Source organism: Squalius cephalus (genome assembly GCF_949319135.1).
Source record: "Squalius cephalus genome assembly, chromosome: 1".
NCBI lineage: Eukaryota > Metazoa > Chordata > Actinopteri > Cypriniformes > Leuciscidae > Squalius > Squalius cephalus.
In genome coordinates this window covers 50,506,989-50,795,346 of record NC_137122.1, presented here as the reverse complement: position 1 = coordinate 50,795,346, position 288,358 = coordinate 50,506,989, and the positions used below count along the sequence as shown (strand labels likewise).

Here is a 288,358-nt window from a genome sequence, read left to right as displayed (position 1 = left end):
CTGAAGCTTCGATGCGCGTATCACATAAGCGACACAATTTGTAGTGAAGCCCCGTATCGAGGCGTGTATTGGTTTACTAGAGTCACGTGATCGATGACAAACGAAGCCTCACTTTCTGTCAAGTCACGTGCGCGTTTCGCTTTGGGTGTCAGAAGGCTCGAACTTCAGATCTATTTAACGAGTCATTGTTGCCTCAGCTCAGTCTGGTTGATATTTACAATTATTGATATTGACATTTAATAACAGATGATCCTATTAGACAATGTCCTTATTCATTGTGTGTGTGTGTGTGTGTGTGTAGAGAGAGAGAGAGAGAGAGAGAGAGAGAGAGAGAGAGAGAGACATTAAATCTTAATGAATCATATAAGCATATAAGCTATTATATGTTATTGTCACACTTAAATGAGAAAATGAATTTATTTAATGAACAAATCAAACACAAACATGTAAGGCTTTTATTTGTACACATAACATTGAAACTATGGAGTGTGTTGTGGTTGCTTCATCTGCCAGAGCTTCTAACACAGGCTTCTGGCTGCTTTATTTTAAATAAGCACCAGATGGCGCTGTTCTCGACACTCTCGAAGCTTTGAATCTTTTCCCGGAACAGTCAGGGGAAAGCCTCAGTGATTCATGAGGCTTCATTTCCCCATCCCTAGCAAGAAATCCAAAAACCAAGAAACATGAAACATGAAACATGAAACATGAAACATGAAACATGAAACCAGGGAGAATGCTCAGAATTGCAGTGTGACACTAAAACAAAACTTCGCAGTGAGTGAATGAGTGAACATGGAATAAATAGGCTGAGACTAACAAGGTAATGAGATACAGGTGAATGCAATCAGTGATGATGAGTCCGGGCAGTGAGTTCTGGGAAATGCAGTTTGTGAGTGAAACATGATAGTCTGGTGTGGAGTGCCCTCTGGTGGCTCCCAAGGGCACTCCAGCTGGTGACCGTTACAATACCTTTGTTTGGTAGTGTATATTTTGAAGTTTTATGGACAGTTTGTATATGTTTGTATAATTTACTTATATTAATTTTTACCTCATATATAAATGTCACTATGTAACAAAATATCAAATCAAAAAATTCTGTTGTATTTATTGTGCTTTTCACAATGCTACGTTTAGTACAAGTCATATATCAGCTTGCTAATCCCAGTAGATAGTTTATTAAACTATTAAGGATAAAAGGATATTTATCAAAATGTAAATTAACGATTTAAATTAACAAACCATCCCGTATTGTTTGCTGAGGTGCATGTAGTAGCATGTACAGTGCCCTCCACAATTAATGGCACCCCTGGTAAATATGATCAAAACTGGCTGTAAAAAATAAATCTGCATCGTTTATCCTTTTGATCTTTCATTCAAAAAATGTGCAAAATTCTAACCTTTCATTGAAGTAAAAGAATTGAAAGTGGGGGGAAATCACATTATGAAATAAATGTTTTTCTCCAAAACACGTTGGCCACAATTATTGGCACCCCTAGAATTTTTTACCAGTAAAATATCTCTGAAGTATATTCCCATTAATATTTACCTTTTTTAGCACACCTGACTAGGAACATGAAACTGTTCAGCTATGACTTCGTGTTTCACAGGAGTTTAAATATGAGGAAACACAAAGGCCAAATTCCCTTAATCATCCATCACAATGAGTAAAACCAAAGAATATAGTTCTGATGCGCAGCAAAAGATTGTTGACCATCACAAAATAGAAAGTGGCTGTAAGACAATAGCTAAAGAATTGAAAATCCCCATTTTGACCATCAGGGCAATAATTAAGAAGTTATAATCAACTAAAGATGTTACAAATCTGCAGGAAGAGGACGTGTGTCTATACTGTCTTAATGCACGGCGAGGATGAAAGTTTGAGTGGCCAAAGACTCTTCAAGGATCACAGATGGAGAATTGCAGGGATTAGTTGAGTCTTGGGGTCAGAAAGCCAAAAAAAAAAAACCTAAAAAAAACCCTACATCCCCACATGTTGTTTGGGAGGGTTTCAAGAAAAATCCTCCTCGCTCCTCCAAAAATAAACTCCAGCATATTCAGTTGTCAGACACGGCTGGATCTTCAAAAAGGACCGGATTCTGTGGTCAAATGAGACTAAAAAAGGGCTTTTTGGCAGCAAACCCAGCTGATGTGTTTGGTGCAAACAGGGATAAAAAGTACCCCATGCCTACGGTTAAATATACTGCTGGATCTTATATGTTGTGGGCCTATTTATTTGCTGGAGGTCCTGGACATCTTGTTCAGATACATGATATTATGGATTCTAGCAAATACCAACAGATAAAAAATCAAAACCTGACGGCCTCTGCTAGAAATCTTATAATGGGCCGTGGTTGGATCTTCATTCAGGACAACGGTCCAAAACAAACATCAAAATCAACACAAAAATGGGTAACTGAGCACAAAATGAAGCTTCTGCCATGACCGTCCCAGTTCCCTGACCTGATGAGTGGAGTGAACTGAAGAGAAGAAGCACTAACATGGATCTGGGAATCTGAAGGATCTGGAGAGATTCTGTATGGAGGAATGGTCTCTGATCTCTTGTCAGGTGTTCTCCAAACTCATCAGGCATTATAGGAGGAGACTCAGAGCTGGTATCTTGTCAAAAGGAGATTGCAAAAAGTATTTAATAAAAGGGTGCCAATAATTGTGGCCAACGTGTTTTGGAGAAAAACATTTATTTCATAATGTGATTTCCCCCCCACATTCAATACTTTTACTTAAATGAAAGGTTAGAATTTTGCAATTTTTTTGAATGAAAGATCAAAAGGATAAACAATGCAGATTTATTTTTTACAGCCAGTTTTGATCATATTTATCAGGGGTGCCATTAATTGTGGAGGGCACTGTATGTCTAAATATGTGAAGTGTTGACAGGTTTTTTTTTCTTTTCTTCTTATTGAAATGAATGCACAAAAAGTTCGGAAAAATGACAATATTGCAGTATTGTTTGTTTAGTTAGTTTTATTGTATTGAACACAAAATCAAGTTACCATGTTGTCTGACATAAAAGTTAATGACGTTGCTTATCACTTTTTATATGATGGGTAATACAAGGCATATAGATTAACACTTCTTTGGCCTTCCTTATGGAAGACTGGTTTGTTCTTCTGTTTTACCAGGGCATAGTTTTTCCAGTGTAGTCCATGAATCCACCATGCTGTTTCTCAGTAAGGCTGCCAAAGACACGCATCATCCCCTCCACACTTGTCCTGGTGTCGATATGTGCCTGGTGGACAAACAGAGAATAACATGCAATTAAAATAGTGTAATGTTGACAAACAGAAACCACCTGTGTGCTTTTGTGCCTCATTTATGGTTTCACCCCATTACAGCAAATCACCTTTATTACTTAATCTAGATGTACCTTATCTCCCCCCATGTCTGTTTTCACGTATCCTGGGTGAATGGAAATGCAGAGGATCTCATCTGCCTTTAAGTCCCTTGCAGTATACACAGTCAACATGTTTAGACCTGCCTGAAAGGAAAACAGATGCATGACAAAGTTTGTTAACACTGCAACCACTTCTAATTTGTTTTTCAGTTTCTAATAAGTTGAGACAGTGTTTGATAAGAACGTATGTTCAGGGAGTATAGCAGTCAATGAATAGATAAATTTGCACATGGCTCATTTGTATAATCTTTACTCATTATTACACTATTATTATTACATGTGTAGAGTCCCGAATAAACAAAGAGAAAAAAAAAAAACTCTTTGAAATCTATTCTGACCATTCAGACTGAAACACATTTCCAAATATCTGCTTTTAATAGAGTTTCAAACTACATTTTCCTGCCTGTCTCAAAAAGGTCTTCTTGTGTACCTTGCTGATACTGTATGGGAAGAGCGGGAATGGCTCTGTCTCTGCTGCCACGAGGCTCATAGATGATGAATTTGTGGACATGTTGATCACAGCTGCTTTATCACATGACATCCCTGGTTTTCCACTGGCTTTAGCTGCTGCACGCAGATACGGCAGGTACTCCTGATTAAAGACATTCACAACCAAGTGTTTTAGATATTGCAAGAAATCTAGACTTGTTTTAGATTAGTCTTGTTCCCCAAAACTCTTTCCATTACCCTAATGACAAATAAAGGCCCCATCACGTTGGTGTTGAAGGCTTGGATCATGTCCTCAACGGTGGTGCTCCACATGGATTTTTGTGGTAACACTGCAGCATTATTTATGATCAGGTTCAAACCATTCTTGCCCAGTAGAGAACCCACTTTCTTGGCAGATTCTTTGATACTGCATGGATCAGCAACATCTAATATCGGCAGAAAAATTATCAGTTGTAAAAAGGTTATTTCTAACCTCAGAAAACAACTATTACTGTAAAGTAAAGTCTAAAAGACAAATCCACATTTACCAAGCTTCACAATGGTGACAACGCCTGGATGTTTTTTGGCCAGTTCTCTCAGTGCCTGAATCAGAAAGAAAATGTGAATGATAAAATGCACATTTCTATAGATGTCTTCTGTCCTAAGCTCTTGAATACTCACCTCAGAATTGGTCCCATCTGGGTCACGACATGCAGCAAAAATTTGGGAGCAACGGGCCTCCAGGAGTTGCTTGACAATTTCTAGACCCAAGCCTCGGTTGGCCCCGGTCACGAGAGCACTACACGCCTTTAACGTTGCCATGTTCAAAGATGATCAGTCTGATGATATCACCCAACCTGCCTCTCTATCAGGCTTTTTATATGGGATGCAGAGTGGACGCCACACCCCATATCACACTGGTTTGTCATATTGTTTATAAGAGAGAGAACCTTGCTGAGTCGACATGATATTTCAAAGTGACTGAGCATAAACTTATCGGCACTAATAGATTTGAGTAATAAAACTCAGTTATATTACTTTATTAAAATCATATACACTGTTTCTGAAGTGAGAGTAGAGATTAAAGGTCTGAGCTAGAAAACACAGCAAGGTACAGTGGGGAGAACAAGTATCTGATACACTGCCGATTTTGCAGGTTTTCCTACGTACAAAGCATGTAGATGTCTGTCATTTTTATCATAGGTACACTTCAACTGTGAGAGACGGAATCTAAAACAAAAATCCAGAAAATCACATATGATTTTTAAATAATTCATTTGCATTTTATTGAATTACTTAAGTATTTGATCACCTACCAACCAGTAAGAATTCCGGCTCTAACAGACCTGTTAGTTTTTCTTTAAGAAGCCCTCCTGTTCTCCACTCATTACCTATATTAACTGCACCCGTTTGAACTCATTACCTGTATAAAAGACACCTGTCCACACACTCAATCAAACAAACAGATTCCAACCTCTCCACAATGGCCAAGACCAGAGAGCTGTGTAAGGACATCAGGGATAAAATTGTAGACCTGCACAAGGCTGGGATGGCCTACAGGACAATAGGTAAGCAGCTTGGTGAGAAGGCAACAACTGTTGGCACAATTATTAGAAAATGGAAGATGTTCAAGATGACGGTCAGTCTCCCTCGGTCTGGGGCACCATGCAAGATCTCACCTCGTGGGGCATCAATGATCATGAGGAAGGTGAGGGATCAGCACAGAACTACACGGCAGGACCTGGTCAATGACCTGAAGAGAGCTGGGACCACAGTCTCAAAGAAAACCATTAGTAACACATTACGCCGTCATGGATTAAAATCCTGCAGCGCAAGCAAGGTCCCCCTGCTCAAGCCAGCGCATGTCCAGGCCTGTCTGAAGTTTGCCAATGACCATGTCCAGAGGAGGAATGGGAGAAGGTCATGTGGTCTCATGAGACAAAAATAGAGCTTTTCGGTCTAAACTCCACTCGCCGTGTTTGGAGGAAGAAGAAGCCAAACGCTGCTACTCCTGCATGGACTCCACAACCACAGCGGCGTCTTGATTTGAGTGATCATATATATTTTAATCACAATTTATGGTTAGGTTAAAGTTAATCCTCTGGGGTTGACAAACGCGCCGGCGCATTTTGCTGGATTTTTTCACATAGCGGCAAAATATGAATATGCCTAAAGAGAGGGCGCGCTATTGATATCAACTCAATAAAACTCATCAGATGCATGTACTTTACGTTGTCTTGTGACCCTGTGAGTCACTCTCCATTTTAGAGTCTGACAGCAGCTGTCAATTAATCCGTCACTGCGGGACTCAGGTGCACGCCCCCCCGCTCAGCCCCGCCCTCGGTTCGTCCCCTCTATCTCCGCTGGGGTCTGCCCACTTTTCCAGCATTTTTCAAATATTGCCAGTGGGTGGAGTCAGGCTCTGACCAGGGGTTTAGTTACCCATTAACAATGTGTGCAGTGTGGCAGGGTGCATTACTCTGCCACTTCCACCAGGAAACACCATTGTCATGAAGGGATGTACCTGGTCTGCAACAATGTTTAGGTAGGTGGTACGTGTCAAATTTACGACCACATGAATGGCAGGACCAGGGTTTCCCAGAAGAACATTGACCAGAGAATCACACTCTCTTGTCGTCGTCTGATGCGCTTTCGACGGTGGACTGGGGTTATCATAGGCACTCTGATTGGTCTGCAGCCCCATACGCAGCAGAGTGCGATGCACAGTGTGTTGTGACACATTCCTCCCATCATTAAAATGTTGTGTGACTTATGTCACAGTAGACCTTCTGTTGGCTTGGACCAGACTGGACAGCCTTCGTTGCCCTCATGCATCGAGGGGTCTTGGGTGCCCACAGCCTGTCGCCAGTTTGTGGTTTCTCCCTTGTCTGACCACTGTTGGTAAATTTGTGGGGGTTCTTTTAAAAAATGACTCATGACAGGATCCGAACTTTGCCAGTGGTTTCATACTATTTGCTCAAACTCTTTGCTTAAGGCTGAATACTGGATTACACAAAACAATGAATTATTAACAGCTTCCGAACGTATTCTATTGAGACATTCTTTCTGATCTATATTTATGAATCGTTCAGCAGCCTTTTAATAAAATTTTCAGCGTAGCCTCTTTCATGAAACCTTTGATTTAAATCCTTACATTGTTTCTTACATGTTTCATTATACTTACACTTTTGTTCATCTTCGGAACACAAATTAAGATATTTTTGATGAAATCTGAGAGCTGGCTCACTCCTTTATAGGCTTCTATGTAATTTCATCTGCCAGCCCAGAAAAGTTAGTAAAGACAATGTTAAAATAGTCAAAGTGACTACAGTGGCTCAACCGTAAGTTTATCAAGCGACGAGAATACTTTTTGTGCGCAAAAACAAACAAAAATAACGACTTTATTCAACTATTCATTTTCTTCTGTGTGGGCCTTCACATAGTGTAACAGCGCAGCGCAGCTCTTCTGGGTTGTATGTCAGAATGTAGGCTCACTATTGAACAGCATCACACACGACCAATGTCGGCTGGTTCATTTATACAATATACAATGTACATTTGTTTACAAAACAATAACGTAAGAAGAAATCAATAGCCTGTATAACACCATCATGTGGAATGTTAGTGTTTAATGATTCCACATCTAGTGTGACAAGTAAGACAATATTAGGAGGCAATTTAACACCAAACAAGACAGAAGGTTCAAGACCCAGACCGTATGCTCCTGACACAACAAACACTGGAGAGCACAAAGCCGAGGGAATAAGCCCAAAGTGGTGCGCTCACCATCACATGTAACATCTAACTTGTACTGCAGTGTACTGCTTAATTGCTTTTTATTATTAGTGTTTTATTGTATGAAATATCAAATTGTCATGTTTGTCATGAACAAATTAAGTGCTTTTGACTGGGTGTGGCCTTGCCCCTAAATTCCACCAACTGCAGAACGGCTGCGGATCCGCTCCGGAACGGCGGCGGAGTCAATAGGTTTCCATTAAAGTCAATGTGTGTATTTTCACTGACTGCGGAACGGCTGCGTTTCGACTCCGGCGATCCGCAGCCCTCCGGAGCAGATCGCAGAGCTTCTATTTTTGCTGGATGCCGGAGAGCTCCGCAGCAATTCAGCACTTATATCGCGCGATCATATGTGAATTTGCAAGATCTCGTGGGTCCTCGTGACTTCAGCTGTCAGTCATGGCCGCAGCCGTTCCATAACAAATCCGGACCTGGTGGGTATTGAAGGACGGTGGAGCACAGGGCCGACACGCAGCGGAGCCGATCTGCAGCCGTTCCGCAGTTGGTGGAAATTAGGGGTTATAATGATTAATAGGGCAGTGTAAATCCCTCCAAGGCATACGCAGTAGTTGTCTTGCTACTGGTTTAATTGAAGACATTTCTCCAAATCCACTGTGAAAACTAAACAGTATAACAAAGTACAGAAATTACATCAGCTTGACACAAAGCGAAAGTCTGCGCAAAAGCGCGTGCAAGAGATGTAATGTAATTTTACTGACACAAAATACAGACAAATAAAACAAAATACCTCGTTGGCTGCATGCTGCGAGAAAGGGAAATAGTCTTTGAATCTCCTTACAAACGTTCAAGTCCTTTGTGACGAGAATAAATCTTTCTCTGAGCATACATATCTGTGCTTGCTGCTTGCTTGCATGAACTATGATTCTGATGTGAAGTTCGCAAATAAACTGGAATCAATCCTTCAAAATAAAGGTACTGCAACTTATAATAAATAAATAATGTATAAATGTATAAATAACAAACAACTTAAATTCTAAATTATGAACGTGATTATAGAAAAAATAAACAAATTATATATAAATTATATCAACAATATAATGGCAGCATTTACAGGCAGTTTGGACCTGGACCAGCTTTTTGGTGACCTCTCATATTGTTCTTTTGTTTGACCAGGTCACCGTTTCTCCAATGTAGTCCAAGAATCCGCCGTGCTGCTTCTCAGTAAGGCTGCCAATAACATGCAGAATTCCCTCCACACTTTCTTGGTGGTGCCTGGAGAAAATAAAAATATGGCTATCATCCATCCATTTCCCAAATTGCTTATCTAATGAATATCTTCAGAACACCTGGAATATAGTGCATGAAAATGTTTGTGTTTTTATAAAAAAAAAAAGAAAAAAAGTCAGCTTACAGTAATAACCATTACGAACAGTATCAGATCTGGATCGGTCCTGTCTGACCAATATGCAATCTGGCAAAAACTGTCGGTATCGGACATGATACCAATACTGAGCATCCCTAATCAAGTGTCAAAAGTGTCAGAAAAAAGGGAAAAGCCATTGCAACCCGCAAACAACTACAAACAATGCAAATAACAAACGACTGAAAAAAAGTGGTAGCTCTCTTATATAATGGTGCAGCATTGTCTTTGGGTCTAGATGGTCAAGTCAAGTCAACTTCATTTATATAGTGCTTTTTACAATACAGATTGTATCAAAGCAGCTTCACAGTGATAACATGAAAATAATAAAACAAAGTTTGTTTCTAGAAGAAAATTGCGTCATCGTCCACCTTAAGTAAGGCAGATCAAAAATATTGTTGAATATTAAATGTCCCCATCTAAGCAAGCCAAAAGCCAATCATTTTTCTATTAATTTTAGAATGTCCTGTGGAAAACCAACTTGTTAACGTTGGCCGGCAGAAGTGCGATCATGGTTTTCCTGATGCTAAATCCAGCCTTGGAGAATATCCTTTCTGATGGTGTTTTGGTGTACATCCACAACCCCCCACCCTCTGCACATGCGCAAACATATACTAGGCAGGGTTGCCACTACTCCATAAAACCAGCCACTATCATTACATCTTCCTTTTTTTTTTTTTGACACTACTAATAAACATTAATTGCAACCTTCCATTAAAGATAAACATTTAAACTTCCAAACAAAATACAAAAATACAAACATGATTTGAAAATACAAAAATACAAACCTGATTTGAAATATCCTATTAAACCTCTATGACTATTTCAGTCTCTTGCAACAGTCTTTCAGCATGTTTCAATAAGCCTTTCAGGGCATTTCCGGTCACGAACAGATCTTCTCAACGTTATCTTTTCAGGTTGTTCTAACTCAGCTGATAAATCTTTCAACAAATGTTGACGATTCCTCCTTAACACAACACCACTTGTAGTTTTAACATTATAGGACCTTGTTTGAACTTGTTCAAGTACAATGCCTTTCTGATTCCAGGTATTAGTTTTATCTTTAAATCTGACCTCCTCACCAGCATGAAGTTCAGGCAAATGATGAGTTCCTTGATCATAATAGATATTTTGCTTAGACTTTTGTTGTTCTTTGAGTTCTTTGACTTTCTCACTGCCTTCTCTCACGAGAAGATCCTCAGACATAGGTATTAGAACGAAGACGTCGTCCCATCAAAAGATATGCCGGGGAATTTCCACACTCAAGAGGAGTACTACGATAAGCAAGCAGTCCCATGTAGAAACTACTTCCACCATCTCTTGCCTTTTGCATCAACCTTTTCACAACTCCAACTGATTTCTCCACAAGTCCATTAGACTGGGGAAAATATGGACTCGATGTTGTATGTCTGAAGTCCCAGTCTTTTGAAAAACTCTGGAAACTAGCATTAACAAATTGAGGGCCATTATCTGTAAACACTTCAGTTGGTACTCCGTGTCGAGCAAAGATTGATTTCAGGAATGAAATCACATTTTCTGCCGTAGTTGTGTTCAATGCACACACTTCTGGATAAAATGAATAATAATCCGTAACCAAGAGTTAATTTTTCCCATGACATGTGAACAGGTCTGCTCCTACTTTTTGGTACGGTCTTTCAGGTACCGGATGCGACTTTAGTGGCTCTCTTGGATTATTGAATTGATATCTGGCACATGTCTGACATTTGGACACTGCAATTGTGATGTCCTGATTTATTCCAGGCCAATACATGACTTCACGAGCTCTTTTTTTACACTTCTCAATTCCCAAATGGCCTTCATGGATTTTGTTCAACATCTCATGTCTCAGATTTTTCGGAATCACTACTTTATTTCTTTTATACAGAATTCCATCACAAACAGACAATTCAGACTTGCAGTTCCAAAATTCATGAACTTCTACAACACAATTTTGCTTCACTTCTGGCCAACCATTCATGACATAATGTTTCACCTGAGTGAGTGTTTGATCTTGTTCTGTCTCTTTGTTGATCAATTTCATTTTGGATTCAGCAACAGGTAAAGCTTCTACGATCATGTTCATATATGCTTGAATGTCTTCAATCAACTTTCCACTCGAGGGTGTAGTTGGGTCTACAGCTCTGGACAAGGTGTCTGCCACAAACATTAATTTACCTGGTGTATAAAACACTGTTAATGCATAACGTTGCAATCTGATCATCATTCTTTGAATTCTCAATGGACAATCATTTAGAGATTTTTTGAACAGTGCAATCAATGGTTTATGGTCGGTTTCAACATCCACAGACTGTCCTGCCACAAATTGATGAAATCTCTCACAAGCAAAAGTAATACTGAGCAACTCTTTTTCAATTTGAGCGTACCTACACTCCGCATCAGTCATTGAACGTGAGGCATATGCAACTGGTTGCCAGGTTCCATCATAATCCTGAAGCAATACTGCTCCTAATCCTGTCTGTGAAGCATCAGCTGAAATCTTAATGGAATGTTTGGGGTCATAAAATTTCAAGATTGGCTCTTTAGTTAGGATCACTTTCAACTATTGCCATGCAGACTCCTGTTCATGGTTCCAATTCCATTCATTATTTTTCTCAGTCAACCATCTTTATGGAGCTATCTTCTCAGACAGATTAGGTATGAATTTAAGTCAAGTCAAGTCAAGTCAAGTTTATTTATATAGCGCTTTTCACAATACAGATTGTATCAAAGCAGCTTCACAGTATTAAATTAAAATAATACATCAATGTTTGTTTCTAGTGGAAAACGTCCACGTTTGGTAATGCTGATCAATAGTATTGTTGATTGATTAATTAAATTAAATATCCCCAACTGAGCAAGCCAAAGGCAACAGTGGCAAGGAACCGAAAAACTCCATCAGGTGACCTAATGGAGAAAAAATAACCTTGGGAGAACCCAGGCTCAGTCGGGGGCCAGTTCTCCTCTGGCGTTATTTACTCATATAGTTCAACATACCCATGAATCTCTGAACATCTTTTACACATTTCGGTCTTGGCATATGTTCAATAGCAGAAATCTTCATGGGATCTGGTCGCACTCCAGGACTACTAATGATGTCACCCAAGAACGTTAACTCAGTCACCCCCAATTGGCACTTTTCTCTGTTCAACTTAAGATTTGCACGCCTGGTTGCTTCCAGAACCCCTCTTAACCTTGCATCATGTTCTTCTTTCGAAGCTCCCCAGACAATTATGTCATCCATCGATGTATCAACACCTTCCATGTGTTCATAAATCATATGCACTGTTTTATGATACACCTCAGGAGCCGAAGCAATTCCAAAAGGAAGCCTTAAGAAACAATATCTTCCATATGGTGTATTAAACGTGCAAAGTTTTGAGCTGGCAACATCCAATTTTAACTGCCAAAATCCTGATGACGCATCTAATTTGCTAAAATATTTGGCATTTGCAAATTGGGACATAATCTCTTCACGTGTAGGAAGCTTGAAATGTTCTCTCTTAATTGCTCTGTTCAAATCTCTAGGATCAAGACAAACTCGAAGTTTTCCATTCTTCTTGTCCACAATCACCAATGAACTAACCCATTCTGTGGGCTGATCAATTTTTTGTATAACTCCTAAACTCTCCATTCTATCCAGCTCTTCTTTTAATTGTCTTTGAAGTGCAAACGGTACCTTTCGACATGGATGTATAACTGGAGGTACAGTTTCATCAATTTGGATTGTGTGCTCCTCTGACAGACAGCCTAAGCCTTTAAACACATCCCCATACTCGGTTAGGATTGAGTCATACTCGGGTTCAGACTCTTTTGATTCTTCTACTACCAGCACTCTCCTTCACCAGATGCAGCCTCTCACAAGCAGACAAGCCCAAAATCGCTTGAAAATCCTTCGGCACCACTACAAATGACAGACTGTGTACTTTATCCTTATATCGCATTTTTGCAACACATTTTCCTTTCTCTGGTATGTCCGCTCCAGAGTATCCAGTTACTTTCAATTTAGCAGCATGCAACTTTGGTCGAGGCCTTAGTTTGTTGAATTCAGTTTCAGAAATGATATTAACTTGAGCTCCAGTGTCAAGCTTAAATGCTACTATACTATTGTTTATTTGCAGTTGTACGGTCCACTCTTTCTGTTCACCTCCACCTTCTGCTACTACATCCACATAGAATTCTTCCAATTCACACTCAGTAACGGCATTTACTTGGCTTGATGTTCGTTTACTTTTACAACAACGTGCATAATGATTAATTTTACCACAATTGTTGCAATTTTTCCCATAAGCTGGACATTGTCTCGATGGATGTTGCATCCCACAACGATCGCACATTCTTTGAGGCTTATCAATTACCATCCTGCTTCGTTCCTGTTGCGTCGCTTGTCTTGCACTTACACCGGGTGTCTGATACTTCTTTACAACATCCACAGCACAGGTCTCATTTAACAATTCTTTCGCTTGCGTCTTTACAGTCTCTGCCGCTCTACAAAGTGAAAGCACTTTCTCCAAGTCCAAATCCTGTTCTCGAAGTAACCTTTCCCTCAATCCATTGTCAGGTATTCCACAAACAATTCTATCTTTGACCAACGAATCTGTTAACTCTCCAAACTCACAAGTTTTACTCCTATGTTTGAGCTCCGTAACATACTGATCAATTGTTTCTCTGCTTTTCTGCATGCATGTGAAAAATCGATGCCTTTCATAAGTAACATTTCTCTTGGGTATGCAAAACGCTTCAAACTGGTCCATTATCGGCTGTAACTTCAAACTCTCTACTTCTTCAAAAGTGAAATTATAATATACTTCCAAAGCTTCATCACCAACCACATGAAGAAATAATGACTCTTTCATTTTCTCAGACTTACGATCTCCATCAATCGTAGATAGATATAGAAGAAATCGTTGCTTAAATCGTCTCCAATTTTCAGCAACATTACCGGACAATTGAAGCTTCGGAGGCGGCTGTAATCCTTCCATTTCCTCTGTTCCCTTTCAGTCGCTCACGTTCGACGTAACGTCGACATGACGACGTAATTGGGATCACTTCAGAGAGCCCTATCAACTTCGAGTATCTACAGAACAAGCCAATGAACGTTGGCGTGCGTGAACGCGTCACGCGCCCCCGCCCCGCCGCGCGGGTATAAACAGGAAGCGGGCGCACGCACACATTGTCTTTCACTTCGGAGCCGAGCTTTTGCTTTCACTTCCGAACTCTACAGGAAAAGACTGCCTTTGAAATCGAGAAGAGGACTCTCCTTGTGTTGGTGTGACGGCGCGATCAGCGGTGGCCGCGAGCATTGCAGCTCACAACTGCTGTTTTCACAGCACTATTGTTCTGTGTTTGTGTGTGTGTGTGTCGGTTCGGTGGGCGTTTCCCTGTGTGTTCATTCACACCGCGGCTACCCCTGGGTGCCTCAGCACTGAGAGAGTTATTTTTCTATTCTTTTGTTTTCACTAAAAGAGCAACACAAGCGTGACCCTGCGTCTTTTTCAAGATGTCATTCCGCTTGTGCGTTTCTGGATGCCGTCGTTCCCTGGCGCCAGCAGATGGCCACAGTAGTTGCCTCTCGTGTTTGGGCATTCAACACGCTGAGGCAGCTTTTGTGGATAGTTCATGTTCCCATTGCGGGAATATGACTATCGCAGCGCTTAGATCGAGACTCGCTTACCTCAAGGGAGGTGCAGTCCCCTCGCCTATGCCCGATCTAGTGTCTATTCTGCCCTGCAGAATAGACCTACTTCGGTGCATGACCAGGGTGATCTGAGGATTACCGTGAGGGCTTCCACGTCGAGTCATCCTCCGCGGGCCCCTCACGCCTCACAAGCGCTGACGCCATTGGGGCTCCTTAGTGAACGTCTTGGTCCTTCTCCGGAACGGCCAACCATTTCCTTTGGGGCTCCAGCTGACGATCAGATGTCGATCGCAGCATTGGAGGGGGAGCTTCAGTCCTCTGGAGATGAAGACTCGGCTGCGTTGCCCCCCTCGGGGCGTGTAGCGTTGTCCGAGACGGATCCAGAATGGACGGCTATGCTTTCCCGGGCTGCTGAGAAGGTTGGGCTTGCGTGGAACCCTCCACCACGTCCCGAACCTTCTCAGTTGGACGATTGGTTTCTCGGGGCAGGCCGTGCTTCTCAGTGCGCCGCCCCGTTACCTTTCTTTCCGGAAGTGCATGAGGAGCTTTCTAGGACGTGGAAGGCACCGTATAGTGCCCGAAGCCGTTCTAGTGGCTCCTCCCCCCTCGCCACCCTCGACGGCGGGGCAGCTAAGGGGTATGTGGATATCCCCCCAGTGGAGCGGGCCGTCGCGATGCAGCTGTGTCCGGCGTCCGCTTCCTCTTGGCGGGGTAATCCACGCCTCCCGTCCAAGGCCTGTAAGTTTTCGTCCGGTCTAACGGCGAAGGCTTACAAGGCCTGTGGACAGGCTGCTTCCGCCCTCCATGCCATGGCGCTCTTGCAGGTCCACCAGGCCCAGGCGCTCATGGACATGAACGAGGGTGGTTCTGACCCAGAGCTCCTCCAGGAGCTCCGTGTGGCAACCGACCTCGCCCTCCGGGCGACGAAGGAAACCGCACGTTCAGTCGGTCAGGCGATGTCCACCTTGGTGGTCCAGGAGCGCCACCTCTGGCTCAACCTGGCGGATATGAGGGACACCGATAAATATCGGTTCCTGGATGCCCCTCTTTCCCAGGTTGGGTTGTTCGGCGACGCGGTCGAGAGCTTTGCCCAACAGTTCTCGGCCGCACAGAAGCAGACGGAGGCCATCCGACACATCCTGCCCCGGCCTGCTGCTGCTCCCACCCGTCCGCCGGCCGCAGACCCTCCGTCTACTCGTCGCCGAGGTCGGCCTTCTGCGCCGCAGGAAGCCGACCCCGCCCGTCCAGGCCGCTGCCAAACCAGGAGGCAAGCGACGGTGCAAACGACCCTGAGACGGGCGGCCCGGAGGTGGATCAAGTTGCTCTTCAGGAGATGGCGAAGGCGCCACTCCTTCCCCCGGTGGAGGGCCGGGCGGAGAATCTTTTGTTTCCTTTTCTTTTTGTTCCGCCCACATTTTCAAAAAAAGAGCAATTTCTGAAACCTCTGGGCCCCAAGAGGGCGCGCTTGGCAGTCGACGATGCCGCCATGCCTTGTCACTCCCGAGCCCCTCTTTCATCGCCAGCAGGCAGCAGTGGCTGTGTCCTGGATGCACTGACGCCTCCGCACACTCACTCTGCCCTTCGACGGAAGCAGGTATGTGCTGCACCACACACTCAGACCCCACTTCGGGCCGCTGTGCCGTCCGAGTCGGGTCCCTGCATTCCGCCGCGCTGCCCCACCCCGGGTACGTCTGTGGTGCCCTTGGTCCCGCTTGCTCGGTCTTTGGGAGCCTGGTTAATGCTTCCCAGCCCGTCTCGCTGGCTCATCCGTACCATCAGACTCGGCTATGCGATTCAGTTCGCCCGGCGCTCCCCTGCTTTCAAGGACATCCTGTTCACCCGTGTTCTGGCGGACAATGCCCCTGTGCTCAGGGCAGAGATCGCAGTCCTACTGGCGAAGGACGCGATCGAGCCGGTCCCTCCAGCCGATATGAAGACCGGCTTCTACAGCCAGTATTTCATTGTACCCAAGAAAGGTGGTGGGTTACGGCCAATCTTGGACCTGCGCGTCCTGAACCGGTCCCTTCACAGGCTACCGTTCAAGATGCTGACGCAGAAACGCATTTTCAAATGCATCCGTCCCCAAGATTGGTTTGCAGCGATCGACCTGAAGGACGCGTACTTTCATGTCTCGATTCTCCCTCGACACAGACCGTTTCTTCGCTTTGCGTTCGAGGGACGGGCATATCAGTACAAGGTCTTACCCTTCGGGCTGGCCCTGTCACCCCGCGTCTTCACGAAAGTCGCGGAGGCGGCCATTGCTCCCATGTGCGAGCGTGGTGTTCGCATTCTCAGCTACCTCGACGACTGGCTTATTCTGGCCCAGTCGAGAGAGCAGTTGTGCGAACACAGGGACATGGTGCTCAGTCACCTCAGCCACCTAGGGCTTCGGGTCAACTGGGAAAAGAGCAAACTCACCCCCGGGCAGAGGATCTCTTTTCTCGGTATGGAGTTGGACTCGATCAACATGACAGCGCGCCTCACCGAGGCCCGTGTCCAGTCAGTGTTGAACAGCGTGAGCACGCTCAGACGCAGAACAGCGGCACCACTGAAACTCTTTCAGAGGCTCTTGGGGCATATGGCATCTGCAGCCGCGGTTACGCCGCTCGGATTGCTTCATATGAGGCCGCTCCAACACTGGCTCCAAGATCGAGTCCCGAGATGGGCGTGGCAGAGCGGCTCGTGCCGGGTCCAAGTGACTCCGCACTGTCGCCAAACTCTCAGCTTGTGGTCGGACTCTTCGTTCCTGCGGGCAGGTGTTCCCCTGGAACAAGTGTCCAGGCACTCTGTGGTCTCCACGGATGCCTCTGCCACCGGCTGGGGGGCCACGTACAACGGGCATGCAGCTTCAGGTCTGTGGACGGGGCCTCAACTGCATTGCAACATCAACTGCCTCGAGTTGTTAGCAGTACGTCTTGCACTGAGCCGTTTCAAAACGCTGCTACTAGGCAAGCACGTACTGGCCCGTACGGACAGCACTGCGACCGTTGCGTACATCAACCGCCAAGGTGGTCTACGTTCCCGCCGCATGTCACAACTCGCCCGCCATCTCCTCCTCTGGAGTCAGAAGCATCTGAGGTCGCTTCGTGCCGTTTACATTCCGGGCCTGCTCAACCGTGCAGCCGACGAGCTCTCACGACATCCATCCCCAGGTGGTCCAGCTGATTTTCAGGCGCTTCGGGACCGCACAGGTAGATCTGTTTGCCGCCCCGGACACGTCTCACTGCCAGTTGTTCTATTCCCTGACCGAGGGGTCCCTCGGCACGGATGCTCTGGCACACAGCTGGCCCCGGGGCCTTCGCAAGTATGCGTTTCCCCCAGTGAGCCTTCTTGCACAGACCTTGTGCAAAGTCAGGGAGGACGAGGAGCAGGTCTTGTTAGTTGCGCCGTATTGGCCCAACCGGACCTGGTTCCCGGAACTAGTGCTCCTCGCGACAGCCCCTCCCTGGCCCATTCCTCTGAGAGAGGATCTGCTCTCTCAGAGACGGGGCACCCTATGGCACCCGCGTCCAGACCTCTGGAAACTCCATGTCTGGTCCCTGGACGGGACGCGGAGGTTCTAGGTGACCTACCCCCTGCGCTAGTTGAATCAGAATCAGAATCAGAAAGAGCTTTATTGCCAAGTATGCTTGCGCATACAAGGAATTTGTCTTGGTGACAGTAGCTTCCAGTACACATACAATATAAAGTGACAAGACAAGTGACAAGTAACATAGGTATAAATAAAAAAATTAAAATAAAAGATTATAAATTATAAATATATATAAAGTAAAGTTATAAGGTGCTATAATGAAATGTCTGAGGGAAGTATTGCACATGTTTGTTCCACAGTAGGGGAACATTTAAGTGTTCATGAGGTAGATGGCCTGGGGAAAGAAACTTTTCCTGTGTCTGGTTGTTTTTGTGCTCGGTGCTCTGTAGCGTCGACCAGACGGTAACAGTTCAAACAGAAAGTGTGCTGGGTGTGACGGGTCCAGAGTGATTTTGCGAGCCCTTTTACTCACTCTGGATGAGTACAGTTCTTTGAGTGTGGGAAGGGTAGTGCCAGTGATTCGCTCAGCAGTCCGAACTATCCGCTGTAGTCTACGGAGGTCGGTTTTGGTTGCAGAGCCGAACCAGACGGTGATGGAAGTGCAGAGGATGGACTGGATGACAGCTGAGTAGAACTGTACGAGCAGCTCCTGTGGCAGGTTGAATTTCCTCAGCTGACGCAGGAAGTACAGTCTCTGTTGGCCTTTCTTAACAATAGAGTCTATGTGAGTGTCCCACTTCAGATCCTGAGAGATGGTGGTGCCCAGGAACCTGAATGACTCTACTGCAGTCACAGTGCTGTCCATGATGGTGAGTGAAGGGAGTGCAGGGGGGTTTCTCCTGAAGTCCACGATCATCTCCACTGTTTTGAGCGTGTTCAGCTCCAGGTTGTTATAACTGCACCAAAGAGCCAGCTGCTCCACCTCCTGTCTGTACGCAGACTCGTCACCGTTCCGGATGAGTCCGATAACAGTAGTGTCGTCCGCAAACTTCAGGAGCTTGACAGAGGGGTCTTTAGAGGTGCAGTCATTTGTGTACAGGGAGAAGAGCAGTGGTGAGAGAACACATCCCTGTGGAGCACCGGTGCTGATGATGCGGCTGTCGGACGTGATTTTGCCCATTCTGACTAGCTGTTGTCTGTCTGTCAGAAAGCTGGTGATCCATTGACAGACGGAGCTAGGGACAGAGAGCTGGGTCAGTTTGGTCTGGAGCAGTGATGGGACAATGGTGTTGAAGGCAGAACTAAAGTCCACGAACAGAATCCTTGCATAGGTCCCTGGTTTGTCCAGATGTTGCAGGGTGTAATGCAGTCCCATACTGACCGCATCATCCACAGACCGGTTTGCTCTGTAAGCAAACTGCAGGGGGTCCAGCAAGGGTCCAGTGATGTCCTTCAGATATGCTAACACCAGTCTTTCGAATGACTTCATGGCCACAGATGTTAAGGCAACAGGTCTGTAGTCATTGAGTCCTGTGATCTTTGGTTTCTTCGGGATTGGGATGATGGTGGAGCGTTTAAAGCAGAAAGGGACTTTGCACTGCTCCAGTGATCTGTTGAAGATCAGTGAGAAGATAGAGGCCAGCTGGTCAGCGCAGGTTTTCAGACAGGCTGGTGAAACACCGTCTGGGCCTGGTGCTTTCCTTCTCTTCTGTTTCCTGAAGATCTGACGCACATTATCCTCACTGATCTGAAGTGCAGGGGGAGAGGGGAGGGGGATGACTGGAGGTGTTGATGGCTGTGTAGAGAGATGGTCAGGGCGGGTGTGGGGTGTCTGATCGGGGGTCTCAAATCTACAGTAAAAGACATTCAGCTCGTTCGCAAGATGCTTGTTGCTGTCGGTGCTGGGGGATGATGTCTTGTAGTTGGTAATGTCTTTCAGGCCTTTCCACACTGATGCAGGGTCGTTGGAGGAAACCTGGTTTTCCAGCTTTTTGGCATAGCTCTTCTTAGCCACTTCAATCTCCTTTGTCAGTGTGTTCCTGGCCTGATTAAACAAGATCCTATCCCCACTCCTGTAGGCATCTTCTTTGACCTGACGAAGCTGTCTGAGTTTTGGTGTGAACCATGGTTTATCATTGTTGAATGATAAGTAAGTCCTGGTAGGGATGCATAAATCCTCACAGAAACTGATGTATGATGTTACAGTCTCTGTGAGCTCGTCCAGATCGCTGGCAGCAGCTTCAAAAACACTCCAGTCAGTGCATTCAAAACAGGCTTGTAAGACCTGCTCTGTGTCGTTGGTCCATCTCTTTACAGTCCTTATTACTGGCTTAGCAGTTTTAAGTTTTTGCCTGTAAGTTGGTAGAAGATGAACCAGGCAGTGATCGGAAAGTCCTAGAGCTGCTCTGGCGACGGAGCGATATGCATCCTTTGTTGTGGTGTAGCAATGGTCCAAAATATTATTGTCTCTGGTGGGGCATGTAATGTGCTGTTTGAATTTAGGCAGCTCACATGTGAGTTTTGCCTGATTAAAGTCTCCGAGAATGATAAGAACAGAGTCCGGGTGTTGTTGTTCTGTTTCTGTGATCAGATCAGCCAGCTGTTGCAGCGCCGTACTCACGTGTGCATGCGGTGGAATGTAAACACTGATGAGAACGAGCGAGGAAAACTCCCGCGGCGAGTAGAACGGCTTACAGTTAATGAAAAGCACTTCCACATCAGGACAGCACATCTTCCTTAACACAGTTACATCAGTACACCACCTTCTGTTGATGTAAAAGCATGTCCCACCACCGCGCGTTTTCCCCGTTGACTCCATATCGCGATCCGCTCTGAACAGCTGAAAGTCCGGTAGATGTAACGCGCTGTCCGGAATGGCTTCGTTCAGCCAGGTTTCCGTGAAACACAGAGCAGCAGAGTTGGTAAAGTCCTTGTTTTTGCGTGAGAGCAGAAGTAGTTCGTCCATTTTGTTAGGGAGAGAGCGGACATTCGCCAGATGGATGCTAGGCAGCGCCGTTCTGAATTCGCGCTGCCTGAGCTTAACGAGTGCGCCGGCTCGCTTCCCACGCCTGCGCGTCTTATACTGTTTCCACAGTGCAGCGGCGCAACCGACGACAATGTTCCGCAAAACGCCAGAAGAATCAAAAACTGGTTGGTGATCAGTTGGTGTGCGCTGCCGAATGTTCAGCAGTTCGTCCCTGGAATAACTGATAGCGTATGACAAACATAAAACAGGACAAACTAACAAAAACAGTGTAACAACTGGAGAGCTCAACACCGAGGCAGCCATCCGCGGCGCCATCTTGGATCTTGACACCATCACTTCCGCTAGAGCCCCCTCTACGAGGCGCCTCTATGCGGTGAAGTGGAACCTGTTCGTTGACTGGTGCTCCTCTCACGAGGAGAACCCCCGATCTTGCTCGATCAGAGCCGTGCTTTCCTTCCTGCAAGAAGGGCTGGAGCGAAGGCTGTCTCCCTCCACCCTTAAAGTGTATGTTGCCGCTATTGCTGCACATCACGATGCTGTTGATGGTAAGTCTTTGGGAAAGCATGACCTGATCGTCAGGTTCCTGAGGGAAGCAAGGAGACTGAATCCTCCTCGCCCACTCTCTATACACTCTTGGGATTTGTCTCTGGTCCTTTCGGCACTTCAGAGACCACCCTTTGAGCCTCTGCAATCAGCTGAGTTAAAAATCCAGTCCTGTAAGACAGTACTCCTGGTTGTATTGGCCTCTATCAAGAGGGTAGGGGACCTGCATGCATTTTCGGTCGACGAATCGTGCCTAGAATTCGGCTCGGATAACTCTCACGTCATCCTGAGACCCCGGCCCGGATACGTGCCCAAGGTTCCTACCACTCCCTTCCGGGACCAGGTAGTGAACCTGCAAGCGCTGCCTTCGGAGGAGGCAGACCCAGCCCTGGCTTTTCTCTGACCCGTTCGCACTCTGCGTCTGTACGTGGACAGAACGCAAAGCCTCAGGACCTCAGATCAGCTCTTCGTCTGTTACGGAGGCCAGCAGAAAGGGAAGGCTGTCTCCAAGCAGAGGATGGCCCACTGGATAGTGGATGCCATCTCCTTGGCTTACGAAGCCCAAGGCGTGCCCTGCCCGCCCGGGTTGAAAACCCACTCCACTAGGAGTGTCGCTTCTTCCTGGGCGCTGGCACACGGCGCCTCGCTGACAGACATCTGTAGAGCTGCGGGCTGGGCGACACCTAACACGTTTGCTAGGTTTTATAGCTTACGTGTTGAGCCGGTTTCTTCCTGTGTGCTCGCTTCTACTAGCCGGTAACACCGAAGTTCCCACTCTAGTGTTGGCTTGCTGCGCCACTCCCTTCCTAGGAACGGATACGTGCGCTTTTTACTCCAGTCGAGTTCCCCACTTGGCAAACCCTGTGAGTTCCTCCGCACCCCTTCGGCAGTCGGACGTTGCGGAGCGTCCGACGCCAGTCCTAGTGCTCGTATTCTTGTGTAACTTGTGCTAGCCTAGGGTCCATATGGGCGATCCCATATGTGTATTCTTCCACGACCAGCTCCCTGCGGTGAGCCCGTGTCTTCCCTTGGCAGAGTCATATGTCGCACTGCCCCTTCGGCCAGTCCATATGTGTATTCTCCACATGTTACCTCCCTTCGGGCAGGATGTGGCTCCGCAGCGTTCTTTCCCCTGGAAAGGTACACTTTCCCAGTGTTATTAAGAGTTCACTGTGTGGGGTATAATGGAACAGCAGTTGAACTCCCTTTACGCAGGTCTTCCGCCCCAGCAGTTGGGGGTCTGAGAGTCTTGCGTAGGGCGCTGGATGTGGCAGCAACCGTGGCGTTTTCCATGGGATCCCAATTACGTCGTCACGTCGACGTTACGTTGAACGTGAGCGACTGAAAGGGAACGTCTCAGTTACTAATGTAACCCTCGTTCCCTGAAGGAGGGAACGGGAGACGTAACGTCCCGTCGCCACCGTTGCTGACCATCGCTGCATGGCCGTCACAAATCTCGGCTCCTCAGCGAAAAACAATGTGTGCGTGCGCCCGCTTCCTGTTTATACCCGCGCGGCGGGGCGGGGGCGCGTGACGCGTTCACGCACGCCAACGTTCATTGGCTTGTTCTGTAGATACTCGAAGTTGATAGGGCTCTCTGAAGTGATCCCAATTACGTCGTCACGTCGACGTTACGTCGAACGTGAGCGACTGAAAGGGAACGAGGGTTACATTAGTAACCGAGACGTTTTCTCGTCACACGTGTATATGTAATCCACAAACTTTCACTTCTGAAACCACTTCTGACACCATGTTTTGGTCGGGATGTTCCTTTGTCAATTACACAGACTCCAGATCAATTGAAGAGTAGCTTTTTACATTTATTAGTCTCTTTCACAATGGCGTGCCGCCACACACACACACACACTGTGCTAATCTCAACAACCCCCCACCCTCTGCACATGCGCAAACATATACTAGGCAGGGTTGCCACTACTCCATAAAACCAGCCACTATCATTATCACAGATTTAGGTTTGGAGAAGAGGTAGGTTACAACTGTACTTCGGTTTCTTTGCGGGGACACCGCCTTCACCTGCCATGTCTATCGGCTCGCTTTCGGGTTAAACTTTCCGCGACTGTGCAACTGGGTTATAGGTTGCCAGGTTGAGGTGACAAACAGGTTGAAATTGTATGGTGTGTGGATTGTGTGAATATAATGCATTTAATACAAGATCTGGCAACTGGTCAACATTAGACAAACATATTGGTCCGATTATTCATAAAGGAGTTTGGGCCATGCAAATTACGGGAGTTTCCGGAGAGAAATAACAAACCGAGAGTGGTCCGGGAGATAGGGCTAAAAAACGGCACTAAGATCGAGTAACACTAATAGAGAGATACAACCATTGATAAGAGCAAATAATTTGAAACTCTAATGAGAGCAGTCTCAGTACTATGGTACGGTCTAAATCCTGAAAATCCTTGCAGATATCATTTCTTTCTAAAAAGGAACATAGTTATGAAGATACTGCCTTTTCTAGTATCTTTGACAGAGAAGGTAGAGTCGAGATCGGCCAGTAATTGACTAATTCTGTAGGATCAAGTTGTGGTTTTTTAACAAGCGGTTTAATCATAGCCAGCTTAAAAGTTTTTGGTATGTATCCTAATGACAAAGATGAATCCTCTGATGGTCTTCGTTTAAGAGTCCCGTTCTTGGCCTTCCCGGTCAGAAGTGACCGGACACCTAAAAATGAAACTTCCTCCATCCCAGTAAAAACCAATGCAATTTATTTTTGTTCTATAATATTTATTCTTTTTAATTTAGTATTTTGAGACAATTTGATTGAACTTATTAATATTTATGCAATATTTATAGTCCATTTTTTGCCAATGAAAATAATGAAAACTTTTTTTTTTTTTTTTTTTTTTGTAATTTTTTTTTCTTCTATGCAGTATTTTCGGGTAAAATAGAGACTAGGCTTTCAGAAAAAAAAAAAAAAAATTATTAAACATAAAATAAAATTAAATAAATCATGTTATTGCATGGGTTTACCTCTAGATGCCTGTATAGCTCTAAATGGAGATGCTTGTGAATTCTAGTTGTTTTTGGACCAAATTACTTACTTTTAAGATGTGGATTGAATGTATTTTTTTAGAAATTCTCAAATAATACTTTTTGCCAAGGTTTATAACATTTTATTAATTATTATTTTAATAATTTTAATAATTATTATATTAATTATATATATATATATATATTAATTATAATTATTAATTATGTTATGTTTTTAACTCTTGATGTTTTAGAATTTCACCCTTTCATTGCTGAGCACTTTTTTTCTGCATCGTGGCCGATTTGTAGAGAATTTTTGTGTTTTTGTCAATTTCCCATTCATTTCCTATGGGGGTCATTTTTGACCGAAGACCAAAAACGTGACTAATTTTTTTACGACCACTTAGCATGCTCGGATCATGAACTCAATTTTTTTTTGTGTTCACATACCTAATGCCAGAAAAGTCACCAATTTTCATAACATTCCGATGAAGCTGTGATTTTTAAAAATTCAAAACAGATTTTTGTAATCTGAATTTATTGGTGTGTATGTGTATAAAAGTGTGTTTGTATGTGTGTGTGTGTGTGGGTGGGTGTGAATTTTTTGCACTCTTGATGTTGTAGAGTGTCACCCCTTTACTGCGGTGTACTTTTTTTTAGAATCGTGGCTGATTTGTAGATTGTACAGACAAAAATTCAGAGAATTTTTGTGTTTTTGTAAATTTCCCATTCATTTCCTATGGGTCGGTCATTTTTGACCGAAGACCACGAGTGTGAGTGTGATTTTTTTTACGACCACTTAGCATGCTCGGATCATGACCTCAATTTTTTTTTGCATTGAATTGCCTAGTGACAAATGTATGTCCAAGTGGCACAATAGGGAAAGCCCTAGCCTAGATGCTTAGACAGCAGGCCACCGCATAATTTCATGACTTTCAAATTGTTGTTTCAGTTGTTTCTTAACGATGTTTTATTCATTATCCTAATGATTAGTAAGGGTCCTATCACACTGGTGTTGAAGGTGTCCTCAACATGACTGGTCAGAATGGTGCCATGTGCCATGATTGGTTCAAACCATTCTTTCCCATGAGAGAACCCGCTTTCTTGGCAGACTCTTTGAAACTGCATGGATCATCAGCATCTAAAATGAACAGAAGTCCAATTTTTATGCCCTTTCCTCTCTAACTTCCCTCCATCTCGTTCAATGGTATGTACTTCATTGATTTTGCTGCACAAGTGCCCACTACTGACGGAAACCTTGCAATGTGCTTAAATGGTACAACCTAAGCCCTTGATCACTTGGAATTCGAAATTACACAAATGAAAATCATAACAACACAATAAAATATAACAGTCAGCTTAAGTTAGCTACAAGTATTCTGTGGTTAAATGTCAAAATAACTCCAATATTATACACTAGATTTGTGTGGGGTGGGGGTAAATTAAGCGCGATCTGCTGTGACGTCACAATCATGTTGCATTGTTGTCTATAGATCTACTTGAAGTGGACATATTGAGTAGACTCGCTCCCTCGGTCAAAATCGAGAGGTCGAGGGTTCGTTCATATAAACTTTCCTCACCCACTTGACGAAGCTGAACACACTTCGAAATGGTGGCAGGGATTCCCTGAAGGGGAAGTCCTTAGGAAAGTTCTTGAGCATATGTCTAAAAGTGGAGTCAAACACAGCCATAGTGTTCTTAAAGACCTTGATTAGCTGGCTCAGGTGTTCAATTAGGGCTAGAGCTAAACTCTGCTGGAGTAGGATTGGACACCCCTGCATTAAGTAGAGAAATGGTGTAAAAAAAAAAAAACCACGACACTCCTGTTTATAGTTAGAGCCTGGCCAAATCCAACCTTGGAAAAGCTGTGTGTCGGTGTGTGTGTAAGTCTTCTTGGTTACAGGTTAAGGAACCAGTGGCATTATTGGAGAATGACTGAGTTGTTGTTCGGGACATATTGGCGCCCAGCAACCCAAAGGCATTCTCTCAATGCCTTAAGAAAGATAATACACATAAATTAGGATATCTCCTGGTATTTTCTATATGTGTTAGCTATTTATAACTCACGTCAGACTTCAGCCCATTTTTTTTCTTTTTCTTTTTTGCCTTCATGTAGTTCTGTGACACTCTACAATGCACTCAGTGTTAACTATGCAAATGACAAATAAATGCCTCTTGACTCTTGATCTGGGTCACGACAGGTAGCGAGAATATGATGTTTTTGACTTGAATCCTCAGAGAGTTGCTTAACAATTTTTAAGCCCAAGCCCCTGTTGGCTCCCGTGATCAGGATTTTTCATGCTTTCACTGCTGCCATGTTCTTATGGTTATCAAGCTGCTTCTGTCACCCAATCTGACCCTACCGGTGCTTTTTATGTGAACTTTGTGCAGGTGATTATGCTATGTCATACTGTATTAGGTTAAGAGGAAAAGATAAGTGATGTGAACAGTCAAAGAGAGAGTGAATTTAAAAAACAAGCTATTTGTTACATGCTATATTTCATATTTTTTTATCTATGCTATCAATTGAAATATTAACAGTGACTGCTTGTTAATGAATGACTGATGAATCAACATGGGTGTAACAGTGGCAGCTCATTCAAATAAAGGTGCAGTCCCTGTGAAATAATGTACAGAAAACAAAACTTTGTTGCCTGGTGTACTTATAAAAACTAAGATTTTCCACAGGCTCTTGATTTTTAGCGTACAATATGCATCAAGCAGTTCATAAGCTATCCAGTATGCATTTTTTCTTTCCAGGGAACACAAAGAGAGACGTTTAGCTCACATAACTTATCGGGTGCTTTCCAGAAAGTTGATATAAATCTAAAATATTTTACTTCAAATCAGACATGTTTATCATTATTTCTTAAATACAACAGACAAGAGCGAATGGTTGGTTCAGTAAATCTCAGCTGGACATTCTAAGCCAAATTCTGGCCAAGACCTTTCAATCAGTGGTATGGCCACTGGATGGTGGGAGATCCATGATGAAATGCACTCCTATGACCAGGAATGGGCACTGTGTGACGAGGAACAGGCAGTGGAAGAAATTTGCTGGCTGGGAGGTGCCATGAGGATTTGGTTATAGAATAATTTGGACAGGCCTGGATAAAACATTATACCGCCTGGGGCATACAGGGCCACCAGTAGTGACTGGCTGATGCTGGAATGACCTGAGCCCGGAGAGGAGAGGAGAGAGTCTAGGGGCTGTTGATGAAGGGCTGCTGGGGCATTTTTGTTCCCCGTGGGACATTCCAGCGGATCAGGATTGTTGTTGATGGCTTCCGCAATTTCTTCATCCCGGGATCCAATGAATGGGGCCGACAATGGTCAATGGCAGATAGGTTCTGGAACTTTGTGGAAAATTGGACATTTCAGGTGAGTTGAGTCAATGGAGAGCATCCACCTTGGTATTTTTTGGTAACTGTGGATGATTGAGGTGGGTAAAGAATTTCGCCCACTGGTCCTGGCGAGGGTTCAACTGTTGAACATCCCTGATGTATGGTATTTGAGGTTGCGATGATCAGTGATAACTTGGATAACTTGCTGTAAACCCTTGAGTCACTCCTCCTGCACCAGCTTGATGGTACAAAGCTCCTTTGTTTCTAATGTAGTAGTTCTGCTACACTGGGCATAACCTTTTAGAGAAGACAAATGGATGGAGTTAAGCAGGGTCCCCCTGCCGATGAGAAAGTATGGCTCAGATACTGGTGGTAGAAGCATCAACTACAACCACAAGGGTCAGATCCTCCTAGATCAGGATGTACGATGACCTGAGCAGTGGTAAAAGTGTTTGAAAAAAGGGTATGAAAGGCTATGTGTGCTCAGTAGTCCACTAGAACAGTGGTTCCCAACCTCTGTCCCTGAGTACCCCCAGCACTGCACTGTTTAGATGTCTCCCAAATCAAACACACCTCACAGCTCATCAGCTCAATAGTAGAGAATCCAAGATCTCAGATGGGTCTGTCAAATAAATGAGATATCAAAAATGTGCAGTGTTGTTGGTTCTCCAGGACCAGGTTTGGGAAACACTGTGCTAGAAGTTAGAAGCTGATAAATCTAAGAAAGAGTTGCAGCTCTTTCACAGAGGTGGGTTGTGGCTATGTTTGGATTGCTTGGATCAAACATATCCAAGTTTAGTTAGAATAGTTTCCAAGTTTTCAAACCATCTGGACAGAGAGCTGGTGGAACATGCATATGTCTGTGTGGCTTGTTTTTCAGCTAGTTTTACCTGTTACTTCCTGTAAACCTCAGCTACTAATAGGGTTTGGTGATATGGGCAAAATTTATTATTTTTTGATTAATTTAATAATAACGATACTGTATGTGTCATGATAGTATATATTTTTTTATTCATCTCTGTTATATAAAAAAACAACACACTTGACAAATAATAGGACAAGTAGGGTAGACGATAGGATTTATGTGATTGTGATATATCATTATTTTCCACAACTCTTCTCCTCTTTATTTTAACCTCTGTTAAATACTGTAGGTACCATTTTCTCATGCTTTGCAGATTCTCCAACTGTCCGCTCTACTTCCATTATGGATAGACATAAGACAAAACATGTCTAAACTTGTCATTGCAACTCACACAGAGTTTGGAAGTTTTTAAAAGTTTTTAGTTGCTCTTTTGATGCACTGGAAGTGTTTTATATATCACCCAAGTACATAAATAGGCTATATTGTATAGTAATCATAGATCTACTCCTACAAACTGAGACATTTAGAATCTGTTTCCGTGTTTAATAAGCCATTTTCATTTTAAACAGTTTCACGAGTTCACACTTACATACAATTTGAGAGGGTAAAGTTTAATACGTATTTGGCGTGCTGTCCGGGGGGAGGGCTCCGAGCTCGGAGTTCGGCCCGAACCCAGAGTACTCCCCCCGTATGTAAGTGTTTAGGACTAGAAGCGTGGAGAAGGGGTGGTGGGGGGATGCTGCAAAACTGTCAATGGATTGAGGTGAGACTGCTGAGTGTATATATACCTCTTACCATTGATTGCTGAGTGCTCTCCACTTGTGTTAATTATCTGAATGTGCTCCCCCCGAACTTTGTTAATAAAACATCATAAGATGATTACTTTGTGGTCCCTCTGAGGAAATGCAACTATATGCATAATCAAAAGACACAAATGTGTATTTCAAAAACTATGAATGGACACTTGCTTTGGTGTTGCCACCCCTCAGTGTCCTCATGCCACCCTATAAATAATTGTATAGAACAATCTCTGTGTGTAATTGATAAGCAAAGTATTTGCAAATTGCAACATAAAAACATCAGTACTGCTTTATTGCTTTATTAAGTGTTTTATTACATAAAATACAAAGTTGTTATGTGTGTGTCAAAGACATTTTGTCCTGAAATTAAGAGCGGATGAATAGGTGTGCCCTTTTATGACAAATAGATAAAAAAAGGGCAGTTTGGACCTGGATCATGACCTGGATCATGTTCTTTTGTTTTACCAGGGCAATGTTTCTCCAGTGTAATCCATGAATGCAGCGTGCTGCTTTTCAGTAAGGCTGCCAATGACACGCAGCATTCCCTCCACACTTTCTTTTGGTTCAAGTGGTGCCTGGTGAAAAACATAAATTTATCTCACTAACATGCAAAATAAAAATAATATACCGTAATTAGCAATTACAGGCTAAACATACCAATGTGAAAATGTGTAATGTGAAAGGTGCAGTCCAAAAAAAAATATGCTTGACAGAATTCAAAATGGTGGAAATCAAAAGCACCAGCTGCATTAAAATACGCTAAGAGGAATCGGAGGAAAACGTGAAAATCACCTGATTCAAAAGATAATAGCTACATCATACATTAAAAATGTGAACTGTTCGTAGCACTAAATAGTTTCAGACTGGTGATAAAACCCTAAATTAATCTGTGAACCCAATTTCACAACATTTACCATGCAGATCTAAAGTCTGCAATAGTACACTCTTTGAAAAAGGGTTTAGTGGGATTATATATGGAACCCTAGGGAATAGCTCTCTATACGGACTCAATAGTAATGAATTTCTTTATGCCTAAAGGTGAAGGAGAAAAGTATCTTGTATTTGCAAGGTCAATTTGAAAATCATTTTGACACGTTTCCTTATGCTCAAAATATAACAAACTTGACACTGTTGTTAATAAATCTACACTCACTCATATAAAAATTTCTGTAATTGAAAGTAACATTAAATAGAACATGGACTTAAGGAATCTACACTCACCTTTTCTCCACCCAGTTCAGTCTTCACCCAACCTGGATGAAGGGCCATGCAGAGGATCTCATTCGCCTTTAACTCCTCAGCAGCCAACACAGTCAGCATGTTAAATCCTGCCTGATAGGTAAACACAGCATTTGAGATATGCATCAACTCATGACATCAATACTTCATGGGCAATGAATGTAATCTAGTTTATCTAGTGCCTAAGCAGGACTTTGTTGTACCTTGCTCACGCAATATGGCAACACTGGGAATTGATCATACATGGAAGGCATTCTGGTCATGGATCCTCCAAGAGTGGAGATATTGATGACAGCTGCTTTATTACAGGACATGCCTGGTGTCCCACTGGCTTTGGCCGCTGTTTGTAGAAACGGTAGGTACTCCTACATAAAGGCAAGGGGAAGGATTACATATCTCTGTATTAAAAGTTTATTTGGCACATCCTCAATAAGGTAGTGGATTTACAGGTCAATGTTGTGATCTAGTCGACACACACCCTGGGCTACTAGTGTCAGAACAAACGACTAGTCAGTGCAACCTGCAGAAACCGCAATAAAAATTGGTAGCTCATTTAAACAACGGTGCAGCAGTGACTTTGTCTGATCAGGCTAAGAAATCAGTTAAGCTGGTTTTAGCTTTTATTTTGGTACAATGCCATGAACCTTACAAACTCTGGCACATTGACTAGTTTTTCCCCAGAAGCACTTAAGTAGCCTCTTCCGGTGGCACAACAGTGAAAGACTTATGGAGTAGTTCACTTTCAAATGAAAATTAGCGCATGATTTACTCACCCTCAAGCCATCCTAGGTGTATATATGACTTTCTTCTATTAGACAAATTCAATCAGAGTTATATTAAAAAATAACCTGGCTCTTCCAAGTTTTATAATGGCAGTGGATTGCAACCAACAGATTGTTTGTGAGTTTATGATGGATGGATGCACATTTTTGAGCTTCAATCTGTTGGTTGCAATCCACTGCCGTTATAAAACTTCGAAGAGCCAGGTTATTTTTTTATATAACTCCGATTGTATTTGTCTAAAAGAAGAAAGTCATATACACCTAGGATGGCTTGAGGGTGAGTAAATCATGGGCTAATTTTAATTGTAAAGTGAACTACTCCTTTAAGCCTAAAGGTTTAGCCAGCAGGCATCTGCACCAACACATAATTTGCAATCGACAATAATCACATCTAATAATGTTCTATACATTACCCTAATGATTAGTAAGGGTCCTATCACGTTGGTGTTGAAGGTGTTTTTCATGTCCTCAACACGGCTGGTCAGAATGGTGCCATTTGCCACGATCGCAGCATTATTCACAAGCAGGTTCAAGCCGTTCTTTCCCACAAGAGAACCCACTTTCTTGGCAGACTCTTTGATACTGCATGGATCATCAGCATCTAATAGTAACAGAACAGAACTATAAAAATATGACTCTCAAAAATAAATTATATTAGCATAATTTCCAGTGAAAATATTAAATTCCCCAAGAAGGACATGCACATTTACCAAGACGTATGATAGTGATCACACTTGGATGCTTTTTCACCAGTTCTCTCAGTGCCTTGAGAAAGATAATATGCATAATAAAAACAAGGTAAAATAGGGTTTCTCCTGTTGTTATTTAGGTGTTTATAACTCACCTCAGACTTTGGCCCATCTGGGTCACGGGACGTAGCAAAAATATGACGTTTTGGACAAGAATCCTCAGAGAGTTGCTTAACCATTTCTAAGCCCAAGCCCCTGTTGGCTCCTGTGATCAAGATATTGCATGATTTCACTGCTGCCATGTTCTTATGGTTATCAAGCTGCTTCTGTCTGCTTTTAAAATTGTTGTATGTGCAACCAAGAGAACTCAACGCCCTTATAACCTTATAATCTTGTGCTGAGTCATGGTGTGAATGAGGATAAAGATCACCTCCCCCATTTTTTAGAGCCACCCCGTCCCTTTAATGACCGCCCCTCGCCAGGTTCTAGTGTGAGAGTGGAGGGAACTCTGGCAGAAGCATCAGTCCCAGAATGTTTTTTTTTTTTTTTAAAGCATGCACAGCATTCCTTGACCTTGGCTTACAGTTCCGTTTAGCTACATGTGACAAAAGAACGAACGATATGGAGGAGAGGACCCGGTTAAGTGGTGGAGTAGCCTAGTCATTAATCGTTTCTCATATTTTGTATTTGGCTACATAGGCTATCATTGTTTCCTCATTACGCCGTGTCCTAACCAGACGCGATGCGATAAGATTCCAGCAACAAATACATTTTTTTTTCTTTTCTTTTTTTTTTTCAGAGACAAATTCTGTCCACGACGACGTGACTGCGAGATGCGTCAAAATCAATCAAAACCCACAGCCAATCAGAACAGCGTGTGGGCGGAGTCTCACGACAAGTGCACAGCCCCAGAGGTAATCTTGACGGCACTCGCAAGAAAAGGGATAAGTAGCCTACATAATCAAATTCACTAATATTACACCATTTAAACATTATTAAAAATACATTGGCTATGAGTTACTAAAACAATCTTTGTCAAATAATACACTTTTTTGTTCACAGTTTGAACGATCTTGTTTCCATTTGTTTAATTTCAAGATCTGAGGTGAATTATCCATTGTTGCTTTTACAGCTACAAAGCTGGGAGCACTAAATTATATTCAAAGTCACATTAAACTTTTATGCTTTTAATATTAAATAAAGCACATAAACAGTGCCTGAGATTATCATTGCCACACTTTGTGTTTGTTCCAGCCGCGACGTCGCAGAAAAATAGAAAATAAAATAGAAACCATTTCTAAAATAGAATCGTCGCGTGTCGCCGTCGCAGCTGGTTAGGATAAAAACTCTGATATACATGCATGGAAAAGATAACTTTTATCGCGTGTCGCGGCGTCGCGTCGCGTGTAGTTAGGTGTAGGTTACAGGCACACCTTAAGAAAAATGTGCTTTTCACTACTCCCATCGTGAAAGATTGCAGAAAAGATTTATGTTTGTATTGAACATCGATGGAGCAACAGAGTTTGTGTGAAAATAAATCATAAAGGTGGTTTATTTTGTTTAAAAATCTTAATATGAGGTGGCAAGGTTAAAAGGCTCACCAGCATGGGGCAAAAGGCTCACACAGTATTGATACAAATACTTTAAATAAATACTAAAATAATGTTTTTAATAATGTTAAGAACAAGTTAATAGGCTACTTGTTCAAAACAATCACTTTAGCAAAGTTTGTTCTATTTTCTGTTTATTTTGATAAAATAATACATTTTTGTTCAAGATGTAGTCATTAAAATATTTTAATGTAAAATCTATTTAAAAAAAATAGTTTAAAATTATTTAAAAAAGTTAAAATTATGAAAGCATTGAAGGAGATCCCATAAATTTCTTATAGATTTACAGTAGTAACACAATAAATTATATTTGATTATATGATATGATCAATATCATATTTTTAAATATGATGGTTTCATTATAAATATGCTGATTATCTCTAAGGTGGACACCCAACTTAATATTTAATATTAACCTGAATCTATCTGAATAACCATGTCATGTCAACAAATGCAAAAGTCAGCCAGCTGTTAATTATCATGTTAATTATTGTGCCTTTCACCCCAACAGCAGGGCCTTTAAAGGAACACTCCACCGTTTTTTGAAATAGGGCTTATTCACCTTCTTTCCTACATTTAGATAGATGGGCAAATGCATTTTTGTCTCAGTACATGCATTGTTTTAGTTTGACAGGGTCGGCGCTAGCTTAGCTTAGCACAATGAATGGAATCCTTTGTTGCCAGCTAGCATTAAAAGCTAGCAACTAAACAGTGAGAGAGAGTGAAGCTATGATGCATTTCAGCTTGACCCAACTCAAATATCAACAGTGACTGCCTGTGGAATAAAGTTTTAGATCACGGAAATAAAGCTAGAGCAGTTTCTGTGAAAGGTGCAGAAAACAAAATAAATTAGTATGCACTTGCATTCAAAACTTTGTTGTGTGGCAGACTTACACAACTCCTGTGTATTAGTTAAACTGCAATTTTAAGACAATAATTACAGGGGCCTTGTTCAGACGGGGGACCCAGCTATTTTATTGGGTAACAGAGCTCAACAGTTGCAGAAGTAAAAATAGAGACATTTTTAGCTATTATGTCAGGGGTGTCAAATTCAGTTCCTGGAGGGCCACAGCCCTGCAGAGTTTAGCTTCAACCCTAATTAAACACACCTGATCAGCTAATCAAGTCCTTCAGGCTTATTTGAAAACTGCAGGTGCGTGTGTTGAAGCAGGGTTGGAACAAAACTGTGTAGGGATGTGGCCCTCCAGGAACTGAGTTTGACACCTGTGTATTATGTAAACCTTTCAAGACATTTTGTAGTGGTGTCCGAAAACATCTAGTGCACTCATTCAATCCCAGAATGCATTGCAAGAAGAAGTGTATAACCCATGTACATCTACTATAGGGAATAGGGGATTTTGGACATAGCTCTGGAGAAAAAAGGAAACCAAAGGCAGAAAACACAAGAAATTCTGTTTGCATCATTAAATCAGTGTTTTTCTGTTTATCCCTGTAAAGCTGCTATGAAACAACCTGTATTAAAGGAGACATATCATGCTTTTAAATTGTTCCTTTTTACATATAAATCATACATTTGTAGTCTATATAAAGCGGAACTGCAATGCTTGGGTCTGAATTCCTCATTATTATAGCTCCACAGGCCCCTTTTTTACCCCTTTTCTGATGTGCTTCTGAAAGCAACTCGTTTTGGTGCGGTCTCTTTAAATAATATTGAGACACTTCATACCCCGCCCCCTCTCCAGGTTGCAGAGGTTCAACTCCACCCCGTTCGGCCATTTTTGTAGTCTGGTAGCAGAGATAGGATTATCTAGCGGCACAGAAACTTTTATACACACGTTATTAACAAAATGTCAACAACGGAAGACTTGTCCAGCCAGCCTTACATGTTCGAGCCAGAGTCGGAGCCGGAGCGAGATGAAAATGAAGACGACGAACCTGCAGAACAACGTCTTCATATGGATGTATCGCAATGGTATGTTACTGTATTTACACATGAGACTTTGGTCTTCCGACCTTTTACCACCGTGTCGATTTATTTTGATTAATATGTGCGAGGGAGAGAGAGCAAGACAGCGTCTAGTTTGGAGACGGTGTCTTGTTTACACTTTCGCCTGGCTCTGAAGAGAGAGAGTGAGCGCGCGCGCGACCGGGTCTCTCTCTCTGCTCGTTCTTTCAGTTAAACATGCTCCTGTCACAAGCGCGGCAGTTCATCTACATTAGACGGTGTAATGAAGCGTGTGGGTTACTACATCCAACAACCGAACATTTTAACTTACCCTCTCATAACTTCTGCACCCTTTAGCTTGGACTACAAAATTGCAGCGAGAAATAATAATGGCGGATTGCTCGAAGTGTTGGGCCGGAAGTCAATGTCCTTATTTGGCAGTTCCACTGCAAATACTGTGACGTATTAGTTCAAAAAACGTCATAGATAACAGAAAAATCTGAACCGGTTGAAAAATATGACCAAAACAGAATATAAAGATATCAACGAAGCACCTGAAGAGAATAATTTCATCTTTTCTGTACTTCTAAACACTCCAAATATACAACAAAATGCATTTAAGGGCTAAAAAAGTGCATTTAGCATGATATGTCCCCTTTAAATAAAGTGCTAAATAAGTAAAGGTGAATAAAATGTATTCAAGAATAAACAAGGCTGAACTGGTGAACAGTCAGTGACAGTTTGACCCGCAGAAGCAGAGGCCAGGAGGAACAGCAGTGCCGATATAAGCCTCATGGTGGTGACCTCCACCAAGTGAAGGGTTGCATTGTTTGCAGTTGTGGAGAGGACTTTATGGTGGACTAGGGCCCACCGAATACTCAGGCCACGTGGCTCATAACAGCACAAGCTGCCGTCTAAGACTCAAAAACTCTTAAACTTGAAAGTTATGAGTAAATATGGGAGATTCTTCTTGATCTCAAACTTGCATGTTTTTCCTTCTAAATGGACAGTGTATAGAGATTAATCATTTTACACACAATATTTATTTGATTTACTGAGATTATGGGGATTAAAAGTTTGCTCTTAAATTGACATTGAGCTGTTAGATCCCATGTTGATTTGAAGTATTTATCATTTAAAAAAGGGGTAAAAAATATGGCATCTGAATGAGCCTTTTGATGATTGGAGAAATTGTGTTCCTCTGTTTTACCAGGGCAACGTTTCTCCAGTGTAGTCCATGAATCTGCCATTCTGATTCTCAGTAAGGCTGCCAATGACATGCAGCATTCCCTCCACACTTGTTCTGGTGTCGATAGGTGCCTGGTGGACAAACAGGGAATGACATGCAATTAAAAAAAAAGTAATGTTGTCAAACAGAGACTATCATGTGTGCATATGTGATATAAACCTTATTTTCTGTTTGTGTTCTGAGAGAATCCAGAGTAATTTTAATGAAAAACACTGAAGCATCAGGCTGATATAACTTTTCATCACGAGAACTGATTATAAACTAAAATTCAACCTAGCACATTTCAAATGTCTTGCATAAAAAGGTGACAGAATCAATAATACCTGACTCCTGGGGATTGATTAAGTCAGAGGAACAGACTAAAAAAAGGGAAAAAGTATAGTTGTAAAGGCTTTATTTCTGAATCTAGATTTACCTCATCTCCCCCCATGTTTGTCCTCACCCATCCTGGGTGAATGGAAATGCAGAGGATCTCATCTGCCTTTAACTCCATTGCAGTATACACAGTCAACATGTTTAGACCTGCCTGAAAGGAAAACAGATGCAGGAAGAGATTGTTTTCACACTGAACCTAATTCTAATTTGTTTTTCAGTTTCAGATAAGCCAAAACAATCTGATTTTTGCTGCCCCCCTGAAAAAAGTCTTCTTGCGAACCTTGCTGATACTGTATGGGAAGAAAGGGAACGACCCTTGCAGTGATGGAACGATGCTCATAGATGCTGCAATTGTGGAGATGTTGATCACAGCTGCTTTATCACATGACATCCCTGGTTTGCCACTGGCTTTAGCTGCTGCACGCAGATATGGCAGGTACTCCTGATTAAAGACATTCACAACCAAGTGTTTTAGATATTGCAAGAAATCAAGTCTTGTTTTAGATTAGTCTTGTTCCCCAAAACTCTTTCCATTACCCTAATGACAAATAAAGGTCCCAGCATGTTGGTGTTGAAGGCGTGGATCATGTCCTCAACAGTGGCGGTCAGCATGGACTTTGAAGGCAACACTGCAGCATTATTTATGATCAGGTTCAAACCATTCTTGCCCAGTAGAGAACCCACTTTCTTGGCAGATTCTTTGATACTGAATGGATCAGCTACATCTAGAAACAATCATTGCAGAAAAATTGAAGTTGTGAAGTTAAATGTTATTTAAAATCTCAAAAAACTACTTCCATTTTAAAACATAAATGCACATGTACCAATGTGCTCAAGGGTGACAACACCTGGATGTTTTTTGGCCAGTTCTTTGAGTGCCTGAATCTGAAAGAGAATATTGATAAATGCACATTTCTTTAGCTGTCTTCCTTCCTAAGCTCTTGAATACTCACCTCAGAATTTGTCCCATCTGAGTCAAGACATCCAGCAACAACTTTTGAGCAACGGGCCTCCAGGAGTTGCTTGACCATTTCTAGACCCAAGCCTCGGTTGGCCCCGGTCACAAGAGCACTACACGCCTTTAATGTCGCCATATTCAAAGATGATCAGTCTGGTTCTTCCCACCTCTCAACCTGCCTCTCTTTAGAGCCATTTATATGGAGCAGAGTTGACTCCACACCCCATAACACACACACTATGGCAGGATTATATAAGTTATATAACTACTTGGATGCCTCCCAAAAAGCTGTAATATTTTATATCAAATCAGATACGCTGTGTCAGGAGTGAGATTAGAGGTTAAAGATCCACATCGCTTGTACTGCAGCTGGAATGAATCAAAGTCCTTTGTAAGACAAGTCAGCCCACTCTGCGCCTGTCTTAACGCCCCCTGAGGAGCTATTCTTTTATAGGCAATACGCATGCAAGTATGTCCTATCTACTTCATTGGGGAAAACCAAAATCATCAAAATGGTAGGTTAAGATGAAAGGATCACAAATGACCCCAGCATCGTCAGAGAAAGAGATTGAAGAACTTTTATTATGTGTGGTTTTGGAGTGTATTTAATTAACTAATATAACTTCTTTAAAATAATATTACTACATGTGATCTGTAATATACATATGTTGTTATGCATATGTAACGAAACAGACACTCCGAACAAGAGGGTTGAGAAGAGTAAACAGTTTATTGATGATATGTGAAAAGCAACGATGGGAATTTTAGAGGATGAATGATAATGGAGGATATGGAACAGGAGATACTGACTGTCCTAGATGATGTTGGATGAAGACATGGAAGATGAAGCTCACACCAGTGTTGGGAGAGTGGTGAGTATACACAGGCACGAGGCTCGGGGACACGAACTGGAAGACGAAGATACTTTGACAAAATAGCATAAAAGGTAAGCGATGAAGCTTAGGTAGTCCTACTCATTTATGGGACCAGACAAAGTGCCAGAGTGAACTGTGTGCTATTAAGTGTTTGTGGTGATGGCGTGCAGGTGCTGGTGATTAATATTCAGGGGCCGGTTTCACAAAGATAGACTTTGACTATGGCTAGGATATAGTAGATAGTCAGACTTCAGATAGACATCTAAATCAGACTGTTGCACAAAGCACTTAAGACTCTGACTATCTTAAGCAGGACTATACTGCAATGCATACTCCAGGCAGGCTCGGTGGGCACTTTTTTTCGGACGTTTTGATTTTACTCTCTCGTACCGCCCGGGTTCCAAGAACATCAAACCCGATTCTTTATCACACATATTTGACCGTTCCGAACGCCCGTCTACTCCCTAGTGCATTTTGCCCGAGACCCTATTTGTCTCCACACTACGTATGGGAGGTTGAATCGAAGGTCAAGACGGCCTTAGAAGGGGTAACGCCTCCGCCCGGTTGCCCACCGAACCGTTTATTTGTACCAGAGGGATTACGGTCGGACGTCATTCAGTGGGGGCATTGTTCCAACGTGGCTTGTCATCCAGGAGTTAGTCGTAACAAGTTTTTGGTTAAGCAACGATTCTGGTGGCCCCTTATGGCTCGTGATGTCCACAGTTTTGTTTTGGCTTGCTCAGTTTGTGCCACTGGTAAGACCTCCAATCGACCCCCAGATGGCTTACTTCAACCGCTGCCTTTCCCTTCGAGACCCTGGTCCCATATTGCGCTAGATTTTATCACCGCCCTCCCTCCCTCTCAAGGCAACACGGTAGTTTTGACCGTGGTGGACCGGTTCTCGAAGGCGGCCCATTTCATTCCCTTGCCCAAATTACCCTCAGCCAAGGAGACAGCGTTGACCGTCATTGATCATGTCTTTCGCTTACATGGCCTCCCGACAGACGTGGTTTCCGACAGAGGACCCCAATTTGTGTCCAAATTTTGGCAAGAGTTTTGTAAATTATTGGGAGCGACTGTCAGTCTGTCCTCAGGGTTCCATCCCCAGAGCAATGGTCAAACTGAGAGAGCCAACCAAGATCTGGAAAGGTCGTTGCGATGTTTGGTCTCCAAGAATCCTTCCTCATGGAGCCAACAACTGTCAATTGTGGAGTACGCCCACAATACGTTACCAGTGTCATCTACGGGCCTGTCTCCGTTTGAGTGTAGTATAGGTTACCAGCCACCAATTTTTCCTAGTCTGGAATCTGAAGTCGCGGTTCCCTCCGCTCACGCCTTCGTCCAGAGGTGTCACCGCACTTGGACTAGAGCCTGTGAGACTCTACTCCAAGTGGGGGCGCGCACCAAGGCCAAAGCCGATCGCCACCGGTCTAGGCCTCCCGTATACGTCGTTGGTCAAAAAGTGTGGCTTTCTACCAAGAACATTCCTCTCCGCTCCGTCTCTAATAAACTTGCTCCCAAATTTATTGGCCCGTTCACTGTCACCAAGATCATTAGCCCGGTGGCAGTCCGCCTCAAACTCCCAGTGTACAGGAGGATTCATCCCGCCTTCATTGATCGCGACATTAGTATAATAAATCCTATGAAGAATCTAGCATTGTATCAGCCCATGTCTTGTACATATTGATGACGATAAACAAGGTCTGTATCACTGTAAATCACTGTAAGGGCATGGAGAACACAACCCAACTTGGGGGGAGAGGTTATTGACCTAAAATTGACCTATCGCACCTAAAAATTTCCACCAAAAGCTCAGAGAAGGTACTGTATATGGCCGAAGATATGTTATTCCTGCAGCTCTGTCCCTCTAGCCTCTAGACTAAAGTGGCATACTTAGACTCTAGAGCTTCATTACTTAGGCGCTCGTATTCGAGTTTGCTTCGAGTCGTTGTTCGTGGTTGTTTACCGTTGTATCTAATGAGTCCAGCCTTGCCTCAATGTTCAAAAATGCATATTTAAAGTCTGAAGACAGGGACGCTCTATGCTCTGTGGGTATATATGTTCTAGTGTATCTGCTAATGCATGTGCATTGTCCTTCTCAACGTCAACCTTCTTGAAGTGTTTTGATTCTGAGGCCATTTTTTATTTAAAAAAAAAATAGCTTAAAATTTGTAAACTGACGGACAGAATAGACTGCTAAAGCATTGATGGGCTAAAAAGAGTTTATGGCGAAGACTGTGGGAGCACGGAAGCTCCTCCATGAGCTGCCCCGGCCTGTCGTCACACTTGCAACGGTTCCTGAGCTACAGTAGCACACAGCTCCGTACGGACGCTGAGTCAGTGCACAAGTCCGCCATGGACCCTGAGCCAGCACACCCGCCCATCACAAACACTCAGCCAGAGGCCATGTTCATCCTGGAGCCAGCACCCACAACTTTGTCTGTCCTAAACCCAGTTCCCACTGCCTTATCTGTCCTGGAGCCAGTGTTTATTGACCTGTCCATCCTGGATTTAATTCCGAACCTTATTACTCTCCCTCCTCTCCTGGTCTCATCCAGCCCAATGAAATCTCTGGTTCTACCTAGGTCCCTAGCCCTTCCTCCTCCGCTGGTCTGTCCAGCCCTATGAGCTCGCTGGTTTCGCCCAGGCCATTAGCCCTTCCTCATCCACTGGTCCTGTTCAGCCCACTAAACTCCCTGCCTTTCAGCTTAGAAATTTTTGACCCTCCGGCTCCTCCTTGCCCCTCTGAACAAATTAGTCCACCTGAGCTCTTCAACCTTTCAGCTCCACCATGGATCTCTGATACCTCGACTGTACCTTGGCCCTTCACTTCTTATGTTTCCACCTGGTTCCTCCATTCCTCCAGCTTCTCTGTTGTCCTTGGTCTCACCGACTCCACCTCAGTCCTCCAATCCCCCCCTTGGTCCTCTGAGCCTGCAATGTCATTCTGGTCCTCCATGCCTCCAGCTATGGCTCCACCTTGGTCTTCTGATTAATTTGGCTCCACCATGGTCAGTGGTCCCTCAGGCTCCGCTGTGGATTTCCATCCCTTTGAGTCTGCCACAGTCGTCCTCTCAATTTGACAGACAATAAAGTTTTTCTTATCTTATCTTATCTTATCTTATCTTGTTCAGTTGTTGGCTTCGCTATGATGGTCCTCTCTTCTGCCATGGTCTCCTACCTCGCAATGGTCATCGACAGTCCTGTCTTACCATGCACTTGCCCCTCCTTCCCTTCCCCAAAAGTATACCATGACCTCCACCTACCTGCACTTTTTTGTTTTCTTATTTAGTGGGGGTAATGTCACTCTTATTTTGAAGTTTATTTTATTCCGCTGAATCTGTATTCAGTTTGTTTACTGCCAAGTTTGATTGGTTTCCTTATTTAAGTATGTTCTTGTTTGTTTCCATCCTTTCTTATTATGCACCTGCTTCTTGTTAAGTTGCTTGTTTTCCTCTGTTTACCGTATATTTCTCTGTGTTTCTATAGTTCTCTGTCGGTTGCTGTCCTACATGCTTAAAGTTAAGCTTTTGCATTTATGTTATATTCCTCAACTTTTTGGATTTTCTTGAGGATTAATTAAAGCATTAATTCAAGCTACAGTTAGATCCTCAACTTCCTTTATTGCACTACGCGACTATATTATTTCCTTTCTATAGGGATCTAAATGGAGTTTCATCTTAAAGCTCTTTAAAAATCTGGACTGGAGTTCCATTATGATAAACTGTATGTTTACGTTGGATAGTTCAATCATTATACAAGTCTATATCTATCAACAGCAGAATATTCTGTTAATTTTTAGAATTTCTGTTTCATATTTGTGCTTTATTACACAGCTGTTCTGAATATTTGATTTTGATTGGTCCATCATGGCATTCTGCAGACAAATATATTTGCATAAAGAGTGCTAAGCTCTATGATGGTTGACTCAGGCAACTGATTTCTTAGCTGATGCTAAGCTGTAAGTTATACCTGTTATACTTGTTATTCTGGGATACCTGCTGCACTACAGAGACTATGTTTTTTTATTAACTTCTCTCCCTGATTCAACGGTGCGTGTAATTGATAAGCACAGTCGTTACAGCATATACAGCATATACATAAAAAGACACAGTACTACTTTTGTTGATTAGAATGTTTTATTGTTTAAAATACTATATGATATAAAATGGTCATGTGTCTGTCAAACTTTTGTGTCCTGAAATTAAGTGCTGATAATTAGGTGTGCCCTTTTATGACAAATAGATAAAATAAGACAGTTTGGACCTGGATCAGCCTTTAATGACCTCTCATATGAGAGAGATTTAGCTCTTCTGGTCTACCAGGTCACCGTTTCTCCAGTGTAGTCCAAGAATCCGCCGTGCTGCTTCTCAGTAAGGCTGCCAATGACACGCAACATCCCTTCCACGCTTTCTTTTGGTTCAAGTGCTGCCTGTTGAAATAAACATGCATGCCTGTAGCTCAACATGCAATATTAAAAATAAATATAGCTTCAAGCTGCAATTGCGTCATAACCACACCAGTCAGTGTGATGCAATGGATTTGTGTGATCACTCAGCTAGATTATAGGTAGATTTTTTTAATTAAAATTTCTGTAATTGAAAGTAACATGAAATAGAACATGGACTTAAGGAATCTACACTTACCTCTTCTCCACCCAGTTCAGTCTTCACCCAACCTGGATGAAGGGCCATGCAGAGGATCTCATTCGCCTTTAACTCCTCAGCAGCCAACACAGTCAGCATGTTAAATCCTGCCTGATAGGTAAACACAGCATTTGAGATATGCATCAACTCATGACATCAATACTTCATGGGCAATGAATGTAATCCAGTTTATCTAGTGCCTAAGCAGGACTTTGGTGTACCTTGCTCACGGCATATGGCAACGTTGGGAATTGGTTGTATATGGTAGGCATTCTGGTCATGGATCCCGCCACAGTGGAGATATTGATGACAGCTGCTTTATTACAGGACATGCCTGGTGTCCCACTGGCTTTGGCCGCTGTTTGTAGAATCGGTAGGTACTCCTACATAAAATAATCAGAATAACATGACACTGTATTAAACATTTATTTGACATGTCTATCAACATAAAGGGCCCTATTTTAACGATCTGAAACGCAAGTGTCAAAGCGCAAAGCGCAAGTAACTTTGTGGGCGGGTCTTGGCGCTGTTGCTATTTTCCCGGCGGGATAAATGACTCTTGCGCCAGGCGCAAATCTAAAATGGGTTGGTCTGAAGTAGCTTCATTATTCATAGGTGTGGTTTGGGCGTAACGTGAAATAAACCAATCAGAGCGACATCTCACATTCCCTTTAAGAGCAGGCGCGCTTATTCTATAGCGGATTCCTATTATAACGGCGGATTTGCCAGGCGCGCGCCAGGATCGGTTCACAGCCAAGGAGAGCAACGCTCTCGTCAGGGACGTTGGGGATGGAGAAACCCACCCAAATTAACTTCGGTTAAAAAGGCGTATGATAATTTGGGTAAATGTGTAAGCTAGATGTATGCTTTTATAATAAATTGTATATCTATCTATCTATCTATCTATCTATCTATCTATCTATCTATCTATCTATCTATCTATCTATCGTAATAATGTATGATTTGCAAAAATGAAAACTGCTGCTTCTGTGTAGATTAGAGAATCAAAGTGTATGTGCGTTGTGCACACGCTACATTGATTATGGCCAAGCATGCGCCCTTAAAATAGCATATGAATAACATGCGCAACGCGCCACTGACTTTAAACTATTTTTTCCTGGTTAGTGGCGCAACTGTTTTCTAAACCTGCAAAATAGCATGAAGGAACGTTTGCGCCGGAACACGCCTCCTTTTTTGCGCTGAACCGCCCAGGGAGCGCAAGTTCATTCCCTAGTTTAGCGACGTGCTTCTGTGGAGGGAAAAACGCGCTTTGCGCGGGTGCAAAATAGGAATGATACATGCGTCGGTGTACAAAGTCAATTGCGCTGGGTGCAAGATAGGGCCCATAGTCTGTTGTTGTAGCTTATTCTGACCAATCGTTTTTTACTATATTAAAACTAGTCCAGAAAAGACTGATTGACAGAGCAATGTCGTGATCCATGACTACATACAGACCCTACGCATTAACTAGTTAGTGATCTGCAGCAAGTGTCCAGATGGTCAGATGATCAGGCTGAAAGACCAGCTAAACGCAGTGTGTTTTGGGCTCGGTGCTTCAGGCCCGGGGCTCTTAGCCCGGCACAGCCTGTTTAAAGCCCTGGCTCGAACTGGCCCGACAGTAGAAACACGGCTATTTTAACAGCCTATATCCCAGTGGCACAAAAGTGACCCAGCCTAAAGGTGTAGCCAGCAGGCCATTGCACCAACCCATTTCATAATTTCACGACTTCCATTGGAGAGATTGATGTTTCAGAGCTTTGAATAATCCTTTCTACATTACCCTAATGATTAGTAAGGGTCCTATCACGTTGGTGTTGAAGGTGTTTTTCATGTCCTCAACACGGCTGGTCAGAATGGTGCCATTTGCCACGATTCCTGCATTATTCACAAGCAGGTTCAAGCCGTTCTTTCCCACGAGAGAACCCACTTTCTTGGCAGACTCTTTGATACTGCATGGATCATCAGCATCTAATAGTAACAGAACAAATAAAAGTGAAATGGTAAATCTCAAAACTGATTTACAGTGAAAATGTAAAATGCACCAAGAATGACGTGCAAACATGCACATTTACCAAGACGTATGATAGTGATCACACTTGGATGCTTTTTCACCAGTTCTCTCAGTGCCTTGAGAAAGATAATATGCAAAAATAAATTAGGTAAATTAGGATTTTTCCTTGTATTTTTCTATTTGTGTTAGCTATTTATAACTCACCTCAGACTTCTGCCCATCTGGGTCACGACAGGTAGCGAAAATATGATGTTTTTGACAAGAATGCTCAGAGAGTTGCTTAACCATTTCTAAGCCCAAGCCTCTGTTGGCTCCCGTGATCAGGATTTTGCATGCTTTCACTGCTGCCATGTTCTTATGGTTGTCAAGCTGCTTCTGTCACCCAATCTGACCCTACCTGTGCTTTTTATGTGAACTCCACGCCCATTTTGCAGAGTTGTATTATGCTGTGTCATACTATATGTGTTATTGAGGTTAAGAGGAATCGATAAATGATATGAAGACACAGAGCGAGTGAATTAAAAACAAACCAAAAGAAACAAAACAAGCCAAGATGACTTTTCAGTTTGACTTATGCTATCAATTCAAATACTAACAATGACTGCTTGTTACTGCTTGTAACTGCAACAATAATACACCTGGGTGGAACATAGTGGTTGCTTATTCAAATAAAGGCGCAGTCTCTGCAAGAAAAAACAAAAAACAAAACTGTTGCCTGGTATCTTTATAAAAACATCTGTTTTTTCACCAGCGCATTTTTCACGTTAATGAGCAGATTATCCTAATAGAGTGGCCAGTGAGTATTAGGTACACGTGTTCATCTGCTTGTTGACGCAAATATCTAATCAGCCAATCACGTGGTAGCAACTATAGTGCTTATAGACATGGTCAAGATGATTTGTTGAAGTTCAAACTGAGCATCAGAATGGTGAAAAAGAGATGATTTAAGTGATTTTGAACGTGGCAGGGTTGTTGGTGCTAGACGGGCTGAAACGGCTGATCTACTGGAATTTTCACACTCAACCATCTATAGAGTTTACAGAGATTGGCCAGAAAAAAAGAAAATATGAAGTGAGCGACAGTTCTGTGGGCGAAAATGCCTTGTTGAGGTCAGAGGAGAATGGTCAGACTGATTCGAACTGATAGAAAGGCAACAGTAACTCATATAACCACTTGACACAACCAAGGTCTGCAGAAGAGCATCTCTGAACGAACAACACGTCCAACCTTGAAGCAGATACAGCAGCAGAAGACACATCAGGTGCCACTCCTGTCAGCTAAGAACTGGAAACTGAGGCTACAATTCACACGGACTCACCAAAATTGGACAATAGAAAATTGGAAAACCGTTGCCTGGATTTTTGCTGCCACATTCAGATGGTCGGGTCAGAATTTGCCACAAACGATATGAAAGCATGGATCCATCCTACCTTGTATCAACAGGTCAGGCTGGTGGTGGTAGAGTAATTGAGTGGGGGATATTTTCTTGCCACTTTCAGCATGAAAACTGTGCAGCGGAATCATCATGGAATGGGTTTTCATGGGTGAGGATCAGCATGCAAGCCTCACATCATCAAGTACAATGCCAAGCGTCGACTGAAGAAGTGTAAAGCCACTGGACTCTGGGGCAGTGGAAAAATTCTGCGGAGTGACGAATCACACTTCTCTGTTTGGCAGTTTGATGGGTAAGTCTGAGTTTGGTGGATGCCAGGAGAACGTTACCTACCTGACTGCATTGGGCCAACTGTAAAGTTTGGTGGAGGAGGGATAATGGTATAGGGCAGTTTTTAAGGGGTTGGGCTTGGGCCTTTACTTTCAGTGCAGAGATATCTAAATGCTTTAGCATACCAAGGTATTTTGGACAATGCTATGGCGAGGGCAAAATAATTCCCTACGCAGATTTCACAACGGGCTCAAGTTGGTTGTGTAGAATTGCCACGTCGACCAATAGAAAGCTTCTTGATTTAAAAGTGACTTCTGTGTGAGTTGTGCTTCATACATCACTACACTACTGACAATAGACAATGGACCTTATTTTCACAGAAAGTTTGCTAATTTGACACACTAGAAGTTACAAGTCTGGACTGACATTTAATGGGACGTTATCTGGGGTACACGCCTATTTTTAAATTATCTTTTGGTCCTTAAGCAATCATTTCACATGTAGATCTGTAACTGTAACACATCAGACCATGACTTTTAGACAAAACAATGTCGCCTCCACCGCCAAAATGGTAAATCTGTGAGAATAATTTAAAATGCATTGGAGTGCTGTTTGCAGTTTACTTATCTTGAGTCATTCTCCGTTTACCAAAATATGAGTTCACATCAGTTCAAGAGAGCACCGTGTGAGCTTGTCGACCCCAAAAATTTCCTTAGTAAAATGTAGGCTGCACATTCACATAAAAAAAAATGCAAAAAAGGTCTGCACTCTAAAAATATTTTATTGTAAACAGGAGATAAAGATAACAAACATTATTGTTACGGCACAGACACTGACAAAGGCAAAGAGACGATTTGTTTGTTATATTTATCTCCTGTTAACAATAAAAAAATCTTTTTGCATTTTTGTATTGATATATAGGTCTCAGCACCTAATTAGCTGGGAGAGCACGGTGAGTGTTTTGATTGGTGCATATTTACATCCAAAAAATGTGTCACGGTGTGGATGAGATGTTTTGAGTCCCAGACAGCAACTTAGTGTCGGCCCAAATCTGGGATGCGTGGAGTCAACATGTACCAGATGTGGCCCGGATCTGGGAAGTCACTATGTTGCTGTCGGGGGTACTTGGTGAAGTTGCACACGGAATCATGAGAGACAAGTCATTGGTTTGGCTGATTTTATTATGCTCGTGTTTGAATGGCACCGAATCAAGGCAATAGTGCACTATCAACACAGAGCAGCGGGACGGTACATTCTCGCTCACTCCTGTACTTTATGGCAGGACGAACAAATCCCTGGTCTATCCATGCATGATCTTTAGCATGCATGCCAGCAACAGGATATTAAACTGACAAATGACAAAATCAGCCTTGGCAAAGGCATAAACATCTCAATAGAAGGGGTAAAAACAAATAAACCCACAAACCCAGCTGAACAGATGATCTTATCAATGCAAACATCAAACAGCCATTTCACAGAAAGAATAAAATTTTGTTCAAAGACGACTTCAAAATGTCATTGAAGACACAGAAGGCTTGTTCCCAAAGCCTCTTCTAAGAAAATCGAACAGATGTCATGGGAAAAGAATGAGAAAGATCATTCATTTGGTCCAGTGGCTATTTAATAAGCTCCATTTTGGCTGCCTTGCTGCTTGTAAAGCAATATGCAAGTCCAGAGAGAGTTTGATAAATTAGAACATTAGAAACTGTGTACAAAACGTATGAACGCCGCTATTTTGATACAGCCCGACTATTCGTCGCAGGGTCCGCAGAGCGGCTGACAGAGACTGAATGCACATGAGCAACAGAGAACAAAACCCTTCCATATACATTTGGCAACGTGTTCCTTTGGCAGTCCATGTCAAGATTGGCAGTGTTGGCTATTCAACACACATGCACAGAGATAACAATACAAGTTACATCATTAAATGCACTTACGTGGCCTCAGCTGTCTCGCATTAAAAATAAATCAAATGTAAATGAGTTTTTCAAAGGTCCATGCGTTGGAAAATCCTTTTGTAAGAAAATAAGAATTAGGTTACACTGCAAAAAGTGATTTGTTGCTTAAATATACAAAACATTTGTAATCCAGTTGCATTGATATGATTTAAAATGATGTCAAGTTAATCCAGTATTTTATTTGGAGAACTTTGTCAATTTCGTAAAAGAAAAGAAACAATTTGAATGTGCATTTACTTTTTAAATGTTGTTTTTAAAAGAGATTCAACAGATATTGTTCGGTTTGAATATTCTACTTGTCTTGACAAATTATAAAGTGGAGACAAATATTTGAGTCAAAACAATGAACTTTCGGTTGTTTTCAGTTGCATTGTCTTGAGACTCAATCATATATGTACATTTTCATCTTTTATTTTGTTACTTTTTATCAGTATGTGTCTTCCCTGGGAATCAAACTCATGAATGCTTCTTGACCTAAAGGAACGTGACTTTTGTTTTTTTTCAAGTTCTTAAGAGCTACTGAGAAATTGTTGCAATAGAGTTTATATTATTTAGCAAACTGGGCAGTGTTGCTCATGGAGTAAACTTTAAATAATTTTTTGGGTGAAGAAAGCTGTCAAGAAAGCTGTAAAAAAAGAAATTATGTTTTGCATAAAGAACATGAAACTATTTTTACGACCATTATGATTGTTTCATAATTTTAAGACAATTACTGTATTTTCCAGAATATAAGTCACTTTTTTATCATCTGAAATGAGCTGCGACATATTCCAAAGTAACTAACATGTATTTTAGCGATAACATATATGTTTATAAAGTGGTTATAATGTTTGTAAAAAAAGTATTTACCAGTCATCTATATTATTTCTGAATGTAATAATAAAATATGACATACACAGAAGCGACTTAGCCTTTCTTTCTTTTAACAATGCAAATTTGACCTGGTGTGACTTATTGGTAACACTGTATTCTAATGGTCCACTTTAGACATTCTAGTAACTGTAAGTAACTTTGCAACTACATGTCAACTAGCAGTCATTAGAGTATTAGTAGACTGTCTGCTTAATATCTGCTAACACTTTATTTTGAAGCTCCCCCTGTCAGGTTTTGGGTAAGGGATGAGGCGAGGACTCAGTTATGCAGAGAACAATTGGCTTTTTATCATTAATGAAAAAAAAAAAAAAAACTACCCCGTGGGGGAAAGCAAAGCAGGACTGGACACGATAACAAGATCAGTGGGACAAGATACGAATGGTACATAAGACGATGAACTGGCACAGGACTGAAAGCACAAGGAGAATAAATAGGGAGAGCAAACAAAGCAGGACAGGTGGGGCAAATGAACCAATAATCAGATAACAAGAAGGGCAGGGTTAGACAATAGACAGGAGAGCACATGGCACACAGAAACAAACATAACAAACCATGTGCTCACAACAAACATGACAAAAAACACAAGCACATGGCCAGTGAAAACAATCACAAGCCATGTGCTAAAACAAAACATGACACGAACACGAACACGCAGCCAATGAGAGCCCTCACCGACTGAGTGTCCACACAAAACATGACAACATGAAAGCTGCTACACAGCACGACAAAACAGAACACAACAACACACGTGGACAGATGAGCGTACGGCCCGAGCGAACTCGGTCACACCACTGAAACCAAGCTAGACCGAAGTGCCGGGATCCGAACAGGGAGCTCGGGTGGAACCGGCAGGGCAAGGTGCAACTTGTTCTATTCAAACCCTAACACGAGCCCTAACCTAACAGTACTACAGTCCAATAATACTCTAATGAGAGTTAGTCCACATGTAGTTGACAACTTACTTATAGTTAGTAGAATGTCTAAAGTGGACAATTGTAATAAAGAATAATTTTACCGAATTATTTTCTGGTAAACACAGTAAGCACATTTCTACCAATTCTTACATTACAATTTAATTAATATAAAATGTTTTTGATGTAAAGTATACAGTATAAGACAATATTATATGGTATATGTAACGGTTATGTTCTGTGTGTGGACCCTTATGTCATTTTCCTTTGGTTCCCATGTTTCCTTCCTGTGTTTATTTCCTGTTCTCTTTGTTCCCATGGCTAGTTGGTTTGTATGGGTACTTATTGATTAAGTTCACCTGTGTCTTGTTTGGTTCCTCATTAAGGGTATGTTTACAGGAGAACGATGTACTAAAATTGGAAACGCTTTTCCTTTTCTTTATTCGCGTACAGATGACAACGTTGTCAAAACTATCCCTGTTCACAAGGATCTGCAAAAATGACTAAAACACTGTGTTATTCATGCCAAGCCAGTAGTAGCTGATGTCAATTTGTAAAGAAACACTATGTGTGAAGCTGTTATGCTGATTTTTGTTATTTTATTATGTAATGAAGCCTCGTTTACTGAAATCATGTGACTTTGGCAGTTTGATACGAGCTCCGAATCACTGGTTCAAAACAAATGATTCACAAATATTTCGAAGCACCCATCACTAGCTGCAATTTAAGATTCTCTGCTCCTCTTTCCTTGCCTGAACTGATGGTATAATGCTTCATGGTAGTATTTCTTGCACTGTAAGTAGTTTTATTACAATACAGTAAAATGTAATTGAAATATAATTAAAATAATCATTGAGAATGCTAATTCCTGACATATTACAATAATGATAATTTGGGCGGGAAATGTGTTTACTTGTCATTCAAAACTAAATCTAAATGTAAAAACTAAAAATTCTAAAATCTAAAAAAAAAATTATGCAAAGTATATGTTTTTCTTTTAATTTTGGCATGAAATGTGACCTGGGCGGGCTCTTGACAGGTTTTGTCAAAGGCATGCTTTAGTTAAATCAATGAAACCTTGTTTGAAACCGTGTTTTCTCAACAACTTCAGTTGTATTGATTAGTTGATATGAAAGTTGAATGAAGGCCACTAAAAGCAAGATCACTTTTTACAGTGTATATTCAGCTCAGAGTCCCATCTGCACAGGTACTCTCTCTCTCTCTCTGTACACACGCACAAACATCAGTTTGCCCAAACTTCTCGGGGGGTGATTCTCGCGCTGGTGGCCTGTAGTGATTGTGTTCATAGATGAGTGCTGTCCTGTGTATCAAATCTGTGTCCCTCCGCTGGCCCTGCGCTAGGCTTGCGAGCGCCGGCCTGGTTAGGCACTGGTGACAGAAGATCTGGTCTGATCAGATACCTGCAGGAATGACCACAGTTAATGATCCGGAGTTAAGCTTTGTTGCACAAACAGCCAAGTGGGCGTTTCATCAACAGAATAAAACAATCTAATAAGCATAAAAATACAAAGCACACACAAATATTGGGTAATATAAAAATTTTTTATTAAAAAATGATTTAGTATGTCGCTTCTGTAACGCTAGTGGCACCTAGCAAAATGACAAAAATAAAGCATATTTGAGCAACCTTGCAAACGCCCCCTTTTGTGCATCGCGTGACTCGCGCCTCTCCCAACTCAAACATCACAATCACAGTTTTTAAGGGTAAAAGTAGGGAGCTTTCAATAAAAGGTCCAATATATTATGAATACTTCTAGCTGTGTTGCTTGCTATGTGTCATAAGTAAGCAATTGAGTAGACTTCCACTTGGTCTAGAGCAAACAGGAGAGTCTCGCTCATTATAAACCCATTTTTGACATGACGCACCGCAAATATAAACAATATAAACTAGTACATTTTTCTTTCTGAAAGGGTGCATGATGAAGCTGTATGGTATTGAATCCTCCATTTTAGCGCGTAGCATCACAACTCCCCGTTCACTTTGCATGCTTGTGAGCTTTTTAATAATTTGAAGATCTACAGTAAATGTGGTACATTTTGGCCACGCCCCAAACTCTTGCTATAGGTTGAGCTGATCTGACCAGATCTGAGCAGACCGCTCTCAATGTTTTGATGGTGCTTCAAAGGTTCAATGTTTACACTTTTAGGGGAGATAAACCCATGAATGACATATTAATAGTAGTCAATGAATAATTGACTGGGTTAAGAGGATGTATTTTAAAGTTCCCCTGTGGTGAAAATCAAGTTTTTAATGTTGTTTATATGTCTATGTGGTGTTTTTAATAGGGATGTCCCGATCAGGTTTTTTTCCCCTCGAGTCCGAGTCCGAGTCATTTGATTTTGAGTATCTGCCGATACCGAGTCCCGATCCGATACTTAATACATAAAAAAAGAATAAAGAAGAGCGAAAAAACAGATCCAGGATGTTCCTTATTTTTTATTTAATTCACCTTATTTTAACATTCAACAACTCTGTTAACAAACAGAGCACTTCTGTGAGGTAGCTTGAACAATCAAGTAATACATAAATTCTTCACTTTTGGACTTTAGTGCAACAGTAAATATAAAAAAAGTCTAATATATAAACAAATAGCACCTCAACTTAAAATACCCGGCAGGCATGTAAACAAATAAAAATAAAAGTGCTACAGTGTTTGCAAAGCCAGTAATGTGCTTTTAGGAACTGCACTCCTAACTCTTACGCCGGTTTCACACTGCACTGTTAGCAGAGCGTGCAGTGCGTATTTTTTTTCGCCGCCCATGTTACCAGATTAAACCAGGCTTTAGAGCATTCACACCGCGCGCAGAGGCGGCGCGGCAGTGCGTAGTAGAGCAGAGCAGCAGTGCCGCGATCGTTTCGGCGCCGAGTCTATTTTTGCTGCGCCGCTTTTGCTGAATTAAAGTGACAATACATTGATCATGGCCAAAATACACCGCAGTTTTATCCAAAAAGTGCATTGATGATATCTATTGTGTTTTAAACAGTCAATCAAATGACCAACAGCAATTTAAAAAGAAAACAAATGTCCAAAAACAAACTTGTTGCCATAACAATAAAATCAAAGATGAAACAAAAGTTATATAAATGAAATTATTAATAAAATAAGCTTCTTGACAAGTCTTTTCTCTTAAATGTATTTGAAAACTAAAAAAAACTTATCCATTATGGAGTACTCTGTCTGTAGCCTACACAACCCGCGGTTCAGCCGCGCGTAACAAAAGCTGCCAGTGTGAAAGCAAAACGCGCGTGTCCTGTTCCTGCTCACCATACGCACTGCTCCTGCGCTGCTTACTAACGCGTGCAATGTGAAACCGGCGTAACTCTGTGCCACCGCATAAATATTGATGTGTTAAAAAATAATGAGAATATATATATCCGAGTCCTGATCGGGAGGTAACGTCCGATTCCGATCGAGTCTGAAAACACGTGATCGGGCCCGATTTCCGATCATGTGATCGGATCGGGACATCCCTAGTTTTTAATATTAGGGATGTCCCGATCCGATCACGTGATCGGAAATCGGGCCCGATCACGTGTTTTCAGACTCGATCGGAATCGGACGTTACCTCCCGATCAGGACTCGGATATATATGTATTTATATTCTCATTATTTTTTAACACCTCTATTATGCGGTGACACAGAGTTACGGCGGTTTCACACTGCACGCGTTATTAGAGTGTAAGCAGCGCAGGAGCAGTGCGTATGGTGAGCAGGAGCAGGACACGCGCGTTTTGCTTTCATACTGGCAGCATTTGTCACGCGCGGCTGAACCGCGGGTTGTGTACAGACAGAGTCTATAATGGATAAGTTGGCATTGCTTTTTTTCGTTTTCAAATACATTTAAGAGAAAAGACTTGTCAAGAAGCTTATTTTATTAATAATTTCATTTATATAACTTTTGGTTCATCTTTGTTTTTATTGTTATGGCAATAAGTTTAAGTTTAAGTTTGTTTTTGGACATTTGTTTTCTTTTTAAATTGCTGTTGGTCATTTGATTGACTGTTTAAAACACAATAGATATCATCAATGCACTTTTTGGATAAAACTGCGGTGTATTTTGGCCATGATCAATGTATTGTCACTTTAATTCAGCAAAAGCGGCGCAGCAAAAATAGACTCGGCGCCGAAACGATCACGGCACTGCTGCTTTGCTCTGCTACGCACTGCCGCGCCGCCTCTACGTGCGGTGTAAATGCTCTAAAGCCTGGTTTAATCTGTTAACATGGGCGGCGAAAAAAATACGCGCTGCACGCTCTGTTTTAACAGTGCAGTGTGAAATATTTTTTAATATTTACTGTTGCACTAAAGTCCAAAAGTGAAGAATTTATTTATTACTTGATTGTTCAAGCTACCTCACAGAAGTGCTCTGTTTGTTAACAGAGTTGTTGAATGTTAAAATAAGGTGAATTAAATAAAAAATAAGGAACATCCTGGATCTGTTTTTTTCGCTCTTCTTTATTCTTTTTTGTTTTTGCAATATAAGTTAGAAGTATCGGATCGGGACTCGGTATCGGCAGATACTTAAAATCAAATGACTCGGACTCGGACTCGAGGGCAAAAAAACCTGATCGGGACATCCCTATTTAATATGCTTTATGACAAACCATGTGCAAATTCATAAGTCAACACCATTGCTGAGTATTTTCTCCTTAAACCGGCAGTGAAAAAAAGGTTTGGTTTGAAATCGCTGGTGTTTCTGACGTCACAAACTACCTTGTAACCAACCAGATCAACGTGTGATCGTCAACGAGTGGATCTCTGAGCTGGTGTGAGTGAGTGGAGGCGGGGCTAATTTGCATATTCATAGAACCACGTATAATAAATGAGGTAAGGGTGTAGAGTTACATTCAAGCTTTTAATGGATAAAAAGATTGACTACATAAAAACTTTAACATAAAAAAATCTTAAATCACCTTTATAGGTAACTATTTTTTAAGATATTATTTTAGTACTGAAGTATATTTTATGATCAACATTTCTCTCAATGCACTATGGGATTTACATTCTTTACAAATAATACATGCAATATATTTGGCTAAAAGAAGGTAAGTTGCTAACACTTAATTTGATGGTCCGCTTTAGACATTTTGTTGACTATAAGTAACTTTGTAACTCATATTAGAGTATTAGTAGACTGTCTGCTTAATTTCTGCTAACACTTTATTTTGATGCTCTCCTAACAGACATTCTACAGACTATAAGTAACTTTGCAACTACATCAACTTATTCCACTAACCCGAACCCTAACAGTCTACTAATACTTAACTAATACTCTAATGAGTTAGTTGACATGTAGTTGCGACGATACTCATAGTCGACAGAAAGTCTAAAGTGGACCATCAAAATAAAGTGTAACGGCCAAGTTGTATCATTTATAAATTTTTGAAGCACCCCAACAATGCACTTGAAATGCAATCTTGTGATGTCACCATACTCACACAACATCATGGAGCTCCAGGCGTGTGTCAGGGGAAGGGTTGATAAGAATATAGGACAGTCTGTTGCCTGGGTCCGTCATCCCATCTGACACAAGAAGAGCAGGACACAAGACTATAAATCAAATCTATAAGTCCAAACATTAAATTCCAAATATGAACATACAGAATTGACACAGAGGACAAAGTGTTTGAATGATTCACTTAAAAACAATATTTATGCCTAAATTTAAGTTTTAAGTATTTGAATTGCATATAAAATTCAACCATTTGGATTTACACAATTTTAACATAAACTAATAAGCCTAATGTCGATATAATTTGTCAGTCATAAATGCACGAAACAGGTAACATTTCTGTAATAGTACTAACAAACAGAATGTGTTTTAAATAAGTAACCAGCTTTATATATTTATCATCAATAAATCCATTTCAGTATCATACATGTTAGCTAACTGAATATTGCTTGTTTCACAGCTAGCCATATTTTAACCATTTTCATTTTTTTTATTATTGTTTTTCCACAGTGAACAGACTGATGCGGACTCTAGGCCATTTGAATAAATGCATTTGAAAATATGATTACTTAAATCAAATATATGCAAATAGTTAATAATAAACCATGTCATGATTTTTCTTTTTTGTATGACTGACAAATATGCATCACATTAAGTTTATCAGTTTGTTTATGTTAAAACTGTGTAATCCAAATGGATTGAAATTTTATATCCAATTCAAGTAAATCAATCTTAAATTTAGGCCTAATTATTTTTTTGAGCGTAAAATGATGTGAAAGAAGCATTGGTGCACCGAGAGGACATTAATATGATATAATAAATATAATATAATAATTATTGTTGTATTTGTTTATTACACTTTACTATTTTACAAAAAATAAAAGGTTTTGAAAGGTTGTTTTATGTTTTTGAAAGAAGTCTCATGCATTATTTTGATCAAAAATACAGAAATCATTCTAATATGCAGATTTGCTGTTCAAGAAACATTTCTTATTATTATCAATGTTAAAAACAGGTGTGCTGTATATGTGTATCATATATATCTCTTTAGTCTTTATTTTTTATTTTACTATCTGAGTACTGCTGTTGTCTCGGTGTACTGGAAGCTCCTTCTGTTACCAAAACAAATTCCTTGTGTGTGCAAACATACTTGGCAATAAAGCTCTTTCTGATTCTGATTCTGAAAAAGATAGTAGATATGCAATATTATATTTTTTAGCTACATTACATCACCCAGTCTGAAGAAGCAGCGGTGTGCACACTCACTAAATCCAGATGGCGAGAGCCCCAGGTGCTTCATGCGTGTGCGGACCAGAGCGTTGAGCTCCTGCCTCTCGGAGCGGCGGAACAGGCTGAGTCTCTGCTGGCTGATTCGCTCCGCAGCGCTCCCGACTCCCTTGGCCCCGCTGGAGCCCCGTCCACCTTTACGACTCAATCGACGCGCCCACTGCATGCTCTTCCTCCTCAGGAGCGGGTGGTCCATGGCCTGTGATGATGAGGAGGACGAGGAGGGCGGCTCAGATGATGTTGAGTTACGGTGAGGACCGGAGCGGCAGAGCAGAGGCTCACGGGGCTCCCGCGTATCCTCGTAATCCTCCACAGTGATGGACACCTGAGACTGAGACAAGCCACACAGAGGAGTCATTCCTCCACAGAAACACTATAATGACAACAATCACAAAAGTTTGGAATTAAGAATTTTTATTTCAGTAAAAACAGTAACATTGTGAAATATTATTACAATTTAAATTTAGTGTTTTCTATTTGATTATATGTTAAAATGTGTCACGATCCCTGTACTGTCTTGTGTTCTGTAGGACTTTTATGTTGAAGTATATTCTTAGTTCCCCATTGTTTCTGTGTTCACTTCCTGTGTTTGGTTCCTATTTTGCCTTGTATCTTGTTTGTCTCCATAGTTACCCTTATTAGTTCCCATGACATCAATCACCAACACCTGTCCCTTGTCAGCCCCTTGTTAACCAGTCTATTTAAACCTCTGTGCTTCAGTTGTTGTTTGTCTGTCGTTGTTGCTGTTTGCCGTACCATGTTACTGTCCTGAGTTCTGTTGTTTGCCCTGGATTACCTGTTTGTTTTAATAAAGTAGTGCTTGCATGTGGATTCTCTCTCCGCTTCGTTCCTGCCTCATTGAGGCAAACTTACAAAATGTAATTTATTTCTGTGATCAAAGCTGAATTTTCAGCATCATTACTCCAGTCTTCATTGTACATGATCCTTCAGAAATCATTCTAATATGATGATTCGATGCTCAGTTATTATCAATTATTATTGGTGCTCAATTACTTATAATGGTTCTTATTATTATCACTGCTGTTTTTGCTGTTTAATATTTTTAAGCGAATGATTTTTCTGGATTTTTTGATAAATAGAATGTTCAATAAACAGCATTTATTTGAAATAAAAACATTTTGTAACGTTATAAATGTTCTGTAGCTTTTGATAAATTGAATACATCCTTGCTAAATGAAAGTATTATTTTTATTTTTTTTTAAATCTTGCTTAGCCACACATTTTGAATGGTAGTTTACACACAAAAAAATATGAAGTACAACTGTTTTCAACACTGATAATAATCAGAAATGTTTCTTTAGCACCAAATCATCATATTATAATGATTTCTGAAGGATCATGTGACACTGAAGACTGGAGTAATGATGCTGAAAATTTGCATCACAGGAATAAATTACATTTTAAAATATATTCAAATAGAAAACAGTTATTTTAAAATGTAATACTATTTCCCAATATCTCGCTGTATTGTCAATCATATAAATGCAGCCTTGGTGAGCAAAAGAGACTTCATTCAAAACAATCTTAAAAAAATCTTAATAATTCCAAACGTTTGGCTGGTAATGTACCTCTGAGAAAGGAAGCTTATGAGCTTCAGTGCGGTAGATGCCGATGGGAATGTCTCCTGTCGACGAGCACAGCTTCTGGTAGAGGCGGCCGTAAGTGCGAATCCACAAATCCTCCTCCGTGATCTTCATCTACAAGGAATATCAGGGCAGTATTAGTATTATCATCAATGTCCTAAAATGTATTATGACCACCATCATTATTGGCATATGAATTATCCAGATGCTAAGTGATAGTCTCATTATGGATTGAGGGATGGGTCGCTGGCACTCACAGCACACAGGAAGCCAGATCCAGGCATGGAGTCCAGACCTAGCAGCAGTCTGGTGATGGAGATCATGTAGTCCTTCACAAAGGACTAAAACACACACACAAATGATGAAATTAGTAGAAATTGCAGACATAATGACTCTGCAAATATGACAGTGTTTCAGTAGAATATCGACCTTAGGTCAGGGTAAATGCCATATTTAATGCCATTTCGTTAAGTGAGGAACCGCTTTTTTGTGTATAAGGGTGAGAATGGTAAGGAATTGAATGAATTTCAAGATTCAAGTTCCTTAACGATTCTTGTAGTAGTCTTTTAGCATCTCTTCAGATCAATTCAAACCCAGTGACTCATGAGATTGAGACAGAATTGAAAGACTTTTTAACTGATTCATTAAAAAATTGCTCATAGGAGTCATTCTTTTGTTTTGGTTTACACTGTTCTCATTGGATACATGCAGCGTTGAGGGCATTGCAAACAAAAGACATACTGGTGTAATGGGCTTGTATTTTTCCAGTCTTTCCGTCTCTTTCTGTCTCATCACATTCAATTCAGACTGTTCACAAGTTCAGCTAAAACATTGCATTAGCTGTGAAACTGTACATTCAGAATTGGCTCAGAGCCACCGTTTTGGGAAGCGCAGCGCTTCTGGGTTGTACGTCAGAACGTAGGCTCACTATTGCGCTGTTACACTACGTGAACTCACTCAGAGGCCCACACAGAAGAAAATGAATAGTTGAATAAAGTCGTTATTTTTGTTTGTTTTTGCGCACAAAAAGTATTGTGAGACAGCTCTCAGATTTAATCAAAAATATCTTAATTTGTGTTCTGAAGATGAACGAAAGTCTTACGGGGTTGGAACAACATGAGGGTGAGTAATTACCGACAGAATTTTCTAACCCTTTAAACTGTGGTAAATCTTGAATGCTTTAGAGCACAGACTTAAGTTTGATCTCTTCTCAAAGACTACACTTGGCAGATTATTGCTGAAGTGAAAAAAAAAAAAAAAAGTTAAAGTTAACTTAAAAAAAGTTACAGAATTTTGAGTTTATTGTTATGAAAAATGCACAAAAATACTATTTTAAATTTTTATATGAAATATATATTTTCAAAAACACGTTTTACTCTAAAACTGCACGAAAATCAAAGCCATAAACCTAAACAAGTTGTGTATCAAGCTCCACATTTGAGCTTCATATCTCAAAAAATGTAAGATTTTGTTTGGCCGCAGTACCAAAAGTTTCCACTAGATGAAATTCGTCTCCCATTCATTTCCAATGCAGTCATTTTTGACCGCAAGGAACTATTTTTTTCAGGCAGGACCATTTAACCTTTTCGAATCATGCCCATGATTTTTTTTTTTTGTATTCACATAACAAGTACAAAAACCTTTACCAAGTTTCGTACCATTCCGATGAAGTAAAAAATAAAGACAAAACACTTACACTTTTTCGGGCAAGAATGAACGAAGAACACCAGAGGATTAAGTTATTCTATGCCATTGTAATTTGACAAGGAATCGAGAGAAATGGGTTTAATGGTATATGAAATGTAGCAGTGTACAACGTATCATATCATGAACAAAGATGAATAATCATTAACACATGAATCAAATGATGACATGGTTTTCCACACAGAATGATCACCCCTTTATGGTCTAAACTATTTATTATTATAATGAAAGACATAATGAAAGTCATGGGAGGATCACTTTATGGTTACCTGATACAGCAGAGTGTCTAACATACTGACACTAAACACCTTCCCAGCAGCAAACGGTAATCTGAACATGAACACCAGGTTAGAGCCCCGCTCTCTCTCTTTCTACAGCACAAATGGACCAAAAGAGGGGATATCAGGTTATTTTGGGATTCTTTAGAAAATATAAATGCAGTTTATATTGTATTGCATTTGTGTCTCACCTTTTCCAGCTTTGAAAGAGCTAGAGAATAGTGGTCTTTCACTTTGAACTGCATGAAGCGCATGTTGGCTGGGTGGGTGAGTTCAGTTATGATACTGAGAGCTGGAAAAAGCCTTTAAGAAACAGTGAGGAGAGAGTGTCAGGTTCCACAATGACTCAAGCAGAAAGACACACATGTGGAAGGACCTACCTGAAGAGCGTCTGAACATTAACTATTGTCTTGGCATCAGCCATGTAATCCTCCTCAGCGATCATGGAGCTCTCTTTGTCCACCACAACCATGGTGTCGGCCAACGTCACGCCACAACGCAGAAGACTATCCAAACTGCACACAATAGTGTTCAGGGACAAGCTCAGTAAAATTACCTGAACAGACAGACTTAAACTGTATAGAATCGAAAGAAACTAAAGAACCCAGACTGATGAAAAGGTATGTTGGTTAAATTTAAGTACTATATACTTCATCTTTTGATACAATTTACTTATTATGAACATACATGTTGGTGCATTGTAATTGCATTTTAAGGACTTGCATTTAGTTAACATTTGTTGTTACACTGTTATCTTTACCCCTAACTGTAACCCAACCATTAACCCAAAACACTGACCCCTATAATCCTAACCCTAAACATACCTCAAACTCATTAGCAATAAATGTGGGAATTTTCCAGAATAACATGCAGTTACACAGTAAATATATAGTCTTATATGCATTTAATGTTAGTGGAAAGTAGTTAAGGCCATGTAATATAAAGTGTGACTGTTATTTTGATAAAACTTTATTTGGTGTCTGTACATATAATGCATTATGAATTTGTAGAGATGAAATTTCAAAAACTACAAACATCCCTTTTACTTCAAAAAGTTTGGAGACCCCATGCCTTAGGAAAATTTAGTACGTAAATTAGATGTGACAATTCAAAATTCATATTAATGAATACATGTTGTGGTCAAGGACGTGTGATATTGCTCTTATACAATTCAACAATAAATAAGTTAATATTTTGTAACTCACATTTTAGAGACAGGATAACTAGTTACTTTGTGTATTTTGCTCAGCCAATAAAAATTATTCAAAACAAAGTCACAAGTAGAATTCACTGTTGCATCTCCAAGCAACCTAAAGTGTTCCTAAAGAATCAGTGTTTTTGAATTAATCGGTTGAGAGAATGATTCAATGACTCACTCATAAAGACTGAAGGTGTGTTCGGCTTGAAGCGGCGCTGTGCAGAATCCAAGCGGCGCTGCACAGACTGACTGGTGTATGACATCAAAGTACTGCGAGAGCGATTCGAAGCATATGGAGCCATCTGCTCTCTTTGACGTCATACAGCGATCAGTCTGTGCAGCGCCGCTTCAAGTCGAACACACCTAGTCACTTGTTTGTTCCTGAATGAATCATGTGTTTGAATTAATTGGTTAAAGGTAGGGTAGACAATTTTTTTTATAATGGCTCACTCATGAAGACAGTCACTAGTTTCTGAGTGAATCTGTGTGTTTGAATGAATCGGCTAAATGAATGATTCAATGGCTCACTCATGAAGACAGTCACTAGTTTTGTTTCTGAATGAAACTGTGTTTGAACGAAACGGGAAAATGTATGTTTTAATGACTTATTCATGAAGGCTGCCACTGGTTTCTTTCCTGAACTAATCAGTTTATTTTAGTGAATCGGCTGAATGAATGATTTAATGATTCATGAAGAGACTTGTCAGCACCTACTGATGGTAAAAAAGTGGTGCTAAAAAAAAATCCCCCTCACTAATGCACAGACTGAAATCCTGCCTGGAACAAACACAGACAGCGGAGAGATATAAAGAGTGAAAACTGTCCCAGTGCTGTAGGACTGTTTATCAGCACTCAAATTCGACAACCAGAACTAAATGTTCTACAATACACATGTCAATAGCAATATATATTATACATATGCTTCAAGTAAAGCTTCTCTTACTTGTCGATGGAGCCCACTGTGTAGTAGACCATAGGAAACCAGCAGATGGCCTCCAAGAAGTCTGCTTCGGGTCTAGCAAACACCACAGAGAGAAATGATGAGAATCTGAGGTGATGCTTTCACAACAACATGCAAACTGAATTACAAATGTCTCTGATGTCTCTTTCCAAGTATTTTACAAAAATGACCCAATGCCTATAAAAATCACACCGCTTCGCCCTGCCCCAGGGCATCTAAATAATGAAATCCAGCCTGCAGCTGCTCCCAAATGTTCATCCAATCAGGAATAAAACAAGATGACTCAGAGTTTTATTACATTTGATTGAATTATATGACGATGAATCTCCCCATATTAGTTTTCTGTTACAGGAGAACCAATGATTATGTCATAATAAATACAGAAAGGCAACCAGTGCTGTGAAAAACAATGGATGGGTGATATCTAAAGGCTTGAGTATTTCCTCAATGTTTCTGTTTTTAGGACACTCACACGTTCTCCAGTAGCAAAACAATGGGGTTGAGCTCCTTCCTGGGCCGGTAATACGCCCGCAGCGGAACTATGAAGTTATAGAGGCCGTTTCCAGCACTTTCTGCGGACACGATGATCAGTTTGTTTTTAAAGCCGTACGAGCGAGCATCCTCATAGGGCATATGATGACAAGCCTGAGAAAGCAATCTGCTGTTAGGATCTTGTGCTGAGAGGGGTGTAGTTATGAGCGTCTGTGAACTGTGTGACATAAAAGATTTGGAGAGAGGCAGACACTCACCTTATCCAGGCGCAGACAGCAAAATGGCATTTTCTCCTGCAGGAGGTGGCAGAGGGCAGGAGAGCTGCCGATGTATGGAGAGTTTAGTGGGTAGCCTTTAACCCATCTGTGTGAGAAATACAAGTGCACAAACATACAAACATCAACTCTACCATTCAAAAGTTTTTAAAATTGGGCAAAAACAGTAATTGTCAAAGACTATTATAATTAGAAATAACTTTTTTTTCTATTTAAATATATATTACAATGTAATTTATTCTTGTAATGGCAAAGCTGAATTTTCAGCATCATTATTCAGTGTTTTCAGTCATGCTTGTCACAAAACAGTTGTTCTGCTTAATATTGTTGCGGAAACCATGATGCATTTTCTTTTATGGACTTTGCAATGAATAGAAAATTCAAAAGAACCCCTTTTCTGTCCTTTTATCTTTTCCATAATCGAATGCGTCCCTGTTGGAAAAAAAGGATTAATTTCAAATCTAAATCAATTTTTGTTGTGTCTTTTAATAGCCAGTAAAATGTATTCTACTCAGTGGAGTGACTTCTTTCAGAAAATTCTTACCGACCACAAAATTTTGAATGGTAGTGTGCATCTGTAAAATAATCAATATTTATTACTTTTGGAAATATTACTTTTTAAATTCAGATATTTCGCACCTTGTTAGCCACAAAAATCTGTAAAGTAGGCCATAATTTATGGCGATAGTCAAAAGTTTGGCTTCATGAGTCTAATGAGACCAATGCCACATTTACGTGGTCTAGAGACCAAGACCTGGTCCCACGTGGCCTAATACTCACTCGCAGTGTGCTCCCCACCACTGGCCTTTCTGCTCTCCCTCCTCTTCCTCCTTCCCCTCCTCTCCTCCCTCATCCTCTGATTGGTCCCCCAGTAGGTCAAACGTGGGGTTGTGCACCCTGTCAACCACCTCCAGCACGGGGGCGATGCTGTGCCTCCTCTCCTCGGCTGAGCCACCCATTGCTGGCAGCGCTAGAGTGTTACATCCCCCCACTTCTGTCCTGGACCCGCTCCTACTCACAGTCCCACTGCCCAGAGCCGCCGGGCCCGTGCCCTCAGGACTGCTGTCACTCGAGTCCTGCAGGTCTATGGCTACCGTGCCTGTTACAGGACGAAAGAGTTAGAGGTTGAAGACTACATGAAATCAAAACTGACTGAATTTGCTTTATTAAAGGGATAGTTCACCCAAAAATGAAAATGCTGTCATCATTTACTCACCCTCAAGTTGTTCCATACCTGTATGAATTTCTTTCTTCTGCTGAACACAAAAGAAGATATTTTTAAGAATATGGGTAACCAAACATTTGATGGGCCCCATAGTATGGAAATACTATATACCATCAACTGTTTGGTAACCGACATTCTTCAAAATATCTTCTTTTGTGTTCAGCAGAAGAAAGAAAGAAATTCATACAGGTATGGAACAATTTGAGGGCGACAAAATGATGACAAAATGTTCATTTTTGGGTGAACTATCCCTTTAATGCATGTTTCTTGTCTTACAGTTCATGATTCATCAGTGCAATTATTCTGAATAAAAAATGTATGTCGTCGTAATCTTTCATGAAAATGCAATAACTTGCTCAAGTGAAAAATGTTGGATATTAGCAGATTGGCTCCTTCAGTGTTGTTGAAAAATGGTGGAAATTAGCAGATCGGTTCCAATCTCTTAAAGCACCTTTAATCAAACCACTGAGGGCCAAGAGGCGACAGATGATTCATGAGTTCCACTGCTTTTCACTAGATGGAGATATTGCACTAAAATGGAATATTTTGTTCGCAATAAACCCCTAGTGAAATTTTTGTCAATTTGAGAAGCATGTTTCTCTTTTTCTGTCTACATCCATCTCACATCCACAGTAAAGAACAAGAGTAACTGAATTTACTTAACTGTGAGCAGTCCACAATACATGACATTATACTAATAAATAATGGTTTAATTCATACAGACATATTGTGATTTAGATCTTCACAAAGTTTTCATACAGTGTGATAACCATGATCACACTCAATTAAAATACAATACTATTGCACAATAATTGTAACATAACATAATAAAATATTATTATTATAATTATTACTACTACTACTACTAAGACTTAAGAGGATAAAAGAAAAATATTGTAATTATTTATATTTAAAAAAATTAAAATATATAATATTTAAAATATTATTCTTGCCATTCTAATCCTGTGCAATATTTGTTGAGAAAACATTAAAGTAAACCACACACTTTACTGTATGATTTCAGATTCAGTGTGAATAAAATAATTATTAAAGTCATGATGAAACTGAAGTGAAAGATCTTTTTATCACTGTTAATCTTAATAATCTGTGTGATCATTAATCGTCAAAGATTTGATTTGACAAACTAACCCATGCTGGCTATAATGCTGTGCACTGGTAGGCGAGTGAGCCCATGATAGATTGTCTGTGGGACCCCTCTGGATTCGCCCCCGGGGCCCCTCACAGGCTCTCTGTGGCCCCTGACAAAGGCTGAGTTCTCCTCTTTGGAGATGTTGATGTAGAAACAGGTGTCGGAGACTCCCATGATGTGGCAGGGTCCAGGGTTCAAGAGGATGTTGGCTGTGTCCATCCTGCGCACCCCGATCAGACACACCCCATATCTGCCACAGCAGTTAACAGTGTTATTGTGTGCATATACTGGAATTAAAACAAACTGATTCACTCAAGATTAATCCAGAGGCTTACTTTTTATGTGCGTGAAAGGAGGCAAAGGTGAAACTCTTTCCCTGATATTCTCCAAAAAACTTGCTCTCTTCCAGCCTGATGTGGTGCACTTCATTGGCCGCACAGCGCCTGTATGTGCGCTGCCATTGGTCGACTGAGCCAGCAGCGCCTTCCCTGTGACAGATAGACATGGATGATCTTTTGAAAATGTTTTCACATCTTATTTACAAAGATAGTAAAGGATAGCTCACTCAAAAAATTTAATTTTGTCATCGTTTACACCCTCATGTTGACTTTCATAAGACTTTCTTTCATCATTGAAACACAAAGGACATTTTAATGAAACCTGAGAGATTTTAGTTCCTTTATTTAAAAGTCCATTACACCAACATTTTGACACTTCAAAATGTTCATAAAGAGATTGTGAAAGTAATCCATATGAATTGAGCGGCTTAATCCAAGTCTTGTGAATAGATACAATTACTTTATATGATGAACAGATTTAGGCTTTTGCTCACAAATAAATATAATCAACGCACATTGTGGAGCACATCAAATATAGTCAACAGAGGATTTATGGATTACTTTCACGATGTCTGTATGAACTTTTTGAAGCATCAAAGTTTTGGGCAAATGGACTGTCAATGGAGGGACAGAAATAATCTCAGGTTATGTAACCATGGTTCCCTGAGAAGGAGAACGAGACACTGGCCCAAAGGGTTAGACTCATACTTAAAAAGAGATTCCTTAAAGGTTGTATCAGCGATTTCAGGCCCAAAAAAAGGCCCAAACATAAATGATCACGTTCATCTAATCTTTCCTAACGATCCGCTAGCTGCCCGCCACATAAGCAGGCCGTCAAAAAAACGCGTCTCTGTAGGCAGCCTAGGCTCTGAGATCTGCACACAAAAACAATTGGTTTCACCAACCACTCAAAAAATAGTGTTCCAACCAATCACCGACAGGGGTGGGTGTTGTGAGGTTTTGCGCTCGTGCACGGCTGCACGCGAAAACCTCACAACACCCACCCCTGTCGGTGATTGGTTGGAACACTATTTATTTTGGTTTTGAGTGGTTGGTGAAACCAACTGTTTTTGTGTGCAGATATCTGAGCCTAGGCTGCCTACAGAGACGCGTTTTTTTGACGGCCTGCTTATGGAGCATGCAGCTAGCGGATCGTTAGGAAAGATTAGATGAACGTGATCATTTATGTTTGGGCCTGAAATCGCTGATACAACCTTTAAAGGGAATATGGCCAAAGCCAAATCACATTAACCCTGGCCTACTCTGCACTTAACATTATGCGCTAAACAAAGCTCAAAGAGCAGACTCTCAAGGCTCTCTAAACAGAGAGGAGGCCTAACCATACTCTAAGCCAGAGACAGTCTCACCAAATAGCCATACACCTTGACAATACTGTCTTTGTGGATGTTGGATGTCTCAGTTGGATGACTATCTAGAAAGAGAGGAGGCCTAACAACACTCAGCCCAAAAGACAGTAACCAAGGAGGCTTCACAAAGAGCCTACACCGTTATTGCTACTGTCTGTAAGAAGCTCTGGGAGTGGAGGCCTCTTCAAAATGACTCTCTAAAATGAGAGGAGGCCTAACAACACTCTACGCCAGAGACATCCCATCCGAAAGGCTCCTAAAGAGGCATCATACTGATAACCATGTTTGTGCGGAGCTCTGAAGAACAGAGGTCTCAGCAAAACGACTCTTTAAAACAAGAGGAGGCCTAACTACACCCTACGCCAAAGACAGTTCTATCAAAGACGCTCCAAAGAACCAATTGATAATACTGTCTGTATGGAGCTCTGAGAGCAGAGGTCTCAGCAAAATGACTCTCCAAAAACAAGAGGAGGCCTAACTACACCCTACGCCAAAGACAGTTCTATCAAAGACGCTCCAAAGAACCAATTGATAATACTGTCTGTACGTAGCTCTGGCGAGTGGAGGCCTCAGCAGAATGACTCTCTAGAATGAGAGGAGGCCTAACGACACTCAACCCTAAAGCGAGTTAAACTGAGGAGGCTCCCATGGAGCCTACAACTCCAGTAAAACTGTCTGAACTGAGCTCTAAGCGCGGAGGACTCAGCAACATGACCCTCTAAAACAAGAGGAAGCCCAACTAAACTCTACGCCAGAAACTTTCTCATGAAAGAGGCTTCGGCTCTAGCACTACCAGTATCATGCTCTAAGGCTAAAGACAGCCTCACCAAGGAGGCTCACAAAGAGCCCTACATCTTGATAGTCCTGTCTATTCGAAGCTCTGGGGAGTGGGGGCCTAACAAGACGACTCTCAAAACAAGAGGAGGCCAAGCAACACAACCCTCCCTGAAACTAATATCTATGTGGAGCTCTAGTGGCAGAAGTCTCAACAGTACAACTCTCTATAGCGAGAGGAGACCTAACAACACTCAACCTAAAAAACAAATATGTCCAGGGGGCTGTAGAAAGCCAACACCTGATAGTGCTAAAAAACTCAGAAATTCGGGGAGCGGAGGTCTAGAAAGATGACCTTCAAATATGAGAGGAGACCACACAACACTCTACCCTAAGGAGTAAAACATTTCGCAGTTCAGAGGGAGAGCATATAACCACTACCTATGCTCAGAACAGCTTACCAAGGAGGCTCACAGAGCCTACCAACTAGGAGCCTACCAAGGAGGCTCACAGACAGCCTGACAACCCAACCAGCCCTCCCCAGAAGGGGGAGGGGACATATATCCTGCCATTCAGGAGTGATGTAGTATCATAAAGATCTAAATGGCAGGATCAGAGCCTTCAATGAGGATGCGTCAACCAATGAAATATAGTATGGAGTCATCAACACATTTCGGTGCTCACACAATCCCTTCACATTTACTTATTGTGATAAAAGGATAAATGCAGGCCGAATATGGTTTCTCTTATGATCTCTCTGCCTCAGTGTAGAGATCAAAGGGGAAACAGAAGGCTCATATGAGCGGGACAGTTATGTCAACAGAAATTGCCGGCAAAGTCTGCCACGAGCGATCTCACATCTCTCGCGCCACCAAACCACATCTCAATCTGTTCGTGGCACAGGCAGTAACTAACCACAACTCCTAAATGTATATAATAATTACTACTACACTCTTTCTGCCCCAAATTCCTCAGAATTAGAATTGAGCAGTAGCAATATTTGAGCCAAAAAGAGCAGCCCAAAAAGGAAAAGTTCCTGTTTGACTCCTCCCTTGCTCTGCCCACAACCTCCACACTCTATCCCGTCTACCGCAGTGGCGCCCGTGGGACACGAACCTCGGAGTGCAGGAGCTCAACTCTTATCTTTTTCAAGAGAGAGTCAGGCCTGGATGGAACCAATAACATCAACTGCATTGCAAAATTACACATTTAACTAGGGATGTCCCGATCAGGTTTTTTTGCCCTCGAGTCCGAGTCCGAGTCATTTGATTTTGAGTATCTGCCGATACCGAGTCCCGATCCGATACTTAATACATAAAAAAAGAATAAAGAAGAGCGAAAAAACAGATCCAGGATGTTCCTTATTTTTTATTTAATTCACCTTATTTTAACATTCAACAACTCTGTTAACAAACAGAGCACTTCTGTGAGGTAGCTTGAACAATCAAGTAATAAATAAATTCTTCACTTTTGGACTTTAGTGCAACAGTAAATATAAAAAAGTCTAATATATAAACAAATAGCACCTCAACTTAAAATACCCGGCAGGCATGTGATTGAACAAATAAAAAATAAAAGTGCTACAGTGTTTGCAAAGCCAGTAATGTGCTTTTAGGAACTGCACTCCTAACTCTTACACCGGTTTCACACTGCACTGTTAGCAGAGCGTGCAGCGCGTATTTTTTTCGCCGCCCATGTTAACAGATTAAACCAGGCTTTAGAGCATTCACACCGCGCGCAGAGGCGGCGCGGCAGTGCGTAGCAGAGCAGAGCAGCAGTGCCGCGATCGTTTCGGCGCCGAGTCTATTTTTGCTGCGCCACTTTTGCTGAATTAAAGTGACAATACATTGATCATGGCCAAAATACACCGCAGTTTTATCCAAAAAGTGCATTGATGATATCTATTGTGTTTTAAACAGTCAATCAAATGACCAACAGCAATTTAAAAAGAAAACAAATGTCCAAAAACAAACTTGTTGCCATAACAATAAAAACAAAGATGAACAAAAAGTTATATGAAATTATTAATAAAATAAGCTTCTTGACAAGTCTTTTCTCTTAAATGTATTTGAAAACGAAAAAAAGCAATGCCAACTTATCCATTATAGAGTAGCCTACTCTGTCTGTAGCCTGCCCTACACAACCCGCGGTTCAGCCGCGCGTGACAAAAGCTGCCAGTGTGAAAGCAAAACGCGCGTGTCCTGCTCCTGCTCACCATACGCACTGCTCCTGCGCTGCTTACACTCTGCTAACGCGTGCAGTGTGAAACCGGCATAACTCTGTGCCACCGCATAACTATAGATGTGTTAAAAAAAAAAGAGAATATATATACATATATCCGAGTCCTGATCGGGAGGTAACGTCCGATTCCGATCGAGTCTGAAAACACGTGATCGGGCCCGATTTCCGATCACGTGATCGGATCGGGACATCCCTAATAACACCCTCGAGAGTCAAGCACGCTTAGTTCAAACGTCAGATTCGAATGCAACGCTATGAGTGACTTCAACTTCCTTGAGAGTCGAACGCTCTTGTGCAAAAGCTTACTACTATCCCCTCTGGAGAAAACAGAAAGAAAAAGCTTCTTACCTGTCTCATGTAGTCAGTCTCAAATGCATCATAACTAGCACATCCAGCTTCTTGAAAGAGTCAAAGGCATTCCACCCAAATGCACATCCCTTTCATTGAGAAATCCTCACAATGCCGGCATTTAGCTCCCTTGAGAACGAAAAGTGTATGCTCCTTCACACGTACTTCAAACAAATGGATCCCAAAGACAAAGAAGAGGATGATGTGTTCCTCAGTTGCCCTTGTATACTCACGGTCACACAAGTAATGGCGTCATAGGCTGTCGCCAGCCAATGCAACTGTTGAGTTTAGACTTCCTGACACCTGTCATGCTGGAGGCATTCCTCATAGTGTCCTCTAGACGACACAGTGTGAGTTCTCACTCGAAAGGGAACTCTCAGGTTTCATTAAAAATATCTTCATTTGTGTTTTGAAAATGAACAAATGTCTTTTGGAATGACATGAGGGTGAGATAATGATGACAAAATTTTCATTTTTCATGTTAAATGTACTTGCCATAGTAATAACAGTAAATTATACATATATACAAGTAGCTAATCCTAAGCCAAACTAAACCAAAACCCAACCCTACGTTTAACACTAAGTACATGCAGTTAATTAATAACGCAGTACTTATTTGTGTAATAACATTGTAACAACTTAAAATAATGGTTAACCCAATTTTGGGGTGAACTATCCATTTAATGGAACAAATCACCTAAAAATTAAAATTCATGTTCTCTCATGTACTTTCTTGTCCAATTTGGAGCTTGACGGCATAAATCCCCATCCAGTTTTATTTTATGGGAAAAAGCAGTGTGGACGTTCTTCAAAACTTCTTCCATTGTGGTCCACAACATAAAGAAAATCATGCATGAGGGTGAGTAAATGATGACAGAATTTAATATTTTTGAGTGAACTCTTCCTTTGACATGTCCTCCAAATGTTTTCACAGCTTGCAGTTCAGCTTGGGAAAAAACTATATTACAGATGGGCAGAGAACATAAAAACTGCTTGATGTGTATTTGACATCCCTGCGAATGGCGGGGAAGATGTAGGGAAGGTGAGAACCAGAGGGAGTGGGGGAGTGTTAAGATGGAGGAGGTGAAGAAACAAGGATGGATGACGCAGAGATAAATTCACAGTTTATGGGATCTTTGCCGCTGTGTGTATCAATGTGTATGCGTCAATATTTTACAATCGGTGGGTCTGACCTGTTGAGCGGCTGGAAGACACCCGCTCGCTGCTTGAAGGCCTCTGAAGATGCTGTTCTGATAATAAAAAATGAAACAGTTAATCGGAACATCTCACTGATGCAGAGAGATCTGTGAAGCAGCACAAGCACATAATCTACAGGGCATTGTGTTCTATTTCAGGCATCATGTTTGTGTAAATATATTCAAAAGAGCAAATTCACATCTATACTACATCAAAAATGCCACTAATGTCTTTTTACAGAGAACCAGACGGAGAAAGTTTTATTGATGTATTACCCTCAAAAATACATATTACAGATAAAAATGCACACAAATGTGGTTGGTCACTTTCAATGTTAGTCAAAATATCTCTTCCCGTCTAAAGGTGCTATCACATTAGCAAACTGTCAGCTAAATTTTGCAGGCGTAAATAGTGTAGCGATGTGCAGACCATTTTGGTAAACAGCGATGACGTGTTTTGTGGGCGGAGCCTACCTGGTGGCAGTTAAGTGACAGTTCTGCAGTCTTTAGAAGCCACAGAATTTAAACAATTAAAAAGATAATTGCGAGATAGTTGCGACTGTGAGTTATAAAATCTGAATTGTGAGATATAAACTAACAGTTGCAAGAAAAAAGTCAGACTTTTGAGATATAAATGTTATAGGTTTAAATATTATTTCATGCTATAACTGTAGTATATTATGCAGTATATTGAGCAGATCTATTATTTATATCAAATTCATGCTTTAAAGGGGCCATGAACTGCGTTTTTTTGCGTTGATGAACGCTCTGTTTGAAGGGCCGTGTCTGCTGTGACTTCAGTGTAAACGCCCACTGCTGTGATTGGCTGACATCTTTGCATATGAAACAGCTAAGTATTACATTTGGAACAGTGGAACTCTCTTGAAAACTTTTATCACATTTTTACTATTACAGCTGTCAAAGTTAACTGATTGTGAAAAGTGTTGATTATAGCATTATATTAGATCCATAGCATTATATTTGGATCGTGGCATGAAAGGTTGCAGTGACCTTTTGCATTGTGCACAGTGCATTGTGTTAGGGTCACTTTTGTTATTTATCTACTACTTGTCATTTACGAATCAGTGGGCGGGGCTTCAGTGGTAATGATGTAGAAGTAGGCGTTGATACTGTGGAGGCCGTCTTTCACCCATCTATGACGTCATAAATAGGTAATTCCAAAACGAGTCATTCTCTGAGCTTGGTTTTAATAAAAGCTGTTTAATAAAAGCTGAAAGTTTTCAGTTCTGAAACTTACAGGATATTCTTATAGTATGATGACCTCTTATATGTCAAAAGTTCAAAGGAAATTTGATTTCTCAATTCATGACCCCTTTAATAGTAGGGTTAGGGTAATTTAGCAGCATAAGCAGCATAATGGCTCGCAAACATAAACGTCTGCGTTTACTGGAGCCTCAAAGGGCATATTCGACGACGGTATCCTATAAAAATGAAGACCTTTTTTTGTATTCCGATTCTGACATCCAAAAGGCACAATCCTTTTTTACATTATTCCATTGATTTTGACCATCACCCCCCATTTCTTACCACTGTTTTTCTGTCACCATAGTGTGCGCACTACTGCAGTGATGTAAGTGTGACATCTACTACCTAATGATCTATGATCTATAATATCATAGCGATGTATAAAGCACAGCTCTAAAGAAGACACTTTCAAACCAAGCAGCTTTCTGTTGTTCAGCACAGCAAATTCTCATGACCAACTTGAAAATGAGCGAAATCTGTGTGGGGAAATCTTTCACCCTCACGTGAAACTCCAATCGCACAGATTCCTGTTCAAATGACTGGATTTCGCCAGTGAAATTGGCACCTTAAAAGGTCCCATTAACTTCCATAGAATGGAAAAAAATACTATGGAAGTCAATGGGGCCCTTAAACTGTTTGATTACCAACAGTCTTCAACATATACCTTCTTTTGTATTCAGTAGAAGAAAGAAATTCAAACAGGTTTGGAACAACTTGAGGGTGAGTAAATGATGACAGAATTTTCCTTTTGGGTGAACTATCCCTTTAAGTTCATGAGATACAATCTGATTAGATTTAATGCTGTAGTCAAAATCCTGGCTACTAGAAGTGAGTGAGTAAGAGAGGGACGATTTATACTCACTGTCCTCTAGAGGAGTGAATCAATAAGGTGATCAGGGTGGAGGTGGCAGGACACACACAGTTGAGGGCCAACATGGCGTACTTAAACTCTTCTTCACAAACCACATGGTCTGCAAAATAAGAACACAGGAGAAATATTAATTCTTAAAATGTTGTGTTAATGAATGTATTTTCATTATGAAGGAATGTTCAACATAATCTAACCTAAATTGACATTGCATTGATTATCAAAGAAAAGAATACAAAGTTCTGTCATGAAACTCTAGATGGCGCAGGCTGATAGGTCCTTAACTCCCCTAGTGACAAAAACTATACCAAAATGTATTTAAAATACATTTATTTCATACTAAGTATAAATATTAAATATAGGCATTTCAGATTGATCAAACCAACATTTGAGATAATGTGATGCGATTCGTCTGCTGGTTAGTCCAATTATCCAATCACAGCCCGAGCGCATCAACGGATTTATTCGGTAATTGTGTTTCCATCGTTGTTTATTTTTGTGTCTTCTTATCAGATAAAAAATATCAACCTAAACTGAGCGCATACGTTTTTTATGTGCATTTTTTGAATTTATGCACATCTCGGCTTTTTTATCTCATTGTTTTTTATTCGATATCCCAAAATGCGGATACTTTTGTGAAAACCGTGATGCAATTTTTTCAGGATTCTTTGATGAATAGAAAGTTCAAAAGAACAGCATTTATTTGAAACTGAAAACTTTTGAAACATTATAAATGTCTCTACTGTCACTTTTGATCAATTTAATGTGTCCTATGGAAATTTCCATGACTTTACCAAGCCTGTAAATCAAATCAAACTGTTCTAATTTCTGACCATGGGAACCCTACTAATATAGCATGCAGAAAAGCAATCCCGCCAGAACATTAATTGAAACCATCATCCCTCCTGAATAGTATTGCTTCCCTGCATTTGATTTTCAAAGACACATATCGCAGGGGTCAAAGGCTCTCGATGCCATTAACAGAGTGTGAAATAAGGCAACTCCTCAGATCTCAAGCTCCTTTAACTCCCATGCTCAAAACAGCGGCCCTCTTAAACGCCATCAACACAGATGAGTGAGCACACATCAGGTTAAGACCTCCACTGTCATTTAAATGCCAGCAAAAGTACCAGAAAAACACACAGAAAGAGCTTAGAAAAAACTGGGGGCAAAAGAGGATGTTTTTGAATACTTAAGTGTACCCATAGTAATAATGCGTTCATCCGGAGGAAAAATAGCAGGCACTGCACTAATGACTGTCTCGTGGATGGAGTGCAATTTTCATGTGGCTTGTTAGCGGTGAGTGAAAACACATTTACTAATTTTGCTAATTAGGGAGATGAGTCAATACAATCGCATTAGCATTGAGGAAAACATTGACTCCGGTTTACCTCGGATTCGGTAAATAAAAAAAGTCCTTTATGTCATTTGTTTTGAGAGTGTTTTTTTTGTTCCTTATATTTTATCTTCTGTCCAAGCCTGCACTGAATTTAATTAAATTAATGGTATAAAATTAGACAAAATGCATGACTGGGTGGATTTATTAGGGTGGATGAGTTAACAGAGTATGGTCAGAATTTATTATTTTGCTCTAGTACAATGTTATGTTTTCTCTCAGAGTGGATTTGAGGAATTACAAACTGTTTTTAGAGTCGCAAAAACAATGTGAAATGTGTGCTGCCAGAAAAACCTGCACACAGCCATAGCTAGATTTTACTGACATCTATTCAAACACGCTACTCGCCTCAGGATAGAAGAATGCTCCAATTGTTTGAATAACCCGAGTCAATTCAGAGAAATGCGTAGGCAAAGGCACAAAGAAAGATTGAAGGTGAAATTATGAAATGAGGAGAATCAGGAGGAGAGTTAGGACTGATTGTTCTCTGTGAAACAATTTAGCAAAATTTCAACTTTGAAGATAAAATAAAGTGTTATTTGACTATAGGATTTTTCTTCTTTTCAAGTGCAGAGCAAAGGGCTTTTATTAAGCATAAAAAAATAAAACAAAAACGATCAAAAACTACCCCATGGGGAGAAACAAGACGGGTAGCAAGACTTCACAGACTAGACTTGGCATGAACGAGAAACATGAGGTGACGTTAGACAAGGTTATATGACGAACCAGCACAGGACTGAAAACACAAGGAGAATGAACAGTGCCATGTGCTCACACCAAACATGACAAAAACACAAGCACATGGCCAGTAAAACAAATCATAAGCCATGTGCTCACAAAAACGAGACATGAACATGCAGCTAATGAGAACACTCAAAAGCCATGTGTTCACACAAAACATGACAACACGAAAGCACACAGCCAGTGTAAACACAAGCTGCATGCTACACAGCACAGCACAAGACAAAACACGACATGAAAGCACGCGGCCGATGTAAACACAAACTGTGTGCTAACTGTGTGAACAACACACGCAGGCAGAAGAGCGTACGATCCGAGCGAACTTGAAACCGCACGCTCACACAATAAGACAGAGCACACGAGAACGAGCAAAAGCTCATCCTGTGCGCTCACAACAGAGGACAAACGCGCGGAGCATGAATGTACGAATCCCGACACAGAACCGAAGCCAAACTAGTGACCAAAGTGCCGGGACCATAGCCCCGCACATGAAACAAGGCACACAGACAAGACAAAACAGGAGTGTCAGGGCTCTGTCACAAAACCAAGAAATAGACTAGACAGAAGTGACAGAACCCTGACAACAATAAAACTGATTCTGATTATAGTTGTTAAAAGGTTAATTTAGTTTAAGCCAAACAGAGGGGAAAAAACGTCTCGGTTACAGGTTTAACCCTCATTCCTTGAAACAGACGTTGTGTCGAAATGCTGACACTAGGGATCACTCTTGGGAGCCCCAAACACCTCGGACGTCTTCAGAAAAGGCCAATGAAATTGGAGTGTGGAATTTGCATGCCAGGTATTTTAGTGGCTGGCTTGCATCACACACTTCAGGTTTGTGCATCTCGGCCATTTCAGCGGACAGCACAGAGTTGTGGCAGGAGGGACACAACGTCTCTGTTCCCTCAGTCAGAGGACGAGGGTTACACTAGTAACCGAGACATTCCCTGTCTGTCAGTCACTTTCAACTTTGTGCTGAAATGCAGACACTAGGGGTCCCTATACTAAACGCCACAACTACTGCCCTGTGTCACGAGATAAGGTGTAGATGCTCCACGTGCCAATGAAAAGTGCAGCTACGCTAACTCGTAACCTTCCAACGCCCAGGATAAATGATCTCAGGTCTCACTATCTCAAGGGGACCAACTTACCCTGGAAGCATTCACCTTCTCTAATGAGAAAGGAACATTACAGAGACCACATCCTACCAGAAAGAAGAGGTTAGTATGTGGAAAATACATCCTAAGGACTCACCAAAGGGGGGTACTACATAGGGAAAAGGTCTCTGTGGTGGGCTCCACCTGACGAGGTGAAGACTATTAGCCACAGCGGTTGGTGACGGAGCAAGCTATACCCAGGGGAAGATACTGGGTTTGTCGACAGGGAAACTGAACAGTGGTCGAATACATTGTATGTACATTCACTGTGAGGGAACCACTACATACGGAGCACTCAGATTACAAGGGCTCACCTGAAAAGGGGCATACCACAAGTAATGGGCCTGGAAGTGAGTTCCTCCACCGATCTCATCTACCATAAGAGTGTTTGGTAAATGATGGTGAAAGGTGGCCCAGGTTTCACCATTCAGGGAAACTCTAAATGGACATTTGTCCAAGTTTTACCTGTTATTACCTAAGACTCCAGACAAAACTGTTTCCATGCGGAGATTATAAAATCTGGTAAAGGTGTAGCCTAGTCCACAACTCTATATCTGCCAATGAAGCACCGTTCCCCAGAGCTGATGTGGGTGCAATACCCCAAGTGGAGTGAGTTTCACTCTTAATGGGCACGGTACACCTTGGGCCTGATAGGCCCAGATAATGGCATCCACAATCTAGTAAGACCTTGGAGACAGCTTTCCCCTTCTGCTGACCTCCGAAGCAGACAAAGAGCTGCTCAGATCGTCTAAAGCACAGCTTGCGGTCCACACACAGTATATGTGCACTGGACACAGTCGTGGGCACATATCCAAGCCGGGGTCTCAGGACCACTTGAGAGTCTCCAGGCCCAAAATTCCAGGCAGCAAAGACCTGCCATCCACAGTGTTGTGATATGCTGCAAATGCAGCCATGTACAGTTTCAGGGTGGAGGCAGACAGGTGCCTCTCAAGGCCCTGTTGGAGAAAGGAAAGCACAGACCCCACTCGATATCTCTGTGGGTCTTCCGCATGGGAAGAAAACCGTGTTGTGAAAAGGCACCAGTTCAGACCATACAGCAGCCGTCCAGGGACCAGACGTGCCAGATTTTGCCCTGCCCCTGAGAAAGAAGGTCCTACCTCAGGGGAATTCACCAGGGGGGAGCTGACGCCATGAGCGTGAGTTCTGAGAACCAAGTCTGGTTGGGCCAGTACAGACTTGTTCTTCGCCCCTCCCTGATCTTGCATAGTGTCTGTCCAATGAGGCTCATTTGGGGAAATTAGGCCCCGGGGCCAGATGTGCACTAGCGCATCTTTGCAGAGGGGAGCCTCGGTCAGTGAATCGCACTTATCCGCACCCTCAAAGGGAGAAAGATGACTGAAATGTGCTTTAAATCCAGCAGCTGCAGCGGTGAATGGAAATTCTCTTCTCATATACAAGAGACGTGCTGCTTCGGCTCCGAAGAACAAAGCTGAAATGTGCCTTAAATACCTGTATGTTCGGGGGCGTGGCCAGGCATGCAAATTCCACACGGCAATTCCATTGGCCTTTTCGTCAGTGCATCAGTTGTGTTTGGGGCTACCAAGAATGACCCCTAGTGTCGGCATTTCGACATGACATCGGAAGTGACCGACACAAAGGGAACTGAAAGAAACTGCCATTCTGTCAGTTCCTCCCGAAGCAAAACACTGTCGTGTACAGGTAAGAAGGCTGTTGCAATATTGTTCCGTTTTTACCATTATGCTGTTCAGAGAGTAGACATAGTACAATAATATTTTCAGTGATAAACCTACTCTTACAATAACTGTTCTGTTAATAACCCTCTGTCGATCTGACTGTTAGTGGGCGGGGATACAAAAATGTAATCTGTAGTTTTAATGAAATCCCAAGAGCTGCATTTTGCATCATCCGGCAGACATTTGCTGACAAATAAATGAGATTTTTTTTAGTCCAGGTAACATGAAAAAAGAGTAAACACTGTTCATTTACATAATGCTACAGACATTGTAACAATATAAAGCAGGTTAAAAATGTGCAAACTTACACTTTAATCTGAAGTTAATAAGGATTGTACTTTGTCTGATATTACTGTCACTGTAACTTCATGAATAAATAACTAAATAGGCTTTGTTCTTTGAATTATTATCCATGTTAGGCTGGAGTACTGAAGGCAGCACTTGAAGATGCACATTCACTCATAAAGATCAAATGGTGAATTAAAGACCTTGGTTCCTCTTCATGCAGGCCCTTTCAGTTCGACCACTTCATCTCCTCTTTCACAAGCTCCCTCATTTACAGCAACCTCAGAAAGCACACACTGACCTCGGCTGAAGCGGGGACGCAGCACAGCAGGCTAGAGCACTGTCATAATTGTGTTTCTAGATTCCTTTTTTCTCTAAAGCTGCTGTTTTTGCAGTGTAGCAGTGAGAGACTGCTCGTTCTGTAAACCCCAGCAAGACGGTAACAACAGTTCCACTTCTCTGCCATTAGCAATAATTAAAGCAGCATGCTGGTTATGTTTATGAATGACCTGGCTGTTGATATATCTACGCATAACACTGTGCAGAACTGGAAGAAGTAAAGCGGCCAGTTGCTATTTCCAAACATGCCCACGGAAAGGAAAATAAAATCAATTAACGCAGCAAAAGTCGAACAAAACAAACAGCGTTCCAGAATAACCATGCGAGATCAGGCTGTATGTGAACGAAACACTCATCTCCTCAGACAAACCACTCTGTGAGCTTCTGTTACATTGATGTGAACATTATTCACATTAATAGCAATTAAGCTATTTGTAGAGCTGAAGTCAAGTCTACAGCCATACTCATTTATGCCACCCACTCAGCCACTTAGTGCCTATATTCCAAGCAGTGTCACAACATGTCTGCCACGCATAGAAAAACTGCATATTGATGCGTTCTGCCGAACTGTCAAGAAGTAAGCGCTCAGTAAACCACCAAGACGCCAAGCCGCCCACAGGGGATAACCACCTCTGACTGATATGAAACATAAGTAAATATAACGCAAGTGTCATTTTAACGATAACTCTCAATAAAAGATGCACATTCTTATTCATAATCCAACATGTTGAAGCAGATAAAAGAAACATTTGGCAAATTCATCATCACTTTTACACCATACTTCTGGGTAAGTGTGCCCAATGTTTTTATGGCATCCTGTCACATCTGCTAAGACGCCTTTATATTTAAATTTTCATAATAATATTAAATAACTTGACACTCCAATTTTTGATTTGAAAGTATGAAAAAAATCTATATTTGTAAAGTATTAATATATTACTATATTTTTTATACATATACCTTGAGAAAATATACTTAAAGTATAAAGTATTCTTTAATGCACTGAATGTGCACTTGTAGTGTACAAGTTCTATACTGGATTTGCAGACGATATAATATTATTGAAATTAAACACCACTTAAGTGCACTTGAGAGAGTAAACTTTCATGACTGTTTCTTAACATACTTAAGAACACTTTTAAAAAGGGCACTAATAATGGACATGAAAAGTACATAATGTCATAATGTCAATGTGCATTTAAAAATAATTATGTTTCAATCTTTTGTCATGCTTTAAAGAAGTACACTTATTAATTTTGATGTGTTGACTAACATACTACAGCACTTGTAAAATACTTGATTATAATTTTAACTGTAGTGTGTTATTGTCATGGTTGGCTGTGATATATAAAGCGCATGACGATAGAGTCCAGAGAAACACTTAATTATAAAGCAAAACAAACACATAGAAGAAATCATGGGAAACCATCCACTTTACATGAAGTAACACGAAAGAGACAGGACAAGGAACTGAACAAAACAGGGAGAACTTATACTAGAACTAAATGAGGAAACTAATGAGTTAATTAACAAACAACAGGTGAACTGAATGAAACTAACACAAACTAGAAACTAGGTCAAGACAGGAACAAACAAAGCATGCTCCTAACAGTACGCCCTCTGGAAAGGCATGTCCTCGCGCCGTAGTCCAACTGTGTAGGTTGGAGCTGGAGGGACGAGGGAGCCTGATGGAGCCATATGGCGATAGTTTCCGATTGAGCTGAGGGAGGGAGGAGCCAAGGTGGAGCCGATGTGTTGACAGGCCGCGGTGGAGTGATGGGCCCAGATCCTCTAGGCTTGGGGGAGCTGGTGGCCTGATGACACTTGGTAGATCCTTGTAGTAAGTGGGAGATGCAGAAGGGCTGAAGGACACTAATGGAGGCGGAGCTGAGGAACATGCTGTTTGAGGAGCAGGGAGAGGGAGGCTAGGCGGGCATTCTGGAGATACAGAGGGCGCCAGAGATACAGAGAGAGCTAGAGATACAAGGGGTGCTGAAGATACAGGGGCGCTAGAGATACAGAGGGCGCTAGAGATACAGGGGGTGCTAGAGATACATGGGGCGCAGAAGATACAGGGGGCTCTGAAGATACAGGGGGCTCTGAAGATACAGAGGGCGCTAGAGATACAGGGGGTGCTGGAGATACAGGGGGCGCTGAAGATACAGGGGCGCTAGAGATACACAGGGTGCTGAAGATACAGAGGGCGCTAGAGATACAGGGAGTGCTGGAGATACAGGGGGCGCTGAAGATACAGGGGCGCTAGAGATACACAGGGTGCTGAAGATACAGGGGGTGCTAAAGATACAGGGGGCGCTGAAGATACAGGGGGCTCTGAAGATACAGGGGCGCTAGAGATACAGAGGGCGCTAGAGATAACTGGGGGGGGGGGGCGCTGAAGATACAGGGGGCGAAGATACAGAGGGCGCTAAAGATACAGGGGGCGCTGAAGATACAGGGGGCTCTGAAGATACAGGGGACGCTAGAGATACAGAGGGCGCTAGAGATAACTGGGGGGGGGGGGGGGCGCTGAAGATACAGGGGGCGAAGATACAGAGGGCGCTAGAGATACAGGGGGCGCTGAACATGCAGGGGGCACTGTAGATGTCATAACACTTAAAATGAACATGTATTTTTTGAAGAAGAAAAGCACAATCATTTGCAGGTCGTCTTGACCTACTTTAGGCACCAGTGTAGGTTTTCTGGGTTATTAATCTTAGTGTTATGTCAATGACTGACATGGCAGGAGGGAAGTGAGACACAATTCTTCAGTTTCAGATACAGGAATTAGTGTACACCAGACTCATTTCTCGTTCTCCTTTGATGGCAGCACTCTATAGAGACTTTGTTCGACTGACAGATTGTGTGATACTGTGTAATCTGTGGTTGATCTCTGGGTAAAGCTCACTGACTTCACAGCTGCCTCAACCACTGACTCATCGTGTCTGTTCCTCCTCTGCCTTCTCAATAACCTTAAAACAAGCGCTGTCACCACATGTAGGGCAAACCATCATGTTCTCAGCATCACAACCACAGGACTGTACAGGTAAGTGAGAAAGTGAGTCTTCATATGAGTCTTCTAATTTTTTATTTGCTGCTCACTGGATCAGCAGAGCCAGCTGGAAATCTGGATCTCTAATCACTGCCTCACCTCACATCCTGCAGCACCATGAAATTCTCCATCATTTCCCGGTAATAACTCTAAAATAACCCTCACGCACACACACATGCACACACAAACACACACACCAAAGCAAAAGACATCTTCCTAAACAGGAAACTACTCCAAAACAAGGGTTGTATCGACTAGTCGACTAGCTACTAAGTTATTAGTGCTATTTATAGTTAGTAAGTCCACAAAACCATTCAAGGGAGGAAGGTCAATTGAATAAACACGGATCCAGTTGGTTTCCAAATGGAGAGGAGATGTGAAGGGTGAGGTTGGAGTGCAACAGAAGCAGGTGGAGGGTGAAGAGAATGAATTTTCTTCACTTTTCCAACACAATCAATTCTCAGCGGCTGATTGAAACAGCTGAAGTGAAGGTGGACGGGACGGGTACAGTTGCTTGTGACAATCATTGTGCAGCAATGCCTGGAGGTTTGAGTGCTCCACACTCTCCTCACCCCAACAGGTATGCTTGATTAACTGGCTTTTGAACATGAGAAGGACTGGCTCTGCCAAAAAAAAAGCCTGGTTGACTATAAGCCAGCCGCCAGTTATTAAAGTTCTGAATATTTTATTGCATTTTGTATTCTGGGTTTGAATTTATTCATAAGTTCATGAATTTTATTTATTTTATTTTTATTTAAAGGAACCGTATGTAAGAAATATATTTCAATTAATCATAAAATGACCCTGATATGTCACTAGACATTAAGAAATCATGTTCATTTCAAATACTGATATCACTGACAACAGTAGTACGGCTAGGATATTGTCATTTAAAAGTGAAGTTGCAGCCCTCAACTGATGTTGATGTTGTCATGTTGTGTTTTGGCCTGATGCTCCACCCTCCACCTATCTACTAATCACGAAGTCAGTAGTGTTTCGGCATCCGGGTTGCCAGCTCTGCTCTAGTTCCCACAGCTGCAGCTACAAACGTGTCGGATAAAAAATGTCTAACGTTACGAAACCTATAAGACCTCGTTATGAATCCGAAATACTTTGTGACAAAGTCCGAAATAAAACAAGGATTTGTAAAGGAGATTCTAACAATGTACTGTCACATACGAGCGTACATCTTTACGATTATATTTGGCTAATCGGCATTAATAAATTTTTGCGATACATAATTACTTCGCAAAACATCTCTCATGAAGCATAAACATAATTAACAGAAAAAAAAACTTACTGTGTAGGACTCGTCACTTGCCATTGGAAGCTCCTTGTAGCAGCCTACGTTCCTGCTGGATCCTGCAGCCTATCTGGCAACCTCGAGTCAGGGGGGAGGGGGAGGGGATACACCGCTCTACAGTAATTTGAAAGTGATTGCAGTACCAGTTTTGGCCACAATCTTACATACGGTTCCTTTAAAGGGGGGGTGAAATGCTATTTCATGCATACTGAGTTTTTTACACTGGTAAAGAGTTGGATTCCCATGCTAAACATGGACAAAGTTTCAAAAACTAAGTTGTACGTTTGAAGGAGTATTTTTGTTCCAAAAATACTCCTTCCGGTTTGTCACAAGTTTCGGAATTTTTTTTTCGAGTATGGCTCTGTCTTACGTAAGATAGGGCGGAATTTCCTTATATGGGTCCTAAGGGCACTTCTCCGGTAAGATCGCGGCCGCGCGCGCACTCGTAGACCAGAGCAAGAGAGTGAAAGCAGTTCGCCATCAAAGCGCCCTGCCCGGCTTTTGGGAAGTCAATGTCACCAAAGAAGTGTGTTTCTGGTTGCCAGGGCAAGACAACCCTGCACAGATTCCCAAAGAACCCAGCGTTAAGGAACCCGTGGATGGAGTTTGTTTTCCTGAGCATAAACGGAGTTGTGTAAGACTGTTGTTCCCTGCATTTCGACGATGATTGTTTTATAAACAAAGCCCAGATCTACGGATTTGCAGATCGTCTAATGCTTAAGGATCGAGCAGTCACAATGATAAAGGTTCGCGGTCGTGCGTTGGAACCGGACGGTGAGTAAAACTGTTTGTTGAACAAATGTCTCTGTGTGTTGTCACTAGCTTGGCGCGTTAGCACAGCTAAGCTTCGCCCACACGGCCCGCCCCCAGCCGCTCGGTTTTTTCCGGAAAGACTCGGTACAGCCTATCTTTATGTTAAAAATTTAATAAAACAAAATACTTTTTGGAGATATGAAGGATGCAATATTACTCTATAGGTACTCAAGATTAACAGGAGATTGAGTGAAAATGAGCATTTCACCCCCCCTTTAATTAGTTCATAGTTTATTTTTAGTTCATTTTAGTTTTTATCTATTAGTTTAATAATGCATAAATATTTATTTTGTTTATATTTTTAATTACTTTTGAGTTTTTTTGTTAATTTTAATGGTGCAAAAATATTCATTTTGTTTGTATTTAAAATAATGTGTCAAAATGAATTTTTTTCAGTTTAGCGCGTTAAAGATATTAACGCAATCAACACAGCATTCATTTTTTCCCGTTATCCTTTGGCTAGCGTTATAATATATGATCACGCTGTTATTCAGGCAAATGCTTTTAAACCATTCAAGTGCGATAAGACACAAAAGAGAATGCAGTGCAGTACTGGCGCATGCTATCTGTGAATCTCCTGTCTGTGTTTTTCTCTTATTGATCATATTTCATACCAGTTGAGTTTACATTTTAAATTAATTTGACTGATAAAAAGGATTGCTTGTGTGTGCTGCACTAAAAATACAGGTATAAAAAAATGATATGATCAATAAGTTATGGCAAAATACTATATGTTTTTACATTGCTTTACATTGTTTGTATGAAGATACAGAGGGTGCTAGAGATACAGAGGGCGCTAGAGATACAGAGGGCGCTAGAGATACAGGGGGCCCTAGAGATACAGGGGACACTGAAGATACCAGGGGGCCAATGTTTCGGAAAAAATTGAAGCTTCCCCGGGCGCCGCCATTGATTAGCAGACCCCCACCTGCTGTTAGCATTAATGTATGCAATTTTCTACTTTTTTTTGTAAGTTATACAAGATTCAACTCATTTTTTAAGTCAGTTTAATGTAATTTAAGTTGAAATGACATAAACATCCAAGTTGATTGTACTTAAATTTATTATTATTTTATTTCCTTTTTTTTGTGTGGTGCTATTATTCCAGTTTTTTCAATATTTGAATGAAAGAATGCACGGTACATGCCTTAAAAAAAATTGAACGGTGTTAAATATTTAATGAATCTTAAACAGTAACACACACAGCGTAGAGAATGACAGTCAAGTACTTTGAATATCATTTAAGAATTTTGGGCATATCTAGTAAAATGATTGACACTGAAATATTTAATTTAAATAAATGAATGTTCGTACTGATCTTATTCATCAGGTCTCACACATTTTAGCATCTCGGTCACTGGTTTAGAGCTCTGAAACCCTGTAGTGAAACAATCGCGTATGTTTACTAGCCGCTGTTTTCTCAGATCGGCTTGGGTTGGATTAAAACTTCTATGTTTTGTTGAGTTTGGAAAAATCTTTACACAGTAATCATCAGAATATCTCTTTCCTGTCTCTAAAAAATGTCCAGATTTTTAAATCTTCTTGTGGACACTCATTTTAGGTGGCATTTAGTCAACTAGGTGATCACAGCACATTGAAAAAATTCATAACCGAAAATAAATGAGTTTAAAATGGAAGTGTGTCATGAAGCTCAGTGCAAGTAGTCCATAATAACAACATATTGAGTGTAAATTATTATATGTATTAAAATCATAAATGGATGCTGCTTTATTGGGACATTACTTGTCCCTGTTCATAAAGCCCTTCCATACACTCACTCCAAACCCTTTCCATTAAATACCTTTTTCTCACTTTTAAATACCCGTTAGGCGCTCTATTTCCACTTTTTGAATATTTTCTTCATTTTAGTTAAAATAAATGCCTCTCCGAGCTGATATGCGATGGGAAAAGGGAGAAGAATGAGTTCGGAAAAGGCGGATTCGAACTTGAGTCGGTCTTGCTAATGCCACACCACTGATTCTGTTGTCTGTGGGACTTCTTTTGTAATTTTGTCTGGCTCAACCAGACATTAGTAGGCGGAGTTAGTGTAAAAAGCCTCTGCCAACAAGGCGGGCTATTTGCACTTGGTGTAAAAAGGCACTCTGTAATAATACTGGCCTTCACACACATAATTCATCCATCACAGCATAGCATGTTGTGAGGAATGGGTGGACTGGGGAAGTAAAAAGCATTATTCACATTTACACAGCTGAAGAGGGATATGAAGTGGGTTTAGTGTTGAAGGACACAGCTTCAGAGGGAAGGAGATTGGCTGATCGCCTGCTTCTCAGCACACTCACACATGTTCGAAGTGCATCAAATATCACACTATCTTCCACTCTCCACACCTGTATCCTGAGAGAAACACATTTTGCACACTGACCTGCGAACTTGATGTGGAACTTATTCTCGGGTTTGAGGATCTGCACATAGAGAGGGCAGTTTGGGGCAAAGTCCTTCACGGCCCAGGCTCTGAGAATGGTCTGATGGTCCTGTGTCAAAGAAAAACAGAGAGAAAGAGAGGCATTTGAACAGAAGTATACCATTAGTCACAGTGTTTCTCTTATGTACCCATTACCCTCTTTACAGAGAAATTAACATCTAAAGTGCCTGATAACTAGTGAAGGTGAATCTCATTAAAACCTGTACAGGTCTCATTTCAACACAAAAAATAAATAAATAAATAAAAAATCAGGAAATCATATTTTGCATAAAGAAAATAAAGCCTATTTTTGGGACTGTTACTTTTTTTTTTTTTTTTTTTTTTTTTTGCAATGTAATATTATTTTAACATTATTAAGCACATTTGTCACCATGTTCCAGACATTCCACGCTTTTTAAAATTATTCGTGAAAAAAATATTATTGTAATATAATGTTTTTATTGAAATGATAATAAATTAAACGTACAACACACAGTACAGGATGAAAAATTGTGCAATTATATCTTTTATAAAAAATGTTTTGCATTTTGCAATATAAAGCCTATAGTTTTGTCGTTTTTGTCATGTTTTTGTTTCATTTTAGTTTAATTTTCATGTGCTGCGTCCGCAGTAGGGACTAGATTTTAATTTGAATTGACTTCATGACTGTTAAAAAAATATGTTCTATTTAGTATTAATTAGGGTAGTATGAATGAAATGCGGACATACTACATCCACAATGTTGTTACTGTCACGTGACCTTCCAGCGTCAGTTGTGTCGCTTCACTGCTATTAAGAAATCCTCTCCTGTGGCCTCATTGGATAGTAAAGTGTCCATCAAATGCATATTTCAGAATCACAGCGGAGGATTAGGTCATTCGGACATACAGCACTACTCTGTTGACATACTGTTTTGGTTGGCGTACTGTTACTGTTGGCGCCAACTACACAGTAGGGAATTATTCGATTTTGGTCTTTTAGTTTGTTTCTCATTGTTTTTCTTTTCTGTTTCCTTGGTTGTCAGGGCATTTGTTGTCATAGTTACTCATTGTTTGATTGATTAGCCCCACCTGTCTCTTATTTCCTTCTTCAGTTATCCTGTGTATATATTGTCCTCAGTTTCAGGGGCTGTTTACATGACACCATTTTCAACTAAAAACGTAAATCTTTTTATGCGTTTTGGCTGTTCTTTTACACGACAACAGCGTTTTTGGTGCCTGAAAACGCAAACTTTAGGGTTTAAAAGTGCAAGTTTTTGAAAACTCCATGCAAACAACAAAAATGCGCATCTCTGAAGATGATGATGTCTTGCACATGCGTATTACATGTTCAGTCTATAGTGTTCCATCGCCATCTAATGGCCTGGCAGCAGAATACAGTGTTTTTAGTCGTTTTCGCTGATCTTTGTGAATGGGGATCGTTTTGACAATGGTGTCGTTTGTACGTGGAAAACTCAAAGGAAAAACTACTCCGTTTTAAGCATATCGTTGTTGTGTAAACATACCCTGAAACATTGTTTTTATCCGTTCTCGTTAGTTGTTTAGTGGTTTGTTTTTTCTTCAGTGTTCACTGTATTTGTATTTTGGTTTATTGTTAATAAAAATCACTGCTGTGCTCAGATCCTGCTTCAACTCTTCTTTCCTGCAACCCTTTCTGACAGTTTTTTTTTTTTTTTTAAATATTACTGCAATAAATGTATTTTTTATTGATGGTATGTATTACAGTAAGCGGAGGAGAGAATTAATGTCACAATGCAAAAATAGGTCTCCTTTTCTTGATTCTTAATATAAAATTATCATTTATTTCTTTTGATTTTGGGTTGAAATATTCAACTACTTTCTCAAACATTGCTTACAACTGCCTTAAGGATAAATAATTTCATGTTGAACTGTCAAAATGTAAAATCAGTAAGGAGAATGTGAAAGAGAAACAGGCTAATACATGGGATGTTCGAATCTGCTGCTTCCTATTTTATGGACAGAAACAAGAGGGTAGAAAAGCAGAATGGGAAAAAAGGTGAGAAAATTGAGCTGGAGGGGAACGTACAGCGGCAAAGCGGTCCACTTCAAACCGGTTGCTTAGGATAAAACAGGCCTTGGCATCGTCCATCCTGCAGCCGATCACGATGAAGAGGATACAAGAGACCAGAGAAACAGGGTCAGGTTCCATAACAGGGGGGAAAGGAGGGAGAAAAAGAGAGAAAGAGAGTGGACAGAAGAGAAAAACAGAGAATGTAAAAGATAAAAGTCAATACTTCCAGAAGTGTTCATATGACATCTGCGGCCTGCTACTGATCACCACAAAATATCTTCAACTCGTCCCTCAAAAATGAATGAGAAGTGTGAGTTCTAGTTATTCAAAAAAGCTTTTCTTAAGCAGTTAGAGCTGATATGGTAAGCTATCAGTTTAAGCAAGACTAACAGAAAACAAAGAAAGGGAAACATTTGACCATTTTAGCTTTGATAATATAATGTGATTATATAAGAGATCATATTTTCATTAGTATTTAATACGCCGTTTTCATAATTTCAATTCAGACACCAAATAGAGTGTGATTTGTCAAAAACATTTAGTAAAACATGTTTTTTTACTCAAAGTCATTAACATTAAAGGGTTAGTTCACCCAAAAATGAAAATTCTGTCAGTAATTACTCACCCTCATGTTGTTCCAACCCCGTAAGACCTTCGTTCATCTTCGGAACACAAATTAAGATATTTTTGATGAAATCTGAGAGCTGTCTCACTCCTTCATAGGCTTCTAAGTGATTGAAACTTGCTGGCCCAGAAAAGTTATTAAAGACATCGTTAATATAGTCCAAGTGACTACAGTGGCTCAATCTTAAGTATATCAAGCGACGAGAATACTTTTTGTGCGCAAAAACAAACAAAAATAACGACTTTATTCTACTATTCATTTCCTTCTCTCTGGGCCTCGTAGTGTTTTTGCGCTGCGCGTCTGTGTTGCACGTCATCACGCATCACACACATGACAAGCGTCGACCAATAGTGAGCCTACGTGGTGACGTGTAACACAGACGCGCTACGCAAAAACACTACGTAAACTAACTTGAGGCTCAGAGAGAAGGAAATGAATAGTAGAATAAAGTTGTTATTTTTGTTTGTTTTTGCGCACAAAAAGTATTCTCGTCGCTTGATATACTTAAGATTGAGCCACTGGAGTCACTTGGACTATATTAACGATCTCTTTAATAACTTTTCCGGGCCAACAAGTTTCAATAACTTAGAAGCCTATGGAGGAGTGATCCAGCTCTCAGATTTAATCAAAAATATCTTAATTTGTGTTCCGAAGATGAACGAAGGTCTTACGGGGTTGGAACAACATGAGGGTGAGTAATTACTGACAGAATTTTCATTTTTGGGTGAACTAACCCTTTAATATGAGCTACACACTGCTTTTAAAGCCTCCAGTCAAAATGCAGTGACTCAGCTGAAGGAAGTGCTCAAAATGAGTGAAATTTATTGATTATGAGTTAATGGAATATTTATAAAGACTTATAAAGGCACTTGAGGCATAGTAGGTCATGATCTCCCTTAGGAAAAAGAAGTACTAATAAAATAAAAAGTACTAATAATAAACTTCAAAAGAATACTTACACTTATATTAAAAGCAATTAGCTGAACTTTTTTGATCCACTCGAGTAAGACTTATGTACATCTTTACATCAATCTGTGTCTTGTCTTGAAATATTGTTAATGTGTACTGGCAAATGTATACTGTCAATAATTTATGCTAAACTAAAATATACTGGGTTGCACTTTTTTTGGTAACATTTTATTTTACAGTGTCCTTGTTACACGTTACATGTAGTTACTGTAGTAATAACTATAAATTATGCATAACTACATGCATCTAACCCTAAACCAAACCTTATTCCTAACCCTATAGTAAGTACATGTAGGTAATTATTATTACTCAGCACTTAAATGTATAGTTACACTGTAACAAGGACACCTTAAAATAAAGTGTAACCCTTTATTTTAAGGTGTCCTTGTTACAATGTAATTATTAATTTAAGTACTGAGTAATAATAACTAACTACTAGCTATAGGGTTAGGAATAAGTGGCCTTTCATTCCATTGATATTATAACCTGCAAGTATAAACTTAAAGGGATACTTCACCGATTAGCATTGAGTTTTGTATTAGTAGAAACCCGGTAGTATTTTCGAATGACCGTGCTTCCCTCCCTCATGTCCCCCTGAGACGAGATATTTCTGTATTGTGTGTCTGGAAAAAAACTCTGGTGACGCAAAAATCGTCATTTTGCATCATCGGAGGCATTTTGTCCAGAGGCTCGAGACTGCAGCCAGTAGTAGGAGCTCGTTCTGCATGTTTTCAACCCGCCCATAGAGGGATCTCACGATAAAATGGCGTCTTTTCAGTTTTGAGTCAACTAGTTGCCTAGTTGTATCATTTCTCCGATACTGCCCTCTGTAACCGGTAGGCGTGGCTTGGGAGTGGCCTCGTAGGGCAGCGAAGCAAATGCATTCTGGGAGTTGTTGTCTTTCATCCACATGAGCCAAAAATACATTTTCTGGCTTTTCTCTGTCTAGAAGGCACCAACTTCTAAACTAATTTCACATTTCTACTACATAAATAACCTAATTTAAATACACGTTCATCTTTCCAGCGGTGAAATATCCCTTTAAGATTTGAAGTATACTACAAGTGCACATTCAAGACAATTAAGCGTTTTCAGGTGATTAGTACTGTTTACTCAGCAGGCTTACTTTGCCCTCATTAGGTCCTGGTCTTTGAGAGCAGATCCCTGCAGGTAGATGACCCTCTGAGCCCACAGTGGGATATGGAGTACTCTGCGCACCTGGACATCCATTTCAGCAGGACACAAGATGACCACATAGTAATCCTGGACATGATGAGCGCAAGTTAGTGGAAAACTGCAAGCCAATGCAACTCGTATCAAACACATAAATAGCTTGGTTAAATTAAATTGATGTTCAGTTAATCCTAGTAGAAGCTTCCAGCTATCCTTAAGAGGATTAACAGCGCACAGCAGGCTGTCTGAGCTCAAATTAACATGAACGTACACACATTTACATGTTTACATACGCACACGCATGCTTACCTGCAGTCTGGGGTGCGCAAAGAACTCGTTAAGAAAGTCCATGAGCAGGTCTATCTTGAGACAGCTGACACACAACACCACGTGCTTCTCCGTCTGCGCGCGATAGCGGCTGTAGTTCCCTCCAGACTTCTGCCGCTCCATCCACAAGAAAGCCAACTGCTCAAACTACGGGAAAATACAGGGAACGAAGCTTCATTAAGACATCAGGCTACACGTGGATTATTAGAACCTGAAATAACTATCTGTGAAATTAAGTTCTGCGGGAAAACTAATTCTGAATACATTCTGATTCATATAATTGTATATTTTAAATGTATAGTTTTGACTAGTCTTGAATATTTGCATATTGCTGTGGATTGTTTGTGTAGATACTAGGGTTGTAACAATATATCGTGTCACAATATATCGTAATACAAAAATGCAACAGAATGTATCGTGGATAGTGACAATATGTATCGTGGATAGTTCACCCAAAATAAAAATTAATGTGTGAGAAAATATTTGTTCAGAGTTCAGTGTCAGTACTGCATTAAACTACCACATATAATGCTGAATATAATGTATAATAATGCAATAGGGGAATATTTGTGTAAAAAGTGGCCTTCATTATTTTAAATATATCTTGTCAGTGACAGAGTGCAAGCATATTCGTCTAAAATAATTCTGTATTTTCAGCTTCAGAATCATGAATATATTATTATTCTGGTGTCACCATTGTCCTGTGCATTGGGTTACTAGCACCAAAGTCCAATCCTATTCATTTACACCCACAATGTAATAAAATGTAGCATTTTAATCAACAGTACATTTTTTGTTAACCTTTTACCATATGTCTTGGTGTATCTCAATAATTTCATATTGTGAGTTCAGTATCGTGATGTGTATTGAATCGTGACATGAGGGTATCGTTACACTGCTAGTAGATAGTGTTTTTGATCATGTTTGTGGATCATGTTTCTGCAAAAATAAGGCTGCTGTTGTGGATTGTGTGGGTGATATTGGCAGTGAGGATATTTTATATGTTCCTGTGTAAAAGCACTCAGACGCATGTTTAACAGCAGGCGTAAATGTCTGACAGAAGAGCTTTGCTCCCGGTATTGAGAACATAAAGTGATTCTCAGCAAAGATTTGAGCTGTTTTATTAGCAGTGGTGGGTAATGTTTGCTATTCATTGGCTTTCAGGCAAATGGTATTTGGGAATTGAGATCTGGCACAGTTTAATTGCAATACAAAAGCTACGAAGAAAAAAAAACTCATTGCGATGTGTGCACAGGGAGCGATGGGATACGGCGGCTGCTGTCAGTCTGTACGGTAGGATGGCTCTCTGCGGGCCGTGAGCCATACCGGAGATTTCCCCTGTCAGGCCAGAAACAAACACAGGCTCGGCCGTAACGCTCGAGCACCAGCTGCGTGTGGGGGGCAGCAGTAAATGTCAGCTGGTATTTGTAGATGAAAAGAGTGGGAGGGCCTCGCCGGAGCCACTGCCATTTCCTGTGTGATGGAAACATAGCAGCTTCCCGAAGAGGAAACTGGCAGGGAAGCCCTCACATCACACATGAAAGACAAGCCCGCTCTCATCTCATTCTCTCCTCAGCCCCACGGGAGGCTTGTGCCTGTGAGTGAGTGTGTGCGAGACCTGTTTGGGTGAGTGTGTGTCAGCAATACAAGGTATATGTTGAAATGGGATGTGAAATGCGTTTAATTAAAAGCACTGTGTACATGGAAGCGTTTGTGTGTGTGTGTGTGTGTGTGTGTGTCAGACTGTGAAAATCACCAGCTGTGTCGCGTCTCACGGGGCCTTTAACACAAAAGTGATTCGGCTCAGTGCTTTTGTCATCATAACCACATAATATTTGCATAAAATGTCTGAAAGTTGAAAGTAGAAGCGGAAAACCTTTTTTGAAATCATCTTATGTGAAAGAACAATGCAGAACTACTGTTGAGCAAAGTTAAGATAAAATACTCCCTTTCATTCACTAGATTCTCTGTAAATGTTCCACAGTAATTCGTAAAATTTGCCTAAACGACACAATTTCAAAGTTCTTTCAAAGAACTTGCCGACAGCTTGATGTGAATATTAAGTGGAACGGATATATTCTATTAAAATGACATAAGGTAACTATTACTATTACTAAGGCTAAGTGTGACCCTTTGAAATCCTCTATTCATCTTTCTGATTATCTGCAATTTAGAAAATGTAAGTATAATCATATTTTTTTATATTAATATATTTTCTAGTTGAAGCCTCAAAACTGAAGTTGAAATTGGTTCAATTATTTTGATGAGTTGAAGTATTGGAAAAACATGTTGCCATGAATTATTAATCATATCAGCTTCAGCTTTTGGACCAATCAGTGAACATTTGACAGTTTCAAGAGTCTGAAATTAAAGGCAAAAAAGATATACAAAATGAATTCATGCCCCCACAATTCGAGATATGGGTGCAAAAATGCCCCTTTACTAACTTTTCATTTTTACCATATCACAAATGCAATAGTGTTGATTTTCCAGAATATCAGCACAATTGCAAATCCGTTCGTAATTTTATACAACAGTTCAATAAAAAAAGTTTATTAGTAACTTACATTTTAGACAAAATATGGTCAATAGTGCCTGTTTTTGCTCTATATGACTAATGAAAATATTTCTAAACAAAGCCAGAGCAGAACCATAGTGTGTCTCTGAGCAACACAGTGGTGTTTTGTTACTGAATGAATGCACATTTTTGAACAAATTGGGTCAATGATTCAATGATCCATTCATGAAGACAGTCACTTGCTTTGTTCCTGAATGAATCAGCCATTTGAGTGAATTGGTTGAATAAATGACTCAATGACTGAACCGCTGCACATCACCAAGCAAAACACAGTAGTGGCGCATTGTTGTTCTGGAATGAATTAGTGTTTTTCAACTAATCGGTTGAGTAAATGATTCAATGACTAACTCATGAAGACAGTCACTTGCTTCATTCCTGAATGAATCAGCCATTTGAGTGAGTTGGTTGAATAAATGACTCAATGACTGAACCGCTGCACATCACCAAGCCAAACACAGTAGTGGCGTGTTGTTGTTCTGGAATGAATTAGTGTTTTTCAACTAATCGGTTGAGTAAATGATTCAATGACTAACTCTTGAGAACAGCAGTTTCGTTCCTGAATTAGTTCAATGAAAGATTCACTGAAAAATTCACAACACTAATGCACAGACTGGCGATTTGTACACACACACACACACACACACACACACACACACACACACACACACACGGAAATAGTTTTAGCATGGTAATGGATACGGCAATGTTAATGTATTTGGTCTTGGTAGACTAGATCTGCCACACTGCTGCTGCAGAGCAAGTATGGACTTGCTACTGCCAATAGATACACAGACAGGCTGCTGTGAGCATGTAAGATATGCTGCTGCTGCATGAATAGACATACATAAATCCTGTAGCAGATCTATAGGCAGGTGGAGCTGGGGGAGGTGGAGGGGTTTAGAGGAACTGATAGCACACTGCAGGGCTAGCTTACAGCAAACACTAGACTATTTAAATGTTGAGCAAACAATCTCATTGGCTGCAGGACCAGCAGCTAATCAGCATGTGTCATGCAGTAATGATGTGATTGCTAACAGATTGGATGTGAAGGATCTATCAGCCTGCGCCATCTAGAGTTTCATGACAGAACTATATACAGTCTATATATATGATTAAAAGGGTGAGTTGGAATGGTTCGACCATGTATTTTATTTACCTGTATTGGTAGAACTATAAGAGCTACACAGATCATGATGACCACGAGCAGCTGAGAGGGCCAGATCTGTGGTGTGACATCACCAAAGCCCACCGTAGAGAAGGTGACAACACAGAAATACAGAGAGTCAAAGAGCGTCAGGTTGTTCCCTGCACGTTCCAAGTGTTGAATCCCGCAAATACTGGAAAAGAGAGATAAAAGGGTGTAAGAACAGCTGAAATATGGATTTAAAGGAATAGTTCATCCAAAAATTAAAAGTCTGCCATTATTTTCTTACCCGCGTGTTCTTCAAAACATCTATGATGTTATTTTAAAGCACTATGAGTATGAACGGTTGTGTGGAAAAGAGCTGTACTAAGATTTGTTTGTAAAAAAAGTCATGAAAAAACAATTATGGGTTTAGACATGGTGATGAGTAATAAAAACTCTGAATAAACCATTCCTTGAAAGGCTTTTCAGGTGATCCGGTTTGCAGGTATTTGCATGTATATGGAAAGCCAGAGGGTTTCTATAATCACCGGATGATTTGGAGCAAACTGTGATAAACACGAGCCAAAACTGTGTGGTGAGCCACAAGCAAGACGACATGATGTGAACCCTGTTTGCGTGCCCGTGTGTGGGTTATCTTTCAGTACCGCTGGTGTGTGTGGCGCTTGTGTGTGTTTGCTCCGTGTTGAAAGGCCGGTTGAGTCAACACGCAGCTGTCAGCGGTGAAAAGGTCATTCGATTCTCTCCCTTCTGTTTTACAAACGCACCGTTACCCTGTACATTCGGCACCTCCCTGCTACTTACCTCACAGAACAAGAGAACACACACACAACATGGTGTTTAATTAATCAACACTCTGGAAACATCATCCTGTCAAATCCTGACCAGTCACACAGACAGCTGCAACATCACCACAGATCCTATTCTGCTATTCTACACATTTCTTGTACCAAAAGCACAATTAAGTGTTCTGCTCTCCCACTGACTTATTGTAAAGGTAAACAATCTTTGCAGTAAATGAATAATGTCAAGTCCTGTTTGTGTTTTTTTCTCACCAGGTGAAGATGAGGCAAAGTAGGGTGCTGATGAGGATGAGCACCTGGTTGAACATGGCCGAGTGTGTACGCTGAATCGCTCTGTGCAGGTCATTCTGAAAACAACATGAAGGAGAAGAGAGAGATAAAAGAAGGCAGAGATGAGAGACAGTGAAACATTTAATAACGTATAGTGCTATTGTACTTATGATAAAAAACCAAAACAATCATCAAGAGGTTTGGCAAATTTGATAACCAGCAAGCTTTCAACAGCAGAGGACAGATACAATCAGGAAAATAAGGCATGCGGAGGAAGTGAGATAGAGATGGAGAAGAAAATAAGAGCTGTGTGATAAAAGTGGATACACACAGACACAATTTCACTGGAAGAAAGGACAGGAGATAGGCTTCATTTCTTACAATCATGTTCTCAAGAGCGTGTTTGGCCAGCCAGCAGTTCAGGAAAACTGGAATGAACAAGTTTCTGAGGGAAGGCAAAATCACCTGATTGGAAAGAAAAAAGATTTAATTTCCTTCAATTCAACGAGCTTTGTGATACAGCTCTAACACACAATACAGAGTTTCTAGCACCGCTATTCAGGAGCACTGCTACTCCACTGATGATTCTTTAGCTCCATGGCAAATATACTATATTTACTATATATATATATATATATATATATATATATATATAAAAACATATATCAGCAACAGAGTTTTTGGTAGTCATGTTAAATTATACAATTTAAATAATAATAATAATGTCAGAAGCCAAAAAATTATTGTTAGTATAATAATATTAATAATGATAATAATAACGTCGGAAGCTAAATATTGTTTAATTGTTAGTAAAATAATAATAATAATAAAGTCAGAAGCAAAATATTGTTTATTTGTTGGTAAAATAATAATAATATCGTCAGAAGCAACATTTTGTTTATTTGTTAGTAAAATAATAATAATAATAATAACAATAATGTCAGAAGCAAAATCTTGTTTAATTGTTAGTAAAATAATAATAATAATAATAATAATAATTGAATAATAATGCCAGAAACAAAATAAAATAATATTTTTAAATTGTTAAATAAAATTACATATAATAATATTAATAATAACAAATGATCCATGTCCATAAAATCCCACTGGCACATTTTTACTCACAGTGATCACAAAAGGAACGGCGCTGATCATCTCCAGAATGAACGGAATGCGCAACACTTGCTCCCAAACGTTGCCCTGGAAACAAGGATACTTGTGTCAAGGTCAGGAAACTAGTGTTTGTGTGACCTCTTGGATTAGAGGATAAAACACTGCTTTGATAAGGTTTGAACCATTGAAAAACAGCAGGGTTAAAGGTCACTCTCCTCGCCCCCTCGGAAATAAGTTTCATTTATCGGATGCAGTTGAGCCTGTGGCTCTATTAAGGTGTTAAACATCTGCCATATTTTACAAGCAAGATATATGTTTAGGTCTCACCCATGTGGAACTTGCGTGGGTGAAAAAGCCTAGCTGGTTTCGAAAGAAATCAAAGCAGAACATAAAGTGAGAGATGTGTCGATGCAGGATGTACTCATCGCACTGGGATCAAACGAGGTGTAGGATACTCTAAGACATCCCTTCACTATCAGTGTCTGGAGGACAAACATGCCTCGTGCTTTCTCTCACCACTTAGTCCCTTCAAAACAGCTCAACGCAACTCTTCCTCTACACTTAAGGTGGCTAAGCTTGTTTCTGAAATGCTGTAGCTCGCTTGTTGCTTGTCTAAGACGGTCTACAGGCCCTAACCAGATAGACCAACATGATGAGCCTGCTGGTGAACCAAATTGGACCAACTAATGACCATAAATACAGACTATGATAATCTAGGAACCACACCAAACCAGCTGCCATCAGAAGCCAATTTTAGAAGGATTCTATTCGTTTCTCCATCTCATTTTGTCTGACCTTCTCAAATACACTCTGGGGACTGCAGATCTAATATATTCAGGGTGAAGGAACGATCTAAAAAGTCAATGGGACACAATGTTAAACATTCCAGCTCTGCTCATGAACATTAATCACATGAGATAATGTAGTAGTCCATAATAGCATTAATGCTCACATGTTCGTTTAGTCAACTGCCGAGTTCTTAGGACTAAGCAAAACAAACATACTGATTATCAGTCACAACATGCAAGATAAATTTCCCAATACAGAAGGTTATTTAGAGTTATTTGGTAAAAGCTCAAATGCAGCTAGCATTGAAATGAATAGGAATCTGACAGATACTGTAGTTCTCTCCAGGTATTACAGGCCGCTTTGAAGCCAGTACAAGTACTAGTGATAAGACCATGAGCACATGGGTTGTTTGACTCACCTTGTAGCTGAGGTACACCAACAACATTGTCTCTGAAAAACTGATGAATGCAACAAGCACCTGGTGAGAGGAGAAAATAGGCAAACAGAGAGATAAAAAGAGACAGAGATTAGAGAGAAAAAAGCAGAGGCTGTGTAGGAAGAAACAGCAGGAGCAGTGAGTTTCACACTGTCTGAGAATAAATGGCGAAACTGTGGGCAACACAACAATGGAAAATGTGTCTGTGTGTGTCTTTCAACCACAGGCTCTTGTATGTACCATGGATTGATTTAATATTTATTTTTGCTACTATTATTTGGTAACACTTTACAATAAGGTTTCATTTGTTATCATTGGTTAAATACAAAGTTCTGTCATGAAACTATTGGCTGATTGGTTCCTGCTATATCAGTAGCCAATGAGCTCTGATCAAGTTTGATCAAAGCAATGAGGGATTAAAACTTTGTGAATAGAAAGTTGTCAGAAATTATAAAGATGACAAAAGAAAAGAATAATTAGAGCCATAACCAGGCTGAAGAGCGGTGAATGTGTGCAGGGAAGACTGAAACTGAATGGGGCAATTTGCACCACAAAACAATAGAGAGAATACACTTTGAATGGATGCTTTGAAGATGACAATAAACATCAGTTAGCATTTTAGAGTCTTCTCAAAATAAAATCACATGACATGTTCTTGAAATTCAGAGTTTTAGACTTGTCTTCAGAATATAACTGTCACAGTTGTGTTCTGTTTGCGTTAGTCACGTCTTTTGTTCTGTTTTCCTGCCACTCATCCGTTTCCATGTCAACCTTTATTAGTTCTTCTGTATCACCTGTTCAGTTAATCGTCATCATCTGTGTCACCTGTTTTCAGTTAATCATGTTCATCAGTGTTTGCATTTAGTTCCTTCAGTTCAGTCAGTCCTTGTCTGTAGTTAGTCCTATTTTGGTGTGTGTAACCTTCTGCCTGTCTGTACTCGTTGGATATTATTATTATAAGTAAAAGTTTGTATTGGAACTTTTGTCTCCTCATCTCTTCTGCCTGCACTACACCGTGACAGAACTACGGACCTCCAAAATGGATGATAGGGCTCAGTTTATTTTGGTGGCTCAGGAGAGCACTGATTTTCACAACGAACTTCTGTCGTCTTGCATTTACCAGCCTGCTCGACGACGAGACCCTGAGGACCTTGTTCTTGATCGGGGCCACTTTCAACCGTCCCATTGATCTCCCCGACACCACAGGACTGAACTGGAGGGAAACTGTCCTCCGGTGTCTGAAAAGTGTCGGGCCTCGATCAGGAACACAGCCAGAGCCATGGAATCCTCACGCCATGCCTGAGCCCTTGTCTTCAGCCAAGATGGCTGCCGTCTCACTGCTTGAGCCCTCAGCCAAGATGGCCGCCGCCTCGCCACCTGAGCCCTCAGTCAAGAAGGCCTGAGCCGTCAGCCAAGATCCAGAGTCTCGCCCCGCCGAGACCGCCCGTACAGGGTCTCGTCTTACCGAGACCGCCCTTCCAGAGGATCGTCCTGCTGAACCTGAGACTGTTCACGTCATGCCCGCCGAGCCAGAGACTGTTCACGTCATGCCCGCCGAGCTAGAGACTGTTCACGTCAGTCCTGACTAGCCTGAGCTTCACGTCAGTCCGGTTGAGTCTGAATCTTCTGTCCCCGAGCCTGAATCTCAATTCCCACCCTGCCTCCCTCTCCCACCTCCTCCCATCTGCCTCCTCTCAACCCTTCTTCCACCACTGCCAGTCAGCCCCTCTGCTCCTCTAACAACCTTCGGGTAGGTGGAGTCGCCGTGGGTCTGCCTGTCACTGTCACCGCCTCCGACCTCCTCGACCCGGACTCCGCTGTGGCCTGTCAGCCCACTGGCTACGCCGTGGCTCCTGCCTCCCTCATCTCCGCCGTGGCCCATCAGTCCACCAGCTCCGCCGGGCACCCTCGTCCCCCTGGTTCTGCCTTGGTCGTTCCTCGCCCTGCCCTCGCCTCGGGACTACCCTCCTCTGGCTTCACCTCGTCCCCCTGGTTCCGTTGAGCTCCTCTCTCCCTCCAGCTCCACCTTGGTCCTCGGTCACTCCGGCTCCACCGTGGCCTTCTGGATCCCCGCCTGCCCTTCAGTCGCCAGAGCCATCTGCGTCGCCAAGTCCCTCCAGATCCTCTGCATCGTCATGTCTCGTCGGCTCTCCGGCTTCACCCTGGAGTCGTCAGCCCTGCCTCCACCATAGCTCCTCCCTCTGTCGGCTCCGCCCTGGCCGCCAGCACTGCCTGCTCCACCCTGGTCCCTCTTGCCTTTTGTCTGCCCTCACCTTCGTCCTCCTCCTGAGTCACCTCCCTCTGCAGTTGGTCTTCTACGGCGCGAGAAGGACGTGACTACCGGGAGGGGGGAGTACTGTCACAGTTGTGTTCTGTTTGTGTTAGTCACATGTCTTTTGTTCTGTTTTCCTGCCACTCATCCGTTTCCATGTCAACCTTTATTAGTTCTTCTGTATCACCTGTTCAGTTAATCGTCGTCATCTGTGTCACCTGTTTTCAGTTAATCATGTTCATCAGTGTTTATTTAGTTCCTTCAGTTTAGTCAGTCCTTGTCCGTAGTTAGTCCTATTTTGGTGTGTGTAAACTTCTGCCTGTCTGTACTAGTTGGATATTATAAGTAAAAGTCTGTATTGGAACTTGTCTCCTCATCTTCTTCTGCCTGCACTACACTGTGACAATAACATGTGGCTGTAGCTGCAGTGCATTTCTAGATTAATACAATGCCAACTTAAATTTTATTTTCTTAAAGATCTTTCATAAACATACATTTCTAATAAGTTTAAAAAAACTTCTAAGCTATTTATACAAAAAAATAAATCATTGACATAATTACTTCTGACTTTACAATAAACTGCTTAAATTTCAAATGAGACTAGACTTATGCTTTTAGCGCAAAGGGTTCATGAACTGTACCTGTTTTAGTTTGGTTATGCCATTTATTGGGATTATTTCAAAAGCGGGGGTGAAGGCTAACAGGTTAGAACTTAAAAAACGCCTTAAACTTTTAACTTATTTATGCTACTATAATTTACATATTTTATGGTTTTTACCTTTTTAAGTTGGAAAATAATACATTTAAAAAATAGATAAACAAATTATCGAAAGGAAGAGTTAGATAATCAGATTTATTATGATTTTAATAAATCTTGCAATACTTACATCATTAATAAAATCAATGTAAAATATGTGCAAATATTATTTAATTGTATTTGGGAAACATAAAATGCTATGAAATTAGCATTAGGAATCATCCCACATTTTATTCCAAAATCTTTTTAATTTCCACCATTGTGATTTCCATGACAACATTAATTGTGATTTAGAAAAAAAATACGATTTTTATTCATTAAGGGTAAGATGACAGAATTCTTCAGTGATGCGTGTGCATCCATTGTTTTAATATTAAATACAATCATAAGAGCCCAAAAATGTACTTTTAAAATCACACAAAGGACAAAAGTGTATGTGTGTGTGTGTTAATGAATTTGTTCTCACCTGAAGAGCCCAGAGTGGCAGAGGCCTGTTCACCCAAATTATGAGGGACCTGATGAAAGGAAGCCATTATTATGATGAAATGAGGTAAAGAATGAAAGGGAAATTACAAATTAGAGACGCTCGGATCAAGAAGCAGGTCCATAATTGAACACTTTTTTCCCCCACACATGTCAAACAAACACACCAATTCCAGAATCAAATCCATTTACAATGCCTAAGCAATAAACAGATTCAAAATAACATTTTTGTTACAAATTAAGAAATCAAAGTGTGTATTCTGCAGTAAAGTAATGAGCAGAGTGGCATCCTGTCAGACACACCATTAAATGCTTACAGACTGCCGCCAGCATCTTTGGTTCTTAATAAATAGCAAAAACCTGACGGCCTTGTTAAACAGGTCACGGAGACTCCTTGTGCACTGTCCTGAAGTCAATAAATCAATTCTACTGCTGGCATGAGACAAAACAGTCTAACTGTACACAACACAATACATTTCTAGCAAAAAAGTCATTTGAATCACAGCCAGTCAGAACATGTTGGATATTTAACATAGTTCAATTTTAGACCAATCAGATTTGATTGTGGGCGGGGCAACCCAGCACAACATCACAGAAATGGGAAACAACCAACCAATTTGTTGCAGTTGGTTAAAAACATTCTGCTTGTGTTTCATGAATGAAGTGTTTTTGAGTCACACAGCAGCTTTACCCTTGTTAAAAAGAAGCACTTTAAAAGTGTACTTATTGGAAATATTATACTTTAAATTAATATACTTAAGTGTGAACTAAATGTAATGTTTTCAGACACTTAAAGGAGTAGTTCACTTAAAAAATTTAATTCTGTCATCATTTACTTAACCAAACAGTTGATGAGCCCCATTGACTTCCACAGTAGGAAAAAAAAAATACTATGTTAAAAATTAACTGTTTGGTTTCCGACATTCTTCAAAATATCTTCTTAAGAAAAAGAAAGAAATTCATACAGGTTTGAAACAACTTGACGGTGAGTAAATGATGACAGAACTTTAATTTTTAAGTGAACTATTCCTTTAACTCCATGTTATACAATTAAATGAAAATGATTTATAGTTTAAATTCACACTAAATGCTATTAGCTGAACTTTAGAGTGCTAGTAGGACTTAATTACATCTTTATAATTTTGTCTTTGAAATATGGTTGAAGTGTACTGCCGAATGTAACAAGCAAAGTGGCCTACATTATTTAAAATATACCTAGTCAGTGAAAGAGTGCAAGCATATTCATCTAAAATAATTCTGTATTTTCAGCTTCAGAATCATTAATATTTTTATTCTGGTGTCTTTATTGTTCTGTGCATTTGGGTTTCCAGGCGTATTCATTCACACCTACAATATAATACCAAATTTAGCATTTTAATCAACAGTTAATTTGTTGTTAACATTTAAGACATATGCCTTGGAGTATCGCAATAATATCGTATCATGAGTTCAGTATCGTGATATGTATCGAATCGTGATTTGAGGGTATCGTTACACCCCTATAAACTAAAATATGGTTTAATGTTTTAATGCTTTAATATTGAAACTTGTATTTCATGTATTTAAATATTTGTAATCACACATTTGCAATGATGAAGTTGCAAATTTACATTTAAACGATAGCCTATTAACTTTAAATCTAATATTGAATAACACGCGGCAGTTTTATAATCAAGTACTTTTTGTCAACATCCAAATAAGTGTACTTCTTTAAATTATGACAAGATTATTAAAGTCCCCCTGTAGTCAATAATTGTATCCCTTAAAACTCATCAATGATCATCAAAATTACATATTTAAGCGTTTATAAGTTTTTTTCTTGAAAAAAAAAAAATCGTCATGGCTAAAAATAGCTTGAATGTAACTATGCAAATTAGCCCCGCCTCCACTCACTCACACCAGCTCAGAGATCCACTCGTTGACGATCACACGTTGACCTGATTGGTTACAAGGTAGTTTGTGACGTCAGAAACACCAGCGATTTCAAACCGTGTTTTTGAGACTGTCTTTGGTTCACTGCAGTTTTAAGGAGAAAATACTCAGCAATAGTGTTGACTTATGAAATGACATAATAAAAACACCACATAGACATATAAACAACATTAAAAGCTTGATCTTCACCACAGGGGGATTATAAAACAATGATTTAAAATGTGCTTTAAAATCAAACTTTTAATTTGACACGATTGCAAAGTGAACTTTTTAAAAATGTGTTAAGAAACAGTAATAAAGTCATTATGTGGCCTATTTATTCATATATATATATATATATATATATATATATATATATATAGGATTTGCAGTACACTATAAGTGGACATTCAAAGCACACTTCTTTTTCACAAGGGTATATTAAGCTTAATATGAAATATCAGAAGAGATGATGAGTTGCAAAGTTCCTGATAAACATATTCAGAAGAGGAGATTCACATTCCTTAAATTTGTATTGATTTTCTTCAGATTTTCTCTATTAAAATGGCCGTATGTCTGTGTGCATCTGGCCCTCGGCCACCATGTTCATTTCTCATCTCTCAGAGTCAAGAGCCTGGATCCTTACCAGTCGAAATGGCTTCTGTTGTGGGCAGAGGCATTCTGTCTGAGACAGCCAGGACTGCAGGGAAAGCAAACACACACAGATAAGAGTTGCAACTGCTTGCTTTTTATGCATGGACTATCCAAAGGCACTTCAGTTTTCTCCGGATCTCACTTTCCCTTCGTCTACCCACACACTCTCTCTCCAACACCACATGAACTCTTCTCTGAACTGAAAATAGATTTTCACTTTTGACCGTCCTTCACTGTTCCTGTCGTTCACTTGCATCTCTTTGGCGTGATCTTCTCGCTATGCTGTTCTTCTGCACTTTGGCATTGTTTTTTCATTTACACTCAGAAATGAAACAGACTCTGACCTGTTTCTCTGTATATGCCTGTATATGTCTTTCTTCTTCTCTCATACAGTTATTTCCAGTGCCCTGAGTGACAACCTCTTCTGGCAATGCGACAAAGTTCAATTTTATGCAAATGAGAAGTGATGTAATGCAGCAGCTACCAATGGAAATGCAGACAGCCATTCGACTGATACAGCTGCGGCAAAGCAGGAACACCTACTAGCAAAAGCAACAGTACGGCTAGTCAGTGACCTCAAGCGAGAAAACGCTACCTTAAAGATATACAGTACGTTCAGGCAATTTAGTCAGTAAAGATTGGTGTTCCTACTCGACCACTGTTTCCAAATGTATCAGGAGAATGGCATCAATGTTCATAAAGTTCAATTCTAATCTAACTGTGGTTGGAACGCAATCAAACAATTGCTGTTCCTCGAGAAACCTTAGATTGCAAACTTTAGCTGAGTGTGACGTTAGCATTTTGCTAAGCTAAGCTACTTCATACTACACCACAAAATCATTATGTGGCCTATTTATTCATATATATATATATATATATATATATATATATATATAGGATTTGCAGTACACTATAAGTGAAAATATGTCCAACACACAAATGTTGGATGGACATATTTTAAATTGATTTAAGTGGTGTTTATAATGACATTTCCCTTGACTGCAACCACCATCTTGAATAAAAATTGGCCTTGCTATGAGGGATACATGCAATGTTGTTTTTAACAATAGAACATTTGACCTCGACAACATTTTGGTAACACTTTATTTTACAGTGTCCTTGTTACATGTTACATATGGTTACTGTATTAATAACTAAATTATGCATAATTACATGTGACTAACCCTAAACCAAACTATAATCCTAACCGTAACCCTGTTGTAAGTGCATGTAGTTAATTATTATTACTTAGAACTTAAATTTGAACATGGACACCATAAAGTAAAGTGCAACCAACATTTTCACAACACTTCTTGCAGTGCATTCTGGGATTGCTTTCTCTACAGAGGACACATGCACCATCTATTCTAGACACTGCTGACATGTTTAGTAAAACTGTTTTGACCAAAACCAAAAATTATTTTTCGGTGGAATATTTCTGGCTGCTGAAATTTGATGTACTATGATGTACTATGTTTTTGTACATCAAATTTAGGTGAAATTTTGTTAATATGAGGCACCTTTAGAATATGGCCAAAACAATATATCTTAACAGGCTGAATAACTTTTCTGTCTACTAAAACAGCTTTCACGTCGAGTAAAAATATCCTCGGTCCCATTTGGCTGTGTCTCACCAGTCTCTCTCCTCCCGCGGGTCGTCCAGCAGGACTCGTACGATGTAGAGCAGGCAGCTCACAACCTTCAGGAAGAAGTTGAAGAGTCGCACTCTCAAACCTGCACACAAGAGCGTGAGTCTGTCACCAATCAGCGTTACAAAGAGCTTCACAAACAACAGACACACCAAGCCCAATACTCACGGACGGGACACGACAGCTAGAGGACAGCACATCAAACGGCCAGAAACAAATACAAGACCAACCAATTACCCAGCACCAGCTCCACAGAGCCACTCACAGGGGTCAACAACACTCCACGTGAAAGCAAAAACAAACTACCACCTCACAGGACAAGAAAAGCCACAATTAGAGCCGCCGCTCGGTCCGGCCGAGAACTCACTGGATCTTTGGTTTTTGATGAAGAACAGCTTCAGACGTTCCTTGAATGTGTTTTCATTCACATAGAACTCTACCTGCACTCTAAAAGGAATGATGATGTTTGGTTGGAGATGAAGAGGAAGGGGGAAGGACAGATAATGATGACATATATGAGAGAGGAGGCAAGAAAGTTAGACGTATTGCCATTGCCGTAATAATAAAAAGCAATCAGTTGAGAGCTAGAAAGTGCTGTTGCAATATTAAACTCTAACAGCTTTAGAAGGAAATGATGTTGCCTTTTGTGTGCAAGGCGGCTGTGGTTGACCTCGCCATCCGCGCTGACTAAATCCAGAATTATAAATGACTCCCACAGCGAGGGAGAACGCAACGGGAGGAGCCATAACTCTGGTGCTTTTCATTCCAGTCCACATTCTACAAACAGAGATCTGGAACTGACCGTAGAGGAATACTCCAGCTCGCGTTCGACCCGACGCCTGTCCGGCATCTGCAGTGGCAAGACGCCAATAACCACAGGCAATCATTTCCAAACAGGAATTCAAATGTGTTTACTTGCACAAATTATCACTATGGTTTAAAAGCAGAAACGGGAAGCTCTTGTGTTTGGTAAAGCACTTAAATGGATTCCACGGTAAAAATGTTTGTTGTTTGAGCTGTAAAGCTGTTCGTTCAGAGCATTTACATTTATTCATTTAGCAGACGCTTTTATCCAAAGCGTCTTTCAATTGAGGAATGTAACAACTGATTCATCTTAAAGATGGAATAAACACGAGAAGTGCTAGTAATACAAAGTTTCAGCCATCGTTCAGGATAGTACATGCTAGAATAGGGAGGGATTAATAAATACTGAGAGCATAGAAAAAAAGAATTGACTGTAAAATAGAGTAGATATTAGGGGATGGAGTTAAGTGCTGATGGAAGAGATGAGTCTTCAGCTGTCTCTGTTCCAGCTGTATATTTGGCGTTCCGGATAGGGTTGGGACGATCTTGACCAGCAAGGAATTGAGAAGAAAACGTTCTTGAGAGTGATTTTGTGCCACTCTGTACTGTTGCACATGTATGCATTTGAAACACCCTTGATTAATTTATATATTACTGACCATTCATTTTAATTCAGAACTTGACAACTTTCCAATGATACATTGTCGACTTTTCTTCTGAGACATGAATTTGGTTGAGATTGAAATTTCAGTGTTGTTTCATCGTTAACTGAGAATTATATAAAATCCACACTATATTATTTCAATGGTTTTAATGTTTTCATATTTAGCAAACTGCACTCAATTTAAGGAATAGTTAGGGACTCAAACCCTTGACTTTGTCACGGCTAGCGCAATGCTCTATTCAGTAAACAATGAATGTTGATACGCCAACATTGACTTAATGTTTTATTGCTTGTTTGATATCTGGGTTAACATTAAAATTCACATTCAAAAGATTATTGTTAGAAAAATGTCTTTCATTCAAGATTATTTCAAATTTCATAATGTATATGGTAAAAAGCAGCAAACAAAAGTTAAATGATGTAAACTCTGACATAATTCCTCTGACTGTCTGTTTAAAATTCAGGATGTTTACGCCAAGATCAGTCATCAACATTTACAATCAAACATGATTATAGATGGCAAATTTGATATATGGTAAATTAAATTACTTCCATATCCAACCCTGGAATTCATGCATGGGCACAAAGGTAAAGTAAGAGTGTTTTAGCTTGGCCATTATGTCCCAAAGAAAAAATATAAAATTCAGTTCAAATCTGTCTGCTGGTTGTTGTTAAAGGCAGATCTAAACGCGAGCTTGCAGTCGATTGTAAGAACGGGGAGGGGTTTATGCAGACTAAGGGTACATTTACACGACAACGATATGCTTAAAACTGAGAAGTTTTTCCTTTGAGTTTTTCCGCGTACAGATGACACCGTTGTCAAAACGGTGATAATATGCATGTGCATGACATAATCATCTTCAGAGATGCGCGTTTTTGTTGTTTACATGGAGACAAAATGTTTTCACATGTATCTTTCAATGTATCTTTCACTCAGCGCAATTGACTTTGTACACCGACGCATGTATCATTCCTATTTTGCACCCGCGCACAGCGGACTTTTCCCTCCACAGACGCACGTCGGTAAACTAGGAAATACACTTGCGCTCCACACCTATGAATAATGAAGCTACTTCAGATCAACCCATTTTAGATTTGCGTCGGGCGCAAGAGTCATTTATCCCGCCGGTATAATAGCAACAGCACCCGAGACCCGCCCACAAAGTTACTTGCATTTCGCGCTTGATACTTGCGTTTCAGATCGTTAAAATAGGGCCCATTAAGTCTAATGTTTTTAGCTGAAAGCAGTGTCGTGTAAACAGCCCCTAAATGATTGGTGAAATCTGGCGCATGTCACCATGCTCAACATTCAACATGCTCAATCGGCCAAAAAGCCCCCAATAAGGTCCGACTAGTGGCTGCGGTGTGGAACACGCCTCAAAAACTGGGCCGGCTGACGCTCAACGATGGCCGAGCGTCGGTTTGGTGTGTCAGAACCTTTATGCCATTATTCAAAGGTAACATGCAATGTTTAAGTCTTATGGTTTTATAGATATTCTATTTGTTTATTTAAGGGTTCTAAACTTTCTTTCGGTGTGTGTACTGTGAACGTGTTTCCAGTTCATTTATAGACACTGAATGCCGAGTCAATATAATCGTCTGTGGTTATTGACATCACGCCACAGTAGCTGTCCACACACATTAAGTTGTAACAATTATGTTCCTTAAAAGGTCACTCATGGGAGAATGTCACACGCATCGAGTTCATTGTACTCTGGCACGTTTCCAGTCCCGTTTTAATCAGTTTCCTGGGCTCCAACTATCCAGGGACTCATAAAGAGGCATTAGCCACAGACCAGATCAGTGTGAGCCAGATCACTCCAGTCTTTTTAAAGACTTCCTCTCAGATCTCTGGAGCCAGCCTCATTTCCACAGAGCTCTGCGTAATTGGACAGAAACATGGAGGGAGACATAATATCCGGTGAGTCATGTCATAACAACTGGAGTAAAAGAAAGAGAATGTGTGATCTGTCCATTTCTCGCACTCGTATGTCGGGGAAAAAGAGATAATGTGAATTCACAGTCTGGAAAAGGGGATCCGGACCCCACGTGGTGGTCGACCCTTACGTATCCTCTCCTCACAGCGAGAACCCCCGTCAGACCATGCTGTGTGTTGCTATGGCGACAGAGGTTTCTCTGGGTTTCCCAACACACACACACATCTACATGTAGTTGTAATAATCAAGTTTCATGGGTGTGGAGGACTTGATTAATTCTGAGCACCTTGGAAATAATGGCCTTTGCACACAATCTCACCTACTGTAAGTGTCGTGATTGCGGTGAGAAAATCAGTATCACATTAATACGCGTGTCCAAAAAACACTCTCTTGATGCACAACGTATCATCATTTTGGCCATTGTGAGGACCACCTTAACAATATTTCATCGTGAATTACAGGAAAGATTACAGGATTTATGGTCACAAAAACACATCCACGTCACAGCAAAATCAAAAGAAATTATATTGTGCATTAGATTACTCTATAATATTATTTTTTGCATTTACAAATTATATTTTAGGATCATTGATTTCTTTTCTTTTTTTTTTGCATTGTGACATTATTTTAATGACTATTATCATGTTTTCATCAATTTCATTCATCAAATACCAGTAATCTGACAAGCGCAAACCTTAGTAAATTCATTTAAATACTCCCATTTTTTAATGGGAAAAATACTCTCATTTTTCCATTTAAATACGCTCATTTATCCTCCCATAAATTTTGCATCTGAAAGGGAAACTCCTACAAATGCATATGCAATAAAGTCAACTGCAAAAATAACCTTGTCCATCCATGCCTTTTCAGCGCCAATTTTTCACTGGGTGTCTTTAGTAAATCCTGACATTAAAGGGGACCTATTATGCAAAATTCACTTTTGCATGGTGTTTGGACATAAATGTGTGTTGGCAGTGTGTTTACACAACCACCCTATAGTGATAAAAGTCCACCCACTCCTTTTTTAAAATCCCCATAAATCATAAGCAGTGTCTCCCAATGACCTGTTTTCAGCCATGGGGCTCTGGGTCGAAATGAACACCACTATGGAGAGTTTCTGTTTTTGATATTATAATACTGTGAGATGAGATAGTCCTGGCAGAGCAGAGCTTGTGAGGCTCCGCCCTCTGTGCTGGCAGCAGCTGCTCATTTGCATTTAAAGGGACACACAGTAAAACGGCAAGTTTTTCTGAGCCCCAAAAAGTGACAATTTAAACATGCTGTAAAAAATTATCTGTTGGGTATTTTGAGCTAAAACTTCACATACACACTTTGGGGACATCAGAGACTTATTTTACATCTTGTGAAAAGGGGCATAATAGGTGCCCTTTAATGCCAAAAGAGGGTTTGCGCTGGCACAAGTTAGTAAATCTGGCCCTTAGTGTTTAATCCTAATATGTACACCAGGGACTGCGTTTAATTAAACTTTTAGACATTTGTCACTTTTCCACAGTCGGGGCCGAACAGAAGAACGGCAAGGAATAGTTCCAGTCAGGGCTTGACATTAAGTGTTTTGTTCACCAGCCACTGTAGCTATAGTGGTTTTCCAAAGTTACTAGCAATTCATTTTCACTGGCCACAATTTTGACATCGATACCATGGGAAAAGACTGCCATATAGATATTTTTAATATTATCTCATAATTTGGCAGCAGGTATATTAGGCTGCTGTCACTTTAAAGGGGTGGTTGATTATGATTTCACTTTTCTAACTTTAGTTAGTGTGTAATGTTGCTGTTTGAGCATAAACAATGTTACAATGCTCAAAGTTCAAAGCAAAAGAAGATATTTGCTTTAATAGAAATCGTTTTTTAAGGACTACAACAAACGGCTGGTGAGGACTACACGACATTCCTCCAGGGTAAGTGACATCACCAACCCTAGAATTTACATAAACCCCACCCCCGGAACATGATCATATGCTAATCAATGACTAGAAGATAACTACACATAAGCTACATAAATTCATCAACTAAACCATTCAGAAATGTCCTTCGACATGTTGTTACTTCTTCTTGAGTCTCTCCATCATTGTCTGACATAAAAGGCTAAATGTTTTTGAAATTTTCAGTGTGTGTCTGTGTTAGGTAAAATGACACAAGCTCTTGAAGCTCCGCCCTCTGTGCCGGGAGCAGCATCTCATTTGCATTTAAAGGGACAGAAACAAAACGGTGCGTTTTTGCTCAACCTCAAAAAGTGACAATTTTAACATGCTATAAAAAATATCCGTCGGTTATTTTGAGCTAAAACTTCACATACACACTCTGGGGACATCAAATACTTATTTTACATCTTGTGAAAAGGGCATTATAAAGGGCATTATAAGGGCATATATACACCCCTTTAAGACCTGACACTCGGATCCATTATACTGTTACACATGTTTTCTTTCTCAACGTTCACTTAAAACATAACTGACTGTGTTTACGTGAAGACTCACAAACACTGGCATTTTGTCATTATTTTGTGTGTATTTGACTGTTTAAGGGCAATAAGCAGCTAAAAAGAACTCAATTTAGAGCTGAGAGGCGGCTTTATTTGCGCACACTTTGGTGTGAGGACAAAAAACTAAAATTATGCACAATACGCACAGTCCCATGTCGAAACTTTGAGCCCTGTAACAGCAACAATACTCATACGGAGCAAAATAAATGAGTGAGTGAAGGGAGGCAGGTTTATGTGTCAACTCGCTGTCGGAGAGATGAGAGAGTGAGAAAGCGCAGCTGGTATTGTGTTTCTATTCCGCGGAAAACCGTATTGAAATTTATTACCGTAAAATCTAGATTTTTGACAACACTACATTGCACACCTTTTTAAAAGACTACAATTGAAAAACGTATATAATATACGTTCCAGTTATATTTCACTTTAGCTTGGTTCGACATGCTATTTGAGCTAAATTAATCCAAGTCAATAATAATGCAGCCTATGCAGCCACAGAGTTAATTTACAGGAATGACAACTGCAGTCTACAACCGAATTAACTCCTGAAATATCAGGAAGTGACAACCACATTTACAAAAATTCTACGCAGTATGTACAGAACCGAACTGAACAACTAGTAAATGATGTATTTAAACTTGCATCAGAGATGTGTCTCTCTTCTGTATGTACTGTACAAGAAAACTGCTTTCAATACACTTCTTTCTCATACATACCTCTTTGTTGTACATATTCTGACCATTATAATCCTAATGTATTCATTGCTAATTAGCTCATAAGAGTAATTGGGCCAAAGACCAGGGAAAGCACAGTCACCATTGAACAACAGTTTTAATGAACCAGTTATCCAGTGTCTAATAAGGTGACAGACGCTTCATTAAATATACATCAAATCATGTAGTATTTATGGCCATTTCTCTAACAGACCATCCTTCGGGAAAAGCACATATTATAGAAATTAATGCTGTATGCTTGTCAATCTCTTTTATTTCAGTTCATTTTTGTCATTCGTTCATTTCATCAACATCTGGATACCCTGGAACGAATTGCTCACCTACTAAACAAGTAGTTGAACAATATATGATTTACAATGATTTTAAATGACACAAACTGTATCTTTTAATCCTGTATAATAAAAAAATAAAATAAAACGAATTTACTGTATGTACGTCAAACTGTTGATAAAAGCCATTTCTCTTTCTTTCAGCTCAGTAATACCATTATAGTAATTTGTTTATAGATTTCTTTAAAAAACACTGTCTACAACTCTGCATAGCCTCAATACACACGCTGATGACGTGTGATGACGTGTGATGTCTGTGCGAGCAGGTGCGCGGTATAAAAATACATATGTTGACAGGCAGGAAGGACATCCTATTATTGGACAAACATTTTTTAGTCCAGCACCTTCCACAGAGGATATAGGCTATGTTTATGTAAATGTATTTAGACCACTTTACTTAATCATTGCTGTCAGGATGTGAATATAGACTTTTAACCAGAATAAAAAAAAAAAAAAAAAAAAAATATATATATATATATATATATATATATATATATATATAAAATGAAATTCTGGAAAAGATTTGCCTACCCTGCCTTTAAATACATTTTAAAGAATTATCAATAATTTTGTCATCCTTTAAAGTACACTTGGATGAGTTTAACTAACAACTAAGACTAACAAACTATTCAATATTACATTTAAAGTAATATATTACTTTTATATTAATATCATATATTATATTAATATATTCATGTATTTTGAATATACTAAACTTTAACCATCACTGCAAATGAGTAATTACAAATATATTTAAATACACAACACAAGTTTCAATAGAAATTACATTTAGCATAAACGCTTGTCAGTACATCCAGCAGTACACTAACCGTATTTCAAAGACAATAGAAGTAATTATGAAATGATGTAAATAAATACTTTGTTTTAATGGTCCCATTTAGACAATTCTCTTGACTATAAGTAATAGGCAGATAGTCTATTAATACTCTAATGAGAGTTATTTGACATGAAGTTGCAAAGGTACATACAGTATAGTCAACAGAATGTCTAAAGGGGACCATCAAAATAAGTCCTACTTAAATGAGTAAAAAAAAAAAGTTCAACTTATTTTCATTTACAGTAACTGCAAGTAACATGCATTTAAGTGTCTGAAAACATTACATTCAGATGACACTTAAGTATATTCTTTTAAAGTATATTATTTCTGTAACAAGTACTCATTTTAAAAGCATGTTGACGTGTGAAGTTTACTGACTAAGGTCTATTGGCTAATGGCTATAAAGTTCACACAAAATGTTGAGGCTGATAAATGCACGTCAGAGGAGCTAGTAGCTGATTTGTGAAAGTTTCCGAGGATCATAAATCATTAAATATTTAAAAGGTATTCAAGTTTTATTTGAGCTCAGGCAGAAAATTGCAAGTAAAGGAGACATCCACATAATTTTTTTGGGCTTTTCATTAATAGACAGGACAATAAGTGACAGGTAACTATAGGCCAGGAAAACCCAAACCAGACTTAACTCTTATGCATCATAAACTAATGCGCGTCTGCTGGGTCTCAGATGTGCCAACTGCTGTTTGAATGAGACTTTGTAGCACGTCAGTCTATCATTGGGGTAGCATCGATTTCACATTTACCCACAGTTATATTTCATGTAAAAGTGTCAGTCCTGTCCCCTTCATGGCAAAATAGGTTCTCTGCTAGAATAGGAAACAACATGTCATTAAAAGTTGCTCGCAATACTTAAGGAAACAAACAAAGTTACCGGCTAAGCTGATTAAGTACAAATCTCGAATATTTGGATATGAATTGACATTAGGTATTATTTGGCCACTGCCTAAAACAACAGATCTTTCCAGCTGTGTGTGATTTTTGTGCCAACTAGTGAACTGGCCTGGAAAAGAAGAGTTTAGAGAAAGAGAAAAGATGGATTATCGACATCCATATTTCTTGTTTACAGCATTGAGACACCAAAACGTTGCTGACGTTAGCAGTTTGTCGACCATCATGAGTGATATTCTGTACACGTGGAATAATAATTTAAGACATTCACCAGTGTTTACATGTGTTTGATACTCAAAACATTGGAGGGTGTATGTGATTTGATGCAAATCAATGCAGAATGTGGTCACTGTTTAGTATGTTCACAACGGGACAATATGGTAAAGCTTTGAGCACAGACTGGTTCTCAATGTTTAGAATTTCATCCAGAGACTGGAACAAGATGCATGTCCTGGAGATCACAAAATCATCCAGCCACTTGCTTGGGTAGACAGTGACAGATGATGCAACTATCATTAACACTAACTGCGTAATGATCTCATCTCTACAAGACTCACAATCTCACCTAACCAGATCTTTCTGCTCCTGTTACATCATCCTCATCTTCTTCTCAAAAACTAAATCATTAGAGACCTTGTAATAAATATTGCCAATGTTCTTATATAAAATCTCCAATATTATGTCAGGCTTTATCAGTATTTCATCATCCGTCTACTTGTGCATCCTTTAGGACACATTTATGCCCAAAAGTGGAAATTAAAGTTGGAAATAATATACTTAAAAAAAGTGTGAACTGATTACTGAATGTAATGTTTTTGGATAATTAATTGCATGTTATTTAAATGTAGGCATAAATGAAAATGTATTCTAGTTCAGATTTATATGAAATGCAATTAGCTTGCGAGTGCTTTTTTTTTACCCACTTAATTAAGTACATCTTTACTTCTATAGTCTTTGAAATATGGTTAAAATGTATTGCTGAATGTACTGACAAGCATTTATGGTAAACAAAATATTATGTCATTTCTTTTGAAACTTGTACATCATGCATTTAAAGGAATAGTTCACTTAAAAAAATGAAAATTCTGTTATCATTTACTCACACTCAAGTTAATTTATTGCTTCTGCTGAACACAAAAGAAGATATTTTGAAGAATGTCAGTAACCAGAGTGTTGATGGATCCCACTGACTTCCATAGTAGGAAAAAAAAAATACTATGGAAGTCAATGGGGTCCATCAACTGTTTGGTTACTGACATTCTTCAAAATATCTTCTTTTGTGTTCAACAGAGGAAATAAATTCATACAGGTTTGAAACAACTTGAGGGTGAATAAATGATGACAGAATTTTCAATTTTAAGTGAACTATCACTTTAACTCTTTCACCATCAGTGTTTTTGAAAAAAGTTGCCAGCCACCACCAGCATTTTTGATCATTTTCACAAAAAGTTTCATGACCCCTATAATATTTTGTTGTATGAATATCTGAACATGCAATATCAAAAGAAAGAACATATCCTCTGCTTTTAAACAAACAAAAATCGTTTTATTCTACCTTCATGCATTTCTTTTTTATTCCTAAGTTTCATTAGAAAAAAGTAACATTTTGAGCAAAAAGCTGAGAAAATCACATTTTGTCAAAGACTTGGTCTGGATCTGATTCAGAACGATGATCAAAACAAAGATGGAGTGTATTTATATTGTAAGATTTTAACATTACAAGTGCACATTAAATACAATTAAGCACACAAGCTGCCTTTTTCCATACAAGAAGTGGATGGTGATTTATGCTGCCAAGCTCCAAAGAGCACAACAATGCTTGTAAATGTAGATCATCATCCACTTTGATTTTGGGCATGGAAAAGTTCTACTCAACAACTGCTTTTGTGTTTCAGGGAAGTATGAATAAAACACAGGTTTGTAATGTCTCGAGGATAAACTGTTCCTTTAAAGCATCCCTGTGGTCTTGTTCTGTCTCACAGCAGGGATAATGCTCACCCAAAAGTCGATCGTTCCCTGTGTCATATTTATATGCAATTTCATATGCTTTTTCACAAGTTAAACTCTTTTCCACTTGAGGGAGTAACAGCAGTGAGCAAGTAAAGTGTAAATATCACTACATGAAAGGAGCCGAGCACTCGGTTTGATAACACCGTTGACTTGCTTTAGCTATAGGAAAGAGGAAAAAACATTAAAAACTCATAAAAGCCTTTGGCCTCTACGGAGAAGCAAACACACTATACCATACAGCTCCCTTGCTAATAATGTTGGGAATACTGGCAGTACAGTTGCTTTCCCAAACAGGCAATTACACAACAATTATGCCTAAAATTAATTTTTACTATATTTAACAAGTAAATATTCAAACCCTCTAACCCTGAAGTGCGCACAGTTCCTCTGAAAATGAGAGGAGGGTGACTTCTTAATAACTCTGCAAAAATTAATTTTGTTTGTGCCTGTCACGCATCCCTAATCCCTTGCCACTTAAAGGAATAATTTACCCAGAAATTAAAATTATGTCATTTCAAACCCATATGACTTACTTTCTTCTTATGGAGCACAAAATGAGAAATTTAGCACAATGTTCATGCTGCTCCTTTTCATCCAATGAAAACATAGCAATCAGATTGTTTGTTCGTTTCTTTTAATGCCATGTCAGCAGCAAGACTAAGTCAATTAAAGTAAATCGCAAAAGACATACAGTTGGCATATGTGACCCTGGACAACAAAACCAGTCACATGGGTCAAAATTTGGCCGAGATACAACCATTTGAAAATCTGGAATCTGAGGGTGCAAAAAAATCGAAACATTGAGAAAATCGCCTTTAAAGGTGTCCATTTATGTTCGCGATTGTGTTGCATTCACTCACAAAAATAAATGTTTTATATATTTACGGTAGGAAATTTACAAAATATCTTCATGGAACATGATCTTTACTTAATATCCTAATGATTTTTGGTATAAAAGAAAAATCTATAATTTTGACCCATACAATGTATTGTTGGCTATTGCCACAAATATACCCGTGCGACATGTGACTGGTTTCGTGATCCAGGGTCACATATATTAAAAATTATATAAAATATTTAGGATTCATACAAGAAAAAATTCCACATTTTTAAATGCATCTGTGAGACATATCTCTGAGTAAAAGTTCTCGTGGATCTCAATTTGGATGAAAACATTAAACAGATACATTTACACTAAATGTACAGATTTATTTTTTAAACTAAATATTTTCCCGAATTGTTTTTTGAGCATCCATCCATACTGTCAGAATGAAACTACTCACTGAAATGAATCAAATTCTCGCAATACAATTAGACAAAACCGCATTTAGAGTTTTGTCATGTTTTGAGTTTTCATTTTTGGGTAAACTATCACTTATTACAGGGTTTCTTTTTTCAAGGGTTTCAGGAGTTGATGAAAAGCTAAATATGAAAATAAAAACAATTTAAAAAACACTTAAAGTCCCCCTGTGGTAAAAATCAAGCTTTTAATATGGTTTAAATGTCTATGTGGTGTTTTTAATATTCATTAAGACACACCATGTACAAATGCATAAGTCAACGCCATTACTGAGTATTTTCTCCTTAAAACTGCAGTGAACCAAAGACAGTCTCAAAAACACAGTTTGAAATCGCTGGTGTTTCTGATGTCACAAACTACCTTGTAATCAATCAGATCAACGTGTGATCGTCAAAGAGTGGATCTCTGAGCTGGTGTGAGTGAGTGGAGGCGGGGATAATTTGCATATTCATAGAACCATGTATATTAAATGAGGCAAGGGTGTAGAGTTATTTTGTGTAAAAGATATTTTAAGGCATGAAGAATTATTTTTCAAGGAAAAAACGTTTAAATATGTAATTTTGATGATCAAGGATGAGTTTTAAGGGATGAAATTATTGACTACTTTGACAATTGATCGACTTTAACTGACATCAGAGGACTGTGAACATGCACGGTGGTTTAATGTTGTTAAATTTAAACTGAAAATCTCAGTTGATACATCAAGTAAGCATTTTAAATCAAAAGCGTGAGATTGGGAATCCCTCTGTTATTGTATAAATATTGTATATACTGTATAATATTTCCTTATATTGGTATAGCAGAGTCCTTTAATAAAAGAAAAGCTTGTCAAAAGTCAACAAAGATTTATGAAGTGACCTCAGCACTACCCAGATCAATTATATGCGCCTAAGAGTCCATTCAAGTCATTTGTTATATTGTGATAGTAGCACGCAGTCCAATTAATATGATGGATGCATTGATGTGCGTAAACAGACATATTTAAAAATAATCTGGCCTCCAAACATTGCTTAGGTGCTACTTTATTCATGAAAATGTTTTATTCTATTGACAGCATGCATTTGAGGCAGCTAATACTTCTATCTGGCTTTTCTTAATCATAAAGATCATTTTTATTTGTAATTGAGCATCAGTTACAGGCTCTACTAAAGAGACAACTAATTCTAGCATGCCACACAATGACTGCACGATGAACTCCAGCACAATACATGCTGATGAAAATCTGAAAGAAATGTTTCCCTTGAGCGATAAGATACGGGGAACACACACACACATACACTTCTGAGGGACATGCAGACAAAAGCAGCACTCTAATAATACAGGAAAAATGACATTCATAGAGACACAGAGGGATGCTCTCTCAATCACGACGGAAAGCAAGAAATTGCACACCTCCCAGGTGCTACATCTAAAGAAAGGTTTGTGTGTAGTCTACTTTATCTAGCCGAAAGGAGGCTGAGGCAGCCTGGCCCTGACCTACTGCATACACACTGATTTTTCAGGTGTTGTGGAGAGGGACGTTTAGGAGATAAATCTATTTGAGCCTTTACTGCTAAAGACAATGTCGCAAGGAAACACATTTCCCATATTCTGTTAAATAATTATTTTCGGATCCCTATCTGAGAATGAGCTGATGTGATGAATATTCCTCTGAGAGGTTGTGAGAATAAAAACAACAAAATTAAAAAAGCATCTGTTTAACACTAGATGTATGTCAGTAATGGTGTCGTAATATCACTGGAGCAAAGAGCGTACAGAAGAGAAATGGAGCGTGCATCAGCAACAGCTGTGCGCAGGGCAAACATCAGCATGTCCGCCACTGACTAAAGGGAAGGATAATACTTAATGTAGCGAACATTAAAGCTTTTTTAATGAAAGTTTAGGGAGAATTCAGAGTGCAAAAAACTTTAGATTGCTACTGCGGTTGCTGTTTTCAGCAAACTGCTGAGATAATTTAAAGGATTTTGCATTACTGATAGCACTTCTTATTTGGTCTTCTTGTAACCTACGCATGTCCATCCACAAGAACACGGAGCTGGGGTTCTAAACTCTGGCCCTTGAGGTCCACTTTCCTGCAGAGTTTAGCTCCAACCATGATCAAACTCAATTGCCTGTAACTTTCCAGTAATTCGGAAGACCTTGATTAGCTGGTTCAGGTGTATTTTCTGCAGGAAAATGGATCTCGGGGGCCAGAGTTCAGAACCCCTGCTCCTCAAATCCTGCCCTGCAGAGTTTAGCTCCAACTCTAATCAAAAATTAGACCTGGGGCCGTATTCACAAAGAATTTTAAGGCTAAAAGTAGCTCCTAACTGGCGAATTTAGGAGCAACTCCTAAAAATAATGGGCGTGTCACTCGTAACTTTAGGACTCCTAATTTTTTTGACTAAGAGTAATTCACGAAGCATTTTAGTCCTAAAAGTAGCACCTAAGCCTGGGACAGCTTAAAAGAAGTCGAGAGGACTCTTAACTCACTAAGACTTATTCACAAACCGCTTTTTGTGGCATTTGACGTTGCGATGTTTTGAAATGCGTATGCGGCGGCTACAGGAGCTTCCAATCGCGAGGAAACAATTTTGCATCGTAGGCGTAACTAGGGATGCAATAACGCCACCAACAACAACCAAAACTAGGCTACTCATTGCATGTAAACTAATTGTAACGTTTCATTGTGAATCAAATTAAAATGTTCTTCTCTTTGCAAACGTATAGGCAGAGGCATATAGTGACAGATTAATTCAATAATGTTGCAAAGATGTTGCATCAATCCATATGTTTCATTAGGCTATAGGCTATTTGTTTTGCCTTACTCTTTATTCATTTAGGCTATTTATTCAGTTATTCATCATCTTCCGTCCTTCGCACTACTTGTGTAGCGCACGCATTCTCAGACCTGTCACCTGTCACTCATCATCGTAGGGGAGGTGTTTGGAATCATTCCCGCGTTACAATCATCAGCCAATCAAGGTGGTCACTTCACTCAAGCTCGTGCATGAGTAATGATGTCATCCATAGCAACGAAGACTCACTCTTAGTTTAGGAGTTGTCATTTTTCTTTACTAAGAGTAGGTCTGAAAGGCGTTGTGAATAACTTTTAAGAGAAAACTCCTAGCTAAAATCTTTTAGTGCGATTTAGGAGTACTCCTAGTGGTAAGATAAAATGCTTTGTGAATACGGCCCCTGGTCCTTTCAGCGTTCAGATCACGAACCTAAAGGTATAGGGATACGTTCACAACCTGACTGGCCGGCTTTTATGAAATATCTCCTATTTTGAGACTGAACTTAGGGCGTAGAATTTAGTAGGGACGCTAGGGACGTGTCCCTACCAATATCCAGTGACACTGATATGTCCCTGTCAATAATTTCGATCAAATCTTAAAATATATTTATATATAACCACTGTTGTCCGGTTGTGTCTTGTGGTTTTTATGCATTAGCCTTATTTTATTTAATCAGGAAACATCTTATTTAGATTCAAATCTCTTACAAGAGCGTTCTGAGAAAAATGCGCAATTCATGGTACACAAACGGTTAATATATCTGAGTCCCGCCTGCTTAACACACATCGCTAAACTGATTGGCTTTGTTTTTTCTATCTAACTTGTGAGTGGCTCTTGTGTAAAGCGGCAATGCTCCTCCGAAGGAAACCTAGATGCGGTAAGCTAGGGAGAAATCAACAGTTCTGTGCATAAAAATGCGGGACAAATCAGTTTTTACTACTGTATTACAATCGCGGATTCGCGGGATAAGTGGCGAAAAATCGTTAGTTTGACAATCGTTAGAGAGAGAGAGAGAGAGAGAGAGAGATTGTGTATGCTTAAGTGTGTGTGTGTAACACTACATTATAGGGACAAAATGTCACCACAAAAGATGCCAATATCCCAAATACTTGTCCTTGTGGGGATTTATTTATTTTTGGAAAACAGCTGAAAATGTAAAAATGCAGAAAGTTTTCTGTGATAGGCAGGGTTAGAGGAGGATATAATATACCGTTTGTACAGTATAAAATCATTATGTCTGTAAAAAGTCCCCATAAAACATAAAAACACAACATTGCTTGATCTTGTTGAAATGAGAGGAATGTTTGATGAAGTTGAAACCCTTGTCATCCCAGTCTCATCAGCTGAGGCTGAAAGAAGTGTCAGATGGCTCAGAACAATGGCACAAGTGACACTTAACAGTATTGCTGTGTGTTGTGTCCAACAGGACAAACTGGACATTATTGATGTGAAACAAATATGCCAACAGTTAATTGCTGTAAGTTCACTTTTAAATGAAAATTCTGTCATCATTTACTCTCCCCCAAGTTGTTTCAAACCTGTATGCATTTCTTTCTTCTGCTGAACACAAGAAGATATTTTGAAGAATGTCGGTAACCAGTATTGAGGTTTTTTTTCTACTATGGAAGTCAATGGGGTCCATCAACTGTCTGGTTACCGACATTCTTCAAAATATATTCTTTTGTGTTCAGAAGAAGAAAGAAATTCATACAGGTTTAAAACAACCTGAGGGTTAGTAAATGATGACAGAATGTTCATTTTTGGGTGAACTGTCCCTTTAATGACAGCAGTGGCGGATACAGAATGTCATTAATAGGTGGGCCTGGTGAATATACGGGGGGCCTCGGTTTTTTAAGCTTATATACACGCCCAGTGGCGTAACTTTGCTAAATTAGATATATGTACATTGTACAATAACATTACGATGTCCATCGATTTAAATAGTATGCTACATTTGTCGTTTAATAGATTTGTTGTGTGACTAAAATACATAGATTCGCTTATTTGAACAACGTACACCTAAATGGTCCAGTGGTAGAACTTTCGCCAACAGTGTCAGAGGTTGTGGGATCTAGTCCGCACCAGTATAGTTTTTTTTTTTTTTTTTTTTCATCAAAACTGATTATGTTCATCAGTGGTTGTATATCAAGGAGGGACACATGTGCATTATGATGTGTGATTTCACCAGAACGAATAGAGAGTATCCGCAACGGATTGAAGCGCGCGTCGAGTCAAGACAGTGCGGTGTGTGCGCGAGCCACACGAGAGAACACTGTATCCGCGCCACTGATCGCAGCGGCAACAAGCACTTTCATCACTTGATTTAAAAAACACATTTCAGCGCTAGATCGTCTATTATTTAACAAACCAACGAAATGAATGCTCTGCTGGTTAACTGGAGATGTTTATTTGTAGAATTGGTACATTCGTGCCGCGAAATGTTTTAAAAAGTGGTGGGGACATGTCCCACCCGCCCCACTCGCAAATTACGCCTATGTAACACGCACGCCTGATAAAATATGTCAACTCTATAGCAGATCGGTACGTAGGTAGTGAATTTAACTACCTTGTACTCATGTCAGTCAGCCCTCCGCGGCTGCTTTAAACCTGAAGTTCATCTGTCTGTCACGCGAGTCGCAAGTAGAGAGTGGTGTTGTGTGATAGCATCACTGGACTGACACGTCATATGCCGACATAATATTTTTCTTTTGTAGCTATTTTTCGTAGCTATTGTACATAAATGTCCTCAGGAAACAATTAAAATGAAATTATTTAATAATTCATTATTATTATTATTAAAATTAAAAATTTAAATTGTTTTTATTAATCTGATTGGGTGGGCCACCGGTCAATCTGGGTGGGCACGTGCAGCTCAGCTTCAGGGGATGTCCCCGTCCCCACCAATTTCAAAATCAAACCTACGCCCTTGTCCCAAACAATGCTGCATGCTGAGATAAATGCACTCGTTGTATGAGCGTAGACTTCATATGATGTTTTTTTGACCTGCTGAGAACTCGCAAAGAGTTCTTATAAACTGTGTAAAGGAGTCATAACAGCAGCAGGAATCCCTCCGTCTCACACACACACACGAAGATCTGCCGCGAGGAGACGCGGTTCTGACGCCTATACCGAACTATGATGGGCAATACTGCGGCTATGATGAGAAAAAACAGGTATGCTTGAGCATTCTGTCATTTTTAGGGTCTCATCTTCCTGTTTTTGGTTTGTTTACATGTCTTTGGTTCGTGTTGCGTTCATAAATCATTTGAACCGCACAAGAGTTTGTTTGGAAGCGGACCAAGACCCATCTTTTCAGTGGTCTCGGTCCACTTGTTTGGTGCGCACCAGGGTTCGGGAGGCAGCGTTCACACTTATTCAAATAAACTGCACTAACAGAGCAATCGCACAAGGGTTCGTTTTAACACCCTAAGGAACCCTGCCATGGAGTGTCTCATTTTGATCTTGTTGTAGTCAAGACCAGCTCATTTCAAATTCGGGCCGTGACCTAAGTAGGTTGAGTCTGAGTCATGACTGAGACCAGAATAGGGTCGAGTCCAAGTCAAGACCGAGACCAGAACAGGGTCGAGTTCGAGTCAAGACAGAGACCCGAAAATGGTCTGAATGATTCAGAAAGTGTAAATATGCTTTCCAATGGAGTAAATGAAGTCTAGTTTCATGTCAGTATCACAATATGCACAAGTTGCACAATATGCACAGACCACAAAACGCATCCGCAATATTGTAGTCCTCGAGACAGAACTTGGTCCAAATGCTCCCAAGTCCATGATGAGATCAAGACCATGCAAATATGGTCTTTGACTCAGACTCGAGAGAGAATTGAGACAGAGTCTAGTCTTGAGTACTACAACACTACCCTTTCATAATGATCTCCTGTCCAATAGTCCATGCAACAAAAACTAGCATCAAATTTGTGGTCCTACCATTGGTAATGTCAAGAGTTAGTTCGCACTTAAGTCCATAAATTAACTTGTGAACACCCTTTTGAACATTTAAATGACAAATGGGACACCATCCAGCAAGGTTCCTCAGATCTGGCCCAGGAGAGCCACTGCACTGGTTTAGCTCCAACCCTAATCAAAGACACCTGAGCTAGTCAAGGTCTTCAGTGTTACTAGAAACTTACAGGTAAGCAAGTTTGATCAAGGTTTGAGCTAAACTTTGCAGGGCCCTCTGCAATGACCCCCTAGAGGGCCGAATTTGAAGGAATACTGCAGTACAGTCTTGTGGACTTCAAGGACAAGCGAAGGATACGAGATGAGGCATCATGAAAGTGAGCAGGACCACGAGGGATGAGGGTTCCATTTGCTGCTTTCACTTCATCTTTTGTGTCCCTGCTTCTCCAGCGGTTTATAAAGTTGCATAAGTGGCCACTCTGTGGAACGACTGATGGGAGCGTTTGTCTTAAGTCTCCCACTGTCGCTGCATGCGTTCCAGCCAACAAATAAAATGAAGACCATCATTCACCCACCATATGCAAGAGCCTTTGACAGTAAGTAAACGCACTCAATAGCCTTTTACTCCAGTTTCCCCCCTACTGATATGAGTAGACTTGATTATAACACTCATCACCTTCTATCTCCCATTATCCTTTACTCATGTTTCTACTCATGTGCCGGTGCTGCTTTTAAATCCCTCATCAGATGTCTTCATTAAAGAAGCACGCATCTTTGGGCTTACTGTACTAAAATTAAGTGCGAATGACCCCAAGTGGCAGGTTAATATGGATGTAGAGGTGTAAAACGCCAGTGTTATTTGAAGAGACGTGCCCCTGGTCTAGCCCCTACTTTTAATGTCCATTAGCCCATTTAGATCGCTGTCTTCCATTATGTTACCCCAGAGCCGCAGTACAGCCCAGAGCTCTGTCAGTATTAGCAAGAGTCACTACTTGGCGTCGCAATCCCCTCTGCCTGCTCTGTAGCCCTGTAAATTTCATACGGACATATATTTGGCATTTCATCTAATGAAAATAAATGTCAGTCTATTACATGGCCTGTCATGAACTGCCACTAAAAGCAATTTACAAATGAAAACATTTATGAAATATGGTAAGTGCATTGTTCTTCAAAGCCAATGCAGTGTCTCTGAGGTTGCAGAGGGCCAAATGAAATTCTGCCGGCATATTACACTAACGTGATTTGGGAGCAGGGGAGATCCAATCATGAGTGGAGTGTATCCTGGCAGCAGAGGTACACAAAGCTACACTTGCACAGACAGGCATCATGGGAGAATCTGTTTAGCTTACGCCAAAGCTAGTGAGGGTATTCCCTGACAGATATTACCATGCATTGTCAGCACACAGACCATTTAGCCTAATTTTCAGGATTTTAGTTTATTCCCAGAAGACCCACAAGAGTCTGCTCTGCCTTGTATTATTAATAAAATTTTGCCTTTTTAAAAATAAAGTCAGGGTGGGAAGCTTGGTTTAATTTGGCAGGTCCACAGTCATGACACTATCACTCTCCAACAAGCTCGAGGCTCCAAGTTTATTACTATCCAGGTTAATTAAACCCACACTCTAATTAACGTCAAATTAAAGGTGAAGTTTGACCAAAGTATATAAAGGTCGACAGGGTAAAATGGGATGACGGTATATATTGCGTGATGCAGACAATTGAGTATTTCCATGTGCTTGTAAGTGGCCATTACATTATTAAAAGTGAGATGGATAAATAAGCAGGAATGTGAAAACGTTGAGCAGGATGTGACCGCATCAAGTCAGGATGAGGATGAAGATTTCATTAATGAAAGTTACTGTAGGTACAATCCTATCAGAGGATGTATCTCACTACTTAACTATAATAGTATGATGCCTTGTTGGAGAAATTAACAAGCAGGTCATGACTGTTTCACAAACCCGTATAACACGATGGTTCAATATAGAACCGTTCTTAACACCACGTCAGGTGGTGGAGTAATAACTTCTGCTAATTATTTGATTTGAGACTGAGATGTCATTTTATTTCATGGCAAGTAAATGACTTCTAAGGATTTTTGTTCTCTGTTGTTTTCTTTTATTTCCAGATGTTGGTTAACAAACTCTTTTAGAACTGTGGTTTTGGGAAAAACCAAATTGTTGAATTGTGTTGGTAACAATAGAACTTGCGACCATAATTGTCTAACTATGCTTTTGGAAAAGCACCCCAGATTTGTGACCCATCCGATCAGATTTAAACAACCATCTTTCACTGCTAGTTTTATTGTTTAGTGCCTTTTTTAATTAATATATTTTAATCTCAGGTAGGGGTGATGTTATTTTTTTACAGTGGAATGGCTCTAGTTTTTTCTTTGGAATCTCAGATTTGCTCAGACTGTAAGTTAGTTAGCAACTAAGATTAAGCTAATGAGGGAATGAGTAATTGTTTGAATTCATATTTAGTGGAATGGATTGCTCTTGGATATCCCATTGTGCCTTTTTCTTCTGTTTGATATCTGATTTTCCATCATGTAAGGTATGCATACTTGTAAATTTTTCAAGACACAAGTCAAATGCAATGTTTGTATAGATATTTTATAGGCCAAAGATTGCAAATACACAATCGAGAGGGAATCACGCTAATGTTCCGTTTAGCTGTCAAAGTTTCTGTCCAGTTGCTGGGTTAATGATAACAGTACAGTAGCTTGTAAAATTATGTATATTTTACATTTAACAAGTGACATCCTTTGAAGCCCATACTTAAACACCACAGTACTCAAGAAAATGTAAAATACTCCTCCCAAAGTTATCAGAAGTGAACCTTTTGGTACAGTTTTTTCCTAGACCCCCCTACAAAATAAGGGAACTTGATGGTATCCTGTGCCACAACAGATCTTAGTCAGAGTAGCGCATATGTAATTTTTGACAGGAATAAAAACGAGGCGGTGAGGGATAGTGCATTCAGTAGATTGTACTGTTGTTTAACAACATACCGTCTACCGTCTCGGAATAAAAGAATTCAGAAAACTCCATGAAACAGTTTTAAAAGTTGTGAGTTATGACAGTTACATGATCTAGGATCTTTATACAGTGCGTGCCATTGTAAAGACTATGTCTGTCCCTCTTAGCATTGTTTTCATCCACGCTAAATTCAATATGGCGTCTAACCTGACTAAGGTCTACACTGAAAAATGACTAAAAACACCTCTGAACTCCTGGTTTTATATAAGGTGAGACTTGTATAGACATTCATTCTGTATAGTCTATAAGAAATATGAGACATTCGTTTTCATCAAAAATTTTAATTACATTTAGATTTTTTTGCTAAAAGTCCCCCTGTGGTGAAAATATTTAATCGGTATTATATGGTCATAATTAGTTTTTTTTTTCTCTGAGATTCCCTGCAGAAATAACTGTGATATACTATATGCCACTACTCTGTGACACACATAAAATTACTCATTCCATGATGTATGATTTTGGTCATTTCACTGAACCCTTCAATTTTGGTTTCAAGTCAATTTTGGTTTCATTTAAAGTGTACACAACAAGTGACTTGTTGATCTAATCCAGAGCTTTCCGTCTCTGAGCTGTATAAGCTAGTTCATCAAGGTCGATGCTAGACTAGGAGCTTAAAGAGGAATAATGGGGCTGCAGGGGGAAGTCTGTCAAGTGGGAGACACAGCGGCGAAGTCGATAAAAGACCTGGCCTGTAAGACAGAAGGCTGTTATTTGTATGGTAATACGAGCCGAGTGCCATCGCTGAGCTGCGGGCCACTACAGTCCCAGTCTATCGGTTTAGAAGAATGGCACTGCTAATGAAGCACGTTCTGCAAAAAAGGCATGTGACTGAGCATGATGGATGGAGTGTGTGTGTGTGTGTGTGTGTGTGCAAGGCCAGAGATGTTGATTTTATCATTTTGAATGTGATTGGATGGTGTTTCTGCAAGTCCATGACTTCAGAGTAAATCAATGATAAAGAGTGGCATTCATGTTCTCTCTCAATCTTATTGCCTGAAGCTTTATTTTAAGTCCAGTTCAAAGCAAAAGGCTAGACTGCTCCTTTCACAGAGAACCGTTGCATCAACCCACACCAGTTCTGAAATGCTACAGCTAGTCATGTAATATTTCTGAGTCATGGGTTATTGTCAGAAACAGAAATGCTCTTGGTTTAATAGACTGGTGAGACTGTTTAATTTGGGCCACCCATTTTGTACTCAACACTGTCTGATCAAGGAAAGGTGCAAATAAAAATAAAAAATAAAAAAACCCAGCTCACTAAAGAATATTTTTGTTTAGATCCCTAAAGTGAGGAAATGCTGCTATATTTTTAGTAGCGTGACAGTAATTCCACTTTCAGTTTTCGTAATTCAGCTTGTAACAAGCTACTTTTTCAACAGTAGAGCTGTAGCAGATTCAGTCTACACGATATCAGCCCGATTTTGGCACGATCCATTTGATGTATGGTGTTGTGGTGATTCGTAAAGGACAATGGGTGTCGGGGCGCAAGAATCGATAATTTTATTTTGTATAGTGTGTCAGAGTGGATGACAACCGTCGCTTCACGATGTCCAGACAGAAAGAAGACATAATATGGACCAATAGGAGCACAGTAGCTCTTCTGTACACAGCTTTCAAACACGCCGAAACAAAAGAGAGACGATTGTATTGGTGCTGCTAGGTGGAATTATGCAATGGGGGAAAGGTTTGTGGAGCTACAGTATGGAAACAATAATCCTGCCTTTATGATGTTACCTTGAGGGACTACCATGACTGAGTGAAAATGCTGGCGAACGATAGTGGAGGCACTTTAGCAACCTGGTGAGAACTGGAATTAGCATTAAGCAAACACGTCATTTCGGTAGCCATTGTTTGTTTACGCTCTTGTTTCTGTAAGTCAGTCGCTAGTTCCGCCTTCTCAATGACATCATGCATGTAGTTAAAAAATTGCAAGTGATGATTGGTCGGGAAGCAATGTGTGGTCTGACATGTATCCTGTCCATGACACGACAAGAATTTAGGAGTCAAAATTGCACAGTGATAGATTTCTGAAGGATCATGTGACACTGAAGACTGGAGTAATGATGCTGAAATTTCAGCTTTGATCACAGGAATAAATTACATTTTAATATATTAACGAAAATAATAATATTTCACTTTTACTGTATTTTTGATCAAATCAATTAAATGTTATCCTACCTTTTTGAATGAATCTTCCTGTCAGAAATGTGTCTCATGACTTAAAATGCTGTCTATGAAATAATAAAGTCCCCCTGTGGTGAAAATCCAGCTTTTAATGTTGTTTATATGTCTATGTGGTGTTTTTAATATGCTTTAAGAAAAATCATGTGCAAATTCATAAGTCAACACCATTACTGAGTATTTTCTCCTTAAAACTGCAGTGAACCAAAGACAGTCTCAAAAACACGGTTTGAAATCGCTGGTGTTTCTGACGTCACAAACTACCTTGTAACCAATCAGGTCAACGAGTGGATCTCTGAGCTGGTGTGAGTGAGTGGAGGCGGGGCTCATTTGCATATTCATAGAACCGCGTATACTAAATGAGGCAAGGATGTAGAGTTACATTCAAGCTTCTTTTTATTACTTTATACTTTTTTTTTTTTTCAAGGACAAAACGTTTAAATATGTAATTTTGGTGATTAAAGATGAGTTTTAAGGGATACAATTATTGACTACAGGGGGGCTTTAAAAGAAATACGTCACATAATGTCTCCTTGCTGGTGTAAGGTTTCAAAATTAATTTTAAAGACTTTACAGTGTATTTTATTCCAATATATGATCAAACAATAGTCCCATACATGTCCACAAATGTCTTGGCTAAGCTCCGGATATTCACTGACCCTAGAAATGCCCCCAGTGTGGAGGTGTGAAATATTACATTTGCTATCAGTGAGTTTTTTAAATGACATTTATTCAAGTTTCTAATTTTAACGCTTTTCATACTTCATGTATTTCCCATTTTCAGAGACGTTTTCACGTTAATATCCTGTTGGTGGGTTAACTTTGACGTTAAATGTTCCTCAACAAATGAGTAGTCCCGGCCCCAAGTTTTCCTGTGTATTTTTGAAATTAAATGGGTTGTGAATGGTGTTTTGATTGACGAAAATTAAATGATTAAAAAACAATCCCTTAAAGATAATACAGAGGTAAATAGATCTCTAGATAGTGTCAATAATGCTGGTTTTCCATAACGTTCCAGCTGGATCAGACAAGGCTGTCTCTGCATCTGCTGCCCAGAACCACATTCTGAGCTCCAGAAAATCATGGCAACTCGCATGCTGCCATTAACAGACCAAATGTGCTTTTAGTCGAGTATTATGTTAATTACAGCTGGGAATCCATACAAGTCATTAGAGCCACAGTCCTGGTTATCTTTTGAGATTAAATTAGGGGTGTAACAATATATCGTGTCACAATATATCACAATATGTATCGTGGATAGTTCACCCAAAATAAAAATTACCCTGTGAGAAAAAATGTAAGTTTTCAGAGTCAGTACTACATTAAACTACAATATATTATGTTGAATATAATGTATAATAATGGGGGAATATTAGTGGGTCCTGATAATGCTGCCAGTAAAAAGTGGCCTACATTATTTTAAATATATCTAGCCAGTGACAGAGTGTAAGCATATTCATCTAAAATAATTCTGTATTTTCAGGTTCGGAATCATGAATATATTTATTCTGGTGTCACCATTGTCCAAGCCTATTCATTTACACCCACAATGTTATATCAAATTGAGCATTTAATCAACAGTGCATTTTTTCTTAACCTTTTATTATATGTCTTGGAGTATCGCAATGATATCGTATCGTGAGTTCAGTATCGTGATATGTATCGGATCGTGAAATTAGGGTATCGTTACACCGCTAGATGAAATAATTGTCTTTTTTTTTCAAACCAACACACGTTAAATTTAACTGACATACTTTAAAGGAACCTGCCGATGCAAATTCTGGTACCATCTTCTGCCTCCGTTGCTGGGGGTGTGAGTTTGTTGGAAGGTAAAGGGGTTGGTTATATGGGTTATCCAAAGAGGTGCTCAAGTAATCTGAACAAACATGCACAGAGAACAGGGAAAGAGTACGCAGCAGGGGAAATGGTTCAAAACAAAAGTTCAAAACACAAGTGTGTTCAGCAAGAATCAAGAGGACATAAGTGGCTAACAGAGTGTTGTCGCATTTATATGCGTAGGCATACGTGTGTTTACGTGTGTGTGTGTGTGTGTGTGCACTAGAGACCTGCGTAGGAGATTAATAGAAGTGAGAGGTGTGAGACATGTGGGACAAGCTTTGGCTGAGTTGGCTGCTGAATTAACCTGTCTGTCACTTTTAATCGGCACTGGGCTTTCATTCCCCAGAACTACTGTCTTCTGCTCAAACCTAACCAAGTCCCTCTGACACGATGTTTGTCAGGTATTTTCCTCAAATAGCTACTTGCTTCTCCCTAAAATCTCTGAGCCTTCTGTCACTTTCAGAAGAGTAAATGCAGCCTGACATAGTAAAAACTTTCCACTTCCTGTCAGACAGCCAATGGGATGCTGCGTTGTCACTGGCATTTGAGGTAAATCTATTATGTCAGTTCTATTATACGTTTAGAATGATTTTGCTTCGTTCAAGCTGTTTGTTTAGACAGACGGCATAATCACGGTAAACAATGTGTCAATGTATACTGACTTTAGTCCTGAGCTGCAAATGAATGTTTTTAGAATGGAGCTTCATTCAATATTCTCAGAATCACTTCACTGCAACTTATGTTAAGATCAAACGTTAACTGAGCTATTTAAAAATGAAATGTCAAGCGCTAAGCCAGCTAACAAAATACATTCTCATAGCGTTTTGCTAATGCTAACATTAAGTTATAAAATTGTTATTTCTGAATGTTCTCTGAACTGAATTCATTTATAATGGTTTATAATGTTTTTCTGTTGGTTATGTGAAGGGTAAGGGAACATTCCATTTTACAAAAACTACGGGAACATTAGTTTTGAATGTTTTGAAACAAGTAATGCTGTTCTGAAAACATCATTAAAGATCGGATAACTTTGAACGAACATTCTATTTACGCTACTGGAAGAATGTTCATAACTTCGAGAGAACCTTGTCAGAATGTTAGTCAAAGTTCTTAGAACATTCTCTGTTAGAACCCACTGTAAACCAGATAAGCAGTAAGCTACTGTGCGTTGTCTATCTAGCTATCCAGAGAGTATTTGTTATGCATGTAAGAAGGTGATAGTGACAACACGAAGTGAGGAACACCATGCCATGGGATCTCCAAGGTGGAGGAATTACTGCCTCTGATACACACACACACACCTGGTTTACCATCTTTGTGGGGACTCTCCATAGACGTAATGGTTTTTATACTGTACAAACTGTATAGTCTCTCCCCTACACTAACCCTACCCCTAAGCCTACCCATCACAGAAAACGTTCTGCATTTTTACAAAAAAAGAAGCATGTTTTATAAGCTTGTTTCCTCATGGGGACCTCAATTTAGGTCACCACGGTGACACCAGTACCCACCAGACACATGTTGGTTTTTATATGGGGATAACCAAAAATGTCCCCATGAGATCAAAGATTTCTGGTATTGCCATTCCATCTACAGGTGAAACTCGAAAAATTAGAATGTCGTGCAAAAGTTCATGCAAATTAAAAGGTGAAACTAATATATTTAGTATAACTATATACATATGCATATGCATATGCATGATTATACTTTTCAGAGGGCCGACATTTCTGTATTAAATTTTTTTTTTTTTTTTTTTTTTGCTGATTTCATGTAATATTCAAATTTTCTGAGATTTTGAATTTGGGGTTTTCATAAGCTGTAAGCCATAATCATCAAAATTATAACTTTTGCACAATATTCAAATTTTTCAAGTTTCACCTGAAATAGAGCTGGTAAGTCCCGCCCATCCGTAAAACCCCACTGGACCTCTAGGTTGAAAAATCGTCAATGCAAGTGAATGTGAGAAAATAATTATTTTCTGGTCCCGTTTGAATTGTGCCATGAATGTGAACATATGTTGTCTGTGAATTTTTTATATAACTTTTCATGTTACGAGTTTGACATGATTCTTCGGCTAGCAGTTGTGGAAAAGACATAACGAGAAAGACTACATGTCGCCTATGTGACGTCACCCCATAAAGTTGACTTACCCGTGGTTTTCGCCAACCTCAACGATTTTGTCCTCTCCCTGAAAGAAGGCGGTGAAGTGCACCAAAGACACAGCCATGTTTAGCGGGATCCGTGAGCTAGTGTCCGTGTGCGAGTGGTGGTGACGTTTCAAACGCGTCGAGAGTTGTAGTCCACAAAGTGCTCTCACACAAAGTATAACCGTATCAAACTTCTACCCGCTAAATTGTAGCATTCTTTACACGAAAAATTATATAAAAAATTCACAGACAACATATGTTCACATTCATGGCAAAATTCAAACGGGACCAGAAAATAATTATTTTCTCCCATTCACTTGCATTGACGATTTTTCAACCTAGAGGTCTAGTGGGGTTAGCGGAAGGGGCGGGACTTACCAGCTCTATAGCTGTTACCATGACCACACACACACACAACTAAACATAGACAGTTTTGCACCAATATAAAAATTTGAGGGTTTAACACTGGAAAGTGACTAAAGTTTCTGTAATGTTTAAAGAGTTAATATATAATTATAGTAATAGTATTATGTTGTTGTTGCTGTTGATGTGATATTCAAACTGATTGGATTCCTAAAAACAACAGTGTATAAATGTGATGGGACTATCACTATAACTAAAAAGAGGTTTTGAGGTTCCAGACACAAAGTCAACGTAAACTATGTTTAGTTTGATCACTGAAAGAGTTTTGAGTTGTTTTCTGTAAAGAGAGTAATCATTCATGAACACCCTTAAAAGTAACCAACAAATCAAATAGTGATAGTTTTTCAGGCCATTTCAAGTTTTCAATTTCAAGCAGTGATATCTAAGCGAGTTGTTTACTTATGTTTTAATTTTACCGTACTTTTTCAACTCCAAAATGTTGTTCATTCAGACCGATTCTTGAATGCGCACGAAAACAAGAGGCAGGATTTATCACACAAACAAATCAAATCCAATCAAAGCGCGATGGAGACATTTCCTCCTCTCACGTGACCTTCCCCCATTCATTCTCAATTACCCCCCATCAAACCCACCGCACGCTTTAGGGGATCTGTTAAAGTCCCCATGTAGTCAATAATTATATCCCTTAAAACTCATCTTTGATCACCAAAATGACATATTTAAACGCTTTTTTGCCCCTTGAAAACAAATTTATTCATGCCTTAAAATAGCTTGAACGGAACTCTACACCCTTGCCTCATTTAGTATACGTGGTTCTATGAATATGCAAATTAGCCCCGCCTCCACTCACTCACACCAGCTCAGAGATCCACTTGTTGACGATCACACATTGACCTGATTGGTTATAAGGTAGTTTGTGACGTCAGAAACACCAGCGAACTTCGAACCGTGTTTTTGAGACGGTCTTTGGTTCACTGCAGTTTTAAGGAAATACTCAGCAATGTTGTTGACTTATGAATTTCCACATGGTTTGTCTTAAAGCATATTAAAAACACCACATAGACATATAAACAACATTAAAAGCTTGATTTTTACCACAGGGGGACTTTAAAATTCAATGGGTTCAGGGGAGGCAAGAGAGATGCAGCGTCCCGCTGTAACTTTACCTGCTGGTGTCGCTGTTGCACTGTGTTACTTTAGAAAAGCGAGTGATTATACACTTTTTAATGTCACATTTTGTGATATTTGTTTTATTTTTGTAATATGGATTATTTTCTCATCTAATTTTTTGAGGAGGCACTGCCTCCCTTGCCTCCTCGAAGGAAACGCCCCTGAAACAAATGGATGGAAAAGAGCAGATGATGATTCTTCACATTCTTTGATGCTGCAATAATAATGTGGACATAATGTGAAATCCTTTAATGCTAACATTCTGTTTACACTGGCATTAAGTGATTTGCCTACTTGCACTTTGCCTTTTGACTTTACGAGGTCTTTAATTCAGAGCCGAAGGAGCCAGACATCCTTATTTTCGAGTCCTCAAGGAGCCAGGTTGAGCAGGTTAATGTTTCTCACACTCACACACACACGCACACGCACACGCACACGCACACACACACACACACACACACACACACGCACACACACACGCACACACACACACTTTATGCAGTGAGAGTGTTCAGTGGGTTGTCTGAACAGGAAACAAGCTTTTCTATCTTTGTCAGCTGTACTACAAAATGCATCCACAGGGAGAGCGACAGACCACGGTTTTTGCCACCCCTGCACGCTCTCTGATAGGCAAATAACATAATCAATCCCCAGTTGGTGAGAGTGATTAGATATGATTTCAGTAATGAGATCCCTTTGAAACTGTCAAATGGAGGCTGTTTCAAATGTGGAATTATCACCTGAAGTAGTTGCTCCATTTACGAAGACATGTCCCCTACTTTTAACCCCCTTACGAATGAGCGCTCGCCAATTAGTGCATTTTGAACACCCACTCAGGAAGACCAGAAGCGAGGGAGAAAACTCATTCTTATCTTTCTAAAGGACTAAAGTGATTCGGTCCTCCGTCCTCACCTAGCAACGGAGTGTCAAGCATAAAATGCAGATTTTTATGTTCCACCATCTGGCTAAATGGCATATTTAGCTCATGTGTACGTTTAAGTGCTGTGGCTCTCACAATATACCACTGAATCACAGGTAAATTGACATTGAAGAAAGCGTTAAATGCTCTTTAGATTTGCTACAGTTGGCAAATTATAAATGACAAATCTTAAGTGATTGATATAGTCAATATATTAGGACGGTCAAAAATAACATTAATTTCTGTGATTGATAGTTTCTATTTAACACATAAAAAATATGAATTGTATTAATTGCTTTTTTATTGCCAATGTGTGAACAGCTAGTGTTTGTAGACTGATTTTTATGTGAAGGACTCACAGGACTTCAACGCGCTCCGAGAGCCTATATTCCATCCACATGAAACAAATGCTTATACAATGTTCAGGTTAATGCCGAAAGAGCCATTCTGTACTGCTTTCTTAATTGTTTACTCACTGCTGTCTTTTTTGTTGTGTGTTTATTTACATATTCATCTAAGCGTCGCTCTAAGCAGCGTGGACGCCATCTGGATGTTCCCTAACAGTATATCACTGCAATGGTATTTCCAACTTCTTTTTACTTCTAAGCGAAGTAGGAAAAATAACTTTGTCGTGAGTATATCGGGGAATTGAATCACGTTCAGTCTCTTGTATATTACGTTTTCGGTTAAGCACAGTATTAAAAAAGTTAAGATGTGTTAAATGAACGTAAAGAGTAAAGAATCGGATGCTTGTCAGATCCGCGCCATGTGCGTCGGGTCTTAAAGTGACAGCAGTCTAATAAACCAGCTCTAGTCAGCTGATCAAAGAACAAAAGAAAAGAGAAAATGCTCACTCATTGCTCTTGACTGAATAACTTTTGTAGGATTCATCTAGCCTATATTTTACTTAAACAGTGAAGACCACACAGTGTTACTTTACATTTTATTACTTTATTCAGTTTCTGTGTATTTCTTACCGGAATATTACTGTTAGACCTACATGTAAAACTTAAAGGTCCACTGAAGTGCCTTGGAATGCACAGCTTTGTATGATACGTTGAGGTAATTTCCACTGAAGCAGGAAGCTAAGGCGGGACATATTGAATGGCTCCTCCCCCTTTTCAAATAGCCAATAGCGTTTAGTTTACCTCACAGACTTTAAGTCGTACTTGACAACACCATGAAAGTGAATCCGAGCGCTGATGATACGTTAGATTCAAGACGTGTGAATAAATTCTAGCCATTTCATTCTTAACCATCGTACAGTTGGAAAACGTAATAAAACTCGAGCGTTTGAGCAACCGAACACACATCTCCAACCCATATTGCTCTTTGACGTGTCAACGGTCGCTTTGGATGTATTTGGATGTATTTGTGCTTCTTAATTGTTTGTTTTTTCTCCTCTATAAAAATGTTTTAACTTAATAATAGCTAGGCTAGTGTTTTTTTTGTTGTTTTTTTGTTCAATAAAAATTGGAATTGAGAATTGGGAAATTTTACCAGTATGTAAAATGTTGGTGTTGAATGGCTTTACTCATTTCCTCCCTGGAAATTGAGAAGAAGAAAAAAAAATAGGCCTATTTATCCGTGGCAGTGCTGGTATTGGTGATACCCCAGCAAACACAGAAATTGGGGAGGGGGGTGGGGGAGAGGACGAAATAAGAACATTCTAGTAACACTCTCTATATGTTTTTTTTTTTTGCAACCTAAAGAACGGTCCCTGCAGGTTATTTTTAGTCTTAAAACGTTACAGGAAGGTTTGGGGAACGTTCTGCAAACCTAAAAATACATTCTATTTCCATACAAAAAACTTTCTTGGCTAACCAAAAACAAATGTTACAAATACATGTTCTGGGAACCCAAAAATAACGTTCCCAGAACATTCTGGGAAAACTAAAACTAATGTTACCAGAACATTCTGGGAACCTAAAATGTGTTAGCTGGGACTGGCCTTCTTTGCAGAGTAAAAATATGCCATTAAACAAATATTTTAAATATACCATCTTCATGTTTCCTCATCAATTTGGAGACTCGGTGCATGGCACTAGTGCTGTAACCTGCTACATTCAATTAACATAAACAGGTGATATCATCTGAGGTGTGCAAAACATCATCACATTAGATGTTAGATATGACACAAGCATGCACAAACCCAAATATTTGTCAGTTCATATTTTTCTATGCTTTTGCTCTCTGTAAAATGGCTGTTGAAGTCAAAGAGATAAAAATGTGACCAGGCTGCATCAAAGCCTGCATAAAACAACTACGCATAGCCTATGCCAGGATAAACACAGACTACAGCCTAGCTAGCTAGACCGCATTTGTGGACATCACAAGGTGCTTAATAAGTTTTAAGACACAGCCAGACTGTATAATACATAGTACATACTGACACTAATATTAGTTGGCTACGGTAACAGTCTACTAATAATCTTAATAATTATAATAGCTAATACTCATTTTAATACTAAAACTAGTTCCAATATTGCATTCAAATGACATTATTAATACCAATAACCAATACCAGTCCACTGTACTAATAATACTCCACAGCCAATTGGAATTCTTACTGCATCTCATACTACTCTCAATCTAATGCTAATACTATGGCTATTATTACTAATACTCACACTCATGTTATTAGGCTATAATGCTCATATTTCTATAGTAATTCCCTTTGCAGTGCTCACATGCAGTTATTTCAAATGGAAGCGTGAGTCATTGGTAAAGCACGCATGTAAACATAAGCTGAGGAGTTGAAGTTGCTGTACCTGTCGTCCGTCTGCCAGTCCCCGAGCAACAGGTCTCGGAACCGGTACCGCGGCGGCAGCGGCAGAACCTCCTTCTCCAGCTCCACCATAGTCGACACAAATCAACCCGGGGTGGAAATTAAAACGCCTTCGCCCTCGTTTGTCCCTCCGCTGTGTCTGTTTCAGTTCGCTCACATATATAAATTGTTGTCATCACTCAGTAACGGAGACACGGATCCACTAACACAGCAGCGACTGAGCAACTGGTGCCTCCCCGAGCTGAGCTCACAAAACACTGAGCGCCTGCCTGGACATCCTGCTCCACTGCTGACACAAGCTGTTTCACATCAACTGTAACTGTTGCCAGTTATTGCTGCAGTGCGTTATTTCACCATTGTCCTGTATTGATTGAAGCATATGTTATTTAAGGGGAGGGAAAGTTTTTTTTTAAATAATTCATATCTACTTGCAAGCCGCCTGAGGTAATTTCGTCTGAGCGTAGTTGTAAAATGCGTGCCAGTCATATACTGGAACTCAATCAAAGATAACTGTCAATCAAAAATTAGTAGCCTAATGTATGTAATGAAAACCCCATCTCCATCACTGCCATAAATTATTCATGTTTACATCAGCTTTACCAAAAATAGTGCAGCGAATTTGCAAATAAGCAGTGAAGTGCATTAAGTGAGGGGGAACACCTGTTGCAGTGTTTGACATGCTTTATCCGCATGCATATTCAGTTAGCATAATAATGCAATCAAAATCAAAGAAGTCAAATTTCCACGCTGGAGTCAAATGAATTGTGCTGTCACATTCGATTTCTCCACTGGAACAGAACCGAGTCTCCTCTCTCTCTCTCCTGTCAATAACCCGCAGTGAGATCTTGAGCGCTCTGCCCCTCAGTGGCTGCCTGTGGGAGAAGCCCAATAAATCTGCCCTGCTTAGCGACTGAAAGGCTTCATATATATAACCTCAACCTTTAAAGGTTTTGATGGTCTTTTTACAGGCACATCTGGTTCGGGCGATTCTCATCATGCCATTAAAACACAATAAAAGAACATTCATGTAAAGGCTAAGGTGATGTTACTAAATAATACCATGCATGATAGTAGTACATATAAGCACAATACTGTTCACATTTTTGGGGACGGTAGGATTTATTTAAAAATAAATGAATACTTCTATTTTAGCAAGAATGCATTAAATTGAGAGCAAAACAGTTCTGAACATTGATAATAATAATAACTGTTTCTTGAGCATCAAATCATCATATTAGAATGATTTCTGAAGGATCATGTGACACTGAAGACTGGAGTAATGATGCTGAAAATTCAACTTTGATCACAGGAATAAATTACATTTTACAATATATTCACATAGAAACACAATTATTTCAAATTGTAATAATATTTCACAATATTACTGTTTTGATCAAATAAATGCAGCATAAGAGACTTGTTTCAAAAGCATTAAACTTACCAATCCCAAATGTTTGAACGTATATATATATATATATATATATATATATATATAATGTGTGTGTGTGCAAAGTGTATTCTTTATCATTCATTATATCAATATAGTAACGCACGCACGCACGCACGCACGCACGCACACACACGACTATATTGATATAATGAATGATAAAGAATACACTTAAGGTGCAAAGGTACAGGGTAACCTTAAAAGGTACAATAAAAAAACGATAAATTTCCAAAAAAAGAAAAAGATTTAATCGAAAGATATGGTGTTCATAAAAATGAAGTAAAAAATCTTCAATAAAAACAAGTCAACATTTCCATTTCACATACGATCATTTTGGTGAAAGAGTGTAGATGTAACTGAAAATTAAAACAAGTTTTTATTTACAAAACAGGTATTATTCACATAATATATGTTAAAAATGTAAGCATTTAAAAAAGAACCACCAAAAAAACAGACCCATTAAAAAAACAAAGTCTTTTTCTTGTCTTCATGTTCCTGGTGTGGGCGTCTCAGCTGACGGTGATGTTGACTGACTGCAGTGCCTCTACAGCCCAGCTGGGATACTGGTCGCTGGACGGGAACATCCTCTTCATGAACGCCTTCACAAACTCAGGAAACCTCTGATCTATGATGCTCTGACGCACTGAACGCATGAGTGTGAGCTGATGTGGACAGGAGGAAATTAAGTGACCGCAGTAATAACACATACTGTATCTAAACAACATGTAGTGCATTTGTCAGCCTGGTTGATAATTACCTGGTAAGAGATGTTATGGATGGTGATGTGATGCATGGCTGCAGTGTCGCTCTTGAACAGGGCGTGAAGATAAGCCCGACTGTGTCTGACAAAGACAAAAGTATTCACAATCATCTTTAGGTTTTGAAGTAGAGATTTTGTATGGGATAAGTACATTTCTGAATCATTAAAACAAAACAAAAGGTGAACTATTCCTCTTAGCACAGAAGACAGCTGAACATCAGCATATTAAACTAACAATTTAGTCAGTTAAATTCTAGACAGATGTCCGTACCTCTTGCAAGTGGGACACCGGCAGTCAGGGTCAATCGGCTGAAAGTCTTTAGCATATTGTTTCTGTTTGAGCTGCAGAGATCCCCAGGGAACTAAAGCGGATCCAAATCTCTGAAACAACCAGACATTGCCTCATTAAAATAAGAGAAATACTGACAAGATTAAAGTAAACATTTATCCTGGATTTATCCAAGTATTTCTCCAGTTCTAAAGCCTTAAAGAGGACCTATTAAGCCCTTGATTTTGAGTGATGATTTTGTTTTCGGGGACTCTTTGAACATGTTTTCATGCTTAAATGTTCACAAAACACATTATTTTTCACATATTTGACATTGTTGCAGCACCTCTCTTCCCAGTCTGTCAGTAACACTCTGTTTAGTTCCTGTCTCTATGAAGCTCCTCCTTCTGAAAAGCACAATGTGCTCTGATTGGTCAGCTGGATCAGAGTGTTATGATTGGTCAAGTGCTTTGAGCGTGTCTGGGAAATGTCACGCCCCTTACCATAATTGTGAGTTTCAGCAATACGTATGCCTTGGGCGGGATTTATTTAAATGAGGAATATTGTGACGGCAGCAATCTAATAAAGTGTTTCTTTGGACTGCATTTTGATAAACACATGGGAACATTATGTAATGAAAGTACGGCTCTGTGATATAGCTAATAGCTAATAGTCAGAAATATATATTTTGAAAAATAAAAAAATTATTTTTAAATTAAAAAAAAAAATTACAGCAAAGATATTTACAGTGTTACAAAATATTTATATTTCAAATAAATGCAGCTCTTTTGAACATATTAGAATTATTTCTGAAGGATCATGTGACACTGAAGACTGGAGTAATGATGCTGAAATTACATATATAAATTGCATTTTATATTATATTACAATAGAAAACTGTTCTCAATATTACTGTTTTTACTGTATTTTTGATCAAATAAAATACAGCCTCGGTGAGACTTATTTCAAAGACATTAAAAAAAAGGGAAGTCGACAGAAATCCATCACTTACTGCTGTTCGAGTTGGGAAGACACAGTCAAACATATCACAGCCCAAGGCAACACACACCACCAGGTCTAGTGCATAGCTAAAACACACAGTAAAGAGTCAATCAACAAACAATACTCACAAATAATGAAAAATCTACCAATAGTAAACGAAAGCACAAGCATGTCTTACCCGACTCCCATGAGGTAGCGGGGCTTTTCTCTGGGGAGGTGGTGTGTGCTGAGAGTCACCATCTTCCAGAAGTCATCCTTTTCCTCTCCCCCGCTCAGCCCACCAATGGCGAAGCCCGGCACATCGCGCTTCGTCATTTCTGAGAGGATAAACGTTCATAGTGTGATGAACTACATCTGTGGTTACTCTGCTGGAACAGCTGTGTGAAACTGAGGAGAAGTGACCCTGAAAGCAGCTGGGAAAAAGTCATTCAAAAAATGGCTTTTTTTCTTCTTCTTTTACAGAGGCCACTTGATTTGTTATTTTGTCTCTCATGTAATGATATTCAGACATTTAGAAGTGACCAAATCCTTTTCAGGTTCGGTAAGATTTATTAATGTTTTTGAAAGAAGTCTCTTGTGCTCATCAAGACTGCATTTATTTAATCAAAATCCCAATTTAAAATAACAGTTTTCTATTGTAATATATTCTAAAATGTAATTTATTCCTTTGATCAAAGCTGTATTTTCAGCATCATTACTCCAGTCTTCAGTGTCACATGATGCTTCAGAAATCATTCTAATATGATGATCTGATGCTCAAGAAACATTTCTTCTTATTATTATCCTATTTTAATGCAAATTTTAGGATATTGCATCAAAAAACATTGGATGGAAATGACATGATAAAAAAATGTATGCTCTCAATTGAGGCGGATCATTTTTTATTCCGATAAGACGACATTTCAAAAATTGATGCGCAGCCAATAAATCATATGACTTTGCCTCAACAGATCAACCAGCGAAACAAATTTCATAGCAGAGCATCTCAAATGTTCATTTGGTCGTTCAGAAATGCCTGAGCCAAAGTAATATGACGGCGTTTCATCGGTGCACTTATGATGCACTTGGAAAAAAAAAGTCACAGTGGCTTCCCTGATTGCAGCAACTTCCATTTTTATTGCTGATATTTTTAATCAGTTTCCCAGCAAATTACCATTTTGTTCTCTTGAACACATGGGATGGGAACTCTGCTTTGTTCGCAAATGTTTCATGCGATATTCCAATTTTGCAAATAAATTAAATTCATTGAATGGAAACAGATCACATTTTTTATGGATAATATTTTTTTGTAATATTATAAATGTCTTTACTCACTCTTGATCAAATTAACCTGGTTGTGTCCTTGCTGAATAAAAAGTGTTTATTTCTTTAAAACAATTCTTACTGACCCCAAACTTTTGTATGTTAATGGCATTTTAATCTGATTTTTTGCCACTCAATCATAACAGACACACTTTTGCAGTCCTGCAGCGCTCACCATCTAAACAGGCCTTGCGCAGTTTGGCATCGAGTCCTCCTTGAATAATGGCGAACAGGTTCTGTCGGTCCGGATTCTTATTTGCCGTGATGCAGCGGTCCAGCCAGCGAATGGAGCGGTGCATGGCCTCCTCCACCCGCGGGCCTCTCACCGTACTACTGACCACGTCATCCAGCTGCATCATGATGTCTGAACCTGCACACGAACAGTTCAACAAGCACGTGTTCAATGTTCTTAAACGACTGGGAGACGATGAGCTGCAACATGACTCACTGACATTTTAGGTTCATTGAGATTTTGAAAGTTGAAATTTGAAAGTTTTAGTAATTATGCTTAAAATATATATATTATTACTGTATAGCGTTTTATTTTAAACAATGTAGTTTTAGTCATTTTATTACATCAAGTTAAACTAAATTAAAATGGGAATTTAAAAATTATTTGATTTCACAATGAAAATTGTGTCATCATTTACTCACCCTTGTGTTGTTCCAAACCCATTTGACTTTCGTTCATATTTTGAACACAAATGAAAATATTTTTAATGAAATCTGAGAGCTTTCTGTTCCTCCACTGAAAGTTTATTCACCCAAAACTCTGACACTTCAAAACGCTCATAAAGAGATCATAAAACTATAATCCATATGAACTGAAGTTTTCTGAAGAGACACGATCACTTTATATGATGGACAAATTGAATTTAGTCTTTTATTCACATAGAAACATTGATCAGCGAACGAATATAGAGCACATCAAATATTGTAAACAAGTTCAACCATAACAATATGAGGGTGAGTAAATGATGACACATTTTTTTAATTTTTTAGTGAACTAACCCTATACTGTTAACTTTATTATTATTTAAGTAATTAATTGTTTTGTATGGTTTTAGTGTTGGTGAAGTATAATAACCCTGTGACTCGCACCGAGGCTGTTCTGTATGCCGATGGATTGCTCCGGGGTGAGCAGGATTTCCTTTCCATCGTAAGGAGAACGGAACGTGACTCCCTGCTCCGTCACCTCAGACAGCTCCACTAGAGACACCATCTGGAACCCGCCACTGTCCTGTTAAAAGGAATTCGGGGGTGAAACTCTGGGATTCTCCTACAATAGGTTTACATGCATCCAAGGTCAAAAAAAACTTTCATTTTCTCAGAATATACATTGCTGCATCACCTCATTTCTCAAAGAGACTGAAATTGCTTTGTTCAATGATTCTGTCGCTCCAATTCCTGCCTTTCTATAAGTCTACTCTGCTCTGATTGGTCAGATGACCCAGTCTGTTGTGATTAGTCTACTCTGCTCTGATTGGTCAGATGGCCCAGTCTGTTGTGATTGGTCTACTCTGCTCTGATTGGTCAGATGACCCAGGCTGCGTTCAGCCCCGACAAAACATTGCACAACGTTTTTTAAACAGAAACGGTGATGCGTTGAACACACTGTTCTGATGACGCAAGAGTTGCAACTATGGCAGCTGAGAAGGCCATTCTTTGTGTTCTTTGTGAAGAATTTTCGGAGCCTGATGAAGTCGGTATAAATATGTGTTTAATTCTACAAAATATGCCCGATGTTACAGTTACTGCACTTGCCGCCCAGAACAAAAGAGAACATCCCAATCGAGTGAAGGGATTTGTGGAAACTGAAATGGAAGCACACATCTTACCTAATTCAGACTAAAACACATCTATTTAGCCTCACATACTGACTTTATTTGTAGTTCATACTGTTTTAATACCCTGTATTCTCATTTTTAGGAAAAGCACTTAATTACCATTGTTTATTTCTATACCAAATGTCATACACTTGCAATGAAGCTAAAAATATAAACAACAACATCATTGTGTTGATATCCTATATGTTTACAATAAAACTTATGACAAACATGTCTTCTAATATCCTCAGTTGTTGCGTATACCGAGCTGCATCGAACACATTTGTAAATTACTTTCCTTGAACCCATTGTGCGAGTTCACTTTAAAGGGGACATATGCTAAATCCACTTTTTTAGCCCTTAAATGCATTTTGTTGTATATTTGGAGTGTTTAGAAGTACAGAAAAGTTGAAATTATTCTCTTCAGGTGCTTCATTGATATCTTTATATTCTGCTTTGGCCTTATTTTCCAACCTGTTCCGATTTTTCTGTTATCTATGACGTTTTTTGAACTAATACGTCACAGTATTTGCAGCGGAACTGCCAAATAAGGACATTGACTTCCAGCCCAACACTTCGAGCAATCCGCCATTTTTATTTCTCGCTGCAATTTTGTAGTCCAAGCTAAAAGATGCAGAAGTTACGAGAGGGTAAGTTAAAATGTTCGGTTGTTGGATGTAGTAACCCACACGCTTCATTACACCGTCTAATGTAGATAAACTGCCGCGCTTGTGACAGGGCGCATGTTTAACTGAAAGAACGAGCAGAGAGAGAGAGAGACCCGGTCGCGCGCGCGCTCACTCTCTCTCTTCAGAGCCAGGCGAAAATGTAAACAAGACACCGTCTCCAAACTAGACGCTGTCTTGCTCTCTCTCCCTCGCACATATTAATCAAAATAAATCGACACGGTGGTAAAAGGTCGGAAGACCAAAGTTTCATGTGTAAATACAGTAACACACCATTGCGATACATCCATATGAAGACGTTGTTCTGCAGGTTCGTCGTCTTCATTTTCATCTCGCTCCGGCTTCGGCTCCGACTCTGGCTCGAACATGTAAGGCTGGCTGGACAAGTCTTCCGTTGTTGACATTTTGTTAATAACGTGTGAATAAAAAGTTTCTGTGCCGCTATAATCGTATCTCTGCTATCAAACTACAAAAATGGCCGAACGGGGTGGAGTTGAACCGAGTGTCGCCTCTGCATCCTGGAGAGGGGGCGGGGTATGAAGTGTCTCAATTGTATTTAAAGAGACCGCACCAAAACGAGTTGTTCTCAGACGCACATCAGAAATGGGTTAAAAAAGGGGCCTGTGGAGCTATAATAATGAGTAATTCAGACCCAAGCATTGCAGTTCCGCTTTATATAGACTACAAATGTATGATTTATATGTTAAAAGGAACGATTTAAAAGCATGATATGTCTCCTTTAATACCGCGTGCTTTATAAACATGTTGCTGCTGATTGGACTGCAGTTCTGACACACCCACCAAACAAGAGAAAACGTATCTCAAACCCCGTTGCACACCGGTGCACGCCGTTTCCAGGAAACATGACGTTCAACCCGTAAACCGTAGTAAAACGTTGCACACCGTTTTGAACTTGAACGTGCCCCTAGTCTGTTGTGTTTGGTCTGCTTTGCTCTGATTGGTCAGATGGCCCAGTCTGTTGTGATTGGTCTACTCTGCTCTGATTGGTCAGATGGCCCAGTCTGTTGTGATTGGTCTACCACTTACAGCGCGTGTCGGAAATGAAACACCCTTCACCATGTCTAAATTTCAGCTCTGGATCGTCCTCAGCACTTGATACACTTTTACTGTATCAATTTGAACCTCCTCATCCTGAGGAGGTTCAAACCTGAGTCCTCATCCTTTTGAAGTGCATGCACAGTCTACATCTACATCAGAAAACAGCATCTACTCAACATGTCAACAACACGAAACAATCTCTTCCAGGCCTCAGCCACAACTACAGTGTTTGAGGGTCAAAGTACACATTGTTCGTGGGCAGTCAATGAAGACCACAGGCTGGCATTATGACAATGTGTTACAAACCTATGCAGGTTCATGCAGGAAGTGAGACTGGAATCACTAACGACTCGTTTCAGGCAGTTCAGAATCGGTTCTTTCTTTTAGGAGACAATAACTTTATTTGTTGTGCACTTTGAAACATTGCGGACCTTTTACATTCACAAAAAGCTTTGACACACTGCATGAAAGGTAATATCCGAAAAAGCATAAACAGGCCACTTTAATATATTAAAATAACCAAACTCTAATCTATTTTAAAATGTTTAAAAACACTTAAAATCAAGATGCCATTTGCAATGGTATTTATTTTTTCCAGACTCAATAAACATTGTGCTTATTGAAGAACAAGCAGTTATTGCAATTTCTGGAATCACAAAATGAATCATGGTTAATTGATTTAATATATAAATTCTCCCAGTTTATGTTAAGTCTGAAAACAAGCAGCTTTGTCATAATTACATTAGAAATATGGGAACCGTCTGAGCCTATATGGAGGGAAGGGGGCCTTCAAATCTTGTGCTGGACAACAGAGGGCAAACATTTGAGAAGATGACTGCACATCTTTGCAGTCATTATTACTGGGTGAGAATTGCTGCAGCATATTTCCAATTGTATATGCAGTGCCATTAGTTGAAAGAGATATTTATTATGCAAATGTTTCTAATAAGACCTTGAAATGTAATGGCCCTTTCAAAACAAAAGTACAGTGAATAAGCCTCAGGCTGAAGGAAATTCAAATTCAAATTCATGCCTGTACCGAGGGAGCAGTTCAAAAAAACCTTTCTGTTCTGAAAGGTGTTCTGCCATTTTGAAGTGAAGAAGAATAGAACGTAAGAGAATAAAGTTCAACACGCTTACTTCAGCAATAAAAAAATTACTAAAAATTAAACAAATGTAATGTTTATCTAAAGTCATATTTGCTTATTAGTATAGTAGTTGAAATGGACATTGGTTAATAAAGTGAGAATAAATTCATAAAGTATGTTTGTGTAATTTAATATATTTAATTACTGCGGTTTTGCGTAATATTCTGAGATTGCATTTCACTGTTTTTATTCATTTTGAATAATTCTGAATCTGTTTTTTTTTTTTTTTTTTTTTAACATAGGTACAGAAGAGCTGGCAGTCAATAAATGGAAAAACAAAGTAACTTGCATTACTTATTTAAAAAAGCAACTCAGACATTTTGTTGTAAATTTAAAAGAAATGCATTACTTTCCTTGTTACTTGAAAAAAAGTAATCTGATTATGTAGCTCAAGTTACTTGTAATGCATTACACCCAACACCGATTGGCTCTCTCTGACAAACTGCTTTTATTCCTTTTTTTGTAAAGCACCTGCTAAATGCATATATGTAAAAACTGACAAGACTCTTTAAGTCTTTAAAATTCCTTCGAACAGACACTTTGCTGAATCTGCATTAGAAAGAGAATAAAACAAACCGTCCCAGACAACATAGTGTCGGCCCAGATCCGGGCCACATCTGGTACATGTGGATTCAACGAGAACCAGATGTGGGCTGGATCTGGGACAACACTATGTTGCTGTCTGGGATGTTTCCTACATTTGACTCCTACTAGTTATTTTGGTGTTTGGGAACAATTTGAGAATAATAATACTTACCGTTAAGAGATTTCTATTCCACTTCATAAACCCGTGCAATCCATTGGCTTTCTCTATTAACTCAGGACCCTGTTAGGACACACACAATAACAGTTAAGTAAGTTTTAAACATAGTGCTTTGGTTCTGACAAAACACTCAAACAATTTGAAGTATTTCCTCTCACATACCGGTCTCATACCGAGATGATATGTGTTCCCCAGGCATATCTGGCAGTCCAGATCCTCCAGCTGGTCTACAGTGATGCCTTTCAGGGTACCCTGAGTGCCCACGGGCATGAACACCGGGGTGTTCACTGCGCAGTGCGGGAGAGTAAGAGTGCAGGCCCTTGCCTTGCTCACAGGACACTCCGCCACGATACGAAGAGCGAGAGGAGCTGCAGCGGATGCAGCTTTTACTGATGCCATACTGTCTTTACACTCGTGTGTGCTGGGCGCAGCCATTTTGAATAGCGATTCATCAAAAAGATCCGACTCTAAACAATAGCGATTCATCAAGAAGAGCCTACACAAATGAACGATTCGTACGCGAATCAGCAAACCAAAAAAAGTATTTTTTCTTAAATGTCTACATTCAAATGATACCTCTTTAAATGATTAGTTTGTTGCGTGAGCTGAATCGTGGCTGCAACAAACTAAACTGGGACACACTAAATAAACACACCCTAACGAAAATTAACCATGGCTTTACTACTACTAATACTACTACTAAACATGGTTATTGTAGTTAAACCATCGTAACCACAAATTAACCATGGTTTTGATACACTAATCATAGTTTAACCATATATATTTGTAGAAGAAAAAAAAAAACTGTGGTTATACAAATAGTACTAATCAGCCCTCCAAAAAAATATGGTTACTACACTTTACATGTAATACAACTATGGTTAATTTTCATAAGGGACGTAATTTTAAAAGTTAAATAAAACAGTAAATGCGTTAAACGGCAAATATGCTGGGCCACAAAATGACGTAAAATATCAATTAATTTGTTTTGAACGAACTGTTTAAAAGAACCGATTCGCGGAAATGAATCGGACCATCTCGTCACAAGAAACGACTCATGAGCCAGATCAGAATCCTAAAATAAGTATAATGTTGCATGATTGTGAGAATTCCGCTTAAATATGATCAAATTTCTTTCTACTAGTGGAAATATAACAAACTGGAGACCCCAAACAATGTATTGATTGTGTTCTCATAGGAAGAAAATATAATACAAATTATTAAAATGTTAACATGGTTAATTTATTCATGCCAATCTTACAATAATTGTATATTTATCATTTAATACAATTATAATTATTGTTTTTTTGTATAATATTGCAACGTTTACAATTTTCGAAATCTTTTCGTTGAAACTAATTGACATTAGAGCCGTCCAATAGCACTCTCCGCCGTTTGAGTCAGAAACGAAGGTTGAGCCAATCAAAAGACAGAACACACCAGGAAGCGCTCTGTCGGACCAATCAGACAGCACGACATCGGTTGACAGGAGGCGGGACTCGCGTCACCGGTGGAGGTCGGATGTCGCCTGACCGGATGATAGCGAGAAGTTTTGTTTTGCGAGTTTACGAATGATTGATCCTCATATCACAACACGGATCTTAACGAATGCGCCGTAATACGTGTCATCTGCCTGTCAGCGAGTGACTTGTGAGTTATTAGTCTTTGACAGACTGATCTGGAAGTGTTTGAAGGGTGGAAATTGAACACTTGAGAGTAACCCGAGCGCCGTGCTGCCGCGAGCCCGTTCCTGCGCCCTGAGAGACGGTCAGAAACCATGGGCAACCGGGGGATGGAGGATTTGATCCCCCTGATCAATAAACTCCAAGATGCTTTCAGTTCCATTGGCCAAAGTTGTAACTTGGATCTGCCGCAGATAGCCGTGGTCGGAGGACAGAGCGCCGGAAAAAGCTCCGTGCTGGAAAATTTCGTCGGCAGGTTGGTTATTATGTTACCCTTTTCTCTTTTGGTTTGACTTCTATCGCGTGCTAAAGCTTAGCTCGCTACATTTATCAGTATCTAACTTAATAAGAAGACACACGTCTTATTTATTACTTCCCAGCTCCGTTTTTATACTCGACTCACTTGGATAGGGTGTCATTCACAGATGCGAGTTACGCAGTTGGCGTAAGCAGACGCTCGCCCTCATTCATTGAAATGAAATGGGCGTAAGTGGGGAAGTTGGCGGTGGCACGCACACACATACACACACAAACACAGATGAAGTTATAGCCCTAGTGTCAACCTTGAGAGTTGAATTGCCTAAACGGGAAATCAAAACCGCTAAGATATTCATTGCTGTGTCTTAAGTCGTTAAAGTCATTTCCTCATTCACAGTGTTAACGTGTTTACATGACAGTGTCGACACTGACACTTCTCTAGACATTGACGTCATGCTTTTGTGAGCTTATAAAAACTCTAACATGGTTGAGTAATTCATTCAGGTGGTAATTACATTGCATTTTAATATATAATATGGCACTAAATGTTTATGTGTCGTGATATTTGCGTAATACTCCAAGGTGCATCAGAGAACAGAGTGGTACCATGGTATTTTTTTTTTTTAATACAGCGATTAACCACGGTAATTTTTTTTGTTAGTGCAACGATTCTTTTTCCATTGTGAGATTATTGTGAGCACATTTCAATCAAGTTATTACTACTATAAAACATCAGAATGATTACTTTTCGATTATATTTATTATTGTAATACAATTTAAATGTAATAATAATTAATAAAATTTAAGCAATTTAAATAAAATATGTCATTTCCTCATTGCAGTGATGAGAATTATGCCCATTTAAAGGAAAATAACATAATTAATTAAAAATGGCCCCAAAATAGGATATCATCACCGTAATGCATCATTGTAATGTTTACTTTTGAAGGTCATTTAAATTAGATTCGCTATATTGTAGCACACTATTTTATTTTATTTTATTTTAGATTTTTTTATTTAAACCAGAATAATTGTCATGCATAAACACTTTGCAATTACTTTGAATAAATACTTTGTATTAAATACCAATATTATTTCCACATTATAGCCATTACGATGAAAATGAGTTTTTTTGCATTACAATAAATGAGAATTATGACCATTACTATTTGAAGTAAAAACTATTCAATAAAAATCGCAATGGATGTAAAAAATAGCCTCTGTATATCATTACCGTAATGCATCATTGTTGCGTTTACTTTTGAATTTTTTTAAATTAGATTTATTACTGCAATACACTTCTATGTATTTCTATTTAAACTGCAATTTAAGTAAAATATAAATGTAATTTCGTCATTGCAGTGATGAGAATTATTATGTAATTAAGAATTATGTAAATTATTATTTGAAAAAAATAACATAATTCATTAAAAATTGCAATGTTCCTAAAATAGGGTATCATTACTGTAATGCATCATTGTAATGTTTACTTTTGAAGGTCATTTAAATTAGATTATCATTATTGTAATACACACTTTTTTAAACCAGAATAATTGTCACATATAAATATTTTGCAATTACTTTGAATAAACACTTTTAATAAAAATATAAATATTACTTCCACTTCATAGCATGAGAATAAGTTATGTTTGCATTTAAATAATGATAATTATGGCCATTACTATTTGAAGAAAATCGTAATTCATTGAAAATCGCAATGGTTTTAAAAGTATAGCCTTTATATATCATTACCGTACTGCTTACTTTTAAAAGTCTTATAAATTAGATTCTCATTATTGTAATACACTATTTTATTTAAATCAGAATCATTTAGAAGTGGTACAATTATGCATGAATACTTTGCAATTTAAATAAAATATCAGCATTATTTTCTCTTGAAAGTAATGAGGCGTTTTTTAAGCGCTACAGCAATGGCCATTAAAAAAAAAAAAACGTTAAAAATCAAAATGGTTCTGAAATAGCTCATATTTGAACGGTTCACATATACTAGCTACATACTAGTTCTGCATACTATGACAATTTAGTTAGAGGGAATTTTGATTAATTATGATATGAATATATACTGTATATCTGTGCATTTCAAATTACTTCTCAGTACTGTGTACACGCAATTATCTTGTGAAAAATAAGTTGAATTAAGTATGTATTGTGTACAGGAGAGAGTGATTTCCCCTTCCTGTTCCACCTGACCTTGAGTTTTGTGTAGGCAACCGCCTGTTTTGCAGTATTCATAGGTCACTGCCAGCCACACCTGTATCAGCAGTCACTGATAGGCTTCTCATTCAAACCCTACCCATACCGAATCAGTCCTGCTCACTCTCATCTGGGAGAGGAAGGCATATAGAAGACGCTTGTTACAGTCAATATTCCTTTTGCATTATGAGCTGCTCCTTCCTGCATTCATTTCCTCCCACAATCTTCCTGATGCGACTGCTCTGTCTCCGGTCCAATTTGAATACATTTAGTCGTGATGATGTTTAGCAGAGTATGAATCAGACTAATTGTCTGAAATTTAGTTTCCATTTCCCATAGACATTCATCTCTTGAGAGCTTGTGCATGCATGTGTCCATTTCCTTTGTCAGTGAAGCTGATAGACTGATATGTTTATCAGTTTTGAGATTATTAGGAAAATAATGCATGATAAAAGCAGGTTTTATATGATATCCATGCAAAATAAGCTACAGTATGTTTGTTTCTCAATGATATTGTACTGTAATAATGCCTAGAGGGTGTCTCAAGTTTTCCTGGTGGCAAAGGATGCATAGCAACATTATCTTGGATTTCATAATCAGGTTGGGCAGGTTTGTCCTTTACAGGATCAACAATCAGTGTTGGAACTGAGAGTAGAAATTAGACATAAATCATTAGGTAAAGCTATATTTGGCATTTTATGCCGGGTTCAGATTACACAATATCAGCCCGATCCGTTTGACGTAGGGTGTTGTGGTGAGTCATAAATGACAATGGGCGTCAGGACTGATGTATTGTTTATGATACTTACACATTTTTGTCCATCAAGATAATTTTCACAGATGAACACAACTTTTATGAATTCTGAAGCCTAAATACAGTCGCCAGAAGTAAAAAGCTAAAGGCTATAAACAAACTACACCACGGTCCCACGACTTCAACGTCTACATTACTAATCTTCCGACAACTCTTTTAGTTTTAATCTAAAAACATTTTCCCAGAGAGTTTGAGGTATAATAGTTTATAAGAGCACAATTATAAGTGGGGACGGGTATAAAAGCGGACTGAGTTTAATGTCTAATGTCCTCGACAGCCTCCGTCGTCCCATTTAGCCACTTGTTAGCAACTGCCTTTTTCAAGAAATGAGATCACGAGTGGGGTAATACTGATGTGTTTTATTTCGGAAAATAAAAGGTGAAAGTCTTGAGCTTGTGTTCACCACCAACCTTATTTCAGCCATTTAACCATAACCCCATTCAAAAAACCCATTGACTTTGGGAGGATGTGCTAAAATGCTAACTCGTTTCCGCGTTTTGGCCTACAAAGTGATGTCATACACACTACTCTGTAGCCTACTCCTGCTTTTATGATGTTTCCGCGGGACTACCATGACAGAGTAAAATAAATAAATGCTGACGAACGATAGTGGAGGCGCTTCAGCAACCCATTGAGTACTGGAATTAGCATTAAGCTAGGACATCACGCACGTCATTAAGGACGGCTAGCGATGATGTACGTGTGGTCTGATGTGTTTCTTGTCCACGACACAACAAGAATTTAGGAGTCAATATCACATAATCTGACACAGTGACTATCATAACAGACAAAAATATTGTGTAATCACAAAAATATTGTGTAGTCTGAACCTGGCAGTGGCAACATTATACAGCGATACATTATTATTATGTTTTCCATGTTATATATAGTTTCATATCATCACTGTCAGGCTATATATATATATATATATATATATATATATATATATATATATATATATATATATATATATAAAAATAAAATGATGAAATGTAGAGATGATACAAGGTTTTTGCCTGACAGTGACAATATGCTTTATATTATAGCCTAATAACAATAATAACAAAAAAATATTATATTAAGCAATGTTATGTTGTGTAGGCAGGCCTAAATCAAATATTATTTTATTGTGCATTTGTAGCTAATATTTTTTGTGGTAATTTGTTCACTTTCTTATGGCATTGCAAGGAGATTTGTTTAAACCCAGAAATGTATGGAATTACACTTGTAATTTGGAATTGTTAGTGAAGTATGAAAATAAATTGAACACTAGAGACTTTTTTCACAGACTCACAGATAATTTCCACAGTTATTAACTTTGCAGGTCTAAGTCAAGATTTTAATATGTTCTTTAAAGAGGTGGTTGACTGATTTAAATTTTCTAACTTTAGTTAGTGTGTAATGTTGCTGTTTGAGCATTTAACAACATCTGCAAAGTTACAACACTCAAAGTTCAAATCAAAAGGAAGATATTCACTTTTTAAGGACTACAACAAAGGGCTGGTAGGGACTACACGACATTCCTCCCGGGTTAGTGACATCACCAACCCTAGAATTTACATAAACCCCGCCCCCGGAACACGATTTATGGATTATCAAGACAGAATATGCTAATCAATGACTTGAAGATATCTACACATAAGCTACATAAATTTGTCAACAAACCATTCAGAAACGTCCTGTTGCATTCTACATGTTGTTACTTCTTCTTGAGTCTCTCCATCATTGTCTGAAATTTTCAGTGCATGTCTGTGTGAGTACAAGCTGTTGAAGCTCCGCCCTCTGTGCCGGGAGCTGCAGCTCATTTACATTTAAAGGGACAGACACAAAACGGTGCGTTTTTGCTCACCCTCAAAAATGGACAATTTTAACATGCTGTATAAAAATATCTGTGGGGTATTTTGAGCTAAAACTTCACATACACACTCTGGGGACATCTTATTTTACATCTTGTGAAAAGGGCATTATACCAGCCCTTTAAAGTAAAGTACATTTATAACACTGTACTTTGTGTTTTACCTTGGAATTAAATTACATAAAACTAGTTAATGCTGCTGTGTGAGTGTGATCTTTCTCTCCCTGTCTTTTTTTCCTCTTTTGAAAAGTTATAGAAATGCTGTCTGTCTGAGTCATCTACTTCATTACCATCACAAATCTCTGATGTCATGTTTCTTCTCTGTTTTATCACAACTAGGGGCCTGATTGCATAGATGAATCATTGTTTGATGCATGTCACACCCACAAGCTTGTGTAGGATACATGTCCTGAAAGAGACTTTCCATTCACATTCACTGTCCTCCTTAGTGTAAAGGATTCATATTGCCATGGAAAACCTGGAAATATCATGGAATTTTAAGGTTTTCCAAGCCTGAAAAAGTTATAAAACTTACTTAATGGTAATATTTCATTAGCTAAATTTGGTGTAGAACTTAACTTGTTATGGTGTTGTCAAAAGTACCGACTTTGGTACCAAGTCACATAAAAAATGTGACGTTACCAGCATTTCCCTTTAGCATTTTGAGCGCTGTTGAATGGATTCTTAAACACCTCTGATTGGCCATTCAATCACGCGCTCAACATGTCTCTGATTGGTCATTGCGTTCACGCGCTCAACATATATGTCTCTGATTGGCCACTGTGTTCATGTCCTCAACATATGTCTCTGATTGGCTACAATGATCAACGCTTCCAAAACATGTTATCTTCACAGAGCGCTTACACAGATACACACGGAAGCATTTAAAAGCAGGCATCTATCAGCGGATCCCTAATGTATCCTCTGATAGATGAACCTGTGTAAGCGCTTAATGAAGATAACATGTTTACAAAGCATTGATCATTGTAGCCAATCACAGACATAGTCTATATGTTGAGTGTGTGAACAACACAATGGCCAATCAGAGGTGTTTAAGAATCTGTTCAAAATGCTAGAGGGAAATGCTGGTATCATCACATTTTTTAAATTTGGTACCGAAGTCTGTACTTTTGACAACACTAAAGACATAGTGATCAGTTTTTTTAGCAAAATGACCAATTTTGAATGAAAATGACTCACAAATGAAATTGGTCTTAATGGTATATTAGCGAATCTATCTAAAAATGAAAGGATTTTTAGGCTAAATATTCTCATCCACAATTCATAAACAATTGATGAAAAATTAATTGGTAAAAATTATCGATTTAGAGTGTGTTGTTCACACTTTGTTCTTTTGGTCTGGACCAAAAAAGAAAATGGAACATTTAGCCTAGTCCTGGTTCACTTAGAGTTCACACTGTCATTTTTAACACCGAACCTGATACAAAACAAAAATTGGCTTTTATGATGTGTGTTATGATGTGTAGCCGAAGTGAGACAGAACTTGCATCCAAAACAATGCTGTGAGCTGGGCTAAATTCACTCGATGTATGTGTGTAATAGTGTTTTTGCCAGCTGAGAACTCAGGAATAGCTTAGAAAATGTGACAAGGAGTCAATTTTATTTCCATTTCTCGCAAATGAAGATCTCATGCAAGGAGACAGCGTTTCCGACACTTGCACCAAACTCCAATTGGCAGCGTAGCTTGTGACGTCACATCCTATTTTTTGGTTTGTTTAGATGTCTTTGGTCCGTCTTGTGTATTATATTTTAGCGAGTCGAACCGCAAGTTTGTTTGGAAGCTGAAAGTGTGGGTCTCGGTCCGCTTGTTTGGTTCACTCCAGGGTTCAAATGGCAGCGTTCCATTCACACTTATTCAAATGAACTAGCCTAGAATCTAGACGCAGCCTAGCGGCAGCAAAATGTATTTTGCAGTCAGGGTAGTCTAGCAACTCTCCGTTGACTTTCGGAGCTGTAAAAACCTAAATTGGGTCAGGCCAATCACATCGTGTATAGAGTAGGCGGGGCGGGCTTAACATAATGACGACAGAGTTGCGACGGTTCCCTGCTACTTGAAAACAAAGAATGACGGCTGCTGCTGGAGAGCAGTCTTTTGAATCGGCTTTGGCCGCGACTCTGGAGGACTTGGAGTTAAGTTTTTCTTTGAGAAAAGAGCAAAGAACGGCACTTAAGTCATTCTTAAAAAAGGAAGATGTGTTCGTAGTTTTGCCGGCCATATTCAAAAGTTGAATCTATCAACTAACGTTAGCTCCGCTGTTGGGAAAACGCTCTGGTTGGTTGAAGCGCTGTCCTATTGCGTGCAGAGGGAATTTGAAAGACAGCCGTTTATCCCGCCCCTCGGATTGAGCCGTGTCTATGGTGAGTTGCCAGACCTAACATCTTGATGTAGGTCTGGCTTGCCAGGCTACAAATGAACCGCACTAATAGAGAAATCTCACAGTAGTGCGTTTTTATCGAACCAAACCTGTCAATTGTGGACACACCCCAAAGCTGAAGTTTCCAACTTCCCACTTCTGAAGTTGTGTTTACGAGCTAGTCGCGTTCAAGTGCTTTGTTGTCAGAAAGAATGGGAATTGTTGCCATAAGCTTAGTTAAACACATAGCCTACATGCTTATATAAATAACATGCTTGTGTGTGTGTTTGTGCAGTGTTTATGATAGAGGCAGGGCAGGGCCGTCCTCCAGGGAGGCAAAATGGAGTCACACTAGCGTTCACCTGACACCTGTCTGCTCATCAGGAATTTCTGGAAGCTCTCGTTTCTAATCACCGATTTAGACAAACATAGGCTACATTTCATCTAAAAGAGTTTTTTGATTTAAATTAGGCCTATGTTTGCATGGCGCTCATAGGCATGTTCTAGTGCTGCTGAGAGAGTTCAGTAAACTTAATTGGGTATTGTTTATGAGTCTTTAGTTGTAAGACTATAAGGCTCAGAGGAATAGTTTCCTGGAATGGGTTGTGTCTCACAGGTGGTGTTATTTGAATTCACTCGCTCCAGTTTATTGAGTTTGTTCAGAGCGTGGGCCCTTTCATGGATTTAACTTGGTTTACTTGCAGTAAAAGCACTGAACCCTAAAAAAGAGGTTTTTGTTTTTGTTTTTCAGCCATGTTTCTGATGTTATCGGACTGTAACTCAGCACTTATGACTCAACAATAAGGATTTATTTGACTATTTCTAATCAACATTTGATTAGAAAAGTGGCCTGGCAAGTTAAAAATAGTCAACATTTTTTAAAACCTATCTTGAGACAATACTTGCTCTACCTGTTTTTGAATGCATCTTATCTGTACTCCTCCTAAGAAGCAATTCAAGTGAAGCCGAGACCAGCCTTATACAGTGCTTCTTTAAGACCCATTAGACAACTAGTTGTTCAGGACTGACAAGTTACAACAAATACTAATTTATTATGTTGTTAATCTGTTGCAAATAGGGCTGTCGATTCAACTATATATATTTTTTGGTGCAATTAGTTATGGAAAAAAATACAGCCTTAACCCTTTCATGCATGAATTATGATATCCTCAGTCAGGATTTTTTTCCTATGTGTTTTTATTGCTCTTAGGGCATGAAAAACAAGAATTGATTTTTATTTTATTTTTTTACAAATTTTTCAAAGAGATCTTCAGATGTCCACTTGAGTGGACAGCATGCATTTGGTTTAAACTTAAGATATACTAGATTTAATATAAGACAATAATCAAACACATAAAGTATGTGAATTTAACGAACTAATCAATACAATTATATCAAATCATGTGAAAACTATAAAATATATACAAAAAATCTAAATGCAAAATATTGCAAAGGCTTCATACAACTTCATACAAGTTGCACTTGGCGTATCTTTGATATCAGAACATGAGGACATGATTCCATCAGATTTTTCTACAGTCTGTCAAGGTACAACTGTGGAAACCACTCAGATGCTCCCTCCAGTGCACCAGAGTATGGAGATTTACCCTTATTAGCTGATAATTCTGATTATGTTCAAGATGGACATGCACATTTCTATCATAGCCCTCCTCTGAGAAAACCTAGCGATACGTTTTTTCAATCTCATCTGAAATGATCAGTGTTGGGGGTAACGCACTACAACTAACATGCATGACCCATTCAGATTACTTTTTTGATGTTACAAGTAAAGTAATGTGTTACAAGTAACATGCATTACCTAATCAGATTACTTTTTGATCTAACAGGTAATTAACTACAAGTAATGTGCATTACCTAATCAGATTACTTTTTTATGTAACAAGTAAAGAAACGCATTACAAGTAACATGCATTACATAATCAGATTACTTTGTGATGTTATGAGTAAAGAAATGCATTAAAATAATGCATATTACATAATCAGATTACTTTTTGATGTTATGAGTAAGGAAACACATTACAAGTAACATGCATTATGTAATCAGATTACTTTTTGATGTTATGAGTAAAAAAAACACATTACAATAACGTGCATTATGAAATCAGATTACTTTTTGATCTAACAAATAAAGTAATGCATTACAAGTGTCATACATATGTAATCACATGACTTTTTTCAATGTCAATGAAAATTACTTTCTAATAATACAAGTACATTTATTTACAGTAAAAAAGTCACTGCAGATTAAGTTTTTAAGTTTTAAATTTCAAAAACAATATTCACATTATAATTATGAATTGTAGCTGAAATATAGCAGTTGATGCATGACGTCCACTACAGTGGACATGTGATTAATCAGAGTTTTCTCTCAATCTAAAATCAAAACTTGGAAAATTTTACTGTGATATGACTCATTAGATATTGCTTGATGCTGCAATATTTTTTTTACCTCCAAGAGTCTCCTAGATTCGAAGGAATGGGTGGATATTCTGGAGCAACTTGGCATGTCTGACTGACCCTTGGCCATCTTAGTTTGGAGGGGGGAAAAATCGAAACACAAAGGCTTGCCACTTGATTGCAATTTATAGGATGATGCACAAGGGTCCAATGAAGAGATTGATGTGCAACTTTGCCATAAAAACCCGTGCAAATTCAAGAAAATGCATTTTTAATAGCTGTCCACTGTAGTGACCACTATGCGTGAAAGGGTTAAAAATGATAAACACTTTTAAAGCTCCCTGCCCCGGCCTAGACCTGCAGTTTAGTTACGAACATGATGCAGGGCAACAAATGACTGAATTATGTAGTTAAAATGCCACTAAAATTAGATTAAAAAAATTCCCCTGTATGGGGCTTTGTCTTGTATTTATTTCATATTATATAGTTTAGCAATTTCAAATGAGCAAGTGTGCTGATTTCTCCTAAATATCCGCATGATGCTAATGTGATATTGGTTTTATACAACAGTCTAGTAAAAAAGAAATTAATATTGTAATACATTTTATACACAATATTGTCTGTTTTTGCTTAATTTCGCCAATGAAAATAGTTTCAAACAAAGCCATGTCTTCGAGCAACACACATTGCTGTTTCATTACTGAATAAATCTACCGTTTAACAAATAGAGTGAGCCAATCATTCATTTAGCCGTTTGAATGAATCAGTCTGAATAAATGATTCAATGACTCACTCATTAAGATAGTGACTTGCCGCCACCCACTGGCGGTTTTAGTTTAACATTTTTCATTCATATTCATGGCACCTCTGAGCTGCATTAAACAGTCTGGGTAAATATACCGTAAGGCCACTTCAGACTCAACTTCTGAAAAAAAAAGAATAACTGGAGTGCGTCACAAACGAACCGAAACTCAGCGTATAGGCTACTGGCCTAACAGACATGAGAAATAGGCCTATAGAAAGCTAGAAATGTCTACTTTTAAACAAATTTGAATCGCAAAAAAATATTATTTCTGATTATGTATTCTAAATGAAAGGTTCATTTATCTCTATAGGCGCGCGCGTTCACTATATTGTTGTCTGAAATTGAAAAAATGTGATGATACCAGCATTTCCTCTAGCATTTTCAATGCTGTTGGCCATTGCGTTTACGCACTCAACATACATTTCTTTGATTGGCCATTGCGTTTACAATCTTTATGTGTGCCCTTGAGCGCGAGGCATATATCAGTGGCCCCAGTGGCCTATATGAGTCATTGAGTCTGTAAAAAAGTCAACAAACTGAACTTTTGAACTCATGAATATGTAATGTAAACTTGTTAAAATGGATTTCATAAAATTGGTATAGAAAAAAGTATCGTTCAGGAACCGGTATTGAAGTCAAGGTATCGGTATCGATATCGAATTTTTTTTTATCAATACCAAGCCCTAGTCAACAGATGAGGCAATTAAAATGACAGAGTTAGGATAGTTTGATTATAAAGTATATTGAATTCTATAGGCTATGTAAGACTATGGTTTGGGGACATTACAGTAGCTCTTTCGGCATTATCCTGAACATTGTACGCATTTGTTTCATGTGAATGTAAGAGAGGTTTTTGAGAGCACGCGTAAACGCTGCATCCTTTTGATTTTCCCGGTGACAGCCCAGCCCGAGTCCTTCACATAGGAAGTCGAGGAATGTCTCGTTTTTTAAGTTAACACAAGCTGTTCACACAGTGGCAATGCAAAAAGCGATTAATACATGCAAATTCTTACACATAACCCCTTTAAGAATGATTAACTGTAAGACAGAGCGCATTCACACAAATTCACAGATCTATTTTAGCATATCAGATGTTTTGTCCTGTCTGTAAGATATAACTGACTGTTTACATTCATTTCTTATCATAAAAGCATTTAGAGATGCAAGTGCACGTTATGACTTGAGTCCATTGGCCCAATACGGGCAAAACTGTTCTGTCAGCTGACTCGAAACTCTTTCACACTGGCCCCCATCCTTATTGTAGGGCCATCTGAAGAGAGAGCTCAATTGGGCACATAAGTGACACCGTATTTGAATAAATAACCACTGGAGCACATTTGAGACTGATAAACAATGTCTGTTCAAATATAATAATAAAAACTGCATGGCACGTTATGAGCAACAGTGTTACCTTAGTGCTTTAGCACGCTCTCTGACCTTCTGTCGGGCCTTTATCCGCCATACTAACATTTAGACAGCTGGGAATTAACAAACAAAAGCACTATTCATCTCACGGACACAATCAGAGCTCAGTAAACATTAGTAAGTTACACATATTAATTAGCCCAATCCGTGTCGCATCTGCCGTTAAAACATGCCAAGTAGAATGAGTTGAGATTGTTGGTCAAATTTCATCCTGCCGAACTGGATTTTCAAGATCTTTCTCCTGCTGTTTTCAACTGACTTGATCCAATTGCAGGCCAGCGCCTCCATCATGGCTGTTTATTGCAGGGCTGATGTCATTGTTCTGCGTGACTTCTGCTATCTGGCTCCGCCGGCTGCTTAAGGTGGGGCTGTTGTTCATTTTGCTGTGTTCACTATGGGAGGAGTATAAAACTGGAGCGAGAACACAGCGTGAACCTTGTGTAAGGCAGGCAGATCAGGCAGATAATGCCACGGGCTGTTTTGTGACAAATGTGAAACTGTAACTGAACTCATCAGTTATTAATTATGAATTGTATGAGACAAAGGAAGTTTTTTTTTTCTTCTTCTGTTTTATTGTTATTCCAAATGTTGTTTATTGTGCTGAACTTCCACAAAATGTATAGATATTTTTTACCATTGAGAACTGGTTCAGGACACTGTGATGGTCAAGTCCAAAGATATGCACTTTACATGACTATTTCCACCCTCTCATCTCATTGTTGATTAGGATTAAACAGCATGTTTTTGGTACAGTACATTTAAGTCTTGCATTTGTCTTTTGCATCAATGTCTTTGTTTTGACTGGCTGATCTCTGTGTACAGAAACTTGTGTTTTCATGATGAAAACACTGAATAGCCTATGTGTTGATCATTCAGATTGGGTTGGATTGGTTTTCTTGGTTCCTTGGATTCCCAGGATTCATGTCATTCCATTCAAACCTGTATAACTTTCTTTCTTCTGTGGAACATTAAAAAAACCTCTTAATCAACATTCTTCAAAGTATCTTCTTTTTTCATAATTATATTCTGATGAGTGAAAAGTGTGCTTTTGCACATAATGTATAGCATAGCTTGCGTATTCACTATATTTCTTTTCATAGCCTTCATTTTGAGGACAACATTGGTTAGGATGTGGAATTTTTATCCGATTAATGAAAGAATCACTTTTCAAAATAATCATTAACCTCACGACAAACGGCAGCCGTTGGACCGGAAATCATTCATTCCAATGGAGATTAGTATGGGAGCTGCGTGGAGATCTGATTGTATGCGTTTATGGAAATCGGATCCGATTTGAGCTTCGGATGCATTGAAATTTTTGTACTTCTGCGGCTCGACTTTATGCGACCGGCCGACCGGATGTGATGTATTATAATCATAACTATGAGCACTAAGTTTGAATTACAAATATTTTTTTTAACACTTTAATGTTATTCTGTAAACATTATTTCTGTAAAATGGCGGTTATAAATAATTATGTTAGAGCTAATTATTTTAGAATTATTAAATCAATATTTATGTTGATTAGCTCTATAAAATCTACTGTTTTTATCTATTGAGGGTCATTTGTTTTGTGTGAATACATTCATTTTACCATGGGGAATAAGCGACAATGCGAATGACGTTTGCAGTGGAAAGGCGGCTTTAGTTGCAGCTATAGCTGCACGATTCTTGATAAATTGAGAATATATATTTTTTCTCAATTTGTTTTCACAATTTTACCATGATAACAGACAACTAAATAAAATAACATATAATTTAGGCTACAAAAGTTTTGACAAAATATTAATTGCTGCAGTCTATTTTAAAATGTTTAATTTGAATTAATTATTTGTAAAAAATCAGTTTGAATGATTGATTCAATGACTCACTCATAAAGACTTCACTTGTTCGTTACTGGATGAATCAGTATTTTTTTGAACGAATCTCTTGAGTGAATGATTCTGTGATCAATAAAAAATTTCACTTGTCACTTGTCGCCACCTTCTGGTGTGACATTGTAATCAATATAACCGTTATTTGAAGCTCCAAGTTACTTTCGAAAGGGAGTTTGCTCTATTTTGATCGCTACTGTAGACATCAGGGTTTATATCCGAACTATAAACTTTTATCAAACTATGGGAAGTCAAACTATAACTTGGCTTATGTATGAAGGTCGTTAAAATATTCTGACTGCAGCTTACATTGTGTTTCCTATTCTCTCACAGATATATCTTCTTAGCCTCCCTTTCATCAGGCTTTTAATGATTTAAGTCATCTCTTGGAATACATAAAGGCAAACAAGGCCAGATTTGTTCCGACCAATTAGAGAGCATATACAGGGGGAAAATGATAGTTTGGTCCATTATTTATGGAGGTCCAGCTCTAAAGCCCTTGATTCCACTGTGTGCTCACTCATGAATATTTTAACATAGTTTCTAGTTTAACTGTAGCATTTGTAGTAATAAGATCATAACCATGAATGGCTATGAATGGCTCCTCATTACCATGGTTAGGTCAAGGTAACTATGGTTTCTAACAAAAATATGTTCTAATAAAAATATTCAGTATACTCAGAGCCGTATCCTCGTGGGCAGCGCTCCAGCAAATACAGCGCATCAGCCGATCCGAGTTCGAATTCCTCGTATCCTCTCAAATAAAGGCAAGAAATTGCCCAAAAATATAACTAAACACTTTGTCACTCCTTAAACAGATTGTTTAACATGAGTCTATAACATATTGGCCAAACTACCACAGTTTGTTGTGATAAACAATATTTAATTTACAATATTATGCAATAATAACTTGATGTTTTCTTTTCTTTTCCTCATCTGTTCTTTTTATAATGCTGTCGGAGATGTTTGACTTTCTCTGTAGCACTTTAAAATAGAAAGTCACTATGGGGAAAAATTTACTGCATCAAATAATATTACATTTACTGTAATTCACCAGCCTGTAATTTGGCAAACATTTCGTGATGTCTGCCTAATTTCCCAATAAGCAGCTTTGCCCATACATAGTATACACACACATAAAAGCTGTTATGTTTTATTCATCAAAGATTCCTGAAAAATGTATCTCACTTTCCACAAAAAAATAAAAAAATAAAAAAATTATTTTTAACATTGATAATAATAAGAAATGTTTCTTGAGCATTAAATCATCATATTAGAATGATTTCTGAAGGATCATGTGACACTGAAGACTGGAGCAATGATGCTGAAAATTCAGTTTTGATCACAGGAATGAATTACATTTTACGGTATTTTAACATAGAAATAAATATTTTAAAATGTAAAAACTATTTCACAATATTACTGTTTTTACTGTATATTTTTCAAATAAACGATTGGAGTGCATAAGAGACTTAATCCTTTAAGAAAAAATGTTACAGACCCCATTTTGAATAGTAGTGTGTATAGTTATTTTTTTAATCTGTAATATTTTTACTGATAATGTTTTATAGGCAATGATTTCAGAGACAACTTCTAGGAGAGTATTTTCACTAACATGCTAACAGCATGATATGAAGCTTGTTTCCGCCACAGAATAAAACATTTTAAAAGATAATTGCTACTTTTTATCTCGCAATTGCGTGTTAGAAAGTCAGAATTGTGAGACATAAACTCACAATTGTGTGTTATAAAGCTAGATTGCGAGATATAACCTCACAATTCCGTGTTATAAAGTCAGACGTTTTTCTGAGAAAAAAGTCTGAATTGCGAGATGTAAACGTCATACTTGTGAGATAAAAAGTCGCAATTACCTTTATTTTTTTATTCTGTAGTGGAAACAAGCTTCCATAGCATGCTGTGCTTTACCGTTCTATAGAAATAACACTGTTAAAATGCTCTCAAAAAAGGTACATCTTTAAATCCATCCCCTGTAAAGCACCACCGCCACACACTGACCCATTTCTAAAGTTTTCTGATTGGCTAAAAAAGTGAGGGCTAACTTTTCTTTTTCTGTTTTTTTTTTTCCGAGACAGATGTGATTACTCAGCACATCTATTTTCAGTGATATCTGTCAGGTGTCAGGGACATTTCATACCTGCTATTCCAAAAAAAAAAGATTACAGCACCTTTAAATGTTACAGTCTAAAGAACTTGAATGGCCCAAAAAATTGGCTTCATTATTTCTCATTTCTTTTTCTTTGATTTTGGGCTGAACGAGATCCATTCTTGACGGCTCTATGCGCTCATATTTCAAACAAACAAGAAAAATGCAGTTTTCCATGACCCATCCTCTCTATAATGAGTGAACTCTTCTGAGCTGTTCTGTTCTGTTCTGTGCACGCTCATATTGTGTATAATGAGAGCAGGCGTTTAGCTGGTGGACGGAGACTCACGCTGGGTGTATCTGAAGTGAGACGAGTCCTGTCTGTCCCTCCCGGTCTCTTTCCACTCTCTCTGCGCCGCTCTGCGTTTGTGCATGCATAATGGATGAAATGATACACAATCTGCTCAGCCTCCTCTATCTTTTAAAGCCCATGAATAATGGACGGCAGCCCACCTGCCTGTTAGCTCTGGAAATAAGTGAGAAACGAAGCAATGAGTCTTCCGGAGCGCTCATATTCCTACCATATGGGTATTTGTTCTTATTTGCGAAGCGCCTCGGTCCGTTGCGCATGTGTGTATTTACTGGGCATCTTTTTTAACGAGTGTGTGTGGGTGGGTGTAGGTGTTTGACTTTGCTGGCTGAGTGGGTGTAAGTCGAGAGCCATGGATGCGGGGTTATGCCAGCACACAGCTCTCTATGGCCTGTTTTCGTTCGCCCTTCTCCCCCTCCAGGCATTGGTCGTTGTCGTACAGCCACGTGCCTCATGCAGCCAAACGGGCTGTCTTCATCATAGGCCACACTTGAAAGCTCTTGCTTACTTTTGCAGGGCTTAACTCTATGGAAATTTTCACTGGCCCCACCTCAAATCAACAAAATGTTATTGTTTTTGCTGTTTTTCATCCATGTAACCTTGTAATGTAGTAAATTAGCTTATTATGATTCAGATTTTGATAATATGGTAAAAATTACTAGCCTAACTAATATAAGGTTCAAACGATTAAGTTCCCAAGTGTTTACGTTCACTTAAAGTCCCCCTGTAGTCAATCATTTTATCCCATAAAACTCATCTTTGATCACCAAAATGACATATTTATGTAAAAGTTTTTTCCTTGAAAAAAAATCTTCATGCCTTTTAAATAGCTTGAATGTTACTCTAGTATACGTGGTTCTGTAAATATTAAAATTAGCCCCGCCTCCACTCACTCACACCAGCTCAGAGATCCACTCGTTGACGATCACACGTTGATCTGATTGGTTACAAGGTTGATTTCAAACCGTGTTTTTGAGACTGTCTTTGGTTCACTGCAGTTTTAAGTAGAAAATACTCAGTAATGGCGTTGACTTATGAATTTGCACGTGGTTTGTCTTAAAGCATATTAAAAACACCACATAGACATATAAACAACATTAAAAGCTGGATTTTTACCACAGGGGGACTCTATAACATATCCGACTGTGTACGTATCTCTTTCCAGCTCAACCTATAGCAAGAGTTTGGGGCGTGACCAAAGTAGACGGAGCCAGAGCGTGTTTAGCCGGAGTTTGACCATGAAGTTTTACATGGAAAAAGACATTCAGCTTCTGTTACATAAGTGTAAGCCACACATCTCCTTCAGAGATTAAACGGGACTAAGCGAACAGGGTGTTGCAATGCTTCGCGCTACAATGAACGCTTCAGTACCATATAGCATCATCATGCACCCGTTCAGAAAGACAAATGTAGCTTAGAATTTTTGCTTTGATTTGTCCAGTGTAGACCGCCTCAAACAGTTGTGGCACGTCATGTCAAAAAATGTGCCCCGGTGCAGATTTGTTGGATAGGTTTTCTATAAGAGAGGCACTCGCGTTCGCTCTAGACCAAGTGTAAGTCTACTCAATTACTTACTCATGACACATAACAATACAGCTAAAAGTATTCCTAATATGTTGGACATTTTATTGAAAACATATGAGCCCCTTTCACACAGCGCGATGATTCCGGCAAATTGCCGGGAAATTGCCAGAACTCCTTCTGTGTGAACGCAGACACGACCCGGGATTGATGCCGGGTTGGGGACCTAGTAACATTGCCCTGTTCAGTCCCGGAATGTGCGCTGTGTGAACAAAAGCCGTAATAATGCCGTGTCGTAATGATGACGCTGAAGCCGGGATCGTTCGCCAGCAACTGAAACAGTACGTAATGCGCAAGTTTATGATCGAATCAGAGAAGAAAATGCACAAGCGTGGTTTCTCGAGAGAGAAATCGCAGCTCATAAGCAAACTTAAGACGCTGCTGAGACATTACAAGTCACATCGATGTCACGTGTCTTTACGGGATTTTTACTGGTTGTGTGTGAACGCACTCTCTGATTCCGGAAAATCACTGGCAGTGTGAATGAACCAAAATCAAACGAACCCCGGTCAAATCCCGGGTCACTTTATCCGAGTATTTTCCGGAATCTGTGTGAAAGGGGCTATGTTGAGACATGCCTTGACAAGCACCAGTAAGAGCTGTTGTGATGTTTGAGTTAAGGGAGGCATGAAAGGGGCATTTGTTTGAAAATATGCCTTATTTTTGTAATTCTCCTAGGTGCCACTAGTGTTGCAGAAATTATATACTTCATCTTTAAAGGTGCAGTAAGTGATTTCTGAGAAAAGTGAATCAGTCGTGCACCAAAACACACTTGTAGCCGATCAGCAGTAAGGAGCGTGTCCACTCATGAGGGGGGAGGTGCCTGTGCTGTATACCATGTTTGTGAATTTGGGGGCGGAGCTATCAAGATAGGGGTGTGTTTGCTTTGGTGATTTCAAATATCAACAGCGTTTGTCAGAAATCGCTTACTGCACCTTTAAGCTGGCAAGACTTAAACATTTGGAAATGATAAACTTTCATGGCAACGCAGAAGTCTGGCCACTGACAATTCCAGTGACAGCTGGGACCTCAGCGTCTTTCTCGCTGGCCCCGAGCCATTGGGCAGTCCTTAAAAGCCCCGTTTTGTTTCATCATCTCTTTGTGTATGACCCTTCTTTTATTGTTACTGTCTGTGTGTGTTTTTCAAGCATGGTTTGTCTTGCTCCTCGGGCTCTGCTGCATTGTGCGTTAGGTGGGTTGGTGATTTCGGGGAAATGGCTGCTGGATTCACAGCTGACTGCACTGGCTTTGATCAGGACCAGATGTAGAGCAGGAACTCATGGAGAGACAGGCTTACTCATTAACACAGGCTGTGATTGGACGAATCTCGAACCCGCAGACACGCTTTCAACACACCCACAGCATGTGGGATGCCATCAAAGCTTCCCATGTGGAAAAAAGACACATCATTGGCATTTCATCATGGGTTTTTATAGTGTCCCAAAGGCCTGAAACATATCGGACGCAAATAAATGAATGCCAATGTTCATAGTATAAACTAATTATTTTACGTTCAAATTTATATGAAGGTCAGCTGCTATCATGGTAGATCGACAGTTTGAGTAGTTTCTAGATTTTATTTTTATTTTTTAACAGTAACAGACCTGTTTATAGCGCAGGAGTTGTTAAAGAGTTGGTTCATTCAAAAATAAAATTCAGTCATCATGCACCCCACAACAAATCATGTTCCAAACTTTCTTTTTGTTTCTGACTTTCTTTCTTCTAAGAAGATAGGCTATTTTGAAGAATTTTGTTGTCCTCTTCTAAGAAAGTCATACTGGTTTGGAACAACATTAATGTGAGTAAATGATATCTTTATGTGAACTATCCCTTTAAGTAGTTGTATATGCGTTAGTTAAAGGGCTAATTCACCCAAAAATTAAGAATTTGTCAGTAATTACTCACCCTCATATTGTTCCAACCCCGTAAGACTTTCGTTCATCTTCAGAACACAAATTAAGATATTTTTGATGAAATCTGAGAGCTGTCTCACTCCTTCATAGGCTTCTATGTAATTTCGTTCTGCCGGTCCAGAAAAGTTAGTAAAGACATTGTTAAAATAGTGCAAGTGACTACAGTGGCTCAACCTTAAGTTTATCAAGCAACGAGAATACTTTTTGTGTGCAAAAACGAACAAAAATAACTACTTTATTCAACTCTACATTTTCTTCCGCGTGAGTTCATGAGAGCACCACGACGCATGCGCGAGAACTGAGAAGATGTTCTTTATTGTCTGCTGCTTTAAATACTGTATTAGGCTAATTGGCTGTTATTGCACATCAGAGGGACTTTAAATTATTGCATTTTAATTGTAAATAATCTTGTAAATCTTCTAGCGTACATTGCTATTCTTGTTATGGTGGCGCTTATGTTATAGCCTATACTTTTGTTCTAAAAATGTATCTGGTCACTTTAATGCTTCAATAATAACATGCTATTTTTTTTTTTTATAGCTAGCAACATCTTAAGGTAACTCTGTCGCCCCCTTGAGTACTGGAGGCTGTAACCACCACAGTAACACAAACACAATTTGGTTGTGTGTGTCATATTTGCATTTCTGATTGTGGACTGATTAAATGCCTGGCTCATTTTTCCTGTTCTGTTCCCGTACCTGTTCTGTTCTCTGCGCTTTGTTAAATCTGTGGGTGTAAAGGGCTGACACTGCTCTCGGCTCACAGTTTGATCTCAGAAGGTGTTTATAATACGCCACAGTGTTATTAAATGTACCCTGATTTGGCTGCAAGATACAGCTGTGGCCATTCATTTGTAAAAGCATTGCAGCCTCTTTGGAATTGTGGGCCTTCAAAAGGTGCCACCATGTTTTAATATTCATTGCTACAAGGGACTGTGATAGCGTCTTGGTTTGTGTGTGTGTTCTGATATGAATGCAAAGAGGTTGCCCCTAAACATTGGCTCCTCTCTCATGAATAATTTGATCAATCTCGGGACTCGGGAGTGTTTGCTTCTCATTCATCCATACTCACTTTCTCCTTCTCTCGTTGTTTTATTACAGGGATTTCCTTCCGCGAGGCTCAGGCATCGTCACCCGCAGGCCTCTCATTCTGCAGCTAGTTAACAACAAAGCTGGTGAGTGTGTTAATGAGCACAACTGAACAAAGCCTTCTCAGGTACGTAATATGTATGTGGTTGATTGAAACCACTTGCTTTCATGCTCATTCATACACGGTGCCCATAATATTTAGTGTGAAAAATGTGTCACATCAAATGACACATCAAGGGCGCTATGAAATCCACTTTAATTGTTTCCCCACAAATTTCTGTTATGAAGGCCTATGAGTTGCTGTGTGAATTTTACTATGGTTTTTTATCACATGAAATAGTGAAATGCCGTTTGAAAAGCCGTTTTCTGGCCCCTAAAACGTTGCTGTCATGTAAATGAACGGCCAAAACGCATAAAAAGTTTTCATCCAAATTTTGAAAAGTTCCATGACATTCCACGTTATGCTAAACATGCTTTATCACATTCTAGTTTGAAAACCATAATAAAAAAAAACTGTTGTTTATTACTGTTCCTGTTGCTAGTGACACAATAATGACGTGGTTAATCTTTAACTAATAATGTCATCTTATTCCAATTTCATACACAAGGCAGTTCTCCTCTGAAACTTCCCCTTGTAACATTTACATCTCTCAGCCACTTTACAAGCAATTATCATTTATATTGCTTTCAGTATGAGGTAATGTAATGTAGCGAGAACATGGAAGTGCAGATGGAGAATTAATTCAGACAGAAAGACATTACAGAACAAATTATCTTCCAAATCAGTGTAATCGACCGTAAAGGGGAACATAACAAAGCTGAACTGCTGTTGTCTGCTTCTAAATGCATAATATCTGTGCATCATTCACATGATTGGGAATTAAGAAGCAGAGAACCAGTTCCATTTTGAATTAATACTATTTTGTTTGGTTCACGGCTCAAACGTGCTCTCTGCAACCTGTTACAAAGCATTTGACGCTGTTGCTGGTTATTTAAAATATCTAATGGATGAGCTCACGGCTCGATTGGATTTATTTTATTGATACTGTTGCTATGGTTACCTCTATGGATAGATAATCGGAAAAAAATAATCCACAGATTAATCGATTAAAAATAATAATCGTTAGTTCCAGCCCTAGTCATAATTTGCAATTTTTATAAATGTGGATATTTTTAATATTCTCTTGTAGGACTGTCACAATTCCTCGAGTAAATGCGAGTACTCGATTTAAAATAATTCCTCGATTGCAATATACCCGTATTGTATAACCGGCAAAATACCGGAAGTGGCGCATCCCTCGCTCTAAGTTTGCATAATAAACAATGTTTTTATGCCTAGACATTCTTGTTCGAGAAATTACAGTGGCTGGAGCATTTCTATCGTAAATAAGTTGCCAAATATTAAAGATTAAGTAAACATTTTAATAAATATCATTTGGCCAATATTAAACAAAGATTTGATTTGCTGTAAAGTGTAACAACACCAGACCTTAAGCGTCCTCTGCAGGCATTTGTTGTAAAACTGTACATAAGATGATCATTTTTATTATGTATATTAGGGCTGCACGATATTGGAAAAAAAATTACATTGCGATATTTTTTTCCCAACGATATATATCGCGATATTGCGAGCCATCAATCCAGGCTAAAGTCAATAATTACCATTCCATGTTATTAATAATTTCACTAATAAGCAAGCTTCATTACAAGTAACAAAAAGGCCACTTAATATTTTATTCCAGAAACATATTTCTCTCAGAATTCGGTGAACGTTCTTCGGGTTCTAGGACCTGAAAAATTATGTTTTCTGTGCTGATTCAGTGACGTGTTCATGTAAACGGCACCTAGACCCAGCAAAAGTAATGATTAATAATATGTAAAATATTACAATGAGACATTTTAATTGTTTATTAATAAACAAGTGTTTTCTGTAAAGATGAAGTTGACAATACACTGACTCGCGATCTTCGCAGCAGTGATCGGGAGAAATGCACTTTTCATACAGATTAAATATAGCTATATTTTTTTTAATGGTTCTGTTTAAAAGTAGAGATTTCTGTAGATAATAGATATATTTCTTTCTTTCTTTTTTTTTTTTTTTTAGGTGTGTGAGGCGAGTAGGCTACCTTTTACGCTGAGTTTCGGTTCATGGATCATAGCTTAATCTCGGGTTCAGGCGCTGGCTGCTATATTTAATTATTATTAATCATTATTAAATCCAGGAAATTGGATAATGAAATACTGATTAAAATTAAGATACAATTAATACAAAACGAAATTCGTTTTAAAGAAAGGCTTTGTGCTTTCTGTTTGAGGTCTCTGTGAAAGTTTTAAAGCAGTCTTTTAGTGCCTCTTTCATAACGGTCGCGTCCGTAATATCACGTAACATTGTTTTTTCCTCATAAATGCGAACACGAAAAATAAACGAATGTTTAAAAAAGACAACCATCCACAACTTTATAACACTCCAGCAAAGTAGCCTACCTCTTTTTGGTCAACATCCTCCTTTTTGTAGACGAAATAGGCTAGTCCCAAATAGCTGATTTTGACTTTTTTTTGCGGCGAACCAATCACTGTGCAGGCACGCAGAACGCGTATGTCACCCCAGCAAAAAGCCATACAACAAACTCATGTTTACTGTGTGCTACCGTTCTCTTATGGGTACTACTAACGTTACCCTTCACATCGCATGTTCCGGCGATGTGACTATCGCTCATTCGCACATCGCGATGTCGATGTTAAAACAGAATATCGTTCAGCCCTAATGTATATTATGTATTTTAATATTGTTCTGTAAAACCATATGATTAGTTGCTTTTGATGCTTTATTTGAACCAAATATTATTACCTCGTTGTTATGTATTTTAGTCATTTTAAAGGCTTAAGTATTTTATTCGATTATTCGATTAATCGTCAAAATAATCGACCATTTACTCGTTTACAAAAATAATGGTTAGTGACATTTTTGTCCCTACATTAAAAGCCCATGCAACTAAAATTCTTCTGATGAGACACAATCACTTTATATCATAAACAGATTTACTTTTACTCATATATTGATCAACACATAGAGCACATCAAATATAGTAAACGGAAGCTCAGACATGCTTGCCAAATGTTTTATTCTTTTTTTTTTTCTTTCCAGTTTAGCATAAAAATATCTGTAGATTTTTTTTATTTATTTGTATTTTAGTAAGTATTTTTTGGTGACCTATCCCTTTAAATCAGTATAATTACTGCATAATTAATTGCAGTTGAAATATTTGCTAAAATAATTGCAATAGGTTTTTTTTTGTTGTGTGAACTAAATCATACCGCCCTTTTGGTAATTAGTATGTTTTGTAAAATCTCTTCTGTATATTAGTGTGGAATAGTGTTATTGCAGTATCATTGAGATGATCTTTTATTAAATTTCAACATACTTTTTTTAGTTTTAGCTATTTTAGTACATCTAGTTAAACTAAATGGCAACTAGCTGAAATAATTTTATTATTATTTTTTTTTTTATACATAATAACATAATAATAAATGGTTGTTTTTATGGTTTTAGTTTTAGCTGACTATATAATAACCAAGGTGTGAAATGCTTACATTTTATGGCAGTGACAGTGTTTAGGCTTTAGGTGAAAATACCACTATATGGTTTTCATGTCTTGTTTGCCTTGATGCTGAAATGTCGTCCGCCCATCTCCCTATCACCCTTAACCACACTCTCCATCTCTCTGTCTTGTAGAATATGCCGAGTTCTTGCACTGCAAAGGGAGGAAGTTTGTGGACTTTGATGAAGTCCGTCAGGAAATTGAAGCAGAAACCGACAGGATTACAGGATCCAATAAGGGCATCTCTCCTATTCCCATCAACCTCAGAGTGTACTCTCCACACGGTAATACAACAAAAGACTCTTAATACCACTGGTTTCCTCAGTCCACACTCGTAATCTCGGCAGCCATTGTTAAAATGTCACTCCTCTCTCTCTCTCCCTTCAACAGTATTGAATCTGACTCTCATTGATTTGCCCGGTATGACCAAGGTTGCGGTGGGCGACCAGCCGGTAGACATTGAGCACCAGATTCGAGACATGATCTTGCAGTTCATCACTAGGGAAAGCTGCCTGATCCTCGCCGTCACCCCGGCCAACACTGACTTGGCAAACTCGGATGCCCTCAAGGTGGCTAAAGAGGTGGACCCTCAAGGTGAGGATTGCTGGAGAGATAAAAGAACGAGAGGAGGTGGATAGATAGAGTTCACATAGTCACTGAAAACCTGTAGCTTAGAAACCATAGTGATTTCCACTTTATGAGCCAATCATTCTTTTTAGTTGGTTCTTTTTAGTGAATCCCAAATGCTCTAGTGAATCAACTTTTTTTTAAGTAATCCTGATCAAGTGGGAAATGTCATGGAAATTCATTGGTCAATAGAGTGGGAACCCTTTGGAGAGAACACAAGTTGTTGTTAATGTATTTTTGATTGTATTTCAACAGGAGTGCGCACCATTGGTGTGATTACTAAACTGGATCTAATGGATGAGGGTACAGACGCCCGGGATATCCTGGAAAATAAACTCTTACCGCTGCGTAGAGGTGGGCAGTTTGTACTTTAAACAATCACATTACAGGAGTGTAATTTATGGCCTATTATCTTATCATTTATGAGTAATTTTATGTCACCATACCATAACCATATACACTAAAATTGAAAACTTTGGGTTTGGTAAGGTTTTTTTAAGTATTTTTTTAAAGAAGCTTCTTACGCTTACCAAGGCTGCATTTATTTGGCAAAAAATACAGTAAAAACACTAATAGCGTTAAATGTTTCCTATCTTAATATATATTAAAATGTAATTTATTCCTGTGATCAAAGCTGAATTTCCAGCATCATTACTCCAGTCTTCAGTGTCACATGATCCTTCAGAAGTCATTCTAATATGATGATTTGATGCTCAAGAAACATTTCTTATTGTTATTAATGTTGAAAACTGTGCTGCTTCATATTGTTTTGGAAACCATGATGCATTTTTTTGGATTCTTTGTTGAAGAAAAAGTTCAAAAGAACAGCATTTATTTGAAACGGAAGAGTCTTTACTGTCACTTTTGATCAATCTAACATGACCTTGCTGAATAAAAGTATATTTTCTTAAAAAAAAAAAGAAAGAAAGATAATTCGTACTGAACCCAAACTTTTGAATACAATACAATACAATACAATACAATACAATACAATACAATACAATATAAAGTGTTCTTTGGAGGGACAAAAGGAGGTAGCAAGATTCCAGTTGACATATTTCTACCATTGCATGGGGTATATATAGTCCATCCACCATCCAGCTCTGGCACAGGCTATTTAATGTCACTTTCTCTGTCCCAGGTTATATTGGTGTAGTAAACAGAAGTCAGAAAGATATAGATGGCAAGAAGGATATTCGTGTTGCTATGGCGGCAGAAAGGAAGTTCTTCCTGTCCCATCCCAGCTACAGACACATGGCTGAAAAAATGGGAACACCACACCTGCAGAAGACCCTCAACCAGGTAGGAACACGACACTAGCCATGGCATTGCACAAATAATTCCATTTGGGAACAGATTAGCATATGCTTATATAACTATTTCTAATTCCTGAAAATGTCTTTGTTTGGTGAATGTCACCCTCTGTTTGGTGCAATTATTTTTATATACTGTGTCACATTCTCACTTCCTTTTTTTGTTTTGTTTTTAGCAATTGACCAACCACATCCGGGACACGCTACCCGGCTTACGCAGCAAACTTCAGTCTCAGCTTCTCTCACTGGAAAAGGAGGTGGAAGAGTATAAGAATTTCCGCCCGGATGACCCTACGCGAAAGACCAAGGCTCTGCTGCAGTGAGTCCAGCGTCTCGAACTAAAGCAATTTCTAGGCTGGGGCAGATGTGTATAACTCTGAGTACCTCTTTCAGGATGGTCCAGCAGTTTGGAGTGGACTTTGAGAAGTGCATCGAAGGGTCCGGAGACCAGGTGGACACAGCAGAGTTGTCTGGAGGTGCCCGGATAAACCGAATTTTCCATGAGCGCTTCCCCTTCGAGCTAGTCAAGGTAAATGCCTCTATTTTCAACAGAACTCTTGGTTTTGTCTGCTTTTGAACTGTCAAAGATGTCTGAATGATTCTACTTGTTTAGAATTCAGCAAATACTATGATCTAACTATTGAGATAACAAGTCACAGCAAGTTCCCAGAGGAGCCGTATGCCACACAGGTGCAGTGGCAAGTCCCTGTTGTGAAGTCTCTCTTTCTCTTTCAGATTGTTTTTGATGAGAAGGAGCTCCGGCGAGAAATCAGTCACGCCATTAAGAACGTCCATGGTGTCAGGCAAGTAGTGTCCCATTGACGGCAGGCGCTTGTCAACCCTGCAGGCCTTAGGCTGGCATGAAAGCCACGACACTTCTTATATCCTCTGTTCACTGACTAATCCCTCACTCTTTCACTCTAATCACACACTTTCTTTCTCTGAAATGTCTTATAGTAAGGCCATGCTTTCCCAACACAATTACCAGAATCGTTTTATTGCTCACGCCACGTTTTTTCTTATCATTTGTCTCATTATAAAAATAATTAGATATTACAAATTGCATTTGTCAGTCGGTACAAGTATTTTCTGCATGTCACCACTCTTTTCACAATGCCGTATTTTTTGGAATATAAGTCACACCGGGTCAAAATTGCATTGTTTGAGAGAAGAAAAAAAAAACACAGGCAAGTCGCAACCGTGTGTAAGTCACACTTTATTATTACATTCAGAAATAATGTAAATACTGGTAAATAAAGGCGGAACATTCACAAACATTATACTTACTATAAATGTGTATTTTAGTTCCCTAAGAAAATGTGGCAAAGGAAAATATTGTTCATTCTCTCTCCACCATTTGTTCTATTATGGTTTATGGCACATCATTGTTGCACATTATGGGGCGTAAATGACGTGATTAAAAACATTACAGTGTCAATGTTGGCTCAAATCTGACTCAGATCACATTGTTTATCCACTCCACTGTTGTAGTTGAGACCAGCTCATTCAAGTCAAAGTCAAGAACAAGACCTGAGTCCAGGACAAGACTGAGTAAACATGCTCGACCTTTACAAGACCATGAAAATATAATCTTAGACTCAGACTCCAGGACCAAGACCATGAAAATATAATCTTAGACTCAGACTCAAGGACCAAGACCATGAAAATATTGTCTCGGGCTCAGAATCGAGGACCAAGACCATGAAAATGTGATCTTGAACTCAACGACCTAGACCGTGAAAATATAGTTATGGGCTCATAATCCCATTTGACCAAGACCAAAACCATGAGCACCAAGACCATGAAAACGTGATCTTGGTCTCGAGGACCAACACCATGAAAAAAAAATGGCACTGGTCCTCAGTTCTGAGCCCAAGACTAAGACCATGAAAATATGTTCTTGAACTCAAGGACAAAGACAATGAGAATATAGTCATGGGCTCATAATCTATGACCAAGACCAAAACCATGAGCACCAAGACAATGGAAATGTGATCTTGGTGTCGAGGACCAAGACAATGAGAATATAGTCATGGGCTCATAATCAATGACCAAGACCACATCCATGAAAATGTGGTCTTGTGCTTGGACTCAATGGACTTGGGAGCATATGGACTGTCTTGACGCATAAAACCCTCTTCTGCTCTCGGTCTTGACTCTGACTCAAATGAGCTGGTCTTGACTATGTAATTTCTACTCATTCTTACCACGTGTCTGCAATTGTAATGAGCATCAATTGACTGCGATCTGGGTACAGTATCTCTTGTGAGACCCTCAAATATTCGTCCGCCACCGCAAAAACTGTGTCATGAGGGCATGGCCTAAAGCGATTCTTAAAATCACTGAGGAACCTTGTCGTCTCTAAAATGTTTAATTGACTTATTTTTCCCCACAGCAAGTCACACTCATCTGTCCGTGTATTATTTAGGATTCTGTTTCTAGTCTTTGTGAGCTAAACCAATGTCTTCTTTATCCTCTTCTTTCCCTCCACTTCACCCTCAAGTACCCTATTTTCACTTGGTTTCACTTCTATTAAGTTGAATTTTCATGTCATTGTCACAAATATTTGTCTTTGAGTTATTTTTTAGCACTTTTGTTGTTTGTTTTCTTTCACCTCACTGTTCGTCTCCGTCCTCTTACGTCCTGCTGTCTGTCTGTCCTGTGCGTTCTCAGAACTGGGCTGTTCACTCCAGATCTGGCGTTTGAAGCCATCGTGAAAAAGCAGATCATTAAGCTGAAAGAGCCCTGTCTGAAATGTATCGATCTGGTTATTCAGGAGCTCATCAACACATTCAGGCAGTGCACCAACAAGGTACTGCAGTACCCCAGCCTGGCCACAGGGGGGCTTCCAGTGAGGGGGTCACACTACATCTGAGACAAACAGACGGTGCTTTCAGCTAAAAGCACAGAGGGAGAGTTAGAGGTTGAACGATAGACTTCGGGGAGCGTGTTTGCGTGTCGGTGTGGCCCCCTCAGCCCCTCGACTGCCTTGTGCGCTGGATCTGCTGTCGTGTGTTGGGGTGTTGTGACGGTCTTGTGATAAGGAGATGATTAGAGAATGACACTCTCTGATCATCTGCGGTCTAAAAGGGACGAGCCGTGGGTCCGCAACGTCCTGCTGAATGCTGAGCATCTCTCTAGCCAAGGGTCAAAATGAAATGTAAGGGCTATTGAGGCCCATTCACACCAAGTCCGAAATACACGTCAAGTAAAGGTGGGATCGTTCCAATGTCTTAAAGTCCCTCTTTAGTCATTCATTTATTTGAATCCCTTAAAACTCACATTTGATCGCCAAAATTTGATATTTAAATAAAAATGTATTAAAATAGTTTGAGCATAACTCTATACCCTTGCCTCATTTAGTATACGCGGTTCTATGAATATGCAAATTATCCCCGCCTCCACTCACTCGCACCAGCTCAGAGATCCACTCATTATAATCCCAAAACAAGACAATGACTGAAGTAAACTTGATTGAGAACATAACATAGACATGAATATAAACGTGAACTTGACTTGACAACACTAGACTCACTAACAGCAGCATCAATACACGACAAGCCAAAAATATGAGAAACACAATGAAAACATGACGCATGGAACAAGGAACCAATCAGAACAGGACACATTAGACAAGGGAATCACATGACAAACAGGAAATTGAAACATGACTATGAAAACTACAAAATAAAAGACATGAAAACAAACTTGGAACAAAACCACAAAACAGAAGTGACAGTAACATTACAACACAACTCAAGATGTGCTGCTTTAACTGCACATTGTCATATGAACCTCGAGCCTCATCCTTGTGATACAGAAATACACTTTAGCATACAAAGTAGTACACTTAAGCGTACTTGCTAGGGCAAGCACACATCACAGTAACAGTTTTTGGTTTGTTTCGAGTTGTCACAAAATGAATGCCTTATCATTCAGCAAACAAGTCAAAGACCTCTACAATCAATTTAGCCTTTAGACTGATTTAAACTGTTAACTCATGAATTGGAGACTTAAGATTTGAGTCATTTTGACTGATAAATTACAAAGAACCAGAAGTCATTTGTTCACAAATTGGACTATACTGGTTGTGTATGTTGTGTTTTTTGCATGCACACGTTTTATTGCATTTTGTGTGTGTGTGTGTGTGCGCTAAGTCTTGTTTTCACTTTTCTTTCTCATTCCCAGCGTAGACTGCTGATTGGCAGCTCTGGGGGAATATAATTTCTTTGCCGTAGTGCTGCAGATTCAGTTGAATGGCTCTTAGTAATTTAATGTGCCATTCTCTCCGCATAGGCTGAAGAACACAGATGTTGAAGAGCTATTATAGTCAACATGAAATTAAAATAAAGCTCTGTTTTCTAAATGCATATTATAGGTCTTATCGTGAACAATTCATCCATGCAATTTTTTTGAGCTCGTAATATTTAATCAAAATGTCAAAACTGGACTTTCCGGTAAAAACGACAGACTTTCTCTGCTGACGTTTTTATGTCTTCTCTGATCATTTAGTCCATTTTAAACCTACCCCTGCCTCCACTTTTGAGTACAACGTCCACATCTCAAAATCCAATCAACCGTCCCGTCCTACATTTTTCCTTTTTCGATAATCCGTTTCCCTCTGAAATAGCAACCGATCTTTTCCTCCATATTGTGACAAACATCCGTTTCATCGCAACTTTACCAGAAGTGTCATATAAACCATTGGATTCCAGTATTTCAACATGTTTAAACCAAAACAATGAATCTTTGAAGGCTAGGTTACTAGTTTTAATATATTTAATCCTGTTTTTTTTTTTTTTTTTCTATACTGTGTTGTAGCATTGGACTTGGTGTGAATATTATCTTTTAGACTTATTTAGTTGTAGACTTATTTAGACTTGAACAGAATTTTCTGTAGGGTATGTATAGTGTGCTGTAAAAATACATAACTCATAATTCATGGATGTGAAAACCTGCGACTCCCCCTTTTGGACCCTAACTTTGTATCTGTTAATAGATAAGCAATGATTAATCAACTAAAAAATTCCTCTCTTTTTATTCTTCCCCTTCTCCATGCTCTCTTCTGCCTTCTTTCTCTTTTTTCTGTCCTCTTTTAACACCTCCACACTTTTTCTTCTACACCCCCCCCCCCCCCCCAACCCCACCCCATTGCCCAACGGCATCACTCTGACCCCCTCAGAACGGGGTTGTTCACCCCTGACCTGGCCTTTGAGACTATAGTGAAAAAGCAGATCCGCAAACTGAAAGAGCCCAGCCTGAAATGTGTGGACATGGTGGTGTCCGAAGTCACCACCCTCGTCAGGAAAAGTGCCAACAAGGTAACCAGGAGCGCGGATCGAGAAGAGGCAGAGCCCAAAAAACCAAAAACTCCTCCTTCCTCCATTTCCACACTGCCGCCCGCCCTCCCGCCCGCCCTATCAGCTTTCCATCTATATCAAATCAGCCCATCGTCTGTCTGGAATGTGTTCTTGTCACTCATGTCCGAAGTTGGTGTTCTGTTCCATAATGAGCCTCACATTTCCATAGTCCCTGTGACTCCAACATATAGCATCCGGATTGCTTGGGAAAACGGGGTGTTTCTAAGTTGAATCAGCTTTTGAGCCCCAGTGATCAGTGTTTGTCAGTGGCTCATCACCGTATCTCGCTCTTTGTTGCTTTAGTAGAGCATCAGTTAATCTGAACCACTGGCTGTAAAAGTAAAAAAAAAAAAAAACACATAGTGACAGATGATTTGCCAACCACTCCAGACACAAAAGGCTGCTGCTGTTGTCATAGCAACAAAGAACCGGTCACCTGCCATCTTGTGGTCGTAGGAGGAACCACAGTGCAATACTTGTATTGATTCTGTCTTCCCTCCCCAATGTCACAACCTTTTTTTTTTTTTTATTATTATTATTTTTTATTTGGACTTTTTTCATTTTCTTAAATCTTTCACTTTTTCACTCTCAGATTTGGAAGAGATTTTTCTCCTCAAAAAGTAAATATTTCCTGCACTTCACAACATATTTGTTAACATCAAATAATTGTATCACTTAAGATTGATCAGTTTTAAGTACTAGGGATGGGAATCGTGAGGAATTTAGCGATTCTAGTTCCAATTCCATTTTGAATGATTATTTTAATACATTTTAGGGAGCACTAAATTATTGATGTTGTACTATATTGTTACATAAATTATTAAAAAAAAAAATTTAAATTATAAAAATACTGAATTCAGAATGCTCTGAATGTGCATCTTTCATACACACTGTCATATGAACAACCAATCAGTAATTAAACTGATTTTATGTCTTTATGTACAACAGGTCCCGCTTTATATTAACAAAAAATAGGTCTATACAACACAAAACACAGTCCTTGGTTTATTTCAAGTCTAATTTGACCAAAAATAAGGACTTGAAGTTAGTCCGTTGTTATCTCAGTAGCAACTACGGCTGATTCGGTGAGTGAGTTAGTCATTTAAGACCATTGAGTTTGAGATTCATTTGGCCGATTCATAAAGAGTTTTATCAAATTACTAAAACATAATGCATTTTGCCTTGGTTTAGTAGAAACGTGTCTGCATCAATGGAAGACTGTATATCATAACTGTTAACAAAACTTAATCATATGGCTGTAGTATTGTAAGTCAAGTTACCTTTATTTATATAGTGCTTTATACAGTACAGATTGTTTCAAAGCAGCTTTACAGGGATAAACAGAAAAATAGTGTGAATAGTTCAGCGTTGATTCAGTTCAGTTTATTGACTGTGTAGAGTTCATCAATTATGAAATAGGTTCAATTCAGCTAGGAGCAGACGACAATAGTGCCGTTATACACTTTGAGTCAGTTCAGTTCAATAACAGTGTCGATGTTGCAAAATGTGTCAATTATGAAACAAAGCTGTCAATCATTTAAAATCATATCCACAACCAGTTTTCGATTCCCAACCCTAGTAACACCATCCCTTAAATTTGGTTTACTGCACTTTAGAACTTCATTTATTCATTCGCTGTCTATTCCTAGCTGGGAGTGAATGTTGTCTTACCTGCACAACTTGCTGAAATCCCCAAATCTGCATGCTTGTAGGTGTGAGTGTGCGCATGTCTGCTCTCTCTCTTGCACTGATTCTTCTTGTGCACGGTGGCTTAGCTAAAACTAGTCATCACATCGACCTGTGTTAAACGGTCTAACTGTGGTTAGCTCCTACCACTTTCATGTCGCAGAACGCGTGTGTGTTTCTGTAAGTGTGCGTGTGGCCATGTTTACAAGCTGTAGGCTGCATCTATCTGGTGTTTTTCCCCACAGCTAGGCTCTTACCCCAGACTGCGAGAAGAAACCGAGAGGATCGTCACCACTTACGTCAGAGAGAGAGAAGGAAAGACCAAGGACCAGGTTCGAGAGCAACTAGAGAAGATCCCCTTTTCATCACTTTGAGTTGTTTCTTTATTTTCTCATTGTGCAAAATGATTGTCTTTACCAGGTCCTTCTGCTGATTGACATTGAGCTGTCATACATCAACACCAACCATGAGGACTTCATTGGATTTGCAAAGTATGTGTAGCATCCAGTGTGGCGAATTCTGGGTTTTATTTCTCACCCCTAACCTTAGCAGCGTTTTAGTCTTGCGTATCCAGACTTTTGACTGTCTGTAAGTGTGCTCGGCGGTGCAGTTTATTTAGACTGACGTAGACAGGAAGGGGCCATGTGGCCGACATGTAAAGCAACCAACCACAATTGACCTTTTCACATGAGTTTATCTGAAACCACATTTATTCCTAAGAGCAAAGCAGAATATAATGAGAGTCTCAAACAAAACTCTCGAATCTTTAGAAGGTTCAAAGCTACGAACATAGTCAAGTCAAGTCACCTCCATTTATATAGCGCTTTTAACAGTATGGACTGTTTCAAAGCAGCTTTACAGAGATAATAGGAAATGAAAGTAACAGAGATTGTTTTGGCTTTACAGCAGCTCTGTCCAGCTAAAGTTAGTTTTGACTGATTCACTTCCGTTGCAAAGAGCATTAGTTATTAACTTTGGGGCCGCTAACATATTTTGAAAAAAAAAAAAGACTTGCTATGAGGCTAACGATAGATATATATATATATATACATACATACACACACATACATACATACATACATGCATGCATGTATGCATGCATGCATACATACACACACACACACACACACATATCATAAATATATATATATATATATATATATATATATATATATATAGCATAGCATAGCATAGCATTTGCAAATATAAAATTCTGGCAAATTTCTTGTTTTTTTGCCTGTAAGTTTGCTCATCGTTTTGTTTTTTTCATGGTTAATTAAATGTTAACATTGAATATTACTACAATGGTATGTAGCCTTCATGCAATTCACAGATATGGTCAGGTTTGTCAAGAATCAAAGAATCCTGAAAAAAAAATGACCACCGTTTCAACAAAAATATTGCACAGCATTAACTGTTTTCAGCGTTGATAATAATAAGAAATGTCTCTTGAGCAACAGATCAGAGTTTTAGAATGATTTCTGAAGGATCACGTGACACTGAAGACTGGAGTAACGATGCTGAAAATTCAGCTTTGATCACAGGAATAAATTTACATTTTAAAATATATTAAAACAGTTGTTTTAAATGTAAATAACATTTCACTATATTACTGTATTTACTGTACTGTTGATCAAATAACTGCAGCCTTAGTGATCATAAGCGACTTCTTTTAAAAACATTAAAAACTTTTTAATGAAAATACTTTCATTAAAACTGATAATTTTTTATGGAAGCATCAGTACATTTGACATCCAAAAGCTACATTACCTTCTCTGTGGTGTTCTTGGGGCATTTAAAACATATCGACAATATTAAGATGTAATTTATATATTTCGAAAATTTATATCGGTATTTTCAGGATGTTTTTAACCTCTTAAAACATCTTTTGTGCTGCATCTCCTGTGTACTGTCAGTGCAGTGGACTAAAATGATCAGTTTCAGTCCCTCTGCCTGTGCATTATGGGTAATGCAGTGCACTAAAATGATTAATGCATGTCTTTGACCTCTCGGACAGCTAGTGTACAACTTGAGACTTGCATGTGAAATGTCTGCATGCTCAGTTGGTCACTGTAGAGCTTTCAAGAGTTGAGGCAATGCTACTCTACAGCATCAAGCCTGTCTGACCCTGCTCGTCCTGCGTGTGCCTCCATGCGCATGTCGTGAGTTTATCAGGGCATCTTTGTTAACGGTTCTCATGCCGTCACTTTCAGTCTTGACTTCAGACGGATGGATGACGGTACCATACCAGGGTACGCCAACAACAGGTGCGCTAGCGCCCCCCTTCAGTCACCAAGCTACATTTAGATAGATGTTAATCAGACCACCCATCTCCTCTTTTTCCTCCCACTCCTCCCATCTTCCTGCCTCGGTGGCAGGTTCGCTCTCACCCGGAGCGCCAGGAAGGTTTACACAGATATTGTTTTATTGTTGTGCTATTCATACAATACATACTGCAGCATCCAATCAGTGTGTAATTGTTGTTTTCTGTTTCCCTCACCTGCAGCGCCCAGCAAAGAAATATCGTCAACAAGAAGAGGGCCATTCCCAACCAGGTACATTTTTCTCTACTTCCACATGCTCTTGAATCCATTCTGATATCCCTCTATCACATCCCTCGTTCCAACACCATCACTCCCGCCACCATTCCAGTTAAACACAAAAGGGCCAAACACTGAACCCTGATGAATCCCTTACAAAGCAACCCTTTTACTTAACCTCATTTGATCAAAAACTGAACAATATGTTTCCTCAAGGCCTCTATCTTTTATACATGTCATCAACTACACCCTTTTGTACAGTGTCCTTACCAGGTGCAACAAAAAGCAGCCATCGATAAAACCTATGGCTTCCATGTAAACCTGAGTTTTTGCATCTTTGTTGTTGTTAATAATAATAATAATGTTGTTTAGTTTAAAGTCCTAAAACCTGGAAGTGAGTTAGGATTTTCAAGTTTCAGGTAATTAAAAGGATGTTTCATGTTTCGTTCTGCAACATAAATGACGTGCAGTCTAAACAAGTACCTTATTTTACTCAGAAACCAAAAACCCATAGGAAGTTTCTGAAGGAAGCCAAAGTCTATTAGCCTTCCGGGCTTGTCTACAAGCTGACGTCATGACTAAACTGCTAGATTATAAATCAAATTTGGCTGTTATTGTGAAGCATTATGTCACAATTTGTGTTGACAACTTGAATCTTGTCACGTCACACCTGGTTAGGACACAGTCTTAGTATTTGTGTACTGAACATTTCTCTGCACTGAAGAGTAGCACAGTTAGAAACATGAAAGAGCCTGAAATGGGTTTTCATGTATCAAGGTTTCAGTGGAAATGACACAAGCAACTTGAAAGTACACTGTGTTATTAGACAGGGACATTCCCTTTCATTTCCTCCCCTGCTTTTGAGAAACTGTGCTTTCACTAGCATCACAGCAATACTAGCTGCTAGTAACACTGACGCATGACAAATGAATAATCAGTGCATTGTTTTATTTGTTTCAGTCTTGCCCTAATGTAAAGCAAACTTCCCCTCTCTGTTTTAAAGTGTAATTCAGAATGTGCATGGATCCAGCCGTGACAATGACACGACCTATTCGATAATTCTGATTTGTGGTACTGTCAGTTAATCTAATTGCATGTAACTTTGTTCTGTTGCTCTCTCTCTCTCTCTTTCTCTCTTTCACCATGTGTCTGCTTCCCTGTCTTCCCAATTTCTCTTTCTCTCTTCTTTGACTCACTCCATCACACTCTTGTCCCTTTCAAACCTTTTCATTTCCATTTGAAAAACATGTCTTTCTAATACTTCCTCCTGCATTGTCCTCCTTTTCTTGCTTTGTTTCTTGTGTCTCTGCCTCATTTATTCTACCCAAAACTCACCCCCACCCCCTCCCTCCCTCCCTATCACTGCAGGGTGAAGTACTGGTAAGTACCACAAACCTTCAAGCCACACCCAGTTAGAGGTCATCAGCGCTCATCCAGTCAGGAGAACTGAGGCCGTAACAGGGCAACCAACTCATAGCTATCAGTGTGGGCGGGATGTCTGTGTGCTGACTTGACGGCCGAGAGTTATAAAGCTGATGGTTTTTCTTTCACTCTGCAGCTAGGTGGCCTGAGAGAAGGTGAAGTCGAGAAGGTATAGTCTGGTAGAAAACCAAAATGGTGGAACCTGGAATAAAAAAAAATAATTCGTAGTTCGTTGTTCAATTACAGTTACGAGTAATCAGTAACTGACCTCAAATACACCATAAAATGCCCACTGTAATTAGTGGCACCACCTAACATTCGGTAATTCTTGTAATTAAACCAAGAGAACGTTACTAACCATTTATTTAGAGAAAAATTCACAGTGCACAGTGTTTTTGTTTTTGCATGAAAGAATATTACGTTATTTTAACAAGAAAAGCATATATGAGTGAAATGGAGGCCTCGGTTGTCCTGTTGCTGGACGTGAGTCCTGGCGGCCCAGGCTGGGTGAGCAGAGTTTGCCTTGTGGAGAATCAGCCTTTACGTCGCCATGGGTATATGGTGGGTGGGCCGGGCCAAGAAAACATCCAATCATACTAAGGAGCCAAACCCGAACCCAAGATAACATTTAGTGTGTGTTTGAGTTTTCTTTATGTGGTGTGCATTTTTAATGAATGAATGATTGATTATTTTTGTATTTTTTTAAGTGTGTTTGCCATGAAGAGCTAATCAAAATTATTTTCCATTGAAACATGATTGTTTTTGTAGGACTGGGCTACATTTTAACAATATTCATAGCATCTAAACAGCCATTCTAGTCAAGATTCAAAGGTAAACAATAAACGTCTAATTAAAGCATAAGCATTTTTAACTTGATGAATAATTGAATCAACTATTTAATGAAATTGGCAGTTTGAACTGATTCCCTGAGATGAATTGAAATTACCAGCTCATTCATTCAAAAAGTGAAAAACCATCAAAACAAGTAAAGCCCTTAGGAAACTTAAAGGGATAGTTCACCCAAAAACGAAATTCTGTCATCATTTACTCACTCTCATGCTGTTCCAAACCTGTATGAGTTTCTTTCTTCTATTGAACACAAAAGTAACCAAAGAGTTGATGGGCCCCATTTTCTTCCCATAATCTTCAAAATATCTTCTTTTGTGTTCAACAACACTTCTTTTGACAGAAACACCTTGACGGTGAGTAAATGATGACAGAATTTTCATTTTTGGTTGAACTTTCCCTTTAATGGCCAAATAAAAGTTTTTTAAATCAGCACAATATTAATTTTATACCTCAATAAATAGTCCAGCCCTACTGTAAAATCTGGTTGGTATTTAGTTTTTAGGTTTTTTTTCTCCCCTTGGTGTGCCAGTAATGGCCAGAATGGGGCAGTACCGGGTTTCTTTTACTAATCAGTCTACTCTCATTTACAAAATTAACTGCTCAACCTTAGAGAAATCCTTTTTGGGGCAAAGTTAATTGGGGGATTTCTGTTGGGGTAATTAACATTCGCCTCTCACAGGTAATCATCTAATCATCTCATCTTTAATTCAAAAATCACCCCTTCTATCAACAGATTTCTGTTTAATAAGACAGCTGATCATATTTTTCCAACTCTTTTATTAATTGTTGATAATTATACACTTTACATAATATTAGGATTAATTAGTGTAAGCTAGAGAGACGGCAGTCAGAATGTGCGACGTCGAGGAACAGAGAAATCCAAACACTAACGGAAAATAGGGTCATGCTCTCGTTTCTTCCAGTTGTGGGCGGCAAAGGGAAATTGGATCCATGTTAGAGAATACAGAGCCCGAGTCAGGCTCTGACCGCAGATATTTGCTGGATTTCTGTCTAATGAAAAGATATTGGAGAGCGTTTTTGTGGTCATTTGTTCGGGTCGCTACAGTACGTTCCTAACACGAGATGCCTGAGCCTTCTGTCCTGGTGTCTTTCTCACCTTATCAGTCTCTTCTGTCTTTTTCCCCTCTTAGAGTTGGTTATCAGGTTTGAGAAAGTTGATGGCATTTCCCCACCAAGGCAAACAATCTATATAGGCTGTGCCATTAGTTTTATGTCTGTGTTGTTTCTGTTGGCACTCTCTGACTAACTCAAACCCTCTCTTCTTAGTTTCACTCCGACTACAGAGAACAAAGCAAAATGGAAAGGGAGAAAAGGGATGGTCTCTTAGAAATGCTAGTGGCAGATATGTATTTCCGTTATGAGATAAGTTTAATGTCATTGATGCCTTGTGGTATTACAAAGTAAAGATGTAGTACCAGGACGGAACTAGAATGTGCATTAAGATCTTAAATAAGATTCATTTTGATCCCACAATCCTTAACTTCCGGATATCTTTTAACCCTCAAAATTAACATTGAAATCCTGCTGAAAGCCCTTCCCCCTCCCTTTTTAAACTTTGTTTCCTTAACTAACATTTTTACATTCCCTTCCTAGTCCTGGACCTTCTCTTAGCAAACAGCCTCTGGTTACCAGTATGACTCGCCTATCGATGTCTTCTCGCTATCCCTCCCTGTTCAGATTTTCACACTTGAGTGTACGTCTTTCTCCATTTAACACCACTAACGCTGCTTGTTTACCAGTATGTAGGTTAGCTTTTACTCACCAATTTGACCCTAACATACCGCTGTCGACCTCTGACCTCCGTTCCTCTGGCAGGCCAGTTGGTCTGGATGGCATCTGCCATCACATTTCCACATTGCTTTTGAAAGCAGGAAAAAAAAAAAAAATTGACAAGCACAACAAAGTTTTTCCTTTGTACTTTTATTGTTGCTCTATTTCAAGACTTCAAGACACTCCCCAGTGGTTTTGTTAGTGTTTATTCAGGGTTTCTAGAGCGTTTCTTTTGTGACTAAGCTTTAATTGCTGCCTTATGTTCTGACTCCATGTAGTTTAACGCTAGATCCTGTGGTTCCCAACTGGTGAGTCGCAACCTAAACATCGCAGGTTTGAGAAAAATGCAAGTCGAATTGTGAATAATAAAGTGCAAATAAGCATATGATTGTGCATATCGACAGGCCCAGTCACAACAGGGCTATTATAGTTAACTAAATCCAACCGATTTCCCCACGCAGATTTCTCTCATGGTCAAGTTGGCCAATGCGGCAAATTCAGAAAGCTGCTTGTTTGAAAGGCCTTTGTATGAGTTCTGCTTCATACATCGCTACACAATTGATAATAAACAATTGACCGTTTAGCCGGTTAAATCTTAATGCAATTTCGCCAATTTGGCCACACCTTAATGTTGCTAAACCAGTTGAGAACCACGACTGTAATGTACAAAGCAGCTTTATTTAGTTATTCAGGTTAGTCGTTAGAAGTGATGACAACAACAAAAGTTTTGGCAGGGTACCAGAAAATATTTCCTCAGCAGGTAAGTGTCGAAGGTTTGCACAATAGGGTTTTTTAGGTTTGTTCAGCATAGGACACAAGCTTCCAGAACAAAGACTGTTGGATATACAAGTGTGTGGAATGGATCTCATGAATGTTTCCCCACCCTTGTGGCATGCCCTACACCCTCCCCCCTTCCCGCCCTCCTGTCCCACAGGTGATCCGTAAAGGCTGGCTAACCCTCAACATCAGCATCATGAAGGGCGGCTCCAAGGAGTACTGGTTCGTCCTGTCGGCCGAATCGGTGTCCTGGTACAAGGACGAGGAGGTGAGATTCATCTGTTCTTCATTTCTCTTTCACAGTCCCTCCCCCTCTCGAACAAGCGCCACTCAAGTTGGACTGAGAACTCCATGTGTGTTTGAAATGAGTGCGAACGTTAGCAGAGTTCTCATGGCTCGACTGGTAGAGCATGGTGCTGGTAACGTCAACGCCATGGTTTTCATTCCTAGGGAGCGCATAAATTTCTCAATGTATACTGTAAGTTGCTTTTGGGATACAAGCATCTGCTAAATGCATTAATGTACACGTCTTACTTTAGTCCCCAAGAGAGTTCGTGTATTCGTAAAATCCCTCCCCCCGTCCAGCGGCGAATGGTAGAGTCCATGTTGCTCGAGGCGCGGGTGTGTGTGTCCCTGCCCAGCCTAACCAATGTGCGGACTACTGTTCAGCTGCAGCATGATGAACAGGTAGTCTGAACACTGGGCAGGCGGGGGGGAGGCAAGAGGGCGGCTGGACCGCAGGTCACTGCCCCGAGGACCGCACACGACTGCAGAGGAGAGTAAACAGTTCAGACAGGCACATTGATAAACCCGTCGAGAACATGTTCAGGTCACTGCTTATTTCAAATAAAGCAATAAAAAGGTTGTTATATAATCATTAAGATAACTTTTTCTTAATCATTTCAACCACAATTTTTTTAGCATCAAAATCCCTAAAATCTCAACAAAAATATTGATATTTCAGTTGTAAATTATAATACAGTAAAATGATAGTGAGTAACAAGTCGAATTAGAATCATTGCAAATAATGGGAATAAAAAAAAAAAATCCAAATTAAAATACCCGTACATATTACGTTAATGATTTTTTATTTCTCATGAAAGTAATGGAGCATTGAAAAAGGTTTCATTTTTAATGCAAAAATATAATATCCTTTGATTTTGGGGTGAAATTTGACCTTATATTCGTACATTAGTTAAAGAAGGCACACAAAGAATCAAGTAATTCAAACTGGCCCACATATTCACAAGAAATGATAGTAAATATATTATGAATCTAAAATATGATGAAACCGGTCAGAATAACATATCCCAGCATTACTTCTTGATAATCTTTACATTGCGAATGAATTTAAAACGTATATTCGGTATACTCACTAGTCCACTTGCTGCGTGGCAAATGTATATTCCAGGCCTCTGCAGTTTCTTCAAGAGAAATCCGGACCGTTCTGCCATCATGGCTCTTTTCTCACAATCTGAACCGCATACAGTTGGCGGTTTTCGCTCTTTGCCATCGTTTTACGAGAAACACAGAGAAATGTTCCTTTAGCGGTGGTTTCCGAAGCGAAGAGAAAGCGGTAAATGGAGAAAGGAGAGACGAAGAGCGGGACGAAAGTAAAAAAGGGACGAAAGGGGAGGCAAAGTGACGTGGCAAGCGCACTGAAATGTTCCAGCCGGGATCCGACTTTGGAATTTGCAGGAAATCGTACTGGGTTACTGGGGGGGGGGGGGGGGGGGGGGGGGTTGTGTGTGTGTGTGTGTGTGTAGTGTGTGTAGTGTGCGTGTGTGTTGGGGGCAGGGAAGTGTTCTTCTGAGTGATGTAACTGTTGGGGCCGTAGCTTTGCAGACATAAACGTTTCCAGATGCTGCTTCTCAACGCAACAGAACGAGTTGGCAGCATTAGTCCTCATCCAGACTCCTCCTCTTCTCTTTCTTTTCTCTCTCTCTGTCTCACATCCCCCTCTCTTGCTTGGCAACCTGGTGGTCCTTTAAAGGGACAGTTCACTCTATAAATGAAAATCCGGTCATCATTTACTCCCCGTCATTTTGTTCCTGTTGATCACGAAAGAAGAATCTTCACGCAGAACTTTTCTATGCAACCATGCATTGTGAAGTGCTTTATAAGATTGTTCTTCCTCTCTCGTTTCACTCTAATAGGAAAAAGAGAAGAAATACATGCTCCCTCTGGACAACCTGAAGCTCAGAGACGTGGAGAAAGGCTTCATGTCCAATAAGCACATTTTTGCTATCTTCAACACTGAGCAAAGGTCAGGGCCGACTGCTCTCTCTATGTTTGTGTTTGCGTTTGGTGTTCGGTGACTTCATGTGTTCGATCCCCCTCGCAGGAACGTGTATAAGGACTTGCGTCAGATCGAGCTGGCCTGTGACTCGCAGGAGGACATGGATAGCTGGAAAGCCTCTTTTCTCAGAGCGGGTGTTTACCCTGAGAAAGATCAGGTACAAATGTTTCATTTGAACATCAGAAACGCTTTGAACTCAACTTTCAACTCAGAAGGCATATAGTTCATCATAACAGCGTAATATACATCATACACCCGCCATATTGCTAAATCTACCTGATTTTTCATATCAACAGAAAAATATACCGGGATAACCTGGCATCTCTCGAGACTCCCCTGCTAGTTCGCTGTTAATGATTAGCTAAAGCCTGTCAGCACGTTGACCTGATTGGTTACAAAGTAGTTTGTGACGTCAGAAACACCAGCGATTTTAAACCGTGTTTTTGAGACTGTCTTTGGTTCACTGCAGTTTTAAGGAGAAAATACTCAACAATGGTGTTGACTCATCAATTTGCACATGGTTTGTCTAAAATCATATTAAAAACACCACATAGACATATAAACAACATTAAAAGCTTGATTTTCACCACAGGGGGACATTTCAGTGTGGATGAGCAACTTTTGGAAAGCTTTTGAAAACACTAGTGTGGACATTTCAAATGTATTCGGATTAATGTAGACGTAGCCCTAGTAGTGGTAGTAGTAGAAGTAGTTGTAGTAGTAGTGATGGTGATGGTGATGCTTCTAAGGCAGACATTACTATTATTATTACATATACTTGGGTTTAGGGATTTGAAAAAAATTAGGCAGATAATCCATTTGTGCTATTGACATGATATCTTAAATTCTGCTGCTTGTTAAAGACAGGTGTGGCATTACGTTATTACTGTATTATTACGAAGCAATCTGAGTAAGCAACCAGCCAGAAACACTCTAGCAACCACACTCCAAGAATAAAAGCTCTATCAATAACAAATCGTTCTAAATTTAAAACAATAGCAGAGTCCACACCACAACTATAACGGCGACGGCAATTTTTTTTCAGCTGATGAACGAAAAGAACATTGACAGCCAATCAGAATCCATCCTGCTTTAAAGACCTCAAGCATTTAAAGTGGCTGATGACAACTAAAGCACGCACTTAGAATAAACAGAATGTTTTGGTGCGTTGGTGTGGACACTAATAGTGTGGACATCTTTATAGTTATTGTTCTTGGTGAAAATGGCCCTTTCAGAGTACATCAGCAACTTCTTGTGTATTCTAAAATCTTTTAGAACATTTTAGCAATCACATCTTTCACCTCGATCAGTACAATCACCTCTTTTATGCAGCTTTAACATGGGCACACATCAGTCATGTTTTCTAGTATCATATTTTCTAGTATCATGGTCTTGGTTAGGTTAGTAGAGGCTATTTTAGAGGTGGAGAAAGTTATTACAATTTGATGAAAGATAAGGATATTATTTGGATAATGATAAGGATAAGGATTTTAAGGATATAGGTCCATTTGAATTTCATGTTGTCTTTAAAATGCATTCATTCATTCATTGTGTGTGTGTGTGTGTGTGTGTGTGTGTGTGTGTGTGTGTGTGTGTGTGTAGGTGGAGACAGAAGATGCCGCCCCAGCCGACACCTTCTCCATGGACCCTCAGCTGGAGAGGCAGGTGGAGACCATCCGTAACCTGGTGGACTCCTACATTAGTATCGTCAACAAGACCATCCGAGACCTCATGCCCAAGACTATCATGCATCTCATGATCAACAGCGTAAGTACTCAACCGTTTGTGTTGTAAGCATATTAAAACGCATTGACTTAAATGTATTGCAAACCTCCTTCTCTTGTCTTTCTTTCCCCAGGCTAAAGACTTCATCCATTCAGAGCTGCTGGCGTACCTGTACTCCTCAGGAGATCAGAACAGTCTGATGGAGGAGTCTGCTGACCAGGCCCAGCGCAGAGACGAGATGCTGCGAATGTACCATGCCATCAAAGAGGCGCTCAGCATCATCGGAGACATTAGCACCAGCACCGTGTCCACCCCCGTGCCTCCGCCCGTGAACGACAGCTGGGTGCCGGAGTCCAGGTTAGAACATGAACAACATGCATTTAGCTGGGAAGGAATTAGATTCCCATTATTGTGGTTTTCTTTGTTCATATTCTAGGATACTCTGTATACTGTTTTTAAAAATAGAATGTGAAACAGTACTCGTTAATCCACAAATGTTTCATTTAGTAGTCCTTTCTGTGCGCAATATGCATCATGCTACAGAAATAATAAAGGGATGGTTCGCATCATTTACTCACCCTCATGTGACTTTCTTTTTCTGTGGAACATATAATATTTTGAAGAATGTTGCAACTGTTTTTGTCCATAAAATGAAAGGGATTGGAGAAAAAAAAAAAACTTATATGGACAAAAAATACTTGGGCTGCATTTGAAATTGCATACTTCCCTGCATTATAGTAGGTGAAAAAGAGTATGTGAAAAGAGTATGTCCGAATTCATACTATTCAGGCAATGACCTACTACTTCCAGTGAGATTCCAAAGTGCACATCCAATAGTCACTTTACTATCCCATAAGGCCACGGGACTGAAATTGTGAACAGCAGTGAGGCGAAGCAACCGTATAGGTCACATGACAATGACCAATTTGATCTCTCCATTTCGCAAGTGCTGCTGGCACTCTTCCAATATTTCTTTCGCTTTTCTTCCACACACCTTGCTCATCTTGTGAAGTCGCACCAGAACAACTACACAACAGATGTAGTACATCCGGATTACATTCTATACACATTCATGAGGGCTGGGACAATAAATCGATGCATCGTGAATTGAGAAATTCTTTCCGAATGCATCGCTATTCTCTCTCGAATCGATTCTGAGCTTATTTTTTAACATCAGATGGCACCGCGTGCTCTAGAAACAGTCATAATCTGCTGGCTTCCAATGCCTTACACACACCACTTGAACCTTCTAAAAAATAATCCTTCATAAAGTTTGAAAAGGTTGAAGTGAATTAAAAGGCTGTTTGCAGTGGGCTGTTAACATTAATCTCGCCTCATAAAAGCATTCTGAGGTGCAGAATGGCGAAACGTTCAAGCGCTCTTCTCCATGAGAATTTGAGCTTGCGGTTAAAAACTAGCCTAGAGCGCCATCTGCTGTTCAAAGCTCAGAATCGATTCGAGAAAGAATCGCGATGCATTCGGAAAAAATATGAATCGATCCACGAATCGCGATGCATCGATTTATTGTGTCAGCCCTAACATTCATACTAAATAGAACGGTCATGAAGTATGCGATTTCGGACGCAGCCTAAGACGTTTTCAAAAGTACGTTTTGTATAGAGATTTGGAACGATGTAGATGAGTAAATAAAAGTTTCATTTTGGGGTGAACTATCCCCTTTAGAGTATGGTCCTTCATAAACTTTTGTTTTAATTCTAAATGTCGTCTTTCCCTGTCCTGTGTAGCCCCACCCCCCAGCGCAGACCGCCTACATCGGCCCCGCCCCCCAGCAGGCCTCCAGCAGTGAGAGGTCCAACACCAGGCCCGCCCACTCTTAACCCCATCCCTGCCTATGTAGCCCCGCCCATTCCCTCTCGGCCAGGACAGCCCATGAATGCCTTCGGTAACAGCAGCCTGGATCCTTTCAGTGCCCCTCCTCAGATCCCGTCCCGCCCCGCCCGTATCCCTCCGGGAATCCCCAGGTAAGACCGTTAACCAGTGTGTCACCTCCATGGAGAGATGTATTCTCGCGTGTGTGTGAGAACGAGCATCTGGTGTCTGAAGCTCAGAGGAGTGAACGTTTGTTGAAAAACTCAAGAAGCCTTGGTTTGTCAAGGTTTGAGTGATGTACTCTTTCTTCAGCTCTCATTCTTCTCTCACTATCAGTTGCATTCTCTCCTGTCACATACTAATTTTTTCCTAATTTCTTTCTCAGCATATTCTAACTTAACCTTCCAGTGTTTTTATTTTCCTCTTTTGATCTCGTTTCATCTTAGATGTTCTTCTCGTCTCTACTCATCTAGATTCATCTTCTTTTCATCTCTTCTTATCTAGTCTCATCTAGCCTTGTCTCTCCTGATCACTTCTATTCTTATTTTTTCTCCTTTAATCTTTTCTACTCTTCTTTTCTCTTCTCATCTAATTTTTTTCTTGTGCTTTCTCACTTTGTCTTATCTGGCATTTTCTAATCTCATCTATCCTGAACTTGTCTCATCCCATCTGTTTTTGTCTGTTTTAATGTCATCTTGTTTCTTTTCGTCTCGTCCCTTCTGTTTTCTCATTTAGCCTCTTTTGGCTTGTCTCTTCCTGTCGTTTCTTTTCTTGTCTCTTTTCTAAGTTTCTTTTGTTTTTGTCTGTTCTGATTTAGTCTCATCTATAGCCTCTTCTCATCTCATTTCATCTCTTGTTCATTCTCTTCTGGTCTAGTCTTCATCTAGTCTTGTCTTTCCTCATCTTTTATTTTCTTATCTTGTCTCAACTTATCAAGTCTTATCTCCTCTCAAGTAGTCTCATTTAGTCTCATCTCATCTTCTCCTCTTATCGCTTTTCAACTCTTCGTCACCTTTTCTTTCCTCATCTCTTCTCATTTTTTCTTATCTCATCTAGTCTCATCTCCTCTCATGTCATCTCATCTAGTCTTTTCTCATCTCTTCTAGTCTCATCTAGTCACCTCTTCTTGCCTCAGCTCTTCTCCTTTTCTCTTTTCTCATCTCAGCTAGTCTCATCTCCTCTCACCATCTCATCTCCTCTCATCTAGTCTCCTCTCATCTAGTCTCATCTCCTCTCATGTAGCCTCATCTAGTCATCTGTCCTCATATTTTGTCTTTTTTCGTCTCATCTAGTCTCATCTCCTCTCATGTAGCCTCGTCTAGTCTTGTCTGTCTGTCCTCATCTATTGTCTTTTCTCATCCCTTCTCGTCTCGCTTCGTCCAATTCCTTATCCCTTCTCCTCGATCATTTCCCTGTGGTTGTGGGTATGTCTCACCTCTGTTTCTCACTCTTTTCTCCTCCTGCAGCAGAAGACCCCCTGGCGCTCCCAACCGGCCCACCATTATCCGCCCCGCTGAGCCCTCCCTGCTAGACTAGACCCGTGCGCTGGGCACCATAGTGTGCTTGGGCTGAGGGAAGGGCTGGAGAGCTGCACTGAAACGTGCATGCGTGTCTACACAAACAGCCTGACCAATAGACCTTAATAATCCACTCAAACTGTCCTCTGATCAGCGCTGCTACTCACATCCCTACCTTTAAATCCCAGAGGTCTAAATTAAGCACATAACTATTCAAAAAAATGATTATTATTGTTGTTATTTTGTTGAAATATATAGAGTGACTTAAAGGGTGTAGTGGCCTCCAACTTTCAGTCATTTTATCACTCACATAGGTCAGGTGACCACCAGGGGGTATCCTACTCAACTTTTGTAGACGAACCAACATTAGATCACTCATGCCTCCTCACTGACTAGTGGCTTAATGTGGGATAAGATGTATACAAGCACTGTGCAAGCTAGTTGCTGTTAAACTAGCCTGTCGTCTTCCTGTTCTTGGGTAACTGAAGGGTGGTTGAAGACCTCTTTCTTGTTATAGACACTTCTTCATGTGTTTTTTTATTTCATTCTGTGTTTTCTTGACTCTTAACTTGATATCCTGAAATAAGACACAATGACCGTTACCATTGTACTATGTGGGATTTATTTTGACCCCGATTTCATTCGTCTTTCATGTTCAACTGGCCGTTATTATGTTTCTGGTGTTGTGCCGAATTCTTTGAACCACCAAATTATGTGACCCTAGTAGGCGCTGTATTGCGCTAATCCGACCCACTCCAAATCCCAATCCTAACCCTACCGTCACTACAGCGCCTACTAGGGTCACAGAATTCGGTGGGTCACAGAATTCAGCACTACACCGGCACCTATTACCAATAGATTGTTCATTTTGAATCCATAGCAGCTAACCGACAAGTACACATTGCATATTTGGTGTCAGCACTCAACATCCTCTTTGTTGTGTCGGGAAATTTGGTTCTCAAAAAGCACTTCTAGTTTCATGGACGGGAATTTTTTAAATATTTGAGGGAGGCGCGATTTGTATGCAAATTTCTGTAATGATCTGTTTATACAAATAATAATTTGTGTATATGAATATAATCCTGGAAAGCACGGTAACCACTTGGCGACGGGCCGACCCGTCAGCGCTCTGTAAGATAGTGTCTCAGGTAACATCCGACTCCAAATCTGGTAGCTTAGCGTTTTGATCACTGTAACTTAAATTAATCTGCAAGGCTTTATGGGACGCTTTTATTTCGCTTGGAATAATGAGGGTTTGGGGGAGTGGGATTTATGAGCGGGAAAAACATCAGGGCGCTGCAGGAAAGTGGGAGTGCACTCAAACAAAGGGTCTCTGAACATGGTACATGCAGGTGTATTTGGGGTCGTGGGGCGTTTGCTATATGGAACCAGTCCGTTCAAACTTGACACACACACACAGGGAACTTTCTGACAGCAAGACGGTAAAACAAAGGCTTTCATGTAGACATCATAGTAGATGTACTAACACACGTATTTCTGAGTGTATTATTTATAACCTGGGTGTTTGTCTTCCTGTTAATTGGCATTTTTCACAAACTGTTTGCATCGGTGTAGAACGACAGATATTCTTTGCTATCGACAGATTTGTGCCCTGTCGGTTGCGGTAATAACAGTTGAACATAATTCAGAGTGAAAGCGGTCCAGCTGGTTTCCTATTGATCTGGATTTGATTGCAGAATCTTTGATGTTTGCTTTTATTGATGTGCGCGCAGGGAAATGGGCCACCACAAATTCTGTTTTCTTGATTAACTTGAGGATAAGAATGGGGATTTGGTGCAAGCGACTTTGATTTCAGCACAATATGTCTGTAAATAACCGAAGGCTTTGAGTCGGACATGAGGTGAAACTTACAAATTAGCTGTGGATTTCAATACCAAATGCTCTTGAGTCACTCCTGTATGTTATGGCTACAGTGATGGCAACCAACGCTCTTTCTTCACAATCCAGTCAATTCAAGGCTTTTTAAATTGTATGCAGCTTTATCTTTTCCAAATTCAAATGACTTCAGCATCTGTTGAGAACTGGATGAAGCCCAAATCACTGCAGTCATAACTTTCCTGTGGTCTTTAAGGTTATGGTGACCCAATCCCTGTCTCTCCCTCTAATAATTCTGTCCTTTTGTATGGAGTGAGGGACTGAGGACATATTTAACGACTTTTTTTTATGCTTTTGGAATAACAAATTGTCAAGTGCCTGTGTAGCAATTTAAAATGGACTTGGAGCAAAATGCACAATGAGAATTGGAAGTGAGATAATAAAAGGTGTTGTGTATAATAAAGATCTGGTGCTCTGGTGGTCGGTGTTTCCTTGTGTCACGTCTCCTCACTGTCTCCTTGATTTACCGTGACATGTCTGTCCCAGCATGCATCTCTTCCTCTTTGTGTTCTCATTGAAATAAATCAAATGTAACAGGTGTAGTGAGATGATACTCTCTGTTGGTGTAATTCAGTGTTTTTCAATCCTGCCTCAAGAGACTCCCAGCAGCACTGCACGTTTTAGGCGTCCCAAATTGAAGTTGGTACTCCTTTTGAATAAGTATGTTGTGTATAGTAACTAATGTTGAGAGTGTTAACTCAGTGGCCAATCAGAAGTGTTTTAAGTTAGTCAGTGGAGCATCTACTTGATACCTCCCCAAAACATTTTTGTTTGTCACAAACTCATTGGTTTTAAATCAAATCGTGAGGTTCCAACTGATACCCACACCTAGAGAGAAAGTCCATACTTTTACTTGTCTGAGCATATTGTTTATTCTTACAGTGGCATCATGATACCCCAGATTCTCTTATGTGCATGTAAGTGCTAGCAAGAAGCTAAACATATAAATGCATTTCTAATGCATTAGTTATTATTTCTAGGCTGATTCATTAAAAACTGCTGCAACCGCTTGGATTCAAACTTCCACAAACTCCTCATTCATAGGTCAAGGGGTAGTCAAAAATCATACTTCATACATTTACAAGAAAGTAATTATTTTTAGCATGCTCTGATCTACAATAATCATGCATATGATACTGTTCAGAACAGCAAAATCTAATGATCTTGTGATGAATCACATCTGCAGTGTTGAAGGTCTCCGGAACAGGATTGAGAACCACATGGCTTCGTCACAGCTACTTCCTCCTTTTTCCAGTATAACTTGTGAGCATGTCAGTGGAAGTAAAAAAAAAAAAAAAATCTAAGACTATGTCTGAATGACCAGAGTCGTTAGTCAGACGTTTAGTTGTGTCAAATATCAGCATGTGATCATGAGTAACACACGGCTCATATTTAACAGCCTTTGATTCAGAATCCTTTGTTTCTATGTAACAATAAAGTGGTTTCACAGCTTTTGAGATATTCATCTTCTAACCCAACCCCTTCTTCACACAGCGAACACTGTCATAATGAAAACTTCAGCACTTCATTCCTCATTAAAGCCAGCTGAGTTACTGTAAAAAATACTGTGTACATCCCATAAATGAAATTCTCCCAGCTGATGTGTGGTTTTGGTTGCGGTTGTTAAACAGACGTCCACCTCCCCGACGTCCGGAGAACCAGTGGTGAAGCTGATCCCAGTGCTCAGGAGGAGGACCACCACACCGTACTGTATGGCTGCTCTACTAGATTACAACGACATGATGCCCATTTCCTAAGGATATCAATCAATTGTATAGAAAGAAGCCATTTTAATTTTACTAAGCTATTTCTTTGACCAAAGATGAGATTCTTCCATGGATCACACAGTCTTGTTTGAATTTCTCATGTTGACCTACTTTTCCAGAAGTATTTTTCCCCATTTATTTTCTTAAAACAAAAAATAAATAAATATAATAAAGCGTTCTGAGCCTTGGACCAAACAAATCAGCACATTAATTGCAGCATTGCAAACTTTGATTTAAAGCAAAAACCATGGGTGAAGCACTGAATGATAAAATGGTGGTATGAAAACTGTTGAATTTGAGTCATTGATTTTAAGTAATAAATACAATATAATAAATAAATCTAAATTTGGAAATATTTACAGAGGTGTAGAATGAATAGAGAGCTGCAGTGATGACGTACTTAAGTTTTCGTCACACTGGTTTCGTCGACAAAAACCCAATAGGATTTTTCCATTTGCTTTTGGATTATTGTGGAAAATAAGGTCTGTGACCAACAAAAGTTTGTTATTCTTACACATCATGATAATCTTGACAAATTAACACAGCTTTTATAAATTTTTAAAGCCTAAATACAATCGTTAGAAAAAAAAAGAGCTAAACGTAGGCTATAAACGAATTACACCACGGTCGAATGACACCATTACTAAGCTTCCACAACTCTTTCAGTCTTTATTTAAATAACATTTTCCCTGAAAGTTTGCAAGAGTGTGATTATAAACTCAATGAGGCTGTGAAAGCGAATAGCAAGTAGATGAGTTTATCTGTTCGACGTCTTTAATCTCCCTGGCAATCACTGTAGTCCCATTTAACCAATTGTTAGTAATCACTGTTTATTGAGCTTTTGTTCACCACAGACATTATTTCAGGCATTTAACCAAAACCCATTGACTTCAGGACGATGAATCCAAAAGAGTTAAAATGCTAACTCGTTTAAAGGTTTTAGGTCCCTGCCACCCTCTAGAGACTACAGGGATGTAATTCACAATACGTGGGTGTGGCTTGATCCTGGATTGGTTGACAAGGCACATGTGACCCAAGTTGTTGCCATATTTTAATAATGAAGAGACTACTTGTTTTTCACTGCTGAAGTTTTTTTCCGGTGATTTCTGATTGGAGCAACCAATTGATGGGTTGTCCTTTTAAGATTATGGGTAGTGTAGTTCTTCACTGGGGATTTAGCAAGGTGATTTGAGGCCTATAAATAAGCATATACCATGACCATTAAACCAGCTGTTGTGCTCCATTTGTGAACACAGACAGATATACACAAAAAATTTGTTCCAGCATGCCGTTTGTTCAATCAAATTTGTAGACCAGAACTGTTGTATAAGCCCTGATAAAGTGAATTTGTGCACCACATGTTTTGGTCATACCGAAACATTTAGAAAGGGACTCACTATTTGAAGTTTTAGGTTTATAGTTAGAGTTTACCTTTAGTCTTCAAGCTTAATTCAGCAGCCTAATGAAGTATTTGACGATTAGTCTGCAACATTTATTCGTTACTGATAGCAAATATTAAATGTGTTGCAAGTAAACATTAAACTTCAAAGCATGAAAACACATGAAAAGATGCTAGTAAATCAGATCTATTTGCAGGACTCAAAAATCTGAGCTTTAAATATAGAAGGCGGCAAACATTTTTTAAATTAGTATGTTTTTGGAGTCAAACATGCAGCAACAGTAGATGAATCATAATATTCTTTTAATCTTTAAATATTCCTGTTCTGGTTGTTTAATGGCTCTTCTGAGATTTAATTTCTTGATTTACAAGAGATGACCTAGGGACACATTTCTACTGAATAAATGAGTTTTTTATGGCGTATGCAAGATGAATATTTGAATCATTAACTGAGCATCGTGTCTGTGAAACTCCAGGACTCTTTATTTATAGGCAGTTTGTAATGAATATGGTTGTACATAGTTTTTACTAGGCTTGTTGTTTAATGAGAATATTTGTATATTGTTCTAGGGTGATGGATGAATATTAGAAATACTGAAAATGAATCAAACCTCAGATTAACCTGTAGAAAACAAAGAGATTCAACAGTCTTAAAAGTATCGTTATGTGATTCTGATTCCCACAGTACAGTAATAACTCAGTGCAGTCAGCCATTAACGTGAAATGTAACATCAATAACCCAGAGGAGTTTTAAATTCATTTTCTATTTGCACTTACAATGCCACATATGACTGAGCTGCAGTTGTTCAAAATGAGATGCTAATGTGATGTATAATAAAACCATTCAAAGCGAAACGTTCCCTTGGATCTTTATTTTACTGCCATATAAATCCATAAGAAATAACAATTTACTGCAGTGTTATTCATTTCAAAAGTCTCATAAATTAAGTGCAAAATTACATTCACATTCAAATGTTGCTACAGTACTTCAAGTAAATGTAGTGTTTACCAGTGTTAGTTAGCGTCCTAAAGAAAACTCTTACAATTAAAACTAAGTCAAGCTCCAAGATTTCAGATTCATTGATATCTCTAAAAACTCAAACTTTTGAGGGTTTTTTTTTTTTCGACCTGAGAGCTTCCTCGCGTCTTCATTTCCAGAATCCATTAGTTTGTATTTTACCTCAACAGCATTACAGCATCTTCCCCCAGTTCATCTCTGCTATGTGCAGACTCTGCGTGAGTCGCTGAATAATCTGCGTACCGTGTAGACCTGTGTGAGGGCCACGCTGACCATGACCAGCAAACTGACGCTGGACCAAAAGGAAACCCGCCACAGGTTGTCCTCCAGCAGGTAGCGGTCGCGAGCCTCGAACGCCCGCAGCATCGCCTGCATCTGACGGCTTCGCTCCAGGTTCTTGTGCACAGCATCCATTGTGTCCTGTGTGGCGAGAGAACACTAAATTGCAGTTACAATTTCCAACAAAACCATTTTGGTTGCAGTCTGGTTGTCTCAGTACAACATTTGAAAAACACTAGTAACCAAAGCATGAATTTTCAATGAGCAAAACTGATCAGCGCCAAACTAGAACTTTGAGGAAAATTGAGAAAATTCTTAATTGTATTCAAGCATAAAAGGCATTTTGGAAACATTGTGAAAATACCGTCTTTAACCCCATAAAGCCTACTGTATCATGTTTGATACACAAACATTTAATATCCAATAATATTACTGATTTAGCTGCAGACACAATATTGGATAAGAACAAAACTTAAACTGAATTGAGCTGAATAATGATTGTTTTCTGTAGAGCTGCTTTATAGCTCAATCGGCCCCTAAATTATCAACATGATCGAAACTTAGCTGAAAAACATGTATTGATATTTTATACCTTTTTAGCAAGTAAAAGGCCTTTTAGTATAATTTTTAAAATGTCGCCCTTCAGATTGTGATTTTTTGTTGTGAAATATTTTCAGACTTTTAGAAAGTAAATGTGTGAATAACCTTTATATTGTAAGTAATATTTCAAGATGAACATTTACTGGACTGAAGAAACTTATAATTTTTTTGGGGGGGAAAAATCATGCTAAAATGTGAGTATCAAATATGATACATCATCATACTTTTGAGGAAAGTTTATTTCTTCATCTCTCAATCATCATAGTATTGCACTGCATTATGTTTTGCCAGCACAAAAGGGTAGGGCTTAATATTCGGACAGGAATGTTGTTCCAGGATCAAGAAAATATGTTGATTTAGGAACATGTCTTACTTGGGAAAATCACGGTGACCCTCTTCATTCATCAGCCTGTTTGTTCACCGAGATTTAGCCAAGTAAGATATGTTCCTAGATCAACATATTTTGTTGATCCTGGAACAACATTCTTGTCTGAAAATTCAGTCCTAACCCTATCCCTACCCCGATAACCCAACCCTACCCATAACTTCTCCCTAAAATCAGAGGGAAATGATGGTGAATAACACTGATGTAGAAGCACCTAACCCTGGTTGTAAGCCTAAACTTGGCATAAACTGTAAACTTGTCCCTCAAATCTGATTGGGTGATTGAAATAAAGATGTTGATCCAGGAACATGTCGCAACTTAGTGAAATCGGGTTCACCGAATGAAGAGATATTTGTTTGGTGTACCCTGATATCCTCCAGTTTGTACTCCAGCGAGTCCTCCGGTTCAGCCAGAGCAGCCCAGTCTTCCTCATCCTCATCCTCGTCCTCTGGTCCATCCACGATCACCTCCACGTACACCATCTTCTCTGAAACACGGCTGAAGCTGTTATCAAAGCAAATCCTGTAGTCGCCCTCCTCAGCGGGGTCCACCCTGACAGACACAGCAAGAATACTCTAATGCACATCATAACTGTAAGACACAGAGAAGTATTAGATCGAAAGATCTTTTTAGAAACTTCTCTTTTTTTGTTGTCCATGCAATATAACTAAATGGAGCCAAAACTTTTTGGTAACCAAAATTCTTCAAAATATTTTCTTTTATGTTCTACTACAGGTTTGAAACAGCATGAGGCGAATGATGACACAACTGTCATGCAACTGTTTTCAGTAAATTCAGTTTCGATGTGGTCACGGTCAGCCTTGCAGACAGCATGCAAATTTGCAGAAGAGGACATGCAAATTTGGTGGGTTATGACGGTCCGAAACTAACTGTATATGAGTGAATGTGTGAAGGTTCAGCTCGTCGCACACGACGGGATGTGAAACCTACGTGTGGATGCCGTCCGATTTTCTGAAGTCTGAGACCAGTCTGTATCCACTGGGGGAGATAAGAGTGAATCCCACGTCCAGCCCTGAGCCTGCAATCACCTGCACACACACAGAGGGGTTAAGAGAGGTTCAAATCTCAATGACATCAAAATTATTTTATGGAATATTGCAGTATTTACTACAAATGATTTATCTGTGCACATCTTTAATCAGAATAACTTCCCCTCACTCTTGCAGCGTCATCTCTTCTCTTCTCTGATGATGTGTTTACTGGCGTGAGGGCGGGGCAACCTGTCACTCACATGAGATCCACCAATAGCAAACCACAATCATCCTATCATTTCCCCATGGACAAAATGTCCCGGCCTAATTTTTTTCTTGTTCGAGAAGCCGTTTCACTCAGATAGCCTATATGCCGCAATAGGGAAATTCGGTTAGGTTTGACAACCTAAACTATCCTTGCCGTATCATAACAAGAAATTATTTTCTGATCTTTTAAACAATTTCATATTTCTATATTCAGAATTTTAGATTAAAAGTGAAAATACATCTAAATGCTGATTCAGATGCAGATTATGCATCTCTTCTACAGTGCAAAAGAGACTAATTGACCTCGAAACACAGTCACACAGTTTGATAACATTTCCTATGTTATGTTGTTTTCTTTCCTGCATTTTGGTTTAAATCAGTTTAATTTGGTGGAAAAAAGTTTTTCAAATCTTAATAAGCATTCAAGCAGTTTTTGTTAATGTTTTTTTTATAATAAAGGATTTATATATGTATATATGTATATATATATATATATATGTATATATATATATATATATATATATATATATATATATATATATATATATATATATATATATATATATATATATATATATATTAGGGCTGTCAAACGATTAATCGCGATTAATCGCATCCAAAATAAAAGTTTGTGTTTACATAATTTATGTCTGTGTACGGAGTATAATTATTTTCTATATATAAATACACACACATGCATATATATATTTAAGAAAATGTGTTATTTATATATAAAATATTTATATATAATATAAAGTATATATAATATAAATATATATACACAGTATATACATGCAAATATTTCTTAAATATATACATGCATGTGTGCGTATTTATATATAGAAAATAATTATACACCGTACACACACATATGTATTATGTAAAAGCAAACTTATTTTGGATGCGATTAATTGCGATTAATCGTTTAACAGCCCTAATATATATATACACTGCTCAAAAAAATTAAGGGAACACTTTTTAATCAGAGAATAGCATCAAGTCAGTTAAACTCCTGGGATATTGATCTGGTCAGTTAAGTAACAGAGGGGGTTGGTAATCAGTTTCAGCTGCTTTAGTGTTAATGAAATTAACAGTAGGTGCACTAGATGGGCAACAGTGAGACAACCCCCAAAACAGGAATGGTTTTACAGGTGGAGGCCACTGACATTTTTTCCCTACTCATCTTTTCGGACTGTTCTTCACCAGTTTTGCATTTGGCTAGGGTCAGTGTCACTACTGGTAGCATGAGACGATACCTGGACCCTACAGAGGTTGCGCAGGCAGTCCAGCTCCTTCAGGATGGCTCATCAATACATGCCATTGCCAGAAGGTTTGCTGTGTCTCCCAGCACAGTCTCAAGAGCATGGAGGAGATTCCAGGAAGACAAACAGCTACTCTAGGAGTGCTGGACAGGGCCGTAGAAGGTCCTTAACCCATCAGCAGGACCGGTATCTGCTCCTTTGTGCGAGGAGGAACATGATGAGCACTGCCAGAGCCCTACAAAATGACCTCCAGCAGGTCACTGGTGTGAATGTCTCTGACCAAACAATCAGAAACAGACTTCATGAGGGTGGCCTGAGGGCCCGACGTCCTCTAGTGGGCCCTGTGCTCACTGCCCAGCACCAGGGAGCTCGATTGGCATTTCCCATTGAACACCAGAATTGGCAGGTCCGCCACTGGTGCCCTGTGGTTTTCACAAATGAGAGCAGGTTCACCCTGAGCACGTGACAGACAGGAAAGGGTCTGGAGAAGCCGTGGAGAATGTTATGCTGCCTGTAACATCGTTCAGCATGACCGGTTTGGTGGTGGGTCAGTGATGGTCTGGGAGGGGCATATCCATGGAGGGATGCACAGACCTCTGCAGGCTAGACAATGGCACCCTGACTGCCATTAGGTATCGGGATGAAATCCTTGGAACCATTGTCAGACCCTATACTGGTGCAGTGTGTCCTGGGTTCCTCCTGGTGCACAACAATGCCCGGCCTCATGTGGCGAGAGCATGCAGGCAGTTCCTGGAGGATGAAGGAATGATACCATTGAAGGGCCACCACGCTCACCTGACCTACATCCAATAGAACACCTCTGGGACATTGTGTTTCGGTCCATCTGACATCACCTGGTTGCACCTCAGACTGTCCAGGAGCTCAGTGATGCGCTGGTCCAGATCTGGGAGGAAATACCCCAGGACACCATCCGTCGTCTCATTAGGAGCATGCCCCGACGTTGTCAGGCATGCATACAAGCACGTGGGGGCCATACAAACTACTGAGTACCATTTTGAGTTGCTGCAATGAAATTTCAGCAAAATTGACAAGCCTGCTGCATCATTTTTTCACTTAGATTTCCGGGGTGTCTTTGAATTCAATCCTCTGTAGGTTGATCATTTTCATTTCCATCAAACGATGTGGCATCCTTTCGTTCATAACACATTACCCAGTCCATATTAGTATAGATATCCAGCATGATATTTTTCCCCATTGAGATCTGATGTGTTTTCAAAGTGTTCCTTTAATTTTTTTGAGCAGTATATATATATATATATATATATATATATATATATATGTGTGTGTGTATATATATGTATATGTGTGTGTGTGTGTGTGTGTGTGTAAAATCACCAAAAATTACATTTTACATTTTTAAATAAGTCCACACTTGAAGTAAGTCCATTGATACACCAGTAATGCATAAGAAAATATGCACTATCCAATGACAAATCAGTCAGGAGATTTAAGAGCAAACAAAGGGAGACATTTGGACCAGCCAAGTAGTTGGCTAATGATGAGTCAAGTCATCTCAAAATGATCAAATATTGCCTAAATAATCCACCAATGTATCAGTCAATCACTACAGGTTATGAGTGAGAGTCTTGGATTATTTGTCACATCACACCAACATTTCTCATACTTAAATGGACAAACCCTCAAAGACTTCAAACTGCCCTTATGATTCTTTCACGTGTCCCTTTCCCCTCAAATTCAAATAACAGGTCTCCTATCTTCCACCAACTGATAAAGCAGCTCAAATGAGGAGCCAGTGTGCCGGCGTCACTATAGAGATAAAGTGTGGCCAGAGCAACCATGCAGCACTGGAGACACTCTGATCTTTCCGGCACATGGAATGAGCTTTGGGTCGGGTCAGCTGTCCCGCAGCTGTGCCTGCTTTTAACGTAAACACACCCCAGACAAGCTCCTGGGGAGGAGGGTTACAACACACACAGGGCTGTGCAGGAATAACCAAAAGACAGTATAGCTACTGTGTGTGATTTCTAAAGATGACTGAATGAGGATTGCTCAAGTATGCAATTGACTATGATGTCAATAATATTGAACTTCCCACCAGAGCTGTGGAAAAGATCCACAAGCATGAAACCAAACCAAGCACAAGCTGTTTATGTAGCAATGAGCAATGCATTTGTTACAGTCTTTATTAACATGTTAGCCTAGTGTTAGTTAATAAAAATACAACCGTTCAGTAGCTCATGTCCATTAAATAATATTATCAGACACAACTGATGATTTTAATAATGTATTAGTAAATGTTGAAATGAACATAATGAAACATTCTTGTAAAGTGTTGTATCTGTCCTGTAGTGCTTCATACAGTGTGCACTTTGACCAAAACATCTACACCTATGAAAGGAAATGTCCTGCAACTTCCTGGTCATTACTGTCAAGCAAAATTATAATGTAATGCAGTTGAGTTACTAATAATGTTAATAAAATTATAACCAAAAGCTATTCTTAACTTAGCAAACAGCAAACACAACCATTCTGAGAAGTTACTTTCTCAATTTTGCTGACTCCTTATTTAGTCCGGCTTCTCTTGAGGTCGTTTAAAGATCATTTTAAATAAGATATTTTTAATAGTTTAATTTAAAAGATGTTATTGACCTGGTACTCCACTTCTAAGCTGCCGGTCTTAGAGGCTGTTTGGAAGAAGCACTCGGTTGCTCCGGCTGGAAGAAGGAAAGTGAACTCGGTGTCCTTATTCTGTCCGAATTCGTATCCCAAATCCACGCAGAGCGTCAGAAAGAGCAGCAAACACACCACGAGACGCGTCGCTTTAAACCGCTCCATTACTTTGCTCTTCATAAACACACTACAGCAGCTGTTTCAAACACTGCGAGCGACGCGACCGAACTAGACGCGATCATTGCCTTCCACACTGTAAGCGCGTTGTTTTGGACTCTCGTGAAGTTGCAGTGACAAAACAGCCGGGTTTGAAGTTTGACTGCTTCATTGATAATGGGCGCGTTATAGTTTTCCCGCGTCGCGTAAAACGCTCAGACAGCCTCGTTGATTGGGTTCCGACGTCAAGATTTGAGCGTCAACGCGCGCTTACCTCGTTGCGTCGCAGAAACATTTCATGTTCTAGTGTTGTAGGGCTCAATGTCTCTATTGCAAGATACTTGTAGCATACGTTCTCGGAACGGTTCAGGACCATTTGAAGGGGATCGAATGAGACAGGTCTGGTTTCAGGCTACATTTTGGCTATAGCCTAAATTGCAGTGGGACTAAATGTGATCTTCATGTCTTCATTTAATTAAATACTGTAGGCCTAACGTTACACTAATGCCAGTCACAAAAACCTTTCTGCAACGCTCTGGGAATGTTTCTTGTAATAAGGAAAAATAAAACCACTGTCACACAAAACATCCCTGAAACGTTATGAGAACATATAGGCTAGCTACATAAACAATTATCCTACTTAAAATGAACCTTGAGGCTTCATTTTATTTAGGTCTACTGATTAAGAAGATTATACAAAGCATGGTTTGCTTTGGTGTGAATTGTCAAGTTTGTAAAAATACAATGCAGACTTTCAATTAAAGGGATAGTTCACTTAAAAATTAAAATTCTATAATTTACTCTAGTTCCAGGATAAATATCACCAGGCATTTATCCTCGCACAAAAACAGATAAAGTGAGAAAAAGTAACGTAATGCATTACTGTTCACAAAAAGTGACTGAGTAACCTGATTAGTTACTTTTTTAGGAAGTAATGCAATATTAATGCAATGCTTAGTAACTTTCCCCCACTTTTTTTTTTTTTTTTAATTTTCTCCTCATTTTTGTCTATCCAAAATTGTAAAGCTTTAACGATTCACAGAGACATTGTAAAAGTAAACCATATGAATTGACGTGTAATTCAAGTCTTCTGAACATATAAAATCGCTTTATATGTTGAACAGATTTAATATAAAGTGATCTTGCCGATCAAGTGCGAGAACCAATAAGATTTTGTTCTCACTCGCCAAGCAAGCACGGTTGGGCTGACATTCAAACTGTAATTATTTCATGTTTAAAGGATCCCGTCGGCGTGTTGAATCGGTGTTGGGCAGTAGGTGAGAAAGAGCCTCTGATTGGCTGTTCTGCTTAGAAGAATTGAGAAAGTGACGAAAGCAGGCAAACAATCAAAATCACGATGGAACACAGAACGCTCTGCGATCTTATCGGAGCATTCTAATACGCAAATATTTTCATTATGACATTGCCATATGGAAAGAGGAAAGTGAAGACCAACTGATCAACATGAATTACATTCAAAACGGTAAGGAAGTGCTTTTCTTGTACTGTATATCTGCAGTCCTAGGCTGAATCTGAAATCGCCCCCTAAACCCTCATTTATTATTCCCTATGTTAGTCCACTAATAATGTTCACTTGAAGGAGTGAATGAAAACAAGTGAGCGCATTCGGACAGTGGTTGAACATACACCTGTTGTACATTCGTAATTGCGATGCATTGAATAAGTGCACTCAATAACGTCCAATATTGTTTCGGACACCACTACAAATGGCTGTCCCCTCAAATAATGAACTATTTGAGGTTATAGGGGGCGATTTTTGGATTCAGCCTTCGTTTCGCTTCTTTTTTTGACCGATGAATCCAGACTACTGCCACCTGCTGGTGTGGAGAGTTTCTCTCTGCATGCAGGCACAGATGCATAAGCTGTTGGATGTTGACTTTGCGGTGAGTTTAAGGACAACATTTTGGCCCAGATGCTGGCAACAACAAAGTCACTACTATTTCTTTGATGTTGGTTTGGTATGTCACAAGATATGACATACCATGAAATATTAAATATGGACTGAACGAGTATTCTATTCTCAGCAGATGGCTCTCTCTCAGTCTGCTTGCATTTATTTTTAGATCAGCTCAACTATACTTGTGTTTACTGATCTAATGGAACTATTGTTACCCTTTTGCTCTCATGTGCACACTACTTTAACAAAACAAAAATAGTACATCGGCCTGCAATGACCGTCACTACTCTGTTGTGTTCTACTGCTCCAAAACGACTTATTTGGGGTTTGTGTGAAGTGTTTTTAAATGTCTTTCTTCTACAGCCAAGTTAACCCTTATGTTGTGTTCGGGTCATTTTACCTGGAGAGGATTTTCTCTTTCCCGAAAATGCTAGTTAACCTAATCACATTGGACTAAGACTTAGTGACTTTGCTCACACAGAGTATAGCTACCCCAACATTTTGGGATAATTCTTGTAATTTTTGGGGATTCCCCCAAAAAGTTCAGAAATGAACTTTATCCTCAGGCCTATAATCAATCAGATATAAATATTTTGTAGGCCGGTAAATAAAGGCCATGAACGCCACAAGTGTGACTTTGTTCCATTTTGTACAAAATAAAAGCATTTAAAAAACTTCCTAGTTAACTATTAAAGAACATTAGTGTGATAAACAGTACAATTGTTCCCATATGTTGTTGAATATTGACAAAATAATCCAAAAATCATGCTTTTTTCACTCAAATACTGAGGTGTAATCTCAGATCAATGAGTTCCAAAAATAAATACAAAACCGGTCCTAATTGAAAGAAAACAAGTTGACAAAAAGATTGAATCCAATATTTGGTGATAATATAGCATAACGAGAGATTTACAAGCAATTTTTAAAAGGACGGTCATTTTTGGACCACCTTTGTTACAGGGTTGTGAACACAGTGTAAGGGTTAAACAGTAAAGAAGCGTGTGTATATGTAGGACGGGAAGCTGTGGCTGAGAGCTGATGCACAGGAGAGAGGAAGGTGTGAATTGGTGGGCCAGTTGCATGGTCATGAAAATGCACGTGTAGGCTTTTGCACCACGTCTTGTACTAAATCCCATTATAGATTCCACCTCCAACCTACTCAGACCCAAACGGAATATGTCAGTCTGAAAGACAAAAAAAAAAAATCTGATTTTTACCGTTGATGTATTTTTTTTTTACTCGTTTTGAAACCAAATTAGATTTAAACGTTGCACATTTTTCTTCGCCAGTTGCAGATTTTGCTTTAACCATCGCTTGAGACAGCTTTACAGGTTTGCATGCAAATTCTGAGAGTGGTCTGACAGTTTTTTGGCTCACATGCATCGTCCGCCCACCTGTGGGCTTTTATGAGTGATGGTTATCTCTTGCTCTGACAGTGGGTCTTGCTCTCATTGTGTTGCAGTGGGTCTTGTTGCACTTCTCTGGATGTGCACTTGTCATCTGTAACGTGGCCAGAGACGGTATGCACATGGCTCCAGGTAAAATTTCGTATCCTTCGGTGTTTGTGGTGGATAGCCCCACGAGACCCCCTCCGCTGCCGCCCAAACCCGGCTATAGACAGCGGCAGAATAAGATCCAGACGCTGCTGGTCATCCTGGTCATTGTGGCTCTGTGTGGAATGACCATTGAAGCTTGTTTCATCTACCGTATGTACTCAACCGGAGAACAGCCTGTAAGTACCAGCCAGTCCAACTTTCATTCAGCATCAACACTATCAGTTCATCTCAGACACATCTGGGGTTTTATCTCAGCCTCCTGATTTTCTTTCTCATAATGTTATTCAGGTTATCATTGTGGTTGATCAGTAACATTTAGTTATCTCAGACATCAAAATTAAAATGATATTGAACTCAAATTAAAATTTGCAACACGGTACATGTCGACTAACTCTCATTAGAGTATTAGTCGACTTTTAGGTTAGGGTTCGGGTTAGTGGAATAAGTTGACGTAGTTGCAAAGTTACTAATAGTCTGTAGAATGTCTGTTAGGGGAGCATCAAAATAAAGTGTTAGCAGATATTAAGCAGACAGTCTACTAATACTCTAATGAGAGTTAGTTGATATATAGTTGCAAAGTTACTTATAGTAGAATGTCTAAAGTGGACTATTGAAATAATACAACAATGAAACAGAATTTCTGTCAGGCTCCTCCCTTTACATGAAGTTTGCAGAAATGTAGCTGGACAGACCTGTTGGTGCTCAAACCACATAGCGTGCTGTGGTTTCCTGACCTAACCTGTGACCTATAATAAACACGGTTATGAGAAATGGGTTTTGATCTGATCTTATGTAGCAGTGTGACACAAATTAAGTCAACTGGAGGATGTTTGAAATTCAAGTCTTGTAATTCATTGATAACTAAGTTCAAGTAACCACTCACATTTTTGGTTTACACATTAGCAGTGCTTGATAACGTAAGCCTGTACACCACTGTTTATATGCACATTATTTATTATTATGCACAGCCTTACAACCGAGCGAACATTATATTAGTTGCTTTTTTTTAATAGTGTCATAAAGCTCTCAAGAAATGTTGGAAAGTCAGTTCAGGCGGTTTGTTTCAATTGTTCAAGAAAATGATTAGTTGACTCATTTGAGTCTCAGACGTATTCCCAAACGTACAGCATTTTATTTTGTTAAACAATAATGTTTTCATATGCTATATGAGATCATTTAAATAAAGTTGTAAAAACTAAAAAGTTATATAGCTATAGTGTAAAATGTGTTCCAGTAAGTCACGATTAAGCGGAAGTGGCGACCGATCTTTTCTTCCGTATCGTCACATACATCCGCGAAAATAAAACCTGTAGTGCGGCGACTTGCTTCGTTGCATCGGTTGTTGATTGGATTTTTAAAAGTGGACGTTGCTCTCAAAAGTGGAGGCTGATGAACGTGAGCTTACAGGGATGGGGTTTAAGCACTAAATGATTTCACTGGAAAATTTGATGAATTATTCACAATAAGATCTATAACATGAAATCCTGAATTTGTTTGTGCCAAATAAATACCCACTATTTAATAAAAACTTTAAAAGTAGTTAAATATGAAGCATTATACCCTCATAGTACACGTACTTCTATTTGATGTGTGTGTTTTCATCTGAGAGACGTATTTTTTAGATCTGCAATGCGTCTCTAAGCCGTTTCCTGTCAGATGTTATATAGACATTTAGAAGATGTCTTGAAGATGTTTATGATTTAGAATGTATGTAAATTGCTTTTTAAAAGATGTTTATCAGATGTTCCCTTATGAAAAAGTTTATTCAAGTGTGCTATTAGTATACTTTTAAACTAAACTACTTTCAGTCTACTTTTTATATACTTCTCAGAAATATACTTTATGTACTTCTCAGAAATATACTTAAAATTGCACTTAAGTATACTTGACTTACATAGACAGAAAAGTCTAAGTGTATTTGGACTATACTTGTACTCAATCTTTTGATTAAGATATTTAAAAGTATAATTAAGTAAGTATACTTGGCTTGTAGTTGTGTTTACTCTTTTGATTGAGTAGCCTATTAAATACTTTTTTCACATAGTTTTACATACTGTCTTAAAAACTTACATTGTTTAAAAATATTGAGTTATAAAGAAAACTTAACAAACAGAAAACAGTATAAAACTACTAAACTTGTAGTTTACTGAGAGTATACATCAAAGTCTACTTTTATAAACTTAAAAAAAGACTACAAGTATTTAAATAGTAAACTACTAGTACTTATAAGTCACTTGTATTACAGATGCAGTAAAATTGAGAAACGTAGTTGTAAACTAGTCAATGTTTACTGTTACAATTATAGTACACATAAAAGTATACTTTGGTAACACTTTATTTTAGTGTCCTTGTTACATATATGTTACTTACCATAGTAATAACAGTAAATTACACTGTAAAAAGTGAACAGTTGGATCAACTTAAAAAAATTACTTCAATTGGTAACACCTAAAGAAATTAAGTTTTCTCAACTTAAATTATCACGTTTTTCACGATAAAATGTGATAATTTAAGTTGAGAAAACTTAATTTCTTTAGCTGTTACCAACTGAAGTAATTTTTTTAAGTTGATCCAACTGTTCACTTTTTACAGTGTATGCATAATTACATGCAACTAACCCTCAACCAAACCCTAATCCTACCCTAACCCTATAGTAAATACATGTAGTTGCTTAATATTACTCAGTACTTAAATATATAATTACACTGTAACAATGACACCTTAAAATAAAGTGTAACCGTATACTTTTATATACAAAAAAGTGGGCCAATTTAATCATATAATTGTAGGTATTGAAATAGTACAAGTTTACTACTAGTAAATTGATATTAGTTTACTTATACGTAAAATAAACTTGAACATAGTATACTTAATAAAATAAACTTGAAGTATAAGTTTTTATGTAAGAGTTTGTACACAACAGATATTTTCCAGATGACAACAAGACATACGTGTGCTATCTGGGTCAGAAAATGTAGAGGTGATGCTTATAAACTGATGTTATTTTACAACAAATGAGGTGCAGGAGTTTGCTGCTATGAAGACACAATATCCGCCGCAGAAGCAGCATACATCATTGTAATGTTTTTCTGAGGTGTTTTCACCCAAGGCATTTAAAAAATCATAAACTGAAAGTGAATTTTATAAATGTATTATTCTCCTTTCAGACCCCTACAAATGAACCTGAGTTTGCCATGAGAAAAAAAGGTAAAGATCACTTTAACAAGTTTATACAAGTTTACTTTGATGCGTTACATTGTTTTGCATTTTTAAATTCTAGTTAAACATGGCATATGAAGAATATCAGATTGCGCTTAAATCTATGGTAAATTTGTGCTTTTTTTTATAGAGAAAGAAAAACACAAACAACTTGGAGAAATGAATCCATCAAAACCAATGGCACAACTGACAAGTAATTTCACATCTGTTATTATTATTATTATTTTAGCCGTTAGGTTTAGTTTATTTGGCATTATTGACAATCAACACTACCAATCCAATGTCTACTCAGTATGAATATTTCCAAGTAATCAGAACTGAAGTAACACAAATGGAAGCAAATTGCACATGCATGTTGGACACTTGTTAGCTGGATTTTCTTTTCCTTAAAATCATGAGAAATATAAATTCAGTCAAGTGCTGAAACATTTGAGTGCTAATGCTGTCCTCTCCCATGTAGCTGGGAATTCAACTGTTAATGGAGTCGTGCTGTGGAATGAGCATCATGAATCCATCCTTCACCAAGTCAAACTCAAGCCAGCTGAGGGAAAACTCGTCATAGAGAAAGAGGGATATTATTCCGTCTACTCTAAGATCCACTTCCAAGATGATAAAATCACATGCACCCACTCTGTACTGCGGACTACAGATCGATATGGGTCTGAGATTCTGCTTCTCCAGTCCTCTAGGCTTCATCTTAAACTCCAGAGGCCGAGAATCACAGACAACAGCTTCCTCAGCGGCATGTTTCATCTCTACAAAGGAGATGCTGTCTTTGTCAGGGTGAAAAATTGCACAGTTGTGTTGTCCAATGCTGCTGAGAACTACTTTGGTGTGTTCATGGTTTAGATTAAATCTGGAGTCTGACTTTTACCAAACAATCTCAGGGGGAAAAAAAGGTACAAAAGCTGTCACTAGATTTGGATGGAAACTAGATATTTTTATATTTATTTTTCCTTTAAAAGTGTACAAACTAATTGTTCCACCTGAAAACAAGCTAGACACGCCAAATTAACGAATTATGAAATGAGTAGTACATGTGAGGGGTCATATCAAAAGGAATCAAACTTAATCTTTTGAGATTGTATGATAAATATACAGAATAGATTTTTAAACAGATAAAAATGACTAACAATAAGAGTAAAATGTAGTTAAAAAAAAGTTCTAAAGCCTGTAATGTTTCTGTGTGTAGCACCTGCCGCTCTGCACATCTGTTAGAAAAGATCGGCAGAAATATAGATTTTAAAATATATCTGATCATTTCAGTTTGATCTTTATAGTTGTGGCACATTTAGCATAAATTGTTTTCTTAATGTAATATAGGCTTTGGTTAATAATGTCTGTAACTAATAATATAATCAGATCATGACTCCTCAGCAACAGGTGTCTGAATAAATTCAGAACAGCTGTAATAATAATTGTTTAGGTAGATGAACATGATTTTTTATTGCACCTTTATTTTTGCTCAATATGTAAAATCATACTATTGCAATATATCACAGCTCCTTTTGCTTTGCACATCTTAAATATTATATATATATATATATATATATATATATATATATATATATATATATATATATATAATAATTATTATTATTTTTTTTTATTTTTTTTTTATTATTTTTTTTTTTACATTGTTCTTATAAATATTTAATTAAATTATATGCAACTATTTGAAGATATTCCTTGCCTATACAGTGAGGTCTGAAAATTGTATATACATACTTATACAAAGTATATATACTTTCAAGTCAATGAAACGGAAGATCTTTTCTTTCATATTGTGACATACATCCAAGTGAAATACATTACCGGAAAAGATACAAATATGGCGGGGGTTCCACACACACACTGGTGTAAAAACAATTTCTACTCAAAAATTGCTAGTGAATATTTCAAACAACAACTTAAAGGGATAGTACACCCAAATATTTTTGTGATCATTTAGCCAACTCAATGTTGGTTATCAAACTGTTGATATAGCCTAGCCATTGACTTCCATAGTATTTTTTTTTTCTATTGAGTAGCGTAAATTATGTCAAAATTGTATTTTGTACAGGACTTTATGTCCTGCATACAGTACGTACGTTACCAGAGAAGTCTGTTGTTAAACACAATCTCACAGGGAAATGTGACTAGATGCCGATTTTGTTTGAATTCATATGCGAATTGTATGTACGATTTTTAGGAAAAAAAAGTAAGCATAAAATTCAAAAATGTACAAATGTGATTGTACAAATTTATACGAATTAGCTACCAATTCGCCAAAACGTAAGAATTGCCATGAGGTTGTTTTGTCGAAAAGATCGAGTTGATATTTTGATTGAACATTATAAAGTAAAAAAAAAAAAACAACAAAAAAAACATTCACAATAACATCTATGACATACATTTACAGACTAGATAGGGTGAATTTCCATTTCATGTCGATGATAAAGTGTGTAATTTTGTAATCACCATAAACACTTGCTCTGTTTGTTTGAGAATCCTGATACAACAACATTGACTATCACAGAAATATTTCATTGCAAAATTAAATCATTTTCTCTAATCGTTTCAAACTTTTCGACCCCTTTATAGCCAATCTCATATTATGCATACTAAGTGGCACATGTTCATGTTTTTGGATCTGCACAGTGGATATAATTTATTTGAATGATCAATCTCTCTGCATCAGCTGCACAACACTTTATTTCAAGTACATTAAATGAATGTTTGTTCATTTTGAATGGATTTTCTGCTCAAAATAAAGTTCTGCCAAACCTCAGTCTGCTCTAAGTCATCCTTACACGCAGTTATATAACGCGGTGCATGATTCGTCATTTAAGCAATGATCCGTAATGCTGCGGTTTGACCTTTCCAGCTACAGTGACACTTTCATTTGTGATTCTTGCTTTACCTGCACATTTATTTTTAAATTCATGATGTACAGTTTTTCTGACTCATCTTATCCTCCATCCTTGGGTGCTGGAGAGATGTGAGTCATTTGTCTATTGAGATGATGCTACCTGTTGTTCACATGTGTCAGATGACATCAGCGATGCCACTGCAACAAACATTTCGAGGTTTGGAGAAACGCTTGCGTCGTTGTCCATTGCGCACGCATATGCGCTTATCGTTTGAATCAGGTCCATTTTTATTTGATATTATTCTAAGAAGCTTTTCTTTGTGAACGCCCACGCTTCTGTGTATTCTTAGCAGAGCTTGTAAACTGCAGAGGAAGTGGGGGTGGGGGACGGACGCTACCCGCCGCAAACACAGGTATGAGAACGGCTGTTTCGCTGACTCAGATCTGTCTGTCTTAAGACTGAAGCTTTTCTAACGAGCTCGGTGGAAGATTCCAACCAGCACAGCAGCAGATGCACATTTAGACAAAGTGAAGCGGTAGGCCCAACCTTGCATGACATTATCACTTTCAGAAAAGAGGTTGGTGGTTTCATGCAGTCAATGCATGAGTTTGATGATGCCTTGATGTCAGGCACAGCCTTACGTGTACTGATTTTGAATGGTAAGGTCTTTGTGTGTGTGTGTGTGTGTGTTTATACTTAGACTTCTCTTGTGTTGATGTGTTGTGTATAGTTCCTTTGTGGGTGTGTATATGATCCAGTGTATGTTCACATTAGCATATTTAGTCTTTCTCCTGTTTTGGTTGGGTGAAACTGAAAGTTATTTGGCTGGATTTCCCTGCCCTTTCAATTTCCACTTTATAGTATCAGTAAAGCGTGTGAAGAGTGTGTCTCCACATAGACTGAAGATTCAGATCAGAAGTGTTGCTGATTTTCAGGGCTAGTGTGAAAATGCTTTTTGCTCATGAAAAACACATTGATTAATCATGTGGAAATCAAATTTAAAGGCATAGTTCACCTAAAAATGAAAATTCTGTCATCATTGATTCACCCTAATGTTGTTCCGAACCTGTATGAAATTCTGTCTTGTCTCTGGAACACCAAAGAAGATATTTTGAAGAATGTCGGTAACCAAAGAGTTGATGGACCCCATTGACTTCCATATTTTTTTTCCTACTATGGAAGTCAATGGGGTCCATCAACTGTTTGGTTTTCCATATTCTTCAAAATATCTTCTTTTGTGGTCAGCAGAGGAAAGAGACTCATACAGGTTTGGAACAACTTGAGGGTGAGTAAATGATCACAGAATTTATCACTTTAAATTCCATATCACGTTACAAATCTTTTTCCACCATTGTTTTACCAAACAACAACTGAATCTCTTAAGGGAATAGATCACCTCTGGATCTTCCAACATCCCCATCATAAATGCATTTCATATGACTCGTGCATTCCAATTACAAAGTAAAATTAAAGTCTTTACGCACTGATAATTCACCGCAGCGCTCAAATCTCATCGATTGCATTCAGATTTAAATACAGGACCAATAAACGTGACATGTCAGGTTCGCAGAAACCATTGAGACCAAAATGCCATTCTTGTGTGAATGTCACATGCCAGTTTCAATTACGTGCAATAGAGAATGAGACTTGAGAGCTGCAGCAGATGGGAAGATCTGAATCATAATCTAAATTTTAAAATTTTTAGAAGATCGCCAACACCAATGCCACGGTTTTGTCCGTTTGGAATTGATTGGATGGTTGTGGTGTTTCTCCAAGAAGGAGGGGAGGTTATTTTGATTAAAGAGTAGGAGGGCACATGAATTTAAAAAATTGTGCAAGGATAAATTATTTATGATAAATATTCCATAAAAAAATCTCAATTTTATTTAATTAATGGTGACATAAACACAATAAGTTGAAAGAACTTAATTTGGGTAAGAAAAAATAAATAGGTGGTTTGGGCCTTTCTAACAAAACAGAAATATACGACTTGTCGATTTATGAAGGACTTAAAAACAAAAAAAAGCACAGCACAACACTTGGACAGAAGTCCAACATCTCACAGTGTTAAAATCAGTAAGTAAAACAGCGCCACCTGCTGCTGTAATATGGGAGCTCAAGTGACAGAGCCTCTTACCCCCATTGTCTTGATCTGACAGACATGCATTGTTGTGTTATTGTCTGAGAGAGAGCAGCGACGGATGAGACAGTTCAAATAAAGGCAAATTAAATGTGTGAAATGAGAGATATTTTCCTCTTACACCAACGATCAAAACAAGAGACACAAGAACATCAAATTAGCATTTTTCAATATCATTTTCAGCAACACAGCGTGAGAAGGGAAAGAGATCTCAAGAAAACAAAGATCGTGAGAAGTGAGAAGAAGCTGATGAATGAATTCACTGAAAATGAGATTCCCCTCAGCAACAGAAGCGAGTGCAGTGGAAATGCTTCTGCATTATCTCCCTCTTCCTGTGGAGGAGGTGGAGAACGGATGGTTTTGACGAGAGTGGGCTGTAAGATTAGCATTATGGACCGTTTGGTGGCTAATATGAGAGCGATTGCCCTTTTCAGATTCATTGGAAACGGCCACATGAAAAGATGAGAAAAGAGGAACACCCACTCAGTAAAGACGGGATGTGCACCAGTATATCGCCTTGTGTGCAGAATTATTATTTATGCGTAGGACTTCACCATGTCATGAAGCCAAAATTATTTGACCTCAGCCAAATTCCATCAGTTATTTTAAATTTGTTTCTACTATTAAAGCCACAATTTTCAATTTATTTTTTTAAGCAATTCACTCAGTGTCCATCCATCTTGGCAATATATTCCTGTAGGCTAACTCATATCCAAACGGAATGGCCAAAATCTCTCAAAAACGTTTTTTTTTTTTGCCCAAAAAAAGCTTCTTTAGCTCTATAAAACTATTTTTCATATAAGTCTCAGGGTCTCAAGATGTAAAAAGTGTCCCGTCCCAGACAGTAACAGAGTGTCGGCCCAGATCCGGGCCACATCTGCTACATGTGGATTCCACCACTACATATTGCTGTCTAGGGTGTGTTCATGGTGAAGCATGTTGGAAAACAAATCACACATTTCGGGGAAGATGAAGAGAAATGTCCAATAGACAAATGAAGTATCCTAGTCAGAGGCCAGTTGACTAAAGTTGCAGTCACATTGCTGTTTTAGGAATTTCCGCGGGCTATTCGATAATTTCAATAGGAATCCATGTGATCAGGAGTTTTGCATGAGGACGAAAAAGTTCCCCACGCAGATTTCGGTCGTCTTCAAGTTGGTCAGGTGAATTTGCCGAGCTGACTAACAGAAGGCTGCTTGGTTTGAAAGTGACATTTGTGTGAGCTGTGCTTCATATATTTTTTTATACAATTAACGCTCGCCAAGTGCCAAAAGCGAGTACAAATCGGAGTTGGCGAGTATATAAAAGGGTTCCAATCTCCAGGTGGCCGGCAAGATTTTTTATGAATCCCAACAATGCAATGTTGTGAGAACATGAACGTGAACAACTGTGAATGAATGTTGATGGGCCAGTGCTGCATCGTCGTGAAACTTCGAGCCTCACAATTTGACATATTCAAGCGCAAGAAGATGCGAAAGAACCTCAATTCATTACTCACGCGTTGTGTGAGAAGTTTTGTAAGCACAAACGTCTGAAGCGCGCATCCAGAAAGCCGCGTCAGCGAGCAAATATTGAATTGAGCTCTCTTTCGCGTCTTCTTGTGCTTGAACGAAAAAATTCACACAAAATTATGTTTAAAACATGCCCATCTCGTAGATTATCCTAGTAAACTCCTAGTCGGTTATGGCTTAAGTGAACATAAACTTGTTCGAGAAAGACAATGCATGTGTACAGTATCAGTACATTGGATCACAAAGAAAAAATCACTCACTGCTTTTGACTGAGTAACTTTATTAAGGATGAATCTATATTTAATTTATACAGTGAAGGCCATGTAGTGGCTATCAGGCTATTCATTTATTCAATTTCTGTACCTGAAAACAACTATTAGACCTACCTGAAAAACCTGAAAAGCACTGTTTATTTAATTTGTATCATTGTTCTTCTGTATTTATTAGTGCTATTGCTTGCAGACAGTTTACTTGTCTTTAATATTTATATTAGTTAGGCTAGTAGTTTTAGCTGAGGTATCGAAATTTGAATAGAGAATTGTGAATTTTCACTGATATCTAAACCTTTGGTGTCATTATTTCCTGTTTTTGCAGTTTCATGGCCAGTGAAAAAATATTTATGGCCGGTAAATTTTCTGCAGTCACAGGCCATTGGCAAGTGTAGTTAGTTTTAGGCCCGGTGCTACACTATTTACAATAGACAATTGACCTTTTTATGTATGCAAAAGTAATTACATAAATGATGCAAACTAATTAAAGGCTAATGCGTCAGATGAGCGTACAGAGTCCACGCTCGATGGTGTTTTATGCCCCCAATGGCTCCTTAGAGGCAGCTAACCCTACCCCCAACCTTAAACCTACCCATCCCCTCGCTGCCTGGAAGGCGACGTTGGGGGCATAAAACACCAAAGACCAGAGTCCACACAGGTTCAGGATATGGTTGTACTTGTACTACTATGGCAAGCCGTTTTAACATTTAATCCTTAATACCTACTAGTCTCTATTTTCATGCTACTAGTAGGCCTACTTATTTTTTAGATACTAGTATCTATTCCATTAAGTACTAGTACTTATTCATTAGCTAGTGCTTATTCTTTAGGATCTAGTGCCTATTCTTTAGATACTAGTACCTTTTTAAAAGCTACTAGTAGTTATTCATTAGATACTAGTTCTTATTTTTTTAGAGACTGGTACTCATTCATTGGATACTAGTACCTATTAAATAGACACTAGTACTTATTAATTAGATTCTAGTGCCTATTAAATTGGTACTAGTACTTATTTATTAGATACTATTACTTATTAATTAGTTACTAGTCCTTATTATTAGATACTAGAACTTATTCATTAGATACTACTTATTTCGATAGTGACTAGTAACTATTCTTTTGTTACTCGTAACACATTTTCAATTTTTGCCATTGACTTCTATGGGGACCTGTCATTCAGATATTAACTATTCAGTTCTGACTATGTATTCCAATTGTGACTAGTACGTATTTATTAGATACTAGTAGTTATTCATTAGGTACTAGTACTTATTTTTTAGATACCAGTACCTATTACTAGATGCTAGTACTTGTTCAATAGATACTAGTACTTAGATACTAGTTCTCTGATAATGATATTTAATCCATGTGAACCATACTTCTAGGATACTTTGGGCTTATAACACTTTGAAAACCCCAGTTTTAGAGCAAAAGGCCAATAATACCTGGAGAGCGCTATAGTATTCTCATTTATTCTCAACCAACCAACGTGTAGAAACAGGCTTTGTTCCCACAGCTGCCATTATGTTTTTTTAACTAGCAGGTTTTCTCCTTCCAGCATGTCTCTGTTAGAACCAGAGTAAATTTGTATACATTTAATTTAAAAAAAACATCCGTACCCATCACTGAAAAGGTTTTGATAAGACAAAAGCAGTGCATGTAATATTCAGGGCTATTGAGCAGGAATGAGTGTGTGAAAGATGTTGATGAACTCATAATGGGCTCCTCGAAAGCAGATGTGCTGAGTGATGTTTTGGTTTACGCACTCTTTCGCTTTCTTTTCAGAAAGAGGGTCCCGCTATTGAGTCATCAAAACATGACGTCACATTAGCACAAAATGATGACTCTATAGATTCAAGATCTCTGAGATCAATCTCACATGCAGAACCATAACAGAAGGCTCAGAGGTAGCCTAACTGAAGACGGTTCAGTTTAGTGCCATGGTAAGATTAAATTAGAAATGGGGGTTAGGGTTAGATTAGATTAAAATTGAAACAATTATTGAAAACATGTCAGTGTTGAAAAACCCACGGTTAACTAAACATGTTTGCTGATGGATTCATGGAAATTAGTCACTGCTGTGTTTCTGCCCCCTCACTCCCACCTCGATGGAAAGTCTTATCACTGTCTGTCTCATTCTTGTAAGTATATCAGCCAGTCTACCATCAGTATGAATGAGTCATCATCACAAAAAAAAAATGCGTATTACAATGGCAGAAAGTATGTAGTTGTTTATTAAAACAATTGTCTTACACAGTGTATAAGCTTTTTGACAGACATATCTGTGATAAAATATGGACACAAACCTCCACAAAATGAGTAACTTTATTTGAAAGGAGATCTTAAGTAATATTACAAAACAAAACATTAATTCAGCCATTTACAGTGAATGACCAAATGACCAAATAAGTTCACCAGAAAAATGAAAATTCTGTCATTATTTATCCACCCTCAAGTTGTTCCAACCTGTATGAGTTTCTTTTTTCTGCTGAGCATCAAATAAGATATATTTCGAAGAATATGGGTAACCAAACAGTTGATGGACCACAATGACGCAATGGAATTTTTGGGTGAACGATCTTTTTTTTCTTTTTTTTTTCTTTTTTTTTTCTAAACCATACATTTTAAGTAGCCAATAAAAGCAGATGGTTGCCACTGTGTAATTAACCATAAATACAGATAAATATGACAATTATAATAAAAAATAAAAAAAACAAGACAACACACATATGCATAAATTTACAGTATATACATACTTCTACTGGCTTGGCTCTCTTGATACACCACCTGACCAATGACATGTTAGATGGCGAAAACTTCAGGCTGAATTAGAAATAGCATATTAGCCATATTGCCGTATTATATGAGTGTAGTATGCGTTTATTAAAGGGAGGTATTCTGATATTCTTTGTCTGCACTTGACCCTTTAACCCCACTCTAATCAATGTATGTAGATTCGGTGTGTATGGCATTTTACAGAAATAATCCAGAAATATGTTTTTTGAGGAGCTTATAATAGTGACAAAAGATAACCATAGAGAAAACAAGCGGTATTTATTCCCCTTTCTCCTTTAAATCTTGAAAACACTAAATCTTGATGTTCAAGCTGTACATTAAGTGGTGTGTTGACCATAATTCTCAAACAAATCAAATGTACAACATCAGTAAGATTAAATCTCATTAAAATTTTCTATTGATTCAGGTTTTGTAGTGTGGATAGTAAATAAAGGGTTCACAATACCAAAGTGAGTATGTTGTAGAAACATTTGGAGCAGTTCAGGGCCTTAGCGAAAGGTCAATTGCACACAAATATATATATTTTTAACAAAGTGCATCAATAGTACCCAATTTTACATTGGCACACTCTAAAAAAATGCTAGCTTGTTTCAAACCATGTTTGGGTCAAATTTGCCAAAAACCAACCATTGGTTTAATTTTTTGTATTCATTTTTTAAACCCAACGGATGGGTTTGTCCATATTTGACCCAAACATGGGTCAACCAAACATTTTTTAGAGTGTTTAACAATCAGAATTCGGCTATGCAGTAACACATCGATCTTCGAGTGGAGAAAAGCTTAAATATAGTGCAATAAAGGCAGAGAGCTTTCACTTTTTTGGAGATGTGACTTTAAGAAATAAATAAAATAGTAATACATTTCTTACCAAATCAAACATGCCACACACTCCAGTGCACTTCAAAATCCAACAGGTCAGTGCAAATCAGAGTCCACATTCATATTGTCACAGATCCATTTCAGTCTTTTGATCTAGATATTATGAAGCTTGATCACTTCCAGGTAGGTTTCAGTGTGATGGGTCTGGATTTTGGCTTCAGGGTTGCAGGTCACATTTAAGAAATCTCCCTTACCCAGTTTAACCCCTTTACCCATGAAGCCAGTTGAGAGTTTTGATCCATTCAGAAGACCTTTTAAAAGCACACCTCTATTTCTTGATTGCATAGTGATTGTGTAGTTGTTTTTGTGAGTTTCTGGGTGAGGGTCAAGGGTAACCTGCAGGTACAGGAAATATAGGCCATCGCAATTCACCTTCAACTCCTTCTCTCCCTGCTTTCCCTCAATGCAGCTAGTATTCGCTGACGTCCAATTGAGTAGGCCCACCGTATCTTTTTGAGGCCCTGGGAACAAGTCTAGAGATAAGTCCTTTTCAGGTTTTTATTATGCTTATCATAGAACAATATAACATTTTAATTGTGAATTAAGTATCCAAATTGCTGTTGAGGCTACTTTAGGACATTAAGGAATACAATTTTGTTCTAGTAAGGGAATAACAATCACAAACTGAAGACACATTAAGATAAAGATTTAAATGTCTAAAAGATTCAAAGTGCTGACTTACAGTTTGCTGAAAAACGGATTGGGTTGTCTATGTCCATGTCCATGTCCATTTCCATGTCCATGACTTTAGTTGGTTGGATGAGGTTTCTGTGATCCTGTTGTTCCTGTAATTCAGATAGGGCCAACATGAAACCCATGGACAAACCCATTCAAGGCCCATACTGGGGTTAATTCAGATAGGGCCGGCATGAAACCCATGGACAGACACATTTAAGGCCCATACTGGGGTAAATTCAGATAGAGTTGACATGGAACCCATGGAAAAACCCATTTGGGACCCATACTGGGGGGTAATTCAGATTAGGCCGAAATGAAACCCATTAGCCCTGGGTTCTGGTTTCTTGACTGGGAACCCAGTTGCTAAGGTGCTCAGGTTGGGTGTTACTCTGGTTGGTCACTAGGCCATTTCCAACAGGTTGATGGAATGTTGTCCAATTCATCATCCCCTTTAGCACATTTGTTTTCCCCCCAAATATGTATTTTCAAATGTATGTAAAAGGTATGTGCACAAGCAGCGCTTCTGATGTCAGACAAGCCAGGGAAGAGCAGCGGTGGCATTTCCCCTCAGTGGAATGATGTCATGTTCTACTGTTCTGCGGTTGCATGTTTGTTTTCACCAGTCCAATATGCTGCATCTACATTTGTGTGTGTGTGTGTGTGTGGAAAAAAAACAATTTCAAGAGAAAGTATAGTTTCAGAACTTAACCAATTTCATTTTCAAACAGCAGAATCAGGTTCTCATATCTTATAGGTGTTACTTTTGAGTTAAACCACCAATTAAATCCTATAGCCAATCCTATAACCTTCTAAAAGTTACCCGAAAAGGATAGTTTCTTACGTTTTTATTTTTTTGTAGCACAATCGCACTCTTAAAAATAAAGGTTCTTTATTGGCATTTATGATTCCATGAAGAAACATCCATGGAAGCTTTCCATTCCGCTAAAGGTTCTTTAGATTTTTTAAAATGTTCTTTACAAAAAGTTATTTTAAGTAGCCTGCTGTTTACTGAAAGGTTCTTTGGGGAACCCAAAATGGTTATTGTATGGCATTGTTGCGCAAAGCCTCTTTTTGAACCTGTTAAGAGTGTAAAAAAAGTAGTTCCTTTATATGAAAAAACTGTGACTCAAAAATGATGGTAAAATGTAATTGCATAAGATGCTGATCTCTATCAACTATGTCACAGAAAGTTTCGTTTCTTATTTTCTCTCGCACTAAATTGTTCGTTGGGCAGCCAGAACATGTTTTGACATGTTCATGTGGTAACCAGATTTGACCTTCCAACTGGCATGAAACCACAGGTCTCATGTCTTATCAGACAAACAGAAACATTTTCGGCAAATTCAGATCTCTCCACTTCGCTGGAAAGAACAATGATGATTGATACTGAGCAGCAGTATCAAAACTGACATGTACTGAGTTTCCACATTGGCACTAAATGAGCTGTTTGGTTTACTGCATAACAAAGACTCACCTTTTTATGTGGTCATCGCATGGTTACTTACTGTAACTTACAGTAATACTGATAGTGAATGTGATGAAGTCTACACCTGTAAATCCACTAGGATTTCATACATCCACTAAAAATCACCAAAAACACCTATAAAGTTCATTTTACATTTCTGACATTTAGAAGCTTTTTTTATGTGCCCAAACACTTTATATAAAAGTTATATATGTATTTGAGCTTATCTGTTTGAATCTGTCCTGTCTCTAAATATGAGTTTGTTGTGATTACACACATCTGCGTTCCCCTCATCTGTGGTTTTGAGTAAGCAAGCCGCTGTGGTCTGACTATATCCCACCAGATACACAATACACAACAGCTCTAGACACAATTGCCTGAATTTACCTTTATCATTTTCTTAACAGTTTTTGATTCAAGTCTCTGCTTCACTGCTTCATTTAATATTGTTTTTGTCTAAAAAACATTCTACATTTGTTCTACCATCTGTTCTAATATGTACCATATGTACACCTTAGGGTACCTTTAAGGTACTAATATGAACCCTTTCGGGGTGAAAAGATTGGAAAGAGTACCCCACCAGTTTTGTCTGAGAGTGAGCAGGATGCATTTCATTTGTTCATAAACATAGACACAACCACTTCATAGACATGGTTGAAGCAACTTGTATATAAAATGAACATGAACTTAGATTATATATCTCATCCATACCTGTGGTTTATCGATGAAGTGCAGAGTTATTGACGCGGCCAGGCCTAGAGTGAGCAGGATGGCCCAAACCAGCAATCCCCGGATCAGCCTCCTCTGATGGGCCAGAGCTCCACCACCACCACCACCCCTGTCACCCGTTTTATCACTGCAGTACTCGGCAGATAGAGACATGATGGCCTGACAGCGTCAGTGCAGGAGAAGAGTGAGCGAACTGAGGTGAAAACACTGGTGAGGCTGGGATTGATGATGTCGAATGAGCGTGGCCTCCACTTCTCGTCTTCTGGTTGGCCCGTAGACAAACCTCAGAATGTGTCAAGCTTCCTGTACGATGGCTTTGTGTTTTGTGAGTGTCTGTGTTCCTGTTTAGAGTTTCTCAGCAGATGTCCAAGAGGAGTGCTGTAGTGTACTTTCCCCTAAAGCATGGGTGATGTGCAATACGAAACATCTCTCGCCTGGGCAGGGACAGGCCCTCCTACTCGCTGTCAACCGGAGGGAAGCAGGTGTCACAGTCCCTTTAATAGACTGCTGGGAGTTTTTACACTATACAAAACCATCACATTCTGTACGCCACATGTGACGCACTACGTGAGACCTGCACTTAACCATATACTGTGCTGTTGTTTACAGGTGTTGGTTTCGTTCATTCGTTTTTCTTGCCGTAACTTGTTCAGTGGTCAAAGTGAGCTTGTTCTGACATGTTAAGAATATATAAGGAAGGAATACACAACAACCACACCGTATCAGACCAGAGCTAAACTTTATGTGTTGTATTTATCTTCTGCATATGTTATTATTCTGATTAAACATGTTCTGACATGCACTGCAAAAAATGTACTTGATTTCCAGTCCAAATATCAAACATTTCTTAAATCAAGATGCATTTACTAAAGTAGTAAAATGACATACAATATTAAGTATTAAGTATAATATTAAGGAAATAAATAAATATTAAGTGAGTTTTTGCTTAAAACATCTCGTTTCTGTTTGAATTAAGATTATTTTTCTTACCCTATTGGCAGATAATTTAGCTTTTTTTTAAGCATCAACTCACTTCATTTTGATTAATTCCGCCGGAAAACAGGACATAATATCATATGTCATTTTACTCATCTAGTAAATGCATCTTGATTTAAGAAATGTTTGATATTTGGACTGGAAACAAGACAAAAATACGTATGAACAGCATTTTTTTGCAGTGTGTGGTAACAATGACAGAATGTCGATCCATCAAAGCATCGCATAAATCTTTGATATACACAGCTAATATGACATTGGAGAATAAGTGAAAGGATGAAACATGAAAACACTGCCGTTCAAATGTAGTGGTCAAATTTGTATTGTTTTGAAAAGAAGTACTGTATGCTGCATTTATTTGATCAAAAATACAGTAAAATACAGTAATTTGTGAAATGTTATTAAAGTTAAAATTAGTTGAATATACTGTAAAGTGTAATTTATTCCTTTGATGGCAAAGCTTAATTTTCAGCATCATTACTCCAGTCTTCAGTGTCACATGATCCTTCAGAAATCATTCTAATATGATGATCTGATGCTCTACATTTCTGATTATTATCAGTGTTGAAAACAGTTGCTGCGCAATATTTTTCTGCAAATACTTTTATTCCAGGATTCTTTGATCTAATTCTTTAAAATAATTTAATTGAATAATAATGCAAATCTCTTTTTACCTGCATTACAGTAAGAAATCGATCTGATAAATTAATTACAGTACAATAATTAATACATAGCAGCATGATATGTATGCTGTAAATATTTCAATTTAAATGTATCCCTTTTTGACATTAACATGCTGAGAATTAGATGTTTTTTGGATTGTACTGAGGGAGTTGAGGTAAATAATTTTGATTAAAACATAACATTTTAATGGTTTTGAAAATACACTTAATTTTTCTGATTAGCTTTCTAATAAAGCACACAAAAAAAATTCTCCTTGTTATTTTGAGGTTTAAAATGCGCTAGATTTATCCTTGACAAGTTTCATGAGATCCACTCAAATTATAGTCAAGTGCAAAGTGATCTGGACTCGCACGGTTATACCATTTTATGGAGACTACATAAAATGAGTAAAAAGCATTAAAAACGCGCATGTAAGCTTTATGTTCTTGCATATCTGTGGATATGACCCAGTTGTAGTTTTCCCCGTGACCCAGATCATGCAGAAAGCCTGAATATGAAAATTGACAAATGATTATAGTAATAAACAACCATCAAATTAGTAATATTCTCTAGCTGATCCACCTTCAGCGGTGGCATAATTCACTTGGAAGAATTTCTGCTAATCTTGTCACGTGAAAACATGTAATAACTAATAACTGTGTCACAGAAAAAAAGTTTGTGTGTTGTCTGGGCATGTATATGTTGACTGTATATATTGTGAGCTCCAGGCTGTGGTCTACCTGTGAAAGTTGCTCTATATGAATGACTCTTGCTATTTGTCATAAGCCAGATAAAGGAAACACCTGCAGGAAAATAGTAAACCAATAAACCAGAAAAAGAGAAATGATGAAATATCAACACTTTCCAAAGCCACAAGAGATTTTCCCAGCTTTAGCTTTTTAAAGCCTTGGGTGAGATAATAAATCAGTGACGAAGAAAATCAAAAGAGGAACCATTGCTCTTATGTGTTTGATTGAGAGGAACTGAAAGAGACACAAAGGCATATTTCAAAGATAAGGTCATCCAGTGACTCCATGCTTGGTCGGGTCGGCGTTAGTGACTGGTCACTCTTGTGGGTGAGAACCTCTGCCCAGCTAGAGGAAGTTCAGACCCGAGATGTGCAGAGGGGATAGGAAATTTATATATAGTGTTGCGTGAACATGATCAAATACAACTGACCTTTCGCTCTCCTACTCAATTTCCATCCTTTACCAACTGACCGTGCTGACATTACACCTAATGATCTTATGAACTAGGCAACAGTGTATTACTACTTTGAAAAGGCTTTCAATGGAACAACTAAAGATGGCGTGTTTTAAAAGATGAAATAAGCCCTTGGGGGATTTTGAAGGTGAGATATGGTGTCAAAGTGTGACATTAATCCTGCTCAGGATGGATTTACTGCTGTAGTTTTAATACTACTGACTACTTAATACACACAACCATCCCTTCACTTCTCCAGGCTCTGGGATTTAATCTTTTAATAAGTATCAGATATTCCCATGCCAAATCATCACTTTACATATGAAATGTACATTCAGTTTTCATTTTCACACACAAAAAAAACATCAGTGGTTGCAGCACAAGTAGTCCTGAGTAGCTAGATGTTTTTATGACTGAAAACATCACTCTTAGGAAAAAAAGGTTAATTGTGGTTCTATATAGAACCCTAGGGTTCTTGGCTCAATTTTAAAGAACACTTTAGCCCCTTTCACACAGCGCTTTGAACCCGGGAAATTGCCGACAAATTGCCAGAACGCCTTCTGTGTGTACGCAAACACGACCCGGGATTGATGCCGGGTTGGGGACCTAGTAACATTGCCGTGTTCAGTCCCGGCACGCGTGCGCTGTGTGAACAAAAGCCGTAATAATGCCGTGTCGTAATGATGACGCTGAAGCCAGCTACTGAAACAGTACGTAATGCGCAAGTTTATGATCGAATCAGAGAAGAAAATGCACAAGCGTGGTTTCTCTCGAGAGAAATCGCAGCTCATAAGCAAACTTAAGACGCTGCTGAGACATTACAAGTCACATCGATGTCACGTGTCTTTACGGGTTGTGTGTGAACGCACTCTCTGATTCCGGAAAATCACTGGCAGTGTGAATGAACCAAAAATCAAACGAACCCGGGTCGAATCCCGGGTCACTTTATCCGTGTGTTCCGGAATCTCTGTGTGAAAGGGGCTACAATGTCAGAAATGCAAGAGCCCACCGCAGACTGTGAAGATTGGCCTGCCACAATGGTCTAGCCTGAGCCTGCAAGGAGGACGGGAAGACACATCGCCCCGGAGCCTGAGCCACATGGAGAGTCTGACCAGGTGTGTGTGTCTGCAACACTGTGCATCACTGAGGGAGTTCTTGTGGAGTTTGAGGGTATGGAGGGAAGCCACACCCACAACCCCACCGTCATGGAGATGTATTGTATGGACTCGGGAAGCAGCCAGCAGCCATATCACCCTGTGGCCCAAGGCTGGTTGCCTACTGAAGCTAAGCAGGGCTGAGCCTGGTCGGTACCTGGATGGGAGACCTCCTGTTGCTGCTGGAAGAGGTGTTAGTGAGGCCAGCAGGGGGCGCTCACCATGTGGTCTGTGTGGGTCCTAATGCCCCAGTATAGTGATGGGGACACTATACTGTCAAAAAGCACCGTCCTTCGGATGAGACGTTAAACCGAGGTTCTGACTCTCTGTGGTCTGTAAATCACAAGATGTCTTTCGAAAAAGAGTAGGGGTGTAACCCCGGCATCCTGGCCAAATTTGCCCATTGGCCTCTGTCCATCATGGCTTCCTAATCATCCCCATGTACTGATTGGCTCAATCACTCTGTCTCCTCTCCACCAATAAGATGGTGTGTGGTGGGCGTTCTGGCGCAATATGGCTGCCGTCGCATCATACAGGTGGATGCTGCACATTGGTGGTGGTTGAGGAGATTCCCCCTTCCGTATGTAAATCGCTTTGAGTACCCAGAAAAGCACTGTAATAAATTATTATTATTGTTATAAGTAATTTGGAGGTGTTTGAGGAAGATATTTCCCTGTTTCTCCCACCCCCGCTGGTCTCGCCCAGCCCTGAGTCTCCTGTTTCTCAGCTGGTTTTGCCCAGCCTATGTTGCCTGTGCTCCCTGTGCTCCCTCCCAGCCTCTCTCTCCCACCTCCTCTTCCCTAACCTACGAATAATCGCGGCTTGTCGACATATCGGCTCTACCTTGGGTCCTCCCTACTTCAGCTCCACCAGAAATCGTTGTCCTCATAGCTCCACCGGGCTCCCTCGTCCCACCAGCTCTGCCTTGGTCAGACGTCGTCCTGCCTGCACCTTCGGCTCCGTCTTCCTCCTGGCTCCGGCTTCGTCCTCAGTCCCACCGGCTCCGCCTCAGTCTTCAGGCTCCCTGATTCCACCTCGGATGCTCCGGTGGCTTCATTTCCATCAGTCATCCCCAGGGTGTCTTCAGCCAAGTCAACACCATGGCTCCTCCCTCCCTCAACTTCACCCTGGGGCTTCATCCTGACTGGACTATGGGTGACCATCTGGCTCCTCCTGCTCCACTCCCCCATGGACTGTTTGGTTCGCCCCAAACTTTTTTCTGTCTCTCCTGTTTCACATCCCGCAAGGGGTATTTCACAGACAAAAGGAAAAGGAGTTCCAAAGGAAAGCAACACTCTGTTTTGTTACTGAATTATTCAGCATTTTGAATGAATCATTTGAATGAATGATTCAATGACTCACTCATTAAGGTCACTTGCTGCCACCTATTGGCGCTTTAGTTTCATGATTAAAAATATCATTGCATTTTTTTTCTTATTTGTATACTCAAACATTTAAAACATTAATCTCATAACATTATTTATTGCAGTTGTAATTTTGCAGAGTAAATTATTAATTTGATTGGTATCAGCCCTATATCTTATTATTATAACTAAATTTATTGATCAAATGTAAGAATTTGACATTAAGAATAACGCATACATTTTATAAGGCTGAAAAAAATGGCCTTCATAAAGGTAAATAGCACCCTGATGTAAATATCACAAATATGCCGATTATGTAAATATTTTATTATCTATGAGTAGTTATATTTTTTTGTGTCATGAAGACAAATTTCTTGAGCGTGTAAGCACACTTTCTGAAACAAATGTTTGTTTGTCTCCATCTACAGGTCTTAAAACATTTCCACACATTATGTGATGCTTTGCATGTATGAGGGTTCAGTGGAAGAGACATCGTTGGAATGGAAGTGACTGTATAAATAACATCATTTAATCCACATCACAAATGTTGCATCCTAGAGGAAAGGGGCATTTCTGCATATTAATCACAGACACTTTGTCTGCATTTAAAGCACAGTTGGTTTTTGTAATCCATGAGAAAATAATTGTAAGAAGGGTGTGGACAACAGTGTGACACTCACCGATCAGCTATTTAATAATCGTCGATGTAAATTATTAAATAGGATCGGATCGGATGGAAAATGTCATTGTTAAAACTCACCAGATGGCAGTATTTCCCAATTCTCCAAAGTTCACCAGACCTGCAAATAATTGAGTTCTTTATCGTGCAGAAAGGTTCTTCAGATTATTAAAATGTTCATCACACTAAGAAAAACATGGTTCTTTTAAGAACTGTTGACTGAAAGGTTCTTCAGGAAACCCAAAATGGTTATTTTATGGCATCAACACAAATGTCTGACAGGTTTTCTCTGGTCGCCATTTAATGAAAAAGAAAAAGATCAGCTGATCAGTGCTTTAGAGCTGGAGTTGAAAGACAAGGAAAGGCAACATTTGCTGGTGTCATTAAAAAGAAGGAAAGTAGAAAGAGAGAAGGAGAAAGGTTGAGCCTCATTTCCCCGTGGGCTGCCTACATGGACAGCATTTAATGGCAAAATGCTATAAGGGGTGTTTACAAGGATGTATGTGCTAGAGAATAGTATGCAAATCAATGGCTCTTCGAACTCCTCTTAATTATAATTATATATATATATTTTTTTTTTTATTATTTTTTTTTTTTTTTAATTTTTTTTTTTTTTTTACATATATGGAGTTTCAAATGTTTAGTAGCCTAACAACAGCGGTCAAATAACAAGTAATGGTGCATTAATGGTCATATTTGTCATCCTTCAGTGATCCTTCAATTCTCGTGTGAAAAATCCAGTCATTTCAAAAGAAATCGATGCAATCGGGAAACGTTCCCCATTCAGATTACTCAATGGGTTCATGATGATAAAGATTCCTTGTGTTGACCAACGTATCTTAGTGACTGCGTATCTTTGCAAATGTGACTGTGCCTTTAGTCATAAAGTTCACTTGACCTGTCTCCATGTCTCATTTCGAAAGGTTGCACCCTCTTTAGGTCATGTCTGCCGCATATGGCATTGAGGCTGTCTCATTTAAGAAAAGTGCATTACACTGCAAAGTAAGAGAATACAGCCTCAGGAGGAATAGCAGTCAATTTTATAATGGTTACTTTTCTTAAAGTAGGCATGAAACAAAAGTTAATATGTTCTTCCCTATTGTGAGGTATGTCAGCTTTTTGAGTGAAATGTTTTCTCAAACAAGAAAAAACTTTAGGGCAGGACTTGATTTTGTCAATTGGGAATTGTTTGGATGGTTGTGGTTTGCTATTGGTTAATGTGAGTGACAGGTTGTCCCGCCCTCGCGCCAGTAAGTACGCAGTCGGAGCAAGAGCAGGGGAATTATTTTGATTATAGATTATGAGTTAGTTAGGGCACATAAAAAAAATATTTAAAAAAATGTGCACAGAATACAAAAAACAAAACAAATGCAATATATTCCATAAAAAAAAGAAGAAGAACAAGAAGAAAAAAAGGATTTTGATTTCATTGTGACTTTAAATGAGACATCCTCGACGACTAATGTGACTTCCGGAGGGCGCAGCCTTCAAAATGAGACACCAACGGAATTGGCTGTCACCTGGAGGCAAATAACAACTGGACTGCTCGAGCGCTTTTCGTTAAGAAAAATAGGCCTAATGATATTATTTATCACTCTATCATAATTACACCTATTACGAAAACAGTGCTTTTTATAGAAATATAGTTACTATAGTTAACATGCACTTGGCTAATTGTTCTATATTGCGCCAAAATACAACTCGCCCGAATTATTATTATTATTATTATTATTATTATTATTATCATTATTATTATTATTTTCCAGTTTGCAAGTTTTCCCGCGTCCGGAACACGTATAACCCCCAAATGCTGCCTGGATAGTCAGCTCACTAGGTTTGGAGCCAGCCCTAAAGAGGGCGGAGGAATGACACTAATACCCACAAATCAAAACACGATCCGCTTCAAGTTTGCTCTCGGCTGGGGAAAGAAAGAAGAGTTTGACATGGGGAGTCCCAGAGGATGACAAACTTTTGACTGACATATGTTTTCAGGAATGTGTTTTTCTCCATCATGTCCAGATGATGATGGCCAAACTGCAGCCGAAACTTTTCAAAAGTGCTGGAGAAAGGATTTCTCGTGTAAAAGAGAGCAGACCAGGATATCTGTACAAGTCTGATCGATTCATTAGTTAAGACGTGTGTACATTTCTATATTCGTAATCCACACGTGCGCTTGTTGTTGGATTTTAAACTAAACCATTCAGAAGATTCAAGAAAGTTCAAGTAAACCGTGTTCCTAACCTGTCAGGTTGGCTTTACTGAGGTTGTGAAGGACAGTAAATCCGGCACAAGCGTTGAATTAAACGGACAACATGCAGAAGTTGAATTCGGTGAACAGTAACGCGGAGCTCCAGCAGCGGCTGGCGGATCACGGTGGATCCGGAGACACAGCGAGGGAAAACGGCACCAAACACATCCCGAGTCCCGCGGAACCCGTGGATACGGTTCAGTGCTCCAGCAGAAAGATGCTGGTCGGGCTGGACGTCCTCTGTCTGCTCGTGGGTAAGAGAAACAATGCTGGGTGACACTTTGTGATAACTTTCACTCTGATGTTAAGGACATAATGACATGTTATTAGATTATTTACATAAAGTGCAAGTAACTGGGTTACACTATAATTACTTTCATTAGCCGGTCAAATCAAAGACATTTCTATTAGAAAGTACATGAACTGATCATCTGTTAAGCTTTATAGTGTAGTAACCTAATGTTATTGTTGCCAAGCTTATGTATTTTATTTCCACCCTTCCCCTCATATGCAAAGAAAGCAACACAACAGATTTATTGCAGGGCTTTGCAGGTTGTGGAACATCCACTTCATCTGTTTTCCTCATAATATAAAAAAAGAAAAAAAAAAGAAAAGTTTTTGACATCTTCACAAAATATGTTGATGTCAAAAGTTGACATGGGAACAACATTTCAAAAGTGGAGGAATCCAAAGTCGCTCCATCCAAATAATCCACTCAAAGGCCAAATCAGAGCTCAGAAAGGGAAAATAATAAGTTCATAACCTCTACGCACGTGGTGTGTGTGTGTGTGTTTTCAGTTTAGAGTTGGCAGGAAAGTTTGTCCTGGGAAATTCTGCCGTATCCATGGAAACAAGCAGTTCTCCAGAGAAAAGTGAAACTGCCTTTTCATTTCAGATGGCCTGAACTGGTTGTGTTGTTTACTTTGTTTAGCCTAATATACTTTATTGTAACTTTTATTAAAACAGAAATAGTTGCACTGTAAAAAAAAGTGTAAAGGGCTCTTCACACCAAGGATAACTATAACAATAACAAATATATAGTTTTACAAATCGTTCTAAATGTAAAAGAATAGCAGAGATCACACCTCAAGTATAACAATAACAGCATAGAGAATATCACTGGAATCACATTTCTTTCCCCAGCTGATCAATAATAAAAACATTGACAGCCAATCAGAATCCATCCTGCTTTAGAGAGCTTTTCAAGTGATAGATGGCAAAACTGCAGCACACACTTACAATAAACAGAATGTTGTTGTCCGTTGGTATAATATTGTTATAGTGTGCCTTTATAGTTATTGTTCTTGGTGTGAACGAGCCTTAACTGTACACTTTTTACTGAAAGTCACTGCTTCTGATCAGACCCTTAATTTTTTATTTCAAACAAATGCAGTCAGATTGTCATTTAAAAAAATAAATAAAACCCAGTTAATTTAGATGTTACCATATGAAACACATTTAAAACCATTTGTGCTGTATGAAGCATTACAGAAATTAATAGACATTCAAAATAGTCAAATTCCAAAGTTTCTAAAGAAATTTCATTTAAAAAATGTCATAGTAATATTTGAATCTAGATTGCACATTACACATTTTGTTCATGACGTAACAAATGTTATTATAAAGTGTAAAGTCTCCATACCACATTCAAAAAGACTTTTTCATCTGCACAAATCCTGGAAAAATGTTGTCCTGTTAGTTTGTTGACACGTTTACTTCATTATGCAAAGCTGCTAGTGCACACCCCATCAGTTTCTGATGATTGAATGTGTCACAACAACATTCACAACCGGGATAAGTGGAAAAACACCTTAATTATGTTTTTCATGTCGTTGTTTTTGGTGTGCCATATAGAACCTGTCCAGGCAGACAGACAGGTTACAGTAAGCTCTTCACCGGCCTGACTGCGCTACTCACACAAGACCTACTTTAGGAACTGCTCTTGGCCTCCAGATGAAAGTCCTTGTCCCACAGAATCTGTTTTTAGAAACGTGACGTGTCTAGTAGCACCGCTTGAGGTTTATGGAGGAAATGTCACACAGAGAGCCACCTTTGATTACAGTAACTGTCACTTTTTGCATTATGACGTTACAGTCATGCATTCAGCAGTGCATTACTGGATTAATCCATAGACAAGTTCATATAACCATGTGATGACAGACTGGAGAAAGGAGAGGAGAGCGGAGAGGAACTGTGCTGTCGGATGAGGCATGATTGCGTGATAAGGGACGAGGACATTTGCGACTGCTCTCTGTGGTTACCAGCATAAATACATTTCCCAATTTTGATGGACATGGAGCTTGTGTGACTTCCTCCTGACATTTGTTACAACTGTCATACATTCAGAGCGTATTAACATTTTGTACCGTATTCATGTAAGTATAGATACACTGCATTTTTGTAGACTTTAGCATACTTTTAAAAAGTGTACTTATTATGGAAACAATATTATATACTTATTACGAACTGAATGCAATGTTTTCGAACATTTAATTGCATGTTAATCGCAAAAAAAAAAAAAAAGATAGTTAAAATTTATATTGAAAGCAATAAGCTGAACTTTAGAGAACTTTTTTGACCCAATTAATTAGGCCTTGAGTACATCCTGTCCTGATATGAATTTCATAATTACTTAAATTATTTAAGTGTACTGCAAAATGTACTGAAAAGGAATTATCTAAACTATACTTTAAATGACATTTATATTGAGACTTGTCATGTGTTTAAATACATTATTCATTACACATTTGCAATGGTGAAGTTGTAATTTAGTACATTCAAACTTCTATAAAGCATGCAAATAGATGATTTATTTAACAATTTATTGAACAATTATTTAAAATATACTTTAAAGTAAATCTTTTAATTTTTACATTATTACACAGTGCACTTAAAATAGTGTACTTAAATAGTACCACTACAAAAGTGTACTGAAATAGTACCAATACCAGACCTGTAAAACTTTTGTTCATCGTTCGAAACACAAATGAAGATGTTTTAAATGAAATCTGAGAGCTTCAAAAAGTTCATAAAGAGATCATAAAACTATAATACATATGATCCGGGTGGTTTATTCCAAATTTTCTGAAGAGACACAATCGCTTTAAATGATGAACAGATAGAACACATTATACATTAGTACACAATATTTTATTCACATATAAACATTGATCAGTGAAGATAAACTGAAGCTCAACCATACATGCTTGAGGCACAAGAATGAACCTCATTGGTTCTTGCTGAAGCTCAAACGTGATGCGTAAAATGAGAATGATCCTCATTGGTTCTTGCAGAAGCTCAAACGTGCTGCGTAACACGAGAATGATCCTCATTGGTTCTTGCGGAAGCTCAAACGTGCTGCATAACACGAGAATGATCCTCATTGGTTCTTGCAGAAGCTCAAACGTGCTGCGTAACACGAGAATGATCCTCATTGGTTCTTGCGGTAGCTCAAACGTGATGCGTAACATGAGAATGAACCTCATTGGTTCTTGCTGAAGCTCAAACGTGATGCGTAACACGAGAATGATCCTCATTGGTTCTTGCAGAAGCTCAAACGTGATGCGTAACATGAGAATGATCCTCATTGGTTCTTGCAGAAGCTCAAACGTGATGCGTAACATGAGAATGATCCTCATTGGTTCTTGCAGAAGCTCAAACGTGATGCGTAACGAGAATGATCCTCATTGGTTCTTGCAGAAGCTCAAACGTGATGCGTAACATGAGAATGATCCTCATTGGTTCTTGCAGAAGCTCAAACGTGATGCGTAACATGAGAATGATCCTCATTGGTTCTTGCGGTAGCTCAAACGTGATGCGTAACATGAGAATGAACCTCATTGGTTCTTGCAGAAGCTCAAACGTGATGCGTAACATGAGAATGGTCCTCATTGGTTCTTGCGGAAGCTCAAACGTGATGCGTAACGAGAATGATCCTCATTGGTTCTTGCAGAAGCTCAAACGTGCTGCGTAACATGAGAATGATCCTCATTGGTTCTTGCAGAAGCTCAAACGTGCTGCGTAACACAAGAATGAACCTCATTGGTTCTTGCTGAAGCTCAAACGTGATGCGTAACATGAGAATGATCCTCATTGGTTCTTGCAGAAGCTCAAACGTGCTGCGTAACACAAGAATGAACCTCATTGGTTCTTGCAGAAGCTCAAACGTGATGCGTAACATGAGAATGGTCCTCATTGGTTCTTGCGGAAGCTCAAACGTGATGCGTAACATGAGAATGATCCTCATTGGTTCTTGCGGAAGCTCAAACGTGATGCGTAACGAGAATGATCCTCATTGGTTCTTGCAGAAGCTCAAACGTGCTGCGTAACATGAGAATGATCCTCATTGGTTCTTGCAGAAGCTCAAACGTGCTGCGTAACACAAGAATGAACCTCATTGGTTCTTGCTGAAGCTCAAACGTGATGCGTAACATGAGAATGATCCTCATTGGTTCTTGCAGAAGCTCAAACGTGATGCGTAACATGAGAATGATCCTCATTGGTTCTTGCAGAAGCTCAAACGTGATGCGTAACATGAGAATGATCCTCATTGGTTCTTGCTGAAGCTCAAATGTGCTGCGTAACATGAGAATGATCCTCATTGGTTCTTGCTGAAGCTCAAACGTGATGCGTAACATGAGAATGATCCTCATTGGTTCTTGCTGAAGCTCAAACGTGATGCGTAACATGAGAATGATCCTCATTGGTTCTTGCGTGTTAAGCGAACATGCTTGAGCTTCAGTTTGCCACAACTGATGTGTGAGTTGAGTGTTTATATGTGAATAAAAGCCTAAATTCAATCTGTTTATCATATAAACCGCTCAATTCATATGGATTCGTTTTACGATCTCTTTATGAACTTTTTGAAGCATTAAAGTGGTAGTTGCATCTATGGAGGGACAGAAAGCTCTCAGATTTCATTTAAAATATCTACATTTGTGTTTTATATCTTAAGAGTTTGGAACGACAAGAGGGTGAGTAAATGATGACAGAATATTAATTTTTGGGTGATCTATCCCTTTAATATAAAATTATCCGCAGGTATTGTTTTTTAAAATTTAGCCTATACTTTTAAGATTACACTACAAGTGCACATTCAATGCACTTAAACACACTTCTTGTTTGATGATCAAATTGTTGAATTCTCCATTTGGATGAAAGACTTGGCTCTAAAATCTGACTGCGACTACGACCTGTGACAGAACATCATCTGAATTCTGTATAACTCCCCAAGTTTGTTGGTGCTTGGCAGCCACCAACATCTAGGCTATTCAGTTTGGCTATAGATTATTATTTGTTTAGCAACTGGCTCATTAATATAGAACGTGCAGTCATAGGTGTAAGTTTACCAACCATTTACATTTTTATAATCTAAAATTATAAAGCCTCTAAAATCTAGTTGGATTAATAGCTGCAAAATAGCTGATATGAACACCTGTGACGGCACAACAGTTGACTTAAACTGTATGCAACAAGTTTCTTGTTCTTGTTTCTATTCAACAAATTCTTGGCAGAAGTTGATTTTTGAATTTTATTACTAATATATTTGAATGTTTACTAAACATTGGTATCTTTCATCGTACTGTTGCTGGCTTATTGCTTTTGAAGCGTGAGACTATCGCAGGCTGAAGGATTGTAATTGTTTTTTTCAGCAGTGAATAGGGTATTCATGCCACGGCATTCTGATCCACTTTTAATAAGTCCAACAAAGCTGGAATAAGAGCAGCTTTGATGGATCTGTGTAAGAAAGTCTCGCTGCGCATGTGAATGTGAGCGCTGACTGCATCAGCAGTGGAAAACAACACTGTAGATTGTTTACTGAGGCGCTCAGACACGCTGAGACGATCGATCACTTACTTGGCTCTGCTTCTCTGCAACTCTTTTGTCAGTACATTCCACTCGGCCAGGCTGCGATGCATAAGGATGTTTTAGAAAAATGCTTGCCCTGGAGATATGCTTGAGTACCTTTGGCTTGAGCTGGGTCAAAGGTGAAAGTGTGAAAGAAAGGTCACAGGCATACCTGTGTGTGTGTGTGTGTGTGTGTGTGTTGTGAGAATGCATGCTGAAACGAGCAATACTGATTTCTTATCTCTCTCCGACAATTTCACAATCTGTGAACAGTAAGGATCAGGTTTACACCTGGTATTAAGATGGGTATTCAGTGATCCAGTTGGAAGCGGCTGGTTGATATGCATTGCCGCTTCCACCTGGTGTTTTTTCACGGGCGAGTGCACCACGACGAATACTATTGAATGAATGAACCCATGTTGCACGCCGAGAAAAGAAGCGAATGAAGCAGTGAAGTTTGAAATGCTTGTTGTGTAGTTTCTCTCAACACATCCCAGAACGATCATGTGTTAGGGGTCATTTACATTGAACACGTTTTTGTGTGACGTTTTAAATGACGTTTTATTAACAAAGTTCGAGAGGAGCACGTTCAGATACTACCTAATCAGCATGAGAGGAGGCATATATATATATATATATATATAGCCGGTTTACTTCTGTTCCAGTTTTCCAGTATCCCTCCTGCACCCCAACTCCTCACTCTCAATTATTCTTTTCCCAGCCAGGGATGGGGGTGGGGGGAGTACTCTGGGTTCAGGCTAAATTCAGAGCTCTGAGCCCTCTACTCGGACAGCATGCCAAATATGCAAATTCTATACTATGTCTAATCATATGTAAGTGTGAACTCTTGAAGGTGCCATGTTTTTAGAACAGCACATTTTTAGGCATGCGTCTAGTGTATGTTTACATAGGAAAAAACAATGGAAACGTAGTGCAGTGGAATGCAAAAATGCATTCTGTGTGAACAGTACCGAGCTTCACTCGATTTACAGACCGTTTACTCTACACAATGATTTTAGTGATCCAATCACAAAATGTTTTAGATCCTGTTTACATCTGCATTTAGCGCTGACCACAATTTTTTTTTATTGTTGTTTGGGTAACAAATTTATATGGTTGTAATTTGCTGCAGGACAGAACTGTGCCAGATCTCACTTTGGAACTAGAAAGGAAAGTTTGTCAGGGTAAACTATCTTTTCTTTCTCCGAAATTTTAAAAGGTTTAATATAGGCTTTACAGAGATCATGATACTAGTTGGATGGATGGATAAGTGGATGGATAGATGGATAATTAAGTGTGTAGATGGATGGGTGGATGGATAGATAAGTGGGTGAATGGATGGATGGATAAGTGGGTGAATGGATGGATGGATAAGTGGGTGAATGGATGGATGGATAAGTGGGTGGATGGATGGATGGATTGATAAGCGGGTGAATGGATGGATGGATGGATAAGAGGGTGGATGGATGGATGGATGGATAAGTGGGTGGATGGATGGATGGATGGATGGATGGATGGATAAGTGGGTAGATGGATGGATGGATAAGTGGGTAGATGGATGGATGGATGGATAAGTGGGTAGGGTTTGGTATCGAGAACCAGTTCCATTTTAGAACCGGTTTCAAATTTCCAAGAACCGTGGATTTGATAAGACGTGCATTTGGATCCCGGATTTTAATCCATTCAAGTGCAAGAAGACCCGTGCGTGGTTTTCTGCGCTGCACACACATCCAAAGCTTGCTCACAGAAAAAGTGACTTTGTGATTTTTAAACAATTCAAGCACAAAAAGACTTTTCTGTGCTGCACACATCCAAATCGTGTGCACAGAAAGCTGCCTCTCAGACTGTATAGTGTGCGATACTTAGTTATCTTCCGCATCTTTTTGCACTTGAACGGACTAGGGGTGTAACGATACACTCATGTCACGATTCGATATTAATCACGATACGATACTATCGCGATATTTTATACCAAAATAAAGAAGAGAGGTTTTTTTTTTATTATTACTTTATTATTATTAAAATAATATTGTTATTATTTTATTATTATCTGGACACACAAATATCCCCCTATTGCATTATTATACATTATATTCAACATTATATATAGGCTAGTAGTTTAATTGTAGTAATGTCACTGAAATTTCGTAAACTTTCATTTTCCCCCTTTTTCCACTTTCAATGCCGGCATTCGTTGGATCTCTAGATAAAGTCGCATGTGCTCAGATTCTCCCGGTGCTTGCAATGTCCCGCCCCTCCCGCTATTAATGCTCTATACATATAAGAATAAACCATCTAAAATGCTTTGAATAATCATACTACCAAAACTAGATGTGATATGGTGATTTGAATGATTGTTTGAATTGAATGTTTGTGCTTTCACTTTGAGTTCCAGCGAACATATGCGCTTCAGATGATCAATGCAATCAATCACAGTTCTATTCGCAAGAAGGCATGTCAAAATGACTATTTCTAAACTGTAAATGGTTAGTTCATCCAAAAATGTAAGTTCTGCATTTACTTACTCTCACGTTGTTTTCGCGCATCACGCAAGTATTTCACTGCCTGTGTTTACTACAGTATGTGCGTCATTGTACATTTCGTCACACGTCGCAAATCATATCGTTTACATCAACGATACATATCGTTGCATTTTTATATTGCGATATTTCGATTGTACACTCAAAAATATGTCAAAATATCCTCGTAAAATTATTATGTCTGTTATGTCTTAAGTGAACGTAAACAGTTGACAAAGAAAACGCATGTGTAACAGTATATTGGATCCGTGCAGCTCTTAAAGTGACAGCAGCCTAATATTCCTGCTGCCGTCTCTATAATAATGTTAATCAAACAAAAGACAAAGAGAAATTTCACCCGCTGTTCTTGACTGAATAACTTTTGTAACTATATTTGTAATGCATATTTTATTTATAAAGTGCAGTGTTATTTTACATTTGACTACAGTTTCTGTACCTGAGTACTTTAAAATCTTAAAACTGTTTATTTAATTCATATCTTTGTTCAGTTGTATTTATTTGTTCTTTTTTAATTATTGAATGTTTACTTGTCTTTAATAATGCTTGAAATGTATAGGCTATTATTTAGGCTAGTTGTTTTTGCTATGGTATTTTTAAACCATAGGCAATAGTTGCTTGTGCAAGTGCTCTTTAGCCTGTTGATTTTTGTTTAGGTGGTATTCAGCTACAATGAAATGTGTTTGCAATAAGACTTAGGATAAATGTGAATGATATATCTACTTTTTTTTTTTTTTTACCTTATTGGAATCGAAAGGAATCAATAAGAAATTTATCGTTAAAATTCAAATGAGACCCAACACTATAAGTGGGTGAATGTATGGATGGATAGGTCAATCTGTGGTTTCTGCACAGCTGTTAGGGGATTTCTAAGGTGTTTTCCAAATCAATTAAAATGTTTAAGCAAACTACAATATATCAATACTGCCTTGATGGCAATACCATGGGCTTTTTTGAAACAACTTATGACACTTATAGTCATATATACATATCACATATCAAGTGTACCATTTTCAGTATAATGAACATATCAAAAAAGTGTGCCACTGATAACATCACTGAGCAATGGTACTGTCAGCAGTGGTTTTGTGAATGATTCGGTTTTAGCTCTGCTTCAGTGATTCAGTGTTCCCTGAGTGAGAACCCTGAGTGCCTCACCAGATCTGTACAGGTAAGACGCCCACAGGTCTGATCTAAAGGAAATGACTGAGACATCAAAGCAAAAGACAGTGTTTGTGTGTGTGTGTGTGTATGTGTGTGTGTGTAAACATCTCATTGAGTGAGTAAAGCATCTCTTCAAGGAGGACGGCCTATCAGATGGAGTGAGGCTGTACCTGAATGCAGGCCGTCTTCCTGTTTATCACTTCTCTGTCCTTCACCTTTCTTCTCTGCCACAAATTGCAGCATTTAATCAAAAGTGCTCTTACAAAGGACCCAGTGGAGTGTATGTCAGTGTGAGGCAGGTGTGTGTGTGTGTATGTTTGTATAAATGTCTTGTGTTTCCATTCAGTTGGCAGAGAAAGTTGTCAAGTGAGACAGTGAGATTGCAGCACGCTGCAGCATGTCAGTTATGTGGGCGGCAGCACATTCAGACGCGCTCATGAACACATGGTGCACGTCTGCTGTTTCCACATGCTCATTCATGTTGATAAATGCATCTCTCTTCTCTACACATTAATAGCTCAATCAATGTGGCTGCATATAAATCATCAATTTTGTTTTTTCATAATATTGTAGAAAGTGTATATGCATAAATGTAAATCCGAATGTATCTATCTATCTATCTATCTATCTATCTATCTATCTATCTATCTATCTATCTATCTATCTGTACATTTTAAATGTACATAACTATAAATGATCTCATTTTATAAATATGTATGAAAATGTACATCCTGAATATACAGATCAGAATTTATAAATGTAAGTCTAAAATTTCTTTCTTGATTTATCTAATTTTTTTAAATGCATCTAATAAACATAAACAAATATTTATAATAAAAATAATTTATTATAAAAAGGTGTAAAAATATTTTTTTTTTACACCTTTTTATAATAAATGATACTTTTATAACTTATAAATATGTATAAAAATCATCCTGAATATATAGATCTGAATTTATAAATGTAAATCTCAAATGTTAAAGTAAATAACTTTTAATTATCTAATAAATAATTGAATACCTCTATTTTTTTTATAGGTATAAATCCTGAATATATAGTTGTATACAAGTCTAAATATAAGTAAAAAATAAGTACATAAAATCTAAATATAAGATAAATATTTTAAATAGAATAAAATATAATTGTATGAATAAGAATGTAAATAAAAATATAAATGTATTTAAAAGCAAATCCTGAATATATATTTATTAATTTATAAATGTAAATCTTATTAAATTATAATTAAAATCTGAATTGTAATAACTATAGACTATCTAATAAATAATATAAATAATAAATAATAATATCTTTATGTAATGTAATACCCTGAGTGTATAGTTGTAAAGTGAAATGTCAAAGGTCTAAATATAAATAAAATGTTGATGCATAAAATCTAAATAATAAATATTTTATAAGTCTGTATTAATTAGCTTGAATTCATTATACAGTATATTTATCTGTACACTAAATATTTTGATTCAGAGTTATTTAGTTTGTTTTACATAGCCTATATTATGTTTTATTTAAGTTTTATATGTTTTATTTATTTAGAGGATATTTGTGCATTTATAATAAATTCATCTGAAATATTTCAACTTACAATAAATCGTATCTTTAGATTTTATTATATTAATTCCTGTTCAGTTTAGCAAAAATTTGTGCCATAATTTATACAGCACAAACACCTGTTTTATTAGCAACTAATCATCCTGTCAGAGGGAGTGTAGTTGTACAATCCTCTCTCATTTGTTCAGTAAATGACCGTAGAGACCACCCTGCCATTATCTCTGTCTGTGTTCTCCCCTCTGGCTAAAGTGCATTAGTCTAGCATCAGACTCGCTCTAAGCTACTCAACACTGATCCAGTGCAGCCTGCCGGAGCCTGCCAACTCTCTGCTGTACAGGGTTACAGCTCTAAATGAGGAAACCGCCCAGGGCCGTCGGAGAGAGAGAGAGAATTTGTGTGTTTGCTGGTGGATTAATACTGTTGTTATGGATTTGGTTGAAAGGTCGGAGGTTAAAGGACAGTGCTGGCTGAGATATATGATAGCAGCTCGTCTCCCTCATGAGTGAAGAGAAACCAGAGAGAATCCTGCTGAGAGACACAACAAATTAGAGGATTACACTGTTTCTTTGCAAGAGAGGAGCAAATGAGTGGCAGTTAGCAGTACAATTACCACAGCTCTATTATTGAAAATGATGCACCGAAAATATGCGGCCCTGTCTGTTCCTGTCTGGAGCGTATTACATGAACGTGTGAACTAATGAAACCCTTCTGTACCTCTTTGCATCAGACAGACCGATCCCCTAAGATGTGTTAAAATATAGCATCAGCTTTTGTCAAGCCATCTCACTCACTGACCTGCCTCAACACAGCCTCCTTAAAACACACATGTTCTTTAAGAGTCTGGAGGCACCGCTGACCCCCTCAGCTGTTGGGTGTCTCCTGTGAACAGCGTGTTGTAAGACGGGGTGAAGTATAACCCCCCCCAGCCCGAGGACGCATGTCTGGACTGGGCTACAGTAACACCAGAGACGCAGCTTCGCTAGCGGTGGGGGTCAGAGAGGGATGAGAGGGAATCTCAAGCAAGCTCCAACTCATCTTTCCCTGTGGTTCTGCCCTCCATCACCTCATTGCCTGACAGATTCGTTTTATTTTTAGGTGTGAAGGAAGCATTTTTAGAAATGCTTGAAGGGGATATAAGTTGGCTGTGCTACATAAGAATGCAGAACTGTTAAACTCAGTAGGCGTGCGTTATTTCTTACGGCAGCTCCTTAGGTTGAGCTAAGAAGCAGAGTTCTTGAGTTGGCCATGTGCTTCTTTGTTCACAGTGTTACAGTACAGAATCATCAGATCAACATGTTAGTTTCTGGTATCAGGAAATCAGTTGGTATCAGTTGTTGTCCTGGCAATGCAAGGAGAAATGCAGCTTTTGTTATGGAATTTGATGATGCATTTCATTCAGACGGGAAATTACCAGGTATATCTCTGAAACACAAATTTGCCTAACCTACTCTGGGTAAACTAGTTCTGCCAGAACAGGGCTTTATAAAGGTTCTCCTGTGACATCATTGCTGCCAATATGGTTCTCCTGTGGCATCATTAGTACTTGGTTGTCTTTTACCATCATTGGGAAATTCAAAAGGTTCTGTGCCATAGTATTTTTAAAAGTTCTTCTGACATCATAGGAACTTAATAATACTTTGTGATACCCATAGGATCTTAAAAATGACTTGTGACATCACAGGAACTTCAAAAAGGTCAAAAAGATTAATTGACATCAAAGATGAAAACACCAAAGAGATCCATTGATATCATGCATTGACATTTCATAACATCACAAGAACTTAAAAAGGTTAAAGACATCATGAGAACTTAAAAGGGTTCATTAACATCATAGGAACTTAAAAAGATTATGTGAAATCATAGGAACTTAAAAGGGTTTAATGACACCATGGGAATTTAAAAAGGTTTAAAGGCATGTGGACTTAAAAGGGTTTAGTGACATCATATGAACCTAAAAAGGTTCAGTAACATTATAAGGGGCTTTCGCACTGGAGGAATCTTTCCATACTTCCTAGAACTAATGGCGGAAGTACCTGCTTTTTGGGATGTTTGCACCCCAAGAACTGGGAAAGATTTTAGTTCAAGGAACGCCTTTTGTGAGAATTAAATTAGCTCCTACTTCAGAGTAGGGTTTTTACCCAGCACAATAGGAACTACCAGTGACGTTAGTTCACGCTGATTGGCCGAACGCACGCAAAACACCAGCACCCGCCATTTTTAAAAAAAGCCTTGTAAACAGAGTTTATAGCCTATATTTACTCCATAAACTAACTCTACGAACATGGAAAACGGTGATAGATGGACTTCTCAACCTTTACGTTTAGTGACTTTGAAGGGACCAGGCGAAACTTGATTATGTATTTCTGCTTAGCTAGCGACATTTGATATCAGCCACATTGCAAACGCTAATACTTTTTCATATACTGTCTACTTTCTTTTTACTGTCTAATAACGTATTAGACAGGACTGTTATACAGATTGTAAACTAATGGACAGGGAGATTGGGAGCGCTTTGTGCTCAGGCTCTAGCGTTCTCAATACCTTCAAAATGATGTTTTATTAACAAAGTTCGGGAGGAGCACGTTCAGATAATTAACACTAACACGAGTGGAGAGCCTTCAGTTAATCAACAATAAGAGGTATATATATATATATATACAGCAATCTTACCTCTGTTCGTTGACAGTTTATCAGAATCCCTTCACCACCCCTTCTCCACACTTCTAGTTCTAACTATTCCTACCACGGGGTGAGTACTCTGGGTCCAGGCCAAATTCCAAGCTCGGAGCCCTCCCTACGGAAAGCACACCAAATACGCATAAAGCTTTACTCTATCTAATTACATGTAAGTGTGAACTCATGAAATAAAAGTCTGCCGTGGCGTCAAAATAAAAGTCACTAGAACAAGAGCAGCTTACGTGACTTCAGAATTCCTACTGGTGATGCGAATGCAACCAGAAAAATGGCCTTAGGGTAATATTTTGTTCTCGGGGAACCACCCTGGTGGCTAGTTCCTGGAACTGTATACTTCAGGATTTAGCATTAAGCTTTGTATCAGTAGAAAACCTGTAGTATTTTCGAATTACCATGCTTTCCTCCCTCATATCCCCCTTAGATGAGAGATTTATGTATTTTTTGTCTGGAAAAAATCCTCCGATGAAGCAAAAATCGTCATTTTGCATCATCTGAGGATTTTTTGGCCAGAGGCTAGAGACTACAGCCAGTAGTAGGGGCTGTCCCGCATGTTTTCAACCCGCCCATAGAGGGTGGGATCTCACTCACAGAATGTACAAACAGTGTCAGCCATCTTTTATTTGGAAGCTAAGCTAACTGGTTCTTATTCTGTGGAGAAAGCTGAGTAGTAGGGGTTACCATACATCCTCTTTTTCCCATACATGCCCGGCCATTGAGATAGTCCAAAATGTCTGGGATTCATCTTACTTACAGTTTACTCGCCATTCATTGTTTACATGCACACCTTTTGTTTCAATCTAACTGAATTCATTCCGATTGGTGAATCTGAATGTAGTGTTTACATGAACACTAAACAAGTGATCGGTTGATGTGCGTTTTAACATTGCTAAGAAAATTCCCGCTCCTCCGTGAGAGATACGAGACCGGTGCGTCTCACAGGTTTCGCTCATCAGTAATCACGCCACCGGCCTCGCACCCCTCAGCCTCGTCCTGCTCGCCACAGTAAACATAATGAATGGCGACTGTAGAACGCAAAAGCGTTCTGGGAGTTGTTGTCTTTCATCCACATGAGCCAAAAATAAATTTTCTGGCTTTTCTCATTCTAGAAGGCTCCAAATTCAAAAATAATTTCATAGGTAGGTAGTGATACTTTATTGATCCTCTGCAGGAAATTATATATTCTACTACATAAATGACCCAATTTAAATACACATTCATCTTTCCAGAGGTGAAGTATCCCTTTAACAGGGTTCAGTGACATCATAGGAACTTAACAGGGTTCCGTGACATCATAACATTTTGAACATTTTGAAAACATTTTAAAATCATAACATAAAATTTGGAAAAATGACATAAATGACATAAACATTAAGGGCCCTATTTTAACGATCTGAAACGCAAGTATCAAACGCGAAACGCAAGTAACTTTGTGGGCGGGTCTTGGCGCTGTTGCTATTATACCGGCGGGATAAATGACTCTTGCGCCCGACGCAAATCTAAAATGGGTTGGTCTGAAGTAGCTTCATTATTCATAGGTGTGGTTTGGGCGTAACGTGAAATAAACCAATCAGAGCGACATCTCACATTCCCTTTAAGAGCAGGCGCGCTTGTTCCATGGCGGATTGCTATTATAACAGCGGATTTGCCAGGCAGGCGCACGCCAGGAGTGGTTCACAGCCGAGGAGACCGACGTTCTCTTCAGGGCCGTAAAAGACAGAGAAGTGACATTGTATGGGGATGGGAGAAACCCACCCAAATAAGCTTAGGTTACAGGCGTATAATAACTTTGGTAAATATGTAAGCTAGATTTATGCCTATTTTTTCACATCCTCATGGACACCACAATGATTTCCCTCATGTGTAATATTTTTCCTTGTAATTATGTATGGTTTGCAAAAATGGCAACTGCTGTGTCTGTGTGTAGATGAGAGAAGCAAAGTGTATTCGCGTTGTGCACACGCAACATTATGGCCAAGCATGCTCCCTTAAAATAGCATCTGAACGCGCCACTGAAAACGCGCCACTGACTTTAGACTAGGTTTTTCCTGGTCTGTGGCGGAATTGTTTTCTGGAACTGCAAAATAGCACCAGGAAACGTTTGCGCCGAAACACACCTCTTTTCGCTGAACCACCCCCGGGGATGCAAGTTCATTCTCCTAATTTACTGACGTGCGTCTGTCGAGGGAAAAGTCCGCCGTGCGTCAAGTGCAAAATAGGAATGATACATGCGTCGTTGTACAAAGTCAATTGCTCTGGGTGCAAGATAGGGCCCAAAAAAGGTTTAGTGCCATCATAAGAACCTTAAACGGATTATGTGACATCATGGTATCTTAAAAAGGTTAAATGACTTCATAGGAACATAAAAAGGTTCAGTGACATCATAGGAACTAAAAAATGGTATGTGGCATCATAAGAACTTAAAAAAGTGATGTGACATAGGAACTTAAAAAGGTTATGTGGCATCATAAGAACTTATAAAGGTTTCTCAGACCCTGTTGGTAAGCTTTATTTTGAAGAGTGCTGTAGCTTTGGTATTTGTTTGTGCTCGTGTCTGTGTGTTGTTCCTGTCTTCTTCTCCAGGGGAGCGTCTTTGTTCTTGGTGTGATTTGTCTTTAGTGTGAGCTGATCGGGGTAGACACAACAGAACACCAACCAACAAGAAGAAGAGTAATGTCACCCCTTGAGCTATCTCTGTCTTCACAGAGATCAGCTCTGCCTCTACCCAAACAGGCGCTCTCCCAGACAATAGCTTCAATTAGAAGTTTAGTGGATGATGGTCCTGTGATCCAAATCACAGCCGCAGTGCCAGAGGGTATACAATCTCTGTCTCATCTATGTGTGTGTTTGTCAGACTCTAACTCATGCACACCTGACCATATTTTTTCCACAAAGGCTCTTTTTTGTCTGACGGGAAGACAAAGGGTAGACAAAGACAGAGATTAAACAAGATTAGACGGGTAATTACATCCCACCTCTCACTCACATCCTGTGATAAAGCGAACATGTTTTTGCTTCTTGTTTCTTTTTTCAATGCCGTCTCCGTCAGCGTAGACTTCAGCCATATTTGTGCTTGTAGATTTGTTGTTTCACACAGAGAAGAGACTGTCAAGCTGCTTGGGTTTCCACTGCTCATTATTTGTGTAGATCAAGGTTGACTGGGGTTGTGTGCATGTATGTGTACGTGTGCGCCGCAGTCGGTGTAGTCTGTGGAGTTCACGTCCGTGTGGTAGTATATTGACACTGTGGTTGCTGAGGTTTTAAGAGATGTTTGTGTATCTGTGCGTCCGTGCGGAACTAGTGGTTTCTGCTGTGTTTCGTAAGCCGACCCCCAATGTTGAAGCAAATTTGATGGTGAAGTTCGCCAGTTGGGTATTTTGTTAAAATTTTTAATATCGTTTGATGTGTTCTATGGATGTTAGGGTAAGGGCTGGAGGTGATGAGATGTTTGTGTGGAGTTTTGTATTTATTATATTAATGAGGTGTTTGTGTATATGTGTGTGTATTGTTATAGAGAGGAGGGGTCCTGTTTACAAAGTAGGTCTCAGCTGAGCCTTGTTCACTGACCTTACATTCCAGAACTGCCGCTAATCGCCTCCGTCTGGCAAACTCTCGCTCTCTCTCTCTCATCTCACACACTCACTATTCTCCTCATTCTCTTCTCCTTTTCCTCAATCGCTGAGGGCTTTTTAGACTGTTTAGGTGATTGGTAGTGTTGTTTGCTTGGACAAGCATAACTCATTCTTGCTCATTATTTGGGTGTTTCTACGACTATGGACACTCTCAGCCTTGTAGACTTTCATAAAGTAAATTATAAAAGTAAACTTTCTCTTAACTTTAGGCTATTTCATTTACTAACAAAGTTCAACAGAGTATAAACTCAACCAAAAGTTTAGGGTTGGCATTTTTTTTTTTTTTCACCAAGCCTGCATTTATTTGATCGAAAATACAGTAAAACGGTGATATTGTGAAACATTATTAAAATTTAAATGAACTATTTTCTATTTTAATATATATTTTTAAATATATAATTCAAAGCTGAATTTTCAGCACCATTACTCCACATGATCCATGACTCCTTCAGAAATCATAGGGATCATGAGGAGGGATCTGAGTCATATCTAGAGACCAGACTTGGGCTGAATTGGACCCTTTTGACGGCCAGGAAGCAAACATTTTAGTAAAAGAAACGTACTGTAGCACCCAGAGCATACTAGTGGCCATATAGATCCTTGTAGCAACCACATAGCATTGTGTTGCTTAGCATTTTCTTGTTTACTATCAATTACCAACACAAATGATCTACACAGGAAAAACGAAATATGCACCCTCTGCTTTTGCACACTTCTGTCCAAGTCCTCTCTGCTTTGTGCTGTTCTTTCGTCTCTTGTTCCCTCTTATTTCATTGTTATTCATTCACGGTGAGCTCATTCTGGGCTGTGGTTCTCAGAAGTGTAAATTAGAAGCAGACCTTTTCTTTCCGAGAAAGGCGCAGATTGCTTCTCATCTGATATTCTGTTCCCTCGCTCTTGAGACTGAAAAAAATTGCACAGGCCGAGAGCACATTGTGCAACTCCTAGCACTCGTGCGCGCTGTTTATCTCCTATCTTCTCTGGCCTGCTTTCTCACACTCTCCATCCATCTTCTCCGTATTGTCTCCTCCAGCCAGGTGACAGACTTCTCGCAGCTGCTTGACAGATTGCGTGCGGCCAGCTGGTGGTTTGGAGGTTTGTTGTGAAGCTCTGTGAGAGAGTGTAGCTGTGGTTGAACTGACCTCACAGTACTCATTTGGACTCATGTATGCCGCTTGTCTAGTGTGTGGCGTGTTTGCTCTGGGCTTGGGTGAAGCCGGGTTGCGGCATGTTTCTCGGTAAGGACTGAATCACGGCTTTGTTTGTCCGGGATGCCAGGGATCCTGGGCCATGGCTTTTTGGATGTGATCTGCTAATGGACTTGTGTTGATCTGCGAACTCCATTGGCACGATGGAGCGTTAATGGAACAGCATGTAGAATGTACCTCAATCAATAGCATCGACTGGCTCTAGGTAATAAACGCAGAGTGAACAGACTGGTGGATACGGGATATTGCATTACCGTGTGGATCCATTAGCGATGTCCTCTAGATAAGCGAGCCTGCTAGGGTGGGTCACTGATCCTGACATCGTCCCTCAGCGTTAATGGAAGTGTTTTGCTGCGTTTTATACAATATCCCAGGAAGGCATAGATTTTTTACACACACCAGCCCCTCTGGCCTTGTTCCATAAATGAATTCGATGAATGTGTCACTGATACAGTAAGCTTTAAAGGGGTGGTTGAATATGATTTCACTTTTTTAACTTTAGTTGGTGTGTAATGTTGCTGTTTGAGTATAAACAACATCTGCAAAGTTATGAAGCTCAAAGTTCAAAGCAAATGAAGATATTTGCTTTTAAAGAAATAGTTTTTAAAGGAGAACTCCGGTCAATTTTAACATTGAGCTCATTTTTTTGTACATTTGGAGTGCTGTCAATACAGAGAACAACGACAAAAATCAGTGTTGCCTACACCGTGTTATCCTCTTTTTAAAATTTGCACCCTGTTGACTTCAATGGGGCAAGTTTTAAACCTGCTTATAGCCTCTTAACATCCTTGATGTGTCATTACAAGTGCACAGGTCATGTGAGTGATTCCTTCGGAGTGAACGCGGGTCAATCTGACTGCAGTAGATGTGAAAGATATGAATAAAAATGATGTTTATTCAGCCAGCGCACATACCTGTATTTACATCCTGTTTTCGGTCAAAGTCCATAGTAATCGATTGTCGAGTTCACACGCATGATCATAGGTACTAAACCAATGCGCGTGAACTCGACAATCGATTACTGTGGACTTCGGCTGAATAAACATCATTTTTATTCATATCTTTCACATCTACTGCAGTCAGATTGACCCGCGTTCACTCCGAAGGAATCACTCACATGACCTATGCACTTGTAATGACACATCAAGGATGTTAAGAGGCTATAAGCAGGTTTAAAACTTGCCCCATTGAAGTCAACAGGGTGCAAATTTTAAAAAGAGGATAACACGGTGTAGGCAACACCGATTTTTGTCGTTGTTCTCTGTATTGACAGCACTCCAAATGTACAAAAAAATTAGCTCAATGTTAAAATTGACCGGAGTTCTCCTTTAAAGGGGGGGTACAATGGTGTTTCATGTATTCAGAGTTGTTTACAGTGTTAAAGAGATAGATTCTCATGCTAAACATGGGCAAAGTTTAAAAAAAATATTTTGGACGAATAACGGAGAATTTCTATGCTGAAAATCTTACTTCCGGGTTGGTACAAGTTTCGGCTGTTTTTTTTTAAAACGTGGATCTAATGACGTAGATAAGAGTGGAACTCCTTATATGAGCATTTCTCTCGGAAAAGCTCGCCCGCGAGCACGTCGACCAGAGGAGAGCGAGACCGCGCACATCAACGCGCTTCAACAGGAAATCATCGGCAGCCAGCGCTGCATAGGATTTGTTCAAGAATGTCTCCAAAAAAGTGTGTATTTGGATGTGAGGGAAAGCTTACCGTGTTCAGTTTTCCAAAGAACCCAGTGTTACAGGAACAGTGGATGCAGTTTGTTTTTCCGGGGCAGCAACGGAGTGTAGGAAGTGCGGTTGTGTGTTCTGGTCGTTTCAGTGACGAATGTTTTATTAACAAGGCCCAGGTCGACGCTGGATTTGCAAATCGTTTGCTATTAAAACGTGGAGCGGTCCCAGTGATAAAAGACCCCATTCATGTAAGTACAACTGGATCAGATTTCTGTCTTTTGCTGGAAATCAAGCACTAGCGCTTGACTCTATAGCTCCGCCTCCAGGACCTCGGCTTTTTCCGGAGAGAATCGGAACGCTGTATTTTTCTTTTCTAAATATAATAAAACTAAACACTTTTTTGAGATATTAAGGATGCACTACTACTCTATAGGTCAGGGGTTCTCAAAGTTTTGATAGGTGAGGGCCAATTTAGGAACCCAACATTGAACTGAGGGCCGCCAAAGGGGCGGGGGAGAAAAAGAAAAAAAGAAAAATACTGAAAAGAAAATCCCATTTGAAATAATTTTAATGACCAGGTTGCATCTCTACAGTTTACATTTATTGAGGCTATTATTATATAACTGAGGCTAAACCTGGCAAATCTTGAGAAAAATTGCAATGCAAACAAAATCCCTGGGGTTCTCTACCCTCAACAGACAAATTTGGGATATAACAGTCCTGTGTGCAGTCCATTTCAAGAACAAACTTATTTAGAACAAACAGCCTCAGTGTGCCTTGCTTCTAATCAGCATAGGCCTTATTCAGGGGCAATTCCAGCTACCAAAGCACCACAGGAAAACCTGACAGGGACAGGGACAGGGAGAGAGAGAGAGAGAGAGAGAGAGAGAGAGAGAGAGAGAGAGAGAGAGAGAGAGAACAGAGAGAGAGAGAAACTTTTAAAATAGAAGCTTACCAAACGAGTCGTAATCATCATCATCATTCATATAATTGCCTGTCAGTCGCGTTTCCATTATTACAGATTTGCGCAAATGTTTTGCGCTATTATTAGGCTATCTATCTTTTTAACGCGTAATTGAAAAACGAAAAATGAACGGTTGTTGTCTTTTTAAAAGCAAAGTTGAACACCAAAATTTTAATTTGAACTGGCTACACCAACTGCTGCGCAAAAAAATAAATATCGACGAATTTTCAGATTTTTGTTTTTAAAATATTCACAAATTAATATGGAAAACATGTCGATTTTACTGGTTTTCTAAGGCCAAATTAGAACCTGGAATTTATATTTTTCCCACAGTGCTGAATATAGCCTGTGTCTCTGGAACCACAGCCCACAGAAAGGTGAGTTATAGAATAATGATAATAAATGTGTCTGAAAAAACAGCGGGGCATTTTAATTATTTATTAATAAACTATTGTTTTCTAAGTGTCGGCTAAAAACATATCTCCATCTCCGCTGTTAAGCAGATGCGCTTTTAGAGAGAAATTTGCACCTTTCATACGGATAACATCAGAAGGTATTAGCTTTCGATTCGAGTTTGTTTGTTTAAAAGTGACATTTCAAGCTTTAGCCTACATAGGCTATATTTTGTTTCAGTTCTCGCGCTCCAGTTCACGGAGATCATGAAAGTGCGTAGGCTACTGATTGTTTTATTTTACAAAAGCACAACGTCAACGTCAATCGGTCGGACCACACCTGTAATTACCGCTTATGCCTATAGATGCCGCTAAACACCACTAAACGGAGATTAATTTTTTCAAAGCAATGTAGCCTACAGTTTTAACAGTTTTACAGATGTTATCAGATGTTATCGCGGGCCGCCAGAAATGTTTCTGCGGGCCGCCATTGGCCCGCGGGCCGCACTTTGAGAACCTATGCTATAGGTACTCAAGATTAACATGAGATTAGGTGAAACTGTGCATGTTATGTACCCTTTAAGGACTACAGCAAACGGCTGGTAGAGACTACACGACATTCCTCCCGGGTTAGTGACATCACCCTAAAATTTACATAAACCCCACCCCCGGAACACAATTTATAGATTATCAGACAGAATATGCTAATCAATGACTAGAAGATAACTACACATAAGATACATAAATTCATCAACTATGTCCTGTTGCATTATACATGTTGTCACTTCTTCTTGAGTCTCTCCATTATTGTCTGACTCTAGTTTGAACATAAACATTGACATTTTCAGTGCATGTCTGTGTGAGGTAAAAGGATACGCTCTTGAAGCTCCGCCCCCTGTGCTGAGAGCAGCATCTCATTTGCATTTAAAGGGACACACAAAAAGAGTGTTTTTGCTCACTCTCAAAAAGTGACATTTTAACATGCTCTATAAAAGTATCTTTAGGGTATTTTGAGCTAAAACTTCACATACACACTCTGGGGACATCAAATACTTATTTTACATCTTGTGAAAAGGGCATTATACCACCCCTTTAATGACAGCAGACACCTGATACGTGTGTTACAAAATCAGGTCTCTTTACTCAAATTTAATCATTTGATACAATGCACTTATACTGTATGTATATAAAAACACCTGCATGTAATTACAGCTGTAATTAATTTCTGTGATCACATCTATAATTACACTGTTGACCCTTCCTTTACACCTTAACCCAGCCTTAAACCTACCCATACCACCAAACCTGTCTCTAACCTTATCCGTATCCCAACTCAATGCACAAGTGTTTGCAATACAACATCAACACAATAAGTACTTTGTACCTTTTTGGCATAAGTACATAGAAGTTAAAGACACCTAACATAAAGTGGGACCAAACAAATAATTCTGAAAAACTACAAATTGTGAGATTATATCTTGGTCGCTTTATTAAAAAATGCACACATTTTGTCACAAATTGTCAGGTTGATTGTTTAACTGAAAATTTGACTCATTAAAAGAATGTAATTCTTGAAAAGAAATCCTTGTTATTACAGGGTTCACCATTTCATGATAATCCAAGCACTTTTTTCCAGCACCATATTTGTTCCAGGATTTAGGCTACTTAAAATACGTGCTTTTCTTAATTGACTATCTCATATTCTCTTCGTCCTTCATAGAATATAAACAGAGTATAATGTGCAAAAGAAAACAGACTAAGGCCAGAATACATGTCTTTTAATATACTTATATATTAATTCCTATTTTACACATTTAATAAATACAGCCTATAGGTGGACACGTGAGATTAAGCCTACGCCCCTGATATAATAGCCTTCTATGTATGCTGAATTGCCTACTTTTCAAAAAGTAGCCTACTGTGTGGTGAATTCTTCTTCCTTTAGAGACCTCTATTAATTTCCCACCGGTTGCATTACGTATAGCACATTGCTATTGCTTCTTAGTTGCTGAATAATTAAAAACAGACTCAGTTATTAATTTTGCATTTTGTCTTGTTTCATAAACTAACTGCTCATGAATGTGGTTACATAACTATACAGTAAATTAGCCTAAAATGCAATAACGCAATTGCAAATGCAATTACATGTTACTGTAATTTTGAAGGTGCAGTCACATTTATCGTTGTTTTGCAAAATCTAGTTAGTTTCAACAGAAATCTTCTCCATGAGTTCTGCTTTATATATAACTAAACTATTGACAGTAGACAATGAACAATTTTTTGGTTGATGTGAACGCACCTTGATACTCCAACACAAAAGTGCAAGCTGTGGCTGGTTTGTGCACTGCGTGCAGGGAATGTCACAGTTTTTTCTGAAATATATATTTGTTTCTCCTGCATGCAAACTGCATACACCTTCCTTTTCTAATTTCAAGTACTTTTAAACACTGTTTAACAAAATCAGCTGTTTGTCCAAGTATCCTGGACCTTAAATAGCTTAAAGCTAAATTCAACTCTAAGGATCTTTTACAAACCCTGTATTTAGTACAATCTTTTATTATTATTTCTTGCTTCACTTTTTTTAATTTGAAAAACTTTTAACCTTTCAAATCAAGGTCATGTGGTGCAACCAAAATAATGATGTTAGAGCAGACTCTGTCTCGTCAAATGTCAGATAATTTGACCTTTTCATGACAAGGCAAGGTTAGTTCAGCTTGTAAAATGGCATGTGGTGCAACACCCCAAAACATAATGATATTAATGAATTAATAGTTCATGACATTTGGAAAAAAACACTGTTCACCTTGAAAAGTATATTTGTAAAATAATTATTTATAAAAAAAAATTATAAATTAATAAAAATAATTATTAAAATGTGTATACTCACATGTATTCAAGGTATGACGGAAATCTGATGGTTACACCACATGACATGATCAGTAAGTGTTTTATAAAGTACATTTATTTAAGTGTCTTTTTCAGATATTACGTATGTAGTGTGTAATATAGCTGTTTGTGAATGCAAAGGGTCTGCAAAGTTTCAAAGATCAAAGTGCTAAATAAATAAATCAGAGCAGAGAAAACCAAGAGTGGACCATCTGACCAATCAGAGCAGAGTAGGCTCTCGTAAAGGAGGGGTTTAGAGAGACTGAATCCTTTATTGAACCGTTTCAGATACTGTGAGAAAAGAGGTGATGCTGCAATGTGTTTTATGAAAAAAAAAAAGTTTTTTATTTAACTTGGATGCAAAAACCTATTGTAGGTGACCTCCAAAACGAAATTAGGAACCTTTAAAATAGCATAGAGGGGGCACTTTAAGATTTTTCCTCAACTACAGCTTCACTTCCATCTTTCTGACTGGTCTTAAATAAAACTAAAGAACCGGAAAGCATTAACTGAAACCAAAAGTGTGTCAATGTTTTGTAAAGGTTCTTTCAAGGACATTGTTGTTGTTGGACATTGTGTTGTTGGACTGATTCTCAATCCTTGACCTTTGTGCATGAGTTGCGTACGTGTTACCCAGTCTAGCATGAATGATCTAGCTAATCATTAGCTCAGCTGACAGCAGCTAGCCGCTGGCCAATATGCTGTCTTGGTGATAAGGAGCTTCCTTTCAGTGTGTGAGCTAATGGACCACCGTAAGCGTGGCCTGTGAGGTCACCGTGTGTTAAGTGTGCTCAACGGAAGTGTTGGAGGCTGAGTTCAAGGTGCAATTTCTCCACCGATTTCCCAAACCGCCCCAAGTGTGAGCGCACACCGATAAGAGGATTAGCACAACTGGAAGATTATTGCTAACCTCTCCTCGTTCCTCGGCACAGGCAAGCCAGGAAAGCGAGAAGAGGTCCAGAGTTACAGTTGGCGTCCCTCAGCCCTCAAAGAGTCTTGAGAGATTTTTTCCAAGCGCATACAGTTGTTGGCCAAGTTTCCCTAAGGATGAACTGACCATAGGGAGCACCCGGGACCTGTGGAGTGTCTCGCAAAATCAAATTTGGATTCAAGAAAAATGTATTTTAATGAGATAAAAAGTTTCCATATTGTCAGCCCAGTCCATGGCAGATTCTGGCGTAAGCGATATAATGCTTACTAGCGTGGCTCAGTTGCCCCCAGACGCGCTGTCCATTGCTCTATCGCGCATTCACAGCAGTTTCACAGGATTGCACCAGCTTCTCAGCTCGACCCTCTCATCGCCTCCTCGCCTGCTAGAAGATTATGTGGTGGGGGATGGATGTTCAGTTCAGTGCCGTACAGTACATGTCAAGTTAAACAAGTAAAATCACAAAATAAATGCAAATAAACCCAATTTCTGGATTATTGAAATGATGTACCTCAAGAGTGGCCTGTAACCAATAACCATTTAATGAATAAATCTGAGAGGGAAAATGCTCTGAATGCTCTAAAACATTTTGCCTTATAGATTATGTAAGGACTGTTGTAGACCTCTATTTAATAGCCAGTTGGATAGGGGCTTGATCTCCAGCCCTTCATATCTGTATCCTGCATGGTGACCAGGGCTAATGATAGGGATCTCAGTTACACACAAACACATGCGGCCAGCCTAAAGTGGGCCCTGCAGGGTAACAGTGTACAGGCCTGTCCAAAGCATGGATGAAATGTCAAGCATGCGATATGGTGAGATCGAACGAAAGCGAGATCAGGGTCAGATCGGGGTGTGCTGACGTGGAACTCGGTGCTATCTCTTCAGCAGTATGTCTTCTTCACCTCTATATATTCAGCAGTGCAGGTTGTTGCGTCTTCCCTTATCTTTGTTTGGCTTCTACTTATTGTGAGAAAAGCAGCTGTCAGCGATACTCAGTCCAAATTTAGTCCTAAATTCTGATTGTGCTTATCAGTGTCTTCAAGGGGAGTGTTCATAAGCATTCATCCTGATATACAGGTCTGTAAAAGGCTTGCATCAACAAATTAAATTTTTTAGGCATTAATAGCAAGATGTTAAGAGTTTGTGAACATTAATTTAAAAACATTTACTGACAATTTAATACATTTTTGAACATATTTTCCAAAATCAGTCCTTAAAAAAAAACCTCATTACCACAACAGCCTGAAAACATTAATACCATTACATTTTCATGGTAACACTTTATTTTACAGTGTCCTTGTTACACTTGTTACATACTATATTAATAACTATAAATTATGCATAATTCCATCCAACTTACCCTAAACCTATAGTAAGTTAAATAATATTACTCTGAAATGTATAATTACACTGTAACAAGGACACCTTAAAATAAAGTGTAACCATTTTCAAATAAGCAGTCATGCACAGTTAATTGAAGCTATGAAATAATACACATTTTTAAATTCACATTTTTATTTTATTTTGATTGATTTCTCTCATTACTGCAATGCCTTCTGCAATTTACAATCTAAATATATTATTTGAAGCCTGACATATTTTCAGAATAATGTGGCAAACCTGAAAGAACATAAAATATAGATTATTTACACGCATTTAAAAACAAATTTTCACATTTATTAAATTAACATTAAATTAATACATGTTGCTGTAATGATACAGTACATAAGTTACGGAAATGAGATTGATGGTTTTGGTCGTACAAATCTTTTAAAAATCATCTGCCATTCATGTTGGTTTTCGAAAGGTGCAATTAATTCATGGATTTGAAAAACTTTTATGTTATTTAAGAATAATATGGTTAAGGCTAACTATCATGTGGTCCAAAATTGTGGAAATTAATATCATATTTTGCTTACACCTCAAATTAATGTGAATGTACACATCTAAAATGTTATATCTACAGCTTACATATAGCTAAAAAGTATTGCTTTCAAATGTAACTAATTCATAAATGTCATTAGTTTTTGGGGAGTCACATCACATCACATTTCACAACCTGAACAAACCTCACCTTGTCATGAAAAGTTTCAAACTTATTGAAATTGACACATAGTCACAAGGGTCTGCAAGGTCATGAAGGTCTCTCTCTTTTGGCAGACAAAAGTAAAAATATTAAATAAATGAATAAGCAGTTGAAGCAGTTTTGATACTAATGTTAAAAGAGCATTTTGAAATTAAGCAGGAATGCAGAAAATTTGATTCATGAAAGTGACTAGATCTGTCCGGAATTCTCATTAGTCAACAGCAAAATTACTTGTTGGTCATATGAAGGAGCGTCAATTTTGCTAAAGCCTTGCATTTGTTAAAATCAATGGGCTCTTAGTTAACATTGTTAACACAATATTCTTGAAGAACAATCGTGATCAGTGAACTTGCTGGTACGTCTCAGCCATCGGTGACCTACTTTGCACTTTCTTTCCATCTCTGGATCTGTTTTGGTCCCCCTGCAGTGTGCGAGCATGTGCATGTGCCCTGGAAGCCGAGCGGTCACGTATGCTGAAATATTCCCTGGCAGGGTCTGTGATACTGGCTGGGTTCGTTCCAGTTGGGGGAGAGAGTGGAGGGTTAATGATTAGTCTCATGCTCTGTGTGGATCAAGGGCATGGGATCGTGCGGGCCTGGGGGAAACAAGAGAGAGAGAGAGAGAAAGAGCATAAACCAAGAACACAACAGCTGAATCACTCATCACTTCTATATTCATACTCAGATCCTGGTACAGACCTATATATATATACACATCAGTACTGTGTACTCCTTATTGATTTCCAGGATACCTTTCATTAAGGGTTTTCACACCTGGCTTTTTTGGAGTGGAAACTGGCATGTTTTCTCCTTTAGTTTGGTTTGTTTAGGCATGTATGAACACAGATCTGCACAAAATAGTTTGAGATTGACTGAACGAGGTTACAAACTTTGAAGTGGTTCCCTTGTGGTGAGAAAGTAATCTGACCTAGTGGACCCACAAACCAAGCTGTATCATAATACATAATGGGGAATGCATTTGGTAAAAAGCAACAGTCTCTCATTCTGTGAGTGAGCACATTACTTATCGCAGTTGACAAGCAAAGAACACCTTTTCATCTTAAATTGCCCTTCTCCGAAACAGGTGCATTGCCGATGAAGACTAGCCTGGCAAGCCAGACCTACATCAAGATGTTAGGTCTGGCAACTCTCCATAGACACGGCTCAATCCGAGGGGCGGGATAAACGGCTGTCTTTCAAATTCCCTCTACACGCAATAGGAGCGCTTCAACCAACCAGAGCGTTTTCCCAACAGCGGAGCTAACGTTAGTTGATAGATTCAACTTTTGAATCTGGCCGGCAAAACTACGAACAAATCTTCCTTTTTTTAAGAATGACTTAAGTGCCGTTCTTTGCTCTTTTCTCAAAGAAAAACTTAACTCCAAGTCCTCCAGAGTCGCGGCCAAAGCCGATTCGAAAGACTGTTCTCCAGCAGCCGCCATTCTTTGTTTTCAAGTAGCAGGGAACCGTCGCAAATCTGTCATCATTATGTTAAGCCCGCCCCGCCTACTCTATACGCGATGTGATTGGCCTGACCCAATTTAGGTTTTTACAGTTCCGAATGTCAACGGAGAGTTGCTAGACTACCCTGGCAGCAAAATACATTTTATGTATCAGTTTGAGTAAGTCTAGATTTCTAGGCTAGATGAAGACTTTATTCCCGCTCTAACTTATAATATGTATCAGTTTGAGTGAGAATCAAGGGTTATAAGCATTTGTATATGCTAACTTGAGGTAACTCAAGCTAACAGAGCAAACTTGTCAATCCATCTTGATGGATGAAGATGATAAGCAGGTGCACTCTGACAAGTTTTACTCACATGTGACTTGCATAAACACATTTTGGTACACTTTGAAATGTTGCCTTGTGGAAATGAACCGAACCAGGTAGAAAATGCATCATTTTGGAACAAAGAAAACAATCTACAGGTCCCTAAGAAAAAAACGAATAATAGCTATTTATTGCTTATTGGCCATGGCATGAAAATAATTGGTCATCTTATCTGAATGGGACGTGATTTTAAAAGAAATATTAAACTACACAATGTGTTGGAGCCCATGCACTTCCTGCCAAGCCACAACTGATTGTGACTTTGAAATGACCTATTTGCCTACTGATTCATTCCGTGAGAGGTCACATGTCCATTTAAAGCAACATCCTGGTTCACTTATCTGGAAAACTTTTCTGTGTTACCACCTACTGTTTAATCTTTAAATTTGTAATTGTTTAACAAGGGGATAGAGCAAGTCCACACACTCCCATAAGGAATTCTTAAAAGATTCTGTAAGGAATTCTACAAGCTACTGTAGTGTGCAGCTTATTCAGTTATTTCGTTATTTCTTACAGTTGTCTGTCAAACACACCTGCCTGCAACCATCCAGGTGTGCGATGAATTTGTTTGTTTTCCTGAAAGAGAAAATCCCCTACGCCCTCCAAAAGTGAACCATATTCCCGCATTCCCAGCAAGGCTCACAAGAAACTTTCCATCTTCCCTCTCATAGTCTCTGACCTCAATCCCGTATTCTTCAGGGTCTTTTCTTCTCCACATGCCTCATCTATCCGTGCTGTCATTCCCTTTCAGCTCCCACCCCCCTCCCGCACTCTTTCTGCCAGAGCTATGCATGGAATGTCAGCTCCTTGGGCTGGATCTCCATTCCCATCAGGAAGACAGTGACAGTCTCAATGTCTCAGCCTCACTCCTGATTCTAATTGCACATAATAGAGCATTAAAGATGTATCTGTGTCTGATCTCGTGGTGCCAGAGAAACACTCACAAGAACGTTCCTCCAGGTAGTTTCGACAGAAACATTAACCCGTCTGTCTCTCTCCTGACAGCCTCCATTCCGTTCTTCGCCTGTGAGCTCAAAGCGGTGACTCCGTACATGAGGGGCTTCTTCTGCGGGGACCCCAGCATCACCTACCCCTACATTAAAGATGAGGCCATTCCTGATAGCATGCTTATAGCCGGGGGCATCATAATCACGGGACTTACGGTGAGAACACACACATGTACTGAAATATCACTTGCTAAAAAGGCCTTAAAGGAATAGTTCTCCCTACGGTGTAAATTCTGTCTTTTTTACTCACCCTGAATCAACACTGAACTGACTCGAACCGAATAATGACGATTGTCTAGAGTTGCTTTACAGCCGAATTTGAATTTGGGTCACATTTGATAAAGTTTGCATCTTTGATTCTATTTTCCTGTTTATTACCGTGAAGCTGCTTTGAAAAAACCTGTATTGTATAAAGCTCTAAATAAATAAAGGTGACTTGACTTGAACCTCCTGTCGGATGTATTTTCTTCACAGAAGCACAAAAGATTTTCAATAGTTGTACCAGTCTGTCTTTTCCATGGAATGACAGACAGAGGCTTTTAAGCATCAAAATGGATGCAAAATCAACATGAAAGTATGCTAAAAGTGGTCAATACGACTCGTTCCTTCAGAAGACTTCAGAAAACTCTGGGCCAGAAAGCTACGCTTCAACAAGACTACAGCCAATGGCCAACTAGTACATTACGTTTTGTGTCCGTGTAAAAGGAAATAACTCTCCATACCATCAGATGACAGTTGTTTGTCCATCATTCAAAAAGGTATACCAGAAGAGCTAAAACTGAATATCATCATAAATGAAATTAAGATGAAAAGTGAGAAGACCCTTCTGTGTGTTCCTTCTTTACTTTGTCGTCTGCTTACTTTTGTAACTTTTTAACAGCTCACGGCCTTAAGTCGGTGAGCTGAACTCAACAACCTGACCAGTCCAATTTGTGAACCAAGACATATATATAATTGATCAGCTGATTCATTTAATCTGGTGCTCTTCGGTCAAAAAATGTTACATTTGTTTTTCTTCATCGGAATGGTACGAAACCTGGTAAAGGTTTTGGCACTTGCTATGTGAACACACACACAAAAAATCATGGACATGATTCGAATAGGTTAAATGGTCCTGAAAAAAATAGACACACTTGTGCTCCTCGTGGTCAAAAATTATCGCATCGGAAATGAATGGGACACGAATTTCATCTAGTGGAAACTTAACAGGCTCACATTTTTAACTCAACTTGTTTAGATTTATGGCTTTGGTTTTCTCACAGTTTTGTCATTTTTCATGACAATAAAACGTAAAATTCTGTAACTTTTTTTGTTTACTTTTTATTACTTTTTAATAATTTGCCAAGTGTCATCTTTGAAAAGACATCAAACCTAAGTCTGTGCTCTAAAGCATTCAAGATTTACGACAGTTTATTTGGAAATTTAATTTTCAGGTCTGTGCTCAAAAAGTGAATAAATGGATTATAAATACAGCGTAAATATAATTCAGTACCATAAAATCCCCTAAAAATGCAATATATTAAATAAAAAACATTATCGAACTAAAATATAGTACATTAATTTTATTGAAATAAAAAAATAAATATCTGTCATTTTTGACCGACACGCAAAGAGCACCAGAGGGTTAAAAGATCTGACTCAAAAGAATGATGTATACTCTTCCTACTTCTCTCATGAGCTCTTATGAACATGCTTAAGGGTGCTAGGGTGGATGTTAAGATTGTTCAGTGAATAACGGCTTACAGACTTGGAAATATAATATGTGATAACTACAGTACGTCTATGGTGGTTTTGTGTCCTTTAAAGCGTGAAATCTTTGTTGTAATTGCATGTACAGTACATTAAAATTGTCCTTTTGTGTTTCCTTGAAGAAAGTAAGTCGTATGGATTTAAAACCACATGAGGGTGAGTAACTGATGACAGAATTTTCATTTTAGGGTGAACTATCCCTTTAAGGGACTGCTTGTCCACAGTAGTATTAGCCCACGGTTCTCCTGTTACTCAAGGCTATTGATTTACTCTTTTCATCTACTTTGCTATTGAACACGAGGTCCTCTTTGTGAATATGTGTGAGGTACTGTGAATTATTTAGGGCTGACGGTGAACTTTTGCTTCATTGGCCTTATAGTATTTAACTCAGTGGTGCATGGCTGTAACCTCAACGGTGTCCCCTGTCTGTCTCAGATTGCTGTCGGAGAGTGTTATCGGGTACGGTTCAGAAGTGTGCACTCACGAGCATTTGTGCGCAACCTCTACGTGTCCTGTCTGTACAAGGAGCTGGGCAGCTTCCTGTTTGGCTGCTGTGTAGGCCAATCCTTGACCAACATGGCGAAGCTGAGTGTGGGCCGACTCCGTCCCCACTTTCTGTCGGCTTGCAATGTGACCTATGCTTCACTCAACTGCTTACCTGGAGCCTACATTTCAGATGTCGTCTGCAGGAACAAGCCCAAGATAGTGGAGGAGGCCAGGTATGTGGACTACAAGTGTTTGTTTTTTTGGGAGGCACAGAGATGAGATGAGTCTGTTCCGAAACCTAGGCTGCTAAAATATCGCATACTCTCTGAGTATGTACACATTCTTTTGAATGAGTACTTACTTTAAGTACATACTTTAAAAAAGTGTTACAGTATGTTTGTGTGTAGTATGAATGAAATCCAGATGTTCTACATTTTCAACAATTGTTTGTCATACCTTTAGTATTACAAAGTGCACTTTTTAAAAGTGTACCTAATGTTTTTAGAAACGTACAGTAGTCATGAAAGTGTATACACTTACTGTAAGTGGCCTTTTATTGCATAAATATTATATTACCTGGAAGTACTGTTTAAAAGTAATTACTTTTTAAGTACACTGTAAGTGCACATTCAATACAATTAAGTGCACTTTTTTGTTAGCTTGTCACAGTGCATTCTGAGGTTGTTTCCTGTGGGATTTTCCTCACACACATAGCTATTGATTTTCAATATTTTCACATTTTAAATTAGAACTGTCGATTTGATCGACAAGTCTCTTACTTTGTCCACCATCTTGGTTAGAGCTTGTTGCAATGTGTTGTGGGATTGTCTACTCCAGGGTTCCTCAAACTCGGTCCTGGAGGGCCACTGTCCTGCAGAGTTTAGCTCCAACCCTGATCAAACACACCTAGCTGTGAGTTTCTAGTGATCCTGAAGACGGTGATTAGCTTGCTCAGGTGTGTTTGATCAGGGTTGGAGCTAAACTCTGCAGGACAGTGGCCCTCCAGGACCGAGTTTGAGGAACCCTGGGTCTACTCTATGAAGGATAAATGTGATAGTTCTTTAGAATTTGGCCAAAAGAAGATATCTTAGATGTTTGAAACAGCACTAGCTATATGCTGCTTAGGTAGGAGGTGCACTAGATTTTGAAACAGAGCTATAGGCCGGGCCGGTTGCATAAACATAGCCATTATGGGTCAGTCAGTCTTACTTTTCAGTGTCAAGTTAGGCTAATCTACGTTTTTATCTGACTGATTTAAAAATAATGACCACAGTAGGTGGTGGCATTAAAAAAAAATGTGTCTAACTTGTAAGACTAGACTAAGAGGTTTATGCAACCACCCGCTGGTTTCACAGACAGGGCTTAGATTAAGCCAGGATTACACCTTAGTTCAATTAGGAGATTTAAGTAGCTTTTATATATATATATATATATAAATATTACTGGTGTGCATCTTGAGACAAAACTATGGCAGTGACATATTTTAAGATATGTCACTTTCAGTTAAAACAGCTCAAACATGCATTTTCGTCTAGGACTAGTCTTAAGCCTTGTCAATGAAACCCGGGGGAATGTGTATGATTATTTAAGGTTGAATTACAGTATTTCAAGGGCAAATGTTAGATGCTTTTTAATCACATGGTATGTTTTATGGAACTATGGAGGTATTTACTTAGAATAACATGTATGCTTGTGATTATCTAATATAACATCATGCAGACAATGTTACGGCCCATAAAACAGTGCTGTGGTTTAATGATTTGCAAGCTTGTGACATTTAGTCGGTAATATTTCCCTCTGCTCTTCTTAAACAGAAAGTCCTTCTTCTCGGGCCATGCATCTTTCGCCATGTACACCATGCTTTACCTGGCAGTGAGTATCGCCGTGTGTGGCCGTATTTTCCACATGCACACTCAAACACGCAAACTCAAACACACGTCAGGGTAGCAGCAAACCCCTGCGCTTGCTGTGGGATGCCGGCGAGGAGCTTTACTGTTGTCAGCTTTCACTTCCCATCCCTGCCATGTGGGAAAAATGCCCAAAAATTCTTACTGACAAGAAACTCTCTCAAAACTTCAACTCACACAAATACACTCATACTGAAAGAAGAAGGCTTTGAGAATGCAAAAAAACTCCCAAAAGGCATTTTGCTTCGAGCGGAAAAGAAAGGCTTGAGTGAAAGGGGGAATGTTCTCCAGAGGCCTGATGAATAGATGAGTGGAGAGAGGGAGAGCGAGTGAAAGCTAGCCGAAGACAGAGGAGGCCTTGTTTAGTTGTGGGTTGGGTCCGGGAGGGGGGGAGCTTTGGCCTGCTGAGAGATAGACAGGCTTCTTTCAGCTAAACCCCTCTCTCTCACTCGCTGTTATGGCCTGGGGAAGGGGCACAATAAGGGGAAAAATGACAAAACACTTACAAGCAATCATAAAGCTTGACATTCAATAGCATTCACATTTCTCTTTCACTCAACTGCCCCACAAACCTTATCAGAATTTATTCTGCTTTGTGGACCAATCACGTTTAGAAGGGAGGAAAGAAAATTTGTCCCGCTGTGTAAAAACAAGCTATTTTCTACCATTCATCTGATTCAATTCACGGGCCTCTGGCTGCTCTAAAAGTGGGAGAGCTCTTCAACTCTCATTAGAGAGAAAACACGAACAGAAGAGCACAGAGCGAGGGAAAAGCTATAGAGAATCCGTGCCAGGCTCTTTGTCCTCTCTGCCTGTTTTTTTCTCTCGGTCCCATCCAATGGCCGCTCTGTTCAGGCTTAGCCCTGCCTTGAATGCCTGACCTGCGGCCACACGCTCTGGCTCTGAGCGCCAGCTGCTCCAGGCTTTACTGCAGGAAGCCAAACACCTGTGATGGGAGGCGCACAAGGACCCTTAAAGTCTGGAATGTTTTGCGGTCCCTTGTGTGACATCAATATCCATAAAGTTCATCTACAGCCAATACTTCTGCTGTGCCCGCTGACCCCAATGTTTCTCCCCAGCGTTCGTTATAGCTTGCTTGTCAGGGTGGTACGATGAGCACATGTTTACGTGGGGTTTTTTCCCACCAAAAGCTTTTTTACTTCTAACTGAAATGTAGCCTCGTAAGTGACCAGTTTGGGACACTGTCTAATATAGCACAGACGTGAAGACTAACCCTTCCTAACTTCCATAGTAGTTGAAAAACAGTATGTATCCTAAGTAGTATGTCCAAATGTGTAGTATTCATAAAACAATAGGCGAAAAGTACCCGAATGACCTACTACTTTTGGCGAGATTCTGAAGTGCATATCCAATGAACACTTAACTATCCCATGAGGCCACGGGAGAGGATTTGTGAATTAAAGTGAAGCAATGGAACCTTTTTGATATTGTCATCCACTACTAGGGTGGAGATACAGAAACTAGGTAACTACTAAGTAGAAGGCCTATAAATGAGTGTTTCTCATTGACATAGTGTTTCTTTTGAAAGCTAATTTAAAGAAACAGATAGTTTCTTCTGTATTGTGACGTACATCCAAGTGAAGTGGATAATCAAAAAATAAAAAAATCTAGGGAGAGTCTTGGTTCAATCCATCAGTTGTTGATTGGATGGAGGCAGATCTTTATGCAGAGTTTATGCAGACAAAATGATTAAAGAAGTCCAGCACACATCAACGGAGAGAAGTCTGTCGCTTCAACAAAAGATGACATTTTGATAAAAAAAATTCTAAAAAATGTTTCACAATATAAGATCAATAACATGCCTTTAGAAACCAGATGGGGTGAATTCTGATTTCATGCTGACGTTAAGCTCTTGGTCTTAACCCAGACAGCAACATAGTGTCGGCCCAGATCCGGCCCACATCTGGTACGCGTTGAATCCACTGAACCAGATGTGGCCCGGATCTGGGCCGACACTATGTTGCTGTCTGGGAAGCTATATAATAACTACAGACTAAAACTTCACCTAAAATATAACAATTTGCATTTTCAAACTAAATTAGCGCATTATTTTGGCTTTTGCAGGTAGTTTATCAGATTTAGCTAACTTCCGTGAGATTTTTCAGGAAATGTGTCATCAAAAGTTTAGCAAGGTCAAACACACAGACACACAAACACACTCTGTAAGCTTTATTTATCAGTCCGTACACTCTTTTATCTGCCCTTATGTTAATCATTCTTGAAACTTCCTGTCTTTGCGCAGTTCTACCTGCAGGCGCGGCTGTCATGGCGAGGGGCACGACTCCTGCGACCATTGCTGCAGTTCATGTTGGTGATGTTAGCAGTGTACACAGGACTCAGTCGCATTTCTGACTACCGTCATCACCCCACTGACGTCCTGACTGGCTTCCTGCAGGGAGGACTGACCGCTTACTGGGTGGTAAGAATACAATACTATGGGAGTCGCAAAACATACTAGACAAGCGTTAGAATGAATCTGGAAGTGTAAGGTACTTTTTGTTTGACGTTTTCTTTGTGTGGTTTCAGGCCTTTTATATCTCATCCATGTTTAAGACATCTCGTCCAGACATGTCTCCCACAAGCTTGTCTCTGGAAAGTCCCCTGTCCAGCCAGCAAACCGTTTGCTAACAGACCTGCACATAGAGACACCTGAGAGAGATTGATAGCGAAAGCGGGAGTGATCGAGCGAATAATGGGAATGGGACAAAGAACTTTGGAACATGTTCAAATCCTCACAGAGATCCATTTCCTGCCCACACTTTGACAAGAACAGTTATGTATACATGTCTAACCCTTCAACAAACCCGTCCGCATGGTATCAACCCTCCATAGATAAATGATATTTTTATATAAAAAAAGTTTATCCTTTATATTTTTGAAATATGTTCTAGTTGAAGCTGCTAATAATTGTTGTATTATAATTTGTCACCTGTAGTCCAGGGTCAGAGATTCACACAGTGATTAAAGTTAATAACCCATATGTAACTCTCAACATGTTAAGCTTTTTGGGCACATGTTGAATGTTGGACAAAAATGGACCAATCACAGCAACCCTTGGGCATCAAACCACACCCCTTATGTTTGCTATTGGACCTGGCTAGACCACTGTTCTGGTGCGCTGTTGCACAATCATAGCGGTGCCGATTCTCAGACAACAACATAGTGCCGACCTAGATCCGGCCCACATCTGGGCCGTGTGGAATCAACGTACGTGAACCAGATGTGCGCCGGGTCTGGGCCGACACTGTGTTGTTGCCTGGGTTGTAGACACCCTCTCTTTATAAAAGCACAGATTTGATGCTAATGCTATTAAGCTTATGTTGTATTAAGGTGGGCTAAACTCCATGTTTGTACTAACCACTGCATGAGTGAGACTGAAAGGAGGTTTGAGCTGACAACCTCCTCACCCCCCGCCGCATAATGAGGGCTTGAATTGTGCCCAAACGCTCAGCGGACCGGGGGTCTATACCTGTGTACCCTTTACTACTCATAGCACTTGAATTACACTATGGAATCGTCTAATTACTATAGATAATATTTTATATTTTGTCTTCTTAAATCAGTGTTCTTTCTTTCCTGCGGTCAGTGCCATTTGTTTGCGTCTTTGTGTGTCCCCCAAATTATAATTATTCAGAATGAATGTATATAAATCATTTTATAAACGATCCAGATTTTCTGAAGTATTAGCATCACTTTTGTAAGTTCTTGTTTTACGTGTTTATATATGTTTTTATCGTTTGTGTTGATCAGGTACGCAGAGTTATTGTTTCTAATTGTTAAAGAGACTAGTGACTGAGCCACAGATTGTCAGAAAGCTATATTCTACTTATCTAGTTTTATTTCATTTGTTGGTTTCCTCTGTGAACAGCCTGTTAGGCTGAAATAACCACTGTATTAATAAACCAAACCAATAAAATGAATGTTCAATCTTTTTTTTTTATCTCATTTTGCCCTCCTATATAGTGGCAGAACCAACTGCACATCCTCCCACACACACTTACACACAACCACTGTGAGTAAAGCTGCTGTAAAATAGCTGATAAACACACCTGAGACTTGACATCATCACTATTTCTATGTTGCATGGCAAGCACAAAGAGCCAGTAAATGTTAATTTAATGAATTTTATGCTGAGTCCCAATTCGCCTACTTATGCAATGTCCTAAAAGTATGTACTGTCTTTGTGAAGAAAAAGTACATACTTTTGAGTGTGTTGCAGCATAGCAGGCAAGCTTTGGGACAAACTACTTTGTCATTGACCTTATTCACAGCAGCGCGGTCTTTAATTTTTAACGAGAATGAAATCGAGGCTGTGAGGGATACACATACATCTCTTCAGTGGGTTGTACTGTTATTTAATGTGTTTTTGGGGATTGTTCTGCTGATGAAACACGGCAAAAATATATTTACAAGAAATTACAGTAGACAAAAAGTAGACAGCGAATGCCATTGAAAAATGGTAAGTCTGTATAATTTACTCATCCTCAAGCCATCGTATATGACATATTCTTTCAGCTAAACACAATCGGAGTTGTTAAAAAATATCCTGGCTCTTCCCAGCTTTATAATGGGAGTGAATAGAGCCTCTGTTTTTGAAGCCCAAAAAAGTGCATCCATTCATCATAAAAGTAATCCATATATCTTGATAAAGGCCTTCTAGAGCGAAGTGATACATTTTTTGTAAGACAAATATCTATATTTATAAATATATAAACTATAATCACTGGCTTCCGGTAACTGCCGTACGCAAATCTAGTTCTGGCGGAAGAATGACCTCTGAGTGATCTCTAAACTAGTGTAAACTCAAAGTTTACTACTGTTACACTTAAAAGTACACTAAAAAGTGGGCCAATTTAGTCCCAAGTAGTATTGAAACAGTACATTTACAAGTATACTTCTAGTACATATAGTCTAGTAAGTATACTTAATAAAATGAATTTGAAGTATCCTTATTTTTTGTAAGGGGAGTTTAGCTCCAACTCTAATCAAACACACCTGAACAAGCTAATCAAGGTCTTCAAGTCAAGTCAAGTCAAGTTTATTTATATAGCGCTTTTCACAATACAGATTGTATCAAAGCAGCTTCACAGTATTAAATTAAAATAATACATCAATGTTTGTTTCTAGTGGAAAACGTCTTCAGGATTACTAGAAAGTTACAGGTTGAGAAGTTGAGAACCCCTGCTCTTCAACCAGCAGTGGCTAAATGCTAATGCTAACAAATCAAACTTTGACCACTTGAGTACTGCAAAATAAAGACAATAAATACATAAGCAATGCAAGGGTGATACAAAAGCAGAATTAGAAACACTGGCCTTTGAACACCCCCCCCCCATCCTGACCTCTCATGCCTTATTGCTTCATCAGGCAAAAGTTTAAGCCTTGAACTCAAGAGGTTAGAGTGCTAAAGTATTGAAACATTTCTGCCATGACACACACAAGAGCAGTTCTTCAAGGAAACTAGTTTAACATTAGTCATCCAATCTCTCCAGCTCTCTCTCTCTCTCTCCCTGCCCCTCATTTCCCCTCCCTCTCTCTCTCTTTTCGAGTGCAGTGGAGCGCATTGGCTCTTTCTGGGGGTCATGGTGGTTCCTGGCCAGATAGAAGCTGGCAAAGTGCTAGAGGCAGAGCTTTTCCTTCTCTTTTTACTTCTCCAGTGTACCTACTTCCAGAATAAAAGGCAGCCAAGATCAGAGCGAGCGAGGGAGAGATAAAGCAATTGAGAGAGAGAGAAGCAGTAAAGGCATGAGTGGAGGTGCGGTATGAGGGGCGAGTAAGGGGGCGGGGCTCTGTGGTTGGCTGCTGGTGTGGCGCAGGGAGGTGTTGGGGGCTCTGGGTGTGGGGCGCTCGAGTTGGAAGGAATGTGACTGTGGTTTTGGGGCTGTTTTGTTTCACAATGTTCTTACCAGGGAACATATTTTATACCTGACGTGTAGACATGTTCCATAATGTATGGTCCTGCTCTTTTACATAATGCACTTCGCTCAACTTGTCTTACCACTTTGACTCTCCAACGACCTTCACTCTGCCCCATAATCCTGCAGCCCGGAATCAACAGCGATAAGCAGAGTCGGATTCTCCCTGTAAATAAAACTCCCTGATATTTGAAAGACAACATGACTTGGCATTCACAAAGCATTTAAAGTATGCATTAAATCTAGAATATCCAGATTATTAAAAAAAGTGAATTGCCTTCATAAAAATTAATCAAAATGCCCCCCCCCCCCCTTTCTCTCCAACTACCTGTTATTTAGAGGCCATCTTTCACAGTCCAATCAATTTCCAATGGATAAAATCAACTCCCGTCCTACATGTTTTTCACTGAATATCCTGATCTGAATGACTGATTTCAACATTGATAAGAAATGTTTGTTGAGCATCAAATCAGCGTATTATAATTATTTCTGAAGGATCATGTGACACTGAAGACTGGAGTAATGATGCTGAAAATTCAGCTTTGACATCAGGAATAAATTATCTCTTAAAATATAGTCAAAAGGAAAATGGTTGTTTTAAATTCTAATAATATTTAACCATATTTAATTTGCAGGCTTGGTGAGCAGAAGAGACTTGAAAAAAATATTACCAGGAATTTATGGTCAATATTCCCATTGGATAAAATCAAGTTTCGTCCTACATGTTTCTCACTAAATATACTATTTTCTTTGCACATGTAGGTCTGGTTCTGTCAACCCAGACAGCAGCATAGTGTCGTCCCAGATCCGGTCCACGTCTGGTACGCGTTGAATCCACATGTACCAGATGTTGCCCGGATCTGGGCCGACACTATGTTGCTGTCTGAACAGAAAACAAGTCATTCGAGGTGAAGAAAGGTGAATAATTTGATGATTTGAGCAGAATGAGACCAGAGACATTTATTTGGAATGGAAGTAAATATCATACTTTGATGTCATGTTGTCTTTAAAGCAGCAATTTTTCTGACTTTCGAAGTCCAAATCAGTCCAGAGGCCAGAGTGATGGTATGGATCGGCATGTGTGCGATCCATCAGTCCAAACAGAATGATTTTGAATGGAAAACTGAAATGTCCAAGCAAGCAGTGCCTATGGAGTGATGAAACGAACATGACGGCCACAGCCACCACAGAACAGAATCCCTCCATCCAGGAAACAGCTGCACCGTCCTCAGCAGACTAGTGGAATGCAGCACACAGCCTCCCTGCACCAGTAACACACAAAGCCTGGTTTTTTATTATGTCCGGGAATGTTCATTTTTTAACTGCATGATTCATATAAATTTATCAATAAAAAGGAATCAGTGCTCTGATGTGGCATTGATTAAAAAACAAAAACTCCCATGCCAGCAGGTGTCACTATGAAACTCAAGACCATTGGGACAAATGAAGGTCAGTGTAAGCCGATTTTCAACACCGCTTTGTATTGTTCCAATGTCAGTATGTAAATGAACAATGTTTACTCTATCTCAGTGTTTCCTGGACTGAGAAATTCCCATATATTTTGACAGCTTCAGGGCTTTTGTGATAAATGCAGATACTTCCGCATTTTTGTATCCCAACCTGAAGAGTTGAATCGACAGAGGGTTGTTAACAGAACAGTTAAGGGTAGGTTTATCACTGAAAATTGTATCGTACTTTAAACAGCATTATGGTAAAAATGAACGCTTCGGTTGAAACTGATAGAACAGCAGTTTCTTTCAGTTTTTTCCCCCTCTGTTTGGCCTAAAACACTGTTCGTTGTCATCCAGCTTAAAAAGTTGACTACAAACAGATGTTTTTCAGATTTTCAACGCGTACCAGATGTGGGCCGGATCTGGGCTGGAACAATGTTTCTGGGTTAGCCTCTACCTTCACTGGTAACCGTAAGTTACTCACCCCCACTAAACGTTTACTCTTTGAACTCTTGCACCCAGGAACAATACAGATCAACACCACTATGACTAAAAGTTTTCTAAGAAGTATTTTCTACTAAAGCATGGCGATATTTGATTCTGGTCAAGAGTATCCATAACAGACTGCTGGGAGTGGCCTTGGATGGCAACATGCCAAGTGCATTATGGGTGTTGAAGTTTTCCTACATACAGTATTTGGCACATATCAGATTTATTAGATTATTTTGGGCAGCCAAATTTTATTGAAAGCCCATTTTTCCAGCAATGAATTACCCCTTTAATGCATTTTACAGGTTTTATTGTGAACTCCTTATTGGTGCATATATTTTCCATTTTCTTGTTTGAGAAACAGCGCCACTCGGAAATACCACATCACAAAATGGTAGTAAAGTTGGTGGCAACCGACTTTACGTTTCGTGCCGATTTTAAGGCAAAGTCTTATGTTGTGCATTCAGTAATTTGTGTTTTAAATCAGCAATAAATCATCAACAACTCTGATGGATTTGTGAAACTGGATATTCTACAAGAAAAAAAAGTCTTACACTTTATATATCAGTATATGTTTATAAAGGTTATGTGAAGTAAATGTATTACTTTATAATAAATTCTGATTTCTGACATTACATGCATTCTTTCTCTCCACTTTCATGTCTTTTTCTGCACTTTCTCTTTTTCCCAATGGTTGCAACTGGCTTGCCCATGGACATTTCGATCTGCCTGAGTGAGCCCTAATAGCAGCCTGTGAAATACTTTAGACCCTTCACCCCTCATTATCAAAGAAAATAAAGATTACCCCATTTCTTTCTTTGACCAACACATGGTTCATACCTCAGGGGAATTAGACTGATAAGAAATTAAGGGAACAAACATTCAAAAATAGCTGCCCTTATAAACAAAAGTGACGTCTAGAGATAAGAATCGAGTGTGGCGAAGGATATCTCTCGCATGTATTCTCCCACGTAGGTTCCCTTCACTCCAGTCCGTCCAGACGAGGAGCACTTCATACCTGAGACAGCAATCGGAAGTAGGGCATACCTTCCAGGATCTGATTACGACCCTATCGTCTCATTATCAAGAACACTCACGAACAAAAGACCGGCAACACTGCACCGACATTCCCCCCGCAGTGGCACTAAAACTACCTCATAAATCCAAAGCCGCAAACGCTTTGCTATATAATGATCGTCATTTTTTATTTACGCTCTCACCGCAGCTTATGACGGTGGCGTTAATCTGCTCTGGGAAAAGGCTAAACCTCAGCAAAATGAGCTGGATGAAAGCGCTGTTCGGTATCTGCGCCGTTCTCGCCACGCTCCGCGGCTCACGGCTTCAACTATGCGTGATGCCAGCTCAATTCCTAATAGAATTAGCTTGGATTAATTGGCTGTTTATATTCAGGAGTTCCAGTCTTGTTCCTTTCCCTGATATGGAGTGCATTGCTCCATTTATCCCAGTAATGAAAGTGGAGAATGCAGTGGCAGTGGTCATTACCGCTCCCCGACCAGAACAATGTGTTCTGACTCCAGCCTGTGAAAGACATTAACTAGGCCTTCTGAGAGCACTGATGACTAAATATCTCAGTCTCTTTTCTTCAGAGCTGACCGTAGGGACTGCACCAGGGTCAACGGCACCGCAACAAGCCCAAAGAGTTCTGAAATAACTCGATGCCCCTGAGGGTCGGAAGTGAGGGCTGAAGATGGGAATCAGATGTGCTGTGGAGATCTCTGGTGTCTGTGTTTCCCTAAGACACGTACATCACCCCGGCTGGATCCTGCCAAGTCATACCTGAGAGGACAGACCCACACATCAGATGCCAACACACTTCTACGTCACCCGCACATGTTTGTGGAACAAAAAGGTAGATCACTATTGATGCTGTTTTATCATTCAGAACATCCATTTAGAGTGTTAAGTGAAGCGCCTCCAAACATCCTCGGTTTCTTTGATTAAATTCTGTACATCATAAAAAGCAACTCTTTCTTTAAGAAGATTTAATGGAAATGTGTTAAAGTGCAGACTTTTTTGTGCTTTTACTCAATTTCTTTAGGCTATAAATAAGCGAGTGTTGGGGAGATTGAGGATGGTTGTAACACCAAATTTTGTACATGCATTTATTTTGTAAATCAAACTTGTTCAAAATTATTTTACTCTCATAAAAACCCTTCCCAGACAGCAACAAAGTGTCGGCCCAGATCCGGGCCGCATCTGGTACGTGTAGATTCAACATGTGGGCCAGATCTGGGCCGGCACTATGTTGCTGTCTGGGTTTCCTTAACCTACCCCATTCAATTGTAAGCATTTTGATTCAAGCTTTAAAAAAGAACAGAATAGAATTGAATAGTTGATATGTAGGTGCATCTTTACTTACAGTCAACAGAATGTCTAAAGGGGACCATCAAAATAAAGTGTAACATTGTTCTAACATTTAGGTCAAAGTTTTGGGCAAACGTTATATACCAAACTAAATGAGAATTCAGATGATTCCTGTCATTAAACTTCCATTATCATGATCGCTAAACAAATTCAATATACCCAGGTCTCACCTACTTTTACTTATTAAAAAAGTCTTCCTCTATTGGGAAAATGTGCCGGAAATCGTGCACTCACAGGTTTATGCAAAGGTTTTGAATAAAACAACATTGGGTGACAGGTGCTTCTTTCATGACTAGTGAGCTCATGCTGTTAATATAGTAATGACCACAACAGTCA

The 288,358-nt window shown here is 39.3% G+C and overlaps 11 protein-coding genes and 2 long non-coding RNA genes across 26 annotated transcripts; 3 read left to right on the top strand and 10 right to left on the bottom strand.

Moving 5' to 3' along the window:
* Positions 1-3,133: 3,133 nt before the first annotated feature.
* Positions 3,134-4,663, bottom strand: LOC307162053 (C-signal-like; the record flags this gene model as incomplete). The annotated part of the gene is made up of 6 exons (XM_079877119.1): positions 3,134-3,247; positions 3,386-3,496; positions 3,843-4,004; positions 4,100-4,287; positions 4,390-4,444; positions 4,523-4,663. The coding sequence occupies 6 exons, from the start codon at positions 4,661-4,663 to the stop codon at positions 3,134-3,136; spliced, it is 771 nt and encodes a 256-aa protein (XP_079733245.1).
* Positions 4,664-28,978: 24,315 nt separating this feature from the next.
* Positions 28,979-32,776, bottom strand: LOC307158899 (C-signal). The gene is made up of 6 exons (XM_079871879.1): positions 32,522-32,776; positions 32,388-32,442; positions 32,091-32,278; positions 31,099-31,260; positions 30,878-30,988; positions 28,979-30,231 (listed from the first exon to the last, which is right to left on the bottom strand). Exons 1-6 carry the CDS (start codon positions 32,666-32,668, stop codon positions 30,118-30,120), a joined length of 777 nt encoding a protein of 258 aa, XP_079728005.1. The 5' UTR covers positions 32,669-32,776; the 3' UTR covers positions 28,979-30,117.
* Positions 32,777-35,200: 2,424 nt separating this feature from the next.
* Positions 35,201-38,638, bottom strand: LOC307158891 (C-signal-like). The gene is made up of 6 exons (XM_079871869.1): positions 38,460-38,638; positions 38,331-38,391; positions 38,044-38,231; positions 37,787-37,948; positions 37,547-37,657; positions 35,201-37,202 (listed from the first exon to the last, which is right to left on the bottom strand). The coding sequence occupies exons 1-6, from the start codon at positions 38,598-38,600 to the stop codon at positions 37,089-37,091; spliced, it is 777 nt and encodes a 258-aa protein (XP_079727995.1). The 5' UTR covers positions 38,601-38,638; the 3' UTR covers positions 35,201-37,088.
* A 4,825-nt stretch (positions 38,639-43,463) lies between these two features.
* On the bottom strand, positions 43,464-46,619 carry LOC307158880 (C-signal). Its single transcript, XM_079871855.1, has 6 exons — positions 46,201-46,619; positions 46,058-46,112; positions 45,766-45,953; positions 44,207-44,368; positions 43,986-44,096; positions 43,464-43,771 (listed from the first exon to the last, which is right to left on the bottom strand). The coding sequence occupies exons 1-6, from the start codon at positions 46,345-46,347 to the stop codon at positions 43,658-43,660; spliced, it is 777 nt and encodes a 258-aa protein (XP_079727981.1). The 5' UTR covers positions 46,348-46,619; the 3' UTR covers positions 43,464-43,657.
* Positions 46,620-52,415: 5,796 nt separating this feature from the next.
* kcnt2b (potassium sodium-activated channel subfamily T member 2b) lies at positions 52,416-142,143 on the bottom strand. The gene is made up of 30 exons (XM_079869386.1): positions 141,819-142,143; positions 109,020-109,099; positions 108,638-108,737; positions 106,996-107,049; positions 104,422-104,470; positions 100,909-100,968; positions 99,714-99,788; positions 98,970-99,053; positions 98,571-98,665; positions 97,528-97,708; positions 93,776-93,940; positions 93,420-93,556; positions 90,715-90,778; positions 88,630-88,738; positions 75,443-75,551; positions 73,312-73,368; positions 67,386-67,538; positions 67,050-67,300; positions 65,456-65,774; positions 64,658-64,763; positions 64,381-64,553; positions 63,891-63,962; positions 62,130-62,264; positions 61,941-62,052; positions 61,741-61,842; positions 60,025-60,108; positions 59,753-59,881; positions 58,143-58,494; positions 56,863-56,947; positions 52,416-52,822 (listed from the first exon to the last, which is right to left on the bottom strand). Exons 1-30 carry the CDS (start codon positions 141,905-141,907, stop codon positions 52,705-52,707), a joined length of 3,699 nt encoding a protein of 1,232 aa, XP_079725512.1. The 5' UTR covers positions 141,908-142,143; the 3' UTR covers positions 52,416-52,704.
* Positions 142,144-143,510: 1,367 nt separating this feature from the next.
* qtrt1 (queuine tRNA-ribosyltransferase 1) lies at positions 143,511-152,580 on the bottom strand. The gene is made up of 9 exons (XM_079868953.1): positions 152,259-152,580; positions 152,091-152,159; positions 147,716-147,854; positions 146,790-146,984; positions 145,491-145,629; positions 145,323-145,398; positions 144,314-144,423; positions 144,040-144,124; positions 143,511-143,944 (listed from the first exon to the last, which is right to left on the bottom strand). The coding sequence occupies exons 1-9, from the start codon at positions 152,529-152,531 to the stop codon at positions 143,792-143,794; spliced, it is 1,239 nt and encodes a 412-aa protein (XP_079725079.1). The 5' UTR covers positions 152,532-152,580; the 3' UTR covers positions 143,511-143,791.
* A 1,004-nt stretch (positions 152,581-153,584) lies between these two features.
* Positions 153,585-208,119, top strand: dnm2a (dynamin 2a). Of its 12 annotated transcripts, none has more exons than XM_079867972.1 (22): positions 153,585-154,034; positions 174,885-174,958; positions 178,606-178,755; positions 178,862-179,065; positions 179,354-179,452; positions 180,240-180,400; positions 180,588-180,730; positions 180,805-180,940; positions 181,147-181,214; positions 183,085-183,223; positions 187,703-187,789; positions 187,878-187,948; positions 189,671-189,724; positions 189,964-190,012; positions 191,556-191,588; positions 194,994-195,104; positions 196,993-197,102; positions 197,181-197,292; positions 198,738-198,902; positions 198,994-199,217; positions 200,606-200,842; positions 202,157-204,522. In XM_079867972.1, exons 1-22 carry the CDS (start codon positions 153,874-153,876, stop codon positions 202,224-202,226), a joined length of 2,658 nt encoding a protein of 885 aa, XP_079724098.1. In that variant the 5' UTR covers positions 153,585-153,873; the 3' UTR covers positions 202,227-204,522. The 12 variants fall into 12 exon arrangements, with proteins under 12 accessions (XP_079724098.1, XP_079724107.1, XP_079724105.1 ...); XM_079867981.1 differs by lacking the exon at positions 191,556-191,588 and adding an exon at positions 191,366-191,377; XM_079867971.1 differs by lacking the exons at positions 183,085-183,223; positions 191,556-191,588 and adding exons at positions 185,594-185,732; positions 191,366-191,377 and having other exon boundaries at positions 153,591-154,034.
* Positions 178,955-187,694, bottom strand: LOC307157412. Its single transcript, XR_013820951.1, has 2 exons — positions 187,443-187,694; positions 178,955-179,075 (listed from the first exon to the last, which is right to left on the bottom strand). It is a non-coding gene; the product is annotated as an uncharacterized lncRNA (long non-coding RNA).
* Positions 195,233-196,513, bottom strand: LOC307157367. Its single transcript, XR_013820940.1, has 3 exons — positions 196,213-196,513; positions 195,371-195,603; positions 195,233-195,282 (listed from the first exon to the last, which is right to left on the bottom strand). It is a non-coding gene; the product is annotated as an uncharacterized lncRNA (long non-coding RNA).
* An 8-nt stretch (positions 208,120-208,127) lies between the features above and the next one.
* tmed1a (transmembrane p24 trafficking protein 1a) lies at positions 208,128-215,406 on the bottom strand (the record flags this gene model as incomplete). Of its 2 annotated transcripts, none has more annotated exons than XM_079869070.1 (4): positions 214,703-215,406; positions 210,502-210,599; positions 209,916-210,102; positions 208,128-208,706 (listed from the first exon to the last, which is right to left on the bottom strand). In XM_079869070.1, the coding sequence occupies exons 1-4, from the start codon at positions 214,901-214,903 to the stop codon at positions 208,488-208,490; spliced, it is 705 nt and encodes a 234-aa protein (XP_079725196.1). In that variant the 5' UTR covers positions 214,904-215,406. The 2 variants fall into 2 exon arrangements, with proteins under 2 accessions (XP_079725196.1, XP_079725197.1); XM_079869071.1 differs by having other exon boundaries at positions 208,488-208,706; positions 215,154-215,361.
* An 833-nt stretch (positions 215,407-216,239) lies between these two features.
* Positions 216,240-223,069, top strand: LOC307170748 (TNF superfamily member 14). Of its 2 annotated transcripts, none has more exons than XM_079891994.1 (5): positions 216,240-216,362; positions 218,260-218,529; positions 221,521-221,560; positions 221,703-221,765; positions 222,033-223,069. In XM_079891994.1, exons 2-5 carry the CDS (start codon positions 218,320-218,322, stop codon positions 222,419-222,421), a joined length of 702 nt encoding a protein of 233 aa, XP_079748120.1. In that variant the 5' UTR covers positions 216,240-216,362; positions 218,260-218,319; the 3' UTR covers positions 222,422-223,069. The 2 variants fall into 2 exon arrangements, with proteins under 2 accessions (XP_079748120.1, XP_079748119.1); XM_079891993.1 differs by having other exon boundaries at positions 216,325-216,362; positions 218,234-218,529.
* Positions 223,070-230,950: 7,881 nt separating this feature from the next.
* On the bottom strand, positions 230,951-235,111 carry tnfsf18 (TNF superfamily member 18). The gene is made up of 3 exons (XM_079893428.1): positions 234,874-235,111; positions 232,702-232,804; positions 230,951-232,492 (listed from the first exon to the last, which is right to left on the bottom strand). Exons 1-3 carry the CDS (start codon positions 235,042-235,044, stop codon positions 232,113-232,115), a joined length of 654 nt encoding a protein of 217 aa, XP_079749554.1. The 5' UTR covers positions 235,045-235,111; the 3' UTR covers positions 230,951-232,112.
* A 7,715-nt stretch (positions 235,112-242,826) lies between these two features.
* Positions 242,827-281,714, top strand: ppap2d (phosphatidic acid phosphatase type 2D). Its single transcript, XM_079851914.1, has 6 exons — positions 242,827-243,452; positions 273,618-273,775; positions 275,804-276,087; positions 277,669-277,726; positions 280,025-280,201; positions 280,309-281,714. Exons 1-6 carry the CDS (start codon positions 243,263-243,265, stop codon positions 280,408-280,410), a joined length of 969 nt encoding a protein of 322 aa, XP_079708040.1. The 5' UTR covers positions 242,827-243,262; the 3' UTR covers positions 280,411-281,714.
* The last annotated feature ends 6,644 nt before the right edge of the window (positions 281,715-288,358 follow it).

Bases quoted from the DNA above. Each gene is read 5' to 3' on its own strand.
- LOC307158899 (XM_079871879.1), bottom strand. From the start codon at position 32,668: ATGGCAGCAGTGAAATCATGCAATATCTTGATCACAGGAGCCAACAGG. The intron at 31,261-32,090 runs GTAATGTATAGA...GCCTTTATGTAG, and splicing joins GACCCTTACTAATCATTAGG to GAGTACCTACCGTTTCTACA. The intron at 30,232-30,877 runs GTGAGTGTAGAT...GTTTTTCACCAG, and splicing joins CTGAACTGGGTGGAGAAAAG to GCACCACTTGAACCAAAAGA.
- LOC307158891 (XM_079871869.1), bottom strand. From the start codon at position 38,600: ATGGCGACATTAAAGGCGTGTAGTGCTCTTGTGACCGGGGCCAACCGA. The intron at 37,949-38,043 runs GTAATGGAAAGA...GTCTTTAATCAG, and splicing joins GACCTTTATTTGTCATTAGG to GAGTACCTGCCATATCTGCG. The intron at 37,658-37,786 runs GTTCGCAAGAAG...TTTTCCTTTCAG, and splicing joins TCCCATACAGTATCAGCAAG to GCAGGTCTAAACATGTTGAC.
- LOC307158880 (XM_079871855.1), bottom strand. From the start codon at position 46,347: ATGGCAGCAGTGAAAGCATGCAAAATCCTGATCACGGGAGCCAACAGA. The intron at 46,113-46,200 runs GTGAGTTATAAA...ATCTTTCTCAAG, and splicing joins CAGATGGGCAGAAGTCTGAG to GCACTGAGAGAACTGGTGAA. The intron at 43,772-43,985 runs GTAAGTGTAGAT...TTATTTCAACAG, and splicing joins CTGAACTGGGTGGAGAAGAG to GCAGCACTTGAACCAAAAGA.
- kcnt2b (XM_079869386.1), bottom strand. From the start codon at position 141,907: ATGGTGGAGCTGGAGAAGGAGGTTCTGCCGCTGCCGCCGCGGTACCGG. The intron at 108,738-109,019 runs GTGAGTTCTCGG...TCTTGTGTGCAG, and splicing joins CATCAAAAACCAAAGATCCA to GTTTGAGAGTGCGACTCTTC. The intron at 90,779-93,419 runs GTAAGCCTGCTG...GATCGGCTGCAG, and splicing joins CAGGACCTAATGAGGGCAAA to GATGGACGATGCCAAGGCCT.
- qtrt1 (XM_079868953.1), bottom strand. From the start codon at position 152,531: ATGGCTGCGCCCAGCACACACGAGTGTAAAGACAGTATGGCATCAGTA. The intron at 152,160-152,258 runs GTATGTGAGAGG...GTGTCCTAACAG, and splicing joins ATCATCTCGGTATGAGACCG to GGTCCTGAGTTAATAGAGAA. The intron at 145,399-145,490 runs GTAAGACATGCT...TGTGTGTTTTAG, and splicing joins CGCTACCTCATGGGAGTCGG to CTATGCACTAGACCTGGTGG.
- dnm2a (XM_079867972.1), top strand. From the start codon at position 153,874: ATGGGCAACCGGGGGATGGAGGATTTGATCCCCCTGATCAATAAACTC. The intron at 180,401-180,587 runs GTAGGAACACGA...TTTTGTTTTTAG, and splicing joins TGCAGAAGACCCTCAACCAG to CAATTGACCAACCACATCCG. The intron at 199,218-200,605 runs GTTAGAACATGA...TGTCCTGTGTAG, and splicing joins AGCTGGGTGCCGGAGTCCAG to CCCCACCCCCCAGCGCAGAC.
- LOC307170748 (XM_079891993.1), top strand. The intron at 218,530-221,520 runs GTAAGTACCAGC...TTCTCCTTTCAG, and splicing joins ACTCAACCGGAGAACAGCCT to ACCCCTACAAATGAACCTGA. The intron at 221,766-222,032 runs GTAATTTCACAT...TCTCCCATGTAG, and splicing joins ACCAATGGCACAACTGACAA to CTGGGAATTCAACTGTTAAT.
- tnfsf18 (XM_079893428.1), bottom strand. From the start codon at position 235,044: ATGTCTCTATCTGCCGAGTACTGCAGTGATAAAACGGGTGACAGGGGT. The intron at 232,805-234,873 runs GTATGGATGAGA...TCTGAATTACAG, and splicing joins ACTTCATCGATAAACCACAG to GAACAACAGGATCACAGAAA. The intron at 232,493-232,701 runs GTAAGTCAGCAC...ACTTATCTCTAG, and splicing joins AATCCGTTTTTCAGCAAACT to ACTTGTTCCCAGGGCCTCAA.
- ppap2d (XM_079851914.1), top strand. From the start codon at position 243,263: ATGCAGAAGTTGAATTCGGTGAACAGTAACGCGGAGCTCCAGCAGCGG. The intron at 243,453-273,617 runs GTAAGAGAAACA...CTCTCCTGACAG, and splicing joins CGTCCTCTGTCTGCTCGTGG to CCTCCATTCCGTTCTTCGCC. The intron at 280,202-280,308 runs GTAAGAATACAA...GTGTGGTTTCAG, and splicing joins GACTGACCGCTTACTGGGTG to GCCTTTTATATCTCATCCAT.